At 40.0% G+C, this 212,080-nt stretch overlaps 4 protein-coding genes across 5 annotated transcripts; 3 read left to right on the top strand and 1 right to left on the bottom strand.

The window, feature by feature from the left end:
• Positions 1-28,336: 28,336 nt before the first annotated feature.
• On the top strand, positions 28,337-48,238 carry LOC134497621 (shugoshin 2-like). The gene is made up of 9 exons (XM_063303410.1): positions 28,337-28,359; positions 30,247-30,405; positions 32,438-32,613; positions 41,027-41,104; positions 42,963-43,045; positions 43,738-44,012; positions 44,593-46,467; positions 47,662-47,773; positions 47,893-48,238. Exons 1-9 carry the CDS (start codon positions 28,344-28,346, stop codon positions 48,029-48,031), a joined length of 2,913 nt encoding a protein of 970 aa, XP_063159480.1. The 5' UTR covers positions 28,337-28,343; the 3' UTR covers positions 48,032-48,238.
• A 1,331-nt stretch (positions 48,239-49,569) lies between these two features.
• Positions 49,570-69,229, bottom strand: IDH1 (isocitrate dehydrogenase (NADP(+)) 1). Its single transcript, XM_063317933.1, has 9 exons — positions 69,097-69,229; positions 62,395-62,522; positions 58,977-59,268; positions 58,474-58,579; positions 53,791-53,968; positions 52,611-52,762; positions 51,840-51,980; positions 50,990-51,152; positions 49,570-50,342 (listed from the first exon to the last, which is right to left on the bottom strand). The coding sequence occupies exons 2-9, from the start codon at positions 62,514-62,516 to the stop codon at positions 50,249-50,251; spliced, it is 1,248 nt and encodes a 415-aa protein (XP_063174003.1). The 5' UTR covers positions 62,517-62,522; positions 69,097-69,229; the 3' UTR covers positions 49,570-50,248.
• Positions 69,230-77,468: 8,239 nt separating this feature from the next.
• Positions 77,469-167,276, top strand: PIKFYVE (phosphoinositide kinase, FYVE-type zinc finger containing). 2 transcript variants are annotated; one of them, XM_063317931.1, is made up of 41 exons: positions 77,469-77,645; positions 79,032-79,217; positions 86,253-86,368; positions 86,819-86,990; positions 89,209-89,416; positions 91,668-91,757; positions 95,677-95,812; positions 97,870-98,027; positions 100,693-100,804; positions 103,502-103,649; positions 104,199-104,366; positions 109,082-109,144; positions 112,388-112,517; positions 113,548-113,728; positions 115,173-115,247; positions 117,400-117,507; positions 118,577-118,717; positions 120,925-121,051; positions 122,942-124,101; positions 125,544-125,644; positions 129,081-129,152; positions 129,765-129,936; positions 131,522-131,700; positions 133,666-133,779; positions 137,109-137,217; positions 137,756-137,910; positions 138,316-138,406; positions 140,865-140,925; positions 142,092-142,247; positions 143,423-143,543; positions 144,268-144,363; positions 146,053-146,136; positions 146,968-147,059; positions 148,833-148,997; positions 149,888-149,947; positions 155,119-155,295; positions 155,487-155,590; positions 155,889-156,017; positions 161,255-161,516; positions 162,871-162,945; positions 164,346-167,276. In XM_063317931.1, the coding sequence occupies exons 1-41, from the start codon at positions 77,474-77,476 to the stop codon at positions 164,459-164,461; spliced, it is 6,342 nt and encodes a 2,113-aa protein (XP_063174001.1). In that variant the 5' UTR covers positions 77,469-77,473; the 3' UTR covers positions 164,462-167,276. The 2 variants fall into 2 exon arrangements, with proteins under 2 accessions (XP_063174001.1, XP_063174002.1); XM_063317932.1 differs by lacking the exon at positions 104,199-104,366.
• Positions 167,277-168,902: 1,626 nt separating this feature from the next.
• PTH2R (parathyroid hormone 2 receptor) lies at positions 168,903-211,653 on the top strand. Its single transcript, XM_063291695.1, has 13 exons — positions 168,903-169,139; positions 172,363-172,468; positions 174,638-174,748; positions 174,844-174,965; positions 175,582-175,679; positions 177,935-178,118; positions 179,868-180,021; positions 186,056-186,116; positions 203,202-203,268; positions 205,228-205,322; positions 206,756-206,894; positions 208,921-208,962; positions 210,413-211,653. Exons 1-13 carry the CDS (start codon positions 169,083-169,085, stop codon positions 210,815-210,817), a joined length of 1,641 nt encoding a protein of 546 aa, XP_063147765.1. The 5' UTR covers positions 168,903-169,082; the 3' UTR covers positions 210,818-211,653.
• Positions 211,654-212,080: the final 427 nt, after the last annotated feature.

The raw sequence follows: 212,080 nt of genomic DNA, 5'->3' as shown, positions 1-212,080 counted from the left end.
TGGGCTTCAGGAAAAATCTGCCTGAGCCCGAAAAAACTGCCGCGTTGTCAGTTCTGCCCGCTGAACTTGCAGGTACAGCCGTTCAGTCTGCCATGTCCACACTGGAAGTCCACACCCCCCCACGCACACTTGAATTATTGCATGTACAAAGTTAAACTATCAAAATGCATGTCCATGCAGGTACATCCAAAAGGCTTTTTAAAAAAATCCTTATTTCTAAGGGCTTTTTGACCCACCTTTAACATTACTTGCTGTAATAGAGTAGTCATTATAAAACTTGCCTTGTAAGCCAAAGGTTAACACCCAAACAAAACCATATTATTGCTGCTGCTGCTGTTGTTTCCTAGCTTCCTATTTCTCTCTGTGAATTATTTTTTTCATAATTGCAATTCCCTCATTTCACCATTTTTCCAGTCACCTGAGATAGAAGGATTGGTAGGGTAAAACCTTTTGTTTATTTTTGTTTGTTTATTTATTTACAAAAAAGCACAAACAAAAGTAGGAAGCTCAGGGGAAAAAAACCCACTCTTTCCAGGCTTCAAACCCTTTGACATATAAGGGCAGAAGTTGCACCGACCATCCTATTACAACAATCGTTATAGAAGGGAGGTTTAAACGGTATTAGAGCTAAGGGGATGCACTGGATCCGTTGAAGAGACATTCCTTCCTCTGAAAGAAGCCAGTGAGCCTGTAAAGAGATAAATCACTCCACCACAGACAGACAAGATCATTGAAGTGATACCTCTGCTTTATTCTGTACTTGTCAGACCACACCTGGAATTCTGTGTCCAGTTCTGGTCACCACAATACAGAAAGGATGCTGAGGAACTGGGAAGAGTACTGGGAAGAGCAACAAAGATGGTAAGGGACTTGGAGGCGAAATCCTATGAAGGGTGGTTAAAGGAACTTGGTATGTTTAGCTTAAAGAGAAGAAGGCTAAGTGGAGGCATGGTAGCAGTCTTCCAGTACATGAAGGGATGTCACCTGGAGGAGGGAGTAGATTTATTCTCCCTAGCACCTGAAGGTAAGACACGAACCAACGTGTGGAAGCTTTACAGTGAGTGATTGAACTGAGAAGGAATTTCCTGACTTTGAGAGCTATTAAGCAATGGAACAGCCTGCCTCCTGAAGTTGTGGGTGCTCCATCGCTGGAGGTTTTCAAGAAAAGCCATTTGTCCAGAATGGTATGAGGATTCCGGCACTGGCAGGGACTAAACCTTCCCTCCCAACCCTGTAATTCTGTGATTCAAAAGGGGAAAAGTACTTTCAACCTGCAGCAGGAAAATGCGCAGGGAGATCTGATTTGCTATGGGAGGGAGGTGAGTAAAGGTTCACATTGTCTCCGTTCTCAAAATGTTGTCCCATTCCAGTGATGAGGCAACCTCTTCATAAAGCCATCTTGTTTATCAGTAGTCAAATCATTCCATATTTGTTGCTAAATTTTTTTAACAGAGCAAAATATTTTCCTAAGCACATAGTGATTGCTGATGGATTAAAATATGCAAAAGCAGTTTTTATTTCTTACTTTTTAAAATTACAGCAACAATTTGATTATGTTATGAGTAAAGCATGAAAACAACTTTAGGTTTCAATATGTGAGTAGTAAGGATAGTTATTTTAGTGACTTCTGAACTGGTAGCTGATACCCTGATTTACGCTGCTTGGTTGGAAGACAGAGGCATGTAGTTCTGCAATACTGAATATAGCTAATTAACTGAATTTTACAGCTAGCTCACAAGAAATAGCCTAGCCCTAAGCCAATGTGGAATCAAAACCTTTACTGTTTAGAAACAGATCTTGTTTCAATATATGGCACAATTTATCTGGATATCTGCCTATTCCCCATGTTGAACTCGTATGTTTGTAAACAACTATCAGAGCTACATACATTAATACCAAATATTCTGTCCTTACAAGGTCATTGAAGCTGTGAAAGACTATACCAAATATACTACCTATGATTTAAGGGAGCACAAAGTACTAGAGTATAACACTTGGTTGAAGATTTTGACTGTCTGAAGACAATTGGTTTCCTAAATATTTTTGTGTGTGTCCCTTGCCATGCCTTCATTAGTCGAATTTTAGAACGGTCAGGAAGATCAAGTAGTATTTCAAAAGATATAAACCAATGGAATACCTCCTTACCCACCATGGAGTTCTCTCATGTGACCCATAAGAATTGTGCCAAAAGTTCATTAAATTTTATTCAGAGTGGTAGGCTTCCATCCTGTTGCTTTTATTCATTGAAACCCAGCAAAAGATAACAGAGCCAAGGAATGCCATAGTTAATCAGCAGTGTATTTGTTTGCAAGCTATTGTGAATTGATGAATGAATTAAATATTGAATAGGAAAAGGACATAAAGCTTTGAAAGAGTTAGTTTAGTAAATATGGGCTTACCAGCTTTGTCTCTGTACTTTCTCAACTTTTGTTTAACTGCACAACATGTGGTAGTCCTGACAAGTTATTGATGTTCTTTATTCCAGTTACATTGTTTGGCATTGTTTGGTTATTCACATGCCACTATTTCTCCTTTAGTGCTGTATGCCCCAGCATTGTTGAGCCCAAGAACCATTTCTAAAGAGAAGGAGGAAGAGTGGTGTTATGATTTAAGATTTTAGTCCTGGTTCTTCCAGAGGGCAAGTGCTCTAGTGACCAAATTTGGTTTTAAAAATACTTCTAAATAAGCAGCATCCACAGCCAAATCCATTAAACCAGGTCTACAAGAAATATACATTCAGTATCTGCTCTGTTTGGATGTAAACACAGATCATATAGTATAGTGTCATAAGCATAGGGAAGATAGGTGCTAGAAAGCACATATATTTTTGATGAGTTCTTATGCTTCTGTTTTAGACTTTACTACTATGTTGTTTTCTTTCATTCCAATCAGACCATCAGATTATTTTTGAAAAGCAGTTTAAAAGTAAATAATCAGTGATTGTATTCACACTACATGCTAAGCCCTGATAGATCCTTATTGAATAAACCTCAGCTGGCTTGGTTGGCACAATATTTCAAGTCATAAACCCTGGTTTACAAACCATACTGGCTATATTTGTACAACATGCAAAAGCACAAACTATCAAACCTCATTTTAGCTTAGCATGTGGTATGAATCCAACCTTTATATGCATGTAGACTATTGAATATTTGTTCCTTTGTTCCTATACATTTGAAGTTTTTTAAAAAATAAATCAACAGCTCCCTGTCCACTAATGTCTCCTCTGCACTTTTCCATTCTTACTGGAGCAATTAAGACATTGGTGGCCCCAGCAGGCTAAAATGAAGGAATTTCTTTGTTTCTTTATCCATTTTCATGCCCTCTCAGCAGCATCTTCAAAGGAGATGCTGTTTCTTCTGCCTGCTTTATGCAGGTCTAACCAAAGCCATTTAACTGCATGTCCAAATAAAGAAGAGTATATGAAGCTTCCTTAATTCACAGTGACAATCAGTGGCCTGCATAGGGTCAGTATTTTCCATAAGGCTCATACTACAGCAGTTTGAAGCTCAGATACGATCAGGTGACAGCTTTTCTGCTTGCCATGCTTACCATGGCCAAGATGGCCATGCCATTTGGCATGTGTGACAAGGATCCCCCCGCTCCAAGTTTCAGAGTTGTGGAAGCTGCAAAGTTGGGTAAAAGCTGAGTAGATTGGAGAACTGCACAGTGCCTTGGTGTTACAGGGGCAACGCCAGTCATTGCCAGCCATTTTTGTTGTGGGGAAGGGTTGCTTGAGAGCCACCAGGAAAAGGTGTAAGGAGCATATGAGATGTAATGCTTCCTTCCCTGCTGACCCTTTCCTCTGGAAAGGTTGAGGGAGAACTGGATAACACTACCTGAATGCACTTTGCGGTAGCTTCAAGTTGCCACACCCAATACAGCAAACTTCCTGTTTGGGGAGAGAAATCATATCTGTGGTGGAGAGTTCAGGAAGAACTTAAAAGGTTGGCCAAAAAATTATAGGCTTCTGTCTGATACCACTGATCTATGTTCTTTCGCAGAGCTGAAGCTGCAGAAATATAGAGATAAGTTTGGGGGGACAGGAGGAAAAAGGACATGTGACTCAAGTTCTTCAGAGAAGGTGATCTATATCTAATCCATGTATTAAAGGAGAGATTTTACAGCTTTGGGATTTCCCTCTATAGTTAGTTTGTTTAAAGATCTGGAATTAACTATTTCCCCCCTAAATCTTTCCTTCAGAATTTCATTATTGCTTGCCTTTTACCAACCAAATAAAATAAGAACAGTTCATGCTGTTTCCTGCTGCTGAATTTCATGATTAGACAGATGACTGCAATCCAATATTACGCTGGGCAATCTGGGAAGAAAGTAGATGAAAAGCAGAGCGCTGCATGTCCAAATGCACTCCACACCTGGCTGTTAGCAACCTTTTGTGCTTCTTTGTTCTGCCATATCTTCAGACTCTAGGCTTTCAAGGGTACCTTTATTCATCTGATTACAAAATTAGTGTTGGTTTAATGAGATCTCTCCTTTTATTTCTGTCTTCTCCTTGCTTTCTTCCTTCCTTTTGATGGTACACCATTTGCTCTTATCTATCTCCATGGTGATGTGCCTTGTCCCAAGCTTGCCTTCACCCCCACTACTGATGCTGTGGGGATTTAGGCTACATTCTAAACATTAATTAAAACATTCTAGAATAATATAGAAGACAAATTGGTAGCATAAATAGATCTAGCCTTCTAAATAAAAATACATTATATACCCTCTTCCCTGTTGCTTAGAAAGCAAATATTTTGTGTAATTAGAGAGGACATGTTATGGATTAGAGGCACCCCAGATGTAGAGGTCCTGTTAGGTTCTTATGAAATCTTGCTTGAGATTGTCAGACACCTGTTGAAACCCTATGCCAAGCAGAGCACTTCCAGCTAGTACACTTTAGGAAGAAGAGGCAGTTGGAAGTTCATGACCAAAGCAAGGAAACTGGAGAGCAAACAGGAAAAGGGAGTTCTATAAGGGAGTATAGCACTGACAGAGCAGACTGACTTCCCATCTCCAGGAACTAAGCTTCAAGGCATATCCAGAGTGGGCAAAGAAGCCTGGGCTCAAAGCTCAAACTAAACCATAGGGACTAACTTTTAGATCAAACAGTTCCTAGGAAAGAAGAAAACCAGTTACTATCATAACTGGTTATAGAGGTAGAAAGCCAGCAAGGGGGGTAGAGAACATTTTGCAGTGTATTGCATACTGCATTGTTAAATGACTTATGCTGCTATGTGTAAGTCATGGATTTGTACTTGGTGCACTGAACACCTGGCTCTCAAGGAACCTTTCCCTTGAAATGAAGGTGGTTGAACTGCGGATGCTTAGAGTTCTAGAAAAGGATATAGATGAGATCTTCCAGGATGCATCCCACTCCCCAGCGTCTTGGGGATGTCATCATTTCAAGGATAAGGAAGATGTGTTTTGGTGTGACGAACATATCCAGATGCAGAAGGCTTCTGGATGTGGGTGATTAAGATCTTAGGAACACATTGATATGAATTTGTGAACAGCTTGTAAATGGCATGGTGATTTGTTTGTCTGGTACAAAGACTGCTGATGTCACACACAGTCTAGATTAGCTTTGGATAGCTAATCTATCCAAGACACTTTGGACAGTGTTGAGAAGGAAGCAGTGGTCGTGATACTCTACTACAGAACAATGTAACAAAAGATCAACCGATTCAAATTGTAGGCTTCTACTATGGCTTTCTAATAGCATTCAGGAAACTAAACGTTACAAAGCCTTCCTTCAGGAAACAGAAAGCCTAACCTAAAAGGAGGATAAAAAGGAGCACAAACTCTAACAGAAAAAGTTAATGGAGATAATCAGGAATACAAACAAGAATTTGAGGAGTCTGTGGTTTGTCTCCCTCTTTCGGTTTTGCAAAGAACAGGTTTGCTGTTGTGTTGTTTTTTACTGACTTTGTGACACTTTGTGTTAAGTGTTTCCCACATGCCTGTCAGCAGGTGTGCAGGGGCAGTGGGGACTGCATGGTGCAGTGGGAGAGCCCTCTCCTGCATCGCTGCATTTCCCCCATAGTAGCTGTCACCTGTTGGTTAGGCTACTTCTGAACACAGGTTTTGCTGTCAAGTGTTAGTTGGGCAACGCATGGAGTGAGTTCAACAGATAACTAAACATGCTGGTCTAGGCATTTGTCAAAACTTGTCTCCTTTCTAGCCCCTGTTAAGGAGAAAGAGGAAGTTTTCTGCTGGCTGGTGATGTTTGGTGGTAAGAAAGGAAAGGAAAGCAAGGGGAATCCACTAATTTTTTCTTAACATGCCCTGCACACTGCACATAAGGACACCATTGTTTGATAGCATCATGCCTGTGGCAGAATAGAGATCAAACAATGGGGATAGCACGTTTTATGTCAGTATAGTATTCTGCCAGCTCAAGAATGGATGGATAGCACTTTAGTCGTGATGAAGTGCCTTTGGTGAAAATGCTCATTGGCATCTATTTCTTTGTTAAATTTTTATTCCATATGTACAGTATATCTCTCTCCTCCAACATACACAACTGCAGTCACTTTTCAAGTGTTTCAAGACTGAACTCAGGAAGATGAACCCAGAATGGTATGTGATGATTTAAAACATTATAACGTTCTAGGCAAACACACACACCCTGTTATTTAAACCTTTGATTTTCAACTCTGGAGACTAACTATTTTTAAAAAGTGTTAGTCTTGAATTGTATTTATATTTACCAAATAATAAATCCTATTTACTTCAGTGAGGCTTATTTTTGAATAGACAAATGTAGGATTGTACTATTGATCACAATGCCTTTGAGCAAAAGTAAGATGCATCGCTTTTACCAAAGTACAGTAAATATGCAATTATGCACTTATGCAATGCTTCAGACTTGGTTCTTGGAAAGTGCTTTAGAATGCATGGGGGTGTAAATATAGCAACTGTCTATGTGACTCTTTTCTAAAAATTATATGGCAGCTACAGAGGGCAGCCGTGCAAATTCGAGGGAAGACACAGGTACTTCAAAGAGTTGCCTATCAGTGCAAAGTTGGTGTGCTAAAGCATCTTTTTGGAATTGAATCAGAAATGCTGCATAGATATATGTAGTATAGCTTTGACGTGTTGCTTATAGAAATCTGGACAGATTACATAGTTATGGACAAGGAGGTGGAAAAATGGCTTTTCTCAAAAGCTGCTTTAGACTTTTTCTCCACATCTTAGCCAAGTTCCAAAGCCAAGCTTTCTGTTGCTTGCTTGGGATTTATTGTGGCCTTGACTGCCTTGCTAACACTTGTGGTGATGGAAAACTGCAGCTGCTGTTCTCTGGAAAGGGAATTTGTTTCCATATGCTCCAAAACATTGCTTTCGAAGATTTCCAAAACACTGTAATGGTACTCTGTGCTTATATTCAGAATAATGCTAATTTAAAGTGATATATTGGTACAGCTTGGGAATATTCTTTCCAAAGAAACAGAACAGTGTTTTAACATGTTACTATATTAGACTGAAGATTTGGTCATATTTTTCATACTGAACGTGTAATTCATAGCTAAAGAGAATTTGTTATCTGTTACACTGTTCAAAATTAAATTCTGCTTGTTTATTAATAAAAAGAAATATTCGCACAATCTATATTTTCACCATAAAGGGTACTAAAGGATACATTTTGTTAAATGCAAAACATCATCTACTGCAAAGTGAAAATACATAGGGTCATAGAATACGAATGCTGTTGTACAGATTGAACGATTTATTGTGAACTAGTCAGTTAAATGATGCTGATTTGTACCTGGGGAACGGTGACAGCTTCTCCCAACCTACTGCCTCCAAACATGTCGGCCTTTAGCTTCCCATAATTCTTAGCTAATATAGACCAGCATTAACCTTACGTTCAGTTCATATTCTCCCATCATGCCCCAACTACCTTCAGGCCATCTTTAGCTGGCTCTATAGTGGTCTAGGGAATTATTCCAGTGAGTGATTTAATACATGCAAGCAAATGACGTTTGTGTGGCCTGTCCAGAAGAAATGTATGCCACAAATTCCCATACAAGACTGAAAGTGCAATATGGAGAGTGTTTGTCAACAGAAGCAAGGAGTTCAGTGGCCTCTCGTGCTCATAATGGGAACTACATGCAGTCACAAGAAAGCTAAGAAACTCAGTGGTCTGCTTATAGTTTCTGTATCTGAGCTGCAAAACTCGGGATGATGGCTGGATACACAAAACTCTGAACTTTGTTGCCATCTTGAGGTCATCCAGATACTTGCAGCCCAGATACGGTAGTAAAAATGGGGAGACAGAGAGAGTGGGCAATAGCTCTCATCCCAAATAAGCTACTGTACAGTAGTTTTTAACAAAATTAATGAACAACAGAAACATCAACTAGCTAAGCACTACAGAGGAGATTAGGAGATCAGCCTATATGCCTGATTTGTAGTACTGCATGGCACTGAACTGATGAATACATTTTCAGAACAAGTAGTTTACCGATGATCAGCACCAAACGTGGCTAATCTTGTTATATTATGAACAGATCTATTGTGGCTTCGTGTAGTGTGTCTGTGTGAGCCCCACTTCTGAAGGGCAAACGTTAAGTGGACTGCACATGTACGTTGATGTGTAACCCAGGTAAACCCAGTGATAGAAATTATGTTCTGTGTAATTGGAAGCTTCAGATCTCTTTCTTGCAGCTGCACCAGCATGAGGGAAGAGCGGACATAAGCTTCAGGTGTTGTTTTCCCATAATAATAATGATTTAGCATCACATTTTAAACATGCAAAAACTCAATAAAAACATCACTTCAAATGATGATCCAGGAACCTTAACTCTTGTTTAGCATGCTATCTGAGTTCAGGAATCATGCTTTTGTGATCAACTGGTATATTACAGTTCAAAGCACAGATAGGCAAACTGTAGTTCCAGCCACTGATATAGAAATTGGGGTGCTGAGAAGATGAGAAATAGAAGAAGACAAATAGCTGTAAATCAGTTTGCTTATTATGTTTGACAGCTGAAGCCGCATATAAGGGTTATAATGCAATGAGCCAAAAATTTAACCTTTGGAAGGCTGCAAATGAGGGAAGAGGTCTTGCCAAAATAGGGCTGCATCCCATTAACATCCTACATTTTAAATGCATGAGGCAGAGAATGTTGGAAAATACTTTAGCTTCATTCATTCAGTTTATTTGACTTAACACACTCAGAGTATGAAAGAGCTGAAATGTGATCCCTTAACTTTAGCTCCATTCTGATGTTCTGAAGTTGTATCCATGTAAAGTATGAACAAGTCACATTCTTAATTTTTCTACATTAAGTAGTTGAACTTCCAGTCTAGTTATCCCTGTCATGGGAAGAACTATAATGGAAACAAACATACTTAGATTCTCCCTTCAGGTATTCTGGCTAGGACCAACTCGGTCAAGATGAAGAGATTAGCTATGGAGGAAATGCTGGGCCTGTTACTGAGAGAATTTTAAAATACCTGAGCAGGGGAATTCTGTTTACTTCCCAGGCAGATGGCTTAGAAGGGAAAGCCTCTTTAATCTTAAGTAGCTACAGGGATTGTATGAAATAAGATAAAAATTGATGTTTTATGGGAATTAGGATGTTTATACTTTTTATTATATAATTTGTGAACCACTTAAAGATATGTACGTATAGAAAAGCTGGAAATAAAATGTGAGACTGAACCACCATACTAATTTGTATATCCTTATATTCTTAGCCATTGTGAATTTTGCACTGCTTTACATTTTGTCTATAAATACATTTCATAAGTCTGAAACAAATCACAGAACAAAGAACACAGAATTCTTGAAAAACAAGTCTAGCACTCTTTCAAAAGAGCATTGAGCTGTTTCTATAAGAAGCTCAGAGAGCCAGTTTGGTGTAGTGATTAAGACATCAGGCTAGAAACCAGGAGACTGTGAGTTCTGGTCCCGCCTTGGGCACACAGCCATCTGGGTGATCTTGGGCCAGTCCCTCTCCCTCAGCCCTAGGAAGGAGGCAATGGCAAGCCACTTCTGAAAAACCCTGCCAAGAAAACTGCAGGGACTAGTCCAGGCAGTTGCCAGGAGTCAAGACTGACTCAAAGGCACAATATGTCAGTATTTCTGGTTATTGGCCTTACATCCAATTATGGTATGTGCAAAGATACACATCCTGAAGTCCAGGGCTATATAAAGTTCTGAAAAGCCTTGGATTAGCCCCAAAGTCTTCCAAAAGCTGTTACCAGAATGAAATGTTTAATATGAACGAAGGGGGAAATTAGCAAATATACATGCTTGCAATGTAATTGCTTTAATTACATTTCATTTTAATTGAATAGAAATGAAATGGAATCAAGATTTTGGCTTAGCTCCACTCACTATGTATTGGAGAATGTCCCCCCCCTTAATACAAAAACCCAGATATGGGTCTGTAAGGCCTGTAAAAGATGCACACTCCTCTTATCTTGCAACAACTCCTTTCTCCAGATGACCTGTCACTAGAAGTGGAAATGTGCATTTCAGTTATACTAACACCTCTTCAAGCGTTCAGCAGGTCAAATGGACATGTTTGTCCTCTGCAGTGACACAGGGGCTAAACTTAGTACAATGCATAAGCCATAACGTGGTTTTGTTGGCTTTTGCTAAGCAGCCAATCATGTTTGTAAACTATCATTTATGGTTTAATGTGTTGTTTGAACTCAACCGATTATATATTGTTCAATAAACCATAATAAAGCAAATATCAGCTTAACCCTATGTTTGAATCCAGATGATGGAGAGACAAAATGTACTCCATAAACAGGGTAAGGATGTGCTTTATCCTTATGGAAAAAAGAAACATTTGTTTGATTAGTAAAGACAAGAGTAACAGATGGTAAAAATTAGCTGAACGCCCCCCCCTTCCCCAGAATATTTTAGGTCTTGTATAAATGAGCAAGAAAGCATGAGATAAAAAATAATAATAAAGTATCAGTTTTCCAAATCATCTAGAATGGTGATCTGCCTCTTTCCTTGTGGGTCAAATTCATTTTCCTGAAGTCTGATGCCAACATAACCTCCCCTGAAAAGGAAAAAACAAACCAACCAGTAATTTTGAATTATGTCCAACTTTCAGTCATCTGCTTCATGATTATCTGTATGTACTGCGTAGAAGGGTTCCAGAAAATTTAAGATTTCAACCCACATACTACAGCTGTTAAATATGAGTACACTAAAGTAAAGGAAATAGATGTCAGGTTATGCTTACAAGAACTTTTCAATTTCTTTTCTCAAGTGTTTTCTTTCCATTAATTTCTTCCCTGTATTGAAACTGTCTGCACTGAGAAACAACTTCAAAGACCCAGCCAAATTAAAACTATGAACAACCACAAACAGAAGACAGTAAGTCAGTAAAGGAAGGGGGCCACACACCCTGAGATCATTTTCATCCGTTTTAACACTGGTTTTAGAATAGAAACTGATTTGAGTGCTTGGGTGGATGACCTTTGCCAAGTGAAGGGTGGGGGAGTTAAACTGTCTTCACTCTCTCAGCAGCTTTTGCAATCATCTGTTATGGTGGTTTGCTTCTGGATTGGCTGAGGTTGGAGGTGGAGATACTATACTGCCATGCTCCCATTCCTACCAATATGGTTGATTGCAGAGTAACTTTATTACTCTGCAAAGTATCATGTATATTGCTCTCTTTCTGACAAACCATAAGATAATGATAATAACACTACCAATTTTTTTTTCAGGAGGCATGCAAGCATACAGTAGTACAAAGCGAAGGCTTATTATGAACTATTCATTATACATAGGTATTTTCTAACTATTGTGCAATCATCCTATTTCATTCATAGATTTTCTATTTTGTTGGTCCTAATTCATCAAGCTGAACAGTTTGTGATGGGTCCCAAAAAACCAAGAGTAAAGCAAAGAGAAGGAATGTTCATAGATAAAGCATAAAGCTTTATACAGCTACAAAACTCAGATTTTCTGGAATGAAATTTCTGTCTCATTATAACTTTACATTAATTTATTTCCATGAAGTATACATAAGCCTGGGGTGGGTTGTGTCAGAACCAACCTTGCCTCTAACTCGGAAAGTGAAACTATTTCGGAGTCAGCGGAGGAATTGGAAACTTACCCGGCTGGGATCGGAGAAATGAAACTCCAGCATGACTCAGCAGAGCGGGAAGAACCCACAATGCTGATTGGGCGAGATCCGGAGGAGAATTTGAATACGCCAGTCAGCGCACACCAGAGACAGGCTAAAAAGCACGTGAAGGAGGAGGCAGCCCGATTGGCTGCAGGAGACTCCAAGCGCGCCAAAGATTGGGATAAAAGGCAGCTGCACAGAGAGTGAGCTGCTGGAGACAACCAATCCTCCAAGCCTGCAGCTTCGGGAGAAGAGTCTTTACACAGCCAGCGTCTGTGGCCAAAGAGGAACCAGCGTTCGAGCTCCGCTCCGAAGGAATCAGCGTCAGCCATGCCCAGCAGCCTTTGCTTTGCTTCCAGCCATGGAACTCTGTGATCTCCTCGGCAGCGTGGGCAAGCCTTGACATTCCAGCACCGCCATTTGCCTGCAGACCTATACACCTGCACTTCACATGCTCCATTGTGTTCAGAAATTTCACACCTATCGTGTTCAGGATCTGGTTGCCAACTTAGTCTGGGGCTTCCAGCCAAGTCCAGCTGAGTTTCAAGTTCCAAGCCTTGCTCCCAGCCTTCAACCCAGAGAATCCAGCCTAGTCCGGGGCTTCCAGCCGAGTCCAGCCTAGTTCCAGGCTCCAAGCCTCCAGTCCAGAGAATCCAATCTAGTCAGGGAATTCCAGCTGAGTCCAGCCTTGCTCCAGTTTCAAGCCTTGCCTTCAGGTCATCAGTTCAGAGTACCCAGCCTAGTCTAGAACCCCCAGCCGAGTCTAACCTTGCTCTGAGTTCGAGTCCTGCTCCAAGTCTTCAGTTCATCCCTGTTGTTCATAATCCTGATCCCAGATCCAGTGACTCAGAGATTCAGCATCAGTGTCATTCCAGTACTGTTCCAGTTTGAGAACTGTTGCCTCCAGCCTTCATGTTCCAGTCGGATTCAGTTGGCCTTGCTTAACCAGCCTCGCATATCAAGGATTTAATTATTGTAAATAGTTATTTAATAAAGAATATTCTTTGAGAACCTGTCTGGTGCTTAGTCTGAATAGGACAGGTGGGATCTAAATATACTTTTAGAGCCAAGCCTCAAATAATACATCTGGAATGTTGCCTCCACAAAGTCATACAGCTGAGGTTAACAATCTTATAACATAGGAAAAGACTACATTATGGTTAACCAAATGTGATGAGGCAAGAAATCATGACATTTATTTAGGTCCTGGTGGGCTATATTTGCCTTAGTGACGTTGGAGGTCCCAGCAAATCAGCATGCCTCTTTAGCATGTGGATGAGTTTGTTCTAGGATCTATGTGCTTCTGGAGGAAGCTGTTTGTTGTCCCTCCCACATTCCTTAGTCCTACCTTCCTCTACCATCTGAGAAGGAAGCATGCTGCTGCTGCTCCTTCCATCTGGGGGCCATGCATGGGCCTAGAGTCAGGAGATTCCCCCTTTCTGCATGCAGCCTTTAGCAGCAATAAGGGCTAAGGGTTAATTCAGTTTAGGGAAAGAAAGAACAAGAATCATTTTTTTCTGAATGGATGTAACTGGACCAAATAAATGAGTAAGACTTTTTTGCTTACTTTTGAACCTACTTTGTCTAAGTGTGTAACTCTTTATGCTTGGGTGGGCTAAGTGTGTAAGATCAATAACCTATATTTCTCTAACGTGCTCATTAATGCTATTTTAGATAATATTCTTTTCTGTGCGCGTCTTTTCGCTGTATTAAGCTCTGCTCCATTCAGTGGTCCTAGCTGTCCACTAATGGCTTCAAGTGAATCATCAGTTCTACACTAAACGTTCCTTGATTACATGCTTTCATAACAGCCTGCTCCCTTGTCTTCCCTCCAGATTTCAACAATATGAAATTCCTTCACTGCATACTAGCATCTTTTCCTTTACCACATGAGGACATAGAAACATGCAATTAAATCCAAAAAAAAAAGAACAACCACAGAAAAGAAATTTTAATGTAGTGATGACACTTCCCCCCAAAAACAAAACCTATTAATGTTAACACATTATATTAAAAAAAATCTCCACAGACTGACTGTAACTAAAACTGGAACATTTAATACAGGTTAAAAATTAGTTACACTCATCACAGTGGGAAATGCTCAGTTACACCTCATTCAGTGGGAACTAAAATGAGCATAGCTCTGTGAACATAGCTAAAATACTGACTTGTTTGGTCTTAAAACAGATAGTTCTGCAAAGTCTGCAACATACTACTCTCAAACTAAATTGCATTTCCACTCAAAAATTAAATTTAGGATTTCAAGACAGCTGCTTGGTTAAAAAAGCACAAAGAGGAAATTGAGCAATTACAAATATATTGTTTGGAATGCAAAATGGGATAATCCTTCCAATTATATATCTGTCAGAGAAAGATATGACAGGAAGAAATGAATTAATAAGATACTAAAATTGATACAATATTTTTACTAAATAGATGAGACATAATTTATTACCTCTTCTAAGTTTTCTACACAATGGATATTACTAAGAAAAACATTCCATCTAGATATTATTCTCCTGCTTTTGCATCTGCACCACAAGATGAATGAATCTCTTGGGCAGGGAAACCAAGAGAACGGATAATTTGCTTGTTGCTTAGAAACAAAAAAGGGTTGAGCTGAGATTTCAAGAAACACTGCAAGTAACTCCCCTTGAACTGATGTTGGCCAGAGTGTCAAAAGATCTGCGTACACGCTAAGGCAGTGGATTTCCTATATTGGATTGATAAATGAGAAATGGTCCTTCTTCTGCTTGCAGACCTTGGCTGATGTTAACAGTCTGTGTCAATAATGACTTGCATCAAAAAGAAGCAACGGGCTAAGTATAAATAATTAACATATTTCCAGAAATCAATTAATTAATTAATTTGTTCATTCAATTTATGTACCCGCCCATCTCAGACCAGTGACTCTGGGTGGCTAACAATAATAAAAACAATCAATCAATAAAAACAATACAAAAAATTAAACATAAATACAGCTGGGAGATCTTAAAAGCCATTGATGTTAACACAACCATGAAATGGGGCCCTTCAGAAACTCGGGGCCCCAGGCCCGGGCACAAAGCCAGGTCTTCAAGGCCTTCCCAAAAGCCAACAGGGTCGGGGCCATCCTAATCTCAGGAGGGAGGATGTTCCAGAGGGCAGGCGCCACAGGAGAAAAGGCACACTTCCTGGTCCCTGCCAGCCAACATTCTGTGGCTGACGGGGCCCGGAGCATGCCCACCCTGCCGGAGGGGATTGGATGGGTAGAAACAACTGGGAAAAGACGGTCCCTCAGGTAACCCGGACCCAAGCCATGAAGGGCTTTAAAGGTGACAACCACACCTTAAAATGCACCCAGAAGCACATCGGCAACCAATGCAGTTCCTGAAGCAGAGGTGTTATGTGTGCCAAGTAGCCGACACTATTTACAACCCGGGCAGCTGCATTCTGTACCAGCTGAAGCTTCCGAATGCTCTTCAAGGGCAGCCCCATGTAGAAATGTAGAAACCATGAAGAAATACTTGCAGTATGACCCTGTGCAGACTTCAGCACATCTAAAGGGCTTCAGTGCACCTAACTGTACTCAGGATCTGTACTCTGAGCTCTTATGAATCAATTACAGTTTGAAATTTCTTTCTCAGTGTTTCTGATTGTACTGGTAAGTGCATGCATTTACCTGATACCATTTTCAGCTGAATGTAGTTGAGCTTGCTTTCAAATAAACATAGCAAGTTTTTTTAGGAGTTCTGAATTTATTAGACAGCAACAGACCCTTCTCTGCTTTATCATTATTAATGTTATACAAGTTTTGTCTTTTATTATAGGAAGCTGCAGTTGGCCCTTCCCAAAACAGAATATGTATGCATTTACAGGTAGTCCTTGCTTAACGACCACAATTGGGACTGGAATTTTGGTCACTAAGTGATGCAGTTGTTAAGCGAATCTGGACCTGATTTTCAACCTTTTTTGCAGTAGTCATTAAGTGAATCACTGCAGTTGTTAAGCGAATCACATGGTCATTAAGCTAACCAGGTGGTTGTTAAGCAAATCATGCAGTTCCCCATTGATTTTGCTTGCTGGAAGCTGGCTGGGAAGGTCGAAAATGGCCTCCTGCATGATCATGGGGATGCTGCGACAGTCGTAAGTATGAGGACCAGTCGCAAGTTGTTTTTTTCAGTGCCATCCTAAGTCCAAACTGTCACTAAACAAATGACATTAAGTGAGGACTACCTGATGGCTGTGATGAAAGGTGAAAAATGGAAGGGATGTTACATGGGCTCCCAGGTTCAGCTTATGGTCACTTGCTGTCATGACCCCGTTGCAAGGCACACAAGAGCCTCACAACGTGGATCATGATCATCAGGAAAGAGAGGAAGGATATAATCAAATCAACGCTCAACTAATCACCCAAGCACCCACACCCATGAACTGATCTACAGCTTAATAGAAGGACATCACAAGGTAATTCAGATAAGCATCAATGACACAGAAGGACTCACGCCTTGTGCCCCGGAGGACGCACCTGCACCCAGAGGACAAAGACGGCAGCCGGGAAAACGCCCAAACAACCATCACGAATCCCATCAACATCTAAATCTCCCGTCCGGTCAGGGGAATGGGGACAATGGAGGGTGGAGGAGCCCGGGGTCCGGCAAGGGGGTATAAACAGGACACCATGCCCCCACGCCTCCATTCCCGTTTTTCTTTCTGTCAAGCATTCCGTTCCAATAAACCGGAAATCCTTAATCCCTATTAAGTGAGTCCGTGTCTTATTCGGAGCGAGGCTGACCCTGACACTTGCTCACACATACACAGGCTGTTGAGGCACGCAGATCTTGTCAGCCTCCCCTTGCTTTCTACCTGGGTTTTCCAGGTAGGTGCAGCTAGAGCAGGCAAGACACACAGCCCTGGTCAACAGCTAGGAAATAATTAGGGACACACACAAATCACTTTCAGCTGAACACTGAGGCACAACAGGTTATTTGGAATACACGGAGACCCAGTGAATTTAAAGCAACAGCAAAACTTTACTGGTTACCATGTACAATTGCTTTCTCACAGGCACACACACACTCATCCACACTTACCCATGTCCTTCTCAACTAGGCTGCCAGGCACTAGCTAGAGGGACGGAATTGCCAGGTCTGGATCCAAAGACAACTCAAGGAGTGGGCTGGCTTCAGGACCCCTTTTATCCCCAAATGTTCTTGCTTTGTTGATTCACAAGACTGGCAGCTACTCTGGCCTTGTTAATGTACAAGTCTGATAGGTGTTGATGGGACAGGAGGTTCCCTGTGCTCAGGCCCAACTTCCTTTGTCTGGTTCAGGTGACATTGTTTCCTTCTTACCTACCTCCCCAAAGGGATCTTTTAGACAAGATTCCTGGATTTTTGTCCTCTCTGCTTACGTGCCTGCTTCATCTTTAGCTTATGGCAGCTTCAGATTAGTCTCACAGGGAAAGCTGGCTCACCATACTAACCTAATTTTCAAAACAGAGCCCATTGGAAAGGGGCCGCAGTGCATAATTTCAGGTTGTTGTAGCAAAATAAGGATGCGTTGTGGCAGAGACCCTGGGAACTGACTAGCAAGTAACAGAAAGCAAACACTGGACTCTCCATAGACCTGGTGAAGTTTATTCTCCCCAGTCCCATAAGCATTCAGAGACAGGGTTTAAACACAAAAAAAGACTCTTTGGAGCCTCAGCAGTCCAAACTAACAACTCAAAGTAATGTGCAAAATAAAATATCTAACCAAGGAGGTAAACTGTTCTGGCGACAGCAGCAGCAGTTTAAAATTTGTTCTCCTGCTGTCTCACCAACAGTCTCAATAAGCTTCTAGCCTCAGCTGTGGGTTGTGAGCAGCTTCTTACTTGTGAGTCCTCAACTTATCACCACAATAGGGACCAAAAATTTGTCATTAAGCAGTGCAGTCATTAAGCAAGGTATCACATGACTGCACCTGATTTCACATTTTTGTGGTGGTCATTAAACAAATCACTGTGGTTGTTAAGTGAATCACACGGTTCCCCATTGATTTTGCTTGTCGGAAGTCAGCTGGAAAGGTTGCAAATGCAGATCACGTGACCCCAGGATGCTGCGACTGTCATAAATACATGCCAGTTGTCAAGCACCCAAATTTTGATCACATAACTGCAGGGATGCTGTGACAGTTGTAAGTGTGAGGACTGGTTGTATGTCATTTTTTCAGGGCTGTTGTCCCTTTGAATGGTTGCTAAATGAATGGTTGTAAGTCAAGGACTACCTGGTCCTTGACTTACAACCACAATTGGGACTGGAATTGCCGTCACTAAGCAATGTGGTCATAAAATGCAATGTCATGTGACCGTGCTGCTTAGCAATGGCAATTCTGGCACTTCTGGTTGCTGCCACAAAGTGAATCCCGCACTGTTGTTAAGCCAGGACATTAAGTGGTTGCCATTTGCGACTTCCTGCCAGCTTCCCCATTGACTTTGCTTATTGGAAGCTGAAGGTCACAAATAGCAACCATGGGATGCTGTGACATTGTAATTGTGAGCCAGTTGCTGAGCAACTGGATCACAATTGTGACCGTGGGGAAGCTGCAATGGCTGCAACTTTGTGGACCAGCCTTAAGTACCACTCATTCAGTGCCGTTGCAAGTTCAAATGGTTGCTGACGAATGGTCGTTAAGTGAGGACCACCTGTATTTTTACTTTGCTCTTCAGAGTGGATTAGTAAGATCAGTAAGAATAAAATCAAAACAGTAAAAAATAACTATTTCAAATGATGCCAACTGCAGTTAAAATATTAGAAAAGCTTTGTTGGATTAGGCTAACAATCTAGTCTAGTATTCTGCTTAAGTGACCAACTGGAAGCAATGAGGACCCTCACAAACTTGGACAGACAACATTCCTCTCCCGCTGTTACTCTGAAGGCAGTAAGCATATCAACACTACTGTAGAACGCCTTGATACCTGATCAATCATGACTTTATCTAGCCCCCTTTTAAAACTACATATCTAAACTGGTGGCAGTGAATTCATGTCATGTTTGAAGAGATACTGTCTTCTATTGATTCTTAATACTGTATTCTGTGTGTAGTTTTAATAAATGACTGCAATTCCCACTATAAGGAGAATAACTTCTATTTTCCTACCATGCACGTGATTTTATATACAATACCGTTATCATGTCTTCTCTAACCCCCCTTTGCTCCAACCTAAAAAGCCTCAAATGCTGTTGCCTTTTTTTTTAACAGGACTTGTATATGACATTTGGCTACCTGAAATAGAATAGAAAATAATTCCTTCCACCTTATTCAAGTACATAGTATCCAACATGCCTGATCCAGGAAACCATATGCTTCTCCATTTCTGCAGGTTGCATTCAATTATCATGAATTTGCCACCCTTTTACCTCCTCAACAAGAAGGCATTCAGCTGTATGAGAAGGAAGGCAGAGGCAATGTCCGGCAGGAGCTAAGCGACTGTTACTGGAGTATCTAACAAACAATCTGAAGTCTTAGATTTTCATTTTTAAACTCTGCATATTCTTTGTACCCTGCCCCCTTCTCCTCCACCCCAGCAGTGTTTCTTACACTTTTTCCCCTCAGGACCCTTCCCACTTTTAAAAATTATGGAGGACCCCCAAAGAGCTTTTGTTTGTGTGGCTTATATTATCAGTATTTACTGTATTACAACTTAAAATTGATGCATTCGCTGCCACTAACACTTCTCACAATTGTTTGATGGGATTTTAATACTGTATTATTTTTCAACATAGGCTGGCAAATAATTTTGATTCCACGGACCCCTGAGGTCTTGGGGAGACCCCCAGGGATCCTAGGACCACACAGAAACTCGGTCCTAAAGTAGCTTTTCTGCTGTATGCGTCGTTGCCTGGGATGATGCTGTATGCCCGGGGGGCTGATCCTGACCTGTGCGCGAGAGTCTCGGATCGTTAGCGGGAAGTTTAAAAATAATGGCATTCCGGCCGAGTTAGGGCTGCAGCCCAACTAACGGAGTTGGCGGTCTTCGGAGCCTCCTTCTCTGAAGGCGGGGAGAAGTCCTACGAATGTTTGTTCGTTTGTTCATTCATTCATTCATTCGACTGACATCCCGCCTTTTGTACAGGCGCTCAGAGTGGGGCGTACTTCCTGCAACTGCTGCCCGCACTAGGGTTGCGGGATGATAGCGATTACCCGCAGCCTCCCGCGCCACGGACTTGCCGAGGGCCTGGCTTCGGGCAGCCCTTAAACCCGGGCGCGAACCCCGCGCTTCACTTGTTCTCCTCCCAAGGCGAGTCCGGAGGCGGGGGCGGCGGCCGTTGCAGGGCAGGGAAAGGAGTCACATGACGGATTTCAAATGAAAAGCTCGCGGAGGCCGGGAGTCTCGGACCGGGGGAGGTCTCGCTTTCTGCCTGGAGAGCGACCTTCAACCGAATGGGAGCTGCAGGCGGGCAGCAAGCGACCTTTTCGACTTCTTCCAACATTCCCCACAATTAGGTTCAGCCGGAACTTGAGTCCGTTTGAAGACACCGAGGGGGGAAGAGGAACCGGGGTGGATCCTGTTAGATATGAAAAACACGAGAACTGGACCAGAGATTTCTGAAAAGGAACTTACTTTATTTGAAGCGGTTTGCAAAGCGCGGTGGGCACCTTGACCAGGCTACGCAGAGTCCGATCAAAAGGAAAGATGCCACACACAAAATTACAAATACACACTTTCTTATACCTTTCCCTGTCCAGCCTCCCCCTTCTCCTTTCTGGCCTGTTTACCCATTGGCTGGGCACTCAGACGCACAATCTTCCGACCGCCTCATTCCCTGGACCCCTCTATCTTATTTTGCTTATGCTTGTAAAAGCCTATTTTGAAGCATTTGAAACATTCCAAGGTTTTCACACAGTGAAATCCTCATAGGACAATATCTCATATGGTTACATTTACTCTATCTCCTTGCTTAGCACACCCTGGAGGAGCCTTTGTTCATATGTCTCCTCTGTTGGTCAGTGTTAGGCTAATTAGTTAGAGACCAATTGCTTCCCTTTGTTTCTTTTGAAAGAGTTCTTACTTGTAAGCCACCTCATTGGCCCAAGGCTTTTACACATTTAAACCTTTACCTGTGTTAACTGTCTCTTTCTGTCTTCATGTTAGTTTAATTATTTATCATTGTGTTACTCACTAGCTTAAACTTTGCTATTAACTAATATTAGTATTTATACCTTAAAATCTCCCCCAACCAAGATCTATATGATTTTGCCTTATAATATCAATAATAATTGGTATTATTATTATTTTTACAAATTGTATTATTCCATATACCACAATCCCCCCTTTTAATTTTTATCAGTTTGTTCAATTTGTAACTCGAATTGTTGTAAAACGTTTCTTGCCTCTAGATATCCTTGAGTATCGTGGCTCCCCAAGCTTTGGTACATTATTGATTTTGGAGGCATCATGCTTTTGATTGTACTTTGGACAATGCTTTTGATAAGGGGGATAGGATCCCCATCATTAGAGCTTGTTTCCAACTACTGAATAACACCCCCCCCCCAAATCCCTCTTGTCCTATATCTAGGGCCCCTTTCCATCCACCAAACCAAGAATCCAGCAACCCTGCAAGGGAGGTGTCTACCCCCGAACCCTCAGCCAACTCCCCAGACAGTGCAGCCAGACCCTGCAAGGCCCAAGCAACAGTTCCATCGGGGGCTGTGCTGCCCGGAATAAAGGCACAACAGCTCCCCCCCCAGCACCACACAGACTCCCCCTTTCTCTGCCAACAGCACATCCAATGCCATTCCACTCTCCCAGGCCACCCCACTAGTGGCATCCACCCATTCTGCAATACCCTTCACAACATCTCCGGTACAGTTCATGAACCCCTGTTGGCCACAATAGATGTAGTTGATCCAATCCACATCCCCGGTAGACCATCACCCACCAAAACAGAAAGGATTCAAATCCCGTCAAAGTTTGGCCTCTAGCCCTGAACTCATCCGGCACTCCCCTAGGCACTCCCACCCTGTCTACACACACTTCACTGTCAAATGATCCTCCCGGTGCATCCCTCTTATTCCTTCTGGGTTTTAAAATACCCCTTTTAAATGCAAGAGTAAATGGAATGGCCACTTAGCTGCTGCTCACAAGCAAGCTGGCCAGCCTTGTGCTTCAGCTGCTTAGAGAAGTTTGCCACAGGCCGTTTTCAATTTCCCAATTTCTGAGTTAGTACCCCATTTGCAACCCCTTTGTTTTCGGAAGCAAACAAAACAAAACAAAACAAAACAAAACAAAACAAAACAAAACAAAACAAAACAAAAGGCTTCTTGAGGTTGGCAAACCTAAAGCTGGAGCTTTCTCTTCCCCCGTAAGACTTTATATTATCTCAAAAGGGGAGAGCCCCAGTCTTTCGGATGTCTGAATACTTATTCTCAGGAGAGCAATTGGCAAGGCCTGGGGCCACCTCAATTTCGCCTCCTGAGCCAATTTTGCCACTGCCCTCTTTAAGAGCCCATCAGCCTTTTCTAAATGCATGTCCACCATGAAGAGTTGTCAACCCACACAACCAGCAATTAAGATATGTAGCCTGACAAGCTATTTTCTGAGTTAAAGCTATTAAGGTGTTAAATTTTTCACCCTCCTTCAATAGTTGTTCATCAGTCCACTTGTGACTCAGGCGCCAGCCTATAAGGCTAACAAATTCAAACCAGTGGATTAACCATAGTTCCTTACTACAGGTAGGCTGGATTTCAGAATTGTATCTTAATACCTTTTCATATGAAAATATAAATTCCCTATTGTTCTAAATTGAGTGCATCTTCAAAGCTTCCCTTGAACCCTGTGACTCTCTTTTCCAGGTTCAGGGACCCGTATGGTCATCAAAACTACAAGGTATTAGACAAAAAAGTTCAGGCGCAATTTTTTTCTTTTTCTGCACAGTCCAGTGTCCAGCAGTATTTGGCAACACCAGTGTCTTCTTTAGGGTTTCTCCCAACTCAGTTGCTGACTCCCCTCCGTCTGGTTTAACTCGATTTCCAGACTTAAAAGGATGCGTCTGCTGTTCCAACAGTTGGACTCTGTGTTCCTGTAGATAGGGAGACAAGGACAAGACTTGCGCAGATAACTGTTTCAAATGCTTGCAGACAAATTTCTTCCCCATGGCATGCATGTCTCCTACTTCTCCACTAAGAATTCCAAGATAGAGTCACCCATCTCAAATGGACTGACTCCTAGTCTTTTCTTAGGAGCAATCCAGAGACTTAGTATTGTCACTAAAAAGGCCTGTGTCCATGTTAATGCTGCCTTTGGTCCTAGCCCCTCCAAGTGTCTTTTCAGCCTATAAAGAAAGCCTTTCACCCATTCTAAGAAACAGTTCACCCCAGGGCCACCCCCCTTTGGAGGTTCCCCTGGAGTTGAACCTGGTTGGTCTTTGAGTTGTCCTTTTGGCATACCACACATCTCTCACACACACCTGTTTGGCTTTCAAAAAGATTCCAGGACAAATAAATATTCTAGACACACAATCCCCTAAAGCGTTTGTCCCATGTGACTAGATTGGTAAGTGTAGTTTTGGGATATATCTAAAAACTATTTTGGATAAAACTAATTTTCCTGCCCTAGCAAAATACCACCTTAAATAAGTAGGCTGGCCATCTCTTCGCCACCTGACCCAATTACTTAAACAACAAGTTTTTTCCAAACCCCCCCAAATTGTGTCAAGACTTTTAGAGCCAAACCTCTAATTTTAACAACTTCATTTCTCTTTTCTAATAAAACCATATTATATACTTCACTTGCCAATTTTTAATTTCCCAATAACTTCTTTAAAATCAAAACTTGTAAAACAATCACAACAAAAAGAAAGCATTGACATAAGAGCCCATCTAGTGTTTGGACTGTTTCCATAACCAAAATTGTCAAAGCAAAAACAAAAACAAAAATTCAGATAGATCATACCAGTCCATGGAGGCTCTACTAAACCCATATATTGTCCAAAAAAAAATTTTTTTTTTCTCCCTCTCCTGTTTTTATCATCATGTGCCATGTTTAGGAGGGATTAAAATTTAATCCATATAAAATTTATAAAAAACACACACACTTTTCTAAAAATTGGAATGCCAGGGGCAGAGCAGAGTGGAGCTGTGAGAGCAAAGGGGTGCCCCCCCCTTCTCTGAGTCATTGCTTCTCTGAAACTGCCCACATTTCCCCCCCCCTACAGCAGCAGCTGCAGAAAGAGAAATCTCTGAAACTTAAAAGATTGTCCCTGATGTGTGTAAAGGCACTGCAAAAGGAAGAATCCTAAAAAGATGGGGGAGTAAAGGATCTTCTGTAAAAGCATTGCCCCTCCCCTCTGTCACCCTTCTGTCCCCTCATCTGGATCCTCAAGCCTGTAACAAGCAGGCAAGAGGCAGACTGAAGGGGGGAGTTTGGGTGAGACTGGGCAAATAATGAAACACACATACACCTCAAACAATTTAAAAAAGTGGGAAAGGATTGACAAAAACCTTTCAACTTTCCCATCATATGCATTCAAATTACATAAATCACAACACACACACACAAAACCTAAGGAATAGACTCACACAATCTCTCAACTCTCTTTTCACAACTCAAAACAGTTTCTCAACCTTACATGTATGCGCACATTCAGACAAACATATGTTCTTAAAAAGAAAACCGCACACCAATGCCTCAACAGGCTGTTGCCACATGCAATCCATCACAGCCCTGCAAGAACACAGAAGCTCCTCCTCCCTGCCTCTCAGCCAGGAGAAAGGAATGCTTTATTAAAAGGGCGATAGCTCCCATCAAGATGAATCTAGCCGCTCCCATGCCTATTGGAGACAATCCACACTCAACTGCCCTATTGTGATTTAACTCCCTTTCCAGAGAGCTTGCGTCTCTCCAGGGCCTTTTCGTGCCTGTCTGTTTCCCGAGCCCTCCATTCCATGGGATACCTCCTCGACCCAATCTTCCGAGAATTCCCCTGCCTCCCCCTCTTTGGGGCCGCAAACCTTGAGTTAAAAACAAGGCATTTCATCTTTCTTTTTCTCTCTTCCTCCTGGGGTTGCCCTGCAAACACCCTGTTCATTTATGGGCTCTGCCAGAATATCCTCCCAACCTTTCCCTTTTCTGTCCTATTTCAGTAACCATCCTCTGTTCCTCCAGTGTCGGGAAGACTGATAACAAAGTCTGAATATCTTGTCACCTTGGATTGTGGGTTTGCATCAATCCAATCCACAGACTCTCAACTAAATCACTGACACTTCATCCATCCAACCTTCCATCCACATACAGTTGCCAATCCTCAGCTCTCGTTTCCAAATTCGAATTAAGCAAACAACACAAAACACAAGGCTTGTGTTCCTCAGTGTGACCTTTGGTATACCCTTTGCATAATTGTTACTATTTCTATCCCTTCTGGCAACATTAGTTTATTGTTACTGCCCCATGGGTAATCCAGCTTGCTTCTTCCTCTGGGGTTAGGATAACTTTACTTAAGCTCCTGTAAGTGTGGTGTTATTACAGGGAAAAACTTCTTTCCCTTTAGTCCCCTCTCTAACCATATTTTTCCAAAATTGTGTACCACCCCATAGGCATTCTTTCTCTCAAGTCATCTCAACATCACAAGTTCATTCTTATTTCTCCTTCACTTTATTTAATTCACTTTTACTCAATTCCCTTCCACACAAATTAAAGTGGTCACCTACTCACAGCACTGAACACATGGCACAATCAAATCCCATGTCCCTCCATTCACAGCAAATAACAGACGGGATGGCATAGCCAAAAATTTGGAAGACCCGCAGCCTGGCCAGAGCTATGGATTTCCAAAAACTTGACGCATTCCCCTTTTACTGCGGAGGAATTCAGTTCTATAAAGGGACAGACTCACATTTAACTCCTTAAGGGACAAGCTCACATAGCTTTTCTCTCCTCAGCTCAGGACAGATGCCCATGCCACATACACATACATGAGCACACACACAGACTCTCTGCACCATTTCCCTCAACAAATATACATACCAATACACAGGCAACTACCTACAAACAGAAAACATTTTCCGCATACTCATACTACTCTCTGACAGTCCTGAAGGACTCCCAGGATTGATTTCTACCAGTTCTCTTCTTCCCCGCCATTTCCACACCTATACTTTCCTCATCTCTGAGTGGCGGCGTCCTGCTGTGTTCCCTTTGTTCCATAACCTCCCTTATTGTTGCTACCCTGATCCTGCCCTTCTGCTTACGTTTTTCACTGTTTCTTTTTGTACATAGATTTTCTGCGTTTCCTTTAAGAAATCCTCTATATTCTCCTCAGCCCATCTTGGTTACTGCCTTCTCTCACCCTGATCCTTGATCAGCACTAGCCCCTCTCGAAGGCATTCCTCATCGCTGCTGTTCTCTTTACTTACAAAAATGCCTGTGGGCGGATCTGGCCCTTCCCAAGACACATGATACTAGACTTCTACATAAGGCACCTGGTCCGTGAGACCATTCCCTCCCACATAGTCCTTTAACTGAGTGACTTCTTTACCTAATTGCCATTTCTTTACCATTTTTCTATAGGGTTTCTTTTCCCAATTCTCCAACAAGAGTCCGAGCGGACTCTTTAGGTATACTTTGAAGGGACCGTTCCTTTCCTCCGGAACTTTTAGTGTTGCCCATATTTGGTTATCGCCTTCCTTCACCCGGATTATGGGGCCCCTTCTCGATCATCTGGTTGTTTTACACCCAAAGTAGAGTACTCCAGCCCACGCTGGATGTGCTTTTCAGCAATTTTAAGCCTCTGACTGTCGGGGGTAAAACCGGGCTGGCCTCCCAGCAAGCGCTGGCTAGTTTTAAAGTCCAACCTCAACCTATGGCATCGAGAAGAGTTTCAAGAAGCGTTCCCAATCGTCCCAGAGCGGACACAACAACCTCGGGAGTTACCCAGAAGGGAATTTACCGCTGCCTTTATTGGTTCCTCAGCCTCTCCCTTCCCAGTTTTTCCTCGATCCAGTTATTCACTTCCGCTTCTCCCCTTCTCCGGCCAATCCCCTCTCGGGGGTATGGAACCGCGGCGTTTCGGGGATCCACTCTCGCTCCGCCTTGCCAGCCTCTGAGGCCCTCGGGGCGTCACACACACACACTTTCACTGGATCTCCGAACCTGGAGAGACCTACCCAATCCCCCAACCGCCCAGGTGTCTTAAAGTGGCGCTCTGTTTCCACCAAGTCTACTCACCTGGGTCCACGCGTGGAGTTTCCCGGCCTTTTACAGGGGCTGCAACATCACCCTTCTGACATCCCTCACCCTTCCTTTTTCCTTTTCAGAGTGCTCCGATGGTCCGTCCTTTTTGTTCGTTTGGCTCGAACACCTCTGCTCTCAGGCCGGAGTCTCCACGTTCCGCCCTCCTGGCTACCTAAAACCGGGTAGGACGCGTCTTCCAGGAGGTCAGGCCGTGGCTCCCATCCGGCCCCGAGGTGCTGTGCAGAGCCCCACGTTGGGCGCCAATTTGTTAGATATGAAAAACACGAGAACTGGACCAGAGATTTCTGAAAAGGAACTTACTTTATTTGAAGCGGTTTGCAAAGCGCGGTGGGCACCTTGACCAGGCTACGCAGAGTCCGATCAAAAGGAAAGATGCCACACACAAAATTACAAATACACACTTTCTTATACCTTTCCCTGTCCAGCCTCCCCCTTCTCCTTTCTGGCCTGTTTACCCATTGGCTGGGCACTCAGACGCACAATCTTCCGACCGCCTCATTCCCTGGACCCCTCTATCTTATTTTGCTTATGCTTGTAAAAGCCTATTTTGAAGCATTTGAAACATTCCAAGGTTTTCACACAGTGAAATCCTCATAGGACAATATCTCATATGGTTACATTTACTCTATCTCCTTGCTTAGCACACCCTGGAGGAGCCTTTGTTCATATGTCTCCTCTGTTGGTCAGTGTTAGGCTAATTAGTTAGAGACCAATTGCTTCCCTTTGTTTCTTTTGAAAGAGTTCTTACTTGTAAGCCACCTCATTGGCCCAAGGCTTTTACACATTTAAACCTTTACCTGTGTTAACTGTCTCTTTCTGTCTTCATGTTAGTTTAATTATTTATCATTGTGTTACTCACTAGCTTAAACTTTGCTATTAACTAATATTAGTATTTATACCTTAAAATCTCCCCCAACCAAGATCTATATGATTTTGCCTTATAATATCAATAATAATTGGTATTATTATTATTTTTACAAATTGTATTATTCCATATACCACAATCCGAAAGTTGTTTTTTTTTTATGAACGCCGGCAAGGGTAATTGTGACTTCCTCGGATGGTGGGGGAGAAGGGGCTGTGTGGAAGGCAAAACGGCGAGCCGCTTCTTCGAGCGGTCTGCGCAAAGGAGAGGCTTCTCCGCCCATTTTCAGATGCAGCGGGGCACCTGTTTGGTGGACATGGTATGCCTTTTGTAGCAGCTGTTACTGCCGAGGCGTTGATCGATCGCGTTTCTTTATCTCTATATACTTTTTATAATTCTGTGTCTTCCTCTGAGAAGGCAGCATATTTGGTTTCCCCCTACCTTTATCGAGACCAGTGTTTTTCAACCTCAACAGCCTTAAGATCTGTGGACTTCAACTCCCAGAATTCCCCAGTCAGCATGCAGGGCTGCAAAACTCTGGACAGTCACCAGATTATCTATCTGGCAAAGATATACGGGAAACTCTCTTTCCTGCCATCTAGTGGTCATCTGGAATTTTGTAACCACATGCGGTAGCCTTCTTCTCAACATCATACCCGTAACATAGGGCAGGTTGGATTATGATTGGCCCAGTATTACTTAGAAATCTTGTCCAAGTGTGGATTTGATTCTGTATTATTTCACTCTACTACACTGAGTAGTTCTGCATTGCAGAAAAATGCATGGAAATGGATGGTTAACAAATGTGTGTGTGAGGGGAGACTGATTTTTTTACCCCTCCTGGTTTATGCCATGCAAGAGGATAAATTGGAAGATTCCTGGTGAGGAAGAACAATCCTGTCTTAAAGCCTCAGATGAGAGAAGGAGGGGTTGCTTCATCTCCATTGATAACTTTGCAGACAAAAAGCTAGTGCCTTAATAGAAGACTTATTGCTCCACAGCATTCACAAATATGCAAAACTTCAAAAATCTTGTATTTAGGGAGGCTATTCAAATATGTGACTGGCTTTCCTACAGACTTTTTATGTGATAATGTTTTGGGGTTATATTACCTATCCCCATGTCAATGAATTGGGGCAGTGTGAAGGGCCCTGGGGTGTACAGATGCATGCATGGAGGGCTGCTGCACATAAGGTGGGATCTGCTTGGATCAGGGTCCCTACTTGCTTAAAACTTGCCTGTCCTCTTGATAGACCAAATATGAAGTGGAGAAGAATTATAGTTGTTTTTATGACTCAGGCTTGATAGAGGAGTGGATGACAGGATCTGGGTTCAAATGAGACAATCTGGTGAGTTCCTAGTTATTTGAGCTGTTTGCACTTCCCAGAAAAGCCAAATAAGAGCTTTTTGGGCAGTGTTCACTAGCCAGCCTTTGGTAGAATGAGGCCAAAACTGAAGAACTCTAGTTTACTCTTTTATGTGAATATATCTATAATATAATAATTGGAGACACAGGTTTCAAGACCAAAGAGATGCTCTCTGGTTCCCTCTAAAGATCAATATGCAAAAATGTAATTTCATGAACAATTTTCTATCTCACTCATTTTTTGTGAACACTATTTTATAGTCACATTGCTCAGCATGCTAAGAACCATGAGAAGCTACTAAATCCGATGTTTGAGTATGTTTATGAGCTAGAGTAGTATATCTTAGTGTATAGTTCTAGCTTGACCAATTTTCTGGATTGAACTTACATTGTATGCATCTTGGTACCTTTCTCCTCAATCTTTTTATTATGGCTATGGAGTGACCTGGATTCGAAGGGAATAATAATAATAATAATAATAATAATAATAATAATAATAAATGTGTATGCCAAAAGATGGCACGCACGATGAAGTGAGGTATCTCATTTTGAATGGACATTGTGACACACTTGTTTTTGCCTGTTACACCTAAACTCTGTAAAAAACAAACGAAAAGAGCACTCTGTAAATAATTGCAGACTAGAAAAAAAAGGCACTGTCTGATATCTCTGTTTTTTTTTTCTGTACACCTGACAGAACTGTTGGAAAGAATGTCGTTACAGGAACACACAGAAACATCCTCGTTATTCTTTAAGAGTGGAGTCAGGGAACGGATGAAAGAAAAGAAAAATGGAGCATTAAGAACAGCAAAGCTGAATGCTTCCCTTGTATCAAAGATCAGAACAAGAACAATAAGTAAGTAGCCATATTGAACTCGTAGGCTTTAATGCAGAGGTGGGCAAGCTACAGCTCTCAATGTACTTTTTCCAGTCCTCAGTGACCTCTTAAGACATGATTGCTGAAAAGTTACAGTTTCTTGCCATTTTGAGGTGTGTAATAGATGAAAGGTATAGCATTATTATTTTTAATAGGCATATCATAATTTTTTTTAAAAAATTATATAATGCAACTCCCACATTCACCTTAAAAAGCACACTTGCCCACATGTATGAAGTGATCCCACCCACTTCTCAATCATTTCCCCCTCCCCCTATGTTACATGAAACCCTTGGCCAACAAAAAGTTGCCTATCACTACTTTAACAGATAAGGAGGTTTATCAGTTGATACATATTTATAGGGCACAGTTAAAGTTCAGCTTTGTAGCATTTTTATTTTCCTTGACTTATTCGGCACACAGGTTGCATGTTGGAGAAATACAGAGGTATTATATAAATATGCAATTGCATTGTTCTAATTTAGGGAATACCTTCCTTCCTTTTAATTTAATTAAAACCATACTTTATTTAAGTGAAATGAGAGTAAAGAAACTATGGCTGACACCATAGAAAATATGGTTTATTGTAAACTGCCCAGAGTCCCCCAAAGGGGTGATGGGCAGTGATAGAAATTTGAAAAATATAAATGAATGAATGAATGAATGAATGGCAGAATTACTGAAGATTTGGTCATGTGTGTGTGTAGGAAAAAAGACTACAGTTTAGTGATTGAGCATATACCTTGCAAGTAGATTATCCCCAGTTCTGTCAAGATAATCTAGGTGGGGCATAAAAATCTCCTGCCTGAAATTCTAGAAAGGTAGTAACTGGGTTTAAATATTGCCACAATGTGACACATGACCCCAGCTGCTTTGCTTTATATGATTTAGTGTTACGTATGAATGGAAGGAGACCAGCAAGAAACTGATTCATAATATAAGGTGTGGGTTCAAAACTCCAAGGTAGAGCAGATAAACTCCAGGTAGAACTGATGCTTTGGCCCAGTCACCAGTTAAAAAGACATTGGGTAGCAGGTCGGCGAAGGGCCAAATATTAAGAAATTGTAGACCTAGTGCCTGTCATAGTATCTAGCACTGACTTGCTTAAGGCAGCTTTATATTAACCTACTTTGCCATTAGGGGAAAAAAAATGCTGCTCTTCATGCCTTGGTTAATACATACCAAGGATGTGAGAAATGCTAGTCTGCAGCAGAAGCAATTCTGTACAGACTGATAATTAGCCTGAAAAGGTATTAAATAATACATAAGAGACGTGGCATCTTGCTCCCTGGGTTCTTCAGCTTTTCATGTTAAGTGTTGAGCCCTGAAACGGATTTGATTGCCTGATCTTGAATAGCACCCCCTCTGCAGGGAGAAATGCTGCAGGAGCAGGTATGTCTAGGAATATTTGGGGCAGGGCAATAGTGCACAGGCTTGCCACCCCACATAGGTTTAAATACTCTGTTTTGGCTCTTAGTATAAACTATGTCTTTATATACAACTTTATGTGACTGACTTGACACATGCTCAGAGTTAACGAGGCTAAAACGCATGTCTGAGATATCAGACATGACCTCCATCTAAGCCATCTTGTCTAGGAAGTGAGCTCCGGCCAACCTGGCAGTGATACTTTCCCCTTGCCAGGTGTACCACAAGTTGCTGTACAATCCAGTTATAATTGGTCAAGGGCCTGTAAGAGTTTCTGAGAGTGAATAGCTTTGGGGGACCTGGCTTGAAAGACTACTAGAGAGGTTTCACTTAACTATAGCTGAAGCAACCACAAAGTGGAGCCAAAAGGAAAACTCACTCATTGATAGGAAGGAAAGCTGACAACCTAAGCCATTTACTAGTTCAGGTGAGGAAAGTTGTTGGCATGGAGACTGGGGAACTCATCCCAAAGAAACAGACTTCAGAGCTGCCAAACCTTAGATTGGGGGCTCAAATGTGGCAAAGACAACAACAGCAATGCCCCCTAATTCTTCCTTTCCTTTTCTTTCTTTTTTCTGTATAGATAATTCCTCTATTATTAAGGTCTCCCTGAAACAGAACAACAAAGCATTGGCTCTGGCCCTCAATGCTGCCAAGATAACAGCTCAGAAACTTACCGAAGACAAGATGCTGCTGCAGAAAGAAGTGGAATTGGGTCACTTTGAAAATGCTTGCTTGCGCCAAAAGCTCTCAGCTGTGGTAGGATGTTAGCAAAATTCTGTGTTTCTGCAGGAACTGGAGTCTTTTTTCTGTCATGTAAAATTTGCACAATAGAGAGGGGTTTTTTGCAATACCAGGTCTATATTATTTCCATTATCATGCTCCCTAGCGAGTAAAGAGCTACAGAAGATACTGAGATAATGTATCATTCTGGAACATGGACTATTAAAAGTGTTGTTGCTACCACAGAATGATGTAGATTGCTAATTTTAAAGTTACTTTGTTTTGTTTACACTTTGTTGCCACTTCAGCAAAGGATAGTTACCTTGTCGTGGTGCTGGAGCTTGAGCACCTCAATGATGCCATGAGCTAAACCGTGAAGGGCCACCCAAGACGGGAAGGTCATGACAGAGAGGTCAGACTAAATGCGATCCCTGGGGAAGGTAATGGCAACCCACCCCAGTATTCTTGCCGTGAAAACTAAATGGATCAGTACAACCAGAGATATGTCGGTATACCATCGGAAGATGAGACCCCCAGGTCGGAAGATGGTCAAAATGCTACTGGGGAGAAACAGAGGATGAGCTCAACTAGCCCCAGACGTGATGACGCAGCTAGCTCAAAGCCGAAAGGACGGCTAGCGGCCGACGGTGCTGGTGGTGAACGGCGAATCCGATGTTCTAAGGATCAACACACCATTGGAACCTGGAATGTAAGATCTATGAGCCAGGGCAAATTGGATGTGGTTATTGGTGAGATGTCAAGATTAAAGATAGACATTCTGGGCGTCAGTGAACTGAAATGGACTGGAATGGGCCATTTCACATCAAATGACCACCAGATCTACTACTGTGGACAAGAGGACCACAGAAGAAATGGAGTAGCCTTCATAATTAATAGTCAAGTGGCTAAAGCAGTGCTTGGATACAACCCAAAAAACGACAGAATGATCTCAATTCAAATTCAGGGCAAGCCATCTAACATCACAGTGATCCAAATATACGCCCCAACCACAAATGCTGAAGAAGCTGAAGTAGAGGAGTTCTATGAGGATCTGCAGCACCTACTGGACAACACGCCTAAAAGAGCTGTTATTTTCATCACAGGAGACTGGAATGCTAAGGTGGGCAGTCAAATGACACCTGGAATTACAGGTAAGTATGGCCTGGGAGAACAAAACGAAGGAGGACATAGGCTGATAGAATTTTGCCAAGACAATTCACTCTGCATAACAAACACTCTCTTCCAACAACCTAAGAGACGGCTTTATACGTGAACTTCCCCAGATGGACAACACCGAAATCAGATTGATTACATCCTTTGCAGCCAAAGGTGGCGGACATCTGTACAGTCGGTAAAAACAAGGCCTGGAGCTGACTGTAGTTCAGATCACGAACTTCTTGCACAATTTAGGATCAGACTAAAGAGATTAGGGAAGACCCACAGATCAGCTAGATATGAGCTCACTAATATTCCTAAGGAATATGCAGTGGAGGTGAAGAATCGATTTAAGGGACTGGACTTAGTAGATAGGGTCCCGGAAGAACTCTGGACAGAAGTTGGCAGCATTGTTCAGGAGGCGGCAACAAAATACATCCCAAAGAAAGAGAAAACCAAGAAGGCAAAATGGCTGTCTGCTGAGACACTAGAAGTAGCCCAAGAAAGAAGGAAAGCAAAAGGCAACAGTGATAGGGGGAGATATGCCCAATTAAATGCAAAATTCCAGAGGTTAGCCAGAAGAGATAAGGAATTATTTTTAAACAAGCAATGCGCGGAAGTGGAAGAAGACAATAGAATAGGAAGGACAAGAGACCTCTTCCAGAAAATTAGAAACATCGGAGGTAAATTCCAGGCCAAAATGGGTATGATCAAAAACAAAGATGGCAAGGACCTAACAGAAGAAGAAAAGATCAAGAAAAGGTGGCAAAAATATATAGAGAAGACCTGTATAGGAAGGATAACAATATCGGGAATAGCTTTGACGGTGTGGTCAGTGAGCTAGAGCCAGACATCCTGAAGAGTGAGGTTGAGTGGGCCTTAAGAAGCATTGCTAATAACAAGGCAGCAGGAGACGATGGCTGAACTGTTCAAAATGTTGCAAGATGATGCTGTCAAGGTAATGCATGCTATATGCCAGCAAATTTGGAAAACACAAGAATGGCCATCAGATTGGAAAGAATCAACTTATATCCCCATACCAAAAAAGGGAAACACTAAAGAACGGTCAAACTATCGAACAGTGGCACTCATTTCACATGCCAGTAAGGTAATGCTCAAGATCCTGCAAGGTAGACTTCAGCAGTTCATGGAGTGAGAATTGGCAGATGTACAAGCTGGGTTTAGAAAAGGCAGAGGAACTAGGGACCAAATTGCCAATATCCGCTGGATAATGGAAAAAGCCAGGGAGTTTCAGAAAAACATCTATTTCTGTTTTATTGACTATTCTAAAGCCTTTGACTGTGTGGACCATAACAAATTGTGGCAAGTTCTTAGTGGTATGGGGATACCAAGTCATCTTGTCTGCCTCCTGAAGAATCTGTATAACCACCAAGTAGCAACAGTAAGAACAGACCACGGAACAACGGACTGGTTTAAGATTGGGAAAGGAGTACGGCAGGGCTATATACTCTCACTCTACCTATTCAACTTGTACGCAGAACACATCATGCGACAAGCTGGGCTTGAGGAATCCAAGGCTGGAGTTAAAATCTCTGGAAGGAACATTAACAATCTCAGATATGCAGATGATACCACTTCGATGGCTGAAAGTGAAGAGGAACTGAGGAGCCTTATGATGAAGGTGAAAGAAGAAAGTGCAAAAGCTGGTTTGCAGCTAAACCTGAAAAAAAACAAGATTATGGCAACCAGCTTGACTGATAACTGGCAAATAGAGGGAGAAAATGTAGAAGCAGTGAAAGACTTTGTATTCCTAGGTGCAAAGATTACTGCAGATGCTGACTGCAGTCAGGAAATCAGAAGACGCTTAATCCTTGGGAGAAGAGCAATGACAAATCTCGATAAAATAGTTAAGAGCAGAGACATCGCACTGACGACAAAGGCCCGCATAGTTAAAGCAATGGTATTCCCTGTAGTAACATATGGCTGCGAGAGCTGGACCATAAGGAAGGCTGAGCGAAGGAAGATCGATGCTTTTGAACTGTGGTGTTGGAGGAAAATTCTGAGAGTGCCTTGGACTGCAAGAAGATCCAACCAGTCCATCCTCCAGGAAATAAAGCCAGACTGCTCACTTGAGGGAATGATATTAAAGGCAAAACTGAAATACTTTGGCCACATAATGAGAAGACAGGACACCCTGGAGAAGATGCTGATGCTAGGGAGAGTGGAAGGCAAAAGGAAGAGGGGCCGACCAAGGGCAAGATGGATGGATGATATTCTAGAGGTGACGGACTCGTCCCTGGGGGAGCTGGAGGTGTTGACGACCGACAGGAAGCTCTGGCGTGGGCTGGTCCATGAAGTCACGAAGAGTCGGAAGCGACTAAACGAATAAACAACAACAAACACACTTTGTTGCCAGTTTTTAGAAATTTTAGTATTTATTGCTGCTCTGTTTTTGAGACCTAGAACCTTAGGTAAAATAAAGAAAACATGGTAACTTAATTCTCAACATGATTTTTGAATCACAATCTTTGTTACGTCAAACTGCAGTACAAATTCTGAAATATATTTTCTAACTGGGCACTGCTCCACAAGTGGCTGGGTGTGAGACCCTGTTCTTCAAGTTGGGTTCCCGAGAACAGTTGGGAGTGTTGTTACTGTACCAGCTTCCCTGCTGCGTAGCAACCTCCCTGCCTGAGCTGCTGGAGGCCATCTCAGGGTTGGCGGTGGAGTTCCCAGACTTATGGTTCTGCAGGACTTCAACCTGCTGTCACTGGGGTGTGCCTCGGAGGAGGCTCAGGAGTTCATGGCTACCATGGCAGCCATGGGCCTGTCTCAGATTATTCGGGACCTAACTCAAGACAGTGGTCTCACCCCAGACTTGGTTTTCTTGTCAGAGCAGTGACGATGTGATCTGAGGGGAGAGATAGATCTGTCCCCATTGTCATGGTCAGACCATACCCTGGTGTCCCTGAGATTCTCTTATGCCACCCCCCTCCGCAGGGAGGTAGGACCCATTCAATTGGTCTGCCCCCGGCGACTGATGGACCCGGTAGGGTTTCAGAGGGAGCTGGGGGTTATACCCAAGTATCTGCTGCACGGTCTGGCAGAGGCCCTGGCCGCTGCTTGGAATAGAGAGGCGGCTGGGGCCTTGGACAGGATTGCGCCTGTGCAACCTCTCTTACCCCGTTGAACCCGAAACTCTCCATGGTTTACGGAGGAGCTGAGGGTTCTGAAGAGGCTTAAGAGACATCTAGAGCGTTGCTGGAGGAAGACAAAGACCGAATCCGACCAAACACTAGTTAGAGCCACTATTAAGGCCTACCTGGTGGCGATAAGAGCAGCAAAGCATCAATACTTCTCCACCCTTACCGCATCTGCAGAATGCCACCTAACAGCCCTGTTTAAAAACACTTGATCCCTTTTGGGGAAGGTGGGCCAAGTGACCCAACTACAGGGCCGCGCAGAGGAGTTTTTGGAGCATCTTCAGGATAAAATCGCTCGGGTCCATTCTACACTAGACTCCAAGCGTGAGGGATGGTCCATGGAGATACCAAGGAAACGGACTTACCTAGTTACCTGGGAACAGTTTGATCCTGTTGGACTCAAGGAAGTGGACAGGATCCTCCAGACAGTAAATGCCACCACTTGTCATCTAGACCCATGTCCCTCCTGGCTGGTGAAAGCAGCTTGGGAGGTGACATGTGGGTGGGTCCAGGCGATGGTTAATACATCCTTGAGGGAGGGGCTGTTTCCAACTGTCTTTAAGGAGGTGCTGGTGCACCCCCTCCTCAAGCCATTGGTGGACCCTACTGTATTGGGCAATTTTTGTCCCACTTCCCCTTTTTGGAGAAAGTGGTTGAGAAAGTGGGGGCATTACAGCTCCAGAGGGTTCTGGATGAAACAGATTATCTAGACCCCTTTCAGTCAGGTTTCAGGGCCGGATATGGAATGGAAATGGCATTGGTCGCACTTATGGATGATCTCTGGCGGGAGCGGGATGGTGGCAGTGCATCCATCCTTGCTGTTCTTGATCTCTCAACGGCTTTTGATACCATCAACCATGGTATACTTTTGGGGTGGCTCAGGGAGTTGGGGGTGGTCGGTGTGGTTCTGCACTGGTTCACCTCCTTCTTCCAGGGCCGGTCCCAATCGGTGGTGATAGGAGGTGAGAGCTCCGACCCTCAACCCCTCCATTGTGGGGTGCCACAGGGTTCGGTTCTCTCTCCTCTCCTATTCAACATCTACATGAAACCGCTGGGTGAGATCATCCGTCACCATGGGATGAGGTATCATCAATATGCTGATGATACCCAATTGTATATCTCCATCCCTGGTGAAGTAAGTGATGCCGTGATTGCCCTTTCCAGGTGCCTGGAGGCTGTGGGGGCCTGGATGGGGAACAACAGGCTTCAGCTGAACCCTGGTAAGACGGAGTGGCTGGGGGTTAATGGCTCTTCTGTATCCGGGACTTTGTCACCTTTGGTTCTGGGTGGGGTTGCACTGCCCCAGACAGGCCTGGTGTGTAACTTGGGGGTCCTCTTGGACTCACTTGAAGAGCAGGTGGCAACCGTGGCCAGAAGGGCCTTTGCGCAGCTCCATGTTGTGCACTAGTTACGCCCTTTCCTGGATTGGGAAGCCCTTCAAACGGTCACTCATGCCCTTGTTATCTCCCATATTGGCTACTGCACCGCGCTCTACATGGGGCTACCCTTGAAGAGTATCTGGAAGCTACAGCTGGTCCAGAATGCAGCTGTGCAGGCTATTTCTGGTGCCCCCAGAAGGGCACATATAACACCTTTGCTACGTGAGCTGCATTGGATACCAGTCTGCTTCCGGGTCCAATTCACCTTTAAAGCCCTACGTGTCAGTCCAGGTTACCTGAGGGATGGCCTCCTCCCTGTTACATCAACCCGCCCCACCCAATCTTGCAGAGAGGGCATGCTGAGGACCCCATCGGTAAGAGAATTCCATCTGGCGGGGTCCAGGAGGCAGGCCTTCTCTGCAGTAGCACCCGCCCTTTGGAACATCTTGCCCCCAGAGGTGAGGCTTGCCCCATCGCTCCTGGCCTTTCAGAGGAACTTGAAGACCTGGCTCTACCACCTGGCCTGGGGCTGGGAGGAGAACAGTCATGCATGGGGTTGGCTAGTGCCTTGAAGTACCCCTTCCATGCAAAGACTGAATGAGATCATAGCCATCTGGACTTTACTCTTATTTATATTTATTAATGATATGTAATTTTATAAGGCATTTTTATATATTTATTGTTTTAGTGAGTATTTTGTTGTAAACTGCCCAGAGTCTCTCCAGTGGGAGGAGATGTGTGGTGACAAATTTGATAGATGGATGGATGGATGGATGTTGTATGAAACCCAGTTGTTGAAGTTAGAGCCAAGTTGGAAATACACACACACACACACATATACTGTATTCTTTGTCAAAAATTAAGGCATATACAGGTTGTTCTTGATTAATGACCACAATTGGGACCGGAATCTTGGTCATTGAGTGAATTTGTTGTTAAGCGAGTCACCCATGTGACTACTTTTCTCAACTACTGCAATCCCAGCACTTCTGGTTGCTGTCTTTAAGTGATCTCCTCAGTCCTTAAGCGGATGGAAAGAAAGAGCTGCCTTCTGAAGGGTTTCCCCTCCCCTCTGTGCACAGAGGGGAGAACCTTGGTGGGGTTGGAGGAACGCTTCGTTCTTGTGGCTCCATGAAGGGTTTCCCCTCCCCTCCATTCCCCCCAGCTTGCAACCTTCCCTGCTAGCATCCCCATGGACTTTCTGGGGAAGCCAGCAAACAAGATGGCAAATGGCAGTCACATGATCATGGGGCGCTTGGCAACTGGTCGTAAATGTGAGCCAGCTGCTGAGCACCTGAAATGCGGTCACGTGATCATGGGGGAGGGGTGGCACAACGTTTCACAATGGCTGGAAGTGCTTTAGAGGCCATAAACCACCCTTTCCAATGTTGTTGCTTTGAATGGTCATTAAACGACTGGTTGTTAAGCGACAACTACCTGTAATTGTTGGTGGAGAATTAATTCTACTGAAACTGATAGACTCCCAAAATTATGTCTGATATACCAAATTAAATCTCAGTTGATGTGATGGAATGTGTCTCTGAGGAGGGAGGCGGTGCAATGGAGGTCGCAGGGGAGGAAGGAGGGGGTGCATTCCAGGGGGGGGAAAAGATCTTACAGTTTGGAGGTCCTTGGGCAGCCGGCCAAGAAGCTGAGACAGGGCCTGCCTTAGATTCCCTGGAGTATTTCTCCCTAGCACCTTTTGGCCTTGCCTAGTTTAGCAAGATTCTGTGTATGGTAGAAACAATAAAGAACTAGAGCCCAATTCCTGGCTCAGCGTGGTTTCTTTGCCTCAAACCCTGACAGTTAAGAGATCTCTTGGATTGTACAATTTACAAATTATATCAGGTGTTACAGCCTCTCTGTCTCTTGTCCAACTGTCTCTGGAGAGACAAGTTTAAAAGATTACTGGACAAAGCGTCTTGGACATAACAGCTCAAAGAGATATAGCTGAGTAAGGCTGGCACACTGAAATGGGTGAGCTGCTATAAATGCACCTTTCAAATTGAAAAATACCTAAATACAAACATGTTCAGGTATCTCAGGGAGGGTATTTACCTGAGTGAGATTTGAGCAGTTAGATAAAATGGTTAAATATGGAAGATTCAACCAAGTTCCCTATCATAAATGTACTTGTACTTACGATGCTCCTGGGATTGAGGATATAGCACATACATTTGAATGCCACCTGTATAGCAAAGTGAGAGATCGATACCTTGAACTACACATTAAATGAACAGTGCATTGGGATCCATACAACTGAATAACATAATGTGGTCAGAACCTAAATATTACGTATAATAAGGCTTTTTATCTGAATAAAACAGTACAATTGAGATCTGATCGGAGTAAACTATATGGATGATAAATATGAAATGCATTTTCTTCTAGTTTTGTCTTTCATTTATTTTGTTATTGTCTTGTGTTTTGTATTTTGATATGGCCTCATGACTAATCAATAAAGTCATTATTAGTATTCGTATGAGAATTTCTCCAGATGTCACTGTAATGGAAAGACTGAATCCAGTTATTTGTGTCATTGTGAAAATTATAAAGTATTCTGAGGAGTAATGGAATTCTTTCTAATAACTGCAATATTTTAGAAGGATATAATGAAGAATATATTATTTTAGCTGCTGGATTGGAGGGCATTGAACTAATCCAACAAACCAAAGTTTTATATTGAGTATTGTGACATTAAAGAAACTAAAACTAAATAGTTCTAAAAGGATATGTTTTGTCTTGATGCAGAATAAATATATTGATCAACTGCAGCCCTTTATAAATAGCTGCTTTCAAACTGCAATCAAGCTGACCAGATTTTCTGAGGTGAGAAAATAGACAGTTTAATATTTTCAGAATGCATTTCTTTTGTTTATGTAAACTTCATTTAATCTGATTATGTGCCAGTAAGTCAATGTTAATTCTTAGCAACCACATAGATTGACCTTCTCCAGGATGATTTCTTCCCAGACCGGCCATTCAGGTCTCCCAGTGGTGTACCCATTGCTGCTGTAATTGACTCCATCCACCTTGCTGCTGGTCTTTGCCTTCTTTCTTTCCATCTTTTCCAAATTTATAGATTTATATATTTAGAAATATAGATTTCTCAAGGGACCTACAGTATGTCTTTGCATAATGTGTCCAAAATACAATAATATGAGCCTGTTCATTTGTGTCTCATGTGAGAATCCTGGATTGGTTTGCTAACTGTGGTATTCTCAGGTGTCTTCTCCAGCACCAAAGTTGGAAAATGTCAATATTCTTTCTCTCTTGCTTCTTCAAAGTCCAACTTTCACATTGATAGAGTGCTGGAAAGCTATTGCCTGGATTATTCTGATTTTTGTAGGTAGAGAAAATAACTTTTCCAAGACTTTCATTTGATTGGCAGAAACAGATAAGTCCTTCTACTCCATTTTTGCTTCCTAGGCCATTCAGTCCAGCTACAATTTTCTCATTATTTCCAATGTTGGCATTCTACTCTCCAACCACAAGCAGCACATCCTGTTAGTATGTTCTCTTGATTTCAAATCAAACCTGACCATAAAACTTGTCAGCCTTCTCTTCTTCTGCATTAGTGGTTGACAATCATCATATTAAAGGGCTGTCTGTGAAGTCTAATTGATATTATTCAATCATTAATTGCATTGTACTCAAATACTGTCCTTCCTATATCCTTCCTGACTGAAAGCAATGCTGCTCCTTCTTTGTTTTTCACATCCTGAGTAGTAAACAGTGTAATTTTCTGACTGAAATTGTCTACTCTGAGTCCATTTCAATTTGCTGATGCCTAAGATGTCAGTGTGTAGTTGATTTATTTAATCTTTCACTGTGTTGAGCTTTCCCAAGTTCATGTGTCTTACATTCCATGTTCCGACTATAATTCTGTCTTTGTAGCTTCAGACTTTCTTTTCTTGCATGGCAGCATCAGCAGACAAGTGTCCAGAAAACCTTAATCTAGTCAATTCATAAATACCATTAATACTCCAAACGATGCTCAACTTTTTCTTAGTAGCTTGCTGAGTGACATCTGCCACTACATCATCAATCACTTTATCTTGTCTGTTCATGTGGTTTTCTTGGTAAAATACAGGATCATTTACCATTGCCTTTCCATGCAGTATGAAATTATGCCTTTGCTGTTGTCACTAAAGTGATCATCCACTCCTAGAACTTTCTGTATTGCTGCTGCGTGATATACTGCAGGTGTCTACATGCTTTAGATGGGCAGCTGGAATTATCTTCATGCCTTTGGTGACGCTGTTTAGACTATATACTGTTGGCATATACACCTGGCATTCTTTGCTCATCCCTCCCAAGAGCACCCCCCTGACACAATGAGACAGCATAGCAGGACTTGAAAGGGTTCTATGAACTTAGCAAATATCAAATATTTAAGTGTCATTCTAAAAGTTGCAGGTTCACACTTAATGTTATACCAGGATTTGAAAAAGCCACAGTAATTCAGTGTACACATAATACTCATCTGTAATGGGTGAGTTCATACATGCTATGCTTAACAAAGCATATTATGATTTAGCAATATATATGAACCGGGCCAAAGTCTTACATCTATTGCACAGAATTTTGGAATGGGTTGTCAATTATAAAATGTAATTTAAGAGGTAAATGTTAAATTAGATTTTATCTTAATCTTAAATCTTACATGGTCTTTTCTCCTCTATAGAGTGATTCTTCATTGCTGAATGAAAGAGGACACAGTGGTACTCAGGATACTTCTGGCAATCAGGGCGGTGGCAACTGTTCTCGGTATGCACAAAAGCAAATCGTATTGTTTTCAGTGGAAAGAAGGATAAGTATATGTTATTCATGGGATGTATAAACAGTTGATGGTCCTACTTTCTTTCTATAATAAAGTGGCATCATTTTCATTGTCATTAGTCATTTGGGGATTATAGCAGTGAACCAGCATCTACCATTCTCCTATTGACATGGGAAGATCCACCCTACCCTAAAGATACAATTTTGGTATTGTCCTATCATCGCTTGAGGGCTCTGCATTCTGGGTACTGATGGTGGTAAACTTTAGAATGGTAAGATTTAGGAAATGGATTCTCCCAGCCTGAAAATTCATATCATCTTATAAGCTGAGCCCACCCACCCTAACTTTAACGTTTTAGAAGTGGTTTTGTATGACTCTGCTTATTCCATTCTCCTTTCCAAGCCAGTTTATCCTTGCAAGGGAGACTGCATACATGGTGCTCCTTTCTCCCATTTTTCCCCACAACAACCCTATGAGGTAGTTGTTCTGCAAGAATGGCTGCACTGAAGTCTCTTAATGAGTTTCCATGGCTAAACATGGGCTTGAATATAGAACTCACCTAAACCACTACATCACACTTAATTGAACCCTTAATGATAAGAACAATAATTGCCATATATCTGGCATAACATTAACCTATTTTTGTCAGCCTCTTTTCTCTTCACTTTCTGCTTTTCAGAGTGGTACCAAAATCTATGAGAATTCCGCTTTCACATGTAGATGATGAAGAAAGTGACAATGGGAGAAACACGTCCACCAGTTTGGAAACATTTCCTTTCGATCCCTTGGAATATGCTTTTGGTGAGACTTGGAGAAGTAGGCCCTTACCTGAGGTAAAGAAGTCGTTCTCTTCTTTCCCCGACAAATCACTGGCAATCAGTGGAAAAAGTGGTCAAGAGTTACATGGAGAGGATGGCTCTGCTTTGGCACTTAATTCAAGCACAATTTTTGGAGGTATGTTCCAGAATAATTTTATCTTATACTATACCATACAGTACCTTGTGTGACTCAGAGGAATGTGGAATTGCAAAATCATGGTCTCAGCTGCACTGTTACATTTGCTTATTTTTTCTCTGGGATTTACTTCTGTGTAAATACATACATGATAAAAATGCATACTCTGTTCATGTCCTGAAGTTAGAAGTAGCTGTTGGGTACCTTTTCTTTCTAACTACAGATGTGTGATAATCATTACTTGTATTCTCACTATCTCTATCTTGCTCTTTAGAATGCACTTCAGAAACAGCAAGTTATCTGTCTAGTTTCAGTTCAATCTAATATAGAGGCATAGTAAAATACTCTGTAATCTCCAAAGCAAGGGGCTGGGAAGACACATCTTGTTTGTGATCTTCTTGTTTGTGATCTTCTAGTTGTATCTGGCTGATATCCGCTGGAGAAATGGGTAAACTAAATGGACCCTTTACTAGATAGAAAGACCTCTTTTTGTATTCTTACCACATTAAGTTTTTTAAATGGCATGTTTGGGGATTTGAAGGATGCTTTTTTTGCCTAATAAATACAGTTATCATTCTAGACAACCTTTGGAATGTGCCACAGAATTCCAGGAGTTGCTCGCTGTCTATCCTCAATAAGAATTCTCCTGTTCAGCGATGTGAGGATACTACAAGACCATTCAGTGATAGTATGTTGTTGAGTGAACATGTCACTAAGAGAAAGAAACGCAGAACAGGCTTACCTGCTGCATTTAGAAACTACTACTCTGAGACAGAGCTGTTGGACACTGATGACCTGCAGTGGACAAAGGAAGCAGAGTCCCTTCCTAAAGAGAATCTTGAAGTCAGTCATGTTGGTGAACTTATTACACTGGACACCAAAAGTAAAAGCTATATGAAGTTCAAAGCCAATGAAACAAATTTACCTCTAGAAAAAGGTAATGCTGAAACAAAGAACACAAGCTATTCTACTAGTCAATCAAAATTAAACTTGAATACTGGTAATAATGGAAAAATGGATATTCATGTTGCAATGTCAAAAACCAATGAACTGAACAGCAGCAAGATAAAACTTCCTAAGCCTGCCTGTCATATTGAAAATTCAGGTCAGACTGAGGAGGAGGAATGTAGTTCCCAACACTTAGACCAAACCACACGAAACAGAAGAACCTTTGTGGTGGAGCCAAATTGTGTAAATAACTGTAACCCTACAGCTCAAGAAATAAAAAAAAGGATGTTCTTGGAAAAAATGAAGAACTTAGAAAATCAGTTCCAAAGGCCAGAGTCTCGACCATTAAGCAATGAAATTCAACAAAATGAGAAAAGCTATAGTTATAGTACGAACTGCCCAAATAAAACCAAAAGTTATAGAAGGACTATTGTGCTAGATCCAGGACCCCCTGATGATAGGAACAATTATACTTTTCAACATGATACTAAAGAAAAGACAGACTTGGAGAACTTAGATAATCTAGGAAAATGGTTCCAGAGCCCAGAGTCTAATTCATTAAACATTATTGTGAGTACAGAACATTCAGTTGGTTTCCAGAAGCAAGTCCCTAGTCAAGAAGCAACTTCAGGACTGAATGTAAAGCATAAAAAATCAAAGAGGAAGATGCATGAAATCAATGGATCCCATTGGCTAAGTGAGATGGAAGGACAGAGTTTAGATAATATAGGCTCTGAGCTTCAACAATCAGAAAGTAAAACCCAAAAAAGACATAGAGGTAAAACAGTGAATGCTGATAGGGCTATCATGCAGAGAGAACACTGCAGTGCCAATGCAGATGGGTTTGATTTGAGTGAAAAAGCCCCAAAAGTCAGTAAAAACAAGAGAAAAAAATCAAGATGTACACCTTCTGCATTTTCAGTTCCCTTGGATGATGAAGATATTTTTTTTGAAGGCAGGGATAGGAGCTCAGTCCAAAAGAGCTGGGGAACCTCAACCATCCCAAACAGTTGCTCTTTATCCAAAATAAATAGCAGCCATTCAGAGAAGACAAGCTGGATTGCCAAAGGCTACGAGGCTGGTTTAAAGAAAAAAAAGAAAACATGCACTATAAATGATTCGAGTAATGATGGTGCTGATTCTGAGTTTGTCCTTCAAGGTCCAGAGGAATGTGAAACCAGTCAAACCAATCAGACAAGTTGGAGCTTTCTTCAAGTTCCGGGCTGCAGAGCTCTGCAAAATCCTTCTATTGTGGATATTACCAAGACTTTGCCTGTAAATCCTGATTCTCCTTCAGGTGTCCTTTCTAAAAGCTCTAGCTGTTCACATACTATGCTTCACCCTGTTGAAGCCCAGGCAAATCCAGAGAGAGATTCTGCTTTGTCAACGATCTCAACTGTCTTCAAGAATGATATTGAGAAAGCAATGGCTTCTGGAAGACAGGAGAAGCAACCCATACAGGCCATTCCAGAATTAACTTTACAAAATGCATCACTACAAGAAAACGGTGAGTGTTAGAAGGTTGAAGACAAATTAAATTGATGGGTTATAGTGGGCCCCATGGAGTTCTACTGTGGTTTTGCCTTCAGCTTTCTTTCTGTGCAATCATATAATGTCTAGTGCTTTCATTCCTGATGACGCTAGCCTCTTGCAATTTAGATCAGGGTTTTTCACACAGGGGTGATTTAGATCCCTTCTGTAATAGTCCATCACTGAATGAAAAGCAATGTCCTGGAAAGCAAGAAGTCTGTGATACAACAGGAGCTTGCCTCTATTCACTCAGACTGTATCAACACATGTGATGGAGAAACCTTTTTCTAATTTTGGTTTCCTTACCATGAATGGAGAATGTTGGGATTCCAGCCAAGAAAGACTTAAAAAGCATAGAGATAGCAGAACAAACTAACATGAATGTGTATATATTAATCTTTAAGATAAAAAATGGTCTTCATTCCTTTTGAAGTTATCTGTGCCTCTTTCACTTACTAGTTCTAAGATACAGAGGCTTAAGTTAAGAATGATCAACTTAACTTGCTTCTTAATTTGCCTTTGGTTTTTGTCAGATTCATTGTCCTTAAAGATATTTCTTAAATGGCATTAGTGGCAGTTAAGGGCTGTCCACATAGGAACTCTTTATCATTATTAAATAGTGAGCAGATTAACTAAGGCTTTACCCAGTTGGCCATGTAGGAATTGGTTATTCCTGCTTGAGAGGATTGTGCCCAGATAGATACATGCCTGAAGAGTATCCTAAATATGGAAAATAAGTCCATATTAATGGATTTAATGTTAAACTACCAAGGTCAGCTTAGCTTGAAGAAGAGAAGGTTGAGAGGGGATGTGATAGCTAAGGGTTAGGGTTTTTTTTTAACCTTCCAAGGAGAGGGACTTAGAAAGAGGTGAAGGTTAGCAACCAATAATACTTTATTGGTAACTAATATCGCAAACATCTATAAGCTGTTTGAAAGACCACAGCTATAGAATACTGTATAATCCTATGTACATCTACTCAGAAAGTATTGGGGCTTATCTCCAATGAACAGGCATAGGACTGCAGCATTAATGGTTAAAAAATGAAAAAAAGATACTCAAACTACTCTAATAGACTTTTACTTAATTGTAATTTACAGCTGTTTAATAACTGAATTCAACTGGAAGTATTGGTTTATCATAAGCACTGGTTAATCACCTGTGTTCACAGGGAACAAAGTACTGAAAGATTTGACCAATTCCATCCCTCTTGAAACTTCTCCAATACGTCCAAATAGACGAAGAAAAAAGGATGTTTCCTATGCAGAGCCTAGGCTGAATAGGTTAGTTTTCCATTTTGTTCCACATAATTTTTCAGGTGGGGTGTACAAACTGGATGCTGTTTTCTGGATATGAAGTCAGCATTGTTATTTATGAGAAATTACATGTTTCTTTCCTGCAGCAAACTGAGACGTGGTGACCCATTTACAGTTACTGATTTCCTCAGCTCCCCCATCTATAGAACAAAAAGTAAGAAATCGACAGAAGGAACTGGAAAGCCCAGGAAAACCAAGATCACAAAAAAAGGAAATTCAGCTTAGATTTGGTGACTAGTCTTTAGACAAACAGCAATGCAATTGTTTCCTAGCTATGGGTTTATTCTTAATTGACCCATTTTTAATAATTTCATTTTAAAAATAAAATTCTTCTCTACAAATATGTTTCTCAAAGTAGGTCTGTTGAATTGTATTGCATTTATTCTAAGAATTCCAAGATGCATTGGAAGACCTATATGTAAGCTTGGAAAAATGTCAAAATAACGTCAACTAAGATCAGTCATTCTACCACCTTGCATGTCTTCTGTGATTATTATTATTTGCTGTAACAGAAGTGTGCCTTTAAAACTTTGAACAACAGCAGAGGAGTTGCTAATCAAAGTGCTGTAAAAGAAAACAAGAGAATGTCTTTAATTTTGATGGAAAGCAGATTTTATCTGGTTATAACCTTACTGATTTTGGCCTAAGATATGAAAATTTTCCTTCATTAAATAAAAAGTATGGAAAACTCTAAGAGAAAATAGAAAAAAAATACACTGGGGAAAAGAGCTATTTTGTTATGTAACTGTGTTCAGAAATTTTTGGAATAATGTTTCAGTAATTTGTGGAAAATTATTAACCTCTTAAGTAGAATTGTAAGGGGTATTTTGTATCCAAGTGAATCTTATCTATCCTTCTCAAAGGAAGGACACTATAGTTTAGCTTCCGCTGTATTCTAAAACTTTGAATGTATGATCAGCATAGCTTTATTTTTAGAAGTAACTGAAAGTAATCTTTTATTTAACAGAAATATTAAATGAGGAGAAAGTAACAGTGTTCTCAGTGGGGGAGGAGGATGTTAAAATGTGTCTCACCTCAAATGTAGATCTATTCCTTCAGAATTTGTTGGGGAGGTCAAACACAATTGTACCAGATTTTTCAAGGTGCTAAAATAAGTTAACACGATTTCTCCATCAATAAAATAGGCCATGAAATGGCATATACACTTCAGCATAAACTCAATGAAGGCTTACAGGTTGCACTTTTTAAAAGATTCTTATCGCAAAGTACTTGAGTAACACTGCTCCGTCTCCCACCCCAAAATCAATTATTATACTATTCTTTGAAAATTAGAACAGAAGGTGATCGCAACTCTGCTTCGTTGAGAATGGCGACTATTGGACAGAAAAAAAGATAAAATGAATTGAGCATCCTGGAGACTGGAAACCAGGGTGAGAACCACCTTAGTATTTTGCCTTCCATGAATGTGTGTTCTGTGACCTTTGTGTGAAAATGTACATCATATTTTCAGTTGTGTCGCAGGTCCAACAGCGATGCCTACCCTATAGAAAAGCTGAAATGTAATCCGCTCTGCCCAATTTTTCCAGGTACCTAAGAGACAAGATATGCCCATACTTAGATATCAAGATGGTATTATTGCACCCTTGTTTAATAATAAGAACTAATTCTTTATCTGTCATGCACTGGGTTAAAACTTACCCAGCCTTTCTTAACTGAACATCTCTACAGCCTTTCAAATGGCAGGATAACTTTGCAACTTGCTGAATTTTAAGCTACAGTTCATAGACCACAGTACACAAGAATGGGTATTAGTGTTTATTTCCGTTAGGTATCTTGCCTGCTTAAAAAAACAATGTTACAGCTGATACAAACTGGGTGACAAGTTGGTTTGAAATTCTCCATCTTAACTTACATGTTCAGGCAGAAAACAATTTTTCCTATAGTCAGCTACCAGCTATAAGGAAACTGAAGGATTGTTTCTGCCTGTACTATGTACAAGACTATGCCATAGTAAAGCTTCCTGTAAAACATTTTTCCCTTCCTCCCCCCCACCCCCCGGTAAATAAAATCCTCTATTGTATCAGGCTGGATTCTGCTTTTCAATTTTATTAAAATGGTTTGTCAGAAGGATCTTCTGCATTACTTAAATAATCCAGTGAAGGACTTTGGACAGCTAGGAAGTAAAATTCTTAAAAGTGACAGTTTAGAGCCTGTTCCCCTTCAACAAATATTAATTCCCCTTGGGGTTCTGGCTGACCAGAAGCAAGCCATTTTCCATAGGGACAGACATCAGTTCTGCCCTTGCCTGTGCGTTTCCCCCTCTCAACATTACAGAAACCTGGGGGATGAGGGAGTTTGATCATTACAATGTTTAGGTTGATTTCTTATTTTTTTGAAGCGCTACCCCATATATACACATAAATGTATATCATTCATTCATCAGGTAGTTGTCTTTCACGAGCAAATACTTCAGTTCAGCTCTTACAATCTTGGCTGAGAAGATAATTTTGTCTTCAAGTTTTCAGCAAGTTTATCCATGAATTCAAACGTGTTCAAATAATCAGAGCGCTTCACGCTGTGATAAAAAAATAGCAAAACAATGATGTAAAATAAGAGTATAAGGTTTAGAAATGCTCTAATAAGGTAGCCATTTTTTTAATAACCGATGGGATTTGAGAACCATGAGTGCAGGTGGCTTTTGATTACATTTTCAAAAAACTGTTAAAGACAATTTATTTTGTCTGATTTTTTTTGTGTGTGGGTTGAAACTCTTGAAAACTCTTATACTCAGCAGTAGTTTTAAGAGTTTCTTGACTTCGTACTTTAGCTAAAGCATATAAAAGATGTTATCTTTGCAGATAGGGTGGTCGAGGGAATGACATTAGTATGTGATACAGACTTAAATCATTCTTAAATTATAGAAGAAAGATTGGCTGCAACTCATCTGAAAAAGACAGAAAAGCTACATTGCAATCATTAGATTTTACAATGTAGGTTTGTTTTTAGCTTTTAAAATGAGTTATTTATGAGTTTTATTACTTGTTTATATTAAAAAAAATTAATTCCCAGAAGCAGATAGGACATGTTAGCCACCCAGAGTCATGTATATGAGATGGGTGGCCTAATACAGTACATTCATGAAATAACTAATAAATTTTAGAATGTTTTAATGTAGAGTAATTTCTCTCGATCTGATATTTCTCTGAAACTGATCACACTTACTTAGGCAGCCCTTTAATGCAAGCAGACAAGTCTTTAGTCATGAAACCAGCTTCTATTGTCTCTACACAGACATCTTCCAAGGCAGCAGCAAAATTCTGGAGCTCTTTATTGTCATCTAATTTTGCTCTATGAGCTAGACCTCTTGTCCAGGCAAAGATGGATGCTAGGAAGAAGGGAAGAGAGAAATCAGTTGATCAAGAACAGTGTTCAAATAATTATCTGTACTTCCTACACTATACTTTCAGTCTAAAAGGGAACCTAACAATCCATATTTGGGTTTTGACTATTGATAGCATTCACTGAAACAATGACACTCCGTTCTTGAGCAGATTTTAGAGCAGTGTTTCTCAACCCTGGCAATTGTAAGATGTGTGGACTTCAACTCCCAGAATTCCCCAGCCAGCCATATTGCTAAGGTTGAGAAACACTGTTTTAGAGAGTAGCCTGTGATTACACAGCCACAGTGGCTGAACAGATTCTCCTTGCTCCCACAGAAGAAATCTCCCTTGAACACTGTCCCTAAGATTAACACCAGTGTACTTTTTTTAATTAGAGACTGGTTACAGATTGTTTCAATCCTGGAAGAACTTTGGCTTCTAGATTTATTTCAGTTTAACACCATAACTGATGTAGCAATAGCCACAATGCAAACATTCCATAATTTTATTCTGCAATCTGACAGGCCCACAAGATTCGTTCTAGGTCAGTGTCTCCTGCTAATAAGTATGGCATAACTGAATTCTAATAAAATCAAAATAAGGTTATGATTCCAAGGGTTCCTTTGAGTTATGCTGTGACATTTACTTAAGACATTATCTAGGTTAGACTGGGAATGGTAGAAGCCACTTACCTATGGGATTAGTGGAGGTCTCTTGGCCTTTCTGATGCAGGCGATAGTGACGAGTCACTGTGCCATGAGCAGCTTCAGCTTCAACGGTTTTGCCATCTGGGCATATCAGGACACTTGTCATCATCCCCAAAGAGCCATAACCTAGACAGGAGAACGAACTAGGCAATTAGTGTATTTGAAAAGGTATCACTCCTTGTTTGGCAACCCTTGACCCCAACAGCCTTCAGAGGCAGGCAGAGGAAACCCAACTAACTTGACTAGTTATTTTTATCTAAAATTCTAGGTAGCCTAATTTGAAAAAAATGATTATTTGGTATGACTAATAACTGATCTTGCTATCAAATGGAAAGTGAACTTCTTTCCAACTCCCTCATTCTTGTGTTAAGGGTATTGCTTAAATCATGGGATCATGAGAAAGCCAACTCTACCAGATCCTCCAGGCCAGGCAGAAACCACTCGAGACAGACAGTCCCTGAATACCCAGGCCCTATGACATGAAGGGCTTTAATGAATTGGGGGGCAGGAAGAAGGGAGAGAAGCAGCTGTTGCCTTCCTACCTTGCCTTAGCCTTTCCAGAGGCATTTGAATGGCCTTTGCTGGAAACAGCGCACTGGGCTGATTTACAAGACAGTGATAGAACTTAGCAGGGCGATTTTGTTTATGCTTACAGTAATGAAGTTATTCCATGCAAAGCTAGGGATGTAGCTGGCTAATTATCATGCTGCCAAACCATACTTCCACAAACCAGCATGTTACAGGGATTAAACATACCTTGGGCAACTGAGTCAGACTGCACATCCCCATCATAGTTCTTGCACGCCCAGATAAACCCTCCCTCGGACTTTAGGGCTTGAGCCACCATGTCATCAATCAGTCGATGCTCGTACCAAATGTTTTTGGCCTCAAACTTTGACTTGTACTCCCTGGAGGGGAAAGAAAACAGTGTTACCTGGGGCTGTCACAAGTCTGGCATACCCAGTGTTTTAGAAAGTCTTTCCATAAAAAGAAAGTAAGAGAGAGGAACTTCAAATGCTTTCACTGCAGTAGTTTCTTCCTGTATTTAAAACCCTTTGGGGCCTCTCCATTAAAGATTATTTCTTAGATTGCATGTGCTACCTAGTAACCGTCGTTTGGGAGGGGTGGGGTGGGGTGGGATGGAGGTGGGCATTTCATTTGATAAAGCAACTTATTTTCCAGTCCAGGGAGGGTGGTTTTGAGCAACTAAGGACAGGCTGGGAGAGCAACATTAGTTTCAACAACAAACTTTGTGAACTACTCATGCACAGCAGAAATACTGCAAATACAGTAGCTGAATAGATAGCTGAACCTAAATACAGGTTCAGCTATTAACTTTGCTGCCCATCCTTCCTAATTCAACACTGCTTAATTTTAAAAACAGCAGATAAACAGTAACATGAACATTCATACGTTATTGCCACGGAGTACAGGTTGTTGAAATAGAGATCTAGAAAACATCCTGATTGTATCAAAGGGGATTAGTAAATCAACATCAAGCATAGCCAGCTTTCTGGAGGAAAAGGGTATGCTTGGAATAAAGGCAGTCCCATATAGAGGGATGTAAAGAAGTTATATTTGTGTGCATATAGGATCAGGGAACAATAACAACAAAATAGAGTTTAGGCACCCATGAATCTACATTTTTTTTCATTTGGGTTCTGCTTCTGAGCAATCCCCCAAAAGCAGTTTCCTCAATTTTATATTCATAATTCCCCCTACATTTATAATTTAATATAGTTGCACCTGCTTGCACAACCAGTTGAACATCTACCGCATTAAATTTTAAAGAATTCATTTTAAAAGTTAAAGCTCTTGAGAGTAAGGTTTCAGATTTGGGAATTAATAATCAATTATTGCAGCTTACAAAAAAATGGTATGGTTTTTTGAAGAGACACACCTGCAAATGAAAATAGATCACATAAAAAAATATTACTTGTCATAGATTTCTTGAAAAATGTCCTTAAAACGCCCATCGTATTTTTTCAAAATGGTGTTTTTGGTGCTCATGTAGAGGGGCCACACTTTAGACAATGCCATCTGGAAAGAACTGTGGGCAAAGTCCTTGATGGATTGGTCCAGGTTATACATCCCCAGAGCCACACCTCCACAGCCTGCATCACAGAAAGGAGAAGCACAAAGGAAAGAGCAGTATGAAATCAGATCTTTGCTTCCTAGCAGCACAAGAGTTCACAGATCATTTTCTTTCACATGCACAGTATTTTCAAGGGTTGGAAGGTAACACATTTGCGGCACTAGGCTACTGTGCATCAGCTGTCATAGATGAAACTTTATCATGTGGTCATAAGGCTCCAAAGAGAGGCAAACATACTCTTTACCACATGTAATGCAAAGTTGCCCACTGATGTCCAATCCATGATACCCAAGTCAGAAAGAATAAAATGAAAAGCATAGAAATTAGAGTCCACTTGCTTGTCATGTGCAGTCTTTTTAACCGGCCAAAGTTTGCAGCTAAGAAACACCAGGCCCTTCATTTCCTGTAAATCTGCATGCAGGAACAGAGTTACACAGTAACAAATGATGCTGAAGTGCATCTGAAGCCACATTTGTGTTCATTATTTGAACCCTGTTGAACTGACAAAAGGAACACATGTTTCTAGCCACCACTTAGCAGAATTAGAACTAATATGGAGAGAGGCAGGCCCATGCTGAGCAAAAACTTCTGTTTTCAAAATTGCAGAACAAATCACACACTAAGCCAGAAATGTCAGTAAAGGAGGCTGATCCATTCATAAACCAATTCCAATCTGGCCTGATAAACCTACCTTGGCTTCATCATGAAAGAACGGAAATAACTTATTCATAGATGCTAGCGCAGGCCAATGTTCTTCTCAGAGGTGACTGAGAAGAGGCAAACTGTCCATGGTGGAAATGTGAGGACTACATTTCTATTGTAATAGGTGAAATAGCCCTTTATTAGAAAATGAACATGTTCTATGTATCTGAAAATTGCAACTGCCACAAAATCGCCCACAAGTGTTCCAGACAGCTGCTCTTCATGAGGAGACCACAAGATAGTGGTCTTCGGTGGGGTTACAGCTCTGGGAGAGGATGGAATAGCCATCTTGATCAAACCGTGGTCGGGGCCTTTGAAAGAACACTAAGTACACATACTAATCACTTACAAAATTGCTTGTTAACTGCTTCTAAGCTATTAGGAACTTTTGGATTGACAAGTTTTACAACAGTGGGTGAGCTTCCTTCAATCCTTAGTGAAAGAAGTTTTAACTAAAAGTTTAAGAATTAAAAAAAAATTTTTTTGGAATGAACAGCAAAAGGGTGATTAAAACTTTGATTTTAGAAAGTTACAAACAGACTAAGGGTCCAAATAAATTTGAAATAAGATTTTGGAATTAATTATAAATTACATAATAATTAATTTTAAATTAATTAATATAATTATGCAATAATTATAAATTATTAATTAATTTTCCCATGGAAAAATGCTTTTGTTTTGATATAAAAAACATAGTAAGATTTTAAAAATTGGGACACTAGAAGGAACCAAAGATTACAATGAAAGGAGAATGCTTAAACTCGACTTACAATTATAGAATGAAGCAAAATATTTTAATATTGGACATACTGAAAGAAGCTTCTGAACAATGGAACCATAAGTTAATTTTAAAAGTATCTGCCTCTATAGACAGACTGTGCCTAAAAGATGTTATGGAAGAGGAAAAAGTTCTACTTGATAAGATCAAGACTGAGTTGAAAGTGGATTTGTACAAGAATGACATGGAAAAAGATGTTACGCTGGATATACAAAAGAAACCAGCTGATCTCTTAGTAATCAAACAAACCAAGAGGGTGACCTGGATAATTTTCCTACATTGGGTTTACAAAAGAGGTTTGTTAAAGTTTTGAAGAATTTTGTGGAAAGGGACAAAGAAAAAATGAAAAGCAATCAAGTTCTATGACATTATTTGAAGGGACTACAGATTAAGATTGTTATAAGTAAAAGGAAGGAAAATAAAGTTGGTTTATTTGATCAAGTTTAAATTAGATACATTTTTACTTCTGGTAACCCTTAATGGACTTTTGCTGACATCAAAACTGAAATAATGATGCTTTATGTATTTTATAGATAAGAGATGGGATATGGGAAGAAGAGATCATTCGTTGTAATTTTAAGAGGTGATAAGTTACTAGAATTGTTTATACTTGCTGTGATGAAGGTGGGAACTCTTATATTTATATTTCCTTTTCTTTACTACATCTTTTCTTTTTTTCCTCTTTCCCTATTTTTTCCCTTTTCTTTCTTTTCTGACCCTTCTATTCTTTATCTTTTTTTTTAGTTTGTATTAGTTTTTCTAATTATAATCTTGAATAAAATTAGTATATAAAAAAAGTAGTAACATCTACAAAGAAAAACGTTCATAAAAATAACAAAATCCAAATGTAAAACCCAGAGGTAGCAGAAGCCGGTCAATCGAGATAGGAATAACGTTGGTCTATTTTACAGGGATACTGTTAGAAATAATTAGGAATTACTTTTTGGAAGCTATTAAAATTATGGATGGCCTATAACTGCTAGTTAAGAAGCATGTAATTGCATTAGCTGGGAATGAAGTACAAAGCTACAGCATGCCTCTGGAGTTTTCAGCCAGGCACCAGCCTCTACTTGTCACACTCTGCAAACTGGCACACAGCATACAACTGTTTATTCATGGCTCCAGTGTAAAACAGTATACATGCTAGAGCACTTTTACTGGCTGTACCAAAGCTATCAGTTCTTCTTTATTGCTTAATGCATATGTCATTAAGTTGCATAAATATGAAACACTGTATGTCTACCAGTTAATACAAACATACCCTGCAGATTAAGAAGAAGAAAAAAACATACAGGAAACATGAAAAGAATTTGGCTCACAGCTTCTATGAATAAAGTCTCTTATCTATATAAAGGCAGGATTGCCAGAAAGCAATAATGTTATTCCATACACAGAATCTTTAATATCTTGCACAACCTAAAATATTCTTGGCCATCAAGAATAAAAACAAGGAATCTGATCACAATTTTGTGGATGCCTGAATGTAAGCCTTCCAATTGGCTTTGAACAAGAACCTACAAGTTACTACTATGACTGTACCTACGTCACCCTTGTAATATGATACAGTAAATCCCCCTGAATGTTGAAAGTGTTCTCCTACAAACAACACTCAACCAAATAAGTCAGTATTAGGTTAAAATAGAAGAGCTTATCTATGTCCAGGGCTGGCCCAAGATCAATGCCACTCACGGAGTGGGGACAAAACCATGAATCAGGGATTCAGAAATGGGAGACACAGATGTTTGTTGACCATCACAAGAGTGTTCTTTGTTATCCAGGTTGCTATTTTCCCAAGCTGCATAGCTTTTACTAAGTGAGCCTTCTGTAATTCACATATAAGATATGATGAACCTTTTCATACAGTACTTCGCAAGTCAGACCGTTTTTTTAAATGGCCCAAGCGTCAGGGGTCTCAAAGTTACTACTGTAATTCTTCCTACAGTGCCTCACCCTCTGCTACAGTTTCCATTTTATGGTCTGTTTCTATAGAAATAAACCTCCATTACTTGAGAGATTCTCTATTTCAGCATATCAAAGAAATATGATTATAAAGACTCTAAAGAACTATTTGCGCATCTTTGCCATAAGCATTTTCCAGATTTGTCTCTACAACAGCCTTTCCCAACCTATTTACTTTTAATGTGTTTCAATAAACTTTCACTATTTCCAAGCAGAGGTCAGCCTTGTTCAGAATGATGGGAGTTGTAGTCCCATAGAGTAGAAGGTATCATCTTGGGGAAGACTGTTTTGAAAGCATCTGGAAAGTTTGTGAAGATTTCCTTTAGAAAGCATACATTAGAAGACTTTGGTATTTGCTTCTCTTTTCTTCTTTTTTATGTATATGCATTGTAAAATTACTTCAAACTACCTTTAATCTTAATTTATTAGATTTGGTATGGCCACCCACTCCAGAAGACTCTGGGTGGCTTCTATAAAGTAAGACAGATTTACATGTAAGTTCCAATAGGTTTCACAATCACGGAAGTAAATTTCATAACTATTTGTGCAACATTAAAGTAATCTTGGATCACCCTGACTTCCAACTGTGCCTTTGCCATTAACAGAATAAAAAGGGGGTGGGGATAGTGAAAAGGATAATAAAAGCAATAGTGATAGCAGAATCTATCTACCCGTCCAAGAAAATTACTTCCTGCGTACATCATATGCGGATCACCAAACACTAATTTTATGGGAAGACTAACAATGAGATTTCTCATCTCACCCAGCAGATTGGTTGTCAGTCCCATAGTCATGTTGTTATTAATCCCTCTACATGTTCATTTCCCAATTAGCTGCTTGGAAACTGGGCAAATAGTACTTGGTGGAGGCTTAGATGTGATTGATTCTTCTCCAGTTGCTAACCTCTTGTCTATGATCTGACTTCTTCCATTATTTCATAATTTGGTCCTTAAATTCCAATTATCTAATCCATACAAAAGATTACAGGAAGATGCCTGATTTGTTCTCTATCTTTTCTTATACTCTTTGCCAATTTTCCACACGCAGCTATTTTTATGATCAACACTTTAATTCATAATACCTACTTTCAAAATTATGGACCAAATAAGTTACAGGTTTGCATCCATCCGCTGGTGTGTAGGTCATCTCTACCTTTCCAGGGCCAGGAACCACAAAATCTGTAGCTCTGTACTACATAATAGAAAACAGAATGGCAGCTTTGATCAAACATTCTTCTACAACATGCCAGAATAATGTACCATATCTATTTGGGAACAGTTTCTGTTGTTCTGCCCTGGGGCTGTGGGAAACAAGATAACTCCTTGAAAGGCTTCCCACAGTGAGATCAGCAACTTCAGTGGTATTTTGAAAGAGGGCTCAAACTATTTTAATCATTAATCAAACCCGCAGCTCCCTACTTAACTATTCTAACCTAAAGGCTATTATATGCATGCTTTATAATAATACAGTGCTGTTAGCTGCACTGCCTTTTGCCCCTCACTACATGTATTCTCTAATCAAGATTTCTAATGGTTGGTAAGAAGTCCAGGTTGAAGGGTAAACATAAAATATTGTTCAAGACACTCACTTGGTCACCATAAGCATGACGGCCAATAATGATGGGTTTCTTCCATCCAGATACTAGTCGGGGGATGTTTTTGCAGATAATGGCTTCCCTGAAGACAGTGCCCCCCAAAATGTTTCGAATGGTTCCATTAGGTGATTTCCACATCTGTTTCAGCTTGAATTCTTCTACCCGCTTCTCATCAGGGGTGATTGTGGCACACTTGATTCCTACGTTGTACTTCTTTATGGCTTTGGCAGCTTCCACTGTAACCATGTCATCTGTTGCATCACGATTTTCTATGCACAAATCATAGCTGCAAAGAAAGTCCCCAATACATGACCATTTATGATCACAAAATGACTTCATTTATGTATGGCTCCATCTCCTGATTTATACTGAAAGACTATTTTTTAAATATCCCCGGGGAGGAAGCAAGAGCTGGCCGCAGAAATCCATGGAGAAATCCAATATATAAGTGCAGGGAAGGCAGGGCACTAGTAGCAAACCCGAGCAGCGAAAGAGAATGCCTTCCTTTTCCAAACATTTTAAAATAGCTTTGCTAAATCAGTTCTGGAGCAATGGCTGCCACAGGCAACTGAGAGAAAGAAAGAGCTGAAGGAGCTGTTTCTGGGAAAGGACAGTTTATGACAAATCTGCCTCATGAATCAAGTCAACCTTGACTCCTGGTGAATTCACAGGCAACTCATAATAATTACTGAAAGACTAAATCTCAGTGGTCTCCAACAGCCCTTTAAGGGGACTCCAGTGGGTCTGTACTGCACATTGGACTGAAAGTAGAGCAACAGCTTACAATAAATCTGCCGTGTTATCAATTGCTTTTATCTCCAAACTTCAGACTGATTTGAGAGAATAATGCACAATTACTCTGAGAGTCATTCAGTTTAATACTTTTAGTGCAACTTGAGGCAGGGCTGGGTTTAGAGACAGAGGAGTTTATTGCACTGCGTGTTACTGACAGAGATATGGAGTGGGAAAAAGGGTAGTTTGGATTTTCAGTCAACAAAGAAAAAGAAATCCTCTTTTATTCAATTTATTCAAATTGCTAGACTCCCTCCTGAGTAAAGTCCAACACTTACACAGGGGTCTTAACACTGGTTATACTTTTAAACACTGAAAAACACATTGTAGACATATTACAGATAATATTTAAAGCACAGGCTCTTGTCTTGGGATGTTAACTTACTTTTCTGCTGACTCTTCATCTACGGTTCAGACAATGTATAAGTACTGTTTTCTTTTTTATTATTTGTAAGCAACCTAGATTTGTTAAGGAGTCAGGTTGCCTTGAATCTGAATAATTAACAAAAAAGATAGCAAATGTGCAACACATGGGGCTGCCCTTGAATAGTACTTGGAAGCTACAGCTGGTCCAGAATGCAGCTGCATGGACACTTTTTGGCATCTCTTTTTATACTGCTGCTCTGCAACCTGGAAATAGCTCCCAGTAGGCTTCTGGGTGTGATTCAAGGCGCTGGCTAGGTGATAACTACAAAGCACAGGACTAAGCTATTTGTGGGACCACCTCTGTCCCATTGTTTCTGATAGCAGAGAGGCCGTGCTCCAGGTCCCTTCCATCAAACCATGTCATCTTGTTGGAGCCCAGAGTCATGCCTTTTCTATGGCAGTACCTGTGGAACAGCTTCCCTCCAGAGATCCAGATGTCCCTGATCCTGTCAGCCTTTTACAAGGTGCTGAAGACCTGGCTGTTTTCCCAAGCATCTGAGGTGGTTAGGTGAGCCCTGCTGCTGTGGATGGGTTTTTTGTGATTGAGGTCATTGGTCTTATCCTAAACTACAGGTGTTGTGGGTTGTATGCTGTAGTTCATGTTTTAATCTTTGTATACTGCCCAAAGTCACTGTTATGAAATGGGTGGCCATATAAATCATTTAAATAAACAGTTGAATACTGACATTTACTAGTGCCACATACAAAGCAACCAGCCGTTATTTTATACAAATGGGCAACTTCAGGAAAGTAATACTGGAAAACACCACAAATGTATGCACCAAATTCTATATAGACCAGTCTATAGCCCTAAATTGTTTAGGCCAGACTGGTTAGAATATTCACCCTTTTAAAAGGAGGACAAAAAAGAAATAGAAATGTATCTGGGCTCCATTATGTGATAGAAGTCAGATATCGGTAGTATTTTGGCAGCTTCAGCACTTGCACATCTTGTTAGACAGGTAATAGCCTAGCTTCTTTTCACCCTCTGGGAACCAAGTATGAGAGAAGTAGAGAAAAGTTCAAAGTGAAGTAGGGAAAAGTTCAAAGCGTCCTGGGTTTCATTTATGGCTGACGCAATTGAAAGATCTTGCTGTCCTTTTGTCAAGAGGACTCCTTCAGTGGCCTTGACAACTGGTAGAACAGCTGACTGATTAGGCAATGCAATGTCACCTCCGCCACTCTAGCTTCTGCAGGTTTATGGAGGATCTGAGCTAAATGGAGTCCAAAGGGAAGGGTGCAGGTTTACAACTCCCCACAGCTGAGTTGTACTACCTAGCCATCTTTGAATTAGCAGAAAATTATATTAGCATGAAATCTGTTGTCCCCATCACTAATCCCTAACCTGTTTTTCATGCTTCTTTTCCAAGTCACTGCAGTTTCCTGACTTCCTTCTAAGTTAATAGGTTACAAAGTTTGACAGAGTTTACACATTTTCAGGCTGCCCTTGGACTTTATGGGAATAAGAGGGAAAATGCTACCTTAACATGGATAAGTTGCCTAAAGGCAACTGAAACTTGTCTCAGTCAAGGACTGGGGATGGAATGAAGGCAATCTAACGGGAATGTGACAGAAAAAACGTTGTTGCCAGGACTCTATGTTACTGTTAGGTGCAAGAGGCAAAGAAACCCTTCTAATTAGTCAGCAATAACATTCATAAGAGCTACTCAAAATTAAAATATGAACCACAGGGATGAAGAAGAGTAGTGGACCAAAAGCTAAGCAGACCAAAGGGAGGACTTCCACAGCCTTTTTAACTTGTGGGCTGGGCGGAAAGAACTTTTGTTATTAAGTAGCTATTTTCCATAGTGCAGAGGTGGAATCTATTACATTTCTCTGATGGTTATGACACTTCTAAAAAACACAGAAACTAAATGGTGACCATTCAGTTAATCTGGTTAATTAAAAAGCCACAAGACAGCATGAAACATCTGGGCTTTGCAACAGCATCTGCATGAATGCCGGCAGTGTGGACACGGATCTCTAGCTTCGCCAGTTCACGTACCTGGACCTTCAACTTCTAAAGTGAAGGTTTAGTCAAGGAACGTCACAATCTGAAGAGCAAAGATGTGGCTTTGAAAATCGACATAAAGTATAGTTATATGATATACTTTCAGATGTTTTCAAACACCAGGACTAACACTCAACAAAAATACACACTGGTTGCATTTTCCTCACAGTGCAGAAGATATACCTGTGAAGATCCAGGTCCACATAGGGGAAGATCAGCTTTTCCTTAATCAGCTCCCATATCACACGGGTCATTTCATCTCCTTGCATCTCAACAACAGAGCCTCCATTGATTTTTTTAGACATTGCAAGCTGATGGAAAGAAAACACAGGAAGTACTATTTCATTTCCAGCTCAACTTTTTAAATAAGTCCAGCATTTTAGGGATTAAAATGTATATTAGGGATCAAGATTAGAGGAGTGGAATGGGTAAAGAATATATGTTACATATTATAGTAATTATGATATTATTTTATTGCTCGAGCCCATTGCAAAGGAATTTCATTTTAATGTACACTTTGGTGTATGACAATAAACGTTTATTCCGTTCTACTCATTATTAAAGCAAGTTAACTCAGTATAAATGTATATGCTTTGTACTTCTTCTATATGCTTTGCTTTATCCCCGCTCTCACAACATCAGTCCTGAATTTTTACAGTTTCTTTGAACAAAAGATATCAATGCAAAATATAAAAGAGCAAAATGGTTTTATTCTTCCAACACTGGAGTTATCTGGGATTTAGCCACAAGGAATCTGCTTCGGTAAGCTATGCAGTGAAAGTCTGTGATTCCTATGAGACTTCCGGCTACAAGTAGATTCTGTTTGTACAACATCCCTAACAAGCTCAGTAGGATTGGGGATAACACGCTATGGTGCACCAAAGCTAACCCAACCAACTAACCCTGAAGGTTATAAAATTTTAAAAATAAAGAAAGGTACAAATTCTGTCAACATTAATTACCATTTAGGATGTCAATATTTCAAGCATTAAATTATTTAGCTTTCCATCCAAAGTTCAGTATAACATTAGACAAAGAAAAAAACCACTGCTGATGTCCTAACAGCCAGGAACCACGCTGAGACAAGGAATAGGTCTCTAGTGTTTTATTACCGCTACATTAGACAGAAAATCCTAACAAACTGAAGAAGCGTGGGAAAAACCCAGACAGATAAACCCCAAAGGTTAAGGCGGGTCTGATCTGTGTCTCTCTGAATGGCTGCTCAACTCCCCAGTACTACGCATGCGTTTTCCCCCCTGGATAGAGGCCCCCTCCTGCTCGCCATCAGTACTCATGACATCTACTCATGTCAAAGTATTAGTTATATGAAAATATAAGTCACTCTCTGAGTGAGATGGGTGGTGACTAAATTTGAAATATAAATAAAATGGTTTCAATTTTAAGCTAATTACTTAATATTAAAATTTCCATTGCACTGTTACTTCATGTGTGTAATTTTAAAACATCTAGATAGTCAATGGGCAGGCCCTGCATCTCAGCTGGATGTGTCTGAGACAATTCACATATTTCAGACATGGAATCTACATCTGCCCAGGGACAGTTGCATATCCTGGGTTACATGTAAAATCAGGTTACCCGAACTTCCATTGTGCTAGTGAGAAAAGTATATGTTTTGTTAAAGCAAAGCAAAAGTTGAGAATTGAAGTTGAGAAGAGGAGAACATCTTCCATTTCTCCAGCAGCTTCAGACTTAACTGGAATCTTCAGGGATCGAGATGGGAGTCCAGCAAAACTTTTTCAGGAAAAAAATCTGTCTTTGAAAGTTTAAAAAAAAAACAAAAAAAAAAAACTAGAAATGTTTCACAAGGTTACGTATAACTTGACTGTATTTATTGTCTCTCATGAATATTTTCTCTATATAAACACAGTCCTTGTATGTTTTATACAGATTCCCACCACTTTACATCAGAGTTGTTTCTATGTTCGTAAAGGATGGTTGTTAACTGCTCAGCACCTTACTTAGTCCCATGTATTTTTCTGTTGAAGGTTTTCAAACGCTCTCCATGTTTTGAACAACTCTGTATTTTATTTCCTTTGCCACCGAATGTTTTACATGTGACTACTTGAGGCTACACTGGAAGTTTGAGGCTATATTATTTCATTCTTTTCCTCATTTTAAATTGCCAAAAAGAAATAAAGTATGTGGGAGCCCTATTCCCCTTAAGGAGTTGATGAGGATTACCAAAGCAGAAGGTATAGCTATGGTATATAAACCCAGAGGGCTTTGGAGGGGCCTCCAGCCTTTTGCCCTAAAGCAGTGTCTCTCAATCTTGGCAACTTTAAGATGTGTGGACTTCAATTCCCAAAATTCCCCACATCTTAAAGTTGCCATGGTTGAAAAACACTGCCCTAAAGGGTCAACCCTGCCAGTACAGCTTAAAACCCAAAACAGACTCAGTTATGGATAGGGTTATAACAACTCTACCCATTCAGATATGTTGTGGCAACTGACCACCTGGACAAGGGGGAAAGTATAGTGATGTCATGAAGCTTAACTAGGACTTCGTACAAGGAGTCATGTGATACTAGGCACTTCCTGCAGAAAACAAACAGGGACTCTATATTTCAATAATAATAATAATAAATAATAATAATAATAATTTATATACCTCTGGACTCCCAGCAACTCTGGGCTAAATAACTGTTCTTTTATTTATGTGCCACCTAGCAGCTGAGTTATACTGTATATGAAAAATGAGTATACAATTAAACTTTTTTGACCGCACTGGAAGTATGTTCTGCTCACAGTCAGTCATGCTCTGGTTACCTCCCGGATGGACTATTGTAATGTGTCCTACTTGGGGCTGCCCTTGAAGAATATCCAGAAGCTTCAGCTCATGCAGAATGCACTGGCAGTTATGCATGCCCCTGTAGCAGCAAATGTTAACCAACGCAGCTCGCGAAGCAGAGATGTATCAGTTTGTTTCCAGGTCCAATTCAAGTTGCTGGTTTTGACCTTTAAAGCCCTTCATGGCATGGGGCCAGGTTATTTGAGGGACTGCCTCCTCATGATTACATCTCTCTGTCCCATCAAGACAGGCAGAAGAGGTACGCTGTGGTTCCCATCTGTGAAAGAGTTTCATCTGGTGGGACCCAGGAGAGGGGCCTTTTCTGCTGTGGTAGCCGCCCTCTGGATCATCATTCCCCTGGGTGAGATTAGCCCCATCTCTTCTGACCTTTTGGAAATCCCTTAAAACTTGGTTGTGTCAACAGGCCCATGGATCGCAAGGAAATGGTAGTTTGACCAGATGGCTCCATTGTTTATAATCTGATGCTCTCTTAGCCTTTAATAATAATAGTTTTGTTTTGTACTTTTGAATGTTTTAAAAATTGTTTTTATGGTTGTTTTGTAAAGTCCCTCCTTGGGAGGGAGATGGGTGGTGATAAAATTTGATAATAAATAAATATTGCCCAGAGCCACATTGTGTGAGATGGGCAGCCATATAAATATGATAAAATAAAAATGCTGAGCCCAGTCCTGATCGACACTACTGTACTCTGCATGTTTGGGGCAGCCTAAACTTTTCCACTCCAGCCACCTGCTTGCACAGTCAGCACATTTTTTCCTTTCTTTAGTAAAGTCTACTACTTTGGCTACTAAAAGGACCCTTTTTGTATATTCACTTTCTGAAAATGAGAGTCTTCCTTCAGAGGAAGACATTCAAGGAAATAAAATGCTCCTACCTGCCCCTTGACCATAGTCAACAAAAGCGTAGCTTTAAAATATTCCATGGCCAACTGATAATCCCCACAGGTATTTGCTTGGTTATGAAAGAGCCATGACTTGGCAATTTTGCCTTCAGAAGACACCTAATATTGCGTACGCAAGAGTCACCGAAAGAAGCACATGTTTTAGGCTCCACTCCTCAAATTGCAAAAATTATTTGCTTAACATTTGTACCCACTTGTGCTCACCCAGAAGCCTTCCAGAACTTCTACCAATATATGGGCCCTCTACACATCCTACCTGTCAACAGTCATAATGACAGGCATTTCACTCCTTTATAATAAAGCAATATATCAATAAATCACATTTCATATTTTGGGATAGTTCACGCACACTGGAATACCTGCTGGCAGATCACTTACAATTTAAAAGGAGCTCCAGAGAAAGCACCAGTAGGAATACGACATCATTCATAAGATGCAGATATTTTTATAGTATTGTATTTTTATAGTACTATATAGGACTGTGTACTAATGTACATACACATAATGTTATAATCTCTCTGAAGTTAAGGAAGTTTGGACCAGGCTAAAATCTAATCATGAGAATACATAAGAATAGCACATTCCAGTGTTATCAAATTGGCAGAAATTCAAATTATATTGCTACAACAACTATTTCAAAAGATGTAAAAGTAAAGGATTATTTTCCTTATGGAAAGAGATATTTTACCAACTTGGAATCAATAAACTGTTAAAATTAAATCAGATGAAGTTTTGTCACACAGAGGTTGTAGATGGGATAAACTGTCACAGAACTTCATTGTAAAACAAAGTATTCATTCTGGCATAATCTTTTCAAGATTACTTCCCATCTCCATCAGATGAATGAAGTGGCCTCCAGTCCATAAAAGTTTTGAACAAATATAACTCATTTTCATATTAGTGGCCTGAACTAACCCACCATTTGTCTGACCATGGCTGGTTGAACAAACTATAACTGCCTGGGCAAAACTGCTTATCAAACTCAAATAAACCATATCCTGGCTTACTGCAATATGTAAACCTGATTACAGGTTTCATTCACCTGGGGAAATGACACCAATCTGCAAAATGGATTCTCCTTCCTTGTGTCCACCCTTAAGACCTAGTGCACGTCTGGGAAAGGGATTTGAAGAGAGAAAGGAAAAGATGTTGCAATTAGAAGAGTGCTTGCAAAATGTTGGATGTAGTCCAGAATGTTGAAATAACCAGTGTTCTGAAATCCATTAACTAAGCAGTCTTTCTTATCTACAAGAAATCCTAAGGGGAAAAAAATCTAGCCAAGATACTAGTTTTCCTCTAAGACATTCTACATAATGTTTTTCAGCATTAGCTTGCTGCAGAAATTGAATGTCAATGTGTATGTTACCTTATAGCAAAATTAGAACAAATGAGCAAGGCTTTAGAGTCTCTAGTGACTGGCTGTTCTTTCAATGATCCTTTTGTTTCCCAGGATTTTCTACCATTCTTTCCAGGACATCTTTGTCTAAATATATTTAATAAAATCAAAGGACCTTTTGATAAGCTACTTTAGATTCCATAGATCTCTCATTTTTTCTTTACTTCACCTTCCTAGTTCATTCTTCCAGTCTGGAAGTACTGTTTCTAAATGGATTGTCAAATGAGTGTGTGTTGCTAATCCATACATATCCAAATGTATGGATTAAAAATCATGATGGCATTCTAAGGGCTATGTGATTGTAATCCAGAAGGATACTTGTCATTGGAATTATATGATTTTGTACCTCTTTAGCAATGTTGCAGTAACATGTGGTTGCTTTAATTTAGAACCACCACCATACAATTACGAAAAAAATGCAAAATGGTTTTAAAAATCAGAACAAATTAGTCACAATTTATTTGGCAATTAACATTATATAGATGACCTTCTATGCCTAATGATAACTATAAAACTGTAATACACTGACTTGATATCAAGTCAGGTTTTCTTTGAACTCAAGAAGTGCAAAAATTGCCTAGCTAAAGACAGAATAAGCAAACACTGTTTCTTTGCTAACATATCATAGACATATTTTTTAAGATAGATAGTATTTCATTTCAGAAGTTTTTACAATTCTTTTGCTTTTGGTCTTTTCCTAGATCTAAGGAGATACTTCTTAGATCTAGGAAAAGACCAAAACCAAAAGAATTGCAAAAACTTCTGAAATGAAATATATATAATATACTGAATATAAAGATAAAAACTCAATTTTTTGTGGGGAAAATAGGAGGAAGAAACATTAAGCATGCCACCTTGAGTTATACAAAATAAAAGTGGGATATAAATCTAATGAACAAATAAACTTCAGATCAAAATTCTGGTTTAGCTGGACAGCACCTAGCCATTATCATACCTCAGTGAAGACAAATTGAAAACTAAAGACTAGTTATTTTGAACATTTCCACCCCACAGGGCCACACTTGTGAGGAAACTGTTAGTTACTAACAAGCTACCCTAAACACAGAATAATATGATTATGGTATAAATCTGTTATCTTACACAGAGATTGCCAAATGGATAACCAATTAAGGAATAATACTAAGATTGATTTTACCATAATAAACTTAACATATTTTTAAAAGTTATTTAATTGTGCAAATACTACAATTATAAAATACAATCCCACACATAAACCTGGATTAGATTAAAAAAGGACAGGTCTATCCAGTTAGCCCTCTTGTTCTAGAAGCAAAGCAGTTGTTACTACATGTTATAAAGGAAATAGTCTGCAATCAAATTTAAACTCAACTAAGCCAATGTAAAACAAAACGTGAATAGCTTTCACAGCCATTTTGACTTCTACAATTTTGAGGGTGGGGACAAAGAGGCACAATGAAAAGCAACTAGAAACAGAAATTCTAACACAAATAAGGATTTGTACAATACCTGAACAAGACTTTTATGTATTTAAAAAAAAATCACCTGTCCAGAGCGGTAGTCAGACTAGTTCATTGCAGTAAAAGACGCAAAAAGCGTCAAGCTACCTTACAATGGTATTTTAGTTTTTAAGGTATTTGTGGCTTCAGCTGCGTAATAACCCTGCCAGCCTTTAAGGTGCCGCACAACTCGTTTTTGCTAACCATTTGGAGCCGAATAATCCATGCAGACACTGAAGAAAGGAAAGACGCACAAGGCAAAGAAATCGAGAAGACTCACCTCTTTGGGCAGATAGGGATCACTGAACGACTTGGGGGACCTCGAAAGACAGAACGTGAAGATCCTAGGAGTGCTGCGGTTATCACTACTCGTCTCGCTCCCACTGAGCTCGTCACAGTCGAACCTCACGCCTGAGTAGCTGCTGGTGCTGGTACTACCACTGTCGTTTCTACTCGGGGCTTAGATTTCTGCGATAGGTAAAAAGGACGGGTTTAAATGAAAGTCTGTGGGGCCACGCCTTCTCCTAGTCCCGGCAACGTCCTCAATAAGATCTGATACTTCGACCCGCCTTTACTCTCCAGTTGCCCAATGGAGAAAGTGAGGAAAACCGCTTCGCCAATGCGCTCTTCCCACGCGCCCTGTCGCGAACCGGAGAAGGGTAATGACTGGGGAAGAAGCTTTTTTTTTTGGGGGGGGGGAGATGTTCTGCTGCCAAGGAAGCGGAGGAGAAGGAGAGACGGTATACATAGAATGGGGAAGAGGAGAGGAACAAAGGTGACGTTATCATGCTCCTGCGGATAGATCGGAGAGAAGGACGTGGCACGCTAAAAATGCAAGCTGGATATTGCCGCGAACACAAATGCATTTCTTTCTTGTTCTCTGTTTCCACCAGCCAAGCGTAACCCGTCGCTTGGGCTCAGTTCCTCGGATGGGTGCGGGATTGCAGGCTTAGATTACGCAGAGCGCCTCCGGCCTCTTAAGGCTCTGACTTCAGTTCCTTGAAGTGATAGGATTTGACCCGGCTGCCCGAGAGGAAGCTTGACTGCCCTTGATCTTTGCTAGCCCTGATTGGTCCTGAGCTGTAATCAAAAGAAGCTCTCACGGGCAAGCAGAGAATCCGCTGGGCTTTATTCTGTGATTTGGCTGCTTTCTCTAGATACAAGACGGCTGAAATCTTTACATCCAGGTAGCTGGCCTCCTTCCTGCAAAACGTCATTAATTCCTCCCTTGCAAGCCTGCGGGCCAGTATGTATGAGAAAGGAAAGCAGGAGATTCATGAAGGGTTGTCATGGGGTAGAAGTCACATGCCTGACTTTCCAGAAGCCATGTTCCTTATTCAGGCCCCAGTAAAAACCCTAGTGGTGTTTTCTCAATCTTGTCCACATATCTTAAAATTGTCAAGGTTGAGAAACCCTGAAGCAGACAAATGCAGAAAATTGGCCCCTTGTATGTGTGAAATGGCCATCAGATAACATCCCTGTAATTCTGAGAGTTAAAGGCAAGTCTTCCATGACTCTATCAACCCATTATTTTATCTAGACTGGAGAACTGAAGGTTGTTGTTCAAGAGCCCCAAATGAGTTGGTTTTCGAGTTCAAATCAGACCTGTCAGCTGTGGGTAATTGGCATATGAGAAGATTTCACAGATGATACACTCAAATTGTATTAGAGCTTATTCATACCTCAGTACATTATTGGCTTGCATTGGTTTGGTATTGTATTGGTTTAACTGATATATTCTTCATGAATTTATTGGATTGATTCTGAGAAACTAAACCTGAGCCTGGGGTGCTTATTTCAGACAACAGGAAGAAATGCACATCATGATGGCATTTTCTCACTTCATTGGCCTGCTTCAAACCACTTCCTTCCACATATATGCTAGGTGACCATGACAGTTGTTTTTTTTTAGATTTATTATTCAAATTTAATTACTGCCCATCTCCCCCAAAAGAGGGACTCTGGGCAGTTTACAATAAAACCCAACTTTTCCGGTTGCCTGCGGGAGGCCGGAAGAGACGGTGTGGAGTACCTCCTCCGCCACCGCTTTGCTTTTGCGGGGGAAGAAGTTCCTATGTCATCTCTCTACCTGTAATTTTGCTCTATGATTGTGCCACCCATTTTTCTACAGGGGAGAGAGAGCATGTTAGCCATCAAAAGCTGCAAACTCCAGACAGAGCTAGCCACGTTATCACTGAGAACTGGTTTCTCCCTTCTTGTATACATTTGGATGATACAGTGACAGTAGTCATTATACTGTAGTACTATACCAGTATCTCTCAACCTTGGCAACTTTAAGATGTGTGGACTTCAGCTCCCAGAATTCCCCAGCTAGCGTGGGAAATGGCTGGCTAAGGAATTCTGAGAGTTGAAGTCCACACATCTTAAAGTTGCCAAGATTGAGAAACACTGTACTATACACTCAAGCTAAGTTGCATTGAAAACTTTGGTCGATGATTGCAGACTCGCTGGTTGATGCCTTTGGGCGTTTTGTTCCTCCATCTCTCAGGCATCAATTGGGTTGCCTGCGGGAGGCCGGAAGAGATGGCGTGGAGTACCTCCTCCGCCGCCGCTTTGCTTTCGCGGGGGAAGAAACCGGAAGTGGATGTTGAGGAGGGAGCGCATCCAAGCTGGGTCAAGTGCTGCCTTAGACGGGCGTCTTGTCTCCCTTTGGCCACCCCTCTTCGGATGGTGTTGCTTCTTGCTGAGCGGAGCGCAAGAGACCCGTGGCGGGACGCGGAGAGAGCCTGCTTGAACCTACCGAGAGGGCGGGTGAGAGGCGGCGAACAAAGCGATTCTTTTCGTTCGCGGAGGGGAGGGAGCGCTGGGTCCTCTGGCCGGCAGGGGGGGTGCTTTCCGTGACTTCGCTTTATGGGGTTCAGCCGGTCTCCAATAATCCCTTTTTATCGTGGTTATTTTACATACAAGGGGCCACATACAAGGGGCCAATACGATATAATATATCGTATTATTGGTTATTTAACTCGTTCCTTTGCCGTCCCGAATTTTGTCCCATCTTTTCAACTGCGGGGTGTGTAGCATTTCTGCAAACCAGATTTGGGGGTGGGTGAGTTAACATTCGGATCCTGCAAGGTACATCGAGACTCTTGAGGGGGAAAGATGGCAGAAGGTGTTGCTCCCCGCGAAGGAACGCCATAGTCCCTTGCCTCGTGGTTTGCGGGCAGGTTTGCGGGCAAAGGAAGCATCCAAAAAGCTTCTACTGAGATGAACAATTGCAGGACAGGATTGTCACACCTTTAGAAGCTGTGCAGCGGAGAGAACTTTTGCTCGGTTTGGGATTTTTCACCCTTGTATGCTGAGGTGCACTTGCTGACATACTTCCCTAAAGTTGTTTTGAAAGGTGTAGAACCCTCATCTTTGGCAACTAGATAATGAATGAAAGAACATTTTTATTACGGTCACTGACCAGAATGGCAGCAAGATAAATTGCTCCTATCTACTTTGAGTCTTACACCTTTGAAACCAAGAGGGAGTGATGCACACCACATTTTCCAGTTTTCAGCTTCTGTTGGGATAGATTTGTAGAGGCACTCTGATTTAAAACAGGGAACTACAATTGCATGAGGTTGAAGGTATTGAGACAATTTTAGATTACATGATTGATTGCACCCACATTCAAGTGAAATATATAAGATGAATGAATTTTCCATTTTAAATAGATACCTGGATACATTAAAGCTAGGGTCCTGTTAACCCTGATTTAGAAAGATGGCACTGGAGTCCTTCCTGAAACAAAACTCCCTGCAACCCTTTTGGTGAACATTCTTTTTTAGAAAAGGAAATTGATTTTTCATCTGATAGCCTTAGTGATATTAGCTGGAATAGCTGACTTTCAGCACTGTTAGTCCTGTTATTTTTGTCTCCCCCCCTTCCCTTTTGAACACTTCGCTTAATTCATATGGGTGAGTTAATGCAGAATATTACTTTGCAATATTTTTTGGAAATCTTTGCTTTTGTGTAACAGATTTTATTTAGCATGGACTCTTAAGTTTGGAACATGCTAAATCTACGTTTAAAGTATTTTGTTCTTCAAAACAATGTTGTACTTATCTCTAGGAAATAACAAGCACTTTTAACAATTGTTAAAGAAATACCAGAATCTATTAAAATGTGGAAACTACTATAGTGTACTCTACAGTTATTAAGACTAACTTAGATGTTGCCCATCTCACAACTATATTTTATACTTTAAGGGGAAAAAAATATTTCTTCCCAGCAACTCAAAACCCAGTTTAAGTGTTACAATATTTTTATTCTTAAAGCCAAATTTATCTTCTGGATAAGAGTATACCTCAAATACCTGGATCAGTTTTTATTAATTATATGGCTTTATTGAATATCCAACACACATTGTTGAGTTAATAGATGAATAGTTTTCTGAGCTGATCTTAAAATTAATAATAAAGCCTTTTCTTAAAAATTGAGCATATAACAATGCTAACTCTGCTTGCGTGACACAGTAAACTACGGTTAACCCAGTTCTAGGTTTGTACAACGCTGCAGACCATGAACTAAAGTTGAATGTAGTTAGCTAATTTGCAGTTCAGTGTATAGTGCCAACACAGCCATAAATTTAGCTTGGCTTAGTCAGTGGCAGCTTGTACCATCGACAGAATAATTTTTATTAATCCTTATATTTTTGGTAATCTACTGTTATAGGTATTCAGTTAATCAGAGGTTAACATGGGATTTGTAGCTGGAGTTCTTTACTACTGTATCCTGTGAGAGTGTCTGAGAGCTGATAATACATAGATAGAGTTTACTTTTATTTTAATACTCTATTTATATTCTGCTTTTCCAGGAGCTGTTTCCCATAGGAAGGAAAGTCTCCTTTCATTTATCCACACAGCCACAGCAATCCTGTGTTGTAGGATGAACTAAAAGTTATTGATCGTCCAAAGTCATTCCATAGTTACATGGCATTTGAATTTGGGTTGTCTTGTTCCAAGTTCCATTTTTATACCTCACTGGTGATTAGGTTTGCTTGTTAAGGCCTCAAAATTAATGTAACATTAAAGTGGCTGCTTTAGCTGAGAAAAACATATACTATTGTTTTAAAGTATTACTTGATAAACCAGTTAAGATCAGGAAACTAAATTGATTAAAAACCCAATGAAATTGATAGCCTTCTATTATAATGGTGCTAGCATTTATGAAGGAAAAACAACTCCTTATGGCCACATGACTTTAAAAATAATTTTGGATTAAGTACTATGGAAATTCTATCTGAACCTGGTTCTTTCAACTTAGGTTAAAATTATTCCTGTTTGTCCACATGGGTTAAAGGTGACATGATTTGAAGAATCTTTGCTGACAATTAATTAGGACTGCATCTGACTTTTTCAGGATGAGAGGCTGCTTGGGAATCATAAGTATGTTTAACTTCCAATTTCTAGATGTGATGAAGGGACAAATAAGTAGAAAGTGACTTTTATATTTTCTTAATAGACTGTCTTAGAGTTGCATTTGCTTCCATGCTCTGCCTCTCTAGAGATGCTTTTTCAGAGTTGAAACACATCTGTTCTCTTAACTCCTTGACTCATTTTATAAGGGGGAAATGCTTGTAATCATTAGCTCAAATCTAAAAAAGTTTAAAAATCAGCTCATCAGATCTCTCTCATTTTTCTTTTGACCAACACATACCAAATTTATGGCCAATCCTTGCCAATTTTATGGCATTCATTGGTCACTAGATACTGATCACAACTAGTCCCCACAAATTTGCAAAAATTCAGTACAGTATTGTGTATAAGTGTTTCTTTCATCATAGGAACTCTTAGGGAAGTGTGTTATCAGTGCACTGTTTCAGAAGCATTGCTGTGGATAGAAGTGGAATGAATAAGAGACTGTTTAAATATGCTGTAGCACTGGAGTAGAGAGGGATGTTTAAGAATATAAGAATTGCCACTGTGAATAAGACTTAAGAGACATTTAGCCTAGTGCTCAGTGTCTGACACCAATCGGCTAGATTTCCCTAGAAAGCTTACAAGCAGGGTCTGATAGTGGTTGCCATCACTTTATCCTCTGACAGTGGTTGTCATCTCTGTTTATCCTACAGTAAGGTACTGCTCAGTATATGGAATCTGTGGCCATGTTCGCATGATATGCTAACTCACGGTTAAATGATCCATAGTTTACTGAATTAACCCACAATGTGTTAAACCCAAAACTAACTGCTTTGGCTGGGTTCCCAAAACACATTGATCCACAAAGAAGCCAACCAAATTTTAGTTAGTATATTACAGGCCATGTCTGGCTGTCAAGGCTGCTAGACACTGTTAAATTTATGGAAGTTAGAGGGAGTTAAAATTACAATAATGAATTATGTGAGCTGTATGTTATACCCAGTAGTACATTTTTTTCATCCTGACCTTGTCACTTAGATGAAGAAAGAGGAAATATGGATTATTTGCCTGCTGTGAGAAGTGAGCACGTATAAATGAACAGCTACACAGATAGTTCTATTGTTAGATGCTTGTGATGTAAATTGATGGAATCTCTGGTTAAAGGTGCAAAGTGTCAATATTGGATTAATGACTCCTGAATTAAATTATTTTATCTTTTAAAATACAAAATCAGTGGAACAAGTGGTTTTAATTAAATGCTACCTGGGTTAACTGGCATATGCAGAATTGCATGTTTGGAATATAATATACTCTTATATGTGGTATTTATGCTATGATCATGGGCTCTGATTAAGAGTGTACAGTGCTTTGGGTTTGATTCCGGAAAGGTGCTTCAGAATGTGTGTAGGCAGTGCGCGAATGTAACGGCCTATTTGCAATTCTTTAAAGCAGCTGCCTCTTTTCCCAGGATCACATGACAGCTATAGGGAACAGCTGAATAATTCTGGGTGCTTTCAAGACAGGTCCTACATTTGTGCTCTGAAGTACTTTTTTAGAATTGAGTAAGTGTTGTGTAGCCAAATACTAGCTTTGGTTTGTTGTTGGGAAAAATCTGGACAAGTTACCTGGATATGAACTGGAAAAATTGCTGTGTTCAAAAGCTGCTTTAGCTATTTTTTTCCACATTTTAGTCAGGTTCCAAAGCCAAGCCTTTGTGTTACTTGCTGAAGATCAAATGTGTAAAGGAATGTTGAGCTGATCTTGGGAATGGAGAAGGAGCGAGTGAGCCGATAAGTGGGGGCTTTCAGAAAGGATTACTCAGTCTTGAGGAACAGGAAAGTGTAACTGCCTCAATTTTGTTTGGCATAAGATAGGGCAGAGAGGCTTTCAAGGTTTTTTTATTGTACTCTCCAACAATAAAGAACATTTCCTTGGAATCCCTGCTGTGACTGTTTTGACCTTGCCTATCTTGAGGGGCTGACAGAATATGACCCTGACTGCCCTGCTAGCACTTGTGATGATGGAAAACTCTATAGTTGTTATTCTCTGGAAAAGAAAGGAATGGAGTTTTTTGGAAATGTTGTTATTTTTGAGTTGAATTGTTATTACTTTTTATTTATAACCCATCTTTCTGCCTACACTGTTGTTCCGGATGCTTCATAACATTCTTACAGAATTAGCCCATTTTGTGAGATTTTTTTGCTCATACTACTACTCTCTGAACCAGTTTTGTTTTTCCATTGCCAAATGTTAACCTTTTACTTCCTTAGTTCATACTTCTGAACATGATACATGAATGAAGCCTAATGAATGATGAAATGAAATCTAATGAATGATGAAATCTAATCTACTTGTTCATGATTGTGTAAGAACTAGATCCAGGAAAGAAGTCTCTGTAAATGTTGAGAATCTAGCTTATTTTCAAAATGCTGCTGGGATTAAATAGTCAGGTGGCATCAAAACATGCTTGACTCTTGGCATCTGCATGAACAAATGCTCACCATCTTGACCTGCCTTTAGCAATAATTCATAGCTTTTCAAAGGACATTGTCTTTCCCTTTTTCTATTTCTCTCTACAGTACCAGGCAAAATTATTTTTTCTAGTCTATCCACTACTTGGTTTGGGAGTTTTTGCTTGCTGATGATCACCTCATGAAAAGGGATTTTACACTGCAAAATAGGACCACCCTGAAGCAATTGTCCATCAATTGTTTCCACTAGCATAGGTCTCTCTAATAACCACGCGGGCAATTCATACTGAAACATGTCTTCTCATCTGTGAAATTGGCTATTGCACCAGTCTCAAAAAGCAGAGAAGTATGAGTTGAAATCCACCTGTCTTAAAGTTGCCAAGGTTGAAAAACACTGTACTACAGTATAAACAATTTTATTGTGCCCATATTACTTACTCCCTTCGCACCAGAGAAAAGATAACAGTCTGGTTTCTATTATCTCTCTCTTCTCCGCCAGGGTAATCAGGAGGTTGCTCGCTCCTTTTTATGTTTCTATGCCATGTACATATCATTAACCCTACACATTTGTTTTCGTGATACATAAAAGGAAGCATGTAATGCTCTGCCTGTATTGGTTTGTTCCCTTTTGATAGGAAGTTGGAATAGATTGCCTGAATTCATGCTTATGATACTGCAGATTCATAATAGCCAAATATCCCTGGACTTTCATGTCTGTGGCTTTGAGGAGTTTCTAAAATTTGAATGATGATCTGTCTTTTATTGGAGTAAACAAGTCAAATATTAAATGTGCATGTTCATTTTTCTTAGGATACATGAAATGGCCACAGATGACAAAACATTCCCTACGTTGGAATCTGTGAATGATTTGCCCTACTCTCCTGGCAGCCCATCTCACCTTACACACTTCAAACCTTTGACTCCTGACCAGGATGAACCTCCATTTAAATCTGCATACAGTTCCTTTGTAAATCTTTTTCGTTTCACTAAAGGTATGTGCAAATTGTCTTTCATGTTTTCATTTCTTCCTTATGAAAGAGGGCATACAGTCACTTGTGATTCTGAATCAGCCTCCCTCTACTTGGTGAATTCCAGAGGTGTTGAAATACTACTAGTGCATGAGTCCAAGACTTCTGTGCTCCTCTTTCCTTCCTCTTCCCCTGGAGGAAGAGGTTGGGGTATTTTTGTTCCACTTTCAATTCACATGGCTTCTTCTGAAGCCTGAAAGTGTGCAGAATGAGGTTAACATCACATCAATCGCAATTATATTGAAATTAGCCGACTTCAGACTGATGGTTTTGCTTGAGTGCATGATGCTAAGTCTGACGTGTGGTGTCTTGACAGTGTAGTGATAACAGCAAGCTGATGCTGATCTTTTTCTCCCCCCTCCCTCTTTTTATTTTTTGTGTACTAAATTAATATATACATAGATCAAGTACTGCATGACATGGACACTTTGTGCCTGTGTTTTCTAATTTCCAGGTTTCAGGCCTCATTGAAAGTGTTGATTCTGAATTCCTTCATGGGTTGTAAACATGAAGTATCAGCTCTTTCCACATATATAAAACCAGTCCTTGAGATCATTATCTGAGGCTCTTTGGGAAATTTGTCTACCAAATGTGGTATGGCAATACGTGGCAGGGCTTCTCTGCAGTGGCTTTTTGATTGTTGAACAACTTGTCAAGTAAACAACTGTATAATTTCCCAAGTCTCCTAAATTATATTGTGATTCTAATGTTATTTTTGCTTGGTATCCCATTATTTTCCTCTGCCATACATTAATTTTGATTGTCTGGCTGAGATATATTTGAGTTTGGAGGAAGAAATACCACCATTTAGCTTGCTCATTCTCTCACTTAGTCCATAGTCCCTCCGGTGGGAGGAGATGGGCAATGACAAATTTGATAAATAACATAGAACCGCTTATGACTCTTCCAGCACCCCTTTTTCAGTCTCTGAAGCTCTTTGAAGTAGGACTAAATGTTTTGATCCTTTCTCTGGGGACGGTTTGTGATGTTTGAATGAGCAAAATGAATGGTTTAAAACTTGAAGAGGTTTAATGCACCCATTTTACCCCTTTAAGACTTGTGAAAACTACCTCAAAATCAGGTACGTTTTTCCCATGAGGGGGGCTTAAGAGCAAAACATGTATCTTAAATCCTTGCAGGTCTTAAAATATCTGTTCTTATTTTTTAAACCCCGTCAAACCAGCTGGAGAGTAAACTTTGGCCTTTGCGGCATGATAAAAAAAATATAGACCAGTATATAAGAGGTCAAAGGCAGCAAGGACTTTAATGAGAAATTCAAGAGGACCTGGTATCTTCAGACTAGTAGAAAAATATAGCTGTTTTTCACAGTCTACTATTTGCCCTTTCTAGATGATGGACGACTTGCACCCTCTGTGGAGAGAACAGAGATTGGGCAGGGGGATCATCAGACACTGAATGCAAATTGGTCAAACCCAGAGCACTCCTCAAGATCGCAGTCGTTGAGGTCATCCCCCGCGGCTTACAAAAAAACACAGCCTTCTGGGGAGCTGCAGCGACGATCTTCTACATCATTAGGTAAGAGATCTGAGTTTGAGAAGCCTTTTTTTTATTTTTACTTTTATCTGCCTTCAAAATTTTCCAAGCATTCAGTTTTAGAGGTGCTCTTCAGGAGGCCTACAATTCAGTACTTGAAGAATATCTATTTTTAAACTCGGTAGAAGAGAATTGTTAGTTGAGAAACTACCTAACTAACGTACAGGGAAGCTTGCATATATTTCCTGATTAATTTTGTTATGCTGCATGATTTTTATAATGTGACAAAATTGGCATTGGGTTTGGGATGAGGGTAATATACATACAGGGACAAATAGGGACAATGCCTGTGGGAGTGTCCATACTCATTCAAATCAATGACCTTGACTACCTCTCCTTACTGCATAACAGAAGCTGGTCCTATTGATGTGCAGTTATTAGAATGCCTAAATATGTGTGCTGGTTAGTAAATAAAAGTAACAATGTGTGTGATTTATATATAGGGTGCCATTTTGATTTTAAATAAAAGTTCATAGTTCCAATTGTATACATGGGAATGTTGCCAATGTAATCTAAGACCATTAATAATTAAAATGTTATGTAACTGTGTAAGTGACTGATTTATAAGTAGCTCTGATGCACAGTGTTTGGTTTCTGATACTGCTTCCATTATATATAAAAGAATCTTAAATGTACAACACTCCACTGGCACTTTAAGGAAGAAAAAGCAGCACTGGTTTAAGGAGATTCAAATAATTCCCATGTTTAAAGTCCAAACAGTTCTTTGAACTGAACAATTTCATTTTGAGTGAGAGACCACTAATTTACATTATGTCCCATGGTTGCATTTAAGGCAGTTAACATGAATAAAAGTAAAATTAAAAAAAAAACCAGTTCAAAACATACTTAAAAGCACAGAGCTTTCCCCATCTGAAAAATCAAACTGTCTTAGCTTTCAAAGTCTTACCTGAGTAAGAATGTACTTTCCTTGCCAATGGAAGCAAAACTGATCGGGAGCTAGCCCAGTCTCCTCCCTGGCAAGGGGGCAACCCCTGGTCTTTTTTTTCTCCAATCAGACATGTATCCCCTCGTGCATGGTGATGACAATTCAGTTCAAATACCAGGATGGCTTCATATAGATTTTAAACAGCATGGGGAGTAAAACACTCTGTAAGACAAATGCCAGAATAATAATCTCTAAGCAATGCCTTCTGGAATGCTCTCCAATTCATTTGGAAGCCTGAAGAATGTCAACAAGGTTGTGCATGTTTCCTCCCTCTTTCATCCCACAGGATGGCCAAACAGTTCCCCAAACCTGGCCCTAAAGCTGTGATGAAATAGATTTTGAAAATGAAGCTTAGCCAATTTTTCTGGAGTTTGTAGGCAGCCGCTCTGCCATCTCCTCCTGGAAGAGGAAGTTAAGAGCCGCTCGTTGTCTACCACTTCATGGTCAGGGGTTGTTTTTTTGAGAACAGATTATTGTTCCTTTCATGACTGGAGTTCCACTTCCTCTCTAACAGAGGAATTAATTACCTCTGCAGTTAGCCATCCTGCCTTATTAGCATTAACAAACTAAGCAGGGTAGTGGTCTGGAATACACATGATGGACTGAATTTGTCCAAGGACTTTGTAGCCTTTGGGGTCTATAATTGGAATTCATTGAATACAGTTGGACAACATTGTTGCTTTGATACCTGTACAAATATACTTGTAATAACAGTGGAGCTCAAGGAAGCCAATTCAGGTGACTTTATCCTCAAAGTATCTTGCAAATGTATTACAGCGGTGGAGATGGGAGGTTCCTTCTTTCTTTCTGTTATTTATCACAAATTAAGCTGATAATGAGCTAGTGCCTATTTTCATTTAGATTTCACATGAGTCTTCTTCCACTTGTATTCTAGACATTCTTCTGATGGTTTCAGTGGCTTAGTTCCAAGATACACCAAGGAGCTAGTTTCTCTGGGGTTAGCAGAAAAAATTATTTCAGGACCATCCTGTCATGGGTTAGATAAATTCTACATTTGGGCCAATCAGGACTTGGAGAAGTACACCAGCCATACCAACTGGAAAACGTTCCAAGCTTCTCTGAAAAGCATTAATATACATAACCACTAAGGATGGTTTGTTCTGTTAAGTCCCTAATCTTGTAAAAGATCACATGGACATCACCATGCAGTTTTCTTGGCAACAGTATGGAAATGTTGGTAGTCATCTTCTGGGATTTTTTTTTTGACTTCCCACTTAGCCTGCAGCACTTTGAATCTTCAGTGGTCTTCCATGAAAGTACTAAACAGGTCCAATCCTCTTAGCTCCTAAGCCCAGGCAAGGAGGATAATGTGTAGAAGCAGTTACGTGCAGTAGAAACATGTGAGATGCTCTGAGCAAAAATGTACAAGAACAGTCCTGCACTGAACAGTAGGTTATATGGATAAAATTGGGTGAGTTAAATTGAGCTAAAAGCACTTCTAATGATCTGTCTCTGATAAAAGTGATTGTTTCATTGGGCAAAGTGGTTGTTTGATTGTTTCAGCTACCTTATCAACTGGTCTGTGAAGCTTAGTTTTTATACCAGATATTGTGGCAGTTTCAAAACAATCACAGTAGCTGTTAGGTTTTCCATTTGTATAAGGGATTATTATGAACATTAATTGCCTGAAGCATTTCTTTTACTCTAATGAACTTATCTTTGGCAAATTTTAGTCCATGTGCTATAGAGAGATGTCATCAGTGATAAACTGAGTTCATACAATGTAATAAGTCATTGTTTTAACTCTGATTTGCTGAACATGCTGAACATTTTATGTGGCTTAATTCACATAAAATGCAAAGCCGTAAACCATTATTTACAAATCACAGTGGTACAGTTCACATATTGTACTAAGCCCAAACCATATAGACCTCATTATGGTTTTATCCATTCCACTAGATCTGGCAGGGTGGGCATGTTCCAAGTCCCCTCAGTGAAACAGTGTGGCCTGCAGGGCCTCAGAAATGTGCCTTCTCTGTCATGACACCTGTTTATGGAACAGCCTGCCCCCAGAGATGCAGATGGTCCTGACTCTTTTAGCCCTCAGGAAAGCGGTGAAGATTCGGCTTTTTCCCCAGGCACTGGGATCATGATGTTGGTGGAACTGGCATGGTGTAGTTGATTGATGGATGCAAATTTACTGGGGCCTCAATATTGTTTTGTTTTTTTCAAATGGTTTTGCTCACCTCCCAAAATTCCTAGTTCCTTCTAGTAGATGGGTGGCCATATAAGTTTGTTAAATAAATAAAATGTAGTTCTGAAAGCTTTTGCTTAATATGCATGCTTCTGTTGCCATTTGATAAATGTTTCTAGAAAAAATAAAGGGTACTCGTGCTGTTTAATATTCAAGCTTTTGTGCAGGGGGCTCTACAGGACATGCTCTGTCATGTGCATTCTGATTTTAGCAGATTTATAAGAGATTTCATAAGCTCTCAGTGTGGACTTTGTGCTCTACGTTTTGGGAAGAAGTCACATTCCTTCCTAGTTTGTCAGTTCATAGTGAAAAAAGGTTGCATATGTGCAACCTGATGATCTGCAAACATGCACTTTTTTTTTTGCTTCCAGATTCCTCTCTATTGGAGATCTGAATATACAATATGATTGCAGAGTCAGCATTAACTGGATTGCTAGCCCTATATAAATGTTGTGCTATGTAAAAGGAAAGATAGTATGGGAAGTGGTAGCTGCAATAAGTTAATCTTTCTAAATTGGGGGTAAAAAACACTAGAAACAGTCAACCCTTTTTTGCTTCTTTCCATTCCCCCCCCCACTATTATCTATAAAGCAAAATAATATATACTGCTGGTGTTTTAACATGTCTCTGAAAGGCAGCTGACTTTAATTCTAAGAAACAATAAGGGTTTTAAGATACAGCTTCAAATTTGTCAGTCCCCCCCCCCCCATGTTTGTAATGCAGAAGGGCTCTTAAAAATAGGCACTTAATTTCCTTTGTAGGTTGCATTCAGAAATAAAGTTTTTATACATTTCGGAGTGCTGCACCTATAGAGAATTCAAAGAAGAAGTGCTATAGAAGAGCGTGACAGAGATTTGGAACATAATGAGCTTGAAAAACTGAGAAGCATTTAGTGGTGTTTGCAAAGATTGAGTTCTTACATTGCTTCTGTGAAAGACAACTATATGGGGATCTTCTGTTTATGCCTGCTGTGCCACGAATATATATGCAAACCGAAATAAGAACTTGGAAAAGTCTTCATTTGTCCCACCAATGCCTTCTAATCATCTGAGCAGATGGGGGTGACTACCCTGTAGGGCTGTGCAGCACGTGGGATTCTTCGTTTCTTGGGAGATGATGATGATAATGATCTTTATATTACATTGCACAAAGAAGCTTCTACATTTTTTATTTCAAGCCATTTAAATTTTTCATACCATCCTGATGGATTTTCATTTTGCCATTTATAAAACAGATAAAATCCTGTCAAACCTGATAAAATAATGATTACCTACTTTGCTTTTTTAATCATGTACATTTTATCAAAAGACTTCTCAAGCACAACAGTTGACTAATACTTATTGAACAATTTTTTGAGAAAGATAATCCAGATATTTCTATAGGTGGGCAATGATTGACTTTGTTGCTGAAAGCAGGTAAATAATAAGTTTTTTGTTATGTAATTTTTTGTTCCTTCCATCAAATATATGTAAAAAGGTTAACTTTGGTGAGATTTTAGTGTTTTTTTGTGGGGGTTATTGCTATCACTTAAAGATCATCCTCCAAAATGTTGAGACTATTGCATTCTCACCAAAGATGGAAGAAAGTTCCTTTTGATTATAGTCCCTGTAGCACTTCATAGAATAAATATGTGAGGCTATTCTAGGGATTAAATGTCAGCAATGAAATATCTTAAGGTATAATTCCTGCATTGAATCTGATAAGAAACCCAGTCCTCCCCAAGGCTTACCGTATTCCAATTGCTTGCCTAAATCTGACTCCCAAACTTGTGTAGACTTACCTATATCTGTTTCCAACAGATATGAACCAATTTTTGATGCTAAATCTTTGAGTGGTGCAGAACAATTATTAATTTCTGAAAATCAGACAGTAGGCTATTAACATGTTCTGTTACCCTCTTCAGCGAACGGGCAGACTCACCTAACACCTGCCAGGAACTCTTGAAAGCGGTTGTGTCTTCTGGATTGTGCAGGGGGCCCTCCACAACTGCAGCACAATCCTGGCAAAGGACATACTTAGTTTAAGGAGTTGCCAACAGGTGTTTAGTATGTTCCCACACAAGCTCTGAAGAACCTTTTTTCTTTGAATCTAAAGCACTGCACAGTCCTAAGACCCAGAGATGGCTGCCTTAGTGATACTGTCCCAGTTTGTCTACCATCTAATTTTAACCGCAGGAAAATCCTTCTTTATTTTCCCAAAACTTAGATACAGTCTTGATCCTACTGATAGTTTTCTGTGGCATTTTAGTTTATTACAATATTTGTATACAGTATTTATTTTTATTACAGTATTCGTATTTATATAGTATTTGTACTATTTTCATTAACTAGTCTTTAGACTTTTTACTGAAAGCCTGGAATGTGAAGGTTGGGATAAGTATGTTTTAGAAGTACCACCTATTATAGGAAATTGTTGAGTAGAAAACTCTAAGGTACAGTGTAGTTCTACCAGACATAGATCTGGTGTGGATGTTTGTTCTGTCATAAATTTAGCTCAAAACTGAAAAGTCTAAGGAGTTTCTCTAAGATACCAGACTAGAAGGTAGCAATGCCATTGAGCAATGTTGATAGAAATCCCTCACTATCAGCCGTAGAAGTCACACCATGCTTTTCCTCAGGAATTTGGTCATGTGGCCAGCAAATAGATTATAATTGGAAGATGACTGTTAGTACAGACTCTGCCACAGCTTACAAAGACAAACCTTGTTTCTTGTTCTTCTAAATTTGGGAGCCTGGCCATTATACGGCAACGGTTATTGTGCCTGTTTCTTGGCTGTGCTGCCAGCATTCCATATAACGTGAGTGGTATATAAAGCAGTGCATTCAACAGAGCCATGTTTGCTCTGTTACGCAAGAGAGCAAAATAAATGTTTAGCCAATGGAGAACCGTGGAATTGGTAAGAAACTTGAGGCATTTTTTTTTTTAAGTACAAAACAATCCTTAGGGGGAAAAAGAACAAGGAGAGGAAAGCTCGCAAAACTTGGGGGTCTGTATCCAGAGCATAGAATAGAAAACTCAGGTCATTGTTATTAAGGAACTCAGATAAAATGCACAAAATCTTTCTCCTGTAATAAGCTGATAGTGCTTTACAGCTGTGAAGTGTGATAATTATTGGGCTGTTGTTAATATGTGGCTGGCTAGTTGGTTTACTACAATAGATTAATGTATTGACTAATGAAAGATTAATTAATTGCTGTATGTCAAGCCACCATTTTGAGTTCAATAACTGCAGAAAATGGGTATCGACTGGCTGACTTTAAAGCAAGTTAATATTTTCATCCTTTAACAGTTGACTCAGTTGAATAGCTTCCATTGATTCTTGTGCTGCTGGGGTACAGGGTTGCACTGACTGATTTCTTAAGCTAAACTGTTTAGGTTGTGTACTTATAGCCTTGATTTCAAAGAGATTTCTAAATCTCTGGATCTACCCCAGCCTTTTTTCTCTTTTTTAAAATGCTCAGGACTGGTGAGGTTTTTTCCTGTTCAGTAGTTTATACACAATCCTAAATTGTACTTCTGGGAAGCAAGATCTGTTAAATCAATCCAGGTTTCTTTCAGATAAATAAAATTACCATCTATATAATCTAGCCTTCTTTGTACTGACAAATGCTTTTTATTGGTTTGTCTCCATTTATTTAGAGATAATTGAAAATGGCTATTTTTCACAAAGCTTGGCTTTGGATAAGATACTCTGTATGACAGAGATGGCATTTAACTTCAGGAAGTTACCATTGCACTGATCTCAGTTTGAGAAAGGAAGTTAAAAGTTAAAGTTTTCTGTACTCGAAAGGGATTTTCATTAACTGTTCATTGAGAACCAGGATCTCAAATGTCAACTATTGTCTTTTGCTTCCAGACAGTCGAAGAAAAGATCCTCCTCTAGGTGGTCATGATCCTAGGACGGCTGTTCAACTTAGAAGCCTCAGTACAGTCTTAAAACGCCTCAAAGAAATCATGGAAGGAAAAAGCCAGGTGTTGCTTTATGTCTGCTTTAATAATGTTGAGCTTTCCTGATATAAGTTCTGCATTTGTTTTTTTTTATAAAATCCCATTTTGTGCTTAGAACTTGTATAGAGAATTACGGAACGCTGCTACTGCTAAGTATTTTTTCAAGCAATGAAGGCAAGGGCTGTCTGCTAATTTTGGCAATAACAGCAAATCAGTTTTCACACCTTTCCAGGGTGGTATATCTGGTTTCCTTCTCATGTGTGGGTTGGAAAATTGTCTTTCCCCCAGTTGCCTTTTACTGAATCAAATCCTATAGCTTAACGATTAAATTCAGAGCATTACATAAGTGAAATCCTTATAATTGTTATAACCTAATTTTGGCCTTGTGACATCTTATGATACAACTTACATTCAGAAATAGAAAAATCTTTTGTGAAAGTGTTTCCTTGACTAAACCCCGAATTTTTTCCATAGGACAGTGACCTGAAACAATACTGGATGCCGGATAGCCAGTGTAAAGAGTGTTATGACTGTAGTGAAAAATTCACTACTTTTAGACGCAGACATCACTGTCGGTTATGTGGGCAAATTTTCTGTAGCCGATGCTGTAACCAGGAGATCCCTGGAAAATTTATGGGTTACACAGGTAAGATAAAGCATAGTCAAAATCTAACTTTTGAGGAGAGGAGGAAATTATACTTCTGCTTGAATTGGTGGGTGAGGGTGAATTCCATACTGAATTTCATTTTCACCCAAAACATAATGGGTAAAATTGTCAGTAAGAATTCCTGAGCCATAACAACCATGCTACTGCCATCAGCCGAATATCAGGAAGACTTTTGTGGTGAGTATAAGTAGCCTTGCCACTACTGGTTCCCAGAAACATAATGACGCTTCCCAGAAATTGTCAGGATGATCATCCATCTTGCTTCTAGACCCGCAGATGTTCCTCCAGGTGATTTTACCAAGCTGAAGAACTGGTGTCAAAGGCCAGGCCAACATAAGTTCCTTGTGACGAAACCAGTATTCTAACTGCAGTGAACTATAGTTACGCTTCAGTTAAAGATTAGCATGGAGTGTGGGTGGGGCTGGAGTTGTCCTTTTGCTATGAAGCATGTTTTGCTAGATTGTCTTCAGTTCTTACATATACTGCAGGCCTTGCTGCATATTGTATGTGTGTGTTGCTCATGAGCTAGTTCACTTTCTGTGTCGTGATGTCGATGTCCAAGTTTTATTTAGGTTCTTGATACAGATGGATGGGTACAAGGCATGATGGAAGAATTATCCTATATTTGAAGTAAGACTAGTACAATAGGATCTAGCTGCTTCCGTGCCATAAATTTTAGTCTGATTACCTGTCTTCTCCAAAGTGTATGGAATAATTGTTGGTGTTTGCCCTGGGTGTCTTATATTGTTTCTGTATTATGGTTTTAATTTGTTTTGTATTTTGCCCCTCTCTGCCTAGAGTCCTTTTGCAATGAGACAGATTACGAAGACTGTAGATAGACAGACAGACACATAGATAGATCAATCCTTGGAAATTGTCCCCATCTCATAATTGGGGAAGATGAAATGCAATGATCTCTTTCTCTTCAAGAAAGACAAAGGGCTTTAATGGAGTATGAGAAGAAAGCGCTTCTTTTCCATGCTTAAAAACTAGAAATAGTTTTCTGGTAGCCATTTGAATACCTGGATGTGGTGTAGTGAGATAACTTTTCCCAAAACATTTGCTTTATTTTGAGGGGAAAAGGCTAAATAGGTTTGATAATTTCTTCACAAACTGCCATGTGTAATATTTTTGGAAAGAGCAGGAGTATTTAGCTCCTTGTCGCTGCATATTACCAGAGATGTACAAACCAGTTTTGAGTTCACCAAATTTTAAGGTGGACACAGGGTGCTCTGACCTCACTGAAAATTTTCTGATGCTGTTCCAACTTTTCCAGAAATGGTCCAACATCAAAAATATACCAAATTCAAAATGGGTTACATATCTTCACATTAGCAATAGCCTCAGGAACCCCAATGAGCAGAATTGGAAATCTAACAATATATTAGAGTGTTCTCACAAAATGGCTCCAAGGTGGGTGCAACTAATCACCAAAGACCTGTTGACCACAGATCTGGTGAGGTTGCTTTTCTTTTTTGCTGTGCAGGTGGGGGCACTTCCAAAAGAATCACTCAATTGCTGCCCCTCATTTTTGTTTTCTAAGAAAGATTGTGAGCACTTTCTACAGTCTAGAGCAGCCTTTCTCAACTTTTGGACCCTGGAGGAACCCTTGAAATATTTTTCAGGCCTTGGGGAACCCTTGCACATTCAGGCTCAAAAAGAGGCCAGAAGTTACAAAAAATATTATATCCATTTCATGCCCCTGTATATATATGCATTAACAGGGTTCTTAAACTAAAAATAAAGGATGAAACTTGCCTCTTTAATGTGAAGTTGCCCGAATTGGAAATAATTTTTAAAATAAATTGTGATCTCCCAGGGAACCCTTAGTGACCTCTCATGGAACCCTGGTTGAGAAACCCTGGTCTAGAGACATTTTTGTAATAAAGGTAGAAATTTGTGGTTTGTAAGTTAGGTGGGATCGAGAGCATGGTGGGTATCTAGGGATGCATCTGTGGGTACACTGTTGCCCTGAGCAACACATTACATCCCCTTAGCTAGAAGTATTTGGTTAGTATATTCCACTGTATCAAGATTCGTTCTGCATCTGCTTTTTAACTCCTTCCAGCTTATGTAATTAGTCGTTTCCTCAGGCCTTAACCCAGCTCTAATATTCATGACAGCAAAATAGTTAATGCTTAGAATGCTTAGAAGGAAGCCTTCAGATTATAAGACTCCTCTCTTCTATTTCTCGTAGGTGATCTGAGAGCTTGCACTTACTGTCGCAAAATAGCCTTAAGCTATGCACATTCCACAGATGGTAACACCATTGGGGAAGACTTGAGTGCTTTATCTGATTCATCAAGCTGTGTATCAGTACTGGATCCTGGGGAACCCCGTACTCCTGTAGGTAGCAGAAAAGCTAGTCGTAATATTTTCCTGGAAGAAGATCTTGCCTGGCAAAGGTATTGATGTGCTTAGAAAAACTGTTCTTTGTTCAGTCTTACACTAATTTTATAACACCCTATTAGAAAGCGTTGTTCAGGTAACTTTAGTTATTACTTTGCCATTCTTTAGCATTTGCACATTGTTTCAGGACACTATGGCCCCTGTTAATATTAGCTTATTAACTCATCCATGCAATTCCTTAAGAATCGTATTTGTTTCTTGGCCCAGAAGCTAAAAGACAAATGTTCATCTTGAGTGCAAGTTTTTGTTGGGCTATGTCAGTAGCTTGCATTTGTGTTAAGTGTGAGAAAGAGAACCTGAAAATATAGTGTTCATGGCTATTGATCTCTAAAGGCTGGCAGTGTTAATGCTTAAGAGCTATCTCATTGGGCATTTCCCTTCTTGACCCTGGGAACAGTATCAAATATATACAGGGCTTCTAAATTGGAATCCCATTTTTACTGTATAACTCTTCGTGTACATCGCTTAAAAAGAATTCCAGATTTGCAGCTCTCCTTGTCCAACAAAAATAACAGAATCTCATGATTATAAAATACTTGTGGGTGTGAGTTCACCTCATCAAATTTCCACAAAATCTTATATTATAATTTGTTTAGCTTTTAAAGCGTTCGTGATATAGAATATACTTGATGGGTCCCTAACTCAGAGACCTTACAATCTAAAATGGACATAAGGAAACAATGAAGGAAAGAAAGCAGAGATGAACAACAAGGAACAAGTGATTATTTCAACTATCCATAGTATCTCAGGCAGTGAATCTACAATTTAACTTGGTGAAGATAGAAGAGAGAATATTGGTATTCACTGTGGCATGGGTATTGGGGTTCCTGTGAACTAAACAGGTTTGTGTGTGAGATTCGCTCAATACCAGCAACTGGGACTGCTGGAAGTGCCATCACTAAGCGGGGTGGTCATGTGACATTTCGCTTAATGACCATGTTGCTTATCGATGGAGTTGCCAGTCCCAGTTAGGGTTGTTAAGTGAGGACTACTTGGAGAGACTTCTTCCCCTTGCAGCACCAGTTTCTTGGGGAAAGTTTTTATAGATACAATGTAGTGCCTTATCTCCTTTTCCAAAAGAAACAAATAAACAGTCCCCCCCCAAAGTTCTCAAATACATGGCATTAATGGCTATAAAATGTCACATCCCCAAACTTTTGAAATATGCAATCTGTATGGTTGTTTGGAGAGTCAAAATTGGAAATAATTATATAAAAATGTAATATGTCTCAGTCTCTGACCATTCTGTTCTAATGATCTTGGTAGGAGTCTGGAAGAATGTATTTATGGATAAGAGTCTAAGTTGCAAAGAGAGAACTTCCCATCACTTGGAATTCATGGTCTGCTTGGGATTTGGCTTGGGATAAAGCAACAGCAACTGCCCTTCCTCCCCCCTCCCTCCCTCCCTCTTTTGGGGCACAGAACAACTTGCTACTTCAGCCTGTGCCAATGGTCTTATTAACTTCTCTAATGTAGTGCTAACTCATGGTCATCTCCCATGTAGACTACTGTAATGCGCTCTATGTGGGGCTACCCTTGAAGAGTATCCGGAAGCTACAACTGGTCCAGAACGCAGCTGCGTGGGCAATTTTAGGTGCCCGAAGGTCAGCACATGCGACACCTTTGCTACGCGAGCTGAACTGGCTCCCAGTTTGCTTCTGGGTCCAATTCAAGGTGTTGGTTATCACCTTTAAAGCCCTACGTGGCATGGGGCCAGGTTACCTTAGGGACCGCCTCTTCCCCATCACATTGACCTGTCCCACCCAGTCATGCAGAGAGGGCATGTTACGGACCCCATCTGTAAAAGAACTCCATCTGGCGGGGTCCAGGAGGCGGGCCTTCTCTGCAATAGCTCCCGCCCTTTGGAAAACTCTTCCCCCAGAGGTGAGACAAGCCCCCTCACTCCTGGACTTCTGCAAAAAGCTAAAAACCTGGTTGTGTCAACATGCCTGCGACAGGAAGGGGAATAGTCTTCCTTGGGGATGGCTAACGCCCTAGAAGGGCCCTTTGTACTCACCAGTTGAGACACCATCTTAGCCATCTGGATTTTATTATGTTTTATATTTTTATTGTTTATTATATGTGTATTTATTGTATTTAACGGCACTGAATTTTAAACTGTTTGTTGTAAGCCGCCCAGAGTCCCCCTATTGGTGGGAGATGGGCGATGATAAAATTCGATAAATAAAAAAATATAAATAAATAAATAAATAACTGCTGTTTAAATGTGATATCCTTGATCTGCAGCTTGATTCATCCAGATTCTTCATCCTCCACTTTATCTACACGTCTCGGATCAGTTCAGGAGGAAGCAGGGAAATCTCCTGCGCGGAACAGGTAAGTGATCCAACCAAAATAGTATGTTTTGAAGCAGCTCACTGCTGGCTCTGTTTGAACAGAAAACATAAAGCTTCCGTCTCAAAAGGACATTAATACGCTATTTCAAGATCTATATGTCTTGATAAAAATATTTGCATAAGAGATTGAAGTCCTTTTGTCTTCTGTCAGCTGCGATACAAACACAGCATGAGGTCCAGAATGCAGGTTCAGTGATGAGCAAAAGATGCAGAATGTATGGAGCAAGTTGTTCCTTCGTTGAGTCTACCTCTGGGTGGTCGCAGCCTTAGTGGACGGCTCCTCTTCCAGTAGCGGGACTGTAGGTAGAGCAGTTACCTTCCTCACTGTCCAGCTGAACAATTTGGTCTTGTTTAGTGATACTACAGAAGTGGGGGGGGGTGCTATGACCCACCCGACCCATGTGTTCGTTTGCCTACGTCAGAGAAGAGGGGTGGGCAATCTTTTAGGCTGCAGGGCTGCATTTCTTCAAGGGAAAGTGATTGCGAATGTTAGAACAGCAGCAGGTGGAGTTAAAGCTAAAATTGCATAGGGGCTACCCACTTATTTCTCTCTCACTTGCCCATTTGCTCTTCCTTGCACTTCATTTTTGCAACATATCTTTTCCCCGGTTTGGCTTTTACTCCAAGGTTCTTTTTCCTGTGTTGCATTTTTTCCCCATTTCCTCTCAGAGGAACCTTTATAATTCTAGCCATTTATGTTTGCTGAACGATGGGTACTTGTGAAGGATCCTACTGCTTGCCTCAAATGCAGCGTATGTTTAAATTACAAAACCAGGCCATCAGCTCTGTCTGCAGTACACTATGCACCCTTTCTGAGTCTTAGACTTGGAAAGGTACTGCTGAAATAATGCAAAGCTTCAAATAGGTGATATTAAAGCTGTTGGATTCAGCTTCTGCTTTTCTGTTTTGTGACCAAACAGGAAAGAATAACAAATAGCAAAATGGTGTCATGACCCTTCAATTACGATTTTGGGGGGTGGTGGTGGAGGGGTAGTGAAAATATATTTGAAGCCAATAGGTTGATCGAACATTTTCTGGCAAGGTGCCATAGAGAATAGTTGATTGATGAGAATAAATCCATTCTGTATCAATTTTTGCTCTCTTTATAGCACAATATCATGCAGACCCAATTAGTACAATAATGCTACATCTTGATCATCAGTTTTGTTTTAAAACTTCCTATTTGATTTTCACTCATTTTATATTTCATATTACAAGTGATATAAATCTGGTACAACCTTACAGTAGTTGGAAGACAGAAAATATGGCTAGGGCAGAGTATAAAATCGTCCCACTCATATCAAACTTTCTGCTTCCCTTCCTTCCCTGTCCTCAATTTATTTGGACTGTAGACATGTTCTCCTTACAGACTGAAGGGATTATCTAGCCCAACATTAGTCTGATAACAATTAATTTTCAAAATACTGATTCCTCATGCAGAACTCCTGAGGAACTTTTCCTTTTCAGAGACAAATCATGGTTAGCTGCCAGAATTTGTTGCACTGTAACTCAAATTTAAGTTAGCTATAGCTAAATAGAGTAGCATATATTTTTATGCCTCTGAAAAAGGGTGTGACAGTTGGAGAGAATTTAATTTACTGTAAGCAAGTTACTTGTAGCTGGCAAATATCAGTACCTTATAAATAATTATGGAAACTGAATATTCTCTGTAAGAATCATTTGTCAGGCCATTTAAATATATATATAGATATATGTAGTGGATTTGGTTAGAAATGCATTTTAGGACAAGCTAGGATAAGGATCACCAGCCTTTTTGGAGCTGATGGGCACGTTTGGAATTCTGAAAGTGTGTGTGGGCTCTTAAAGAATGGCTGCTATGGTAAGTATGGTCATTCACAAAGACAATTTACTAGAAAGCAAGTTGATGAGCTTGTTTTCTATTGGCTTTTTGAGCTTTTAGGATGGTCTTTGCGTGGGGGGAGATGTGGGTGTGCTTCCCAAAAAATTCTGGACTCCAACCCCCTATCATACACAGGCCTCAGAAGCATTCTTTGGAATAACATCATGCTTCTGGCTGGAACATTGCTTTGCAGCAAGAGAATTTCCCATTTAGGTCTTACCCTTTTAGTATGTTGTAATTATTTACTTTCCAAGTAAAGTTGCTCAGCCTATAGGCCTCTGCATGCTCAGGGCCAAGTTGCATGCTTATTCCTAAGTCTTCCTCATTCATTGTCCTGAGAGGCCAGGGATGAAGTTTTTGCAGTAATTTAGAAGTGAACTGTTTGGGGGAAAAAGAATGTAAAATGTCAGAATACAAAGAAAGTAAGGATGGAGGAGGCATTGGGTACTTGTTTGGATATATCATTTTAGATCCCATTTTATGTTTGAAGAGGGAGTACCTGTGAACTAACACAGCTGTTCGTATTTCATCTATCCTAGCCTTCCTGGCTATTCCTGAAGCAGAGGTCATTTTAGCAAAAGGTTCCCTCCTGTTTTGCTCTTCTCTTCAGCATAGTTTTCATAAGGATAGTAAAATATTTCATATGCATTTCTTGCATGATCCAGAAGAATGGAAACAGGTTTTGAGATGGCTGATCTGATAGAAAGATAATTATAAAAATTTAGCAATTGGTTTGATGTTGTTGCATTTTCTTTGTCTACCTTCAGGTGTGTCCGATGCTGTCTTTAAGGACAGTGTATTTAGTTTATTCTCTGGGATGTACAAAGAAGAAAATAAGTTGTGAATTACAGTGGTATCTTAAGCTAATCAATTCTTTGCTAGGGTATTTATCTCGTTAGTTAATAGCTTTTATGCTTGGTGCTGTAAAGTATGGCTTTAAATATGCAAGAGTTTAGCTATGGATAGTTGAGGAAAAAGTTGCTCATGCTTAAAGATGTGCATTAGCCTCATGCCTTGCACTTTGTTCTTTTGCTTCCTGTCTCTTGTCAATATGCTGAGATTCATCGAAAACATGTTAAGTTGTCTGTAATTTCTGTAATATCCAACCTTGTAAATCATGGCAACCAGTATGGATCAAGCCAGAAAAATGTCTTCATTTGAACCTGGTAACCAGCATTTCCCAATTTGGGAATAAGGCATGGTTTTCTCAATTAATTATGAAAAGAAGGGAATCAGCAAGGATACCGTGTATGGGGACGTGGATATTTCTGCTTATTTCCCTGAGCTTTATACATTCAAATCTCAGCCTGTTTTTTGCAGGCTTAGTAGTAATAACCCAGGGGTTACAGGGAGTTCAAGGTGAAATATGCTTTCTAGGTTGGAGATCTGAATTCAGTTCTGATTGTTTGCTGTATGATTTGAAGCCAGATTAAGTTATTTCCTGACGCCTTGTGTTTTGTGGATGAGTCCAGTTGTTTGCATGAATACACAGTTGTTCCTTTAGCATTCAATTGATAGTGAAGAAATATATGGGTTACATTGAGATAAAATGTGATGTCAAGGGAGATGCTTGAATTGTTGCTAATTAATAAATCTGTAGTGTTGAAAACTAGGTCTAGTTCTTGGCTTTCATTGCTATACCCCTGGCGAGGTGGCAGTTGTCCAGAGGAATTATTTCTGATAGATGGGGATTAACACAGAAGTTGCCCAGATTGTGCTGCCAAAATGCATTGGCAAAAGGGACACTGCATTTTGGCAGCATGAAGCCACATGAAGAATAAATCAAGCAGCTTATTTCTTATCATTTGAGAAATCAAGAAAGGTGAAATTTATATGGGAAAGATTAGCTTCTAACTTTTTTAAAAGTTCCTGTGTGGTTCCTGATACTGAAAACTTGATAATATTTTGGTTGATGAGAAAGAGATGATTAAGAACTCCTTCATATGGTGAAGTTTTGCCCTGTTCTGTTAAATGTTAATTTGAAAGTACAGCTGGAGTGAGCTGAAGATTACAAGCATTGTTCTGTTCCTCCCACCAGATCAGCTAGCATAACTAACCTGTCTCTGGATCGATCGGGGTCTCCCATGGTGCCTTCCTATGAGACATCTGTCAGTCCACAAACTAATCGAACCTACATGAAGGAGACCAGTGAGGACGAACGCAAACTTCTTCTGGTACAAGCCAAGCTTTTCTTGTATCTTGCATCCTTCCAACAGAAATAAGTAACATCTTACTGCCGTTTGTGGTACTTGATTTCTTAAGTTTACCTGTTTTATATTGTCCTCTGTTTACAATTGTCTTGTGTTTTGCATTACTTGTACCTCACCTTTCCTCCGGGGGTATGCAGATTGTGCCATTTTATTCTCATTCAATCTTGAACATTTAAAAAGTGTTTTCATGTGACCATCTATTTCTGAAAAACTTAAGTTGTGGTCTTTCACCACTGGAAAATTAACATCAATTAGAAAAAAAGAAAAGCCTTATTTTTTTAAGAGCATATATTTAGGTGGGCCCAAAAACACAGTTATACTATTTTAAATCCCCTTTACAAGGGAAGAAATGAGCAACATGTTGTATGCACATTGCTTGTGCGTTTGTTAGTACTTGGTATGTTATTTTCTTTTCCACAAGCGCATAGCACAGTTTAACATAGGAGCTTTAGCATGAAACACTGTGCTCAATTATTTAAGGATTAACTCCAAACACTCATGAGAGATATATGGCTTGATATCTCTCATGGCTTGCAACTCCTTCTGTTGATGCAACTCTGAATGTTGTAACTGGTGATTTATTTATTTATTTGTTTGTCTATGCAATCATTTGTATACTGCCCTACTTTGTGGACTCACCTTGGATGTTCTGTTTCTTGTGCAGGTCAATGTTTGATGTTGTAGGGAACTCCATTTCTGAATTCCCTCAAACATGTTAGTGCTAGAAGATATATTTACTAATATGATACGCAATGTGCTGTAGTGTCTTCTGCGCAGCCTGAATAACTCTTCCATCAAAGTCTTGCTTGCTGTTTTGCTAGACAATATATGTTTATTTGCTTTTCTGGAATAATTTGGATATTTTGAGATATTTTGAGAATATAATATTTTGATATTTTGAGAATATAATATTTTGATATTTTGAGAATAATAGCTTGTTGTTCTAAATGCAAACCTAGACTTATTCTCAGGAGAATCCTAATTGTTAATGGAGGAGGAGGAAGCTATCAAAGATTACAAGCATTGTAGTGAATCAGGAAATTGGTGGGGCATTACAAAAGAGTGGAGTACTAGAAAGGTTTTCAGTCATATTCTTTAAAAAATTCTCTAAGCATTTACTATTCTTCTGCCTGTAGGCCTAAAGGACAGAGAAAATGCCATAGGCACAATCACAGATTAGTTCCTGTGGTGGCCGGCATAACCAAAGAAACATAGTCATAAAAACAGTGTGTGGGCAATTAACCCTTAGGTTGTTTCAAAACACCACCACCACATTGCAAGCCCCCCACCATGTCCAAATCAAAGAACGTCCTCTTCTTTCAAACACATGCAAACCTGTTCAACTTATCAGTAACAGAGTTCATATTTTTTTTTTAAAAAAAGATTAATTCTTGTTAGTTGGTTGAGCTCTCTGGAGCTTGATCCCCCAACTGCTGTGATTTCTTCCTTTCTGCCAAATGTTTGTTGGCAGACATGTGCCCATGAAAGAAAGGAAGAGGATGGAGTAGCTGGAAGAGAGGAAGTTGTTTTTCCATGTATTTTAAATGTTAAACATTGGGCAAGGCAAGAGATTTGACAGGCATGGATGGCGGTGCCTGTGTGTGCTGTAGAAGTACATAAGCATCCTATAGTGCCAGTCCCAAAACCAGTATAATTGTCCAGTCTAATTGTCAAGATCACAAAATGTTCAAAAAAGCTTTTTTTGTTACTTGCCTAAGAAGAAAAAGAATCAAGAGTCCTGGCATCACGAGCTCCCTGGAATGTCAGAAAGTCAACAATTCATTTTTAAAAGTCCTCTCAGTCAGAAAGATAACTGTAAGAATTTGAATATTTCAATAAAATGTGCACTTATCCCTTGAACGAACTGACAGTCCTGACAGTGTATCCAGGAAAGGGGAGAGGCAAGGCAAGGAACTTTGTAAATCACTTGGAACAATGTAAACAGCACCTCTGAGGACAGAGAGAACATTTAAGCCCTCTATATGTGTGCTAACTCAAAATGTCATCACCTTGTCTCATAGGACTCAGTTCAGTTAAAGGATTTGTGGAAGAAAATATGCCATCACAACAGTGGGATGGAGTTTCAAGACCATCGCTACTGGCTGCGTACCCACCCCAACTGCATCGTAGGAAAGGAACTGGTCAACTGGCTTATGAGGAATGGCCACATCACCACTAGGTAAATGAATGTTATGGGGTCTCTCACAAGTACAGTATGTTCAGTGGTGTAGGATAGCAAGATAAAAAATAGTTGGGCTTATTCTAATTCAGGGGGTCTGTGAATGTAACTTTATTTATAATTAAACTCCAGCATTTCATATCCAGTCTAGCCCACCCTTCCCTGTCCTATTCATCTTTTTATCTTGCTTCTCTTAGGGCTGAACCTACTATAGTAAATTAATTTTGGGATCAACTTTTAGATAAGAATAATTAAACTTTGATCCATTAATTACCTTCCAATATTGTTAATGGGTCATAAAATCCTTTGTATTTCTCTGTCCCCTGCATCATTTTCAAAAGGCTGTATAGGGTTAACATAGACTTGAGTTTAAGTATCTTTTTGAAAGGTCAGCTACCTATTACAAATCCTTTTAATTGATACACAGTTATCTGACTTTTTATCTGAGCCACCAACTATAATCTCATTTGCTAAACAGTGCTGCTTATCATTAGTCTGGCCTTGGAGAGGGAATTTGCTTTTTTCAGCATCTGCCATATAAACAAGAATGCTCAGGATAAAACCTGTGCTGTTCAGGGATTAATCTACATGCAGCCATTTGAGGACAGTATTTACATGCTTGAAACTCAATTTTCCACTTTACTGACTGTCTGGGCTTGGAAGCTAAATGGGTTGGATTTAGTTAGTAGTTGGATGGGAGACCACCAGGGAATACCAGGGTTGTAAGCTAGACTGGGAAGCTGAAAAAACATGCTGGAAGGGGTCAATGGCAGGGATATGCTCATGTACCCATCAGGAGTTGAGTTCAAGTCAGAGGAGTAGAAGTGTAAGAGATTGGTGTAATTTGTGAAGGAAATTCAGCTTCTCCATATTACTTGGGGAGATGATTAGGCTGTATCAGTTAAGGAACACACTGCATCTGATCTCTTTGCTTTGTTTTATATCTCCCCCCATCTTCCTTTTAATAAACTAATTTATTTAAAAGCTTCTCAGACAGACAGCTTGTGTCTCCTTAGAAAGCATTCATAGCAGAGATTATCCAGAACTTGAATTGCATATCAGTGGGAGTAATACATTACATAATCTGCATTTATGAATTGGACTAATACGACTGTTAGCTGTGCACGGGGGACAGCCAGGATGGATGGGTGGGAGGGGAATTCTTATGTTCTTGAAACACTTCATTTGTTGTACTTGGAGGCTCAAACCAGTCAGTGAGCGGAGCGAAGTTTTACAGGGTTCCTCCTCCTAGCATATCTAAAGTACTATCTGCCCATCCTTGAGCTGGCAGAAAACTCTGCCGGCATAACATTTACTGCTGCCGTTGCTGAATCCTACCTTGCTTGTTTAGGGTTGCTGCCAGATAGTGCAACCCTTCTGTACTGTTTGCAGAGCAGATTATGGAAATAGACTCCCTGCTTTGTTCTTCTCTCGCCCCTCTGGATGTTACCAGTCAGTTGGAAAATGTCATTCTCCTTAACATGGTCTCGGGCACTGAGTTTTGACAGCTGGCTAAATTGGTGGGGATGGCCATTTCTCAAAACACGCTTCACGTTTTGCCCAACTAGCAGGTGATGGGAATGCTGCATGGTGAAATGGGAGTGTGATCTCTTGCAGTACTGCACAGCCTTCCCCCCACACCTCTCCTCTGAAATGCTGCTTTTAAAATGGGTTTGGCACTTTTTCAGAAAAGCACTAAACTTGTGTTTAAAATAGCCCAAAGAACAGCTGAGAGGAACTGAGAATTGTGTGATGATGATTCAGACAGCTTGCAGAACCCCCTCCCCCTCCTGTCATTAGTTTGGGCTGATTTTGAACAGGGGGTTAATGCTCATCTGGAGAGAAGTTGTGTGGTACGGCAGGAGATTTCCTCCAACTGCACAGGGCAGCTCCTACCTCCCCTCTTGTCCCCTGTGCCTGTCACCTCCTGGAAGGATGATCCTTTTTTCAAAAGTGGATCTCTGAGCTAGAAATCAGCTTGGTGACCTGGTGGGTACAGTGGAAGAACCAGGTTTGAAGATCAGGACTCTTCAGTCACCCAGACCGGAATGTCCCCAGAGAACTGCCTAGGGCCTGGAGGAGAGGCACAATGCTTGGGTTTTGCCTGCTTAAAGGAGAACACATCTCTTTAAAAGCACAGCAGCTGAGGCTGACTTTAAGCTACCTTATAGAGAGGTTGAGGATGAGATGAAAGCAAGGTCATGAGGCCATGGCAGAAGACATAAGTTTTTTTAAAATTATTATTTGATTTATATTCTGTCTTTTTTTGTAGAATTCAAGGCAGTCTGCTTAATGCTCTATCCTCCTATTTTCCCCACAACAACAACCCTGTGAGGTGGGTTGGGCTGAGAGAGTGATTGGCCCAAAGTTCCCCAGCCAGCTGCTATGCCTAAGGGAGGACTCAAACTCAGTCTCCTGGTTTCTAGTTCAGCACCTTAACTAACACACCAGTGTGGTTGTTGGGTTGCTTATGCTTTGGATGGAGAAAGGTTCATTAAAGGTTTCTGAAGCTCACTTTTAAAACCATCTTACCTTAATCTGATACCTTCCATATGTATTGATTAATTCTGGGCACTGAAGTCAGAACACATCTCTAGAGTAGGGTACTTTAGACTAAAAACTCATTTATTCATTAACACGGGATTTAAATTGGTCTTATTTCCAGAGCTCAAGCAATTGCAATAGGACAAGCTTTAGTAGATGGGCGTTGGCTGGATTGTGTCAGTCACCATGATCAAATCTTCAGAGATGAGTATGCACTCTACAGACCATTACAGGTATGGACTTCTTTTGTGAGAAATTTATATGTGTGATTTGTGTAGCTTGGAGAAAAACATTGTATCATTTTCTTGTGGGTTTGGATCCTTTTGAGCCTGATATTTCAGAATAATAACCTTTGTAGTTTCCTGATGACCTTTGTCATCTTACAGCTATTCAGAAAGGGTGTCCATTGGTCCTTTTGAAAACGTGTGTGAAAGCAGTTGTGATTTCTGATAAGCTACTAATGTGAACTAATTTACTTAAGGTCAAGAAATAAAGTTAGAGACCTATGAAATCTTCATTGAAAAGAAAGGGATTTTCCAAAAACTTCAGAAGAAAAGTCAGAGGCAGACATTTAAAAAAATACCAAGATACGTTTTTTTAAATGAAGGCTCTAAATAGAGACATCAAGTATGCAACAGTTTAGATCAGCCTGCACAACAAATGACCCACAGGCTGCATGCAGCTTGCTGACGTTTTTTGAAAACTCAATAAATCTACTGCCACCAAACATTGCCCCTGCCAGGAAGGATCTGCCACCACTCCAGAAGAGATGCTGCCAAGTGCCTCCAACACCTCCAGGTCTCACTGGCATCGCCAGCAACATTGCTGCTGCTGCTGCTCTGCTAGCTGTCAAACAGCTGATTGGTGGACCAGCTGTTCCTTTGTGGCCTACGATTATTTTTGATTTATCAGTGTAGCCAGCTTAGGCTCTCCTGCCATATAGAGGAGGCAGGCTGGTGATAGGGTTATTTTCTCAATAAAAGTTTTTGCCAGGCCTTACTGTTGAGGGCTGCCTACAGTTGTAAAGAAGTGATACCCAATCCAAAACTCTACGTATTGTTTCCTGTCTGTCTTTTGAAAGGTATGACAGTATATGTTGTGTCCCCCCCTCTTTTATTCTCTAGAACCACAGCCCTGCTATTATTTAGCTGCTTTGCAACAGCTGTAATCTTTGGCAATAATGGTGTGTCCATTTGAGGTTCAGCTGAATACACAATATGTCAGTTTGTTCATGGACAAATTTGCATGTACCATTAATCTCCACGTATCATGTGATCTGACATCTTAGGGCAAACCTGCAGAGTATATGGATGGGGAAAAAATATTAACCTGCAGTAAGTAATTAGGATTTTCAAAAAGTAAAAATATTTATTTTGAAAAATAAAATTGCTTCAGTAGCAGGAAAGAAAATATTCTGGAGCATTTTTTTAACTACTGAAAATTCCTGAAGAACTGAGCACTCAATTCATGTAGTCTCATGAACATTTGGAGAAAAATAAGGATAAACCAACAGTTTCCAATTTATACCAGGATCGCTCCTTTTCCTGCTTTTATCTTGAACATTGCTTAATGGTTGTTCCTAGAAATTTCTTCTGTTATGTCCAGTGCTTGTTTCAGACTTGAATTTGTAGAATTCATCTGTGAAGAGGTCAGAGTTGGCCTTTGAGAGGCAATAAGTTGATGACATTTTTGTTTGGTTAACGAGAAAATTGCTCAATTAGTGCGTAGGTATCTGTCCTCTGTCGCAGAGTATACTAACCTTGAGGCAAAAACAGTTTCAGCATAATACCTTGGCTTGATCCCAATATTCCCAGTGCTGTTATCTGAACTGTGTTACAGATGAATATAAGAACAACTTTCCTGTAATGTTATGATGGTGGCCAATAATTAGTAAGGCTATATTGTCTAAAATGTAGTGTGTGACTAGATAGGGGGAAAGGTGCCATTCTGAGTTGCTGACTTTCATTAAGTATCTTTGTCTGTTGGAGAGGACAACAGGTTAAAGAAGCTTGACACGGAATGAAGTGGAGAAAACTGGGAATTCTAGCATGCTAGAGTCACATGTGGGTGCATCTCAGAGCATGTAGACTTCAAAATCACAGATTCCTTGGGTTGTCCATTGAGTGGTTGGTAACATTCTCATTTTTATGGCTGGAACTCCCATGCTCTTGTGAACATTTGAATTTCCTGCGGGAATTATTAGCATGGCAACAGATTTTCTCTCCATTTAGAATAGCAGGAGAGAACTTTTAACACAGGAGAGTTTTGATGAGAGCAAAGGTTTGACAAGTTACAATTCTCTGTGCCAAAAATAAACTTCCTGTTTTGTGGATCATCAGAAGATTGTTGTCATTTACTCATCAGTCGTTCATGTTTATTTACATGTAGACACAAACATTTGTTTGTTTTTTGTTTCTGATTGTTTTATTTGTAAATTCAGATTATTTTGTCAGCAAAATGTTTTTATTTAAAATATATTTTTTAAAAAACAGGTTTTCTGTTTTGCTTGTTTTTTTTGTTTTCCCCTGCAGTTGTCCTATTGATCTGATTGTATTACCAATCTCCCATCTCCATTCTATATAATTAATTTTCTTTAAAATTATGTTATATTTTTATAAACAAGTAGTGTTTTGCAGGTAATAATATATTATTCTGTATTCTAATGGACAAACAGAGCCTGCATACCCAAGGAGATTTTTTTTTAAAAATGAATGACTATGCTAACAGAGCCCTGTTCCCATTTTTGCTCAGTTTTCTTTTGAGACGCTTACAATAAAAAAATAGAAAGCTATAATTTTTGAGTCAGGAAGTTCAATTACGTATCTGTAGCGTAACATAAAATCTTTATATTCTAGTGATTCTGCTTGTCCCAAGGATGCTAATGAGATTAAGGAAACAAATAGTGTTCTCTTCCCTAATTGATTTTGTAGAGCACAGAATTTTCTGAAACTCCTTCTCCAGACAGCGATTCTGTCAACTCCGTGGAGGGCCATTCTGAGCCATCGTGGTTCAAAGACATCAAGTTTGATGACAGTGACACAGAGCAAATTGCAGAAGAAGGAGATGACAACTTGACTAGTGAGTCTCTGTGTCTGTCTTTTGAGGATTCCATCTTAGATGCAAGTCACATTTCTGCTTCCTTCTGCCTGCTCTAATGTAGAAACAAAAGCTTTTTTCCTAATCCTTTTATGCCAGTTTCCTCCAACTGATGCTGTCTAATTCTTAGGACTACAACTCCCATTAGGAAAAATGGGATTTGTAATCCAGTTGATCTGGAGGATGCCAGGCAGAGAAGTTTGCTTAAACAGATGCAGCATTTTCTGTGCAGTCAGCTAGACTGTTTAGTTTTGTTCTCAGGCTTTAAATATGCATAAGGTGTTTGCAGTGTAGCTGTGTGGCATGATGGTCTGATAAAGTAAATGGCTTTCAAAGACCATCAGAATGTTAGCAAAGCCATGAGATACCAGTGGATGAAAGTACTGTCTTTCTTGCTTTCTCCAGCAGTCATACTGGGTTTTGTTTAATTAAGATAATGTCTCTCCTCTCCTTGATATCCTCCTGAATACCTGTTATTTGCACCCACCCTCTCCTCCCTGTATTTTTCATCCCCTCACTGAAATCCAAAAGATTCTGCCAGCCCTAGCAAGCGTACCTCAGTCAGCAGCTTCCAGTCTGCCATGGACAGCGACTCAGCTGCTTCCATCAGCCTGAATGTGGAGCTGGACAACGTGAACTTCCATATCAAGAAGCATTCCAAGTACCCTCATGTGCCCCCTCATCCTGCCGACCAAAAAGGTAGGAGGTAGCTGCCACTTGGAGTTGCACACAAGAGAAAGCAGGGCTGATGCTCAGTCCAGATGTGCCCCCAAATAATCCTGTAGTCTTTTCACCATTAGGAAACCCATGGTTTTCATTTTCACAGACAACAAGTGTTGTCTATTCTGTCTGTGAGTTCTTACATAACTCTTCTGACAGATGCCTTTTGTCCAAGGAGCTTAAGAGTTTTGATGAACTTCTGCTGTGACGGCAGCAAGTATAAGCGCAGATCTTCCTAGATAGAGCTCAGCCAGTCCTATTTTGGGTGGAAAACACTACATTTGGATCTAGTCTCATAAAATTATAGTGTTAAACTCTTAGAGAGTTTTGTCCAGACCAGTGCAAGAACCGCATGACTTTGCTTCTTTCTGTCTCAGACAAAATGCTTTTTATGAATTTGGGCTCCACTTTCTAAAAGAACAGAGAAGTTAGTTGTATGCCTTGTCCAGCTGTTGAGTAACTTAATGCAGTCCTCCTGCATTTTGCAATGTCAGCATAAAGCCCTTTGAACTCTGAATTTCTTTATTTATAAGAGTGAAGGCAGTTAAGGATCCCCTCCTTATAAAGTTCTTAATAGTGATATTGCAGATAACGATGAGCTTTTTGTCTAATCTGTTTCTTTTGAAATCTTCACAAAAATAATTTAGAGGATTTTGTTTTCCTAAAGAAAAGAAAATAAAGGAAGGTAAACTTCACTGTGCCCATGCTTGTTTTCTATATCCCAATGACAGAAACTAAGAAGGGTAACGTTAAGATATTATAATTCCGTATCTAGTTCTGCTGCTTCACACATGGAATAACACTGCTCACTAAAATTAGTAATAGTCATATCAGTTCTTGTGAATGAATTTTATTTTTCTAATATTATTGCATGATTCTAATATTCTAATGGATACTAAATGCTTTTAACACATTTCTTGGTTTTCATTAGAAGGGTAAGGAGGAAATGTTCCACTTTATGCAGAAAAATCTTGGCAATTCAATGGGAAATGTTACTGAAATGTGACTCAATCATTTATGGAACCAACTACTCTGTAATTATCTCTGCCTGGCATTTTGTCCAAGCCCTTTGAATTTTATGCAGATTAGGACATTAGAACGATGCTGCTATCACTGTGACTCCAAGTATACCTGGATCTGAAAGCCGCTTTGAATCACTGCTGCTTCACCACAATGTAGTGATAAGTTAGTCTGCGATGTCGCTTCATTACCCAATGAGTAGGTGTCAGTCACCTTCCTTAAAAAATAAAAGTGGGTACTCAAAAACAAAAAATCATTGAAAGCATACCTGAAGATTTTGCCCCTGGTGATTACCACTTTATATTTTAGTAAGACCTATAGATACTTTGGAGGAGTGCAAAACACACATATGTTAAGTATATTCAATTGAAACTTGTACTAAGATCTGAGGTTCAGACTTGTCCTGTGGCAATTGCCAGTTTAATAAGCTCTCCTCTTAAATTTGCTGCAGAATTTATGAGTTTTTTTGATCCAGCTATTACTTTCCGAAGCAAGGGATGTATGCAAATTTGAGGGGGAAAAATAGGAATAGCTTATAAGAAATGGAAGTTCTCTTAACTTTATATAACCTGAAAGTAAATCAATGGAATGTGTAGCAATAATAAAAATATGCAAGGAGTTGAATAATTCTGGCTATGCAGAGTGATGAGCTGTCATATTCTCTTAAATATCCAGCCATTTACAGCTGCTTACTTAGCAAGTAAAATTTCTTGAAATGTAATATAGGGCTCTTCCCCATACTGTTAACTGCTGGTCAGACAGGTAAAATATAAATTGATCAGTAAATCAAATGAATGAATGAATATTTGGAAACAAGTCCAGGTGCCCAAAAATAAAGCAAAACCATGTGGTATGGCAGAGAGTATTTTGGGAGGGTAAAAGGGCAATGGTATCAAGCTCATGTGCCAGGATGGAGGCTGAGTCTGAGGAGGAGGAGGATCAGCCAATAGCAGAAAAAGGGAGAGAGAGCCTTGAGCAGCAAGATCCAGAGCCACCAATTGAAGATAGACAGGAGGCAGATTCACCGCCACCTATCGGTGTGCGAGAAAGGAGGCTGGAAAGGTGGGCTGAGCAGCGAGAGAAGCGATTGGCTCCTGCGCGAAAAAAGCGGGAAAGCCAAAGATATAAAGAGCACCAGAAGCCAGAGCCAGTTGTCGGAGACAACCGTTCTCTTCTTCCTGCCTTGCCCTCGGAATGCACCACCTCAGCCGACCTCCTTACCTTGTCTGCCAACCCCAGGCCTCCTGCCTCTGCTGCCTGCCCTGCTGCCCTGCTGCTGCTTGCCTCAGAGCCTTGCCTTGCTACCGAGTCCAGTCTTGCCTCAGAGCCCTGCCCTGCTACCAAGCTCAACCTTGCCTCAGAGCCCTGCCTTGCTACTCTGTGACTCCAGCCTTCTAGTCCCGCCTTGCCTGGCCTTGCCTTGCCGCGCTCTGATTCCAGCCTTTCAGTCCCGCCTGGTTTCGCCTTGCCTTGCTACTCTGTGACTCCAGCCTTCTAGTCCCGCCTTGCCTGGCCTTGCCTTGCCGCGCTCTGATTCCAGCCTTTCAGTCCCGCCTGGTTTCGCCTTGCCTTGCTACTCTGTGACTCCAGCCTTCTAGTCCCGCCTTGCCTGGCCTTGCCTTGCCGCGCTCTGATTCCAGCCTTTCAGTCCCGCCTGGTTTCGCCTTGCCTTGCTACTCTGTGATTCCAGCCTTCCAGTTCTACCTGGTTTGCCTTGCCCGGCTGCTGTGTGAATTCCAGCTTCCCAGTCCAGTCCTGCTTTGCCTTGCTGGCTACCTTACTGACTTGGAAACCAGTTTATTCCTTATTGCCTTTTAGTTATTGTGTTTAACAGTTTGCAAATAAAGAACTTTATTGCACCTCTTCTGTGTCTAGTCGAGTTGGTCAGGACATCATGTGATAATAGCTGTTTTGTAATTGGCCATGCCCAACATGGCAGCCGTTTTTGACTAGGCAGGCTACCACAGCTGTCATTCTTGAGAGCAACTGTGATAGGCCTCAGCACTTCAGATGTATTTATCAACCAAGGAAGATTGCCTACCTCTACTGAAAACATGTTGTAAAGGCTTGTTTTCTTAAGAGGAATTTTGGCAGAGTATTTCTATCAATAATTTGGGATTATAATATATTGACTGGTTCAGACATTAAGCTAAAATAGTAATTTTTAAACCATGATTTATAGAATATGCCACAGTTGGCTGGTTTCATCATGGTTTAAAAGCTACAATAACTTACAAACAGACATAATTATGGGTTTGCATGCTTTGGCAACCAGTTCATTGTCTCAGAAATTATGTGGTAGACCACAGTTCTAGCTCTAGGAGGCTTGGCAAATCAACACTTCCTTACTAAAGAGTTTTCAAAATATAGTTTGCATAGGCTCTGTGTCAAACTTCACCCTATGTATTCAGGATAACAGCAATGTAGCGTGAAGGGTATTGTGTTTGGATCATGTTAATGCTGCCATCATTTCTAGAATCTTGATAATGGCATTGGGTCCCATTTGATCTGGCTCACTTGTTAATGTACACGCTGCCTCATAAACTTAAGGTAAACCTAATATGGATTATATACACCAACACAACAAACCTACCGCTAGGATTACGTGTGAGTGTACTTGGGGTGAAGCAAAATCCCATTCCAGAGAAGGAGCAGAGGACCAGAGATGCTAGTGCTGTTGTTCATGGGAATCCAGGCAGTGAACCCTTGAGATGCCGACCTGTGGAGCATTTTCCCCACAGAACAAGATGGTTGCGAGTGCTTCAAAAAGGATCTGAGCCGTCTTTTTGTAGTAACGTGTCCTATTTTACACTGTTGTAGCATGTGGGTGTATGCATACATGGTACGCAAAAGTAACATCAGGTCTGCTCAGATCTTTGTAATGGTGAAAGAAGAACTAAATGGCATGCTGAAGCAATGAAGGGGGATAGTGAGCTCTCCCAATGTTGTGCCTTAAAGCTCTCTTGGCATACCAGTGTAGCACAGTGTTGCTCAACTTTCGCGAGTAGAAGATGTGTGGGCTTCAACTCCCAGAATTGGCTGGCTGGGGAGCTTGTGTAGGAGAGGCATTATTTGTTTTAACTATGCTTCTGGCAGAATTGGTTCTGTGAGAGAGAGCTTGTGGGCATCTGAGGGGGCAAAGGAAGAATACAAATTTGTCATCCCAGTTCTCCTGTGGAATAAATTCTCCTCTGTAGAATGCCAAGCCCAGTGGTGATGTGTTTTTTCTCCAGCCATTAATTGAGGACAAAGCTGGGTAACTGAGTTGTTGTCAGGGGGAGTGGGGAAGGGCTGTAAGGAATGTTTAACACTTCTCTTGTTCTTGGTATGAGCAACCAAGTCCTTTTTTTTTTTAAAGCAAGGCCACTCACTCCTTATTTAAATACTTGCTATATTAGAAGTTAAGCCCCGTGACAAATGAGGCACATGTAAATTGGGAAGGATTCTTTATTCAGCTTCTCTTTCATATCAAACTGGTTCCCTTGCAATGTGATTTGGTATTTATGCCGACACATTGACTGAGCAAGAAAGAGTGAGACGGGTTCTCTCAGGACAGGCCTTCCTGTTACAGTGACTAAATACATGACTCATGGAATGGGTGTGTAAGTCATATAATAGCATACGAGCATAACCTGTCTTTTCTCCTTCCATCTCTATTTTCTGTCTTCATTCAGAATATTTGATTACTGACAATGGAGGACAACAAATGATCTCAATAAGTGACGCTTTCATCAAAGGTAAGTTGAATGTGAAAAGGGTCCCCCCTACCACAGAAAATAGGATCAGATAAAGTTGAGTGAATGTCATATTATTCGTCCCCCAAGTCCTTTGAATACATAAAATTGGAGCAAAGACAGTCTTATCTGAGCAAGTCTTTCGGTACTTAAAAAAACCCTGCCTTTGCTTCCAGCTTCTGTTTTTGGCATTTGTCTTTTAATTTAAACTAATACCTTTTATTTAAATGCTTAAAGCTAAGTAGTTCAGCTTTAATTAGTGTCTAGCACTTTAAGTACACCTATTCTGCTTAAATAATTCAACACAGTTTATAGCTATTTCTAGATTTCATCACATGCTAGTTGAACAAATAAAAAAGCACTATGTTAGCTTATAAGAAACCTCCTTTCCATATAGATTAAATTTAGTATATTTGATCTATAGAATGATGAAAATAGAATATATTAAAAAGCAGGAAATGTGGGTCTATCTCATATCTTTACAATCATAATAGTTTCTTTTTTAAAATTTTAAGAGGGGAAAAGCAGTTTTTTTAAACTGAATCAGATTTCAGATCTATTTTTTCTCTTTTATTTTACTTTATTATATGTAAAACAAAGAGAAGAAAAGCACACAAAACATTATAGACTAAATTAGACTAAAGCCTAATTTAAACAAATAATTAAACATTGACCTCATAAAGTAATATTCATTTGTCTTTCCGTTGTGTTGATAGAGTTCATAAATGAAAAATGAGCTTCTGTCTATAAATCTAAGATTCTAAGTCCAGAGTAACTCCTGTCTTTTCAGTCTTAAATAATTATCTTCTTTGCTACTCCTATAAACAAGAAATCTACAGTTCTTTATATAGTGATACATTTCAGTGTTTTGATACATGATTCACAAGCACATTCACATGTTTAAGCAACTATGTTGATCACTAGGAGGCAGGATGTGACCAGTTTCATCCTATGGGGATTCATCAGATGTGGGTAGCCAGATGATATTCTATGGGGTTCAAACCAGGAAGTGAACTGTGCACTTTAGATGACTGTATACAGTGCATTGGCTTTAAGAGTTATTTAGGTCCTGGTGCTCAGTGGTTGTAGGAAGGGATATGTAGAGTATATCAGAATGCTACAGTCCAGGTAGTCTTCACTTAACGACCACAATTGGTTGACAAATGTTAAAAAAGATGTGTGACTGCGATGGTCTTAAGACCTCACTTCCACAATGATTGTTAAGAGAATCACCAAAGGTTGTCAACCGAGATATCATGTGACTGCAACTTGCAATTCTGCTGCCAGCTTCTGCATTGACTCTGGTTGTCAGAAGCTGGCTGTGAAGCACACAAATGGCAATTGTGTGATTGCAGGACGCTGCAAGAGTCATACGTGCTTGCTGGTTGCGAAGCTCCTGGATCTCGATCACGTGATCGTGGAGACACTGCAGTGGTCAAGTGCGAGGAACAGTTGTAAGGTTACTTTTTCAGTACCATAACTGAATTTTGAATGGTCGTTGAACAGGAACATCATTAAGCGAGGACTGCCCATATATATGATCTATCTTTATATGTGGCTATCTCTGTCTGATGGGTCGCACTAGGATGAAACTGATACAGTGCCTCTTGGTGGTCAGTGTTAACTGAAAACACCACATAGGATATATACTGTAAAAGTTGAAAAATTTCCCCCTTGCCCTCTAATGGGGAGGTGGAAGTAATGGAAAACCCCATACCCAGGGGCATGACTTAATGTAATATTTGTATCTCTCTGCCCTGAGAGTTTAAGAGGAGGTGGACTGTAAATACCATTCTGATAGATATTTAAACAGCTGTGTTTCTTTGACCACTGTTACCCTCCCAACATAGTGGAATTGGTAATCAGTTTTTGAACATTCTCTGAGGAATCAAATAGAAATGGAAAACAGTGTTTGTTTAATTATCCTCATCTTAAGATCATAAAAATTATTATTTTAAAGCTCTTTGGTGCTGATTAACCAGTAAGTATGTCTTAGCTCTTTATTTCATAGGTCTTGAAGATAACTTATGTCCATCTCAATAATAACTTCTAATTATTTATTGAAATTGGATGTAGGTTTGAATAGAACTGAAGCACGTTCCAATAGCACTCTAGTAATGTATGAGGTTTAGATGCAGCCAATGCAGCCAGGCCAAATTGTGAATGCAGGAGAGGTGTTAATTTCATATACTACTATTTCACAGTATTAGGTAGTTCAATTTTTTTCTTGTAATAATTCAGATGGCTTTAAAGGTTGATTTTGCAATAAGGTAATCAATGGCTCATGACTTAAAAAAAACAACAGGTTATCGCAGAACATAAAATAAAAGTGGAGCCAAGCTCCTATGATAATATCAGATGGATCGTATAGTAACTTTCTAGTTGTGTCTATAATTTTTTTTTACTTGATCACTTGCACTCCAAAGAGAAATTAAGAAGTTTTGTTTAATCAAAACTAGCAGTTTGTTTTGGGAATGATAACTTAGACTTTAAATAAAGTCTTCCCCCCCATATTAGTTCCATCCAAAATTAAACTGGATTTGGAAATCATTATTGTAAACTATCTGTTAGAGCTTCTAGTGTGTATTTCTGGATAATCAGTTGAAGAATAGGGAATACCCTGTTCTTTTCTATTTGCTAGATGTATGTGTGTTTTTAGAGTTCCATCAGGGAAATTGATATATTCAGTGCTGTTTTGCCCCATATCTAAGCATATAGTCTTATATGCTTAATCTTGCCTGCTGAGGCAGCTTCTTGCTCACCTTGCAAAGGATTGCTATGCTACTTGGCTTCTAGATATGGAGTGAAGCATTTGTACTGTGGAGAACATGGATCTAGCCACATACTGATTGTTAGTTCATCTGGTGTAGACCCCCAAATTCAAGCTCCTGATACATAAATGAAATGAAAAATGAAATGAAATACAATGAAATACAGTGAAATACAATGAAATACCATGGCTCCACCAACATACATGACATAGCCCCCTCTATTTTGCCTTGAACAACAAAGCCTCTGGCTACCAAAAGATTTTTCACCCCTGCTGTACACCATTCTGCACTTGATAATCGTCTGGTTTCAGAATACAGCAATCTTTCCTGTAATACTCCCTCACAACTTTCTGCAGCTTTGGCTGCAGGATGTAGATCTGTGCAAAACCGCACAAGATGAACTGGCAATCAGTATTCAATGCACGAATTAATATTGTAAATAAGCAATTCCATCCCCATCATTTTTGTTTTTTAGAGTCACTATTTAACCGGAGGGTTGAAGAAAAATCCAAAGAGCTGTTTTTCACACCCTTGGGCTGGCATCATAGCAATCTGGATCTGCTGAGGGAGGAGAATGGGGAAAAACAAGCCATGGAGAGATTGCTGTAAGTTGAGTCAAGAAGAGTGAAACCTAGAGAATATTTTGACTTCGAGCATTGTGACTGCGGCCCCCTTGTGACACCAATTTGCACACATTTATGATACATTGTGTAAGAAGTAGAAAACAGGAAATGTGTCCTTAATTTCTGTAGTGTATAAGAGTTGAAAAAGGTTTAATATTAAATATATTTCTTAAATTTTGCTTCATATTGGTATATTTGAAAAACAAGCTCAGAGAAACTTTCCTATGTTAGACTAAGAGTGGTTTCTCATTAAGATCTTGCAGGAAGAGAAAAGCAGTAAATAATGAAATGGATGGTTTTGCTAAAAACAAATAAATGTATCAGCTTTGCCTGATTTTCTTCCCTGACCCCAACTCTTGATCCTCCAAAAAGATAGCACTAAACATATTACTCAGACTTTGACATCAGTGCAAGGCAGGGAGCTTGTGTTTATCACTGTTTTTATTGCCGAAAGAGGCCTGTTGGGATAAACCTCTTTGTAACTTACCTAAATCTCTCACCAAAAACTTACAGTTCTTCTTTAAAAACCTATTTTACTCTTAGCCCAGAAAGAGAAAGAGGTTTTTCAGATAAATAGCTATATCACATATCACATAGTTTACACAGTCTCTTGAGCAATTCTGTTTTCACATTTGGAAGTATTTGAACTGAAGCCATAAACTTGTAAAAACTTGTCCAAGGTTTTTGCAAACTTGAGAATTCTCATTTGAGAATTTTAGTTTCTATCAGCAAACGAAGGCTTGTACCAAATGCTTGTTGTAGATATCACTTCCTTTCTAAGCCAAATGACAGTAAGATTCAGAGATTAGTACAGATAAAGCTTAATTACAAAGACGTAGTCCTCCTTTGCTTGGGAATCATTTGTCTCACAACTCAGGGATTCACTGTAACCATTTGACACCTGAAGTTCACCACTGGACAAAAAGTACGTATATTTGCAAAGGATCTCCCCCAGTACATATTATGACTGTAGCTCTCCTCTCTCTTGAACCTTTATCCTGTTTCTCTGCAGCTCTGCTAATCACAACCACATGATGGCTCTGCTTCAACAGCTGCTATACAACGAATCATTGTCTCTCTCCTGGCAAGATATAATTGTCCCAGTGGTCTGCCAGGTGGTTCAGACTGTTCGACCTGACGTCAAGAACAGAGATGATGACATGGACATCCGCCAGTTTGTCCATATCAAAAAAGTGAGTCTGTGTGCGTGTGTATAGAACTGAGGAAGGAGAAAAGAAGCAACTCTTACAGCTTAATTAATGGGGACCTACTTTCCAAAGGTGCCCTGTCTTAGTATGACTGGCATTACCTGATTTGTGACACATTAATCCAACCACTGTCCATCTACCAGGGATTTGGTTACCTTTCTGTTTTTAACTGTCTGTCTAGTCCTGTAAAACAGGACAAGGTAAAGCAGCTGGCTGGCTGGTGAAGTGTGTTTGAGAAGTGGGTCACAATCATTCTAGCTTAAACCTAAATTTTAATCAGACATAATTTTTAATGTGCCATTTTGTAAATTTAACATTATTGTAAAAGGACATGTTCTTCCTTTCTTCTCCCAGCTGTCCACATAACTGTGTTGGCTGCTGCTCCATTGCTTAGAAAACTGCTTCTCACAGCTCCCGTCTCCACCAACCAGTGTGGATAGTAGGACTAGGCCTGGTGGGCGTCAATGGAAGATGCTTCATAAATGTGCCATCATTTCTGAATGTAGCTTTTTCTTAGTATTCTTAGCCATGGCCTTGAGTTGTACGTGTCACTTCCCTTTGAAGCCCGATCCCTAAGTGAGATTTATAGATTATTACTAATAAAGCTTAATTATAAAAAAGGGATGAGGTTGATATTAAAGTATAAAAATGGTGTGTAGTTCGAATTCATGGGTAAGTACTTTTATGCGATTATTTAACAAGAAGTCTTTGTTTATGTCGTCATGATACGTGTAAGAGCACATTCACTTTTTAATAGATCCAAGTTCGTACTGTATATGAATGGCACCATCTGGATGTAACTAGATTTTTATACATACATCTGCCTTGCCTGCCTGGCTCTGAATCATTCCCTAATTGTGACATAACCCATTGTTAATACTTTTAAAGCACATCTTTAAAAATATATACATTATATTTTTATTAAAAGTATTTTAAATATCATTAATAAGAATATAAGAAAAATGATAGTGTAATATTCATGTGGTATGTGTCTCTGTGTTATGGATGCATATGCATTTTTATACCTTTTGATAACAGCAGGGAAGTATTTTGTCTTGAGGTAATTGAAATGCATTCTTATTCGGCAATATATTGCATTTTTAAGTATTAGGAAAACATATCCCAGAGAATGCAGTATTTTCCTGAGGGAAATATTTGGGTTGTGTAAAATTAATGAACACTAGCTGCGTATCTTTTTGCTTAATAAATTGTATGCCTGGAATGTCTCTTGACGATAGTGATTTATGAGTACATAAAATTTTCATCCAGGACTTGACTATTCATGTGAACTCTGAAATTATAGATGCGATAGTTTCTTTTAGCATCTTGCTATATGGCACAGAAGAAAATAATTCCTTTGTTTCCTAATTTAAGTTGGAAAGTAGAAAATACAGATATTAATATATAGGGTTTTATTATAATTTTGCAGATTCCAGGTGGAAAAAAATTTGACTCAGTAGTGGTGAATGGCTTTGTATGTACCAAGAACATAGCACATAAAAAGGTATGGTGGAACCATTCTTATATAATATGGTTGAAAAAAAGATAATAGAACAGTGAAATTACTAATGTTCTATGCAGTTCTTAATTACACAGCATGTTTTGCTCTTGATGTTACCACAGTCCACCATAGTTCTGTGAAAAAGTATTTGTCCCCCCTTTTCCCCTGAATTTTTGGATATGATGGCATGTCATCTAGATCCTGAAGCAGCACAGGCATCCCTAAATTATGACACTACCATCTCCATGCTTGGTAGTTGGTGTGATGGAATGCAGCATTTGATGTCTGTCATATAATGACACCCATTTTCTATAGAACATTTCTCCATGGGTCTGGAGAATCACACAGATGCTTTTTGATAACTTTGAGACAAGCATAAGTTTTCTTTTTAATGAGTCATGTTTACCCTGTGCTTTCCTGTTAGTGGACTCATGAACTCTAATTATAATCACAGTAAGATAGATCCCTGCAGATCTCTGGATTTTGTTCTGGGCTTCCTTGTGACTACCTGGATGATTTTATGCTGCTCTCTGAGTGATTTTGACAGGATGGGTGTAATGAATGCCTATTCCAAAATAATTCTCAGATTCACAAGCCAAAGCTTCATAAAATCTGGTTTTATTGTAGAATAGAGTGCAAACACAAAGAAAGCTGAGAATGAGAAAAGCGCGCCTAAATTCAAACTAAATATCCCTGATACAAATGAGATCCCACCCACCCCTTACCATCGTCTCAAATTCACAATACCAGGTGCTCCTAACGAGTTCTGCTGATCAATGGGAAAAAGACCTTGAACAGAGAAGATAACCCAAACACATTCCATCTTAATGAGTACAGATAGAGAGCTTGGCACAAGGTCCCTCAGCAGCTCCCTCCCAAATAGATACGCGCATCAGCGCCTTGGCATGCGAAACATTACGATGTACAGTGCACATTGAAACGATGAACATGACAATGGGCCCCTCTTGGGAAGATTCAATCTTGCCCCAGAAACACTGACTTTGTGGATTGATGGAGCTCTGGAATTAAGGTTCTGTAAACTTTTCTAGACTGATGGGCATCAGTGACTTTTTGTGGAGGTCTCCAGAAATTTACTTGCAGTAGGTCATGATGTGCCCGCAGAATCTGTGTGGTGAGAACTTTCCTGTGATGAGGAGAGCCAACATTTGTAAGATTTATATAGGGCAGGTCCAAATCAGCTCTGAGGGTTTAATTAGGTACTCATTTAGTTATTAATTATTAATTAATTAGACACTTAGTTATCCCTTTAATTGAACTGATAGAATTGCGGTGTTTGTGTGTGTGTGTGTGTGTGTGTGTTATTTGTTCATACCAGCACATTGTATAATAAATGGCTTTCTTTCTGAAATAAATTAAAGCAAGCACCACACAGTGGATTTTATTTTTTAAAGTCAGATTGCCTTTAAATATCAGTAAGACCAGCATGAAGTTCAGATAACATTCAGTACCAGACAAATACAAAAACTCCAAAGATCTGAAAAGGGATGAATATTTTTCACAGAATTGTATATTCCTTTCCTAACACACATCTTGTGAATGAACACAAACTTAGGAGAATTTATGTAAGGCACACAGTTGGAAAAAAAGTGTTTTACCATGTGGACCAATTGACACTAGAAGTTATACAGACTGCAAATGGATTTCAAGATGATTTCAAGATGTGTTCCAAATGAGCAAAGCTGTATTAGGTTTGGAGTCATTACCTAATTTCTGGCCTGCCAGCTGTCAATGTGTGAATGAACACTGACACTTTTTTTTATTGCCCTTCTCCTGTAACAGGAGTGTGCGTCTCCCAGTCAGAAGAAATTGACCATAGATTATTATGTTTATTAGATATTTATTAAAACTCATAATTAATGCTATAAATACAAAAAGAGCCTTGGGCTCACGTATGTGTTTGCTCTTGAACGTAGTATAGGAGATGGGGAGGAGGAGAGGTAAAAAGAGCTGGTACTGTTACAAATGGAACAGCAGGAGCTCGGCTGCATTACATTGACTGGCGTTAGCTCTCCAGAACTACAAACATGTCTTTTCAAACCCTGCCTGTGTGACACTGAGCTACAGACTTGTTTTTATCTACACTTTAATACAAGCTTGCAAAGGAATGCATTTCATGATCTTTATCTCATTCCAGATGAATTCCTGTATTAAAAACCCAAAAATTCTTCTGCTGAAGTGTTCCATCGAATACCTCTACCGAGAAGAAACAAAATTCACATGCATAGATCCTATTGTCCTACAGGTGTGAATAGTTTTATTTTCTTTGTCCTGTTTATTCTGTAACATCAGATCAAAGTCTAATGAATTGGTTTATCCTGCATTGTTTACGGATTCTTGAGGTTGGTTTTAGTAACATTTTCTCAGTGCTTGACTAGGTATTCTCAGTCTGGTTGCTAAAGCTTTCTCTTTTAGAGCCTTTTGGCTGTATAGATTATACATTAATATTTTTATAGCAAATTTACAGTTGGGAATTTCAGAATATTTACAGGAAATAAAGGGTCTGCCACTGTCTTTCTTCATTGCAGATTTGTTATGAAAAGCCCAGTGCTGTACACTTTATCAGTCTCATAGGTACTGTGGAAAATTGTTTAGCAGATGAGATTGATTTTAACTCTTTCAGTATTCAAGAGCTCTATGAAGTATGCCCAGAACAATTTTATACATGTTAGCTCAGGAATCTGTTACGGGGTTTGCTGTCTATTAAGTTTGAATGGGACAACAGCCTTAACATACCAACTGCCTCCTCACCTCTCCCCAGCCCCGTTTGATTTTGAAGTCTAGGTAAAGCTAGTCTAGGTAAACCCATTTATATAGGGGCAGATATATTATGCTATTTAGTCGGTTCGAAAAAAGGTTGGGAAAGGGAAGTGAAAAATATTTCTCACATTTTTGACATTGAGACATTATATGTGTGAGGAGCTGTAAATATATTTTAGATAATTTAATTGGTGAACCAAGAATGAAACAATTTTTGAAACATTTCTTTTAAGTCTTAAAAAGTATGTGTCCTAGCATTTTGGTTATAAAAATGTTTTTAATGAGAGCTGAAATTTCAGAACTGTATTTCTGATTTTTTTTTCAGTTATGTTATGTACTTTCAGTTGTATGCACAATTTAGATGGTATCTAAATTATGATGGTATTTACTTTCCTCATCTCTCCTATTCCTTGGGAATATCCCATTGCTTTTTTTAAACGAACCTCACTTTCAGGTTAAAGTCTTGAAGTTTGTGCTCCAGAAATATTCTAGTAACCCTTCTTAACTGGGTAATGTTCAGTGTACGACTGCAATGCCTTTTTTTATCATTTTAGGAAAGGGAGTTTTTGAAAAATTATGTTCAGCGGATAGTGGATGTCAGGCCTACTTTAGTCTTGGTTGAAAAAACAGTGTCCCGTATTGCTCAGGACATGCTTCTGGAACACGGCATTACTTTGGTCATTAATGTTAAGCCTGTAAGTACCAACATGCTAACTTATGTTATGATTCCATACTTTGAAGTGCTTCCACGTTATTAAAAGCTTTAAAAGACAGCTTGTGCCACATCTTAAATATGGTCAAATACAATGAAATGTATAGATACATTTTGAAGTATTGCTCCTTTTGCAAGTACACTCTCTTGCCATTCTATCAGTTCTTTCCATGCTTTGTTCTTTATGACATTGACACAAGGCTGATTGATTGATTTATATAGCTGTCCATCTCACAGAAATCATGTTCTTGTGATTTCCATCAGTTTCTTAAATATACCCTTTGTTTTTCCCATTTTGTTGTTTTCTTCTGTTTGTCTGCACTCTGAATTGGGATATATCTCTTTTCACCTTTAGTTGGAAGTTTGCATTAAGCTTTCCCTAGATCTGTCTTTTTTGTCTTGTTTTCTTCAGCTATTTCTGTGACCTTGTTTGATAGCTAATGTGTTCTCCATTTCCTTCTAGCTTTTTTTACGTACTTTCCAGCTTCCTTTTTTACAATAATTCTTCATGCTCTCTGTCCACTAGGTCTTTGAATCTCTTTCTAAGCTCAATCTTACATTATTCTGGAATGGGTTCTTGCTTATATCTCATTTGGATTGGATCTTTTCTAGTCTTTTTCAGTCTGATATATATATTTCTGTGATTAGTAGCTGATAGTCTGATCCATAGTCAGGGCCTAGCAGTATTCTGCAATTCAGCATACAGATAGTCCTCAACTTATTACCATTCGTTCAGCAACCACTTGAAGTTACAATGGCACTGAATGAATGGTGGTTACGACCACTCCTTGGAGTTCTGGCAGTCCCAGCACTCCCGTGGTTACGGGATCACAATCTGGATGCTTGGCAACCCATTCGCACTTATGACCAGTTGCCAAGCGCCCCGCGATCACACAATCACCATTTGCAAACTTCCATAGTGTTTTCCCCAGAAAGTCAGCGAGGAAGCTGGCAGGGAAGGTCTCAAGTTGTTGGGGTAAATCTCTCCCACCCATGCACCCTCCCCAGCCCCTCTGTGCTTGCACCACACTGGCCACTTGTGCACCCTCCCCAATCCTCACTGTGCCTCCTGCGCAGCCCCACACAACCTCTCCGACCCATGCAGCACCCCTTGCGGACCCTCCCCGACTCGTGTGGTGTCTCTTGCACACCTCCTTGAGCCCTTCCCAACCCGCATGGTACCTCTCGCGCACCTCCTGACCTGTGCAGCACCTCTCATGCACCCCTTTGCATCCTCGTGCACCTTCCTCCACCGGGCAGCAGCCACTTACTTGCCTGCTGGCTTGGGACTTGCAACTTCCTGCTGGCTTCCCCACTGACTTTGGTTATGGGAAGTTGGCAGGAAGTTGCCTTGCCCAACGACCATGGGATTCAGTTAATGATAGCAACTGGGACAATAAGGATTGCTGTCACTAAGTGATGTCGTTGTGCTTTACGACTACATCGCTTAGTGATGGAAATTCTGATCCCAATTGTCATCGTAAGTCGAGGACTACCTGTAAAAGGAGGAATATAAAGTTGTTTTATTTGATCAAGGTTAAAATAAGAGATGTTACTTCTGGCTTCCCTTTTTGGAGTTTCTTCTGACACCAGGACTTGAAAGGATTATGTTTTATGGATTTGTTTATAGATAAGAGATGGGATATGGGATGAAGGGATAAATGTTTGTAACTTTAGAGAGGGTAAAGAGTTACTAAATTTGTTTATACTTGTGATAAAATTTGGAAGTCACTTCTTTATATATTTCTTTTCTCTTTATTATATTCTTTTCTCTTTCTTCTCTTTTTCTTTTTCTTTTTTTTCCTTGCCCTTTTTATTCCATTTTCTTTAAGTTTAGTTTGTATTAGATTTTACTATTATAATCAAAATTCTTAATCCCTCTCTATATATGTATGTATGTATGTAAAAGAATAACTGCCCATATGGTGTAGCAATTACGATGTTGGACTAGGGATGGGGAGACGGGGAAACCCATGTTCTAGTTCACCTTCAGCCATAGAAACTCATTGGGTGACTTTGAACTAGTCACTTCTCAGCCCAGCCTGCCTCATAGAGCTGTTTTTGGGATAAAATGAAAGGAAATCCCCATGTAAGCCACTTTAACTCTTGGAGGAAATGTGGGATATAAATCAGATGAAGAAGGAAAGAGATGGGAAGCCAAAAGCAGTCTATCTTATCAATGTTTTGCAGCATGTTTTGGATCGGGTAAGTCGGATGACCCAGGGAGATGTATTGATGTCGATGGATCAGCTGCTGACCAAACCGCACCTTGGGACCTGCCATAAATTTTATATTCAGGTGTTCCAGTTGCCTAATGGTAAGTAAAGCCAAGAAGCCCTGTTATCCTTATCTATCTATCTATCTATCTATCTGTAGTCCTTGACTTACGATGACAATTGGGACTGGAATTCCCGTCACTCAGCGATGCAGTCATAAAGCATGACCTCATTGCTTAGCAACAGCAATCCCTGCAGTCCCAGTTGCTGTTAACTGAATCGTAGTGGTCATTAGGCGAGGACCTCCTTGCAACTTCCTGCCAGCTTCCCACAACCAAAGTCAGTGGGGAAGCCAGCACGAAGTTGCAATTCCCAGGCTTACAGGTAGGTAAGTGGCTGCTGCCAGGTGGGGGAGGGAGTGAGGGGGTGCGGGGGAAGGTTGGGGAGGGTGCGACAGTGTGTGAGAGGTGCCATGCAGGTCGGGAAGGGTGTGTGGGAGTGTGCGAGAGGTGCCACATGGGTCGGGAAGGGTGTGCAGGGGTGCATGAGGGGTGCCGTGTTCGTTGGGGAGGGTGCAAGGGGGTGCTGTGCAGGTCAGGAAGGGTATGCAGGGGTGCATGAGAAGCTCTCTGCAGGTCAGGAAGAATGCACAGGGGTATGCGAGTGGCTGGCGGGAGCACAGAGGGGCTGGGGAGGGTGCAGGGGTGGGGGATACTAACCCCAGTGACTTGCGACCTTCCCTGCTGGCTTCCCTGTTGATGCCCTGACCCCTGAAGCCAGCAGGGAAAGTTGTCAGTGGTGATCATGTGATTGCAGAGTGCTTGGCAACCCATCATAAGCACAAACGGGTTACCAAGCACCCAGATTGTGTTCATGTGACTGTGGGGGCACTGCAATGGCTGTAACTTCGGGGACTGGTCATAAGTCCATTCAGCACTCTTGTAACTTTGAAGAATAGCTGAATGAATGGTCATAAGTTGAGGACTACCTCAACCAATGACCAGAATTGGGACTGGCATTTCGGTTGCTAAGAGAAGTGGTCATTAAGTGAATCACAGTGGGCGTTAAGTGAAGCATATAGTCGTTAAGCAAATCACCTGGTTCCCCATTGATTTTGCTTGCCAGAAGCTGGCCGGGAAGGTCGAAAATGGCGATCATGTGACCCTGGGACACTGCAATGGTCATAAATGCTAACCAGTTGCCAAGCGCCCAAATCATGATCATGTGACCGTGGGGATGCTGCGACGGTCATAAGTGTGAGGACCAGTCGTAAGCCGTTTTTTTCAGTACCATCGTAAGTCCGAACCATTACTAAACAAATGGTTGTTAAGCAAGGACTACCTGTACGTACAAACACACATGCACGGTCTAAAGCCTGTTTAGTACATATTCAGAGCGTGAACTGTTATAAATAAGAAATGTCCAAAGAGGAAACATTCATCTACTGCGGCAAAAACAACATGATAAAGACTAATATATAATATGGCAAAAGATTTCATGGACCAAAATCTCATTCCATCAAAGGTACCTGTTCGTGGAAGTAAAAAAATAAATAATATGAAATACTCAAACTAACAAGAAAGTGCAAAAAAATCAGGAAGCCCTTTTCAGTAGTTGCACCCTCTCTGGAAATCCTTCCTTAAGAGTGTCTGCTGGGTTATCCTCTGTAGTTTTGTGAGAAGTTAACCAAACGTTATTTTGCAAAACATTCATGGCAGAACAAGTGACACTACACCTAGATTTCTATTCTCTTTTTCTTGGTTTGTACTTGTGTATGTATATTTATGTTTCGTGTTATTTTCACAGTTTAAACGTTTAATTGTATTATCCATCTATGTAAACAGCACTGTGGAACTTAGAATGGAAATTAATTGGATTTCTGATTTGAATACATTTTGAGCCATTAATAACTTTGATTAACGTATACAAATTGGCCAAACCACCCCATGTAGAGTGAGTACTGTAGTAAGCATCGTTCTCTTCTTTTTCAGAGCAAACCAAAACTCTGATGTTTTTTGAAGGATGCCCGCAGCACCTGGGGTGCACTGTCAAGCTGCGTGGGGCAGGAGAGTATGAACTGGCTCGAGTCAAGGAGATCCTTATTTTTATGATCTGTGTGGCCTATCATTCCCAGTTGGAGATCTCCTTCCTTATGGACGAGTTTGCCATGCCCCCTCTGTTGACTAAACATGGCTCCTTTCAGAGCCTGATGGAAGGACAGAAGGAAGAAGATGGGCAGCAAGATCTGCTGAACAGAGAATTCGACGCAGCCGGAAAAGAGGCCAATGTAGTCTCTGACAAGCTGCCTGTAATATCTGAATCAATGTCTCCAGATGAGATAAGCTCCCTCGAACAAAGGACCTTGACAGAAGAGGATGACCAGATTAATGGTGACTCGCAAGAAGCTGCTCCCCAGAAGCAACAAGGGTATTCCCTTGTGGATTCTTTATACAGAGCAAAGAGCATTACTGAGGCACTTCTACCTCTTAACCTGACTGAACAACAGCTGGGAATTTTAGATAGCGAACAACTGGAAGCCCTAGGGGTAATGGATGACTACCAGGAGCCTAAAAGTCAGGCCAGGGAGTTCAGAGACCCTCTGCAAGATGACACTGGGTTGTATATCACAGAGGAAGTGACTTCCTCTGAAGATCGCCTCAAAACCTTTTCTTTAGCATTTGAGCAAGAGCTGAAGGATGTTATTCTCTGTATTTCCCCAGTAATCTCATTCCGCAAGCCGTTTCTGTTAACAGAGAGAGGCATGAGATGTCCCACTAGGGAGTATTTCCTAGAGCAAGTTTATTTTTCTCCTCAGCTCAACAAGGAGTACAAGGAACTGGATAGCAGAAGGAAGAAACAATTGTTAAGGGACCTCTCTGGACTACAAGGAATGAATGGAAGCATCCAAGCCAGATCTATCCAGGTCTTACCTTCCCATGAACTTGTTAGCACTAGGATCGCTGAGCATCTGAACAGTAGCCCAAACTTGGCCAGAATGGTAGCCGACTTTCGAGCCAGAGGAGGAAGGATTGTGCAGAAAGATTCAGACCCCTTTGTTCAATCTAAAGAAGCATCTGCTGTGAAATTTGGAGCCAGGAGTGAGGATGATGAGAGAATGTTCATTCAGAATGAATCTCTATGGTCTCAAAAAGTGAGTGAGTATTTAAAATAGCTTGGTGGATTCTGGGATCTTAAAGAAATAAACAGTCGTAAATGTCTTCCAACAAATTATTATTTTCAGGAATATTTGAAATCAAACACTATGCTTGCCCCCAACTGTCTGCATAACATTCTAATCCTGGTTTGGTAAGAGTTAGGGTAAGAGAGAGAGCTATGAGAGGCAGTACAGGTAGTCCTTGGATTACGACGACAATTGGGACTGGAATAAGTGATGTGGTTGTGAAGCACGACATCATGTGACTGCATCACTTAGTGATGGCAGTCCCAGTTGCTGTTGTGACCCCAGGCCTGTGCGGGTCATTAAGCAGGAAGAGGCAAGGAGTGTGGTGGGGTGTGTGGGTGCTGCTGGGAGACGGTTGGTGCTACGGGCAGGGGCTTTTGATGTCGTTTTTGACCTTTTGACTTGATCCCTTTGAAGCTCCTAAAAATAAACCTTGAAAGGTGGATCTCTGCGTTCCTCATATTAGACAAAGGAACAGTTAAAATTAAAGCAAGTGTGATGTGTATGACAAGGGGTTGACTGTTATAGAAATAACCTTTACAGAGGAGACATGAGGCAAAGTATTCACATGTAGGTGAGAAAGGAATTGTGTAGTTCAGATATCTTAAAAGTTTATCCAGTTTGACATAGCATTATCCTAAAATCTACCCCTGCATTTCTGTGACCTGTAAATATTTAGTTCAGTTTGCACAAGTGCATAAAAGTCAGATTAAAATATTTTTTACATTATAGATATAGGTATAATAAATGGTGTTGATGTAGCTATGTTTCATTTGGTCTAGTGCTGGGCTAGAAACCAGGAGGCTGTGAGTTCTAGTCCCGCCTTAGGCCTGAAAGCCAGCTGGGTGACCTTGGGCCAGTCCCTCTCTCTCAGCCCAACTCACCTCACAGGGTTGTTGTTGTGGGGAAAGGAGGAGGAGGAAGGAGAGTTAGGTATGTTCTCTGCCTTGAGCTATTTATAAAAATAATAAAGGCAGGATAAAAATAATAAAAAAGAAAAGAAAAGAAATAAATTGTCTTCTTCTTGTCTTACACCTTTCATTTCTTTCACTTTTCAAAAAAATTCTTTTCTATTCCCGGCATAATATTGCTTACCTTGAAATGGCATGATGGGTATGCATATATGTAAATACTGATTGCTGATTTATGTGCAATAGGGTTGGTGTTGACTCTTAGCAACCACATGGGTAGACCTTCTGCAGGATGATCTATCTGTTCCCAATCTGGCCCTTCAGGTCTTCCAACAGTGTACCCATCCACTTGTTGCTGGTCATCCTCTTCTCTTTTTCCACCTTTCCCAGCATTATAGACTTCTCAAGAGAATATGTAAATATACTTGGACAGAAAACCATATTTAAGTTCCTCTTCTGAAAATAACATAATAACTGTTTTACATTTATGTGTCTTCCCAGGTGGATTGTCTTAGCCCTGCAAACCATCAGAGACTGTGTGTTTTGTTCAGTAGTTGTTCAGCCCAATCTGGCAACGCTCCAAGTGCCTGTGTTAGCCCATGGTATGATACTGATTTTATTAACTTTAACTACTGAAATGCCTGCCCTAAATACTTCCCTTTTATTTTGAGGTAAGTTAGTGCTGCTGTTTTTATTTGTTTGTCTTGGCACATGATTGGACAATACAAGTGAGAATTGTACAGGTTTCTCTTCTCCCCACTTGGATTGAAGAGATTTAATATTTTCAGAAGAGCAAGCAGCAGTACTAACATTCTTCACCTGGGGTTCTAGTTTCTCTACCCTCTCATAAGCTCTGAGCTGAAAAGGCTTATTTTTACAGCTCTGACAAAGGAAAATATTTAATTTCTAACTGGTAGAGTTTTCACCACTCAGTATAAAGATGTACAGAGATAGCTTTGAAAAAAACTCGCATCAGCTGGCTTCCGGAGGAAGAAATGGAGGACTGAAGAGCGGAGCTGATGACCATGGCGAAGAATGAAGAGCCGGTAAGTAGATCGGCTCTTCAAACCTCTCCCGACGAAGAGAGGACAGGAGATCGCCCACAGTTGTTCCTCATAAGGAGACCACAAGACAGTGATCTCTGGTGGGTTTAGAGCTCTGGGAGACGAGAGAATAGCCATCTTGCTCAAACCGCAGCCAGTGCCTTTAAAAGGACATTAAGTTCACATACTCCCTTTTCTAATCACATTCAGAAATTGCTTGTTAACTACTTTTCAGCTATTAGAGACCTTCGGATTGACAAGTCTGAAAATATTGGGTAGCCTGCCTTTAATCCTTAATGAAAGAAATTTTTAAGTACAAGCTTATTAACTTTAAAAAATTGAAATAAACAGCAAAAAGCTAATTAAGACATTTTTTTAGAAAGTTATAAATGGATTAAGGGTCCAGATAAATTTGAAATAAGATTTTGGAATTAATTATAAAGAATTCTTTCTGTGGGAAAGTGGACTTGTTTTGAATTTTTTCTAGGACATAATAAAGATAAGCAATTTTAAAATTGGACACTAGAGGGAATTAAAGATTTTAATTAAAGAAAAAAATAATTTAATTTTAATTAAAGGAGAAGAATACATAAAGCTGATTAACAGCTACAGAATGATGCAAAATATCAAACATTGGAAATACTGAAGGACATTTTTGAAAAATGGAATCAGAAGTTAATATCAACAATGTCAGTAGCAACATTTGCTTCTGTGGATAGACTGCATCCAAAAGATGTTACGGAAGAAGTGGCAGAAGAGGAACCAGTTTTATCTGACAAGACAGAGACAGAGTTGACACTGAATGTGGATCTACAAATGACAGGCTACACGAATGACATGGAAAAAGATATGTCATTGGATATACAAAAGAAATTGGTTGATGCTTTAAAAATCAAAAGGGTATAATATACTAAACTAAATGAACTAAATAAAGTATAATAAACTAAAGATAATAACCTGGATAATTCTTTTATATTGGATTTACAAAAGAGGTTTGTTAAAGCTTGGATGAACCTTGTGAGAAGGGGCAAAAAAGATGAAATCAAGTTCTATGACATTACTTGAATAGACTAAAGATTAAGATTGTTAGAAGGAAAAGGAAGGAATATAAAGTTAGTTTATTTGGTCAAGGTTAAAATAGATATGTTGTTATTTCTGGTAACCCTTAATGGACTTTTGCTGACACCAGGACTGAAGTGACAATGCTTTATGGATTTGTTTATAGATAAGAGATGGGACATGGGATGAAGAGATCATTGGTTATAAAAGAAGAGGTGAAAAGTTACCAAAATCGTTTATTCTTGTGAAGAATGTTGGAAGTCACTTCTTTATATATTTCCCCTTCCTGCCTGCCTTCTTTCCGTGGTTTTTTTTCTTTTTCTTTTCCTTTGCATTTTTTACTCTTTCTTTCTACTTTCTTTTAGTCTGAATTAGTTTTTACTATTGCACTTATAATTTTTAATAAAATTATTTTTTAAAAAAGAAATCACCTACTTATGGTTGCTCAGAGCAACAACAACAGCAACAACAACAAAAGAAAACCCACATCAGCTGCAGACACATACACAGAGAGAGAGAGTTTGGGTTCTGGCCTCCATGCTGTGGCTACCAGAGGTGTTGGACACTCACTGGTGTTGGCTGTTCCTTCTTCTTTTGGTGTGGCTTGGTTATGGGAATATTGACCTCATGGAGGATTGACTGCAGGTATACCAGGAGGCCATTATTCCCATTGGTGCAGAAAATGACCTCCACAGGAACTGTGGACTTCTGCCTCCACAAAGAATATTCCTAGGAGGCTTGTAAACGTGCAGCTACTACTACTAGTAAACAACACAGGGTTTTTGTAAGCCTTGGGGAGAGGTCCCTTTGAGACACCATCTTCTTTTTTCTCATCCTATAGCCTTGTACTTTTTTCCCTCCATAGTTTTTCCTCCACTGAATGGTCCATCAGTGGCCCAAAGAATGGGACTTCAGGGGGAACCCAAAACCCTGGCAGAGTTCAGTCAAGATGCATAAGATAGCACACTTTTCAAGAGTTCCTAATCAACGCTAGGCTCCAGATGCAGCTGTGCCAGCAGAAGATCCCTGACCAGGGTTGGCCAGTTATTCATGTTATTGTCTGTGAGGGTACCACAGCAGTAACAAGTAGGCAGTGGTTTTTCTGTTGACATGTTTTCCTCCTATCTCAAGGACAAGAGGAAAGCACGTTGCCATTGCTGTGTGGATAAGCTGAGGTATACTTTCCAGCTGACATAGCAATAAATCAGATAAGCAACACTTTGTTCCTCTCCTCCCCAAAGTCTGGTAAAGCACTTAATCTTCTCCAAAGGATCGTATAGCACTGCAGTTGGTGCTGCAAAGTCTGTGCAACTCATCACAAATCAAACCTGGAATGGCATTTTAAAAATTGGGAACAGACTCAAAAAGGTTAAATAATTTCTGAGATATAGACAGAACTTTTGTTTTATTTAAGTTAACTATGCACTAGCATTTTATTGAGCTAATACCTTGCAGTGTCTGGCATTCTTTTATCTATTTATTTTATTTACTTATGCAATTTATATACCACCTGAATCCTCATGGACTCCAGGCAGTTCGCTTTGAACAAATGGCAGATCAGTATAACGTTTGATATAGTGATGCAGTGTGCTGCTTCTGTCTTCCGTATCATAAAATATGCAATAGCCTCATTTGCCCCCAGCATATTGATTGACTGACTGAATTTATTTCCTGCTGCAGTCTTGTAACTCGTAGTTATTTGTTTTGTTTTGATCATTTTATCGGGTTTACATTTCAGAGAAGCAAGGGAGCAGCACTAATTGTCTAAGTGCAGTAGTGTAATGTTTATAGTGAATTGGAAATCAGTTAAATGCTGTAGAGCCACACTTTTTTTCTTTGACATTTGGAAAAACAATAAGGGCCTCTTGCATGCAGGAAATGTCTAATAACCTCCAACTATTTTAAAGGTAACTGTCTTGGTTTCAATTTTTTTTAGGATGGTAGTAATGGAGTTTTATGGGAAGAATGACCTCACGTTAGGTGTGTTTCTAGAAAGATATTGTTTCAGGTAAGAATGTTTGATTTTTAATCTCTCTTGAAAGAATGTAGAATGAAAATGAGGAAATATAACGTAAGAAGTAGATGTTCCATGCCATTGTAATAGCAAGCTACCCATGCATTTCCTCAGATGGAGTAAAGTAGAGTAGATCAGGGTTTCTCAAGCTTTCTGCAATCATGGACCACTAAGTAAACATTTGGAAAATGCAGGAACTCCTCCCTCCCAGAATTAAACAAATTCTTTAATTAAATTAATTAATTAATTAGGTTTAATTAAACAAATCAAACTTCCTCCTTTTTCATCTTTAAAAGCATGAGAGTTTTTGTTTTTCAGAGAAGAAGTTGTATCTTGGTATGCCTTCCCATCCCCTCCATTTCAAAAGGCCCTTTAACATTAAATTGTAATTGTAATGCAAAATTAAGTATTTGTTTACCATTTGAGATTTAAGTGGGCTCTGCCCTGTCCAGCTGACTGGCACTGAACAAGGGGGCGTGGGTGTGGAGATGGTGATAGGCTCTGACTGGTGAATGAGGGAAGGATGTGATGGGCTACAGTTTAAGAATCACTGCTGTAGAGTATCAAACTGAAAGAAGTTTCTCAATTATTTTTTATTGCTTGAAGGCCCTCCTACCAGTGCCCAAATATGTTCTGTGAAACTCCAATGGTGCACCACATCCGTCGCTTTGTCCATGGACAAGGCTGTGTACAGATCATATTGAAGGAATTGGACTCTCCGGTGCCTGGTTATCAGCATACGATTCTCACTTACTCCTGGTGTAGAATATGCAAGCAGGTAAGGAGGAGATCCTGTTTGTCTTTTTGCAGGGCCAGGTGGTTCATGTTGGAGCTCACATCCTGGCAAATTTACAAGAAGAGGCACAAAATAAAGGATTGTGGAGGAAAAGTCCATTTTGAATGCACAACAATGTCACTATTAGGGCATTCTGCTTTAAAAGGTATTTCTAGATTTGCACAAGACAAATAATTATGATATCCCCTGTGTTTATTCATAATATATAGAATGTGCTCTTTCTTTTGAAAACAAACAAAAACACAACCCTCCTGTTCTGTAGCATTTTATGAGCAATGTTGAAAGGTGTTCAGTTTCATAAAAGTCCATGTAAAAAAAAATCCCATCTGAAAATAAAATGAAAGTAGAAGATCTGAGTATAATAACAACAGTGCTTTGTTTTCCTACAGTAATCGCATTGAATGCAAACATAATGTCATATCAGTTCTTAAAACAGACATTATTATGGTTGATCGCACAGCCAGCCAGATGTTTAGACTGAATTTGGCATTTTTGTCCGCCTATTGAGTCCTTCCCGAGGACCTGGGATGATGATGATGATGATGATGATGATGTTGTTGTTACTATTATTATTTCCAGATTACAGGCAGGGGATGACTGAGATGGAGGGAGAATGAATTGAACTGAACACTGAATTATGGAGAGATTTGATCTAGGGACTTCCCAGCTCAGAGCTTATGCTCTAGAACAGCATCCTCTTTATGGTCTTCTCCAGACATGCTCGGGCTCCAAATCTCATTTAAAGTCCAACCTATCTGGAAGGCCTCGATTTGGAAAAAGCTGCTCTTAAGCATTATGCCATGGAGCTCTCTGGGGAATAACAATTGCAGTTAAAAAATTGTAGGTGAACAAGAGGCAGTTGGGCTACCAGGTGGGTGAGAGAGTTTGTCATGGCTTAAGCTATTTGCCTTTTTCAAAAGGCTCTACAGGTAGTTCTCACTTAATGACCATTATTTTAGTGACTGTTCAGACTTACAATGGTGCTGAAAAAAACAACTTACAACTGGTGCTCACACAACCGTTGCAGCATCCCCATGGTCACATGATCACAATTTGGGCACTTGGCAACCTGTTTGCATTTACGACTGTCACAGCATCCCGTGGTCACGTGATCGCCATTTTTGACCTTCTGGCCAGCTTCTGGCAAGCAAAATCAGTGGGGAACTGCATGATTCACTTAACGGCCACATGGTTTGCTTAACGACTGTGGTGATTCGCTTAATGACTGCTGCAAAAAAGGTCATAAAATCAGGTCAGATTCACTTAATGACCGCTTTGCTTAGCAACCAAAATTCCAGTCTCAATTTGGTTGTTAAGCGAGGACTACCTGTATATGTCAGATTAAGTCAATAGTTTCACTTCTTACCTCTATGTAAGTGACATCCCCATCTGAAAGTAGGATGTTCCTGGTGTTTTCTTGACAGCTATCAGCATAAATTTAAGATCAGGTGTATGCTTTGTCCTTGTCACATTCAAGAATTACTGAAATGCAAGATAAAGTTGGTTTGAGTGGATTTGGGTGCAAGTCAAGGGTTTCCTGGGCATAAAATCAGTGTAACTTTTCCAGGTAACACCTGTGGTTCCACTTTCCAATGATTCGTGGTCTATGTCCTTTGCCAAATACCTTGAACTCCGCTTTTATGGGTACCAATACACTCGAAGAGCCAATGCTGAACCATGTGGCCACTCCATACATCATGACTATCACCAGTATTTTTCCTACAATCAGATGGTGGCATCTTTCAGGTAAAAACTCTAAATTACATTTTGTTTTAAAAATACATCCTTTCAGATACTTTCTGTCCAGTGTCATTTCAGCATATATTTTACAGGCTCTTCAAATAATGAAAGCCTCTACAAGCTTTCAAATAATTTTACGAATCGGACACAATTGAGTGGATTAAAAAAAAAGAAAAAATAACTTTCTAGCATCTTGAAAGCATGCTGAAAGTAGCCTGAAAAAAATGAAAATTAAAAGGGTCTGGTAGCACCTTCTCTGACAAATTTTATTAAAGGCATACCCTTTCGTGAGCTGTAGCTTAATTGCAGAGTACCATAATCTCAAACATTTTTTTTCTCAACAAATCCTTTTATTGGTTTTGGTAATTATGATGTAGAATTGTGAACAATTTTTAAGTCATCCATCCTAAAGCATTTTCAGTTCAAATATTTAATATTTCCTATTTTAATCTAGAATTAAAAATGCATACTCCAACCAAAACCATGTGTTTTTGCTTCCCTGTATATTGAATTAAATATAAGTTTCAAGCTATTTAAAAGGTTCCAGATTTTCCTTGTTTTGGAAAACAACTTCCTTCTTCCAGGCTTGTGCTTCTGTCTAGTATTTCCTTTAAACAGTACTTGAAAAATGAATTATGTTTCTGCCTGTGGTGACTTCACTGTATGACATACCTAATATCAGAATTAGTCCATTATGGATATAATAGATTAGTCCATTATCTTTCTTATTTGGACTAGAACAACTGCATCAGAAACTATATGGTCATGTATCGAATGTTTAATAGAAAAGGGCTGTCCTTTTCCAAAAACATCATTGAAGAGAATGTACTTGTAATGGCATTTTTGCACAACACTGCTGCTATCAACTGTGATTTAGCCACAAATGAATGATGTGGTCCCTCCTCCGCAGCAGCAGCAGCAAACCACCCAATTATGGTTTGTTTCTGGCAGCCTTTTGGTACAATCCTGGTGCTAAACAGGGATTAGGAATCTGGCTTGCAAACCGGATTCTGTGCCAAACACTCGCAGAAAGCCATACCTCCTCTGCTGTGCCAAACACGGCTGCCTCTGCCCTGCAAACGTTCTCTTTGGAAGTGCAGACTAGTGAGGAAGTGACCCCTCAGGGTCCAGGTCACCTCTGCCCTTTGGGCTTTTTGCCAGCTTCACTTTTTCTTTCCCAGGTTTCTTGGGTACGGATTGTTATTTAGGAGTTTTGCAGAAATGTGGAGGGGGGAATGGAGCAATTGCTCTTATTGAATAAGGAGAACGACAACAGCGCTCTCTGGATTTGTTCATTTCAATAGCTTTTGGATTGGGTTCATTCTGTGGGGATGCAGCAGGATGAGGCTTCAGTGAGGACTTTGCTGAATGGTGGAATTAGTCTTTGCTCTACTACGAATGGTACAGGGTAAAAAGATGACTCCCCCACCCCCCATCATCACTACAGCAGTAGAAGGAGTTGCTTCCCAACTCCCTGAAGTTGTCATTTCTGATTCTGTTCCACTGATGGGGTTGCAGGCCTCTATTTGACAACTTAGGTATTGTGACCAAACCATAGTTACATGTCCTTTAGCATGTCATTTAACATGGGCTGTGATACTATAAGAAAAAACTCAAAACAACTATTGTACCTGGAGGGAGGGGATTGTATTTATTCTCATTTGTGTTTTTGATAGTTCCTTTATCAAACAGAATTGTAAACAAACATAAATTACAAGGTATATTCTCTTAAGTGCACTTACAACTTTAATTACCTTTTACAACTATAACACTTGTGTACCATATGAAACAACAATATAACTAATGTTATCAGTGCAATTTAAAATACCAGATAGTATACCTTGGTCTTGTTTCCTTGAATTAAGCCAAGGTGTGGTCAGTTCTCTCCTAATGTTAAAATCGATTTGCTGTTCACATGGCATGATGCTTGCAGGCCTTACACCTCAAAGCTGTGTTTTGTTCTCTTCCTAGCTATTCTGCTATACGGTTACTGGAGGTATGTGTCCCTCATCCCAAGATCTATATCAAACGTCAAGTACCACTGAAGATTACCATGCTTCAAGATCTGAAAGACTTTTCTCAAAAGTAGGTTTATGTTCCTCCATCATGTCCCTTCTGAAGATTGCGTTATGCTTTGTTCATTGCCCTGATGTTGAAAGATAGCAAGTAACTGTATTGTGCACTTCATGCTGTGTGCAGCAGACTATGGAAGTAGTATGGTGATTGCCTCATGGCCTCAAAGTTGAAATATACCATCATATTTTTTTCTTGAAACTCATTGCATTTTCTGTAGAGTTCTTCTAATGCTTTGCTAGTTGTACTTCTGGATAGGAATTGAAGAACTCCCATTTGCCTGAACAAGTTACAATTTGGAATTTTCCAGTGATACTGATTAACATATACATTCAAGTCAGTTGAAAGGGATATGCAGTAAATTAACAAATTATGATAACCATAATAATCTTTTGGACACTGCTTGGGCTACTTTGGAAAATGTCTGTGATTAGTAAAAACGAGTAAGTAAAAATCTAGGGTTCAGAGAAAAAATACCATGTTCAGAGGTTACATACAAGTAGTCCTTTTTAGCGACCACCTCGTTTAGCGACCATTTGCAATTAGGACAGTGATGAAAAAGTAACATTGCAACCAATCCTCGCATTTATAACCTTTGCAGATCTGTAAAGCAAAGGTAAGCTGAAGTAAGATCATAAGCACAGGTGCGGTTTCACTTAGCAACCTCTTTGGTTAACGACTAAGATACCAGTCCCAATTGTGGTCACTAAACAAGGACTACCTGTATCTCTGATTCCTAGGTACTAGTAACTAACAGGAATGTTTAACCTTCATACTGTATCTGAATTCTTCAGGAGCATCTGATGGCTGTGGTGTTAGCTTGGGTTTGGTGGGGTTTTTTGCCCCCCTGCTCTAACAATGTGGTTTGCTGATTTCTTCTGAAGGGCAAGGCTTTCATCTCCTTTCTTGAAATTCCAGTCATTGCTTCTCTTTGGCAAAGCAACACTGAGATAAAGTGACATAATAGGGCCAAATGGTAGATGAGAAAAAAGATATTCAAAAAGTAGTTGGTTGCAAATTAAATAGGAGGCGTTAGTGTGATATGACTGAAAAAAAGGCAATTGCAATTTTATGTTGCATCAACAGATGTGTAATTTCCAAATCATGGGAAGTTATCCACTTACATTGGTCAGCCCTATCTCAAGTACTGTGTCCTCTTCTGGGTCCCACCATTAAGAAGCATTTAGAGAAATTGGAACAGGTTTAGAAAACAGCAACAAAGATTATGACTAAAATTTATTTAGTCATATTTAGATTTTAAAAGAGCTGAATATGGGAAAAACAACTGAGGGAGGATATGATGCACTTTTAAAATATTTGAAAGATGTCACATAAAAGAGGGCTAGACAGCAAGACATGAAATAATGGATTTAAGTCACAGGAAGACGGAATCCAACTAAATGTTAGAAAAAAGCTGCGTAAGAGTAGCAGCAGTTGAACAGTGAAACAAATTACCCAGAAAAAAGGTAGTCTTCCCTTCATTGAATGCATTAGATGGCCATCTATCTTGGATGCTTTAGTTTGGATTTCTGCATTGAGCAGGGGATTGGATTTGATGACCTCAGTGGCCCCTTCTGTTTTTTTCCTGCCTGGGAGTCCAGATTGATAATTGTGACCTAAACATGCTGGTTTTTGTTGCAATATTTCTTAAAGTTGAAAACCTTTTTCTTCTGCTCCACCTAGAAATTTAAATCCAAATGGCAGGGTCTTTGCTTTGATTTGCTCTCATGAACCTTTAGGTGCCTTTTGCGACATATTGTGCTCTTTTAAAAGAATTGAAAATGTTCCAATTGAGATGGTACTGCTCTGTATAAAGTTTAGTTCTGCCCTCTGTAAAATTTGCAGCATGTTAAGCATCAAATATTTATGTGCAGAGAATATCTATGCAGCATCACCACCCACTCTTGACTACTGGAATTTTGGGGGTTCCTTAAATTCACTAGTTATTTCTTGCATGTTTTTATGTATCGTATTTGCAACTAGCTCAATAAGAAGTTGCTTTTTTCTCCTCTATGTTTGATTCTTTACCTTTTCTCTCAACAAGATTGATAAATTTTGGACCTACTATTAAGTCTCTAGGTGGGTTGTTTCTTTAGAGATTTTTTTTGTTTGTTTTATTGCATTTCCCCTTAATTTTGACAATGCCCTTGAGTTCCCAGACCTTGGCTGTGGAACAGCCACAAAGTAAGTAACTGCAAGCAGGAAAGAGCAAAACGAGAGCAAATTTTCTGAAAACCATTTTCTTGTTCCCATCTGAATTATTCCTGTAAATTTTCTGTGAAATACAGCATATAGCTTTGAGTCTTTTCCCTCCAGGATATTAAGATATGCTCTGCTAAAAGAAGTAAATGCCTGTTCTAAAGATTGAAACTAAATTCCACTTGATTACTGGTTCATGCTTAGGGAACAAAGCAATCAAGAGAACTCACAGCTCCTCATTTATAGAAGCTCTCTTACATATTCTAGCGGCAAAATAATCTAGAAGATGACTTTTTTATTTGCACTCTTTTTCCTACTTTGTGGTTAAACTGTTCTGCTTAGTTTGCACAGAATATTTGAATTCTTTAAGAATGAAAAGAGTCATGTGTTAATTTTAGATGTTTGTTGCAATGGACACAACCACTTTTTCAACTAATGTGGATCCATGGAATACTTAATGTGAAGTGCCCAATACTGCATAACATTTTCACAGTATTACAGAACAGCAAGCCTCAGTGGTTGATTATTTCCTCTGGGGTATAAACTTAAGAAATCCATAGGTTTCCTTTCATGTAATATGTCTTTCTCAAGCCTTTAAATATTAATCATTTTATTAATTGTTTTTATCTTTTGCATTCTTGTTTATTTTATGATTTAAGCCACTGTGTGCACTCTGAACAGAAAAGTGAAATATAAATTGAATAAATACATAATAAAGAGCCAGTCTGGTCTAGTGGTTAAGGCACCCGGCTAGAAACCAGGAGACTGAGAGTTCTAGTCCCACCTTAGGCATGGAAGCCCAGCTGGGTGACCTTGGGCCAGTCACTCTCCCTCAGCCCAGCTCACCTCACAGGGTTGCTTTGTGGGGAAAATAGGAGGAGGAAGGAGTGTTAGGTATGTTCGCCACCTTGAGTTATTTATAAAAATAATGAAGGCGGGATAGAAAATAAAATAAAATAAGTAAATAAATAAGAAAACCTACTCGTTCAGTGTTTCTCAGCCTAGTACAGACCATTAGATTAGTTTCTTTGAAAAACGGCAACCTGCAGTACATTGGATTGAATTCTTAAGAGGAGCTTACAAGAGTGCAGCCTCTGAACGGGATCTAGTTTGGGTTCAGAGTTTGACCATTGTTGTTGCAGGATATCTCAGGTATATATTGCTGTTGATGAGCGCCTCACTTCTTTGAAAACAGACACGTTTAGCAAAACAAGGGAGGAGAAGATGGAAGATCTCTTTGCCCAAAAGGAGGTATGATGCATGACATGTTTATATAAATTGAAATTCTTGTTCATTCTACAAGATATTGAACAAAGTTGTAGCATACATGAAGCTAAAGAAAGCAGCAGTACCACTAAAGTGACAATTATTTTGAACCAAACACCAGGCCAATTTTCAGTAATTGGAGAGTAGTGTGGACAGAGCTGAGTTGAAACTGAAGTATTTAGTTAGATGCCATCAACTGTTACCATGCTGCTGAAAATGTGACATTCATTCCTATTAAGGATTCTGCAGAAATAAATATCCTGTAAAGCAATAGGCTGTGAATATTTGATTGATGTTTGACAGCCACCTGGAAGACATGGTTCTAGAGCAGTGTTTCTCAACCTTGGCAAGTTTAAGATGGGTGACTTCAAGTTCCAGAATTTTGGGAGTTGACGTCCACCCATCTTAAAGTTGCCAAGGTTGAGAAATACTGCTCTAGGAGAATGCAGGACAGGAGTCAGCCTCCATCTGAGAAAAGTCAGTTCAGGCTTGTTGTTGTTGTTGTTGTTCTTTTCTTTGATAGATGGAGGAAGTGGAATTTAGAAACTGGATAGAGAAAATCCAAGCAAGGATGCTTTCTTCTTCACTTGACACTCCTCAGCAGCTGCATTCAATCTCTGAATCTTTAACAGCCAAAAAGCAAAGTCTCTGTGAGATGTTGCAAGCATGGAATAACAGGTAAGAAAAGGTGCAATTTACGGCAATCCCTCAGTTGGAAAATTAAGGGTTATGTTTTTTGTACTGATTATTCTTCCTCCAATGGTCAGTTATGAGTAATAATCGGATTTCTTTATTAAAAACTGATAGTGTAATAAAGTGTGCATTTATCAGAAGTTTGGCACATTCTGAATCGGATGCATTGACTACAGAGCATAAGACTATATTGTCAGTTCAGTGTGGGTCTCAATTAACAGCCTAATCAATATGACTGACTGAACTCCAGATAAAAGAAGCTTGTTTGGCTTCATAGATTGTTCTCCAAATGGTTTATATACCTGAGGGAAAAAACGCTATTTGGTTCCTTGCTGGTACGATTTTTGTGGCATGAGATGTATCAGAACAGTAATGTGGAGTCTGTTGTAGGCTGCAAGATCTTTTCCAACAAGAGAAAGGGAGGAAACGCCCCTCAGTGCCACCTAGTCCTGGGAGACTGAGGCAAGGCGAAGAGAACAAGGTAATTGTTTTCGATAATTGTGACTATGTATTTAAAATTGCAGCTGTAAGTAGAAGTAAACAGTAAAAAGGCCTGACTTCTCTTTGCAAATAAAATACTATTCACTTAAATATTGGCATTTGCATACATTCTTGTAGTGCCTGAAACAGCATCCCTGTATTGCTAGTTCAGAAAGCAATACAGGGACCCGCCCCACCCGGTCGTGCAGGGAGGGCATGTTACAGACCTCGTCTGTAAAAGAACTCCATCTGGCGGGGTCTCGGAAGTGGGCCTTCTCTGCGGTAGCTCCGCCCTTTGGAACATCCTTCCCCCAGAGGTGAGACAAGCCCTCTCGCTCCTGGACTTTTGAAAAAGATTAAAGACCTGGTTTTGTCTGCAGGCTTGGAACGGGAGGGGGAATAATTATACCTGGGGATGGCTCGCGCTGTAAAGTGATTCTGAGGGGCCTGTTAAACTCAAGGACTGATTAAGATCTTTTCGCCATGTAGATTTTATTATATCTGTATTTTTACTGTATTTTGTATTGTAATGGTTTTGAATTGTAATCCTGTTTTATTGTAAGCCACCCATAGTCCCCCGTCGGGGAGAGATGGGCGGTGAATAAATGTATAAAACAAACAAATAAATAAAAATATACTTCCATTGTTTGTTTTGTTACAAATTGGCATAGTAAATCTAGACTAAAGTTAGGTTCTGCTGAATTCCTCTATGTGCAAGAGAGGAATTTTTGGAACACCTGCAATGCTTCCTGCAAATTCCGAAATTGCAGTGGAGAGTACCTGGTGGTTGTGTGAATTTGAGTTTCTACTCCAGAGAGCTACAGGGGTGAGAAAAAGTTTGTGGATCCTTTAGAACTATTTGTAATCCTACAGTACTGTGATCTATAGTGTGATCAGAGCTTCATCTAAGTCCTATTAATAGAAATTGTTGTTAAAACACCCAGTGTAGTATTCATGTCTTTACTGAACACACTGAGCCAAAACTCACTGAGTTTATTAGAAAAATATATGTGGAAACCTAGGGTAATTAAGACAATAAGTTAAGTAAAATATTGTAATCAGTGAGATGACAATCATGTGTGAGTTTAAGGGGGCTTTCCCTATTTAAAAAAAAGTATGTTGGTTTCCATAATCAAGAGTTTTCTCTTTATGACATAGATTTGTTGAAGTGAATTATGTCCTGATGAAAAGAGATTTTTGCAGACATAGGAGTCTGAAAAGGACTACAGAACCATTGCCAAAGTCCTTGACCTCCATCAGTCCACAATCAGGCAGACAGTTACAAATGGAGAAAATGGAACACCATTGATTCTTTCCCCAAGAACAGCCATTCATCACAAGGGCAAGGCATTCAATACTCCAGGAGATTGCAAAGTGTCTGGGATAATGGTAAAGGATTTATAGGTCATTCTTGCATTGTCTGGTATCAGTCTACCATAAAGAAAACATTGATGACCAAGCAGACTATTGGAACAGTGTTCTGTGGATAGATGAGATGAAAATGGAATTTTTTAGCAGAAATGTTATTTGGAAAAAGTGAAATGCTGCATTCCGACAAAAAAATCCAAACTGTTAAGCATGGAAGTGGCATTTCTTGGTTTGGGAGTGCTTTGCCTCCTCAGCACCCAGAAAGTTTAGCTCATCGAGAGAACAATGGATTCCAGATTCTACCAGGAAATTTTACAGGAGAACGTCAGAGCGTCTGTCCCTAAGCTGATGCTTAAACAGATGTGTATCATGCAGAGTGATAACTATGCTGTCCTCAAATATATCTACAATAGAAAGGTTGAAGCAAAAGGGAGTTTGTCTTTTGAAATACTGGAATCAAGAGCCCTGTTCCTAGCCCAACTGAAATATTGCAGCATGACCTGAAGCAAAGGTATGCATAACAATTCAAAAATATAGTGGATTTGAAGCAGTTCTGTAAAAAAGAATGGGCCAAAATATTGATGTGCAGAATTGATCAACAGGTACAGGAAATGTTTGGTTGAAGTCACTGCTGCTAAAGGAAATGTCATCAATTATTTAAGTTAAAGATCCACATACTTTTTCTAACAAAGGTAGCGAATATTGGCTCAATGTGCACAGTAAAGGTATGACACAGTACACTGTATATGCTTTGTTTGAGCAGAATATCTATTAACAGCACTTGGATGAAGCATAGATCTCATTGCAGGTCACAGTACTACAGGACTAGTTCTAAAAGCGACACTGTTTTTTTTCTGAAACTGTGTAGCACTTCTTCACTGAATGGAGATGGATGGCAGGAATATCCAATTATATTTCTTAAAATGAGAGCTGCTTCAGTTGTTCCAGAGAAACACCAAGAAGAGTTTTGAGGAGATTAGGTTTTGTGTGTGTTTGTGTGCATTAAGGAGGAGTGATTCAACTTTTGGTAAAATGGTAATGATTTGGAAGAAAAATTCTCAATATGAAGGAGGTAACTCTTCATTCTACAGATCAGTTCAATGGATGCGTCTCCTCGCAACATTTCTCCAGCACTTCAGAATGGTGAGAAAGGTATGCTGTGTATTTAAGAAGGCTTAACATTGTATGTTCAGCTTGTATCTTTGCATGTTTGCAGCTTTGCCATTTTCTGTATGGATGCTTGTAGCATCTCGTTCTGAAATACTGTAGTTGTATTTTATCTGTCAGTGGGTAAAAGGAGGGAAAGAAGATGCCTTCAGTGAAAATGCCATTTCTTAGCTGGGAGGCATTTCTACAGGCTGCAGAGCATGGGAAAAAAAGAGAAGCAAGGTTATTCAGTCACAACAGCCAGTTGTGATATGCACTTCTATTGCATTTCTACTTGAAAACCTGGTGCTTTTTTCCTTTCCTCTTACCATCCTCACTTCCTTATGACTCATGTCTCTTAGTTCCTGCATTCATCTGGAAGTATGTTCAGTTAAATAATAGGATAAAAACAGCTTTAATTAATTAATTGTCTTCATACTTGCATGGATGTAAGGCTGCTGCATCCTACCTACTGTATATGGTGCCCCTCTGTGAGCTTAAAAAGCTTCCCCCCGCACCCACCTGGGCTTCAGAACAAATTCTGGGCTGCCAGGCACCTGGGAGGCTGCCATTCATGTAGTCACCTTGATGGCAAGACCTGCAGGCCTGATCTAAACTATTGAAACATCCACTTTGCATTCACGGCAATGTCCCTCAGCAGATTTGGCTGGGGAGGTTGTTGCATACAGAAGAATTAAGTGTACATGCTTAGATTGCTAAAATATTCCAGTAAAAAGAAACTGCAACTGGCTGGTTTTCTTTGCACAGTCAACCATAAAGGCAGCATCAAGAGACTTTTTATGGATGCCTAAATCTTGATCTTGGTTGATACACTTTTAGTCTCAGTATCTTTGTTCTCATAAACTATGGAATATATTTGTGGCTCTCTGCTTTCTCATTTCTTTTCTTATATTTTCATGTAAATTTCTTGTAAGTTTAAGAAAACCTAATATGAATATGTATGCTGAAATATTTGAAAAAATTGGAAAAGAAAAAAACTGATCTGGTTCTACATATAGGTGAATGACAGTATCAGTGCTGAAGATTGCTTGTCCTGGTGTCCATGTATCTTTTTCAAGCTGCGCAAAATCCTCCTTAGTGGTTCCTAAAAGCACATGTTCCTTCTTTGGAAGTCATTCTAAGAATGTTCCTGTGTATATATATTTCCACAGAGGACCGTTTCCTGACCACTCTGTCCAGCCAGAGTTCCACCAGCTCTTCTCTACTCCAGCTTCCTACTCCACCAGAAGTTGTGTCAGACCAGTTGACAGGAGGGTCCTCATTTGCCAATGTTCACTCTGAGCCAGACACAACTAGTGGCTCAGAAGGTATCACTGGGGTCTTTCTCTCTTTGATCCTGCTTCTGTGCAGCTGTAGGCTGCCTTGGATGTCTGATTCTTTTTGTCTTTGCTACCTTCAAAAATGTTTGGTCAGAATGACATTTTAAGAAATCCCATGTGTACATATTGCCCAAAATACATAAGGTGACTTGGCTCCAAAACAAAAACTTATTGTTTTCTGCTGAACTTACTAGGTAACTTTGGGAAAGTCTCTCTTCCCTTGTCTCACCCCCATCATCTGCATTACAGGGGCATAGAAATGCAGGCTCAACTGACAGGGTTGTTTTAAGAATTAGAGTTGATGCATGAGACCTGAACACTATAACGATGATGACACAGTGAGGATCATGTAGCACTATAGCAAAAGGTTTCTTTTTGAATTATCAGTATTGAATTTATAATTAAAATGAGAAAAACATGAAATCTAGAGCCCCACAGAACTTAGCTACTGTGATTTTGATAAATAAAAGCTTGATGTTGTTACTATTATCCCATCTTTATTTTATACCCCTCAATGCAGTATACATAATGATCCTGTCTCCTATTTTCCCTATAACCCCCCCCTCCCCCCCGTGATGTGGGTTGGGCTGAGAGAGAATAACTGGTCCAAATTCACCCATCCAGCTTTTGGGCCTAAAGGAGGACTAGAACTTGTGGCCTCCTGGTTTCTAGTCCAGTACCTTAACCGCTACTCCAGACAAGCTTTCATTACCTTTTCACTTGGGACTAGAAATTGCTGGTTAGACCATACGAAGCAGAATTACCCAACTGGTATCTTCAAGTTGTGTTACCTGTCGTAGAATTTGTAAACATTTGGAGGGTTCAGAATACAGAAAGAGAGATGGATTTTAGAGACTGGTCTTTTGCAGTGATCATATTCTGTAAGTCTGGCCTTGCTTTTCTCAGAACTATAAAGGGTCTGATCAATGAATCTTTTATTTCAGAGCTTAACATTCACATTTTATTATTATTGGATTCTAGATTGATAAAGTTCATAGCAGCCTTGTTGACCATTTTCAAGAAGCAGGGATATAGTTTCAAAATTACTGGAGTCATCAATTTGAGAGAACAAATTATCTCTGTAGCATCCCAAAAGTGAACCTTTTAAAGAAATCTTGGAGTTCTAGCAATATTAAAAGTTGTATCTTCCTTTTTTATTCCAGATGTGTTTGATGGGCATTTGCTGGGCTCTACGGACAGTCAGGTGAAAGAAAAATCCACCATGAAGGCTATTCTAGCAAATCTGTTACCTGGAAACAGCTACAATCCGATTCCATCCCCCTTGTAAGTAAAATCCAGCTTGGAAGGAAAATAACTTCTGTACAATGGGTTTTTTGTCTTTGTGTTTGTTTTTTTTCATATTGCTCCTTGGCTGCAATGCCTATTGTCAGGTGAAAAGGCAGTAATATTTAATACATTGGATTGTATAGGGTGCAATATGATATTTCTGTGGAGTAATAGTTAATATGGAATGAGGCAGCTTTAACCTTTGTCTTCCACTAATGGTCTATTAGCCCCACAGGGACCTTAATATTAGTTTAAGAAGAAGTGCTGAGGATTTACTAAATGGCTGTACTGCTTGCATATTTTTTGTGATTTCCTTCTTGGGATTAGTATGCTAACTGGGAACTTGTGGTTTCAGTGAAATATTAGCATTGGGAAATAAAAGAGAGAACGACAGTTTTATCCTTATCCAGATATTTTAACTAGCCACCTAGCTAAAATAAAACTTACTACATGTGTTACTCTACCCCGGTGTGCTTTATTGTTGTATTTACTAGATTTTCCCCCCTCCCCCAATAATTTACTTTTAAAATGGGACAGTTTATTTTAGATTTTCTGAGAATATGGTGAAAGAGACCAATGAGTTTTTTCTGTTTAATTTTCCTTTTTTTGTGGGGGAATTGCCTTAAATTCATTTTTCTTTCATCTAAGAAATCCGTGATGCAGACCTGCTTGTTATAAACAAATGCTAAAGCATGTTGTAATTTTTGTGTCCTTAATGTAGTGAGCCTGACAAGCACTACTTAATGTACGAGCACGAACGGGTTCCTATTGCTGTCTGTGAGAAGGAGCCAAGCTCCATCATCGCCTTTGCTCTCAGGTACACTGGTTTGCTCTTTTGGTGTCTAGAAGTCTTTTCCAGCCCAGTGGCAAACTTTGAGATAGTTTGTATGAAGGGTAGGGTATAAATGAAATAAAAACCCTGCGTAGCCTGGAAATAGGTTCAGCTGCTTCTTGGATCTATTCGTTACTATATTTCAGTGCCGGATAACGTGAGCCCTACTAGCTTTCTTAGAACCAAAAATTACTACATAGTATACCTGCCAGATTAATATTACCTGACTGTGCCCTTTCCTTAAATGAAGCTTTATCTGTTAAAGGGCTCTTAATTGGAAAATGGAGAATTTATTATGGCAACTCTCTGAAGAAACTCTGTGCCTTGAGCTGGCTTGGCTTTCTGTTAGTAAAGGTAAAGGTTTCCCTTGACGTAAAGTCCAGTTGTGTCCGAATCTAGGGGGCGGTGCTCATCTCCGTTTCTAAGCCTTAGAGCTGGCGTTGTCCGTAGACACTTTCGGGTCATGTGGCCAGCATGACGACACGGAACGCCGTTACCTTCCCACCGAAGCGGTACCTATTGATCTACTCACATTTGCATGTTTTCGAACTGCTAGGTGAGCAGGAGCTGGGACTAGCAACGGGAGCTCACCCTGCCGCGCGGTTTCGAACCGCCGACCTTCCGATCGGCAGCTCAGTGGTTTAACCCGCAGCACCACTGCGTCCCTTTCGGCTTTCTGTTAAGCCTTTCTTAATTATTATACTTGGAGAAATACGGCAACTATTTCTCCACAGTAAGATCTTGTGTGTCTGTATTTTTTAAAATGTATGTTTAAATTGGGCTTCAAATGTTCATTTAGAAATAAGTGCACTATTTCTAAATGAGTGAAATAAGTGTATTTCTAAAATACATCTTCACATTTGATCATGTATTATCTAAAGACTTCCTAAGCCATTTCTGGTTTATTTTGTGCTTTTTATTTCTTTCCCTAAAGCTGATCACCTCCTATTTCAGCCAGGGGCTATGTGAATAAATGTATCTTCATACCACTCCACCTCCATTCTGCAAGTTATCTCTATCTTCATGAAAATAAGCAGGGCAAAAAGTAACATCATTTTGGTCTCTAATGAACATAAGGGCTGCACTGATCTTGGACTGATGTTCCATTCTAGCGTACCCACAATGCAGTGCACTTACTGAGGACTTTGCAAATTGAGTACTTCCTCTGGAGCTGTGAGGGAGGCAGTTTTCCACTGCCTGGAACTCTTGCTTTGTCATAGCACCTTGGATTCTGCCATGTTCTTCTGAAGACAAGGAGCCATGGCACCATCCTCCAGATTTTTTGGAATGATCAGAGAGGTGGCTTTGCCACCACAGCTCTGCAGTCATTGGGAAGGGAGTGCATTTGCTGGAGTACCCATTTTTTGCCCCCCTCCCCCCATTGGACCAGCTTGATGCCCTTTCTGTCCTTCAGCCTTCCCAGGGCAGGGAGGACACTCACAGGTAAGCAGAAATACATGCGTGAGTGTTTGCATTCCAAAAACATGGCTGTGTCAAAGTGCCCTCTGAATGTTTTCAGATTCAGGAGTATCCACCACTTGAAGTCTGAAGTAGTACAGCCCAGAAACAAGTTTATCTTCCCGATAACACTTTATCTGTTTGCATGGTGCCTACTCATACTTTGAACTAGGGAATCGAGCCATTTGAATAAAACCTCTATTTGTTTATTTTCAGTTGCAAGGAATACAAAAATGCCTTAGATGAATTATCAAAATTGTCTTTGAAGAGCAGTGTTGAAGAAGGACTTCAGTCAAACAGGTGACAATCTCATTTCTCTTTCCCAGCTGTGCATTCCTTTAGGGCTCATAAGTATGATTCAACTCCTCCTATAGCCCTGATAATTGCCAGCAGCATCCCTGTTGGGTTGCTACTTTAAGATCATCAGCAGTGTGTTCTACCTGATCCATTCAGTCTCTTTTGGTGATATGCCTGAAGTACTTGGACTGAGAAGAGCACTTTTAGAGATTTCAAAGGGCACTCCAAATTCTAGAACATCCAGCCATCCTTTGGCTGTAGTGGCTGGAAATTCTGAGAGCTGTATCCCAGGCAAATCTGGAAAAGGCACTAGGTTGAAAAAAAAAAGGCTAGTCTAGGTTCTTGTTAAAATTCTCTGTTGCTACTGTATTATACAAAATTGTGCTGTTTGCAAAATCCAGTATTCTGTTTATATGTTCAGTATAGTTTTAGCCTCTAGGACTTTCCAATAAATTTGCTGTATGAAGCTTGATATCAAATCCCGGAAGCCTGTCTATAGATTTGTCAACAGCTATTTATTAACCAAATGAAACCTGAGTTTCAGAAGCAGCATTCTGATGTTATTCAACATATTCCTGAAGACAACCTCCCTGGGAGCAAATTTCCTCCTTTTGTGGGTTTTAGGAAGGGATATGTTGGAAAAAGTATGCTAGCTTTGACAGAACCATATTCTAATCCAGCAGAGTTGTTTTTATGTTCAGTAAATTAAATATGACCCATATGTATGGAGGGTGATACTGCTGCAAAATTTAGGCTGATATGTTTGGTGAAATCACATTTGCATCAGGTGGATTTTAAAAATGTAGTAGCCAAAAAACTGTGTTTGATTTCCAGTCTGGCTGAGAGCAGAGTGAAGACCAACAGTCCTGTCCGACTACCTGAAACGAATGTGGGGCAGGCAAGCCAAACAACTGAAGCTGAACAGCGTAAGAAATTTAAGAGTTTGTGGGTGTTCATATTCTTTTATCTGTGTTATTGCAGGATGTGACAACATCTTGTTTAAATAAGAAAAGTCAGATCCTAAAAACCTCAGTATATTGTTGCTCAGATTTACCTAAAGTTCTGTGCCAGCCCCTCCCCAACAAATCTAATGGAAATATTGTTTCAATAAATTTAATAAGATCATTTAATAAGATCAATAAGGCCTACTGATTTAGTCATTTCACAGTTTGTGCTATGTTGATATATTTCATCACACAGAAATGAAGCCTTTGAGTTGAACTTGATGATGTCATGTTGGTTTTTTTTGGCAAAAATATCTTTGCTGTTGCCTTCTTCTAGGAGGCCTTTCCAACTTCCCAGTCTAATCTACAGCCCTTGGTTGTCTGGTGGTCTTCAACCTAAGTATTAATCAGATCCAGCTTTGCTTAGTTTTTTTTTTTTTTTAAGATCAATTGGGGTTGGCCAGGTGCTGCCACCTGCTATGAATAATTCACTTTCGCTTTCAAAGATATGCTAATGATACTATTTTAACGCATTCTTCGAAAAACTGTTCTCCCCTTGCTCAGTGCAGGAATCAAAATTAAAGGATCCCCAACAGATCCTCCCCTATCCTATCCTCCCTTTGAACCCTTGAGTTAAGGGAACCCACCATCATTCTCAATAATTGGTTCCATTTGTCAAACTGCTTTTACTGTTAGGAAGTTTTCCTAATGTTCATGTGGAATCTGTCTTCCTGTAACTTCCCACCTATGTGTGTCAGAGAATTATGTGTAGAAAGAATTTCCATCTTTTAAGTGGTATCTCATAGGGGTAGTTGGAATCCTGTATGTCAGTTAAATCCTAGCAGGAACAGCAATAGACGAACTCAAAAAGATGGCTATCCAGTCTCTGCTTGAAGTCCTGCCCTTCACCACCCCTCCTCATAAATGGTTCTGTTGTCAAACTGCTCTTACTGTCAGTAAATTTCTACTATATATGAAGCCCTTCGATCCAGTGTTGTCCTCCTAAGCGATTGCCTTCAAGTATTCAAAGGGTGGTATCCTGTCACTCCTTGGCTGCTATATCTCCAAGCAAAATCAGAGTCAGTTTCCTTTATAGGACTTGCTTTTCCTATTTCTGCCTATCTGGGGGAAGGCTATGTTGGGGAGAATTTTTCCCCCTCAATGGAGGGCATTTCTTTGTTTAGAGTAGCAAATCAATTATGTAAGTTCCACCTGCCGTTCAAGTGGTCCAGTTCCATGGCAGGATCTACCTGCTCAGTGATAACTTTGGTGATAATGATCCATGCAGCCATATTGCAGCTTCATGGGTCAAAGTGTAAACAAAACCATGTGTGCTACCTTTTTGCTTTTCATTTTGTCACATTCTTGAATGCAATGCATTTGAGCCATATCTGATCATTTAGTCTGCATTGAATCAGGAACAAGCCAGGGTCCTAACTTAGCAGAACAATGGTTTCTTGATTCAAATAAGGTGGATAACCAAGATAAGTAGATACTTTGTGGTTAAATCACAACTTATCTGTTGTTTCATTAACCTGAGATAATATGTGGTCTGTTCGTCACTGGTGGTAAAATTTTATCCCTAAGATCCCTTTTAAAAGATAAAGAGTGTTCTTGCCTACTCTTCCATAGAATTTCTCCAAGCTGCTATGAAATGTCCTGGAGCAGTTGGTAATTAGGCTGGAATCACTTGGCTTGATGACAGAGTAAATGATTAATGAGCTCCCCCAATCTTTTTTGTTTTTGTTTCTTCAGCAAAGAAGCCATACGGAGTTCTGTCCTTCTTCCGGGGCACAGGAGGGAAAAGTCCAGACCTGTCTTCTCAGAAGAAGGAGACCTTGCGTGGAGCTGACAGTGCCTATTACCAAGTTGGGCAGACAGGAAAAGAAGGGGCAGAGAACCAAGGAGCAGAAACCCAAGGTACAACATTTCTCAGCTTCATTCTTGCTTCTCTCTTTCCTATCCAGTATTCTTCCTGGTTTAATGAGATGTGCATAAGTTTTCATCTTCTGAAACATGATATTAATAGCAGGAAAACTTAACGGCAGGGGGAATAATACATGGTTGGGATAAACACGAACACAGCACATTGACACCTAGAAGCAAAAGCTTCTGCTGGACATATAAATAAGTATTTCAAATGTGGCTTTAAATAAAACATAAGTTTCCAGAATGCTGAATTTAGATCTGACAGTTTCTATTCAAGTAATTTCTTGACTTCTGTTTGATATGACAATGTGCTGAATTCGTGATGTCAAATCTTTTTCGAGACAAAACAAAAAATGGTGGAGTTGAAAAGTTAGGCACATTAATTCCCATGAAACAAGAATACTAAAAATTTTTAGTATTTTTTCTTCATGTAATTTCATGAAGAAGTCCTGCTAAATTGATAGTAATTTGCTGGAGCTCTGGATTACTGTGTTTAATAAATGGACTATATGTATCTGAGATTGGTGGCATTGGTGTTTTGGGATTGGGGTAAGATAGGAATTTATGAATGGCAAGATGTAGCAGTGATCCAGTTTGCTTCATGTTGTTAACACTGGCTAACCTAGCAATGCCCAAAGAATGTAATACTTCAAAATAGTTCACAATTTGTTAGAATAGATCAAGCTCTACTCTGTTCAGCAGCAAGGATACCTGGGATCATTTTTTCTGAGAATTTAAAGCATCTTTCCCCACATTGCTGCCTTTTAGATGTGTTAGACTTCAACTTCCAGAATTACAAATCAAGTCAAGGCATCAGGTTAAGAAAACTGGCCCTAAAAGATTGCATCTTTAGTCTACTTTTCTTGGTTTTTTTTTTCCAGATGAAATAGATGGAAGTGATGCACAAAAGAAGCAGCTCGGAAATCCACATGTTGAACTTCGTAAGTAGAAAGCAAAACACTACTACAAAGTCCCTTGTAAATTATACAATAATTATAGGTTCACGCTGATCTTGATCATGCTAAATGGAGGTGAATTCTGCAGATACTTGAAATTGAGATGGAGCATACATTTTTCTTGTGCAGAGCATGCCATTTTTCTGTAAGATGTCTTCGGTGCATTGTGTCACTGCTATTTATTCTTACTGCCACAAGGAGTCAGAATGCTGAAGTGTTTCATTAACCAACTGCTCAGGCTTTGCTGTTGAATAGATACAGTATTCCATTATTCAGATTTATTTATTTATCAAATTTCATCACCGAAAGAGGGATCCTCCTTTTCTGATAAAACTCTCTCCATTCCCATGACACCTAGCCTATGGGGGATGTAAAATGTATATAACACACTACATTAGGCAATTTGAACAGAGGTCTGTGGGTACTAGTATATTAACAAGATGTTCCTTTATCATAAAAAATCAATAGTAGTATTTGAAGGTATATCATATGCACATTTGCATTAACCACTAAAAGGCAATTTCATAAAATTCATTTTACAGCCATTTCAGAAGATATTACAGGTAGTAGTCTTCCCTTAACGACCATTTGTTCAGAGACCTTTTGAAGTTACAGTGGCACTGAACAAATGGTACTTATGCTTGGTCCCTGAAGTTATGGCTGTTGTGCAGCGCCTCTGCAGTCATATGATCAAAACTTGGGCACTTGGCAGCCTGACTGCACTTACAACTGCAGGGGCGCTTCAACTCCCACACCCACCTGTTTCCCCCCCCCCATCTCTGCCCTTTTGGCTGCCCTGCACAGTGGCACTCGGCAGTGGCGCTGGGGCTGAAATTGAGGCTTGGGGCCTTCAGCAGTTTCAGCCAGCTGCCACCGCCCCCAGGCCTCTACTTCAGCCCCAGTGCCACTGGCACTACTGCTGTGGAGTGCTGCCTTAAGCTGCGTGCCACAGCCAGCCACCCCAGCCCCACAGTGCAAAGCCCCTGCTGCCCCGTGCACTGCAGTTCCTGCCGTGCCCAGCTGACCTACCCTGTCTTCCACCTGCTGCTGATGAGGCACACCTGGCCTGGTCCCATGTGAGGCAGCTGCTGGCCACGCCAGGCCTTTTTCCTGAGTTGCATGCGCTGTTCTCCAAATAGCATGTGCCATTCTCCAAACAGTGCACACCGTTTTCATGATGCTGCAGAAGGTTTCTGAGACCTTCTGAAACCTCGCGAGAAGGCTGCACACAGTTTGGAGAATGGCATGCGCTATTTGGAGAACATCTTCTATTTTTAGGTCTTTGGATTTCTGGAGGCACCGTTACTGGGGAGTTGATAGAATATTCGCTCCCCTCTGTGAGATGTCCAAGCTTTTTTGTAAGTTTGTAGCCAAAGAACAACTAGAAAAGAAACTATCAACAGCATCTTCAAAGGAATAAAATTCAGAAGGGAAAAAGAAAACAATAACACACTACCGTTCCTGGATATCCTCAGCAGAAGAAACGACAGCAAATTAGAAACTCAAGTCTATCAAAAAACAACCCATGCTAACCACGTGCTCCATTACCAAAGAACAATCCAACCTCCCACAAGAGATGCTGTGTAAGGGCCGACTTCCAGTGAGGTCATGGTGAGCTAGACGTCCCTGATGGGGATTTGGTGGCATTTACGGAGTAGATTGGGAGCCAGATGCGGGATCCTGGCTGGTGAAATCTCTCCGGAGAAAAGAGAGATTGTGACAAAAAGATTGGACAGAAAGCTCAGTGGAGCCCCATTTCTTAATCATCTTTGGAATTACTCTTTACTGCTTTTGAAATATTAAGAACCTTTGGAATGGCAAGTTTTCATCACATTCACTGGGCGAGTTTCCTTCTCCTTAGCGAAAGAAGTTTTAAATACGACTTTAAGGACTCAGAAAAATATTACTTTTTGGAATAAACAGCAAAAGGGTGTTTAGGGTATTGATTTTGGAAAGTTAAAAATGGACTAAGGGTCCAGATAGATTTGGAATAAAATATTTGAAATTAATTATAAAAATCCTTCCCGTGGGAAACTGTCATTGGTTGGGTTCTTTGGGGAAAAAAAGCAATATGATAGGATGGGACTTTGAAGGTTGGACATAGAGGGAACTAGAAGAAACTAAAGATTACAATTAAAAGAGAAGAATACTTAAAATCGACTTGTTAACAAGCAATGGAGCAGTGGATGTTCTGAAGGATATTTTTAAACAATGGACGCAGAAATTAATTTTAAGAATGTCTGACACCATAAGATAGTTGGTGTGTTAATGATGTCATAGAAGAGGAACAAGCTATAGTGGATAAGACTGACATTGTTTTGAATGTGGATATGACAAGCTAAAAGAATAATATGGAAAAAGATGATATATAGCACATACAAACGAAACTGGTTGATGTCTTAATACTTAAAGAGGGCATACAAATATCAAACCAGAAGAGTGATTTGGATATCCTTTTTTTATTGGATGTACAAAAGAGATCTATTTTGGGACATTATTTGAAGGGATTAAAAACAAGATTGTTAAAAGTACAGGGAAGGAATATAGAATTATTTAGTTAGTTATTTGATCAGGGTTAAAATAGATATGTTGTTCTCTCTGGTAACCCTTAATGGACTTTTGTTGATAAGGAATGGAATGATGAGGTTTTGGGATTTTGTTTATATTTAAGAGATGAGATATGGGAAGAAGAGAGCCTTTGTTGTATTTTAAGAGATGGTGGTAAGTTACTAAAATGGTTTATACTTCTTGTGATGAAGAGGGAAGTTAGTTCTTTATATACTTCCTTTTTTATTTTTTTTTATTTTCCACACTTCCTGTTTTTTCTTTTTATTCTTACATTTTTTGTAGTTTGTATTAGCTTTTACTTTTTCTAATTGTAATCTCTAATAAATTTATTATTAAAAAAGAGGTTCTGTGTAAGAACATTATTCAGATGAGTACAAATGCACTGCAGCAACCCAGAACACCAGAAAAAGGAAAGAGACTGCCTATACAACATCTTCCAACAAAATGGATACCCACACAACTTTATCAAAAAGTGTCTGACTACACAACCTGCTCCAACACAACCAACAGAAGCTATGAAAAGGATAACACTGCCATACATCAGAAACAACCAACAGACTATTACAACCACATGCACCACTGTAGCACACAAACCAACTAAAGCCCTCCAAAACATCTTAAGCAAACCAAAGGATCCAATAGCCCAAGCAGAGAAAAACAGGAGTCCTACGGTATTAGGACTGCAACAGCCACTATGTAGGACAGACAGGCAGAAGACTAGCAGAGCGCATCCACAAACACCAACTAGCAGTCAGAAGACATGATGAGAACTCCTTAATCTCACAACACATGGACAGACTCAACCATAGTTTCAGTTGGGAAACTGTGAGCATCCTAGACAAAGCTAAATCCGAAAATGCTAGGGAATTCCTGGAAGCTTGGCATTCAGATAAATCAGCCATCATTTACACACCATTCAAAAGAGACAATCAAAAAGCTAAGAAGGAAACAAAAGACCAGATCGAAATACCTAAATTCATGGACCTCATTAAGCTCTGCCTCACTGCCTACTTTCAGTTTGATGGACCAGAACACCTCCTCACCAGCAGCCAACACTCAGATAAGCAGGAATTAACACCAGGCAAACAATCAAGCAGGAAAAAAATACCCTAATCAAGGAACTACCAAGGAGAAAACCACACCCCCACCAACACAGGCAGGGCAAGCTACCGTATATCGACAGGGAGCAAACCCCACCCTCACTCGCACGGATGATGTTACCTAGTTGGGTAATGAAATGTCTGCAAGCAAACAATCAAGCTCAGAGAGCACCAAGGACTCCACAGTTTAACCCTGAGCTACAGATACTCTCTTCTATTGATTGTATGTGCTATTAAGATAATGTGCATAACACACTTCAAATGCTGTTGCTACATGAATACAGAAATCACTGTTCTTTCATCAAACACATCTTTTACTTGAAAAAAATCCCAATTCCCATAGTCTCCTGGAAAACTTTTCTTCTGAAACCCTGGAGGGCTTTTTAAATCAGTTTTAGAGGTTACCAGGTACATGGATCAGTGGTCTGAGACAGTGTAGGGCAATTTCCTAAAGTCCCTGTTTTTTACATTTTGCAGTCTTGTTTCTTCCTCTATTAAAATTCAGGCCTTATTGCCATACAGTGCTGCTAGCTAAAATAAATAACTTTGTGGATGATACTTTGTAGTCTTAATTGCAGTGTTCTGATTCTGAGTAGTAACTCCAGGGTATAAAAGCAGAGGTTCCCACTGAGAGAAGCCTGATTTTTTTCTCATCTTTGATCATTGGGCTAACACATTTTTTGAACTCAGAGAGCACCAAGGACTCCACAGTTCAACCCTGAGTTACATATATTCTCTTCTGTTGATTGTGCTGTTAAGATAATCTGCATAACACACTTCAGAGGTAGTTCACTAGATCTGTCTTACATACTGTACATTCTTCCATTCCTTAATAATGCTTTATGCACACTTCCCAGTATATCGAATGGTTTAATTTTTCCCCTAACTATTCACTGGTTTTGTATTTTCTTTGGGCTGTAGGGATATGTGGCCTGTTTTAGTACCTAAAGTGGTATTTCTATTTAGCTTGATCTGGTTTGCCCAGAGCTGGTTTTCAAAACTGCTTTTACAAGACACTCTAGATTCCAGTGCCACCAAACTCTTTGTATAACTGTTGGATAATCTTTAAAAAACTTGTAAACCTTCCAATGCCAGTATTTCTTTTCCCTGTGTCATGTGAGAAAGCAATTTTACTGAACTTAAGTGAGGTTGTTCACTGCCTGGAGGGGGATTTTGGGTATGTATTTAAGTTGCCTGGAGTTTGAAGTTTGATGATTAAAAAAGAAGAAGAGTAGCTGTGTGTGTGTTTCTCTCTCTCTCTCTCTCTCTCTCTGTGTACGTACCTACATATACACACACTCACATACTGCAGATCACTGTTGCACAGTTAAAATCAAAAAGTTCTGATGAAGAACATAGATGGTCCTCCAGTCTGAGTTAGGAAAATATGTGTGAACATCTCATCTAGAAAGTGGAACTTCCTTTATTTAATTCATTAAAAAATAAAACATTGTTTTATTCATTATTTTATTCTGTGTGTTTTTGCAGAATTCTCTGATGCTAATGCCAAGTTTTACTGCCGGATTTACTATGCTGGAGAGTTCCATAAAATGCGTGAAGTGATTCTTGGAAGTAGTGAAGAAGATTTTATCCGTTCTCTCTCTCACTCCCTGCCTTGGCAGGCAAGAGGAGGGAAGTCAGGAGCTGCTTTTTATGTGACTGAAGGTATCTAACTGCTCAATGCCTCATAAGCATGGGCTCTTCCTTTTTATTGCATGTAAACAGCTCTGTGATGACCTCTCAGTAGCTAGAGATGAAACTTAGATCAGTGAAATCTGGTGATGCAGTTTTAACTGATGATGTTTGAAAGAATTGTTATGTCTTCATGCAGTAGATTAACAGACTTTCTTCTTTAGATGACCGATTCATCTTGAAACAAATGCCTCGCCTGGAAGTCCAGTCCTTTCTCGACTTTGCCCCACATTACTTCACATACATTACTAATGCAGTTCAACAAAAGGTACAATTTGTGGAATATTTTATCCCTTGCCTTTAAAACCAAGAGAGAAGTATCAGGATTAAACAGAAATATAGAAGGACAGAAATAAACATACATACCTATTTACTTATTTACTGGCTTACCTTTGAGTCATATCAACTGAGAGTGCCTTTTGAGGGAGGACATTGTGTAGACAACCTAGCAGTGTTGACTTTCTGCAGTTGTTTATATTTTGTTTTTACTTGTCTCTATATTCTGTCTTACTACATTGGAGAGTAGCACCTTGAGCAACTGATGAATAATTAACTCTTTATTTCAGAAACCAACAGCTTTGGCCAAGATTCTTGGGGTTTATCGAATAGGCTATAAAAACTCTCAGAACAACACAGAAAAGAAGCTTGATCTGCTAGTCATGGAAAACCTCTTCTATGGCAGAAAGATGGCTCAGGTGAATAAGTGTCTGTTACAGAAATGGGAAATGTGTCTTTCTCCTGGGTTGCTGTGTCTCTTCCCACTGGAAGATTTAATAAGGCTTTTAATAGCAGCTTGCTATTCTTGAAAATATTGAGGAATTGCCTGCAATGTTTTGCTCTGTAATGGATCTCCACCGAGGAGTTCTGTTCCAATTTAATTGCTTTGGTGGAAAGTTCTGGAATGCCCTACCCTTGTTGTTGTTTATTCGTTTAGTCGCTTCTGACTCTTCGTGACTTCATGGACCAGCCCACGCCAGAGCTTCCTGTCGGTCGTCAACACCTCCAGCTCCCCCAGGGACGAGTCCGTCACATCTAGAATATCATCCATCCACCTTGCCCTTGGTCGGCCCCTCTTCCTTTTGCCTTCCACTCTCCCTAGCATCAGCATCTTCTCCAGGGTATCCTGTCTTCTCATTATGTGGCCAAAGTATTTCAGTTTTGCCTTTAATATCATTCCCTCAAGTGAGCAGTCTGGCTTTATTTCCTGGAGGATGGACTGGTTGGATCTTCTTGCAGTCCAAGGCACTCTCAGAATTTTCCTCCAACACCACAGTTCAAAACCCTCGATCTTCCTTCGCTCAGCCTTCCTTATGGTCCAGCTCTTGCAGCCATATGTTACTACAGGGAACACCATTGCTTTAACTATGCGGACCTTTGTTGTCAGTGTGATGTCTCTGCTCTTAACTATTTTATCGAGATTGGTCATTGCTCTTCTCCCAAGGATTAAGCGTCTTCTGATTTCCTGACTGCAGTCAGCTTCTGCAGTAATCTTTGCACCTAGGAATACAAAGTCTTTCACTGCTTCTACATTTTCTCCCTCTATTTGCCAGTTATCAATCAAGCTGGTTGCCATAATCTTGGTTTTTTTGAGGTTTAGCTGTAAGCCAGCTTTTGCACTTTCTTCTTTCACCTTCATCATAAGGCTCCTCAGTTCCTCTTCACTTTCAGCCATCAAAGTGGTATCATCTGCATATCTGAGATTGTTAATGTTCCTTCCAGAGATTTTAACTCCAGCCTTGGATTCCTCAAGCCCAGCTTGTCGCATGATGTGTTCTGCATACAAGTTGAATAGGTAGGGTGAGAGTATATAGCCCTGTCGTACTCCTTTCCCAATCTTAAACCAGTCCGTTGTTCCGTGGTCTGTTCTTACTGTTGCTACTTGGTCGTTATACAGATTCTTCAGGAGGCATACAAGATGACTTGGTATCCCCATACCGCTAAGAACTTGCCACAATTTGTTATGGTCCACACAGTCAAAGGCTTTAGAATAGTCAATAAAACAGAAAGCCCTACCCTAATGCACTGTATTAAGGGTATTTAGTTATTTATCTGCTGCTTCTTGCACAGAATCCTGAAGTGGTCTACAAATCCATTTTGCACTAGTTTTTGAACCAATCCCAAGGGCAACCTCACATAGAACACGTTATGGTAATCTGTTCTGGAGGTTATCAGTACATGAGTCATTGTGACCCAACTTTCCCTGACCCGGAATGGGCAGAGCTGGGGTACCATTCTAAGCTGATAATTCGCACTCTTAGATATGGAGGTCATCTGCTCTTCTAATGACAATGAGGGATCCAGGAGTACCCCTAACTTGCCCTCAGTGCTTCCATTTTGTCAAGTTTTAGTTTCAGTTTATTCATTCTCTTCCAGCCCGCTATCGCAGTCAAGGGCAGGTTGGGTTATACATGGCCTTACTTCATTCAGTGAAATAGCCCCGGCTATTGTTGGCATATCCTCCAAATCCTTTAATAGCCACATCCAGTGGCTTTGTATAGACCCTGAACAGCACTGGAGAGAGGATGATACTTTGAGATTCCCCATAGCAAAATTGCCAGTGTTGTTCTCTGGAACCTGTCTCATAGATAGGAATGGAAGTACTGCGTAAAATGGCCCTAAATCTGTGGGGTGTTCTGCAAGAACACTATGAGAAGTGGGAGCTGCTGAGAGAAGTGGCCAGAATTGCAGTGTTACATTCTCTGCCCCACTCTCCCAGTGAAGGTCAGAGTGACCAAAGTTAATTCTGACCTGTAACCAGGCTGGAATTCAGGGTAGAATGGATCTGAAAAATCAGTATTCCCAAAGTGAGCATGTAGTCAGTTTACTGCTGTTCTATAAACTGGGAAAGGATTGTAATCATCTGGGACCAGAGAGGCTTCTTTACTTTTCAGGAAGGTCCATTCTGTTGCCCCTTTAAAGGCAGCAGCCACCATCCCCTCATGTAATGATGCATGCACCAGTCCTTGGATGAAGGAGAAGGTGATAGAATGAATCACTGCAAGCATTTTGTCCACACCTTTAGGCTGGGAAAAAAAAATAGAACTGATCTTACAGAACTTGACCAGTCAAGGCATTGGACACTTGGTTCCCACCTGTAACAATAGCAGTTTTATCCTTAAAATGCTCTGCAAAGCTACCCTAGCAGAACTGTGAGAATTGGAAAACAAAATTTTCTGGAGTAAATGATACTGGTCCCAGGGTTATTTGGAACAGTTCTGTTGAATCACTACTTGAGGATGCAATGGAAGCAGTGAAATAAGCCTTCTTTGCTGCCCTCATTGCCAAAGAGTAAGCAGGATTATGAGTTCAGGCAGCACTTTTCTTTTTATTTTTTTATTATGAATTTTATTAAGTTTAAAGAGAAAGATAAAAGCTACAAAAAAGGAAAAAAAAACTACAAAAAAGAAGAAAAACTAAAAAAGTGTGAAAACACAAAAGAAAAGATTTTTACAACATTACAGAAAGATGTGACTTCTGGCTTTTAATAGCAAGGATATACAAAAATTTTCCATAATCATCTCTTAGGTAAAGGTAAAGGTTTCCCTTGACGTAAAGTCCAGTCGAATCTGACTCTAGGGGGCGGTGCTCATCTCCGTTTCTAAGCCTTGGAGCCGGCGTTGTCATAGACACTTCCGGGTCATGTGGCCAGCATGATGACTCGGAACGCCGTTACCTTCCTGCCGAAGCGGTACCTATTGATCTACTCACATTTGCATGTTTTCGAACTGCTAGGTGAGCAGGAGCTGGGATTAACAACGGGAGCTCACCCTGCCGCGCGGTTTCGAACTGCCGACCTTCCGATCGACATCTCAGCGGTTTAACCCACAGCGCCACAGTGTCATCTCTTACTCTATATTAAACCAAAACCACATTATTTATATCAATCATTCCCCATTAGCACATTATAAAAATCACTAAGTACAGTTACTCCCCTTATATTAAAATTAAAAAATTCATATAAACCTCCTAAACAACTCCCCCCCAAATAACATTTATTTAATTATTCCCTTCCTACTACTATTCTATACATTTCTGTCTACTATAATAAAAGTCAAACTAAAAAACACATAAATTGTCTGCCATTATACTAAATAATACAACAGTTTTAATAATCTTAATATTAATAAACCCAGAAAAGAAAAGCAATTCAAAACAATGACCTTAAATCAAATTCTTAAAACCATCCAAATAAACATTTTTATACCCTAATAATCTTAATCCATATCCTTAAAAACAAATAACATCAGTTGAACCCTAAAAGCGATCCAGATGAACATTCTTTAACCCTTAATAAACCAGAGCAGTTACATATCCCCACAATATGCACAGAGCTTTTCTCCTGAAAAAAATCAAACAGCCCAACTGCCCCCCTCAAAAATTTCAACTTCTCTTCAGAAAACCTCCCATACATAATGACCCCTTCTTTTTCATGACATTTCACCAAAAAGTCAATTTTACTTATTGCCTGCAGATCCCTCTCTCCATTGAATTTCTCCAACTCCACTATCCAATCTTCATCCAGCATCTCAACAGAAACCCCAATCTCATTCTTAGAAGAAACATTTCTATCACTGTTGAATTCCTTGATTTCATCTACCACATCCCCAACTAGATGACACCTTTTAAAACTCATATTTTCCACAATGTCCTGAATGTCTTGTCTAAAAACTTGATAGGAGTCAGAAAAGATCTGTTTGAAATCTTCCATGTCTCATGCAGTAGATTATGGCGCCCCCTAGGAGCTTAACCAGCGAAAGTCGAAGATATGAAAAAGTTCCAGAGTGTGTTTACACAAAGTGAAAGTGAGATAAACTGACAGTTCCCCAGGAAAAGTAGAAACAGAAAGCTGAAGGTTTAAATCAGCAAATTCAGTGTGTAGGATAATGCTATTATCTTCAACGTTAATACCAAAATAATAAGAGGAAGACAATAATTTACTCTCAATCCTCCTTTATATTTGGAAGGGAAACTAATTCCAAAATTAAAAAAGAATTTTTTAAAAAAGTAATCTGAAAAATAACTATAAGCACCAAGGGAGCCTTCTTCTCCTTGCTGTAGAAAGCCTCTCAGGGTACACATACTTAAAAATATATATAAATTCGGTGATATAGAAATGGGGTGGCTGGTCTTAGTGTCCCTTTAAGGCTATAGCATAGCTTGGAAATGGTGATGTCCCGGCCTCCCAGCTAGCCCTTACCAGTAGAATGCAAAACGCTGTTTGTGATCTTCTGGCTGCAAGCAGCCATCCAGAGGGCAGATGGGGTGATTCCTGGTGTTTTCCTTTATCCGGAGAACTCTCCTGGGCTTCTGGAAAACCTGTCTGAGCCCCCCCAAAATTGCCACATTGTCAGTTCTGCCTGTGGAACCCATGGGCACAGCTGCTCAGTCTGCCATGTCCCCATCGGAAGTCCCAGGCAGCACTTTTCCACACTGAAAGCAGGGACTCAGAAACTCCTCCAGGGCATTCCAGAACCCCACACTTTCCAGTCTCCCCATCCCTGTGAGAGAAATAGGTCCCAGGGACCGAATTTTCACCAAGAAACTGTCTGATCATTTTTTCAGTGGAAATACATAGGCACAGCCATTCAGGTACATTGATAGCCTAACAGAGATTTAAATGAGCCATGTTCTAAATAAAGGATGTTGCTCATGGGTGGTATCAAAGAAGTAGTCGTGTGGATTTCTAGTTTAGAGAGTTGCTATGCGATTAGTACAATATTAAATCTGGCATGAATGAATAACGTATATTGTTATTACATATACTATTATTACATTATGCTTTTTAAAAATGTGCCAGCTTATAAGTTACAGACTCTGTAATACAGATATTACAGATTTTTTAAATTAAACAAATTAGCTCTTCCTCTTGAATTAGAATTCTGAAAAAATACTTCCTCCATTAATTTAGTGTATTGTTTCCTTTTGCTTTTAGGTCTTTGACCTGAAAGGTTCTCTGCGAAATAGAAATGTGAAAACAGACACAGGAAAAGAAAGTTGTGATGTGGTTCTGCTGGATGAAAACTTACTGAAGTTGGTGCGTGATAATCCCTTGTATATCCGTTCTCACTCCAAGGCTGTGTTGAAGGCTTCCATCCATAGTGATTCTTATTTCCTCTCCAGCCATCTCATCATTGATTATTCTCTTCTAGTGGGCAGAGATGATACCACTAATGAACTTGTTGTTGGAATTATTGGTACGTTACCTTTGACTGCAAATTACCAAGGTGTGGTTATCCACAGCTGATTTACATAAAGCAGATTATTTGGATTGCCTGATGTTTTGCTTAAATCAGTTTTGGCCTATAACTTGACTACCTCTTTAGCATCAAAAAGAGTTGCAGGGAAAGTGATGGAGAGGGAAACGATTTGATAATATTCTAATCCAATAATTAGAATCCAGCAATGTACCCAATAGTTTTTAAAAGATCTGGCTTGTCTATATAAATTTCATATACTTGGTAATACTTGTTTCATTTAACTTAAAATGTGAAAGCCGGCTGGGTGACCTTGGGCCAGTCACTCTCTCTCAGCCCAACTTGGTGCAGTGTAGACTAGCCTCGTGGTGCACCCCAGGCAACGTGACTTGTCACGGCTAAATAGTCTACACATCTGGCTGCTGGACCTCACAAGGATTTCCCAGCAAGAAAAGCAGCATGAACACCAAACTGCTATGCCATATGATGATTAAAAGAAAAAACCCTCAAAACATGTATTTTTTCAGTTAAAATTTATTAAACAATTCAAATTCTGGGTACCTTTAATTCAGAAGCTAATATCAGGCTTTACTTTATTCTTTCAAATAAGCATAAATAAAGTAATATGTCATGGTCTTGTATATCACATTCTGTAGAGCCCATTCTCAAAAAGAAGGCAGGCATTAAATATCTGAATTCTCAGTATATAACCCTGTGGAATAGCCTCTGTGTGGTGGCTATGTTGTAAAATGGAACTCTTAGTCTTTTGAGAGTTGGCTTCACATGTGTTGCTCATTGTAAAACTTGTGTTATTTTAATGAAGTTCAGAAGAATGAACTGAAGACAACTTCTCTGAGTATCGCTTGATTTTAGGTTACTGTAATTGCAGACACTGTAATGAATCGTTTGCTTTATAAAGTTTATAGTTTATCATTTATATTTTTAAAAAGAGCCAGTTTGGTGTAGTGGTTAAAACTACAGGCTAGAAACTGGGAGACTGTGAGTTCTACTCTCGCCTTAGGCACAAAATTAGCTGCGTCATCTTGGGCCAGTCCCTTTCTCTCAGCCCTAGGAAGAAGGCAGTGGCAAATCACTTCTGAAAAACCGTGCCAAGAAAACTGCAAGGACTTGTCCAGGCAGCCTCCGAGAATCGGACACAATTGAACGGATTAAAAAAAATTTTTTTTTAAGGCATTTTGGCAAACTACTAGAATTCGGTTGCATTCTCATGATGCCTCAGGCTAGGAAAGGAAACAAAGATACTGCATTTTACTGATGTGTGGAAATGCACAGATTAAGCATTAGAAACTTATCTTCATATAGCTAACTTGTGCTACTTACCTTTTTATTTCAGATTATATTCGTACATTTACCTGGGATAAAAAACTTGAAATGGTGGTGAAGTCAACAGGGATCTTAGGAGGACAAGGTAGGTCTAAAAAGTTTTTCCAATCAACATTGATTGCATTTTCCTCCTCCAGTCTCAGTTGCCAAATGCTAGATAATGTTTTTAAAATACTTTTTATTATAACATTTTCAAGGCTCTTTTGAATACTGACCTAATGCTTTGCAGTGTCAAGCTACTGAGATTATGAAATATCTACATTATTTTGTTGTGGCATTAAGGTCTAAGTAGGTATTAAATGTAATGTTTCAAGATAATGGCTTATGAAGAAGCATTGTTTATAACTTTTATTGTTTAAGCACCTGTAACCAAACGTTTCACTGCTTGTCCAAGCAGCTTCTTCAGTCTGAGCAAAGGTTGGTAAGGGACACCATATATGTCTTCCAGGGTGGCTGCATTGTCCCTACACCTGAATGGCTTGTTAATTTTGCCATGGAGGTATGGATTGTCTTTAGAATGTCTTACTCCTAAATCCCTTGTTCGTCCCCAAGTGGATTGTTAAGAGTGGCCTTCCTGGTAAACTTGTGAAGTGGTCTTAATATGCAATCCAGTGCAGTGAGGAGTGTTCTGAGCTCTACACTGGAGAAACCAAACAGCCTTTACACAAGAGGATGGCCCAGCACAGGAGGAGCAACACCACAGGACCAGAATCAGCAGTTTACCTTCATCTAAAAGAAAAAGGACACTCATCTGAGGACAATAATGTTCACATTTTGGACAGAGAAGATAGGTGGTTTGAGAGAGGGGTTAAGGAATCCATTCATGCCAAAGTGGAAAATCCTTCCCTCAACAGAGGTGGAGGCCTCAGACACAACTTGTCCCCCATTTTTCATGCTGCTCTTTCATTAGTCCCCAGGAAGATTAAGATCACAAGTTTACCAGGAAGGCCACTCTTAACTTGGGGATGAGCGAGGGATATAGGAGTAAGACATCCCAAAGACAATCCCCACCTCCATGGCACAGTTAACAAGCCATTCAGGTGTAGGGACAATGAAGCCACCCTGGAAGACATATATGGGGTCCCCTTACCAACCTTTGCCCAGATTGAAGAAGCTGCTTGGAAAAGTTTCAACCAAAGAAACGTTTCAGCCAAAAAGAAAGAAAGCCAGTTGCCATGACTCAGCCTACAGACAATTCCACCTGGATGACTGAGAATCTTCATCGACACCTGTAACCAAAGACTTCAGCTGAGTTTCAGTGTTCGGTTCTTTATCACAGAATCTGTCTAATACCCAATATAGTGTTCCAATATATATTCCAACATTGGAAAGAATAATTTCATAAAGCTTTGGTTCTGCCTTTGTGTATTCAGTGATGTTCAGAATATGAACCTATTGGTGTAATAATAAAATATAACTTTGGCCATTAATATGTTCCTGTTGGCTCAGTTTAATGTCTAAGACATCTTTCTTCTTCATTATTAGGTAAAATGCCAACTGTGGTATCTCCAGAACTGTACCGTACCAGATTTTGTGAAGCAATGGATAAGTACTTTTTGATGGTACCAGATCACTGGACAGGCCTGGGCCTGAATTGCTAAGATAAAGTGATGGCGATGGGATGATTTCTTCTGATTCAAAAAGAATATAACAGAGTGCTGTCTTTCTATGTTGCCATCCTCAGCTCGCTCTCTTCAACAGCCACTCAAGGATCTTCTGCCACAGCCTTCAGAGCTGGGCTTTCCTGCCCCATGAATTTGCCCTTGAGAAGTCAGAACTGCAGTAGAAGAAGCTGCAGAGTAGCATTCGGAGTTTTCTGAATCAGAATGGTACTTTCACGAGGACTTAAGTAGACAAGTGTCTGCCAGAAATTACGTGGTATTGATGCACTGAAACCTGTTGCAATGATGCAACAGAAAAGCCAAGGGCTCTTGCAAGGAGTTGAAACCATGGTCTTGATAACAGGGGGCATGCTGGCCCCAGTTCAGCTAGCCCAGTAATTGCAGTTCTGATACTGCTGTCTTTAATCATGAGGAACCAAGTCAGTCTGTTAATAGTGCTGCTGCTGCCGTGGTGGTAAGAGTCGATTTTGTAAGCATTATTGTGTGTTGTGTGATTTGTTATGCACTGGATTTATTGTGCAACTTTCCATTGAGCAGTATTTTGACTATTTTAATCATTTCATAGATCCCAGATGACCATTTGAAGCCCTGTTTTAATGTTACACAGTTTCTGTATGGTCTGATATTTTACTGGAGGGTTACTTCTCTTTTTGAATTCTAGCTTAGGTCTCAACCAAACTTCAGAAAAGTTCAGGTTGTACCCCAAAGCTAAATTTTCTCAAGTGGAACCTCCGTGGTTGAGTGTCACACAGCCTTCAACCACTAGATGTTACCTTAAATTATGCCTTTAGCTCTATTCCATTCCCCTCTTTCCTGTCACACTAAAATACTGGGATGCTTTTGATCAGATTTTGTTTTAATTCAGTAACTGATAGCTACCTGATAAACATTATCCTAGTTTCTTTTCATTTCAGCACCATTTGAGGTATGTAGTATTGATGTTGCTGTGCTGCACATACTCAGGTTGGGTTAATAAAGTAGGCTTTTAAACAGTAGTTCCTTTGGCACCATGAAACATTTGCCGTTGTGGTAGGCGCTCTGAACAAGAAAAAAATTAGGAGGAGGATGTCTGTGTGTATATGGGGTGGGTGGCAAATTAGGCTTTGTGGGTGAAGATTTGGGTACTTTTACAAACTGAGTAAGCACTTTTTTTAGTATTTTTTGTAAATATGAAATGTTTACTACATTAAAAAATATGGCATTAAGCAGACAAGACTAACATATGTAGCCTTACTGATTGTCTACAGTTTTGGTTTGAGCGCAAACCAAGTTTGCTTGAGTTAAGTTTTCCCTTTTGATCACTCTTCTGTTTTGCAGCCAGGAGCCTTAAACCTACACTATTTTTCATGGCCTAGGGAAAGTTGAGAGCATTCCAGGAAGTCATTAAACACTGGCTTAGACTTGATAATACATGTGTGGACTGGGCTGTAGGTTGGATTTTTCATGGGGAAGTTCAAATCAACTCTGCTTTTGACCAGTCTTACCATTTATGTTTATGTCAGAAACAGTAAGGATTTTTATATGAAACCAGATAATCTGTTTGAATAAATTAATGTTTATAACCAAGTTTTTATTCTGTTTATATTCCTTTTACTTATTTATTTTTAGCTATTGGCTAAAAGCCTGATCTCCATGAAAAAGCACATTCCTTAATTATTCATTACTTAAACAGCAGTATTAGTATTTAGCTGGCTTAAAGTAATTTGGAACAGATGTCTTGCTTGAGTTTGAGGAACAAAATACAGCATGTAGTGGCTTCCCAAGGGCCACTTCTTTTGCTAATTATCCAAAGGGCAAAATGTGGGTATGCAGTTTGTGAGTAGTGAATAAGTGTGTTAATACACAAGTAGCAACTGAAAATATATTCCAAGTCAAATGTATCTTCCTTGGCCACATTTGAAGCCAGACCATTGACAGAAGCATTTTTTTCTGCACACGCACGCACATGCGCGCACACACACACACACACACACACACACACGCATTTGACCTGTTCACCAGTACACCCAGCTGATGTACCTTCCAACAAGAATTAATGGTGATTGGAGTTCTGCATCACAGAAAAATGTTCAGGAGCACCACAGCTAGAAAGCATAGCAGAGATTTTCTTTTCTAAATGGATTACTGTTGATTGTCCTTAACATTTCAAATTCTGTTAATGTCAACTTCCTTGCGTTTTGAAAAAAGTTGATAAATGCCATTCAACAGACTGTTTATATCAGAAATATGTATGGTAGGCCCCCAAATCTTGATAGGTTCTTTAGTTTGTGACCTCTTTAAATTGAAATGGGGTGTTAACACAGTATTCTAGAAGCACGTATTTTGAACAGGATTCAAGTTCTGCTCACTTCAGTGTGTTCCTTTTAATTTTGATGTGTATGTGGATTTCTTCTGTCTCTCTATGTAACTAAGTCTACAGTTGTGGGAAAGACATACTTCCTTAACTGTTCTGTTGGGGTTGGGAAGAAGGGGTTCTGTGCATATCATGCAGCCTAACAGGCAGTCCATATTGCTGCAACCTAAACAGTGGGCATCGCTCATTAAAGTAATACCCTCCAAAACATTATCTATGGTATAATGGGGAAAAACAATTGAATCAAAACGTTAGAAGTTATCACATTAGCCATAAAACATGCTCAAATAATTTATTTAATGTATATAATGTGTATATTTCTATTTTTCCTTAGTTGAGGTGTATTTTTTATGATTCTGATATGTTAAACTATTTAATTACATTTTCTCCATTTACAAAATTATGTATAGAGAGAGTAACAATAAAGTAATTGAAACATTACCTGTTGTGCCCACCTGGTTTATTTCATCCCTGCCTTAAAACCCTACTGTTGGCATTATGGCGTGAGAAGATAGACGTGATCGATGATGTGCTAAAGTTATTGCTAGAGATATTACATGAATTTGACTGCTGTGCGTTGCTATGCAAGGGTGAAAACAACTTGCTTCATCATTTCCAAATATTTAAATACAGTTCTCAACTCAAATGTATAGTGCATGCTTGGAAATAGGTATTAAAACATTGGTCAAACGATACTTTTGCATGAATTTTAGAAAAGAATAGGACAGAACGGGTGGGTCAGACTTGAAATGTAGTGCTTTGTTGGCTCTTTTACAATTCTAAGGCACTTTCCAACTCCCTTTCTGTTGCCCACAAAAAAATTGGGAACTGGAGCACTGTTGCAGTTGCCTGCCTTCTGTTGGAGCATCTCACGTGTCATATAAGCAGATCACCCTTCCGAGGCATAAAATCAGGCGTTTGCATCTGTTGCCCAGGGTTTCTGGGAAATTAGTGGGAAGGCTGCTGCAGCATAACTGCTGGTTTTTTTGTCAGTTTCTTTGTGTTTCTTCTTTGCTGATGTCTCTGTGTGGAGTCAAAGAAAGCAACAGATGTAAAACTGCTGCTTAAATAACATACCTAGAGTTAATGGTTTGGGTTCCTGCATCACCCAAGCCTGGAAATGTGGTCGCTTTAGTTGTGATCCTGATTATGGTTTAAGGCAATTTTGAACAATTCGTTTTCCAGGAAACACAGGCTGTAGGGCTAGATGCCCACTGAAGCCACCCCTCCATTGCCTTATATTTTTCTCCTCTCTGGTTGCGGATTCAATCCCAATCCTGCCACCAAAAAATATTTTTTTTAAGGATTCGCAGGCGAGGGACATGTACCATCCAATCCTAGAAAAGGATCTATCTTTCGCTGTCTCCTGTAGCCCAAACCGAGGTTCTTTTGCTACCATTGGCCTCCCTGGTTCCTCCTCCTCTGCTGAAAGTCAGATTCGGCCGGACCGTCTATGCCACTCACTGCGACGAGCGCTGTAAATGAATCATTCAGCTGCTCTGCAATCTCCTCCCCGTTTACCACGCTTCTTTAATTTTTTGTAATGCTGTATGTGGCTCTGCAGGTCCTTTCTGTCCGGTCTCGTTAAGTATTTGCATTTTTACACCACTCCCGTTGCAGGATGGGAAAGGGAGATTTGCTAGGCGGGCGGTGGGAATGAAGTAGCTGTCAGTAGCTGACTCCCTCTGCCCTGCCGTCCCCCGTCTCACGCCCACGGCTCCTTCCCAGAGCCGAAACAGGCCGGCAAAGGAACCTCTCTGCACCTGCCTACCTCCTTGGCCCGAAAGGCTCGGGGGGCTGGGTGGGAATTCCGTTCCCGGAGAAGGGGAAGGATCGCCGCTGCCCTGAGTCCCGAGAGCGTCCCACGCCGACGCGGAAGAGCCCTGGCTTGGCTGGCCATCCCCGAAGGCGACGCGGGAGCCGCTAAGCAGCCGCCTTCCTCCACGCGCATCTGCTGGGAAGGGAGAAAGACGGGTCCGTCCGCGGCTGTCTGGGAGCGCGTCTCTTCTCCCCTCCCTTGAGTTGCGCCGGTGCCCGGCAAGTTCGCCGCGGCTTGTGAGGCTCAGCCCAGATCGACCGCCAGATTTTGGAGCTTCCGGCCGCAGGGGCAGCAACGGGGCGACGTTGCCCCGCCGCCCGGCCCCGCTTCCTCCTCGCCGCTGGATTTCCTCCTTGCTATTTTGCTCCTTTCCCTCGCAGCGGAGCTTTCCAACTTTCCTCAGCACAAAGACCCGCAACGGCCCGAGAATGCCCGCCGCCCTGGCGTTCCTCGCGGTGGGCGGCTGCTTCCTGGCCCTGGCAGAGGTAAGGAAGCCCCGGGCGCGCCGCGAGCCCCTCAGCCTCGCCGAGGAGGGTGTGTAGAGAGATTGAGAGGGAGCGCTGCTCGGGAGCGGGAGGAGGTCCTTCTCGCAAGCCCCGCCTGGGGATGAGTCGCGGGAGTCTGCGGTGATCAGGGTCGGGGCGCGGGGCGCGGAGCGCGGAGCGAAACTCAGGACGTCGCGGTTGGTGGCGTCCGGTTCAAGGGCGAGCCGTAGGAGCGATTGCGGTAGTCCTTCCTTTGAAAAGAGGCCGTTCCTGGCCATTCCCCCCCCCCCCACGCACCCAGAGAGAAAGAAAAAGAATATTTCCAAACTTTTTCCATAATCAGTTCTCCGGGTAATATTGTGTCTCCGAAAGGAATGGAAAAACAGCAAGTGAAGCGGTATCTCCAGCGTCAGTTTCATAGCAGATCAGTCTTGAGACAATTAAGGCTGAGCGTTTAATGCCCCTAGTCCAGTTTATTGTTTTATTGAACTTTGGGCATTATCTGAAACCTCCATGCCTTCGTAGCTAGGGGGCCGTCACCACCATTGTTAAGTGCTTGTGTTTCTCTCCTTGTAAAGAACGATTTGAATCCCTGTCAGGCAAAATCGATGCTGTTAGCGAATGCTACATGAATTCTGAAAGTTTAAGATCGATTCCCTATGATTTTCTTTCTTTCAAGTCCAAGGATGGTTGGTCGAACTGTGCTCTTTCGAGCTTCAGCTCCTTCCTATTCCTGTATGGATACCTTGCTGCAGATTGCCCCTTCCCCACAGCCCAGGCTGTTACATTCCAGTGAAAAAGTAGCTTTGCTTCTTTGGGGCTGGAATGGCAGATTCTCTTCTGTGTCCCAGGATGGGTTTCATTCTGACCACGAGCTGTTTCAGGCTGTGGCCACTGGTGCCTCTTGGGGCAGGTCGCAGTAGACAGAACCAATGCAAGCATTGCCAGGGAGCGGGGTGCAGTGCTGAGACAAGCTTTAGGAAGATGTGCTGGAAAAGATTGAATGAAAAGCGAAATTACTGTAAAACCTCACATACATTGCCCTTTGTGAGACAACCTTTTTATTCCCTCAGGCTAACTGATCTCATGAGGCTGTTATGAAGATATAAATTAAATGGCTTTGTTTGCAACAGCCTGATTTGTAAAAATGCTTAAGTCTTTAACTGAAAGAAACAAACCTAAACAAGAATTGAACACATTGTAGCTACATTTTTGGCAATATGAAAAGCAATACCAAAAAACAAAACATTGGTAAACAATGTTAACAGTGTTAGCAAAACTTCCACTGTTATGGAATGCATTTTTGTGATGATGGTTGGAAAAAAAGGGTCTGTTTTCCTGAATAGCCGGGAAGTGCTGTGCTTGCACAAGATCTCAAATCGTTTTCAAAGGGTGTACACCTTTAGCTCTCAATTAGCTATAAGGTGTTGAGGAAGAGGAGGAGAGGGAAAGATGAAACATGGGTAACAAGAAGGAAAAGCATCTAGCTGGCAGATGAGGCCAAAGACTTCCAGTGTGCCCCTGAGATAGGAAAATAGAATTTCTTTGGAATCCCTTGCCAGGTTTGGTTGGTCAGTGAAAAACAAGACACTTCATTTTCCATAGTTTTTTTTTCCTGTTGGATCTTCCTTTCTTTGCTAAAGTTTGCACATTTTTCTACCACCTACAGCTGCCAAACAGCTAATGAGCAGGTGGGGCAGCATGCTTCAGTTTGGCTCCCCCCAGTTTTGTGACCACATGATGAGAGATCCAGGGCAGCCCAACACCATGTAACAGAAGTTTGCGGTTCCCCAGATGGAGCTGCTCATTGTTTATGCTCACCGCTTCCTCCTCCATGAAGCCAAGTCTGGCAGGGGAAAGTGTGTGTGCAGGGTGACCCCAGGCAAAAGTTGATGGTGAAAGAGATACCTGTGCCAGCAAGGCAAACAAGAAATAAATTCCTTAGCGATGGAGAGCTAAGGAGGGGCTTGAGGGAATGAGAAAGGTTGCTAATCCTCCCTTTGGTAATAGAGAAGCTACTACGGTCTTGGAGATTTTTCTAATCCGTTGGCCTCAGATGATGTGCTTGCTACATTCAGACTTCTACCTATTGTGAAAGGGTCCTAGTGTTTGATTAGCAGATACCCCTCTCTCGCAGTGGTTTTGCTCTGTATATACAATGAAAAAGCTGAGCTGAATGCAGGTACTAAATGCAGGGGCTAAAACGGTAGGATGCTGGATCATTTCCCCTTGAAAACCGCAGATATTGAAGGTACGTAGTGGCAGTTTTCATTGCCACTTGATTTTGCCAGCATAAGGTCAGAGGGAGTTTTCTTGGCTTGGGGAGATTTGCAGTGTTAATTGAACTTTTCAATAAGCACTTAGAGATGGGTAAATGGCAGACCAGATAGGACATTTGGAGTAGGTCTCACTGCTAAACATGCTGCAGGAAATCTGGTTGCATTCATCTCTTCCTTGGATTAGTATTGTAATAACACTGCTTGCACTGAGGCCCCGGCACAGAATCATGGCTCAGTTGGGTTATTTAAAACAAGAAAAGTGACACACAGGTGAGTTTTTCCTTCTGCTGCTTGATTTAAATGCCTGAAGCTATTGTGGACTCATATGAACTCGCCCTTGATATTTCTGCATAAATTCAAGACTATTAAAGAGTAGTGTGCACAAAAAAACAGAGAGGAAATCACCTGGAGAGATGCACACGGAGTGTAACAGTCAAATAATTAAATCATTACATTCCAAGAGAAGTCATTGCATGTATGACTTTACAATTTATTTTTTATTTTTTCAACTTTAAAATTAATGTGAGATCTGAGCCCAGAGTTCAAGTAGAGGCTAAAGCTATAAATACATGCAACAAATTCCATTATGAGTCTGAAAAATGCATTTTAACCTCACAGCAACCTATGGAGAAAGGTTGCGTCCAAAGAGACTATTTTATTCTGATGGCTAAAGGTAAATCCCCAGGCCAGCAGACTTCATGCAGGTCTAGAGCAATGGTCTAAATGTAGTGAAGGCAAGGGAGGCTCCTACTTTGTGGCATGCAAGATTAGGGGCTCACCCTTGTCACCCAATTCTTCTAAATGAAGAAGTAAATAAATACATAAGGTGAATTTTCAGAATGGGCTTACAACCATTAAAAGCGTTTTTCTTTTTCCTTGTATCCCTCTACACAAAGAAGTGTATTCATCACTCACTTGATTTCCATGTGGCTTTCCTTTATTAGGAGGAATTAGATTACACCATTACAATGGAGGACCAGATTTATCTTCTTCTGGATGCCAAAGTTCAGTGTGAAGAAAACATCACATCTCAAATACAAGAAGAAAGAGGCGAGGGTATCTTAGTAATCTAATTTTTTTCTTACTCTGTCCAGGATTTTAAAAATGATTTCAATGTAAAAAAAATATTTTAAAATGTAGAAATGGATAGAATGCAAGGAAACATATACTTCTTGTTTGATGTATAGGCCTCTTGTTGAGAACCTGGATGTTTTCGTTACCCTCTTGTCTAAAATTCAAGTGCAAGGATTGTTTGAAGCCTGCTGATAGCAGGAAATCTCTGTCCCAGCCATAATATTCTCCCTGGCCTGCCTGCAGCATTACTGTTAAGCTTTAACCAGGGATGAACCATTGGACCCTGCGCAGTTCAAAAATGATTCAGAAGTGACTTGGACCCAGTGGAAACACAACAGCTCTCCACTACAGTATTCATGAATGTTTCAGGCTATTCTGTACAAGACTGGAAAAAAAATATAAAGCTGCTTGAAGGAGTCAATTGAAAATCAGAAAACCTGATCATAAGTGAATCTGAGAAAAATCAGAGAACAGGCCAGAGCATGGTGATAACTGCAAAGAGAACATTGCATGTGAGAAGGAATGGAATGGCATGCTACTTAGAAGCAAAAAAGCATGGCCAAAATGAGGGGGGGACAGAGAGGGAGCAAGCACAAAATGGTTACCTCCCACTCCCACCAGAGCTACTGGGGTAGGAGAGCCAAAGTCTCAGTGGAAACACAATGAAAAAAGAAATGGAAGAAGCCGTAGTCGCTATAACTGGTGATTTAATAAAGCACAAGGAAGGAGAAATTAATTTATGTAGATGCCAGGTGGTGAAAGTTCTCGTCATGAATTAAACAAGGAATCACTGGAATAGCAATAAATAATGCAATTTAGAAACATGAGAAAGCAAATATTTCATTTAGTAGAAGGGCTTCTCAGTCAGTGTGTTTTTCCTCCCACACATTTAATTTCCAGACATAGTTCCCCTCTCCCCCCTTTTCTTCCTTGAAGTGATAAAACTTGAGGAGACAAAATGCATTTTGTGGTGTATTCTTCCGGCTGTGTTTTATCTTCAGCCATGTGTATCTGTCATGTTGAGGCTCCCTCCTCCCCTTCAGGCATTGTCTGGGAGATCCGAATGCAGCTGGTGTGTTGGCTGCACTAAGTAAATTACACTGAATAGGATGGCACTGGATGGGTCAGATCTAAGACCCTGCCTGTTGTAAGAAACTCAGGTGGCATGCCTGGAACTAGAAATGTGCACCTGAATCTTGGTGTGTCATCCAATATTTTAGCTAATTTTAAGAAGATTTCAAGTGCCAAGTATCTGTGTTTTTCCTCAGTCCTTCTGCTTCCTTTGTACTTCCCACTGAAAACAATGTAATGTGGAACCCTTTTTTACAACTGTCTGATTTGATAAAAATGAGTGGAAACTACAAGGAAGTTGGAATTTCCCTGAACATGTACGTTCATTTATTGCCTTCCAAAGAAAGGGTCCCAGTTTTGGGACTTCGGTCTGAACAACCTGCAGGCATTCCAATCTGTTCTCAGAGATGGTCCTCTCTGAACACCTCTTTGCTCTGGCACTGAATTTACATGTCCAAAGATCTAAGACGTGTTTTTTCCCCCTCTAAATCTGATCTTAACTGAATGTCTCCATGGAGCAGAGGATCTGGTATTGCACAGGTTTCAAGCAGGGGGATTTACTTGGCTGTCTTTGCATTGAGTTTGGTGTAATTATTCCTAGGTTAGGGTTGTGGCTCGAGGACCTCAAAAACCAGCTCATTCATAAACAACAGAGCTGACTTTAGGTACAGGGCAACGTTTAGCCATCCTATTTCACTGGATGGTTGCACTGATGAAAAGATTATTGGCAAAGTGTAGAAACAAGAAATAAATAAATGTGAGAAGTAAGCAAGTTGGCATGCTGCTTTCCTTGTAATGTTCAGATGCAATAGCTTGCTATTTTAACAGTAATATGGCTATTCTGTGATCAATGTATATACGGTGGCGTGAGTATCACACTTATTTACCAAAGTGAACTCCAGTGTCTGTATTTTTGCTCCCCTTTGTTCATAGCTTCAGTTTCTGAAATGGAAAGTATTTTCTCTCATTCATCAGTACATTCTCTGGCTAATTTTTCTCCACGTTTCTAAAATGCAATTCTTTGAGCAGTTCTGTAGCTTCTCTTCACAGCTACTTTCTTTCATTTTTCAGCAGGAGATGAGTGCTTTCCAGAATGGGATGGTCTAATCTGCTGGCCCAGGGGGTCAGCAGGAAAAACCTTAGCGGTGCCCTGCCCTCGTTATATCTATGATTTTAATCACCAAGGTATACTTCTGCTCCTATTGGATCACTGACATTATATGATATCTGGGAGAAAGAAAGGTCATCAAACTAATGGAAATGTTATTTCTTTCTGATAGGTATGGCCTTCCGACACTGTGATTCAAATGGAACATGGGTTTATGTGCACAGTTTAAACCGGACATGGTCTAATTATTCTGAGTGCCTCCGTTTCCTGCAAACAGAAATCAGCCCAGGAAAGGTATGGGCTCTTACTCCAGACAAGGAGGAGAGGAGTAAAATGAGCTGTGTGGCAGAAATATTGAGCATCTAAATATCTCTGTGACACATGATGCACCCCATAAATACAGGACAAAAGTTCGACTGGTTATATCCTCTTCCCCACATCCCTTGGTCATTTTCTGTCTTGCTGCAGAAGAGACCTTGCACACGCTGGGAAAAATGGAATAGATATTAGTTGTTTAACATACTATTTCCTGAGAAGCTTTCCCTTTATGCAGTTCTCCAGGACATGGCATCTCAAAAATGGGGATTGGGATTAGCTTCTGATCGCTTGGCAATATTAAAGAATGATGAGAATCCATGCATAGAAATCGTGTGCTCTCTCCAAGGGTCACTCAAGGACATTCCTTTTACAGTGTTGGCTCAGTGCTCCCTCCCCATACAAGAAATTGGTAGACTAGCTCTGAACATCGTAACTGTAGCTTGTAGCATTGCACTCCAGGCTCGGTTCTCTAATAAGCATAGTTTAGAAATTAGTGGTTTTTAAGATGAAATAAATTAAAGATGATGTCACAGCTAACAATTGTGTACCCAAGTAATGGTATTTAGAAGTTCTTCTACTGTCGTTTCTTCAGAGGGAATTCTTTGAACGTCTCTCTGTCATGTACACAGTGGGATACTCCATTTCCTTCTCCTCTCTGGCTGTGGCTATTTTCATCATTGGCTACTTCAGGTGAGTGATTTACTGAGAGACTGCATGACAGCAACAAGTGGAGCTAGACCAAAAGCAACGTAGATGTTGCATTCACACACACACACAGAGGCACATATCTCATCCAGATCCTCACATCACTGCCTGGCTGGGTTTACCCATCACACTGGTTTGCTTTGCCTTAGTATGAAACATGAACCCAGACTTTGTATTTTTAAGTCATGATTTATGACTTAGCACAATGTGTGAAGTTCATCAGTGGTGGTTTATTCAACAGACCATGTTTAAGGCAATCTTAATATGATGCAAACCTGGTCTTTTTCTTCCTTTCATTTTCTCAACCTATCCCATTGTAGGGAGAAAGAAACCAAAGCTTAAGCCACTTCTTGGAGCAAGCAGAAGTGGTACTGAGTGGGGACTTAATTAGCTAATAGAGAGGAAGAGGCAAAGTGGGAAGGAGCAAAAATGTACAGGCAGGCCTCACTTAACGATCATTTGTTTAGTGAAGGTTCAGATTTATGACAGTGCTGAAAAAACTGACTTACAACTAGTGCTCACACTTACACTGTCGCAGCTTCCCTGCGGTCACATGATCGTGATTTCGGTGCTTGGCAATTGGTTCACATTTATGACCGTCATAGCATCCTGTGGTCATGTGATCGCCATTTTTTATCTTCCCGGCTGGCTTCTGGCAAGCAAAATCAATGGGGAACCACATGATTTGCTTAATGACCACATGGTTTGCTTAATGAATGTGGTGATTTGCTTAATGACTGCCGCAAAAAGGTCATAAAATCCGGTCAGTTTCACTTAATGACCGCTTTGATTAGCAACCGAATTTCTGGTCTCAATTGTGGCCCTTAACTGAGAATTACCTGTAGTGTTTTATCTAGCCCAGAGCACTAAGAGAAGCCAGTGCTAGCTCTACAATCTAGTAGAGCAGGAAGAAATATGATCTCTTAATGAAAAGGAGAAACGGTGAGGTGGGCATCATCTCAAACTTATAATGGTCAAGAGCCCAAAGGGGAGATGGATAAGGAGGACCATGAAGAGGGTGGAGATGAGGTGACCCCAGTGGGATGCATAGGAGGCTTTATGAGTTGATTTTGGCTTGCAGGCCACTGATCCATAGCCACTGCTTTAAATGAGCCCTACGTCATCCCTCCCATTCATCTGCAATTCGGAGACTTCTGCTGACATTGATAAATGAAACGGGATAATAAAATTGGGTTTTGTGGCCTGGAATTAAAACCTGTATCCAATAAAGTATCTTTGATGAAAACTCATTTTATACACATACACACAAAGACACCCACAAATAGCTTTGGTAAGTTACAATTTTGAACAGTAAAAAATCGGAAGAAATGGGCACATCTGTATTTATGAGGATGAAATCCTAGGATTTTGAACAAAAAAAGTCTGAAAAGGATTAAACCTGTTCTCAGCTCCTTCAGTGCCTGAAATCCCAGTGTCTCAAATGCCAGTTAGCACCAAACCTCTGCAGTTACAAACAAACTGGATTTACCTAATGCACTAAACCTTGATTTGTCTTAATGATAGGTTGTTGAATAAGCCACGGTAGATGAGATCACATATAATTCTAAAGTGTATGCCATGATTTACAAATGCTGGGCTGAGCCAAAACAAAATAGGAATAATTATGGCTTATTCAGCAAACTGTCTTTTGAGATGCTATGCTCTCTGAAAAGGCACAATGACAGAATCCAAGCTCAATCCTTGCTCCTTAAATTTACATGTCAAAGCACATCAGTTTACAGCAGAGTCATTTTTGGAAGTGATGTGAAAGACATAATCCATGGAGAAAACTGTTTTTGTGGTAACAGATATTTTTGATTGGAATGTAGAAACAGTTATTTGACCCAAATGATCTTGGGTGAAGATAGTTTCTGTTCTTAAAAGCAGGTTCATTCAACTATATTACGCACATATCCTTAATAGTTGTCCCTGGTTCAAACTTGTCATTTTCTCTTTTTGTTAAGATCAAACAGCCTTTTATAGCCACAAGACTGTGATGCCTATTGATCTGATTCTTTTTTTAAAAAACAACAACTACAAATTCAAGAAGAAGGCTAGGTAGTGTCTCTTAACTACTAAGATATCAAAGTGGAACTATCATGTTCAGGAGCAGTGTACCTTTAAGCAATAGATGCCAGGGACCAAAAATAAGGGAGAATTCTAGCTTCATTGCCTCATTGGAAATAGACACTAGACAATATGGTCCTTCATTCCATTAAATAGTGTTTTTCCCCAACTAGGAGGCTCCACTGCACCCGGAATTGTATACATCTGCATTTGTTTGTCTCTTTCATGCTCAGAGCTACCAGTATTTTTATTAAAGATAAAGTTCATCCTCATTTTGGAAACAAAGAGTTTGACTCACTACTCACAAATGACCTACAAAGTATTGTACAGACTCCAGTCATGGACAGATCTCAGTATGTAAGTACTGCTCCCCTCCTGTTTTTCACATTCCGCACCCCAGAACTTCCCCAGCCTTGGAGCTATTTATTTCAGAGTCAATGCCTGATCCATGAACATTACAGGCCCAAAACTCAGTGCTGGTCCTCTAAGTGATGCATTTCAGCAGACCTAAAATCAGTAGCCATTCATTTCCATGTATCTGCTGAAATAGTTCTATGGTTGATACATGACAAACCTCAATTGCCATGTTGCCCTTGCTTAAATCAATTTAGCAACAGTAAAATTTAATGAAAATATCTGAGATTAATTATATTTTTTTCAGATTGCTTCCCAGTTGAAAATATAGGGATGGGAGGATAATTCCACTGGCACCTTGAGCACCTTTTGGGAACCCAGACCAGCTATACAGAACCAAGGATTGGGTGAAAGTAGAGGATAACTTTTAAAAAAAATTATATATTATATAGATTAGAAGTGCCATGTGGCTTGGACTGCTGTTGAATTTTTTTTTTACTCTGGCTTACATGCTGGGGCATCTGAGGGAATGGTAAGAGTCTTGGCCCCACCTTTGATTGGAACAATAGCAGAAGCCCTTTTTGTTGCTTGTAGGCAAGGTCTGTCCACCATGTTCAAAATCCTCTACCAATATTTGTGTTGGCAACCCCTTTTGGCAATGGAGTAGAAGAATACCCAGTTCCCAGGTCCTGAAACGGGTGTATCTGATACAGGGTGGTCATCTGAATCCATACAGTTCAGAAGCCAAATTATGGGGTCTGCTTTGCTTGATTGGGCTATGATGCTATAAAACATCAAAGAGTGCAGTGCTTGGGTTGGGCTGTATAGAAAGCCACTTCAATATTCACCTTGGCCAAACTTTCTTCCCAGATAAGTCACTGATGAAGGAGCTTTGTCTGCTTATGTGTGCATTTGTGAACTTCAGCTTCTTAATGGATATTTGGTTTTTAAGGAGACAAATCTCTGAATCACAGATATAGGCAACATTTGCCTTCCAAACATTTTAGACTGTATTTCTCACATTTTTTTTCTATCTGGGGCTAATGGAAGTTGGTCCAATACAACTCAGTTGCTCATTATTGCTGCATTGGGATATACCCCAATGACTTGCCTCAGATGAACAACATTGGTACAAAAAGAAATGTTGGACTAAGACAGGCAGCATTTAAATACTTCACAGTAACTGCGTGGGGACTTTTTTCCTATTAAATTCTGACTACTGTTATTCTCGAGGGACGCGGTGGCGCTGCGGGTTAAACCACTGAGCTGCTGAGCTTGCCGATCGGAAGGTCGGTGGTTCGAATCCGCGTGACAGGGTGAGCTCCCGCTGCTAGTCCCAGCTCCTGCCAACCTAGCAGTTCAGAAACATGCAAAAAGGAGTAGATTAATAGGTACTGCTTCGGCGGGCAGGTAACGGTGTTCTGTGTAGTCATGCCGGCCACATGACCACGGAAGTGTCTACGGACAAACACCGGCTCTTCGGCTTTGAAACGGAGATGAGCACCGCCCCCTAGAGTTGGACACGACTGGACTTAATGTCAAGGGAAATCTTTACCTTTACTACTGTTATTCTCACAAATATTAAATATGTCTCAGAAAACAAAAAAGTTGAAGAACATGAAGCATCGCTACCCTTAGCTTTAGCTGCCTCATTATGTCTATTTAATAAGTTTTTGACAATGAAAAATTAGTATACAATTAGACTGGATCATTTCCCCCAATACATATGTTTGCTTTGTTTTTGATTAATAGGTGTGGTGCAAGATTACTGTGGTGATCTTTATTTACTTCTTGGCAACAAACTACTATTGGATCTTGGTTGAAGGCCTCTATCTGCACAGCTTAATATTTGTGGCTTTCTTTTCGGATACCAAGTACCTATGGGGTTTTATCTTAATAGGCTGGGGTAAGATACATAGTTTTTCATTTAAGAATGTTTTTTTCTTTAAAATTAAAACAGTACTATATCGACTTTAAAGTTAATTAATTGGAAAGGTATGTCATTTGCTTGGCCCTTAATTATATTATCGTTTCTGCAAACAAAGGTTGGATTCAACCATTTATGTATTCTAGATCAATGTGTTATATCTACTATGGTAATTTAATCTTTGTACGTTTACTCAAAGGAATTCAAGGTGACTGCTTCCCAAATAAGAAGCCTAAATTAATTATACGTAGGTCCCATTGAAATTAAAATTAAAACTCCCAGTAAATACCCCACTGATTTCAAATGTGATTGAAGTGGAGCTCAGAAGTCCATTGCATAATGTGTGATATACTCCAATGTAAGAGCATATAGGATTGCATTTGGGCCTTAATGTTTGCTTTCACCTAATTTTGAGAATATGCTTTTATGTTGGGTTTTGGTGGTCTCTGATCTTGGTAGTTTTCTTGCAGATGTTACATTACCGAGCTAGGTAACATCTTCAGTGTGCCCTAGCCAGAAAATGAAATGTCTGCAAGAAAACTACAAGGCTCAGAGAGCACCAAGAACGTAACAGTTCAACCCTGAGCTGCATATATTGTCTTCTACTAGATATTCTTTTTCATAACTATTTCACAAAAGACCATCACCATCACTTGTACAATGAATCTAATATTTTTATTAAAGGAAATAATGAATCAAAATGAGCAATGACTCCTATCTCAAGTTTTTATAATCATATTACTTTTGCCATTATGGCCCTGTCCCAAGTAATGAGAGCTCAATTTAACTGGGAAGCCAAGCTGTTTTGTTTTTGCTTGTATTTGGGAAGCTAATAGAAAAATCATTGCAACTCTTAATAGGGTAATGTCTTATCAATTAGGCTTGCTAATCAAGATTTTGTTATCCTCTTGCATTTTTCCTAACACAAAGAGAAATAATATAGCCAGTCTTCCCATCCATCCTACAGCTGGCTCAGTTCCAATCCCACTTCCTTCCTTCCTTCCTTCCATCCATCCATCCATCCATCCATCCATCCATCCATCCATTTTTAATATAGGATTTGAGGACTGGGTTTGGATCCTTGTGGAAAACTATTCACTCTTGTAAACCTTGGAATGCGGTATGAAGAAGAAAGTCCAAACTAAATTTATTTCTTATTAAATTAAAATAAAATGAATGGATGAATACAATTAATATGATTACTCATCATATCTTTAAATATTTTCTCCTTCCACCACATTAAATATTACAGTTTGGCTGCAATGTTTGGAAGGTCTCTGGAAGCCATATCCAGAACTTTGTGGGGATGGAATGTGATTGTGTGTACCTCTATTTAAAACAAACCCAGTTGGGACCTGATTATGGATATCTTATTCCGGAATTAGTTGAAATTAAAATCAGTTGATTTACTTCTACCTGGTAGATCCAAGGAATATGACAAACAAAATATTGTATACACTGTAAGTGTTGATGTACAGTGTTTAATATGATACTAGTAATTCCCTTAAAAGTAATTGATCTACATTACATGAAACAACTATCAATTATATCAAAGCCTTTGCTGGTGACAAATTAAGTGAAGAGCAATCCATGGTGCAGCTAATTAAAGTAAGAAAAGATAGCAGATTTTGGAAAAGTCAAAGATGTCTTTAAGTTGAGCTCAACTCCTAGGCACTTCAGGGACACCTCCATGCATTTTTCTTGGCAACAGTACAGAAGTAATATGCCATTGCTTTCTTCTGGAAAACCCTAGAATTACTTGGTGGACAACCAACCAAGAATTAGCCAAGGACAATCCTGTTTAGCTTCCAAGCTCAAACAAGGCTGGCTGTCATCCTCTGAGGCTCTTGTTAAAACCACAGACCCTTGCTGAGTTAGATGAAGAAAAGCTGCCTTGGTGGAAAACAGCTGTATACATCCCTGTAATTGTATGTGATATGGGAATGTACATTTGCCTTTTTAAATATGTATTTTAGAAATATTTGAAGATCATTTAATACTGGAATATGGTGATATAGTATATTAAATTATGTATTATAACATTTTTATTATTCTAATGCTGAGAGCCATCTTAGTATAGTGGTTAAGGCACCAGGCTAGAAACTGGGAGACCGTGACTTCTAGTCCCACCTTTGACATGAAACCATCTAGATGACTTTGGGCCAGTCAATCTCTCTCAGCCCTAGGAAGGAGGCAATGGCAAACCACTTCTGAAATCTTACTACGAAAACTGCAGGGACTTGTCCAGACAGTCACCAGGAGTCAATGCTGACTTGAAGGCACCAAAACAAACAAACAAAATCTAATAGGTATATTGATAGTTTATATTGAGCTACAACAAATCAAGGGTATGCATTCGATATTGCCCATCTGGGAGGGAGACACTGCAAAACAAGAACAATGGTTCGAGGTCTTCTGGCTGATCTGGTAATGAACTCAATGTATGGTCTCAGATCTCTGTAAGGTTAAGGGCTATCTCCTTTGCTTTGGAATTTTATTGCTGAATTGGTAAGTGGAAACTGATCATGCTCCTATTTTCAATAAGGTTTTTAAATACATTATTATTAAAGGATCTGCTTTTTATGAAACAGATAAAACAAGATTCTCAGGAATGTTTGGAGATAGACCTTCTATGAACTTAATGGATGTTTGGGATGTTTTTGAGGCATATATAGCCGTAGCTGTAATGGTGCATAGAAAAGGACAGATGTAAAAAATCTAAAGAAAAAAAATGAAAATAAAGTTAAAGAACTTTAAGCTGGAACTTATTTTCCTTTACAAAATATTCATTGAATGATATAAAGCTGTTGGGACCGGGGGGAAATGGTAAATTATTGGCTTCTTAGTTGAAACAACAACAAAGTAATTTCTGTGTCAATAATGGTATGAGTAAAACATATAAGAGAGCCAGTTTGGTCTAGTGGTTAAGGCAACAGGCTAGAAACCAGGAGGCTCAGAGTTCTAGTCCCGCCTTGGGCACTAAAGCTGGCTGGGTGGCCTTGGGCCAGTCACTCCCTCTCAGCCCAACTCACCTCACAGGGTTGTTGTTGTGGGGAAAATAGGAGGAGGAAGGAGTATTAGGGATGTCTGCCACCTTGACTTATTTATAAAAATAATAAAGGCGGGATAGAAAATAAATAAATAAATAATATATAATGACTCTAATCTAATAAATCAATAGTTTAAATACATAGACACACACTCAGTTTTATTATATTGAGTCAAAGATTATTGATAGAAAGTTTATTGATGGATAATATTAGAAAGATAGTCCACCACAGATTTACAGTCTTAAATTGATGAAATATCTGCTCTTTGCTTATGAACTGGCTTTTTGTGGTATGTAATAGAAAGACTAATCAATATTATTTCACATGGTCAAAGTGTAGTGCTGTGTTTAAAAATTGACCTTCCTGTTAGTTATTGTTTTATCTGTATTCCTTTTTTGTATCCTGAAGCAATAAGAATATTTTTTTTTAAATTGAAAAGGAGAGAAAATAAATATTATTATTTTATTTCAAATTATTTCTATTTAAAAGAAGGTGGATGGTTTTAATTCAGTCTGAAAAGAATGCACTTCAGGCTCTAAATAATGACTATGAACAATTGTTTGGATTAGATAGTGCTAAACCATTCTCTTCAAAGGCCTGTTAAGTGTTACACCACTTTAAATGTTGATATGACGTAGTGCTACTTAGTGCTCCTCTATGAATAGAAGGCTCTTTGATTCAGTAAAAGCCCCATTCCACTAATTGGATACAGCCCTGCATTTGTATGTCATTATTTTCTTTTGGTTTTCCTCTTGTGTGTTACGTGCCATGTTTCTTTGATGTGCTTATGTTTTTTTCTGGTATAGCTTGATATTAGCACTTTGTATGGATTATTATTGAAGTATTAGACATTTTCTATTCTGTAAATAAAATATACACTTTTAATTACTTAAAGAAAGATCTATCTATAAATCCATTTGTCACAGTACATGAATTCTTATTTCCAGCAGAAGCAGAATATTTAAAATTTTACATCGAACTCCAGATTCCTTGGATCAGATCACTCATGTCATAGGGATTTTGAGGGTTGAGACTGGAACTAAAGGTTCCCAAGTCAGAGATAAACATACAACTGCTTGGTTTCAAGGCCACCAAGTCCCTTGCTAAATATCTGTTAATTTGGGAAGATGGGAATTTAAATCCAAAGGTTAGAAATGTAATGTATATCATCTCACTGGCAATGGGCAATGACTTTGTTCTTGCCTACAGAAAAAAAAATAGTGCAGCTGAGTTGTTTGTGTGAATCAAAATCAAATCAAATTTATTTAACTGTGGTCAATGACCAGCAAGGCGAAAAAGCAAAACATAAAAAATGACTGAATATAGCTAAAACCTTAGGGCACCTTAGGTCATCTTATGGAAATTGCTATAGGTAGAAATCTAGCAGCTCTATTGCTGATCTGCAAGTAGGAAAGATGGCCTCTCCCTCATAAAAACAGATGGCCAGACAGATGGCCTCTCCCTCATAAAAACTTGAGTTTTTGTTAAGAGTTGGTAAAGGTATGATTGGATCTAAACTGGTATTAAAAAGTCAATGGAAAAATATATGCAAAAAGGTCTCAGGTTTGTTCAGACCACAAGGACAACATTTCTTGGAGAATGAGGTCCTACTGTTCCTCCCATCTAGTAGTGCCAGGGGTAAGACTTCGAAGTGAGTCAGAAAAAGGGTTCTATAATGTGCTGGGCAAACAAGGTTGAATAAGTAGTTTGCCGGTATAAAAGATTTCCAATTTGGAACCCACCACTGGGAGTTGGCACCCAGATCCATTTGTCATATGATATCAGACCCTTTGACGGATTTCACCTTTAGCTCTTTCTAAATCTAGGAGCAGCTGAGAGTAGTAGAAAGACCACAGTAACATGGTTGGTTGAGATTTTTTCCTTTTCACTTTGGTAAAAACCCATCAGGGAGAATTAATGGGGCCAGTGAGCTACGAGAAAGCAGGAGTCTGTGCATTTTCTGCCATCAAGAAGCATGAAGTGTCAAGAGACCTATACTTCACTGCTGAATCCTGATCTGGGTGGCTGATAAATTTCTGGGAATACAAAGTAAATCTGGATAATTGGAGGATGGATTTTATTCAGTTTAATTTGGATAGTATAAATTACTGTGCTGTAATGAAAATAATTATTGCTCACTAAATCAGACCCAAATCAATATTGCAAAGAACAGGCATTTCTCCTAACAAAGTGTGGTTTGGCGTATGGCTCCCAGAGACATCCAAAATTGTTATTAAACTGTAATTTTTAATGTGACAAGAAACATTATTAAATTCAGACTGGAATGTAATTGTATGAAATCTGTTTCATTTTAATTCGATTTCATTTTAATTCAATTCAATTTAAATGAAATGAAATGAAATTTGATTTTGTCCTGGTCCCACCAGCTACTTTTTGCAGCACACCCTGGAAGTCAGATGGAACCCCCAGCCCAGAAAAAGTTGTAAACATCTGACCTAGAGCTCTTTCCTCTGAAGGCAGGAGCTGATCTGAAGTTCACTTATTACTTTAAGGCCACTGGCCTTCGCAGAGAAGACTAATAGCAAATTCGTACAGAAAGGCCATTGTCGGAGGTGCTCCTTCTCAAAAAGGGTGTGCTGCAGCTGCTGTCTACACAGAACGACAATCAGCCTTTCCTCCTGGGCAGGTTTCTTTGGAACCCGAGGACTGACTAACATTCAACAGCTCACCCTCCTCCTCTTCTCCATCTCCTCTGTACTTTGTGGATAGTAAATGCCAACCTCTTGCAAAGGAAGGTTAGAAGCACCCATGGCTATGCAATTGCTCTGAATGGCGACCTCTTAGTAGAAGTTCTACTCCATCGAGGAGAAGGCACTTGGTTCCCCACGGTGCCTGCTCTATCCAAATGCTTCTATTCCTTTCCTTTGGCTGAGAAGAAGGGATTTTCCATTTTTATTTCAAATCTCTTCTAACAGCTGGCAACACATTTTTCATATTTATAGGTTTCCCAGCTGTCTTTGTAGTGGCCTGGGCAGCAGTCAGAGCAGCAGTGGCAGATGCAAGGTAAGTGGACATCAAGCAGAGATTTCCTGAATCTTTTTTTTTTTTTAATGGAAGGGCAATAGCTATGCTACTGTTCTGTTCCAGGACATTGAGTGGGGAGGAGGAAGACAGACAATTGTTGTGAGGGTGAATGTGCACAAAAAATAAAAGGCTGTTGGGAGAAAAATCGCAGTGCATATTTCTGGAGAGTATTGATGTATTGCAAACCAAGAAAGGTGCTTTTCTAGCCTTTCTTCTTTTTAGCACAAGTCTTCATCCAGAGATGCCCTTTACTGGATGTTAGACATTAAATGCTATGCCAGCCTAAGAGAATGTGATCCCTGCTATGCATGCATGCACACACAAGTAGATTTTCACAGCAACCAATTAATATATTTGCAGTTTCCCTGTTGCAAACTGCAATTGATTTTGCTAAAGACTTTTCCAATCCTTGTGCTCTATGGGTCAGACATTTTGTATCCCCTCTGCTACTCAAAATCATCACATTAGAATATGTGAACATTTCAGAATTAGATGATGGTCTCAGTAAGGGTAATAGTCAGGAAACCATAAACAAGCCCATAAGCATCAGCTGTGGATAGATAGACATGCCCCTGTCAGGATAAGAATAAGAGGGTGGACTCTGAGTCCAAGACGGTTCCTGCTACAGGATTTCTCAAGGAGGAAAAGCTGTTTGGTGACCCATTAGAAGAGGTGCTAGTTAAACAATCAGTGGGGGAAAGTGCTTCTTTTTTAATCATCTAAGAGGAATGACTCCAGGGAAGCTAGGGAGTAAATTGGAGCAACAGTGACTGCACAGTCATACCAGTACTGTAGGAAGAGATTGCAACATTTTGCCACCTACTGTCTCTAGATAACATCCAGCACAATCATGAATTTAAAAAAGGCAGATAAATATGAGAGATACTACAGGTTCTGAATAGATACTTGTTGGAGGTCCCAGCAAATCAGCATGCCTCATTAGCATGTGGGTGAGTTTGCTCTAGGATGCAAATTCTCTATGTGCTTCTGGAGGAAGCTGTTCGTTGCCCCTCCCACATTCCTCATCTCACTTCTTCCTTCTTCACCATCTGGGAAGGCAGCATGCGGCTTGCAGCTCCTTCCATCTCTGGGGGCCATGCTTGGCCCTAGAGTGAGGAGGTTCCCCCTTTCTCCATGCACCCTTTAGCAGCAATGAGGGCTAAGGGTTAAATCAAGGACAGAAGAAGAACAAGAATCGTCTTTTCCTGAATGATGTAACTGGACCAAATAAATGGGTAAGATGTTCTTTTTACTTACTTTTGAACCTACTTTGTCTAAGGGTGTAATTCTTTATGCTTGGGTGGGCTAAGTGTGTAAGATCAATAACCTATGTTTCTCTAACGTGCTCATTAATGCTATTTAAGATAATATTCTTTTTCTGTGCACATCTTCCACTGTGTTAAGCTCTGCTCCATTCAGTGGTCCTAGCTGTCCACTAATGGCTTCAGTACTCAGGTCTGGCACTCTGGAATGCCTTCAGAAAAAATACATGCTTTCTATATATACACATGCTGATTCATGCAGCACACGAACTTCATTCTGAATCCTTTTCTATATAGAGGTTGATCATTTTGGCATATCCGTAATCACTGTGAGTATTCAAAAAAATCATGATGGTACTGGTGGCCTGCCTAAGGAAGGAGTAGGTTCACATTTATCCTTATCTAGATCATCTTCTCATCTCTCTTCACCAGGATCAAAACCTCTGGATTCATTTGGCTTTCTAGTGAATTTGAAGAGAAGCAGTACAACAGGAGACCAATCTCACAGAGCTTGTCAGGTCAATATTGGGCGCCAAACAAAGACTCTTATGAAACTGGGTAGTCTGCAGACATTATATTACAGGGATGGGCTCCCTCATCCTTTACAATTGATTCTGCTATATTTTCAGGCAGACATTGCTCAGGGGACAGTTCCCATTTTTTACTGTAGTGCACTGATCATTCTATCTCAAGTCATCCCCAAGGAACAGTCTATGTGGAACCAACTCCATGAATTAGTCACCATGGCTGTTAACCACTGAAGTTGGGAGACTCACTGAATGAACAAGATGGCGCAAGGGATCTGGCATGTCCTGGAAGCAGTATACATTTTCTAGAACTCCAAGCATTCAGTTATCATTAGCTGATTTCTAGTTCTTCCCCCTAGATCAACATGTTTTGGTTCTTATGGACAGTGAGACTGTACACAGATGAATATGCTGGGGAGGCATGAAACTACACACTGTCATGATAGATGCTACCAGACTACAAGTAGGAGTCAGGATTCAGCTTTTTCTCTCTGCAGAACACATTCCAAATCCTCCACAATATGACATCAGTTTGATTCAGTCAGGTGGATCTGGATCCAGAGGAATTAAACACACCAAGATGTTTAATTTATAATGAGGCAATTTGAAACCCCAGTGGTAGATCTCTTGGCTTTCCCAATCAACTGCAAGATCAATAATTCAGCAGAGGGGGCAGAGTACTTAAATACCCTAGCCACTGAGCGTAGAAAGTAAAGAAGATGACCTTGATGGAAATACACAGGAAGTGTTACCTAGGCAAAAGGGGCTGAAACAATGGGGTAACATTTGGAAGCAGCTTAGGGAGACACCTCCCTAATTCAATTAGTATGAGGAGGAGGAGGAGGAGGAGGAGGAGGAGGAGGTTCAGCACAACAGACAAGGAAGATTGATGTCCACCCCACTAGGTAGACCAGACCAGGAAATCAACTCCACATGAAGGTCAGACTACTTTTACTAAGATATTGGTTACAGCAACAAAATCTTTCAAGTCAGGAGCCTCATATGTGAAATGTGTATTCATTCACAAGTTTCCTCCTTGGGATGTACGCTAAAGCTGCTTTCATGCAAGGTTGCTTTGCTTATACAGTTATCACAGCCAGAAGAATGTTGGGACTTGGAACTCTTTCTCCAAGGAAAGAGTTGTGTATCTTTCATCCTAATTCTGATTTTCTTTTGGAGATTAGCATGCTGTTTTCACTGAAGTAAAGAAGTTTTGCCCTAAACCTTCTCACAGGTTGGAGAAGGAATGATGCAAATGAGATAATTGGACTGGTTAGGAAGGTTTCTTTGTGTTGGGCAGATGAGTTTCATAATTCAAGCAGTCTCTTTGTTTCTTTCTTGAAGTCCATGTCTGGTTGAAAGCTCTCCACAGCAATGATCTCCAGGTGTAGAAGGGCTTGCATTTCTTTTGTTTATGGGTCTCAGCTGGTTGCTGTTCTGGAGGGAGTCACAACCCATTCTTCCAAGACCGCTGTAACTTCATCAGCTTTTGCTACTTTCTTGGCCAAAACACTCCTGAGTGTGTTTCAGTGAAAGATGCTCTCTACTACTGTAGGAAAATGGAACAAAGGTACATATCAGTGATTTTTTTTCCTACAGATAATGGAAGATACCTGGTGCTCCCATGAATGAGCTTGATCCCTGAGTTGGAGGAGGATCTAGAATGAATTTTATTCTTGTGTAGGTTTTTTACATTCAGGTTTTCTGCTTTAACATTAACTAGTTAATTTCTAACTGGAGGCAGGTCTGTACTCCCACAGTTATGTGTAAGAAGTTGCGTCCCAGTCTACTACAGCAAATGGGAGAAGCAAACCCAGTGAAACTTTCCATCCACAATAAAAAAAAGCCCTTCGCTGCCAATGTTTCATTTTCCTTCTTCCTATGATTTCTGTCAGGCAGTAGTGTCTAATCCATGTGTTTCATACTGCAGATGGAACCTCTCATTTTTTAAATGTTTTTTTCATGTCAGAGATTTTTTATGGAATGTTAACATTTCCCAAAAATTGGGCTGAAACATTTTTTCCTGATATACTGATTTACTAATAGGGATTGATGAGGACAAAGAACTGTGCTTGCTGGGAAGATACAGAGCTAGACCACGCTGTTAGGATGCAGACTTCTTTTCTGTGGCCAGAGTGGGAGATCCAGGTTCATGAGCAGAAAAGCCACCTCCATCTTGAAGGCTAACTCATTGGAAGAACAATCACCTCAATTATTGGTTTCCCAAGAGTAGGGGAAAGGACAGGGTCCACAGAGTCCAAAACCTCTATGCCCTCTTATAGTGGATCTAGGCACCTTCAGACTTGCGATTGACTTCCTTTGTCACCTTATTAAAATCCTTTATTTTTTCCTATTCTAGTGTTTGGGTTTCTACCAGCCCCATACATTCCAAAACAGCTTGTGCTGGGTAGCCCTGGCTAAAAGGAAACTCTGGAATCATTTCTTTAAAAGCATGTTCCTAGGAAAGGCAGATTTCAGATTTCATATGAGATGGGGCATCTCCCTATCCAGGAAAGACAGTGGTAGCATAATTTCCTGCCTTTCTAGCTTCTAGGTGCTACATCACAATCTCTGCTATGAATCCTGAGAGCGGTGATCCCAGGGGTGTTCCTCTGATGTGTTGGTATATTTGTCCATCAAACTGAAAGTAGGCAGTGAAGCAAAGGTTGATGAGTTCCATGAGTTTGGGTATTTCTATCTTAATGTATTTGGTTAGGTTGGGTGTGTTGTACAGTGCTTCTGCAATGGATTCTGTCTTCCCCACTATGAGATGGCCAAGCTTTTTTGTGAGTTCTCTGGCTATGTTATAAGTTGAGGTCCCTGGTAATGATACAATTGGACAAAGTGGTAAGTTGGGCTTCTTTATTTTTGGGCATCCATAGAAGAATGGAAGGACAGGTCCATTGCTTTTCATCCACCACTGTTCTTTTGTAATTTTACCTGTCTTGGTGAGGTTGTTGAGAGTTTTCTTGATTTGGTGCCAGAGGTTTGGCCTCAGAAGCCATAAAAGCCCTTCTGGGCCTTCTCCTCTGTCATGGGTTGTAAAGGAGGGAGGGGGAGAGTTGATTGCTGTGTGAAAAGCAGAGACATCACCGAGTGACCCAGCAAGCCGACTCTAGAGTGTTGTGGCTAACTCCTTATCAACAAACGGACACTGAAGAATGTGGCTGGGAACCATGTTGTAGAACCAATAGCAGTTGTAAATATTCAGTTTCAAATGAAGGTGGGAACCTGGGGCTAGTAAAAGGAAGGGATTGGGGAACCTCATTCACTTGAGTCTTTAGATGTGGATGGAGCTGGAACTGTATCTTTCAATAAAGGAAATACTTTACTGAGACCTGACTGTTTCCAGAGAGATTTCTTACTGTTGGGATATCTGAACCCACGATCCTCACATTTGGTTACCCAGTTTCTATATTCGGTTGGCATTTACTGGGATGTAGGTTTCTTTGTTCCTCGGTAGTTCTTCAGCTTTCTGTATGCACTGTGTTCTGTCTGTGATAACAGTGGTTTAGCCTTTGTTTGCTGGGAGGATAGTGATGGTTTGGTCCTTCTTTAGGGTTTTGAGGGCTGCACTGTCTTCTGCTTTGAACTGGTTCTATTTCTGTATTCTTCTGGGCTGTGGTATTGTCTGCCTTATGCTTTTTGGGTCTCCATGGTAAGTCCCGTAATTTTTAATGCTGCTTCCAAGGCTGCAAAAGATTCTAATTGTTTGGCATCCTCTGTGTCTTGGTTGAGACCTTTCCGGAAGATACTGTGTTCTGTGGTGGATAGTGGGCAGCTGGTATTTATTTAGTCAAAGGTGAGCATCCATTATCATTAGACGTACCTTTCTTCAGCTGCTTTGTTGAGTTACTTTCCACGCAGCCGCACAGTTTATTTGAGGTCTGTCACTGACACTGGTGGGCAAATGTAAGAACAGTAATTACTATGAATGTATGTTTACAGAATTTAATTTAGAGATGCGTAGGTTTTTAAAAATTATTCTTACACACTGCTTTTCAAAACTCTGGACAGATCTTTAAGCTTACATATTTTCAGAATATGTTTGGTTTCAGCTGTGTTCATTGAAACAGGTCACCATGTAAAGGATCGCTTCAGAATTGTTTGCAACAATTGGCTTAGTTGCTTAGTCCAGAAGGTCTTCAATGTGTGGGATGGGGCTCCAAGGGTGGCTGGCTTCAGTGCACACACACACACACTGTATGCAATCACGTGGCACTCGTTTGAAGCCACCCAGCAACCAGGTCTCCCAGGCTGGCCAGCTTTGACAAGCAGCGCGGGGTTGTCTACAGCATGTAATGGATAAATAATTTTGATAAATCAAAGATGACATTTTTCTCTAAAAAGTTAAAAAGGCTGCCTGGATAATTAGTGAACAGCACAGAGACAAAGCTGCAGTAAAATTCTTACACTAATAAAGAGGCCAGAAGCCATTGTGTAAGCAGTGTCCAGGTATCGGCTGGCCTCCTCCTCAGGAGAGACAGGCTTCCTCCCTTTTACAAAAACATGCTTTGATTTGCCTATATATAGAGCATACTGTATTTGAAAGCAAACATACTAATTGGTGTTTTTGTGCTGTTCCTTTAACCTTTTTCTTATTAAATCTTATTAATTAGAGCTCAGTGGCTTGTTCCTTGTTTGTTTAAGTCCCAATTGCTATTACTGCAGAGGGTTCAGACAGCAGCAGATTTTAAAAATCTAGGGGTGGTTTTTCACTTAACTGGCAGGTGTACATACTGCTTATGTTACATGGACTGCCCAAAGGAGCATTGTAGCTGTCCTGTCATTTCTTGTACATCCCAGCTCTAATTCAAGTTCTTGTGGCTAAACTGCCCAGCGTCCCTCCTTATGGGGGAGATGGGCGGTGATAAAAATTTGACAAATAAACCAACCAACCAATCAACCAACCCCTGGCTCCTTTTTTAATGTTGCCAAACCAGACTCCATTTCAGCTACCTATAAGGGTATCCAGCGTACTGGAAGGCAGATTCAGAAACATCCCCACAGTAATAGAACATGTCTTTGTAACTCAGGTACTATTGAAAGACAGATGGACATAGTGCTTTATTGTGCCTTTTATAAGGATAAACATAATACCGTAACATTTCCTCAGATAGAATGTTCCTGGATACCCTGACAAATGTAATTTTCTGGAGCGCCAAAATCCAAATATCACAATCCAATTGTTAAATCCTGTCTATAAAGTTAGGTGCTAACTTGTGGCTGAGTAGACTATAGTCTCACTATTGTCAGATATTAATGTCTTCTGCATATAGTGTTTAGTTATATTTTTGTGGTAAATTATAGATGGCAGTGTTATAAAAATTTGAGGGCATTCTAACCTGAGCATCCTTGCTTTTTACAGGATGAAGGTATGGCTGCACTCAGGGTGGAATTCTAAGAGATTTGGGCTCTTGTCCAACAGTAGATATGAAACCTTACAGACAAAATCAAACAGCAAAAATATATATGGCTTATTTAAGCAATTTCCGTTACAGTTCACATTCATTCCCTCATGCATACAATCTTGCATACCATTTACACAATGAGGCTAACAGGCTCTGCTCTGGCATCTTGGGGAAGATGCTGTGCAGCAGATGGATGACCCATGTTAGAAGACTTCCATCTAGCTTCTTGGTTCCAGCCTCCTTTTATAACATTCATGTTATTGTTATGTATCCAGGGGCACGGCACTATTCAAGAGCTTTGCCTCTGGATACATACTTCTTCTTTTCATTGAAGTCTCATGTTAAACTATTATAGCCAGTTTGGCCTAGTGGTAAAGTGCTGGGCTAGAAACCAGGAGACTGAGAGTTCTAGTTCCGCCTGAGGCATGAAAGCCGGCCGGGTGACCTTGGGCCAGTCACTGTCTCTCAGCCCGACTCACCTCATGGGGTTGTTGTTGTGGGGAAAATAGGAGGAAGAAGGAGTATTACGTATGTTTGCCGCCTTGAGTTATTTATAAAAATAATAAAGGCGGGATAAAAATAAAATAAATAATTGTCAGAATCTGCTGCTTTGTCTTTCCAGGTACCTGCTGTCCTAGACCACTTCCTGTTTGATCATCTTGAGACGATCAGCTCTTTGTGGCTGTTACCAAGCTGTGTTTGTCTTCCTTTGGTCACTCAAAATTTATTATGGCTTTAGTTTAGCTGTTTTCTGTAACAACAGTCAGTTTCTCTCTTGTACATGGCCACAATAAAATACTAAGGTCTACCTGCCTCGCTATCATCTATTTCATCTATCACAATATAGGCCAAGAGAAGTGAATGCTATAATGCAATTCAAAGACTTGATGACATATGCTGAGATTCAGCTATCATGCTGTAAATAGTTTCTCTTGATAGTTTGATGCTTGGCTCTTGAAATATTGGTCTGCTGAAGTTTATAATCTCGATCTAGATCTTGGGATCTAGGTTTACCAGTAGGTTTTGGCTCCTATTCTCTTCTATATTCCATCCATGTGATTTCTTAGTGGGTTTTTGGGTGGGGGGGGGGTGAGAACAATTAACTGGATACTATATGCCTTTCCTACCACCTGACTGCAAGTCTCTAGATGTGGAGTTCAGCCTTGGATAGAAGATTGAAAGAACAGCATTTCAAAGTTGGGTGCCACTACAAAAAAAAAACACCACCTTTATTTCTCCTTTGTAGTATATCACTGTTAAAAAGGATATCCAGGGAGAGCTTCTATCTTCAGACATGGACTAGCAGAGGGAGTTAAAAATGCTCCATCAAATATCTGGGTCCCTTGGAAGTTGTTGATGCAATTATTCAAGAAAGAAATGTACTGTTAATAATTCTAGCTGAACTAGTCAGGATTCTAGCAGCTAATGCTGCCCCACTGAAGCTTATAGATCACCTTTTTGCACATCATGAAAATCATGCATTACAGTGATTCAGCCTGGAACTGACTACAGCACAATTTACCATGTCTAAGTTACTCCTATCCAGTATTGGCAGTGGCTGATTGATGAATCACCCATAGCTGATACACAATACTTTGAGCCTCCAAAGCTATCTGAACTTGAAGTGTCAACACTGGAGCAAGAAAAATGAATGAATATTCATTTAGGAAACAGAAACCGAAAGCAAATGTGTATTTGCAAGATGGGGAATAATTGGCACGGAAACAGTACTTGTGAAAAAGTTCTTGGAATTCTGCTTGATTGGGAAACTGAATATGACTCAGCAATGTGATGTAACTGCAGAAAAGACAAACAATTTAGGCTGCATCCACAAGTACAATTTCTAAATTATGGCAAATAACAATTCTACTTCACTCTGCACTGGTCACACCCACTTCAAGTATTGTGTCCTGTTCTGGGCATTGCACTTGAAGAAAGATTCAGTCAAACTGGAAAAGGTTTTGAGGAGGACAGTGAGGATGATCTGAGGACCAGAGAGAAAATCATGAAGAGAATGAAAGAATGAGGAATGCTTAGTCTTGGAAAGATAAGTCTGAAAGGTATATGATAGCTGTCTTCAAGTACCTGAAGAGATGTTACATAGATGATTTCTGGGGTGTGGAATATGGAATGTGTGGGTTTATTTATACAGTATGTAACTTTATATTATATTACATTCCTGTGACTCTAGATGGCTCCGAAGCCAATAAAAGATTTAAGTTAAGAAACAGATTCCTCTGAATGCTCTAACTGAATGTAGAGGAAAATTCCTAATAGTAAGGGGACCAACAGAAGAACCAATTATCCAGAGGAATAAGGGGTTCCCCTTCAGTGAAACTGTTCAAGCAGAGGCTAGGCAGTCATGCAGTTTAGGGATACTCTAACTGGACTTCTGCACTGTGGGTTGGATTCCATGCCTGGGTCATAGGTTGGAATGTCACAGGAACCCAAAAACACAAGTTCTGTAGAATCTGTTTAAAACACTCCTTTATTCTGCCTTTTGAAACTATCTCTTAAAGGTCAAAGTGGAATAATTGTGGTCCTGCCTTCACACACAGCTCACTAACCATGCTACCAGGACACTATGGACAGAGTCATCAAAGCTGGTGATAGATCAGGGAGAATCTTCAAGACTGCTGTGCCCTTACCTACTTCTCACTAGAGATCTTCTATCAGAGAAATCCAGGCTATTTTGGTACCAAGCCTAGATAAGAAATTTGATGAATCCATATTATTTGCTTCCGTAAAAAGTACTTGGAAGGAGAAACTTGAGATTGGATAATAGTTGTTATAGTCCAGAATTTCTTAAGTGTGGTAACATGTTACCAGTTTCAAAGCAGCTGGACCATTCCACATTAGAAAACAGCGTTTATCTGGTCCATCCAGTCAGTCCTATCCGGCTTAGTGAAAGTTACTGGAATAAGCATGGATAAAAAATACTGGCAGTTTAATAACCCCCTCCAAACATCTTGTCCATATCCCCAGGCCTCATCAGCTGAAACTAATTTGACTAGATCATGTTCTCAAGATCCTTCTACAAAAACAGTACCAAGAATAGCATCAAAACAATTTTAAAGACTGGCTACAAAAGGTGCAAACAAGACAGAATTAAGCACTATGGAAACCAAATCTACTCATTTATTGCACATAAATTATGTAACTGAAGGCAGGTGCATTGCCCATTTCTAGGTAGCCTCACCATCTAAGGCCGTGATGACTGCTTAGTTTCAGATAAGTGATTGCATTCTCTGCCCTTAGACTGTTCTAACACCACTGCTTTCAAGATAAGCAAATACATGTCATACTTCTTCCAGTGGAATAGTACTTTAGAAATGTTTCATATTTCTCAGTTCTCACTTTCCGTCTTTAAGGATTTGGCTTATTAGCAGAATTACCAAAACAGTTATCAGGAGAAAAAGTTAGGAATATGCAGTTTTCTAAAAATTCTTTAGATGTTAAAATGGATGGACTCCTGTTAAGATAGATTTCTTTCAGGAAGGAAAATGCAATTGAAAAACATGTGTGGAAAGATAATCCATTCTTTGTCATATATCAGGCTATGCTTGCATATTCTTTGCAAACAGCTATTTTCCACAATATTATTTTCTTATGTATCAGCTGCAAAAGCTTCAGAAACAAATCTGAAATGAGCAGTTTAGATATTCTCACTGCCTTTTGTCTCCTTGAGAAAAAAGGCCTTATACTGCCAGGTTGCCACCAGGACTGGAGCTTAGCACCTCTTTGTCCGTCCACCACCACCACCCATATCCCCTCACCCTAAAGAGGAGGAAGCTCCTAGTAAAGTGCCACCACCAGCTGTCTGTTTTTCTGTCTCCTATCTGGCACTGTCATAGGGAGAGGACTTTTCCAGCTGGGGCAACACCAAGATTTTGTAGGAGAAGCTTTTTTGTTTTCAACATTTGTGAGGCAAGGAAAGCGCCACTGCTAAAGCTCTGATAGTGACACAATTGTGCCCGGCTAAAAAGAGAGATACAACAAACAATATTTATCTGCCCCTTCGCGATTAAATGGATTTTTAAATTATGACATCCTGGCCTTGTCCTAATGATGTGTTACTTGTGGAGGGTGAGGGGAGTAAACTTCTGAAATGCTAGAAGAATCAAAGTTGTGTGTTTGATCTTACTATGGACAATTATTAGCTTCATGCTCTTTGTGGATGCTGGGGACAATCTCTCTTTTCCTATAACTCAGTTATACGGAAAGGAGTTTTGTTCTTTTACACTACGTAACTATGTTGAGCAAAAAGCAGAAGAAAACTCAATTGGTTTCTAGACACCCATCTATCTCATCTTGATTCTAAAGACAATCTGATTTTCAAAGAATTCGGGTTGCTCAAAGTTCATTTCTTTTAAAAATGATGCCAATGTAGAGAAAAACAGTTTTCATAACAGAAGTTATGCCAGACAGATGGAAGAAAAGAGGAAAAGGCTGTGTGGGAAGATTATAATGAATGCAGTTTTTCATGTAGGTCCATCTTCTGTCTTAGGAGTATTATATCTCATATAGACATATTCTAAATTTGAGGTGGTGGTGGCACGGCTTAAACTGTGAGCAGCCTACAAACACGGTTTTCTTGTTATCCTCTCTGTACCTCAGAGCACCCTGGAAGAGGCACATGCTTTTATGCTGAGCGGATTAAAGGACAAAATGAGTGGTGTAAGCCTTGCACTGGCTTGAGGTGCCCATTTCATCCTTTAAAAGATTCATACACCCTAAACATCAAAATAATTTTTTTCCAGCTGGAGGCATGAGGAGGAAAATGAATGCTCTGAGCCTCTGTCCAAGGGTTCTGTGCAAAGTTAATGCCGAGAAGGCATCAAGAGATAGCCCCCAGGCTGCAGCTATACCCCTCTCTCTGGAACTTGAAGAATTCAAGGACCAGTCTTCAGCAGATAAGACTGTAGATATAAGCAACCTGTAGAAACCGTTTCTCACATTGACCTGTTGATGGTTGCACTTGGCCTTTGTTTACAATATAGACCTTCCAGTTCCCACCCTTTCCAGGCTCTACATGTTCTTCCTTGCCAGGTCCCTCACAGCAGGAAAGCAGCCATCTTCATGACTCTGCCACGTTTATATCTAACACCTAAGTTTTACTCCAACAGAGTATATTGAAGAAGGGAACAAAGCCTCTTCTCCATCTTACCTTCTCAGGCTCTGTGGCTTCAGCCTTTTTAATTCCAGACCATTTCTGACTGTAGGAAAGAGCTACATTGGAGGGAAAGATGCTTGAAGCAGTGAAGAACAGAGATGCAGGAAGGAGGAGGGTTCTGTTCTCTCCTCTCTAGTACGTGTGAGGTAAAAGATATTCTTCTCCCATCCCAGTAATTAATATTAACATTGGTATTAATGTTAATAAGGATTAGGGTAATGAGTAAGTAAACTCAGCTGCATTCATTGTGTCTCAGGTTTAGCCCAAAGAATTACCTGCACAAACAGATCCAGCTTATAGGACGGTGAGGATTGGAGTCAAGCCTCAGCCTTTTCTTTCTAGACTAAGGTACTGTAGCTTTGGGCAAGCATCTCAGCTTCTCAGTAGGAGCTTGTGTACATTTATTGCTGTTGGATGGCCAGCCATTTTCCTCAGTGGGTTTATTAGTTGCACAATAGATAGACATTTCATAGTTGAAAATTTCCCTTATGACATCTTCCTGCTACCCCAAAAATCACCTGCCCAATCTTTGTCAGGTAGAAACTCTCAGAGGCTCAGTGTACCCACCCCCTAAAGCTAGATTATTGATAAACTCTGATTTCAAGATAACTTGGACTTGACCTTAGGAGGAAGAACACTGAGACTCGTCATAAATTCAGAGAACTAGAAGGAAGCCAGCTTTAAGCCTTGCTGCACATCAGTGTTGTTCTCTCTTCTTACCTTAGTTTTAATGTTGCTGTAGAAAAGTAATGCTCCTTGGAGTTCTGAAATGCCAACAGCTGTTTGCTACAGCTGCTTCCTTTCATTACGTTGTAGCAGAACAGCTTGTAGAACTGAATGCTTTAATCAGGACAAAATAAAATAACACAAAGTAACAAGCAAACTTCCAGGATCACCAAAATTCTTTTTTTGAACAGATGTTAAATTCTCCCTCTCAGTTCTAGTAGCTTGTTGAGAGGGAGAAACGAGATGGGGGAAATGTTAGGAAGATTTAATGAGGTACACCTACCTATACAAAAAGAGCTCACATTGCTTTCACACTGAAAGAGCTCTTTGCAGAGAGCAGCTCCAGGGTTGAACTGGAACATGTAAGTAGCTCTGTAAAATGAGAGCACATAAAGAAAAATGTGATCATTCCTATATTGTTGAACATTGGGAATTCTAAGTAACTGAAGCGATATCCTATTTTCTCAACTTTGCCCAGGACATTTGTAGATAGTAGGTCTTCTTTGAGCCCCCAAATTCCTTTCCTGAAGTTGAGAGTTCTCCAGACAGACAAAAATAGAAGGCTTCCCTATGCAGAGGTATTTAAGAGGAACAATTAACCTTCTTTTCTGCTGGGAACCACACTTTTTAAATACGATTTCAGATCACTGTGGGATCATGGCAGTGCTGCTGTGGTATCAACAGAGAGTGGAACTGAAAAATTATAAATTATTTCCTCTTCTGGAAATAATAGTTCTCACAATTAATGTGATGAAAAAGAACCTTAAATAACAACTAACAATGCTTTGTCTGTTTTAGCCCTAATAAAATGCCACATAGTTTGTAACTGCTAGATACACCCTCTCTTTCCTTGATATGAAGGAAAAGGGACATTTTCTTGCTGAGGTTCTTCCTCATTGGTGTGTTAATTGCTGAGGTTTAAACTAAATGCTACTCATTTCAGGGTCTCTGGTGCTGCTTACACTTTCCATCAGTGTAAATCACCTGTCACAGAACTCACAGCCAAGCATGGGTTGCAGAGGGACTTGGGTAACATTTTCTGAAAGAAAAAAACCAACATACTCATCTTGGTAAATAGAGGATGATCATCTAGGAGATACCTGGTGTACCTAAAAAAACCTCTCATATCCTTTCAGTTTTATTGTGTGTGGCTATATTGAGCATCTATGCATTTCCAGTTTCAATTTAGGGTTCTTCCTCTTTCCTTTGAAATACAAGGCAGTTTGCATGTTACATACTTCAGAGAACTCCTTTTCGCAAAGCTTAATTCTTTGACAATGTAAGTCAGGGCCTTTTCTATCATAACACCTATCTTTGGAACACCCTCCTTCAAAAGATTTGATTGGCTCCTTCCAGTCCTTGTATAATTTAACCAGTAAAGGTTTTTATTTGCCCAGGTGCCTGCCAGAACTGCTCAAGATTGCTAGTTTCTCTTTATGCTGCTGTGCTTGAATTTAGGGGCTTGTTTTAGTTTCCTTTATTCAGTTTTCTTTGTAATGATTTTGGATTCTGATATATTGCTCTGAACATTGATTTGCTGGTAAAGCAAATCAGACACTTTACAAATGAGTATCAACAGCTGAAATTCTTTGCAGTGTGTCAAGAATTTGTCACAATGATCTTATGGAAAATATTTGAGATGGGAGAGCCCCCTCTTGTGATGTCCTGATCTGTGCAGAGCTGATTGCCATCCGCGTCCAGACTCAGGGCATTAATAGATCTGTCAGTAGAATCCATGTTTTCCCTCCTTGAACATCCCTGGCAGCTCTTGACACAGCCTTCTAGACTATGCATGAATGGCTGTCTTTTGTTGCCTGAGGTTGTAGGCAATTGAATATCTCACGATCTCTAGGTCCAAGTAGTGCAGGTCAGTGTAAGCAACAACTTGAGTAGGGGCAACCTCAACAAGGATGCCCATATCCAAATGGGGCTGCTTTTATTTTATTTTATTTTATTTTATAATTTTATTTTATTTAATTAATTAAATTTAATTTTATCCTGCCTTTATTATTATTATAAATAACTCAAGGTGGCGAACATACCAAATACTCTTTCCTCCTCTTATTTTCCCCACAACAACACCCAACAATTTATGAGTGAAACAGGGATGCTCACATTTTTACCACCCAATTTCAAATAGTCACCCCACTTCTAAAAGATACTGACTTATTCACGGTGTCTATTCTAGTCTCACAGTCTTTTCTTACAGATGTACTGTAAAATCCCCAGCTGTCTTCTCAGATACATTTTTCTTATTCGTGGAAAAGTAATTTGCAGATCAGGTTTTAAGAATAAAAGTATCTGAAGATGATGTGCTTAAATTGCCCCTGAACTGAATCCGCAGCCTCCAGAGGTTAAAAATGGGGGGGATGGGAAGAGGGGAGGAGATTATGCACCCCTGTGGGTGATTCTAGTTTCAGCTACAACTTTTAATACTTGAAATAAAATAGGTGAGCTGAACACTCCTTGAGAGATTTCATAAAGATGTCCTGATTTTCTGCTCCTGAGCCATCTGTACCATATGTTTAACCCTTTCTTTCCAGTTGCCTTCTGCTGCTGCACTTGCCTTCCAAATGTGCCAGTCCATATTTTCAAGATAGATGTAAAGCAGCTTAGAGGGGAAAGTTTCAGATGAAAAACAACTGGGAAGGGCACTAATTCTTCCATTAAGAGATACTTTACATCAAGGAGCAGCCACCTAAGCTCTGTTACCCCATACTGCAATATCGAACATGTTTGTTTACCATGCCAAAGTAGCACATACTAATTTTAGATTGGTGTCACTTTTTGGATGAAAGGCTATTTCTTGGTTTGTTTGGTTTAATTCCTCAAATTACTTCAATATCTCTACAGAAAACATTTATGTAAATTGCATCTTTAGCCAGGCAGAAATCTACTTTCTGGCTTCATAAATGGAAGTGGTGTATTTCTCCATTGCAACAAGTCCTCGGAAGATGTGATGTGCCTCGTGGGGATCTATATAAAGAAGCAGATTCCATTTAAATCATTTGTGCCTTTTTACCTGGTTCACTTCTGAGCCAGGGCTGATGGTCCTCTCTGAATCCCTTGGAGTGTTCAGGATCCAGATTTCTTTGGTCATCTTCTCCCATATCAGGCTAGGCAAGCACTGGAGTGTCACCTCCAGAAACCCCCAACAATAGAAGTGAGGCAGAGGGCAAGGAGGGAGAGTGGCTTATTGGTTGCGATATTCTGTCTTGTTGGATGCCCTACACAGAAAAGCTCACTTGGTTGATGTAGCAGCAACAGGAGGGTTCTTTTATTATTATTATTATTATTATTATTATTATTATTATTATTATTATTATTATTATATTTCCCCCCCTGGGCTTTTCACATTCTTTCTTTTAAGCAAGTGTACTCTATTTTTGGTTGATAATATTGAATTTTTAGTTCTGTTGTAAGCCTCACTTAGAATACAGATTGTCCATTGAATGCCATTTCTCTTTTTATTTTACTAGAAATAATTAAAATAAAACGAGCAACTGGCCCTCAAAAATCATGTAAGGTGAATGGGCTCAGAATGAAACTGTGCTTAAGCTCAGGCTTAAACCCCACCACCACCACTACCACGCACATACCTCCACACACATTTTTTCAGACTTTAGCTGGACATTCCAATATTTGAGCCCTCTGCCTTCCATCCTGGAAGTAGTGCAACTAAGAAAAAGAGTTTCTTTATTATTTTACTATTTTGAAAATTGGGCCTTAGTTTTCTTAATTTAAGGGGCTCTTGAATGATTAGCTTGGAATTACAGTGAGGATGGGAGCTGATACATTTATTTCTTCTTCTCCTAAAAACTTGCATTGGTTTGTTAATGATCAAAGAACTTGAAAGCCTTTTTAAAAGCCTGAAACATTCATTCAGCACACTCTCCAGAATGAATCTAACAGAAAATTAATATACAATGAGACTGTTTATTAAAAATATATTCTTGATTTCACAGATGCTGGGAGCTTAGTGCTGGAAACATAAAATGGATATACCAAGCTCCAATTTTAGTGGCTATTGGGGTAGGATTACTCATATACATATTTTTAGTAAACACTGAACACTGTCTTTGTATATCTTCGGGACTGCAGAATGCTAGATGGTAGCAAAGAGATATAAAAAATGACAACTCTTTCTTGCCATCTAGTGATCATCCATATTTTTGCAGACCAGAAATGATAACCCTAGTGTTTATCCATAACTGACTGCAAAAGGATGTTATGAACAAAGTGAGAATAGCATCTCTACTCTCTTCCTAAGTCTTAATGACTATGAGAGACCAACAGGGTTTTGACATTCCACTTTCCCACATCATCTCATAAGTAAGCCATGTGACACCTGACCATCCTTATTTGCTATTTTCTCATTTGGATGTTGTTTTTTAACCACCCAGATTGTGACGTAGAAGGTCGAGATCAACCATTTCCCCATCACTGCATCACCCAGGACATCTTATCGACCCACATTTCACAGTTTGAGCGTCCCTACGCTATTCATTCAAGTTGTTGCATCCCGTAATTATGACCTTTAGAGGGAAGACCTGTAGTTCAGTGTTAAGAGTAGATGCTTCTCCTGCAAGTCATAGGTTCAGTTCCAGATAGGCTTGGAAAAAAGTCTACATCAACAGGCAGGCAATAATTCTGAGTGAGATGGTCTGACTTCTCTTAAAGGTAGCTTTCTATGTTCTTATCTTCAAAGAACGTCTGAGAGATGAAACCCTTTCTCTTCTACCAGTCTTTCAAGGGAAAGGAGCAGGGGGCTGAAACTAGCTCTGTGACAATCAGATGTGCTCAGTGGCTACAGTATTGCTGTTTTAAGCTAGGAGCTTGCTCTCATTTGTTAATTCCTCTTCTGCACCCATGGACAGTTTTGTCCCTGCACAAGAAAGCATTCTGGCTGACAAAGAGCTGAGCAATCACCCTCATTAGTGCTTTTCTTTTTGTTGTACTTTGTAGAACAGGAGATGACATTTTGTGTCACAATCAGGAAGGAGATGCTGTGACAGCTTTTGATATGTGAGAACAAAACATTCCTTCTCTATCATAAATGCCAAGTTATTGCACTGCCTTTTCTTCTTTTGAGAGTTCAAATTATTTCAACACTGATCTGCACATCCTTTCAAAGCTGCCACTTTAAACTGCCTGTTGAAAGATAAAATTACATCTCCCCTTTAAGAAAAAGAGGCAGTTAAAATATCTTGCATTTCTTAAAGTATTATTCTGTACTGTAAGGTGCGAAGTGCATTGCTTGGTGGGGTATGCACATTGCACAGAGGTGGAGCGTCTCCCATCTCCTGGGATGAAGCCCATGACTCCATCGCCCCCCTTTGCCAGCTCCTGGTCTGGCTCAGACAGCAGGGTAACTCAATACTGTTGGCATTGCTTTCTTGCAAGTAGCTGCAGATGGAAGTGTAAGTAATACTGGGTTTTCTCCCCAGCTCCAGTACAATGATGCATCATTTGTCTTTTCATAATGGAAAAGATTGTTCTAGCTTTGCTCACTTCCAGTTATCAGTGTGAAGTTCAGAAGAGAGGCATTTTGGCAACTAACTATAAGGAAGTTTAATATAGAAATCAGAGACCTAATAAAGGAATTAGTCTAGGAAGCAGCTAAATAGATGTGACTGTGACTGTCACTATCTTGGATAGTTTGATTCCATGTACTTTTCAACTAGCTTCTCAGTTTGGTCTGATTCAGAAGCTGTCTGACAACCTAGATAAAAATTGGAGGGCTTCCTAGGTAAGTGGGATAAATTAAACAATTGTGGTAGCATTGGAAGTGGTCAGATACAGATTCTGAACTTTTATACTAGTTCAGCTTTGCTGCCTAGTCATCTTGACAGAGAGTATTATGTTCCAGATATAAGGTAGTGTTGAAAGATGTCCTCAAAACATTCCAGGCATAAAGAAATGCAGCAGTTGCCTTTTGATTAGAAGACATACCTTTAAGAGACGATGGAATAATGCAACTCTGTTTTACAGCTAAACTTTGTTCTCTTCCTGAACACTGTGCGGGTGCTGGCAACGAAAATCTGGGAGACTAATGCTGTTGGCTACGATGTCAGGAAACAATATAGGTATGTTGTATTTTGAGAAGCAGTCACTACTAGAACTGAGTTTGTCAGATATAAGGTCTTTTGACTTGTATTGAAGAAGTCTTCCATTTGGAAATACCGTGTTTATGTTTTGCCTGTGGAAAAGTCCTGAAGGACTGGTTATGTACAAAAAGGCAAAGACAAGTTCCCTGCTTTCTCAGATGTCTGGACTATATAGAATGAGCTTCTGTTACAGGGGGATCAATTTCAATTCAACATTAAGAAAAACTTGTTGTTTAAAATAATATAGCAGCCTTTGTCATGGATGTTCTCAGGCAGAAGCCAGACAAAAATCTCTTGCCTGCATTTCCGACATCACATAGAAGGCTGAACTAGATAATCTACATCACAGTTTTTCAAGCTGCGTTCCTTTGAACCCTAGGAGTTGTGGGGAAATACACATGTGTGTGTGTGTGTGCGTGCATGTGCGCACACACACACACACAGAATATAATGAGATGCAGACAGATTGCAAATCTATTTCATAATAGGGTTTCCAAATATTTGAAGTCCTTTCATGTAACTATTAAGATCTGTGTGTCAAATCACAATAAACAGTCTGGTTGAAAACAGTAGACCAAAACTAATCCTTATAAAAATATCCCAGGTTGCCACATTGATTAAACATCCCCCCACCTCCCTGTATACAAGCAGAAACAGAAAAGTCAAATTAAAATTCACCCAGGACTAGCTGCTTGTCCTGTGCTTTTTATACAATGTGTTTTCATAGTTCACCAGTCTTTGTAAACTGGAGCTCCCAATTAAAACTAGAAACCTTTGGGTGTGGTGTTATAATTTTTTGAGTCTTGCTCTCAAGTTAATTAAGGCTAGACATTGCAGGGATGGATGGATAAATATGCTTTACCAAGTTCCATACTGTAAACCAATTACTCTTAGGGAGAAAATGAGGCAATGATATAAGCCGTGTTTAACCATGTTTATCTGATAATTAAAATCAGAGATAAAGCAAAATAAGCAGCGACATTCTGAATGGCCTAATTTCAATTCTGCAATACTGTAAAGAGCAGGGAGGGATACAGGGAGGGATAGTCATAAGATTGTAGCAACAGGAGGAATGACAAGCATCATAACAACCAACTCCAAAAATATTCTGCACAGCATCAAAATGAGGAATAGGAAACCTCTGGCCTGCAGTCTAGGTGGGCCAACCTGTACAGACTTCAGGGCCTCGAGGGAGATCCCATGCCCTTTGTGTCCTCAGCAGGTGCTCCAGGTACAGCTCCCGCACGAGTCACTCTGCTTTGGCCAAACTACATATTCCCCTTTGGCAAATATCCTTTATGGCTAAGAAGCTTTAAAGGGTCTGAGTGTGGTAATATTGCAATTTATGGCATGTTCATCTTATACTGCGTGGGACAGTCTCATAGCTATACCCTCTCTTAATTCTCTTCCAGAAAACTAGCAAAATCCACCTTAATTCTGATCCTTGTCTTTGGTGTGCATTACATTGTCTTTGTGTGCCTGCCTCACACATTCACTGGATTAGGCTGGGAGATCCGGATGCACTGTGAACTCTTCTTCAACTCGTTCCAGGTCTGGTGGCATGGTACTATCTTACCCTTTGTGAACAACTCTGACGCTCAGTTATGAAACCCGGGAGGTAGCCCTTTGCCATATTGCCTGCTGCAGAATAAGAGATACCCAGTAAATAGCTGACGATGAAAAGGAATGGCGCATTCCAAAATGCTGCAATGTGCAAGGAAATGATTAAAAAGCAAAATAGATCTACTGTATATTGTAAGCATGCAATTTAGTCTGCACACATTTCTTCAACTCTAAAAAGCAACCCCAAATCCTCTGGATAAGATTAGGTACAGAGATGATTCCAAGTGTTTCTTATTCCTCTTTTTGCTGAAGATGCTGCATAAGAGAAGCCGTTGTAAGCCCTAGGTTTCCCATAATTCTCCACATGTAGCTACCTTTTGATCTTTCATGTTTGACCACAAGAGTGGGTATATATTTGTAGCAAAATGGACTGCAGTTCTCACATCTTATGCCTTAAGAAATCTGTTAGCTTCTAAAGCTCCACAATATCCTTCTGTTGTTTTCTCAAGGGATTGGCACAAGAAAGCCCTGAAAAAATATTTATTTCTGGAGTTTGCTTTTGTAAATACCTTTTGTATGTGTGTGACAGTCTGAGATTCTTTAGCGGTATTTGCACTTAAGATCTTTTGCATTAAAGATGTGAAGTAAGCACTGAGCTTACTTTATGAAACAATTTAGTCCTTGGAGCAGAGCAGATGAAATGCAGCTTCAACACTATGACCATGTTATAACATTTAGCGCCTTCCAATCTCTGTTGCATGAATGGGGTGGGGGGGTGGGGGGGCGGGCAAACCCTGGAGCAATTAGTATGCGGCATCAAAATCTGCTAATTAAATTCACCTATTTCATTACATTTCAGAATCTCTTCTTCCATTTCCTCCATACATTTTCCTTTGCATCACTCCATAATCAGTACTGTCCTTGAATATTACTATAAACTTATTTCTAGAATGACAGAGTGGAATGATATCCTTAAGAAAACACCCCTTACAGATAAAGCTCTCTCCTTGCTATGGCGTTAAGCAGATCTAAGGACTCATTGTAACACACTGCAAATCCACATTCTTTCCTAGAAGAGGGAGGCTGTGTGCTTCCGTTATACTAGAGCATTTCTTGAGTCAGGTTTCCCCAGGGCACATGGGAGGCCAAAACCAATCTTAGATCTCTTGCAAGCGCTTGTGATAATTTTTGATACATTCCAAAACAAAACAAAACCCAGCCCTGTGGACAGGGTGATGGGAGTCAGTTACACACACATTGAAAACGTTAAATTTATATTATGAAGCCATGATTCCCAAATCAATCTTAAAACTATTTTTAACACTAACAGCAGAATTAACCATAAACCTGATACTAACCTTAACTTATACTAACTCTACTGCTAATAGTAAACATAAACCCTAACACTAATTTTTATCCTAACCCAGACCTTATCTTAACACTATTTTAAACCTAGCCAAACTGTAATACTAACTGAACCCTATAACACTAAGTTTAGTTAGTATTACAGTCTGGCTAACCCTAATCCCAACACTACTCTAACTATACACAATACTTCTGGCTCTAAACCTAAACCTAACCAAAACTTCTATTTAATCCTTTCAACCTAATTTTAACTCTAACCTGGGCCAACCCTAACCCAACCCTAATGCTGGCATTAACCATAAAAACTGATACTAAACAAACCTTAAACCTCACACAAACCTAACACTACCACTCAAGCCTAACTGTAACTTAACCCTAACATTAATACTAACTATAAACCTTAACACTGACCTTAACCATAACTTACCTATAACTTCTGCAATAACCACAATGCCTAATGCTGCTCATAATCCAAATTCTTTAAACCTAATTTAGCCCTTATAACAATGCTAACCCTAACTTTAACCCTATTCCTAATTGTAACCCTAAATCTGAGCCACTCCTAAATATAGATTTATAAAAAATGTATTCATTTGGTTTATGGTTCAAGGCAATGATAATAACATTCCTTTTTCAATTTCTTCTGCAGGGCTTTTTTGTTTCCATCATCTACTGCTACTGTAATGGAGAGGTAAGTTTCTAGCAATAATGGGTGTGCAATGGGGGGTAGGGGGGTGTTTTTGCCTTCCTGCTCCTAACTGGTTGCTCAGCATTGGAGTTCCCCAGGGTTTGCTAGTCTCTGCCCAGTATCTGGAAAGGCAGGTTTAGATTTGACCTTTCACTTCAGAACCTCTAGGGATGATTCCTCCCCCTTCACTACAGAATATATTAATTTACCTGAGATGAATTGTAAAACAGTGAGCAGAAGCAACCGTGTCATTTGTCTCTTCTGCAGTGCAGTTTGTATATACTCATGCACTGGTCTGAAGAAGCAAATAATTACAGGTTCAGTACAGGTTCCAGTAACTGTGTTAAATCCAAATTTACTCATGCTTAGAGTAGATTTATTTAAACCAATGGGATTGGTTAGTTACAAAGTTTCATCGTGCAAACTATATTTGATTAATGTCAGCTGGAACTTTCCCTGCACAAGAGGAAGATTATAAGGGTTGCCCTGATTCATAGCATTTATTTATGATTATATACCCATGAAACGTTGCCATGGAAGGCAGTAGCATGTTTTGTAATTAAGGCACTTTTTATGTTTTATAAAAAGAAAAAAAAACAATTTAAGTAATAAAAGGTCAATGGTCCATCTTATCTGAATGGCCAAGTGTAAGAATGAGTGGGAAGCAAAAGTGTGCATCAGAATCTCGCTTATGATTCAGCTCTCATGTTTAGTATACCTGTTCGCTTGATTAATTATCTCTTCAGATTTATTTTTGGTATAGAGAGGAAGTTGAGAGGTCTGGCTGATGCACTAGGTATCAATCTTAATATTTACACAGAATGCAAAAATTTATTCTTCTGAAGACAGGTAGTTTTTCACAGTAACTAGAACCGGTATATAACTTTTATTTTGGAACATCTTTGTTTTGCTTAAAAATAATTCTAACCTCATGGCAGTGGAGATACAATTGAAAATGATCTGCTGTTCTGTCAGCAGCGCTTGTGTTCTGAGTGGCTCCTTGTTCTTCTATTATATGTGCTTTACTACTGCTCCACATCCATTCAGTTGTAGTCCCCTACTCATTTATTTTTCTTTATAATGTATTTATTACATTTATATCCCATTTTTCCTCTAAAGAACTTGTTAGTAAATATAGGAATATCCCTCTTCCAATTTATCCACAACAATAACTCTGTGGGATTGTTGGCTAAGAGATATTAACTGATCTGAAGTCATCCAGATAATTTCTTGATTGAGTGGAAACATGAACCTGGATCTCCCTAGTCCCAATCCAATACCCTAACCACTGTGCTATGCTAGCAAACTATAAATTCCTGTTGTAGAGTAGAGTATATTTGGCTGTCAATATAGTATTAAAAGAAAAGCGTAATTCCAAGTGACGATGAGATAAGCTTTTCAAAACAGTGGCTTCTTCCTGGCATTTTGACCTGGCCATTTTCTATTCCCCTAGGTCCAGGCTGAGCTCAAGAAGACATGGGCTAAATGGAACTTTGTTATGGACTGGAAGAGGACTGTTCCTTGTGGGAATTCTCACTATGCTTCTGTCCTCACTAATGCGACCCAGAGCACCAGCAGTCAAGCTCAGATGGGTGCCAGCTCCCGCATGAGGCTGATTTCCAGCCATGCATGCAGGAATGCCATAGGACAGAATGATGCTCATATAAATTTGCCTGGGTATGTTAGGAGCAACTCTGAACATGACTGTATGCCCCACTGGGCTCAGGAAGTGGCTGATGAAGATGAAGAGAAAAGGCTGGATGGTATTTCTCTAAAGAAGCCTTTTAGACTTCAGAACAATCGCACAGGTTTTCTTGTGGAAGAAGAGAACCGAATGGAAATAGAGGCATCACTTTAAAATGCTGGGGTGCCACTGAGGGATTGCACGTGTGAAAATAGTCATCACATAAAAATGGATGGACCATCTTTTGCCCAGGCAGATGAGCTTTCCATCCTTCTCCTGGGATGATATCTTCAATGTCATATGAGTTTATTTGACTTCACCTAATCCAGACCCATGTACAGACTCCGTAGCCAGAGGCTTTCCCCAGCCAGCAATGTATCCAAAATCATTTTGAGGGAAGACTGTGGGGCTTACACATCTGAATTCTGACTTCTTCACAACTTTTCATTGCATGATACTCCTGTGTTAGCAAGAAGCAAAGGCACTAATGATGATAACATTTAGATAAAGTTATTTTGAGTCAGTTGACATTTAAAAAAAAAAATCTTACAGAAATCTAGAGAACTGATATTCATCAGAGATATTCGGTAATAAGTTCTAAATCTTAATATAATTTTGACCTGAAGTCTTTTCCTATCAAAATGAGTATTAACAAGTCCACACATGTCTATGTTATATACAGATTTATAATTGCTACTCACCTTTTGATTTAAAAATGTATCTGAACACATTTTCCTTAATTGTACTACGCATATATTTTTCCTCCATTACTGCAAAATCTGCCCCCCACCCCAATCCTATCTGGTATCCTTGTGTTTTTCCACAAAGACAGTAGTACAGACATTTTTAGCCACCAAGAGAAATAATGTGAAATGATTTGTACAGTTCTCTTTTCACAGTCTCTGTTTATTCCCTAGCAGAATCACCTCACCTCCCAAGGGGGGATTATTTACTTGCAAGCCAGCATTCTACTGAAGGCGTGGATGATGTTTTAACTGTATGACAGTTTCATGGGCTTCAGTTATACTGCAGTATTTTTTTTTAAAATGGAATATTGTGTTTCATGTTTTTGTGTTATGAGCTACCTAGAATCACAAAGTTGAGTTGGATGGCCAGGTAAATTTTATAAATAATATAATACAACTAGAAAATACAAAATGGAATATAGACCCCAAATGGCAATTATGCCCAATTAATATAGCAATGATAAAACCTGCGAATTCTGCAAAATAATTTTTTTTGGCAAAGCTCACTTTGAATCTAATTACCTGTCTAAAAGGCTGTGATGGCATTGCAAGGGCTCTTTGCTCTTTCAGGAAGTAATTCCAAATATACTTCAAGTTACAAGTCCCTTTGAGTTTTCAAATAGGCAGACATTTCTTATTTATTTTTTTCTCAAATATGAAAGAAGCAAAAGCTAAACTTCAAAAACATTTC

The sequence above is a fragment of the Candoia aspera genome, chromosome 1, assembly GCF_035149785.1.
Source record: "Candoia aspera isolate rCanAsp1 chromosome 1, rCanAsp1.hap2, whole genome shotgun sequence".
Classification (NCBI taxonomy): domain Eukaryota; kingdom Metazoa; phylum Chordata; class Lepidosauria; order Squamata; family Boidae; genus Candoia; species Candoia aspera.
Note: the sequence above shows the minus strand (reverse complement) of the source record. Positions and strands in the feature narration are given on the sequence as shown.

Coding starts and splice junctions, on each gene's coding strand:
- LOC134497621 (XM_063303410.1), top strand. Junction 30,406..32,437: donor GATCAGAACAAGAACAATAA/GTAAGTAGCCAT, acceptor TTTTCTGTATAG/ATAATTCCTCTATTATTAAG. Junction 47,774..47,892: donor GCAGAGCCTAGGCTGAATAG/GTTAGTTTTCCA, acceptor TCTTTCCTGCAG/CAAACTGAGACGTGGTGACC.
- IDH1 (XM_063317933.1), bottom strand. CDS start 62,516: ATGTCTAAAAAAATCAATGGAGGCTCTGTTGTTGAGATGCAAGGAGAT. Junction 58,580..58,976: donor GTCATGCTTATGGTGACCAA/GTGAGTGTCTTG, acceptor TCTATTATGTAG/TACAGAGCTACAGATTTTGT. Junction 50,343..50,989: donor TGCATTAAAGGGCTGCCTAA/GTAAGTGTGATC, acceptor TTTTTATCACAG/CGTGAAGCGCTCTGATTATT.
- PIKFYVE (XM_063317931.1), top strand. CDS start 77,474: ATGGCCACAGATGACAAAACATTCCCTACGTTGGAATCTGTGAATGAT. Junction 95,813..97,869: donor ACGAACGCAAACTTCTTCTG/GTACAAGCCAAG, acceptor CTTGTCTCATAG/GACTCAGTTCAGTTAAAGGA. Junction 156,018..161,254: donor ATGGCAGAAAGATGGCTCAG/GTGAATAAGTGT, acceptor TTTTGCTTTTAG/GTCTTTGACCTGAAAGGTTC.
- PTH2R (XM_063291695.1), top strand. CDS start 169,083: ATGCCCGCCGCCCTGGCGTTCCTCGCGGTGGGCGGCTGCTTCCTGGCC. Junction 172,469..174,637: donor TCAAATACAAGAAGAAAGAG/GCGAGGGTATCT, acceptor ATTTTTCAGCAG/GAGATGAGTGCTTTCCAGAA. Junction 180,022..186,055: donor TTTTATCTTAATAGGCTGGG/GTAAGATACATA, acceptor TCATATTTATAG/GTTTCCCAGCTGTCTTTGTA.